This window comes from Saimiri boliviensis, chromosome 11 (genome assembly GCF_048565385.1).
Source record: "Saimiri boliviensis isolate mSaiBol1 chromosome 11, mSaiBol1.pri, whole genome shotgun sequence".
Classification (NCBI taxonomy): Eukaryota; Metazoa; Chordata; class Mammalia; order Primates; family Cebidae; genus Saimiri; species Saimiri boliviensis.
This window is the reverse complement of record NC_133459.1, coordinates 384,851-628,643: the sequence shown is the minus strand read 5'-3', so window position 1 is coordinate 628,643 and position 243,793 is coordinate 384,851. Positions and strand designations below refer to the sequence as shown.

The window sequence follows — 243,793 nt, the reverse complement described above, 5'->3', positions numbered from 1 at the left end:
CTGCTCCCAGCCCTGCCTGGAGGTCCTCTTGCTGGGGACCCTCCCCATCAGCTCTGCCCGGTGCTCCGCTCTGCCATGGCACTCAGCCATCAGCACTCATTCCCACGTCCCCCTCCCCACCCGCTGACTCCACCCCAGAGGAGTGATGTGGACAGACAGAGGGTCCCAGGGAGCATGGGGTCAGCCAGAGGTGCAGTGTCAGGGCCCCAGCCGGACTTGAGGCAGACAGCGGAGGAAGCACAAATATAACAGCCGGAAGCCTCCACTCTCCAGGGAGAAGGGCCCGGAGAAAGACACGCAGAGGCAAGGGCAGGTCAGGCCAGATCACGGTGGGTCCTGGCCCCGGGCCCTCTGCCCCCCGCAGGCACAGCCCCGGTCTGATCCTGGCGGCCTGGGGCCCCACGAGTGGAGAGCGGCCTGGAGCGGCTGTAGCTGCCCTGCCCCCACGGCCTTGGCCTGGGCTGTGGGAGTCCCTCTGCCTCACTTCCTGGAGCCGGCGGGGGCTGCTGGTAGGTCTGCAGGCAGGTGGAGGGGGTTCCGGGAAGCTGGGACGCTGCTCTCACCCGGGCGCCGCCCCTGCCCCCCCACCCGCCTTTGGGAACGCTCCCTCCTCCGCACAGCGCAGCTTCTGCAGAAGGGCCTTTTGTCCTCAGCTGGCTGTGGTCATGTTTGACCCCAGGGAAAAGGGCAGCTCCTGGGGCCTCTGACCCCACCCCTGACCCAAGCCGAGGGCAGAACGCCCAGTCCCACGGCCAGGGCCTTTTGTGGCTGCTTTTTGTGTATTTCACACACGTGTTCATGCACACCCGGGAACAGAGACGGAAGGGGCTGTGAGGGCGTCAGTGCGGGCCTGAGGCACAGCTCCGGGTGGGCCTGAGCCCCTGGACAGTAAGGGGGGCAGAGTGGGGGTCGCCAAGAGAGCAGGGCCCACCCAGCTCCTAGACCCAACTGCTCAGTGGGGTCAAGGACATGCCGGGGCCTGAGGGCAGGTCAATGGGGCCTGGGGGGTTTGCTTTTCACTCCCCAGGAGCCCAGGCCTGCCCCTCTGGCCCCAGAGTTGACCCCTAGTCTGTCCCCCATGCCAGTGGCAGCTGGGGTGGCAGACACCTGGTGGATAACAGCCTGGGCAGGGGGCGGGAGCCTCCGCAATCTGCGTCTGTCCATTCTTACGTCATCTGTGTGCTAGGCACGGCCGCACCCCAGCCTCAACGCTGGGGACACGTAGGCGCCGGGCCAGCACTGCCAGGCTGGGAGGGGTGGGCCGTGCCCACGCGGAAAGATGCCGTCTACTTGTTTCCCTGTGAGAACAGGGGGTCACTGGGGACACGCACACAGGGGTACTCGAGAAAGAGCCTTCCAGGCAGAGGGAAGGAACAGCAGGGCCTGATGGCCCAGGGTTTCCAGCCTGTGTGGCCGCCTGTCCCAACAGCAGAGCCCCTTCCTGGCGTGGGCCCCCTCCCTTTGCCTCTTCTGGGACACCCCTCCCTGAAAGGGAGAGGAGGACAACACGATGTCCCCGCCCCAGACAGGTCCAGACAGGCTCAGGCCGCAGCCCTGGGCAGACCCGAAACTCCCAGGGGCCTGGACCCGGTTGGGGAGGAGGCAGCAGGGAGGGACTGACCTCTGGCCACACACCACGGGGGACTCCCCAGAGGCGGCTAGGGTGGGGCCGGGAGAAGGGGCCTTAGTCCTCAGAACAGCCTACCCACCCCGGGGAGTTCCTGCCCTGAAGCCTGCCCAGCTTCTAGGCCTGGGGGCGGGGGCGGGCCAGCACAGGCTGGAGGGACAGAGACAGCCACATCTGTGGGGCCCCAGCTGCTCAGTCTGTGGACGTGTTTGCCAACAACTGCTCCCAGGAAACGTTTTGCGAATCGGGAAACGTCAAGGCAAGGTGGGAAGCTGGCTGCATCCGGTGGGGTCAGGTCCTTACTGCCTCCCTGCCCCAGCTGAGGCATGATGGGGACGCAGATGGGACACGCATAGCGACGGGCACACACACGTACACACACGCACACACATGCACAAATGCACACACACGAACATGCCAGGCTCCCTCTTGGGCAGGGCAGAGGCCCCAGCCACTGGGAAGGAACACCAGGCAGAGGTCCGCACAGCCCCCTGCAGCTGGCTCCTCCACCCAAGGAGTTCGTGCCCCCAGGCCAGTGGAGAGCTGCAGCAGAAACACCAGGAGAGGGAGGCCGCTGCTGCCCTCAGGTGGGGGGAGAGGCACCCTCAGGGTGGGGGCGGGCCTGGGAACCCAGGGCCCTGAAGCAAGGTTGGGGGTGGTTTCCATCATGGGCACCATGCTGGGCAAAATTTGGGCGAGATTTGTGAGGTCTAGGTGGGGTCCTGCCAGACAGGGCTAGAAGGGCTGGGCGAAGGCCGTCTGTACGCCTTGGGCCTTGAGGAGGGGAGTCTTGGAAGACGGCCCCGCACCCCCTCAGTTCTTGCCCCTCCTGGCTTCCCAGATGATGGCCAATAAGGTAGCCGCTTAGGACCCACCAAAGAGGCCAGGCAAGGACAGTGCCAGGAAGAACCAGTGGCCTCCCGCCAGCTGCCAGGGCCGGGCCTGCTTCTGTCCTGGGGGTGGGGCCCCGGCCCAGCAGGCACCCGGGCTCTGGCCTTCCTGCACCACCCCTTCCACGCGTGTCTTCTGCAGCCAGGCCTCTGCTCTCCAGTGCACGTTCCAACACCCCTCTTTGAACCACCCACAGCCCTCGAAGGTGTTCCTTTGTGAGCTGGTCGTGCAGCTGGGGCTGAGGCCAGCATCGCTGCTCTGTGCCCTCAGCCTCCCTGGTGGTGCGGGGCCTCAGAGTGGGCCTGGGAAGCTGGATACACCTTTGGAAAGAGGCGCCTGAGGCAGCTGTGAAGGACAGAAGCCCCTGCCCAGCAGCCAAGGGAGCCGGCCTCTCGTTCAGCCTCCCCACCCCCACCGGGCCCAGCTGTTGTTTTCACGGCTCTGGGGCCAGGCGGATCCTCTGCCAGGAGCTTCCCTGGAGAGCTCTCATCTGCAATCCCCGGTGGCAGGAGGGGAAGGAAGGTGGCGGCGGCCCCGCCCAGGGGAAGCCATCCTGGCAGCTTGGCCACTGGCCCGGCTCCTGTCTGACCAGGAAAGGCATCAAAGCTGGACTCCGATGGAGGCTGGAAAACCCCGGGGCTTCTGCTGGACCTGACCCAGCCACACACCAGGCTCTGCTCAAGGCCAGGGAGTGAGCCTCGACCCTGGCCCCAGACGGAGCCCAGACCTTGCTGTTCACAGGCTGAGATCCCTTAAAAGGCCTTCCAGCTACGCCCAACTTCTGGATAAATGACTATGAGCACACATTTTTTTTTTTTTTTTTTTTTTTTTTGAGACGGAGTTTCGCTCTTGTTACCCAGGCTGGAGTGCAATGGCGTGATCTCGGCTCACCGCAACCTCCGCCTCCTGGGTTCAGGCAATTCTCCTGCCTCAGCCTCCCGAGTAGCTGGGATTACAGGCACGCGCTACCATGCCCAGCTAATGTTTTGTATTTTTAGTAGAGACGGGGTTTCACCATGTTGACCAGGATGGTCTCGATCTCTTGACCTCGTGATCCACCCGCCTCCGCCTCCCAAAGTGCTGGGATTACAGGCTTGAGCCACCGCGCCCGGCCAAGCACACATTTTTAATAGACTGCTGGGCTTCCAAGAAAGTCAGTATCTCCAAGGCTCCCCTCAAAATTAAACAGCAAAAATAAATAAGGCCCAGAGGGGTGGCTCATGCCTGTATTTCCAACACTTCAGAAGTCTGAGGCGAGAGGCCTGCTTGCACCCAGGAGTTGGAGACCAGCCTGGGCAACATGATGAGACTGTCTCTACAAAAAATTTGGAAGTAGCTGGGTGTGGTGATGTACTCTGTAGCCACAGCTACTTGGGAGGCTGAGGCAGGAGGATCACTTGAGCCCAGGAGGTCAAGGCTGCAGGGAGCTATGAGGTCACCACTGCGCTCACCCTGGGCGGCAGAGCAAGACCGTGTCTCTAAGTAAACAAACAGAGTAGTGCGGAGGCCTGGGTGATGAAGGGAACTCGTGGGGAAAGCAGAGAATTCCCTGGACACACACAGGGACAGAGAGCCAGCCTGTGGCCAGGGAACTAGTGTGCTTCTCTACATAGAGGCTGCTAAACCAGGGACTCAGGGTCACCGAGGGGGCACAGGGTAGTCTCACCTGTAGAAGAGGAATAGTCTGGAGGGAAGCATCCTCAAGTTGGACCTCAGAATTGTCACAGATAACGGCTGACAACGGAACATTACCAAAGGTTCAGAGAAACACCGTGGTACTGATAAGAATCAGTAGAAACAACCAATCACAGATTTAGAGCCCCAAAGACTAGGAAACTGGAATTCTTTGACATAGAATATAAAATAAGTATACGTGAAATATGTTTAAGAAGCGGACAGTGTAATTCAAAAAGTAAGCAGGTACCAACAAACTGTAAAAAAATATCAGACAAATCTAAAACTATCAGATGTAACTTTAGATATGTTCACCTTTTTTTTGTTGTTTTGAGACAGAGTCTTGCTCAGTCATCCAGGATGGAGTGCAGAGGCGCCATCTCAGCTCACTGCAACCTCTACCTCCTGGGTTCAAACAATTCTTGTGCCTTCTGAGTCACTGGGATTACAGGCATGCACCACTATGACCAGCTTTTTTTTTTTTTTTTTTTTTTTTTCTTTTTTTTTTAAGACAGAGTCTTGCTCTTGTGGCCCAGGCTGGAGTGCAATGGTGTGATTTCAGCTCACTGCAACCTCTACCTCCTGGGTTCAAGCGATTCTCCTGCCTCAGCCTCCCGAGTCGCTGTGATTACGCCACCAAGCCTGACTAATTTTTGTGTTTTTAGTAGAGATGGGGTTTCACCATGTTGGCCAGGCTGGTCTCAAACTCCCGACCTCAAGTGATCTGCCCACTTCAGCCTCCCAAAGTGCTGGGATTACAGGCCCGAGCCAAGGTGCCTGGCCTGGATATGTTAACATAATAATTTAGGATAAAACGGATGAGTTAATCAGCAGATTAGACGGAGGAGACAGTGAGGGAGGTGAAAGAAAAAGGTGAGGGTGTGGAGAAGGAATTCCTGGCGAAACTGGAGGTCACGGTTGAGGGATTTCCGGAGCAGAGGAACGCTGTGGACCAGTGGCTTACACGGGGCCGGGCGGGTGACAGCAGGCACTCCTAGGAGCACCGCAGAGGCTACCGGACAGTCCACTCTTCCTGGACAGTCCACTTGTCAGCAGTGGACTGATGCTGGTGCCTGTCTGAATGCAAGCCTGGCCGCAGGCTGGGCCCTGCTGGAACCCTGGGCTTGGCCGAGCCCGGCGCTCTCCGCAGGGAGCCCCACAGCCCTGGACGCTGGAGGCCGGGGCCCGGGCAGGTGCGGGACGCCTTGCCGCTCCCCTGCAGCGCCGCCAGCCGGGCTGGGCCCTGCCGCCCTTGTCCTCCCCTCCCCTCCGCGGCGGGGCGGGGCTGCACGCGGGGGAGGCCGGGGTCGCAGCCGGGGTTCTTCGGGCCCTGCGGGGGGGACAGGAGCGGGCACCACCCTCAGTCTCCCGGGCCGGGCCACGCGGTGGAGGCCTCCCGGGGTTTCGAAGCGGCCCCGGGTCAAACCCAGGCGCAGAGTTGCCCCTCCCTGTCGGGGCGCCCCAGGGAGCGGCGGGGTCCGGGGGTCGGAGCGGGCGGAGGCAGCAGCGGGCGGAGGCGCCGGGCCAGGCGGGCGCGGACGGCCGAGGCGAGCACCAGCAGCGGCGGCAGCGAGAGGAGCCCGAACACGATCAGCGCCGCGGAGCCGCGGTCCGAGAATAGCGCGCGGCACCGGGGACCGGGAGCCGGGTGGACCTGGGGGCCCAGCGGGCAGTCAGTGGGGGGCGGGGCGGGGCGGGGCGGGGAGGTGGAGGGAAGGAGGAGGGGACGGGGCGGAGCTAGGAGGGGGCGGGGCTAGGGGGCGGGGCGGGGAGGTGGAGGGAGGGAGGGAGGGGAGGGGGCGGTGAGAGGGAGGGGGCGGGGCTAGGAGGGAGGGGAGGTGGAGGGAGGGGGCGGGGCGGGGAGGTGGAGGGAGGGAGGAGGGGGCGGGGCGGGGCTAGGAGGGCGGGGCGGGGAGGTGGAGGGAGAGGGGGCGGGGCGGGGCTAGGAGGGCGGGGCGGGGAGGTGGAGGGAGAGGGGGCGGGGCGGGGCTAGGAGGGGGCGGGGCTAGGGGCGGGGCGGGGCGGTGGAGGGAGGGAGGGAGGGGAGGGGGCGGGGCTAGGATGGAGGGGAGGTGGAGGGAGGGGGCGGGGCGGGGAGGTGGAGGGAGGAGGGGCGGGGCGGAGCTAGGAGGGGGCGGGGCGAGAGGGAGGGCGGGGCGGGGAGGTGGAGGGAGGGGGGCGGGGCGGGGCCAGGAGGGCGGGGCGGGGCGGTGGAGGGAGGAGGGGCGGGGCGGAGCTAGGAGGGGGCGGGGCGAGAGGGAGTGGCGGGGCTGGGCTACGAGGGCGGGGCGGGGAGGTGGAGGGAGGGAGGAGGGGACGGGGTGGGCCTAGAAGGGGCGGGGAGGGAGGGGGCGGGCCGGGGCTAGGAGGGAGGCAGGTGGGGCGGGGAGGTGGAGAGAGCGAGCGGGGAGGGGGAGGGAGGAGGGGGCGGGGCGGGGTTAGAAGGGGGCGGGGCGAGGAGTGGCGGGGCGGGGCGGTGGAGGGAGGGGGAGGGGGCGGGGCGGGATAAAGGGAGGGCGGTGCTAGGAGGGCGGGGCGATGATGGGCGGGAGGGAGGGGAGGGGAGGGGAGAGGCAGCGAGTGGGGAAAGGATGAAGTAGCCGTGCAAAGGGAGATGGTGGGGTGCAGGGCGGGAGATCGCGGAGTGGGCGGTAGAGGGGCCAGGGTGGGGCTGAGTAGGGCGGGGAGAGAAGAGGGAGATGGAGGGGATGAAGGATTTGGGCCAGGGCGATGGAGGGGCAGGGCCCGGAGAGGGTGGACCAGGCAGTGCTGACGGGTGGACGGGAGATCTGGGACCCAGAGGGTAAAGGCCGAGCAGGGTCCCTTGAGGGGCTGCTCAGAGACAGTGTCCACTGGCCCTTCATGCCCGCTTCTGCTCTCCTGAGTTCTGCGGGCACCAGCTGGCGCCAGCCCCCATGACAGCAGAAAGGGGCCTGGGGCCATCTGCCTAAGTCCCTGGCCCACCCCAGGCCACAGCCCACTCTGCAAGTGAAGCCCAGCGCCGGCAGCAGGGCCTGGGAGGGGCCGTGTGTGTTTGGGGAGGGGCTGGGGCCATGGGTTCGTGAAGTTTGACAACATTTTCATCTTCCTTTCCTGGAACCCCCTCCTCTCCCCACCCCCACCCAGCTGTCCAGGCCCTGGTGGCCCCTGGTACAAGGCTGGGAGGTCTCGGGGAGGGGACAGGGCTGTCCCTTGGCTGAAAAACAAAAGCCCTTCTCTGGCTGTGGCTGGCGGGGGTGCTTGGGAGAAGGGGCTGCCAGGGAGAGGCACACGTGTCTCTGAGGACAGGGGCGATGCTGGAAGGGGCACAGTGGCCTTCAGCCCCAGGGATGCCCAGGACCCCAGCAAATCCCCCACCCCTGGTGTGCAGGCTCACCCTCGAGTGGCACAGGAATCCCAGGTAGACGACCGCCGCGGCGGGCAGGAGCACCAGCAGGAAGGCTGTGGCAGGCAGCAGCAGGTGCAGCAGGAGACTGGCCAGCAGCCGGCCCGGCAGCAGCAGGGGCCCGAGGCCTCGGGCAGCCAGGCCCAGCCACCCTGGGCATGTCAGGGCTGAAGCCTGGTGGTCGGGAGGTCTCCGGGGCAGCATGGGCGCTGTGTCCGAAGCCCCGCCTCCCTCGTCCTCCTCCGTCTCTGTCTCCCTGCCCTGCTCACTCATGCTCCTGCTGCTGCAGGCCTGTGGGGAGTCCTCGGTGCTCAGGCGCTGAGCGAAGCTCCTCAGGGCCACCCTACAAAACCTTTAACCCCACCCGCGGCTGCAGCCCTTCCTCAGGCCCCAGCCAGACCGTGCACCCTGGCTACAGAGGTCCCGCCTGATGTCTGCCCCAGAGCCACACCCCCACCTGCTTCCCCTCTGCCTGCTTCCCCTCTGTTACAACTGCAACTCCAGTCAGCCACGCTCCAGTCTCCAGCCCCTGCCAGCTCCTGGTGCTCTGGGCAGGCCTTGCGGGGCCCTCCCCACTGGGGCCACCTCCCTCCTTGTCCCGCCCTCCCCCTCTGCATCTCCCCAACACAAAGACTTCATTTCAAAGGCCTTGACTCTGACAGCTGCCCTGGCAGTAGCTGCCACCTGGAGGCCGGGCCCCCACCCCACTTCCCAGCCCCAGCACCACTGCTCCCCTCATCCAAACACCTCGCCTGTCCTCCACTGCGTGTGGATGAAAGGGCCCCTTAGGACGCTTGTGAGCCACAGGGTGTGGCGCCGGCACACGAAGGCACTGGGTAGACAGCGGGGCACCTCGGGCAACCTTGCCTCTGAACCCAGCCACCCCCAGCAGAGGAAAGGCGGATTTTCCCAGAGGAGAGCCTGTGTTCCATCATTTCCAGTCAGGGACAAAACTTTTCCCAGGCACCCAAAACCCCAACCAATCTCCCCGAACGTGACTCCCGATTCTGACATTTATTTATTTATTTGTTTTGAGACAGAGTCTCCCTCTGTCACCCAGGCTGGAGTGCAATGGCGCGATCTCGGCTCACTGCAACCTCCACCTCCTGGGTTCAAACGATTCTCCTGCCTCAGCCTCCTGAGTAGCTGGGATTACAGGCACATGCCACCGCGCCCAGCTAATTTTTGTATTTTTAGTAGAGATGGCGTTTCAACATTTTGGCCAGGCTGGTCTCGAACTCCTGACCTCGTGATCCACCCGCCTCGGCCTCCCAAAGTGCTGGGATTACAGGCTTGAGCCACCGCGCCCGGCCTATTTATTTATTTTTTAAAGATGGGGTTTCACCATGTTGGTCAGGCTGGTCTTGAACTCCCAACCTCAGGTGATCCGCCCACCTTGGCCTCCAAAGAGCTTGGATCACAGGCCTGAGCCACCATGCCCAGCCTCTTTTCTTTTCTTTCTTTTTTTAAGATGGAGTTTTTTTGTTTTTTTTGTTTTTTTTTTTTTTTTGAAAGAAAAAAAGAATAATAAAAAGAATAAAGAAGAGGAAGAAAGAGAAAGAGGAAGAGGGAGAGAGAATGGGGGTATTGCTTTATTGCCCGGGCTAGAATGCAGTCTAAATATGGGTATGCCTATAATTGTCCTTAATAATGGAGACATAAAATAAAATGAGGGAAGAGAATAACAAACAAGGAGCCAACCAACATTTCGTTTAAATTTCTAAGTTGATATGATGTGGTACTGATAAGAGTGTATATTTTGTATATTTAAAGTGGAGAGTTCTATAAATGTTAATTATGTTTACTTGTTCCAGATCTGAGTTCAAGTCCTGGATATCGTTGTTAATTTTCTGTCTCATTGATCTGTCTAATATTAATGTTGAAGTCTCTGACTATTATTGTGTGGGAGTCTAAGTCTCTTTATTAGTCTTATATGTCTGGGTATTCCTGTACTGGGTGCTGTTTTTTGTTTTTTTAATAAGATGGAGTTTCACCATGATGGCCAGGCTGGTCTTGAACTCCTGACCTCAGGTGATCCACCCACCTCAGCCTCCCAAAGTGCTAGGATTACAGGCGTGAGCCACCGAGCCTGGCCTTAAGACAGAGTTTCACTCTTTTGCCCAGGCTGGATTGCAATGGCGCTATCTTAGCTCACTGCAACCTCTGCCTCCCAGGTTCAAGCAATTCTCCTGCCTCGGCCTCCCAAGTAGTTGGGACTACAGGTACGCACCACCACACCCGGCTAATTTTTTTTTTTTTTTTTTTAGTAGAATCGGGGTTTCATGATGTTAGCCAGGCTGGTCTTGAGCTCCTGATGTCAGATGATCTGCCCGCCTCAGCCTCCCAAAGTGCTGGGATTACAGGTGTCCTGAGCACCCGGCCCAAACTCCATTTTCATCATAAATTGACACTTAGGAGTAGGGTGTCTGTGAGCTGAGCTGTTCCCTGTGACGACTTCTCCTGGTGGGCTCCATCCCTTCCAACACTTTCCAGGCCTCTCCAGCTCACCTGCTTCCTTCGGACATGTGAACAGGTCAGACGGTGGCAGCACGTGGCATGTGATGCCCGGCAGGGCAGCTGAGGCCTCCCTGCAGCGTCGGCCAGGCCCTGTTGCCCGAGGCACAGCTTCACTGTTTCCACTGATGCCCACGCGCCAAGGTCTTTGGTGCTGTGTGTTCATTCTGATAGTGATTTGGGGTGGAAAAAAAAAAGGTTGCAGCCAGGCACGGTGGCTCACACCTGTAATCCCAACACGCTGGGAGGCCAAAGAGTGTGGATCACCTGAGAGCAATAGTTTGAGACCAATTTGACCAATAAGGTGAAACCTCATCTCTACTTAAAAAACAAAAATTAGCCGGGCACGGTGGCTCACACCTATAATCCCAGCACTTTGGGAGGCCAAGGCGGGTGGATCACGAGGTCAAGAGATCGAGACCATCTTGGTCAACAAGGTGAAACCCCGTCTCTACTAAAAATACAAAAATTAGCTGGGCATGGTGGTGCACGCCTGTAGTCCCAGCTACTCGGGAGGCTGAGGCAGGAGAATTGCCTGAACCCAGGAGGCGGAGGTTGCGGTGAGCCGAGATCACGCCATTGCACTCCAGCCTGGGTAACAAGAGCAAAAACTCCATCTCAAAAAAAAAAAAAAAAAAAAAAAAGCCGGGCACGGTGGCTCAATCCCAGCACTTTGGGAGGCCGAGGTGGGTGGATCACAAGGTCGAGAAATCGAGACCATCCTGATCAACATGGTGAAACCCCGTCTCTACTAAAGATACAAAAAAGTAGCTGGGCATGGTGGCACGTGCCTGTCATCCCAGCTACTCAGGAGGCTGAGGCAGGAGAATTGCTTGAACCCAGGAGGCGGAGGTTGCGGTGAGCCGAGATCGCGCCATTGCACTCCAGCCTGGGTAACAAGAGTGAAACTCCGCCTCAAAAAAATAAAAAATAAAAAATAAAAAAAATAAATAAAAATAAAAATTAGCTGGGCTCGGTGGCTCACGCCTGTAATCCCAACACTTTGGGAGGCTGAGGCAGGTGGATCACTAGGTCAGGAGATCGAGACCATCCTGGTCCACATGGTGAAACCCTGTCTCTACTAAAATACAAAATACAAAAAATCAGCTGGGCATGGTGGCGCGTGCCTGTAATCCCAGCTACTCAGGAGGCTGAGGCAGGAGAATTGCCTGAACCCAGGAGGCGGAGGTTGCGGTGAGCTGAGATCGTGCCATTGCACTCCAGCCCGAGTAACAAGAGCGAAACTCCGTCTCAAAAAATAAATAAGTAAATTAAAATTGAAATTAAAATTAAAAAAATTAGCCAAGTGTGGTAGAATGCACCTGTAGTCCCAGCTACTTGGGAGGCTGAGACAGAGAATTGCTTGAACCCGGGAGGCAGAGATTGTAGTGAGCTGAGATCGCACCACTGCATTTCAGCCTGGGCGACAGAGCAAGGACACCATCTCAAAAATACAAATAAAAGTTTTAAAAAGTTGCAAAGCCTTGCTTTCTAAGTCTCCTCACCCAGGTTCCTCGCTTCTTCATTCAACAAACACTGCTGAACTGCTACTGAGTCCCAGGGACTGCTACCAGAAAGGGGTCCAGATCCAGACCCCAAGAGAGGGTTCTTGGACCCCACACAAGAAAGAATCTGGGCAAGTCCAGTGAGCAAAGGGAAAGCAAATTTAATAGGGAAATAAAGGAATAGAAGGGCTGCCCCAGAGCAGAGCAGCGGCCGGCTGCTCCCCGAGTCCCCTCACTGTTGCTTCTTGATCCTGTGCCCAACACGTGTGGCTCATTCCTGAGTTTTCCGGGAAAGGGGCCGGCGGTCTTGGCGGGTTAGGGCAGGCTTGTTTGCGGCATCCTGTTTTATTAGTGGGGTCTTTGTGGCCTGTATCTTGTGTTGATCTCGTCTTGTGACTAAGATGCCTGACCTCCTGGGAATGCAACCCAGCAGGTCTCAGCCTCGTTTTACCCAGCCCCTGCTCAAGATGGAGTTGCTCTGGTTTGAAAGCCTCTGCAGAACACTCCAGGTTCTTTAGATTCCACGGGAAACAGGCTGCGGCCTCGGCCCTCCGTGCCCCGCTGTGTGCGGATCCTACAAGCATGGCAGAGGCAGCTGTGGCTGCCCCTGCTGCAGTGGGACCCAGGGGAGACGGGATTCTTGGGAGGAGCCTGCTGGGTTTCTGTACCTCTGGGAAGCTGACGTGAGGCAGTTTCTGTGGCCTCCCTGGCCCTGATAAGTATGAGACTTGCCACCGGCCCCCAGAGCTCCTCACTTCTTTCCTGGTGCCTGGGCCAGGCTGAGGCCACCTGACGCTGTTTACCCAGCCACTTAGGAAAGCCCTGCCTTCTGCCTTCGGACCAGAGCCTGCCCAGCATGCTTGGGAGCCTCACAGAGCTTTCCTTCTAGAAAAGGAAGGCAGACATTTCAATAAAATAAACACATGGATAGTTCCCCGTAGTGATAATTGCTAAGAACAAACTAAAACAGGGTCAGAGGCGCACGTTGCTTCAGGTCCATTGGTGGTCAGCTCTGGGAAGGTGACGGATGAGTAACCTGATGAGATTTTCAGGGCAGGGTCTGTGTGGCTGGGGTGGTGGGGTGGGACCCCTGGTCCCTTGCTCGGGGACCCTTTGGGCCCTTGGAGAGGTGGCCTTCTAGGGGGTGTGGGAGGCCAGGCCAAGGCCCTCAGGAGACCCTGTCCTTGAGGACCTGGGAGGCTGAAGGGGGCTGGGGTGGGAATGGGCAGGCCCTCCCGTGTCCTGGGCAGTTGCTGGAGAGCCGGGCTGCTACAGCAGCTCCACAGGCATGCTTCCTTCTCCTACCTGGCCCCAGGTACTTGGCGATGGGAAGATGCCTTCAGGACCAGCCCCACCCACCCTGCCCCAGGCCCCCAGAATCCCGCTGACCCAGGCCTTGCTCTGGCAGAGCGGCTTTTCTAGATGTAGACACACTGTAAGTGCGATTCTCCCCACACTCCCTCCTGGCTTGCCCCGCCCCCGCCCAGACGTTTGTCCCTTCCCTGGCTCCAGACTTGCCCCAGTCAGCCCCCAAGGGGATTTCATCCCTACCACCCCAGCACCACCCTCTTCCCCAGGACACCTGCCTGGCGTCCTTGGTGAATCTTTTGTCCTGTGTAGCATTTGCAGAAAGGGAGGCTAGAACTTTACCCTGCACTCCTCCCCAGCCTGGAATCGGGAGGAGGGGCTGGCACCCACCTCTAGGTGGGCTTAGCCAGCAGGGACATGAGTGAGGGTGAGGGAGGCAGCCCAAGGGTGGGCCCCCTGGAGAGGTCTGTGGGGGTGCCTTCCAGGGGCATGTCATGGCACATCCAAAGTTGTGCTTCCTGGGGGGTGGTGGGATCTGAGCAGCTTTCGCCCGCAGACATGTTCCTGCTTGTCCTCCCCAACCGCCCTGGCCTTTGTTCCCCAGGAGGGCAGCTGAGCTGGGGCCCTGGCAGCTAGCAGGGAAGGAAGCAGCTAGTCAGGGGCCGGTCCGAAGGCAGAAGGCAGAAGGCAGAAGGCAGAAGGCAGGGCCTTCCTAAGTGGCTGGGTAAACAGCGTCAGGTGGCCGCAGCCTGTCCTGGGGACCAGCTGTGTTCTCCCACCCCCTGCAAGGCTGAAGCTGCGGACTTTCAGCTTTTCAGCAGCAGATGCTCCACCCCAAAGCCTGCAGAAGGGATTTTGTGAAGAGGGCCACTAGGTTGAGCCTGGGCCAGAATCTGCCTAGAGGACCCTCAGCTGGAGCAGAGAGCTCCTGGGCCAGCCCCCTTGGGTAAGGGAGCCAAGCCCCTCTGAAGGGTAAGTGGTGATTGGAATGGGTGGCTCCAGGTTGGCCTGGGACACTGGGCTGGGGCAGGTCAGAGGCTTCCAGGCTGAATGCAGATCCCTGCTCCCCCAGATGGACTGCCAGAGGCCCGAGCTTAGAGAGGAGGAGGAGCAGGAATGGCGGTGGATGGAGCTGGACTCCGAAGAGACCCTGGGAACCAGGACAGAGGGGTCTAGTGTCTTCCAGGGCTGGGGGCAGCTGCTCCAGGCCGTGTGGCGGGGCCCTGCAGGCCTGGTGATGAAGCTGCTGCGGGAAGGCGCCAGTGTGGAGGAGAGGTGCGCCTGCGCTGGGGGGGGGGGTCCCTTCTCTGGGTGAAGTAGGATGGAATTCCAGCACTGAGTGGGCAGAGGGGGCCCTTCTCTGGATAGGGTAGGAGGGGGTTCCAGCGCCGGGTGGGTGGCACGGGTCCCTTCTCTGGATGGGGTAGGAGGGGGTTCCAGCGCCGGGTGGGTGGCACGGGTCCCTTCTCTGGATGGGGTAGGAGGGGGTTCCAGCGCCGGGTGGGTGGCACGGGTCCCTTCTCTGGATGGGGTAGGAGGGGGTTCCAGCGCCGGGTGGGTGGCACGGGTCCCTTCTCTGGGTGGAGCAGGACCGTGTTCCCAGCGCTGGATGGGGCAGGACGGGGGTCTGGTCAGGGGTCCACCCCGGCGCCGACGCCCTCGCCCCCTCAGGGACCACGCCGGCCGGACCCCCCTCCACCTGGCCGTGCTGCGGGGCCACGCGCCCCTGGTGCGCCTCCTGCTGCGGCGCGGGGCCCCCGTGGGCGCTGTGGACCGGGCGGGGCGCACGGCGCTGCACGAGGCCGCCTGGCACGGGCACTCGCAGGTGGCGGAGCTGCTGCTGCGGCGCGGGGCCTCGGCGGCCGCGCGCTCCGGAACGGGCCTCACGCCGCTGCACTGGGCCGCCGCCCTGGGCCGCACGCTGCTGGCCGCGCGCCTGCTGGAGGCTCCGGGGCCCGCGGCGGCGGCGGCGGCGGAGGACGCGCGCGGCTGGACGGCGGCGCACTGGGCGGCCGCGGGCGGGCGGCTGGCGGTCCTGGAGCTGCTGGCGGCCGGCGGCGCGGGCCTGGACGGCGCCCTGCTCGTGGCGGCCTCGGCGGGGCGAGGGGCGGCGCTGCGCTTCCTCCTGGCACGCGGGGCGCGGGTGGACGCGCGGGACGGCGCGGGCGCCACGGCGCTGGGTCTGGCGGCCGCCCTGGGCCGCCGGCAGGTACGTCCCGCCCTCCTGCGGCAGTGACGGGAGGGGCCGCGGCGGGCCGGGCTGGGGACGGTGTCCCGGCTCGAAGGGCCTGGACGCCCGGCTGTGCCCCTCGGGTGGAGACCAGGGCAGGACCCCTGGCCCGGCCCCCGTCTTTATGCTGTTGGCAGCAACAGACTCTCCGCCAGCTCCCGGCCTGAGCCCGAGCCCCCCGCCCCCAGGCCGCGGGCAGGGTGGTGGCTGCAGAGAACTGCATTTGCTCTAAGGACCCTTAGGGAGAAAAGTGGATTTCCCAGCAGAGCCGATGCAGGCTGGCCCTGGGCTCGGTGTCTCTTACCCCATGATGAAGTGGTGCCAGGAGCATCCGGCCATTAGGGGGACAGAAGAGGCCCAGTGGCTCCGCCCCTCACCTGCCAGGCTGATGCCGGCCCTTGCCCTCCTCTCCTGTTCCAGGACATTGAGGTGCTGCTGGGCCGTGGGGCAGACCCAGGCATCAGGGACAGGCATGGCCGCTCGGCACTGCACAGGGCTGCCTCCCGGGGACACCTACCTGCCGTCCAGTTGCTGGTTACCTGGGGGGCTGAGGTGGATGCACGGGACACCCTGGGCCTCACACCCCTTCACCATGCCTCTCGAGAAGGCCACATGGAGGTCGCCAGCTGCCTCCTGGACAGGGGTGCCCAGGTGGATGCTGCCGGATGGCTCGGAAAGACCGCCCTGCACCTGGCTGCAGAGCGAGGGCACAGCCCCACCGTGGTGCTTCTGCTGAGCCGAGGGGCCGGCCCCACCCTGAGGACACAGTGGGCCGAGGCAGCCCAGATGCCTGAGGGGGGCCTGCCCCAGGTGCTGCCTGAACTTCGAGGGGGGCAGAAGGAGTGTGAGGGTGTAGAGGCCACAGGCTGACCTGGACGGCAGGCCTTGGGCCCCACGGCCCCATCTGTTTCCAGGCTCTCTGGCTGAGGCTGTCTGCCTGGAGGAGACATCAGGGGAGAGGCTCCTGGAGGAGGGGGTGGGAGAAAGGGGGGAAACGTAGCTTGAGCTGCAGTCACAGACCTTGGCTGGACCTGAGATGGCCCCTAGCTCCCAGGAGGACCATTGACCTTGCAGCGCCAGCCTTCTGCACACTCCAGCAAAGAATGAGTGGTGGCCACAGATGTGAGCAAAATCTGATGGCCTTCCCTCTGTCTGCGGACCACAGCTGCTCTCTGAGTGCCAGGGTGTTCCAACTGTTTAATTAGATTTTGTATATGTCGCCTTGGCAACCATGAATTACTTGGCCAAACTCCTGGCCACGGCTATTCCCCTCCCCACTTCTATCCAGAGCCATGTCCTCATCTAACTCCTGAACAACAAGCCAACACTCCCCCCTGCCCTGAGCCACCCAGGGCCAGGGGCAGGTGACCATGGCAGCCCCCAAGCACAAAGGCCCGATGGCAGTTTTCAAGCTGGCTCATTCCGAGCTGCTCACCCCGCCCTTCCTCCCCTTCCCACAGAATCCCCAGTCAAGGCTCTGGTCTTAGCTTTCCCGTCTGCCTCCTGACTGAACACAGGGTCTTCTCATGTGGCCCTGCGTAGGGTCCCCGCTGCTCAGGAAATGCAAGTAATAAAAATCCACATCAGCTTCTCCAAGTCTCCATTCAGTCATCTCCATGAACTAGAAACCCTGCAGGTAGGCCAGTTGCGCCTGTAATCCCAGCACTTTGGGAGACCAAGGTGGGAGGATCGCTTGAGCTCAGGAATTTTGAGACCAGCCTGGGCAACATGGTAAAACCACTTCTCTATCAAAAATACAAAAACTGGCCAGGCATGCACGTGTGGTCCAGCTACTCAGGAGGCGGAGGTGGGAAGATCACTCAAGCCCAGGAGGCAGAGGTTGCAGTGACCCAAGATCTCACCACTGCTCCAGCCTGGGTGCGAGTGAGACTCAAAAAAAAAAAAAAAAAAAAAAAAAAAAAAAAAAAAAAGACTGGGCGCGGTGGCTCAAGCCTGTAATCCCAGCACTTTGGGAGGCTGAGGCGGGTGGATCACGAGGTCAAGAGATCAAGATCATCCTGGTCAACATGGTGAAACCCCGTCTCTACTAAAAATACAAAAAAATTAGCTGGGCATGGTGGCGCGTGCCTGTAATCCCAGCTACTCAGGAGGCTGAGGCAGGAGAATTGCCTGAACCCAGGAGGCGGAGGTTGCGGTGAGCGGAGATCGTGCCATTGCACTCCAGCCTGGGTAACAAGAGCAAAACCCCGTCTCAAAAAAAAAAAAAAAAAAAACAAACTGTAGTTTTTCCACTCCTCCTCCTCCTCCATCTCCTCCTCCTCCTCCTTCTTCTTTCTTCTTCTTTTTTGAGATGGAGTCTTGCTCTGTCACCCAGGCTGGAGCAGTGTCGTGATCTCAGCTCACTGCAACTTCTGCCTCCCTGGTTCCAGTGATTCTCCTGCCTCCGCCTCCGGAGTAGCTGGGATTATAGGCGCACACTATCACGCCCAGCTGCTTTTTTGTATTTTTAGTAAAGATGAGGTTTCACTGTGTTAACCAAGATGGTCTTGATCTCCTGACCTTGTGATCCGCCTGCCTGAGCCTCCCAAAGTGTTGGGGTGCTGGGATTACATGCATGAACCACCAAGTTTAGCTTTTTTTTTTTTTTTTAGAACCCACAGTCTTTATTGTGTCTGAACACTCAGCCGGCCTGAGAAACAGGGACTCCCGGGATGGAGGCAGAACGAGGTCTGGGGGCAGCCTGGTGCACGGGCATTGGAGAGTAGGCAGCCTCCCCAGCCTGCCCACCCTCCAGCAACATCGTAGGCCAGACCCGGTCCAGGCCCTCAGCAACCATGGCCACAGGCTGCCAGGTGGGGAGCGGGAAGCGCCCAGACACCAAGCGGCCCCACTGGCAGCTCTGCCCGCAGCTTGTCCTCCAGAAGCGGGAGCTCGCCAGGGGCCAGGAACATTCGGCGGTCCCTCAGGCTCACCTCCCGGAGATCCTCGCGGCCATAGCAGATGCTGCTGTATATCTGGCCCTCCAGGCGTGCAGCCCGGGGGCCACCAGCAGGACCCACCGTTGCCAGAGCCCAGATCCACCGTTTTTCCAGGGCAGCCCTGGTAGCAGGGACAACACGCGCTCCACCTGCCGCTGGCTGACAACGACGGAGGGCACCTGCAGCCGCAACTGCACGCGCAGGAGGGGCCGGAGCAGCAGCGCCCACACCGCCTAGGTCGGGTCGTCCTGCTCCGTGGTGGCGGGCCATGTGGCCCACGGTCGGCTGCCCAAGGCCCTTCCTGGCTCGGGTCCGCGGCCCTCCTGGCCTGAAGCTGGCGGTGCACCCTCCCCGTCCCGCCGGGCACCGCAGGCTTTTTTTTTTTTTTAGCCTCCCTGCCATGGCCAGCCTCTGCCCTCATAGCTTCCCAGTCTACCAGAGGCTCTGGAGGCTGAAAGAGAGTAAGAGAGACCTAAGGTAGGCTGGGTGAGTAGGGGAAGCATCTCTGAACAAGTGACATTTAACTTGAATACTCAATAATGAGGAAAAGTTAGCTACAGAGTTGGGGAAAAGCATGACATGTTTGAGGAACTGAAGTGAGACCTGAGTGGCAGGAACAGAATGCGCAGGGGAAGGTGGGGCAAGGTGAGGTTGGAGAGGCAGGCAGGGGCTGGATCCTGCCGGGTTGGAGGTCAGGACGAGAAGCTTCAATTTTATTCTGAGTACAAGTGGGAAGCCACTGGAGGATTTTAAGCAGAGTGACACGATCCGATTTACATTTTTAAAAGATAACCCTTGCAGCTGCACAGTGAATTGGAAGCAAAGACAGCAGTTAGGAGCCTCTGCTGTTAAGAGGTGGTGATAGATAACCTGGCTTCGGAGGCAGTGGGATGGGTCGCAGCTTTTTTAAAAAACCAAAAAACAAGCCGGGCGCGGTGGCTCAAGCCTGTAATCCCAGCACTTTGGGAGGCCGAGGCGGGTGGATCACGAGGTCGAGAGATCGAGATCATCCTGGTCAACATGGTGAAACCCCGTCTCTACTAAAAATACAGAAAAACTAGCTGGGCATGGTGGAGCATGCCTGTAATCCCAGCTACTCAGGAGGCTGAGGCAGGAGAATTGCCTGAGCCCAGGAGGCGGAGGTTGCGGTGAGCCGAGGTCGCGCCATTGCACTCCAGCCTGGGTAACAAGAGCGAAACTCTGTCTCAAAAAAAAAAAACAAAAAACAAAAAACAGCCAAAGCTGTTTAAGAAGCCAAACTTGGCGCAGTGGCACATGCCTGTAACCCCAGCACTTCGGAAGGTGGAGGTGGGCAGATCATAAGGTCTGGAGTTGGAGACCAGCCTGACCAACATGATAAAACCCTGTCTTTACTAAAAAGACAAAAATTAGCCGGGAGTGCTGGCACACGCCTGTAGTCCCAGCTACTTGAGAGGCCGAGGCAGGAGAATCGCTTGAACCTGGGAGGCGGAGGTTGCAGTGAACTGAGTTTGCGCCACTGCACTCCAGCCTGTGTGACAGAGCAAAACTGTCTCAAAAAAATTAAAAAAGCTATAAAGGACATTTCATTTGAGTTAAATCTGGACTGTGGGCTAGGCCCTGACTTTGATCATTGTACTGTGTGGTGTCCTTGTTTTTAGGAAATAAACAGCAAAGTTTTTAGGTATCTCCAACTTCTCAAACGGAAAAAACAAAAAACCACCCATCCAGTATGTTTATATTTATAGAGGAAATTATTCAAAGATGGAGCAAAATGCAGACAGTAGGTGAATTTGGTGTGAGAGTATTAAACAGGGCCAGGCCAGCACTTTAGGAGTCCGAAGCAGACGGATCATGAGGTCAAGAGATCGAGACCATCCTGACCAACATGATGAAACCCCGTCTCTATTTAAAAAAAAAAAGAGAGAGACTATTAAACAAATGGAGCAATGAAGATATTGGCTCGTTTTGGGAACAGCAGTAGGGAGTTTTCCTTGTATCAATCTTGCAACTTTTCTATAATTTAAAAATCATATCCAAGTATAATTAAAAGCTACAAAGAAACTGCACACCTCCCATCATTTTTATTTACTGTAGTAAATAATACACAAATAAAAAATTACACATAAAATTTACTTTTTTGACACACTCGGGCTCTGTTACCCAGGCTGTTGTGCAGTGGTGCAATCTGAGCTCACTGCAGCCTCCACCTCCAGGGCTCAGGCGATCCTCCCGCCTCAGCCTCCCGAGTGGCCCAGTTAATTTCTTCTTAATTTTTTTTTGTAGACCTGGGGTCTCACTATGTTGCCCAAGCTGGTCTTGAACTCCTGGGCCCAAGTGATCCTCCCGTCTCGGCCTCCCAGGCTGCTGGGGTTACAGGCACCGGCAGCACAGCGGCCATTTACCGTTGCGAAGCTCGGACCTCGCAGGGCGGAGGCCGTGGCTCCGGCCCGTAACCCCGGCACTGAGGCCTGGGGTCCGAGCGCGGCCTGGGCAACGCCGGGAGACCCCCCGCCCCCAATACAACAACGCAATAAATTCGCAGGTGGCGGCGCGGGGCTGAGGTCCCAGCTACCAGGGCGGCGGCGGCGGCGAGCGAGGTCGGGCCGCGGCACCCCGGCCGGAGGGAGCGACCGGGCGGGATCCCGTCTCGAAACGAATAAAGAAACGAAAGAGGCAACGCCCCGGGGCCCTCCCGGCCGGCGCCGCACTCGCGCTCCCGCGGCCCGGGTCCGCTGCCCACGCGGCGCCCACGGAGCCACAGCAGAGGACGGGCCGCGTTCCGGCTGTCGATCCCTCGTCCGCGGAGGGCCGCGGCCACACACGGGCTCCACCGCACGCGCGGCCACCGCCAGCTCAACGGCGCCGCCCGGCCCCCGCAGACTGGAGGGAGGCGACCTTCGCCCCGGAAGTCCTCGTCGCGCTGACCCGGAAGCACTCGCGGCCGCTGTTTCCGCGCAGGGCAAAATGGCGTCGGCGCGGCGCGTGCGCGGTTGAGGATCCGGGACGCGGGTCCGCGGGCACCATGGTCTTCCTCACCGCGCAGCTCTGGCTGCGGAACCGCGTCACCGACCGCTACTGGCGCATCCAGGAGGTGCTGAAGCACGCCAAGGTGAGTGCCGCCCGCCCGCCCGCCCTGCCTGGGCACTGGGCGCCCGGGGGGTCCCGCGGGCCGAGGGGCGCCCGGCGCGAGCCCCGCTGACGACCCTGGCATCCCGTTTTCTGACCCAGCACTTCCGGGGGAGGAAGAATCGCTGCTACCGGTTGGCGGTCAGAGCCGTGACTCGCGCCTTCGTGAAATGCACCAGAGCGCGGTTCCTGAAGAAGCGGATCATGAGGACCGTAAGCCGCCCCCGAACCCTCGCCCGCCCGGCCGCCCGCGGCTCCCTGGCTCCGAAGCCGACGAATTCTGCGACCCCGCAGACGTAGGGACGTCCGTCCTCCCGCCCCCCGCCGCCCCCGCCGCCGCCCCCCGCCCGGGCCGCTGCCGAGCCGCCTTGCGCTCTCGCCGGGTGGCCGGCCACCGCCCCAGGCGCCGCCGCGCTCGTCCCCCCCGCCGCCCTCTTCCCCCCGCTGCGTGCGGCCTGCGGTGGCCTCCCTTCCTGCCGGCGGCCCCCTGCTCACCCTCCGGGGCCGCCGTCGGCTGCCGTGGTGCCCCTCGGAGAGACCGTGTCCGCTGGCGAGCCCCGCCCGCCCGGGCCCCCGCATTTCGGAGAGGCTGGCTCCTCCACTCTGTCCACCTGCCGCCATCTCTTTCCTGCGCCTCGCCACCCCCGCCTCAGCCTCGTGAACCTGTCCTCTAACATAGAGGGGTTTTTTCTCACTGTCGCCCAGGCTGGACTGCCAGGGCGCGATCTAGGCTCAGTGCAACCTCCGCCTCCCGGGTCCACGTGATTCTCCCATCCCAGCCTCCTGAGTAGCTGGGACTGCAGGTGTACGCCACCACACCCGGCTAATTTTTTTTTTTTTTTTTTTTTTGAGACGGAGTTTCGCTCTTGCTACCCAGGCTGGAGTGCAATGGCGCGATCTCGGCTCACCGCAACCTCCGCCTCCTGGGTTCAGGCAATTCTCCTGCCTCAGCCTCCTGAGTAGCTGGGATTACAGGCACGCGCCACCACGCCCAGCTAATTTTTTGTATTTTTAGTAGAGACGGGGTTTCACCATGTTGACCGGGATAGTCTCGATCTCTCGACCTCGTGATCCACCCGCCTTGGCCTCCCAAAGTGCTGGGATTACAGGCGTGAGCCACCGCGCCCGGCCTATTATTACTGTTTTTTGAGATGGAGTCACTCTGTCGACCAGGCTAGAGGGAGTGCAGTGGCACGATCTTTGCTCACTGCAACCTCTGCCCCCTGGGTTCAAGCACCCTGCCTCATTCTCCTGAGTAGCTGGGATTACAGGGGCCTGCCACTGTGCCCTGCTAATTTTTATTTTTTATTTTCAGTAGAAATGGGGTTTCACCTTCTTGGCCAGGCTGGTCTTGAACTCCTAACCTCACCATCCACCCATTGGCCTCCCAAAGTGCTGGGATTACAGGCATGAGCAACCACGCCTGGCCAACATCTCCATGTTTCCTTATTTCAGCTCTGGATTAATCGAATAACAGCTGCTACCCAGGAACACGGCCTGAAGTATCCAGCATTCACTGGTAGTTTAATTAAGGTATGGGTGAGTACTTGGACCCCGCTGAGATTCTGGACATCTGCAGAAATCTTCCTGCTGGCTGTGGTGGTGCCTCCTGTAGCCACAGCTACTGAGGAGGCTGAGGATACTTCAAGCCTGACTTCTGGGCTGTAGTTTGCTATGCTGATGGAGTGTCCTTGCTAAGTTTGGTATCAACGTGGTGACCTCTTGGGAGCAGGGGACCACCAGGTTGCCTAAGGAGGGGTGAACAGCTCAGGTTGGAAAGGGAGCAGGTCAAAATTTTCAGGCTGATGAGTGATGGGATTGTGCCTGGGAATAGTGCCAGCAACAGACTGAGCAACATAGTGAGACTACTCTCTACAAAAAATTAATAAAATTAGCTGAGTTTGGTGGCACAGACCTGTAGTCTCAGCTACTGAGGAGGAGTCTGAGACAGGAGGATCGCTTTGAGCCCAGGAATTTGAAACTGTGGTGAGCTATGATGGCACCACTGGACTCCAGCCTGGGTGAGAGCAAGACCTTGTCTCAGAAAGAATAAAGAAACCCATGGTGGGGTGCAGTGGCTCACTCCTGTGATCCCAGCACTTTGGGAGGCTGAGGTGGGCGAATCACCTGAAGTCAGGAGTTCAAGAGCAGCCTGACCAACGTGGCAAACGCTGTCTCTACTAAAAAAAGAAAAAGTAGCCGGCCGTGGTGGTGGGCACCTGTAATCCCAGCTACTTGGGAGGCAGAGGCTGCAGTGAACCAAGATTGTGCCACTGCACTCTGCCTGGGCAACAGAGTGAGACTCCGTCTCAAAAAAAAAAAAAAAGACACCAGGTGCGTTGGCTCACGCCTGTCATTCCACCACTTCTTTGGAAGGCCAAGGTGGGTGAAGCAGGAGGTCAGGAGATCGAGACCATTCTGGCTAACATGGTGAAACCCCATCTCTGGTAAAAATACAAAATATAGGCCGGACGCGGTGGCTCACGAGTGTAGTCCCAGCACTTTGGGAGGCCGAGGCGGATAGATCACGAGATCAAGAGATCGAGACCATCCTGGTCAATAAGGTGAAACCCCGTCTACTAAAAATACAAAAAGTTAGCTGGGCATGGTGGCGCATGCCTGTAATCCCAGCTACTCGGGAGGCTGAGGCAGGAGAATTGCCTGAACCCAGGAGGCGGAGGTTGCGGTGAGCTGAGATCGCACCATTGCACTCCAGCCTGGGTAACAAGAGCGAAACTCCGTCTCAAAAAAAAAAAAAGAAAAAGAAAAAGAAAAACTTGGCTTTAACTTCAAAGTTTAATTTGAAAGGTTTTTGTTTTTGTTTTTGTTTTGAGATGGAGTCTCCCTCTGTAGCCCAGGCTGGAGTGCAGTGGTGAGATCTGGGCTCACTGCAGCCTCCGCCTCCTGGGTCCCAGTTCAAGCAATTCTAATCTCAGCCTCCCAAGTAGCTGGAATTACAGGCACGAGCCATCATGCCCAGCTAATTTTTGTATTTTTTAGTAGAGATGGGGTTTCACCATGTTGGCCAGTCTGGTCTTGAACTCCTGACCTCGTGATCTGCCCGCTGTTGGCCTCCCAAAGTGTTGGGATTACAGGCGTAAGCCACTGCACCCGGCAATTTAAAAGTTTGTACGAGTCTGGGTGCAGTGGCTCATGCTTATAATCCCAGCACTTTGGGAGGCACATAAGGTCAGGAGTTTGAGACCAGCCTGGCCAACGTGGTCAAACCCCGTCTCTACTAAAAATACAATACAAAATTACCCAGGCATGGTGGTGCACGCCCGTAATCCCAGCTACTTGGGAGGCTGAGGCAGGATAATGGCGTGAACCCAGGAGGTGGAGGTTGCAGTCAGCCAAGATCGTGCTGCTACACTTCAGCTTGGGCGACAGGGCAAGACTCCCATCTCAAAAAAAAAAAAGTTTTAACAATGAATGATTTCTGATGACATAGCAGGTGAAGTGGAGACTTCCAGTAAGGAATGGGGAGTGTTTTGGAGCGAAGGGATGGTTTATGCAAATGCTGCAAAGTCTTGATGATGACCAAATCTGGTCATGCTATTCCCTCTGCTTTTGTGTACATTAAATATTTTTTTCTTTTCTTTTTTGAGACAGAGTCTTGCTCTGTCACCATCCTGGAGTGCAGTTGCGTAATCTTGGCTCACTGCAACCTCCGCCTCTTGGGTTCAAGCGATTCTTCCACCTCGGCCTCCCGAGTAGATGGGACTGTAGGTGTGAGCTACCACACCCGGCTAATTTTTGTATCTTTAGTAGAGACAGGGTTTCATCATGGCCAGGATGGTCTCGAGCTCTTGACCTCGTGATCCGCCCGCCTCGGCCTCCCAAAGTCCTGGGATTACAGGTGTAAGCCACCACGCCTGGCCCTACATTAAATATTTCTTAAAAAGTTATGGAGTTAGCCAGGCATGTTGGCTCATGCCTGTAATCCCAGCCCTTTGGGAGGCTGAGGCAGGTGGATCACCTGAGATTGGGAGTTGTTTTTTTTTTTAAGAGAGACAGGGTCTCCCCATGTTGGCCAGGCTGGTCTCGAAATCCTGACCTCAGGTGATCCCCCCACCTCGGCCTCCCAAAGTGCTGGGATTATAGGTGTGAGCCACCACGCCCAGCGAGATTTGGAGTTTGAGACCAGCCTGGCCAATGTGGTGAAACCCTGTCTCTACTAAAAATACAATAATTAGCCAGGCGTCATGGCGGGCATCTGTAGTCCGAGCTACTCAAGAGGCTGAGGCAGGAGAATTGCTTGAACCCAGGAGGTGGAAGTTGCAGTGAGCCAAGACTGGGCCACTGCACTCCAGCCTGGGTGACGAAGCAAGACTCTGTCTCAGACAAAAAGAAACAGTTAAGGGGGTAGACGTTTTGCAGAAGGCTGTCTTTGGTGCTTTACAAAGATCCTCAGGGTATGCTTAGGAGGTTTCATATTTCATATTCCCATTTTACTCAGGGAATTGTAGCTGAGAAAGGAGACAGACTGCACAAGGCACACAGGTCACAGGGAGCGCAGCTAGTCCACTTTGTTCTTGGTAGTGGATTTTTTTTTTTTTTTTTTTTTTTTTGAGACAGAGTCTCACTCTGTTGCCCACGCTGGAGTGCAGTGGTGCGATCTCAGCTCACCGCACCTCCGCCTCCCAGGTTCAAGCGATTCTCCTGCCTCAGCCTCCACAGTAGCTGGGATTATAGGCGTGGGCCATCGTGCCCAGCTGATTTTGTATTTTTTAGTAGAGATGGGGTTTCTCTATGTTGGCCAGGCTGTTCTCGAAGTCTGGACTTCAGGTGATCCACCTGCCTCGGCCTCCCAAAGTGCTGGGATTACAGGCGTGAGCCACCGTGCCAGGGCCTGGTAGCTAAGTCGAATGCTCAGAGGCTGCCTCCCTTCTTTTCCGCTCCTTTAAGTCCGGCATTGTTCATCAGCTTTCTGAAATCATCTGCAGTTCTTAGCTCTCTTGTAGAACTTCCAGGTTGACCTAAAGGGTTACTCAGGGCAAGGGCCACTGACCCTGAACGAGATCTTTGGTTCTATGGGCTGACACCAGGACTGGACTGCAGCCTCCCCCAGATCACACTGATTCCACAGGTGCCTCCCTCACCCTTGTCCACATCTCCTGGGCCCCCACCCCCCAGGGAATGTTCATCTGCATTCTTCCTGAGCCAGGGCGGAGCTGAGCCTCCCTGAAGTGCGAGTGTGATGCTGACTGCAGGCTCTGATTCTTTTCCCAGTGCCAGGTGGAGCTCAACAGGAAAGTCCTAGCGGATCTGGCCATCTACGAACCAAAGACGTTTAAATCTTTGGCTGCCCTGGCCACCAGGAGGCGACATGAAGGCTTTGCTGCTGCTTTGGGGGATGGGAAGGAGCCGGAAGGCATTTTTTCACGAGTGGTGCAGTACCACTGAGGATTGCTGTATTCATCAGGAAAAGATGGAGTCATTTGCACTTTCTTGGATTTGTACTTGTGTTTATCTACATTCTAGCCTCTCTCTGGGACAGAGCCTCACAGACGACTTCTGTGCTTCATGTGAGTGAAACTCAAACACTGTTCAGGTTTTAGAGCCATTTTCCTATATCAAGCGAACACTCTGTGGAGCTCACCTTGCTTCAAGGCTGCTGCAGACACCTGGTTGTGGGATGCAGCTGAGCAAGCTGTTGCCTTCTGCACACTGGGAGGGCCACTCCAGGCCCCCTCAAGGGCTGCATGTGCAGCGCCTGCTTGCCAGTTCCCTGAGCCCTACCTACTCCATCCCGCCCAGGACTGACCTCAGACCTTGCTCTGCCCCGTCCCCCCGGGCTCATGTCCAGCAGAGCCCTGTGGCTCAGCTCTGCCACAACTCAGAACACCAGCCTCAGCTTCCCTACGTGCCCCACATTCAGCAGCCCAGCAGGAATTGGGGGAAATGTCCCCACATCAGGTGGGTGGTGGTCTGGTCCCTGCAGGCTGGACTGACTTCAGCCATCTCCAGGAAGCAAGACCCAACAGACAACTGTCCATTAACCCCAAGGCTGATGTACGTCTCCCCTGGTCTTTCTGCCCCAGGAAGGCTCTTGAGATCTGGGTTACCCGCTGCTGTCTCCTTCATTTACACAGCAGCGCACGCACCCCGCCCCAACCTGCTTGTCTTGCTGATACTGCCGTAGGAGCACCTAGAGTGAGCGCCCTTCTCCCCACCAAAGGCAGCTGGCTTGCATCCTGTGGGCATGTGCCCTTCACCCTTGGCCAGCAGTTGCTGGGGAGTCTTTCTGGGCCTTTTCTTAGACTCCCCACCCACTTCTAGCCTGCATAGAGAAGCAAAGTCCTGGCCACTTGCTAGAGATGGCTTCAGGCTGACCACTCCATTCTTAGTGCAGGCTGTCGTCCTTCCCGGCTTCCATCACTGCATGGCTCTCTCAGAGGCCCCCTCCTGGCCCATCACTGTGCTTGATGACAGCCACCACGTCTGAAGCCTTTGGGGGCTGGGGACCAAGTCTCATTCGGCATCGTCTGGCTGTGTGCAGGGGGCGTTAAAAGCCCCTCAGCCCTTGGAAGATGGCTCCTGGGTGACAGGTGGACAGAGCCTTGGGCGGCCACAGTTTGTGCACACTGCTGCACTGTGGCAAAGCTGCCTGTTCTGCATCCCGTCTTGATACACGAATACACGGACGTGGCAGACCACTGTGGGCTGCTCCCAGCATGCACTCGCTTTGTGGCGGCAGGCGCTCTGGTGCCATGGTCCTGTTCCCAGGCAGCTCCGGGGCCTGGGCCTGATGGGCTGGAGGCACCGCCACCTCCCAGTCTGGCAGTCACAGCTGAGGGAATGGGCATGCAGCACCAATGAGAAACCGGCGGTGCGTAGCTATAACGCTCACAAGACTGCCAGCTTCGGGTGGGGAAGGAGGACGTGGGTGAAGCTGTAGCCATATCCTGTTGCCCATGGCAGGCGGTGCGGAGAGCGGGTCTTGGTGGTTACTGTTTGAGCTGCAGTATCAAGTCATGGCAGAGCTAGTGGACAGCTGGACCTGGGGGCGGGTGAGGGGCACTGGTGACCTCTGGATTTCAGCCCGTTTAAACTGGGCAGTCACTTAATTCTAAATCTGAAAAAACAAAAACGGTGCAGTCACTGGCAGCTCGGTGTGAACTGACACCCAGGCCTCTGCTGACCCCCACTCTTCCCCGCCCGGTGCAGGCTTCCCCACCATCCTCACCCGGGGTTCCGTACTGGCCCTGGCGAATGTTCGGGGTAACCGCAGCAACAGATCGGTCCTGCATCTGCTCCTCCCACACAGCTGGGATCGCCCGCAGGACCGCCGCAGGTGGCCAAGAACCGTGAACCCGTGACGGGCCGGGCGTGAGGTCGCCTGGGGGAGGATCGGCGATGTCACGAACTCCTTCGCCGTCTCCCAGCCGTCTGTGGGGTTCTGTCCAAGCTCCTCCAGACGGAGCGCACCGGGCCTCGCTCCCCGGACCCCTTCCGTGGGCCCGAGCCGAGGTACTGGGGCCGCCCCGCGCTGGAAGGGCTCTGCAGGGACGCCGAGGCCATGTCTCCAGTCATCCTCCACCCATCTCTCCCCAGGGACTGAGTTTTGAAGGCAAGACTTTGCGGGAGTCTCGCGGTCATGGGCATCCCCAAAGCCTGGAGTCGGGAAGGACTGGAGACACGATGCCCACGACGGCCGGGGGACACCGGGCACGCGCGTCTCATTCAGGGCGAGGCCAAATGGAGCCTCTGGCCATGCCGCGCACCCAGGGGATGGCAGTGGGGGTCGTCCCAGCCCGGACCCCACCGACATGGACCCCCCTTGACCCATAGGACTTCCGAGACGCGAGCTTCCGCCACCAGGGGAGTCTCTGTTCGAACGTGGGCGGCTTCCGAGAAGCCCCTCCCCGCTCGGGGCGCCCGGGCAGGCGCTCTCAACCAGGCATCCGCGCCTCCGCTCGGGGCAGAAGTGCTTCCGGGTCGGCCGGCACCGCGGAGTTCCCTGGGTAACGAGCCGGCCCTCAGACCTGAGCCAGGTTCCGGCGACGGCGTTAGGCGCGTTGCTGACGGGCAGGTGGAGTAGCCAATCGTCGCTAGGCTGCGTCACGCTGCCCGCAGGCCGAGCCAATGGTATGAGACGGGGCGGGGCGGTGGCAGCAGTAGAACGTCGCGAGGAGCCGCCCTGCGGGAAGAAGTCGTAAGGGAGTCGGCAGCACAAAATGGCGGCGGTGGCGGCAGCGGCGGCGGCGGCTGGGGCTGCGGGGTCCGCAGCTCCTGCGGCAGCGGCCGGCGTCCCGGGCTCTGGGGGCGCAGTCCCTGGGTCTCAAGGTGTGCTGATTGGGGACCGGCTATACTCCGGGGTGCTCATCACCTTGGAAAACTGCCTCCTACCTGACGACAAGCTCCGCTTCACGCCGTCCATGTCGAGCGGCCTCGACACCGACACGGAGACCGACCTCCGCGTGGTAGGCTGCGAGCTCATCCAGGCGGCCGGCATCCTGCTCCGTCTGCCTCAGGTGAGGATGCGGCCGCGAGCCTCGGGCCGAGGTAACCGCCCGGGCAGCAGCCGCCCTTTGTTGGCGAGGGTTGGTCCCGCGCCGCGCCCATCCGGGCCCCGACCCCACACCCCCGCCCGCCCCGTCCCGACCCCGACCCCGACCCCACCCCCGCCCCGTCCTGACTCGACCCTGACCCCGGCCCCACCCCCGCCCCGACCCGGATCCCGACCCCGACCCCGACCCCACACCCGGGCCCGGACCCCACTCCTCGGTCCCGACCCCGACCGCACACCCCGGCCCCGACCCCACACCCCGACCCCGACCCTGAGCCCACACCCCGGCGCCGACTCCATTCCTCGGCCCCGACCCCACCCCCGCCCCGATCCCACCCCGACCCCGACCGCACACCCCGGCCCCGAGCCCACACCCCGACCCCGACTCCATTCCTCGGCCCCGACCACACCCCCCGCCCCCAACCCCAACCCCCGTCCCGACCCCAGCCCTGGCGCCAATCCCAAGTCCCCTCCTGCCCCTGCCCCTGCCCCTGCCCCTGCCCCTGCCCCTGCCCCTACCCCTGCCCCTGCCCCTGGGCCTTCTCTCTGGTGCTGGATCCCAAGACGGCAGGACTCAAAGAACATTTGTGGACCTGGGAAACGTTTCAGTGTTTGCTTCTGAGTCGGGAGTCCTACGTTACTTAACTTTGGGCCGCGAAGGCTTTGAATGGTGCGTTTGAAAATACGGAAACTCGGCCGGGCGCGGTGGCTCAAGCCTGTAATCCCAGCACTTTGGGAGGCCGAGGCGGGTGGATCACGAGGTCAAGAGATCGAGACCATCCTGGTCAACATGGTGAAACCCCGTCTCTACCAAAAATACAGAACATTAGCCGGGCATGGTGGCGCGTGCCTGTAATCCCAGCTACCCGGGAGGCTGAGGCAGGAGAATTGCCTGAACCCAGGAGGCGGAGGTTGCGGTGAGCCGAGATCGCGCCATTGCACTCCAGCCTGGGTAACAAGAGCGAAACTCCGTCTTAAAAAGAAAATACGGAAACTTTCCTTTACTCTAGGTGGCCATGGCTACCGGGCAGGTGTTGTTCCAGCGGTTCTTCTACACCAAGTCCTTCGTGAAGCATTCCATGGAGGTAAGGGCCCCTTCCTGCGCTTCATTCCCAGTGAAATATATTGAGGGGAAACAGTTTTTGTTTGCCCGGTTACTCGGGAGAGTGTGTCTGCTCTCTAGTGTCAGCTCTGTGCCGGAGAGTTCTGTTCTCGGCTTCTTTTCCCCTGGGTGCATTTCGGTCTGAATAGCCCTCAAGCCTTTGGCCCGTCATGATGCGGTGGCTGGGGACAAACATGGGTGTGTTGCGATGCTTCCACTACAGCATGTGTCAATGGCCTGTGTTCACCTGGCTTCCAAGATAGAAGAGGCTCCAAGACGCATACGGGATGTCATCAATGTGTTTCACCGCCTCCGACAGCTAAGAGAGAAAAAGTGAGTCAATCAGCGCTGTCTGCGTTTTTTTCTGGTTAAATTACGCCAACGTTTCTTTAACAAAGTACAGGCCTGAGGTTTTAAACCTGTGGGATGTTCCGGAGCGCATTTTCAAGTTCCTCTAACAGGGCCTACTCAGGCGTCAGCAGGTGCTGTTGAACATGACGGCCGGGGCTCCAGTGAGGACCGGGCACTGTGGCCCGTGGCCCTGGTGCTGGTTTCCTGCTTTACCCATGTCAGCGCATGGCCCTGTTGCTGCTTGTTTCCCATAAGTTTCTGAAGGTTCTAGAGCAGGAATTCTTAATCTCAGCAGTGTTGACATTCTAGGTGGATAATCCTTTCCCCCCGCCCGCCTGAGACAGGGTGTCCCGTAGCCCATGGTGGAATGCAGTGGCATGATCATGGCTCACTGCAGCTTAAACCTCCTAGGCTCAAGAGTTTCTCTTGCCTTAGCCTCCTGAGTAGCTGGGACTGCAAGAGCATGCCACCACGCCTGTTAATTTTTTTGTTTTTTATTTGGTAGAGATGGGGGTCTTGCTATGTTGTCCAGGCTGGTTTCAAATTCTTGGACTTCAGGGATCTGCTGGCCTTAGCCTCCCAAGGTACTGGGATTACAGGCTGGGTAATCTTTAGTTGTGGTGGGTTGTTCTGTCTGTTGCAGGATTCAGCATCCGCCCTGGCCTCTACTCACTGGATGCCAGGAGTATTCCAGCTTAGTTGTGATGGCCAAAAATTTTCTCATACCAGGTGTGGTGGCTCATACCCGTAATCCCAGCACTTGGGAGGCTGGGGAGGGTTTGCTTGAGGTCAGGTGATTGAGGCTGCAGTGACGCCACTGAGCTCTAGCCTGGATGACAGAGACTCTGCCTCCAAAAAACCCAAAGTCTCTTGATGTTGCTTCATGGCCCTGGAATAGCAAAACTGCTCCAGTTGAGAACCACTGGCTCTGAACTTAGCCCAATGCTTATGCTCCTGAAGTTAACAGAAGTTCTTTAGAAAACACGGCCTCTGGCCGGGCACACTGGCTCACGCCTGTCATCCCAGCACGTTGGGAGGCCGAGGCAGGTGCAACACCTGAGGTCATGAGTTCAAGACCAGCCTGCCAACGTGTTGAAACTCTGTGTGTACCAAAAATACAAAAAAGAAAAAATGAGCTGGGCATGGTGGCAGGCAGCTGTCATCTCAGCCACTCGGGAGGCTGAGGCAGGAGAATTGGTTGAACCCAACGGGCAGGTTGCAGTGAGGCGAGATCGTGCCATTGCACTCCATCCTGGCAGAGAAGAGCAAAACTTCATCTCGAAAAAAGAAAAAATACAGCCTCATGTTTAATTTTTGAGATGGAGTCTTTCTGTATTGCCCAAGCTGGAGTGCAGTGATGTGATCTTGGCTCACTGCAGCCTCTGCCTCCCGGGTTCAAGCAATTCTCCTGTTTCAGCCTCCTAAATAGTTGGAACTACAGGCCCATGCCACCTCGCCTGGCCATCTGTGTTTTTGTTTTTGAGACAGTCTCACCGTGTCACCCAGGCTGGAGTACAGTGATACAATTGTGGTGAACTGAAATCTCTGCCATCCCCCACCCCCGCCCTTCAACAAGGGATTCCCCTGCCTCAGCCTCCTAAGCAGGTGGCGTTACAAGCAGCTACCACCACGCCTGGCTGGTTTTTGTGCTTTTTTTAGTAGAGACAGGATTTCACCATGTTGGACAGACTGGTCTCAAACTTCTGAGTTCAGGCAGTCCGCCTGCTTCGGCCTTCCAAAATGCTGGGATCATAGGAGTGAGCCACCGCCCTGGCCCATCTGTATTTAAATACTGTCCTTCATTGGTTTATGGGTTATTTAACCATGAGCATGTATCCTTACATCTTGAGCCACACAAAGTGCTTTTAGCAGTGGTGCCATGAGATCCTAAAACCGTTGCTGTGTGCAGTTTGTGCTCGCACACCAGAAGCTGTTGATCTGTAAGGAACAGTGGGAGGATCGTGGGGATGGGATAAGTAGGTTGGCACTGCGCTGTGAGGAATGTTGTGTGGTCTTGTTAGTTAGAGGACGTGGCCATCGCAGCCATGTGTGTGTCGGGTTTGCATTAGGCGCTCAGAGTTGGAGGTAATGGTGGCATGTCAGAAGCCTTGTTCTGCTTGACCCTGACGCAGACCCTGTGCTCTCTCTTTCGTAGGAAGCCTGTGCCTCTACTACTGGATCAAGATTATGTTAATTTAAAGAACCAAATCATAAAGGCGGAAAGACGAGTTCTCAAAGAGCTGGGTTTCTGCGTCCATGTGAAGCACCCTCACAAGGTGGGTGTGTGGCTCTCGCCCTGTGAGCCTGCGCAGACCACCACTGCAGCTGGGCCACCTCGCCACCTCAGTGCGGCTGAAGGCTGTGACAGGCGCTGAGTGCATCCCTGACTCGACTTCCCACTTTACACCCGCAGTTCAAAAACGGTTCCTGATGCATTAGTTTTTCAGGGTTAGCTGTTTATCTTAGTAACACATTTATAAGAGTTTTGGAAATGGCATGGTTTAAGTTTGGGCTTTCAAAAATAGTGGTGAGTTTGTAAAAATTAAATTTGTTAGTATTATGTTTTTCTGGAGTGTCGTGGCGCAATCTCTGCTCTCTGCAACCTCCGCCTCCTTGGTTCAAGCAATTCTCTTGCCTTGGCCTTTCGAGTAGCTGGAATTGCAGGCGCCTGCCACCACAGTTGGCTAATTTTTTGTATTTTTAGTAGAGATTGCGTTTCACTGTGTTGACCAGGCTCATCTTGAACTCCTGACCTCAGGTGATCCACCCACCTCGGCCTCCCAAAGTGTTGAGATTACAGGCGTGAGCTGTCGTACCTGGCTTTTTTTTTTTCTTTGAGATGGAGTCTTGCTCTGTTGCCAGACTGGAGTGCAATGGTGTGGTATCGGCTCACTGCAGCCTCAGCCTCCTGGGTTCAAGTGATTTTCTTGCCTCAGCTTCCCGAGTAGCTGGGACTATAGGCATGTGCCACTACCTGGCTAGTTTTTGTATTTTTAGTAGAGACAGGGTTTCACCATGTTGGCCAGGATGGTCCTGACCTTGTGATCCACCCACCTCAGCCTTCCAAAGTGCTTGGATTACAGGCGTGAGCCACCACACCTGGCCCTTTTTTTGTGTGTGTGAGACGGAGTCTCACTCTGTTACCCTGTTGGAGAGCAGTGGTGCAATCTCAGCTCACTGCAACCTCTGCCTCCCAGGTTCAAGTGATTGTCCTGCCTCAGCCTCCCAAGCAGCTGGGATTACAAGCATGCGCCACCACGTCTGGCTGATTTTTGTATCTTTAGTAGAGACGGTTTCACCATGTTGACTAGGTTGGTCTTGAACTCTTGAGCGCAGGTGATCTGCCTGCCTTGGCCTCCTAGAGTGCTGGGATTACAGGCATGAGCCACCACACCCGGCCCTCATCAGCTAATTTTCTAAAGATGCTTTAGTCTTACTTCTTATGGAGGAATTAGAGGATTCTGGCTCCTGTAGTCTGAAATGACTGGAAGCCTTTTGCGGCATGTACTGACTGAGGCCCGTGGCTGCTACGCTGTCCGTTACTTCCAGCATTGTGGGTGCCTTCCTTGTTACATGGAAACAAAGCACTTGTCTTACCCAAAAGATTGTTTCTGTTTTGGTTTCCTCTCCTTTTTATTGGTGGGTTTCCTCATTTGCTTGTTCAACTTTCTCCCATTTGTTCAAATTATTTGTAAATTGCTCACCACAGATTGAAATCGTTTCCTTTTTTTTTTTTTTTTTTTTTTGGAGACGGAGTTTTGCTCTTGTTGCCCAGGCTGGAGTGCAGTTATGCGATCTCAGCTCACTGTAACTTCCACCTCCCACGTTCAATCTATTCTCCTGCCTCAGCCTCCCGAGTAGCTGGGATTACAAGCATGCGCCACCACACCTGGCTATTTTTACATTTTTAGGAGAGGTGGGGTTTCTGCATGTTTGTCAGGCTGGTCTCGAAATCCTGACCTCAGGTGATCCACCCGCCTTGGCCTCCCAAAGTGCTGGGGTTATGGGCATGAGCCACCATGCCCAGCCTTAAGTGCTTTTCCCTGTTTGCTGAAAGTATGTTCATATTGTGTTTTGGTGAGTTGGTAACTGGGGTCCAGAGCCGTGTAGGATAGGCCAGCCTCACTGGTAGAAAGTACTGAAGACGAGAACGAAACCAGCCCTGTGAAGAAGGAGGCCTCTGCCATGGGTTGTGCGTGCATGCATCCTGTCTGGCTGCCAATCAATGCAGACAGCAGGTGCATCTGCAAAACTCCCTGCCGCCCAGCTGTCCGCCACACATGTGGCCAGGAGCCACTCCTGGGATCTAGCATGAGGCTCTTGTTTGCTGCATGGACACCCACAAGATCTGAATTCTGGGCTTTTAAGGTTCTTGCTAATAACTACCTGACCCGTATCTTCCAGATAATCGTTATGTACCTTCAGGTGTTAGAGTGTGAGCGTAACCAACACCTGGTCCAGACCTCATGGTGAGTTGAGCTTCCTTGTTTTATGAGACCAGCAAGGGCAGTGCAGGAATGTGTGACTTGAGGCACTTGGGCAGTGGGTAGGCCGCCCAGTGACTTGGTTGTGGGCTGGAGTTGTGTGAGTGCCCAGTGCTCCTGCTGTGTAAATTCCAGTCAGACTCCCAAAATGGGCACTGTCAGTAACGGTAGGTGGCTCGTCCCCTCGCTGCAGCCCTGCGCTTCCTGTGCCCCGACCCTGAGGAGAGCAGTCAGTGGGTGTCCTCAGGGAGCTGTGACATGGCACAGTGGGGCCGTTTCCCAGGGACGTGGAGGCTAACGTAGACTTAGTGTCTCTGTCTCCCTGAAATCACATCTCATGGGAAAGGGGCAGAGAAGGCTCTGGGACTGATGTTAACAATGCATGTGCCAGAAAGGAAGCCAAAAGTGGCAATTTAGTGTTTGGGGTTTTTTGGTGAAATTTTTCCCATGGAGTTAAGTCTGTAAGGGTCATATTTTTGCTGACTGAATTGTCTGGTGCTATGACATGTTTAATAGAGAACCTATTTTGACTTTTCTTTTCTGTACTCTTTCAATCAAAGGGTAGCCTCTGAGGGTAAGTGACTAAGACTTCTCCTCTGCTGTCCAAGCGCTTTGGTGCAGGGACAGCGGCGTCTTCAGCCAATCCAGTGCAGGCTCTCCACCGAAGGCTGGCCCTAGACGGGTGGTACGCGCACATAGCATAGCCACGGCCGACGGCTGCTTGTGGTTCTCTGGCGATTGTGCTGCTTGTTAACCTCTGTCGCGCTTTGGTAATTGTATTGAGTAGAGTTGGTAACTGTCTTGACTTGAATTTTGTCCCTTTAAAACTGCTGTACCTGTATGATAAAGATGCAGTACCTTTCTCTTTAAAAAAAAAAAAAAAAATGGCGTGGAAAGCTGTCAGAATTAAAGTGACAAATTGGCTGGGGGAACCCGCCTGTCCGCGGGAGAAGTCTCAAGTTGCTCTTTCAGCAGCTTCACGTGACACATTCTAGTAAAGGTGTGCATCTTTAAATCATTCCATGGATACTTGAAAAAATATTGTAACATTTCAAATATAGCAGTAAGTTTATATGTTCTGAAGATTGCATTTGTTTTTAAGACTTAAAAATTAGTGGATTAATATTATGAGTACTTGAATACTGAAAATTGTTTATTAGAAACGAAAAGGTTACTGATGTTGATCTGTGTTTGAGCTGCTCACTGCTCCCTTGCTTCAGGGGGTGTGGCCGCACGGCTGTCACACAGATTCCCTCTTCATGCCTGGAGCTGCTTCCAGAGCCACGTGCCTCTAGGCACCTGTAGAACTTAACATTTAGAAATCTCTGAATGAGTTTGTATGTTACCTTCTCCAAGGTTTCTGTATGACCGGGGTTGGGGGAGGGCAATCCTTCAGATCCCTGCATGACTTGTCACATCGGCGGGCGCAGCCCAACTCCAAGGCTTACTGTTACCGGGGTACGTGAGGAGCAGTGAATGTAAGACCAGATCACCTGTCCTCATGGGATCAACCCTTTTCGTTAATGCAGTATTCCTAAAGCTAGTATAAGGTCTGGTGTTAGACTGTTAAAGTTTAGATGTATTTAAAGGAAAATGCTAAAAATGTCCATTTTTAAATGCTTTAACTTTAAAAAGATGTGTATTTTTGTATTTTTATAGCTTCTAAATATGATGAAATTTAAAGAATGTACTGTGATGAAACGTTCAGTATTGTGTTGCTTCTGATTCTATGAATGTTCATTTTAAGACTCCTTGTTGAAATGGGACAGTTGGCAGCGGCTCTGGTGAGCCCAACAAGAGGCCTGCCCTTGGGTGCGGAGCCTCCCTCCCTCTGCACGACGCTCCCATGCGTCCAGCTTACACCCCGGGGGCTTTTCCCTCTTCCAAGTGGACTCCTTCAAGCAAGCCGCAGCTCGGTCACCAGAGAAGGGCCCTGCCGCCGGCGGCCTTGCGGAAGAGGAGGGAGGACAGCGAGAGGACCGCCCGTGTCCCAGCAGCCGCCGGCTCTGCGCCCGGCCAGTTCATTGAGTTTGCATGTTTCTCTGCACTACGGATTTTGAGCATTTAGATTTCTTTAATCAAAAGCGTTTTAGTGACTACAGTAGACGTTTTCTTTCAGAGGCATCATGCTTTGCATGAGAGCAGGCCAGAGTCGAGGGGAAAAGTCAAGTTAAAGTCGGTTCTCTTCCATAGCAACACACATTGTCTGACATTCAGCCAGCTTTTTTTTTTTTTTTTTTTTCCTGATTATTTCTGTGCCTTCCTGTCCTGTATTTAGAAAAAGCAGCTAGAAGATTTCTCCACTAACCCTTGAGATTCACTGGACTGTCCAGCTCTGAGTCCTAGCAATAGACTCCTTAGAGCAGTAGCGAATTTATCTAGACTTACCTAGATAATGCAGGTGGATGCCCTGGGTTCCCGGGTGGGGCATTGCAGTTCTTCTTGTGTTTGGTTTCCAGGAATTACATGAACGACAGCCTTCGCACAGACGTATTCGTGCGCTTCCAGCCTGAGAGCATCGCCTGTGCCTGCATTTATCTTGCCGCCCGGACGCTGGAGGTCAGTGTGTTGCTACTATGGAGAGATTCTAGTCTGATTTTTTTCTCCAGTCTCCAGTAAACTTTATCGTTCTTCACATTACACTAACCTGGGCCAAAGCGTCGTGGCGACCAGGGGCTGTTTTTATCTCCCCGGGTTGGCCGGCGGTGCAGTGGAGGGAGGTGTCACAGTGATGGCGTTTGTGTCTGCAGATCCCTTTGCCCAGTCGTCCTCACTGGTTTCTTCTGTTTGGAGCAACTGAAGAAGAAATTAAGGAAATCTGCTTAAAGATCTTGCAGCTTTATGCTCGGAAAAAGGTTCTTCTGCATTTTGTCTTGTATGCGTTTGTGTTTGGCCAGAAAAACCTGGCTCTGAATGGCAACTTCTGGCTTTTGTAGGTTGATCTCACACACCTGGAAGGTGAGGTGGAGAAGAGGAAGCATGCCATCGAGGAGGCCAAGCAACAAGCCCGGGGCCTGCTGCCCGGGGGTACTCAGGTTCCCGACAGCACCGCAGGCTTCTCACCGGCCCCCAAGCTGGGTGAGTCTGTTAGGCGGTAGGAATCAGCTCCCCACAGGGCCCAGAGGCCGGTGATCCTCCTGGGCCTTCATTCTGGGGCATGTGCTCCTTCCAGACTCTTTTTCTGAGACAGGGTCTCTGTCACTCAGGCTGGAGTGCAGTGGTGTGATCATAGCTCACTGCAGCTTCCACCGCCTGGATTTAAGAGATCTCCGCATCAGCCTTGTGCATAGTTGGGACTGCAGGCACACGCCACCACACCCAACTGATGTGTTAGCTTTTTCATTGAGACTGGGTCTCGCTATGTTCTCTGGGCTGGTCTTGAATTTCCTGGCCTCAAGCCACTGTCCTGCCTTAGCGTCTCAGAGCGGTGGGAGTGTAGGCACCTGGCCTATCTGTTGATTAGCAGGGAGTTTGGACAGGCTGTATGAAACGCTTTTGTTGACCTGCTGCCCAGTAGCTTGTCATTTAGGGAAGGTGTCACAGTGCGGGCCGTGGATGATGTGATGATGTGTGTCATGCAGAGGGCCTGTTAGGCTGCTTCTGTGTTGGTTTTTTTAGATGAAGTTTTGGTTCTTGTTACCAGGCTGGAGTGCAGTGGCACAAACTCTGCCTCCCGGGTTCAAGCGATTCTCCTCCCTCATCCTCCTGAGTAGCTTGGATTACAGGCCTGTGCCATCATGTCTGGCTAATTTTGTATTTTTCGTAGAGATGGGGTTTCTCCAGGTTGATCAGGCTGATCTTGAACTCCTGACTTCAGATGATCTGCCTGTCTCGGCCTCCGAAAGTGCTGGGATTACAGGCGAGAGCCACTGTTTCTGGACTTTTCTTTTTTTTTGGTAGAGTCTTACTCTGTTGCCCAGGCTGGAGTGCAATGGTGAGATCTCGGCTCACTGCAACCTCCGCCTCCCAGGTTCTGGTGATTCTTGTGCCTCAGCCTTGCAAATAGCTGGGTTTACAGGCGCATGTCACCACACAGCTAACTTTTGTATTTTTAGTAGAGACAGGGTTTCACCATGTTGGGCAGGCTGGCCTCGAACTCTTGACCTCAGGTGATCCACCTACCTTGGCCTTCCAGAGTGCTGGGATTACAGGCGTGAGCCACCGCATCTGGTCCCATCTGCGTTTCTTTGATGTCTGTGTAAGTTCCAGGTCCTAGGCTGGGAGCAGGAAGTTAGAGTCGGCTTGTGTTTCTTGAACTCCTAACCTCAGGTGATCCACCCAGCTTGGCCTCCAAGGTGCTTGGATTACAGGCGTGAGCCACCGCGCCCAGCCACAGAGTCCGCTTGTGTTTCTACCTGTAGAGGGGCCTTTTTTTTTTTTTTTTTTTTTCAGACAGAGTCTCGCTGTGTCGCCAGGCTGGAGTGCAGTGGTATGATCTTGGCTCACTGCAATCTCCAACTCCCTGGTTCAAGCCAGTCTCCTGCCTCAGCCTCCCAAGTAGCTGAGATTACAGGCATGCGCCACCATACCCAGCTAATTCTTCTGTATTTTTAGTAAAGATGGGGCTTCACCATCTTGGCCAGGATGGTCTCGATCTTCTGACCTCGTGATTGGCCTGCCTCAGCCCCCAAAGTGCTGGGATTACAGGCATGAGCCACCGTGCCCAGCCAAGGGGCCTTACTTGCTCTACTAACTTGTTTCTTATTGGGAGAGTTTTTTTTGTGGTTGGCTTTTAACCTCTTGTTCTGCTTCTAGCGGAATCCCCCACGGAAGGTAAGGGGAGCAAGCCTTCCCCACTCTCCATGAAGAACAGCAAGAAGAGGGTAGAGGGCACCAGGAAGGCCAAGGCGGGCAGCCCCGTGAACGGGTAAGACCCAGAGCTGCCCATGTGGCTGTCGGGATAGGTTGGAGAAACTGGTGGTCTGTAACCGGCTCCTCCTGTTCACAGCTTGCCAAAGGGGCGAGAGAGTCGAAGTCGGAGCCGGAGCTGTGAGCAGAGCTACTCCAGGTCCCCATCGAGATCGGCTTCACCTAAGAGGAGGTGTGTGCCTCGGGGCGCACGGGGGAGACCCACACTGGGGTGGGGTGGGGTCATCCCTGGGGATAATCATTCTTACCCTGAGGTGGTTTCTTGTTTCTCTAAACCTGGAGGTTGTGGGTGTGTGTGTCTGAGATCCTGTGGGTGCGGCAGGCCTGGCCAGGCCAGGCGGTCAGACGTGTGGTGGTGCTGTCCTTCCCAGGAAAAGTGACAGCGGCTCCACCTCTGGTGGGTCCAAGTCGCAAAGCCGCTCCCGGAGCCGGAGTGACTCCCCACCGAGACAGGCACCCCGCAGCGCCCCCTACAAAAGCTCTGAGATTCGGGGCTCCCGGAAGTCCAAGGACTGCAAGTATCCCCCCCAGAAGCCACACAAGTCTCGGAGCCGGAGCTCGTCCTGTTCTCGAAGCAGGTCACGGGAGCGGGTGGGTAATCCGGGGAAATACAAGAAGAAGAGTCATTACTACAGAGACCAGCGGCGGGAGCGCTCCAGGTCGTACGAGCGCACTGGCCGTCGCTACGAGCGGGACCACCCTGGGCACAGCAGGCACCGGAGGTGAGGCGGGTTGCACAACGTGACTGGCGGGCGCGGGCCCTTCCGGGGAGGTACCTGATGGCTGTCCTGTGATTCCCTGGGTGCACTCCCTTAGCACACGTGGCCCTGTGGTAGGGCTCTTTTTGGAAATGTATTTTGACTGGACCTTGGTGGATTTGGAAATGGAATTGGGGGGCCAGTGACATGCGATTCATTCAGGCCGGTCTGCGGGGCGGCGCACACCTGGGATGTGCAGGGCCCCACGGCGGCAGCTCTGAGGGTGGCTGGATGAAAACGGGAACGCCCACGCTCTTGTTGCGTGGCCTGGTGCTATGGGCAGCCCCCTCTCCACTCCCCGACCGACACTCAATTACGGGAAGCCCAGAAAGATGATTTTTAGAACCTTTGCCTATATTAGGTTGTACTTATGTACATATTTTGCAGTATTTCACAGGAGAAAATGGCCTTAACTGCCCCTTATTCTCTCTCCATGTTGTAAATAAACATGTGTTTAATACAAGTTAAAGCTATATATGAAAACTCAGAATTTTAATCCTGTCAGCTTAAAACTTGTGTAGGGAACCCTGACTTAAAATGTGACAGCATTTGGATCTGTGTTGAAAGTCGTATATTTTTATCTGTGCAGCGCTGAGTGCAGGCCACCAGCTCCTAAACAGAGAGTCCCTAGGAGTGCATGGGACGCGGTGAATAAACACATCTCTCTCCACTCAGGGTATCTGGAGCGTTACAGACTTGGTAGGTGGTCGTCGTCTGTGCTTGTCAAAGTGTCCACACCGCACGCAGCCGGCGTCTGGCTCAGGGTTCTGGCTTCCCGCTCATACGATTCCGTTTGCCTGCCCTTCCGCTGAAGGCTTGTGAGGTCCTGAGCCCCCTGCCCTTGAGGACACAGGCTCCTTCCTGCAGGGCCGTGGGAGGGAAGTTTGGAAACAACAACAGAACGATTCTGGAGTGCTCTTGGGGGACTGGGTTGTAGCCCATGATGTCTGTGTGTGGGCGTGAGAGGCAGCCGGGCGCAGGGGGAGGGTCGCACATGCAAATCCCAGAGTACTGGGATTATAGGCGGGAGCCAACCGGCTGGCGTACAGCAGTGCTTTTATTGAACTGGAGCTGGTTCTTGTGGGCAGGGACAGGGCAGAGGCAGTGGTCCCAGAGCTGCACTGTATTTTTGTGCAGGTTCACTTACATTCAAATTAAGGGATGAGTCACCAGGACTTTGCAGGGGTGGTAACATCTGGATTGTTCCTGGCTTTTGTTTGGAAAGGGGTGGTAACAACCTCCATGGCATGCATCTTGCACTCGCCGCTGCAGAGACGTCCAAAGCACTGACCCCATGCAGAGCCCCGCACGCAGCACAGAGCCCCCTTGCGACCCGGTTGTCCCAGGCCACCACTCTGTCCTGGGTGAAGGGTTGTTCCTGGAGAGTTGACACCAATCATGGTCCTGACCTTTTACGAGATGAGGATGGGAAGGGAAGGCAACAGGGTGGCCTGGCACGTGACCCCATGCAGCCTGCATCTCCGCGGTCTGGAGGAAGCAGATGGGAGGGAGCTCAGGGCTCAGGCTAGGGGGACATGGCGGAGGGTTCTGAGCTCCAGGACATGCCGCTAGGCATGGTAGTGTCCCTAGGGACACTGCTCAGCACACTGAGCACAGGACAGTCCCCAACCGTCAGCCATGCCTTGGTGGATAAATGTGTGTGACACACGTCCTGGGGCACAGCCAGGCCCATTGTCTCCAGAGCCTCCAGTCCCACGTCTCTGGCAGTGCCCAGCTTCCATGCAGGGCACCACTGCTGCCTGAGGCAGGTCCTCCCTCGGGCTTTCCAGAGCCAAGTCTGGAGCTAACTAGATGGGGAGGGCTAAAGTGAGGGTCTGCCCCAGGTCCTTCAAACGTCCACACTAGCCTGGAGGCCCCGCAGACTCATCTCTGCCTAAGGACACAGCAAGAGGCCATGGCGCCAGCTCCTGGCATGCGTGCCCTGGAGTTCTGGCAGCTGGAGGCCGGTTCAGCACCCTTCGGCCTCCAATCCCAAGTGGCTCAGTTCCCAGCCTGGATCAAGAAGCAACGACCTGAGGGTAGGGGTCCTTGCCCACTATGCCTGGGGCTGCAAGGCCAGGGCCAGGGTCAGTCCAGCCCGGGGAGGACCTGCAGGAGGAACCCATGTGGGGAGGCGTCTGGTGTGGTGGGTGGGCACCTCCCTGGCAGTCCTCAAGGTCACCCTTGGCACTTGCAGTGGCTGCGGGTCTTGCCACAAATCTTGTCTTCCCAAGGGAGGCGGGTAGTGGTGGGCTGCCCAGCACCCATGAAGCCACTGTCCACGCCCACTTCAGATTTGCCCCCAGGCACTGTGCCTGCACTGTGCCCACCAGCTCTGGCAGGACCGAAGGAAGGAGGAGCATGCACTGGTGTGGTCCTGCGGGCGCCCTCCCCCGAACCTCCACTCCACCTCCTCAGGCCCAAGCCCGGGGGCTACTTTCATCCCACCAGCACTTAAGAGCTTCACCGGCGGTTGTGGATGTGGGGATGGCACAGGCAGGGCTGGGGCCCAGCACGGGTGCACCCCACGTTCCTCACAGGGTAGAGCACCCACACAGAGCAGCTCCTGTGTTGCGGAGTTGCTGGGCTGGCTTTGCTGGCAGTGGCCTTGCTGGAGTGTCATGGCCCAGGGCCCCCGACCCTGAGCAGACACACCTGGTGGAGAGGCCGCCACCTCATCAGCAAGGGGTTTGAGCCCTGCCCCAGGACAGCTCCCTGCAGCACCCCTCCCGGGGCTGGGGTATCCCGAGCCAGTCCCTGCTCCTGGTCCCTTACCCTTTGGTGTAGGTGCCTGGCTTCTGGTAAACCCTGTGCCTGCTACACTGGTGAGCATTTAACTAGCACCATGAAAAAAGGTAGGCTCTAGTTTTTCAATTTTTGTAAATACTTCCTTCATGGCCTGTAGGGCATGTTGGGAACCCTATGTAAGGCTACGTGCCCCACAGGGTCGTGGGGTGAGCTTTATGCTGTGCTGAGGTGCAGGATCCGAGATATAAAGAGACAGGACACAGAAGTACAAAGAAGCTGGGCGCGGTGGCTCAAGCCTGTAATCCCAGCACTTTGGGAGGCCGAGGCGGGTGGATCACGAGGTCGAGAGATCGAGACCATCCTGGTCAACATGTGAAACCCCGTCCCTACTAAAAATACAAAAAAAACTAGCTGGGCGTGGTGGCGCATGCCTGTAATCCCAGCTACTTAGGAGGCTGAGGCAGGAGAATTGCCTGAGCCCAGGAGGCGGAGGTTGCGGTGAGCCGAGATCGCGCCATTGCACTCCAGCCTGGGTAACAAGAGCGAAACTCCGTCTCAAAAAAAAAAAAAAAGAAGTACAAAGAAAACGCAGCTGTGCTCGGGGGGGCCATGCCACCTATAAGCGAAGTCAGGCGAAGCCCCGAATGTCCAGAAGGCTGAGTATTTATTGTGTATAGGTTAGGGGGCAGGGCAGTGAGTGAAATCATCTTTAAGGATAGTGATAGGGTCGTGAGCAATAAAACAGGGTCCACCCCCATTAGGTCACCGAGGCATGTAGGTGGGCCGTGCGCAGTGAAGAGGGTGCAGAGTGCGATACTTCTGTCTATGGGAAACTACTTCTAAGAGAAGATTCATTGGAGGATGCTTTAAGTCACACAGCAGTGACAGAGCTGTCACGGTTACCGCCACCTTCTGGCAGCTTCCAGTGGCTTCTATGGGAAGATGCTTTTCGAGCAGCACAGTAGCAAGAGCTGATAAAGTTCACAGTCACCAAGGTGGATTGCGGGTCTGAGGGCAGCCTTCCACGAGAACTGGAGCAAGGTCCTGCAACTCCTTTATCAGGAGGAGTGGCTCTCGCCCCAAGCCTGCCGTTCAGCGGGTATCTTTACGATACTTACGATACTGAACGCTGCCGCCTGGGCCATGGAGTCTTGCCCTGGTATAACTGTCTTCCCTAAACCATGCTCTGCACTGTGTCTGCTCTGGGCATTCCTCCAATTATAAGCTGCTTATTCCTTAATTCATGCTCTGTACTGTGTCCACTCTAGGCATTCCTCCAATTATGAACTAAGATATAATTATAGGTATATATGTAGGGAAATATTCTTTAGGCACTCATACTATCGACTATTATATGATTATATAGAGAGGATTATATAAAGGGATTCTTTAAGGCCTAATTCTGTGAACTAATATATGATTATGTAAAGGATTATATAAAAGGAAATAGCTGCGTAGTAACACTATAAAGTGAGATATTCCTCAAACCCTAACTGTGCCAGGGCTCTGCTTAGCTCTCATTCCTTGGTGCCTATATGGGGGGTTACCCACAATGGCCTATTTACTTTTTTTTGAGACAAGAGTTTCACTCTGTTGCCCAGGCTGGAGCGCAGTGGCATGATCTCGGCTTACTTCACTTCCACCTCCTGGGTTCAGGTGATTCTCATGCCTCAACCTCCCACGTAGCTAGGATTACAGACGTGTCCCAGCACACCTAGCCAATTTTTGTATTTTTAGTAGAGATGTGGTTTCACCACATTGGCCAGGCTGGTCTTGAACTCCTGACCTCAGGTGATCTGCCCGCCTCAGCCTCCCAAAGTGCTGGGATTACAGGCATGAGCCAGTGTGCCTGGCCCAGCCAATTGAGACAGAGTCTCTGTCACCCAGACGGGAGTGCGGTGGTGTGATTTCTGTTCACTGCAGCCTCAATCTCCTGGGCTCAAGCGATCCTCCCACCTCAGCCTCCCAAGTAGCCTCAGCTACTCCCCATCACCTCTGGTGAATTTCTTTTTTTGCAGAGATGGGGCCTCACTATGTTACAGGCTAATCTTCAAGTCTTGGGCTCAAATGATTGGTCCTCCCACCTCAGCCTCCCAAGTAGCTGGGACTACAGGTGTGAGCCACCACGCCTGGCTAATTTTTGCATTTTTAGTAGAGACAGTTTCACCATGTTGGCCAGGATGATCTGGATCTCGACCTTGATCCGCCCGCCTTGGCCTCCCAAACTGCTGGGATTACAGGGTGAGCCACTGCGCCCAGCCCCAAGAATGAATTTTTAGGAGTGGGTCTAAAATTAGGGTAGACATTGCTGGTCTCTGTAGGTCTAATAACATCAAGGCAGGATCTTTCTGAGCCGTTGGCAGGGGTTTTGTATAGTGAAACAGGTACTCCTGTTTAAGCTGAGCTCTTTGTTTTTTGAGACGAGTTTTGCTCTTATTACCCAGACTGGAGTGCAATGGCGCAATCTTGGCTCACCGCAACCTCTGCCTCCTGGGTTCAAGCGATTCTCCTGCCCCAGCCTCCCGAGAAGCTGAGATTATAGGCACGTGCCACCATGCCCAGCTAATTTTGTACTTTTAGTAGAGGCGGGATTTCTCCACATTGGTCAGCCTGGTCTTGAACCCCCCGTCTCAGGTGATCTGCCCACCTTGGCCTTCCAAAGTGCTGGGATTACAGGGGTGAGCCACCATACCCAGCTTGTTTTTGGTGGGCGGGGTGGGGGCGGAATATGGTCTCACTCTTGCTCAGTCTGGAGGGCAGTGGCATGATCTCGGCTGACTGCAACCTCCACCTCCCCGTCTCAAGCGATTCTCTTGCCTCAGGATCATAATCTTAAGATTATTGAAGTATTACAGGCAGCTGTGCACTGGGTCGCCAAGATGTTCGCCAAGTGTGCTCCGTTGCACCTGGCCACTCTGCCCTCAGTCCAGTCCTAAGGAGCCAGAACTACAGCCCTGCGCCGCCATGCCCATTTTTTTTTTTTTTTTTTTTTCCCCCTTCCTTGAGGCGGAATCTCACCGTCGCCCAGGCTGGAGAGCAGCAGCATGATCTCGGCTCACTGCAACCTCTACCTCCCAGGTTCAAAAGCGATTCTCCTGCTTCTGCCTCCCGAGTAGCTGGGCTTATAGGTCTGCATCACCACACCCAGCTACCTTTTTTATTTTTATTTTTTATTTAAATTTTTAGTAGAGAAGGGGTTTCGCCATGTTGACTAGGATGGTCTCAAACTCCTGACTTCAGACGATGCACCTGCCTCAACCTCCCAAAGTGCTGGGATTACAGGCATGAGGCACTGCGCCCGGCTAAATTTCTGAAGTTTCTAAAGAAAAACTTTTCTGAAGACAAATGGGTATTTTGGGGAAAAAACATGTGCAGTAACTGCGTACTTTCCTTTGTTTAAAAATGAGGGGTCATAACACACGCACCGCCTCCATTTCCCACACTGCATTTTTTTCTTCCTCAGTTGTCTATGAAGGACCAATCCATCTCTAGTTCTAGCTCATGGAGCGTGGCAGCTCTGCTTCCCACAAGTGTTGCCACCACTCCTGTGGGAGGCAGCCAGTCGGATCTGGCCTGGGCATTCATTGCGGTGGCCACTCTAAGCCTCCTGGGCCGGCTCTGTGCAGCACCTGTGGCTGAATAACGCCCCAGCCGCTAACAGCTGGGTCCTGCCCCAGCTGGGACCTTTCCCTTTTGGCCGGAGGCTACTGGGTACAGGGACCCTAACAGGCTGGTCTTAGTTCACCTCCTTGAAATTGCTTCCTGAGAAGGGGAAGGACGTTCTGGTTCCCTGCCCCCACAAGGTTTTCTCCGACTGAAGTGGCCACATCCCCTTTCTTCTAAGGGTCCCTAACTCTCGGGAGGTACTTTTTATTTTTTTGAGACGGAGTTTTGCTCTTGTTGCCCAGGCTGGAGTGCAATGGTGTGATCTCAGGTCACCGCAACCTCCGTCTCTAAGGTTCAAGCGATTCTCCTACCTCAGCCTCTCGAATAGCTGAGATTACAGGCATGCGCCACCATGCCCGGCTAATTGTGTACTTTTAGTAGAGACGGGGTTTCTCCAGGTTGGTCAGGCTGGTTTCGAGCTCCCGACCGCAGGTGATCTGCCCGCCTTGGCCTCTTAAAGTGCTGGGATGACAGGCGTGAGCCTCCGCTTCTGGCCAAATCTGATTTTTCTTTTCAAAATCACACTACGGGGTCGGGCGCAGGGGCTCACACCTGTAATCCTAGCATTTTGGGAGGCTGAGGCGGGAGGACACTTGAGGTCAGGAGTTCGAGCCCAGCCTGTTAACATGGTGAAATCCCGTCTCTACTAAAATTGCAAAAATTAGGCCGGTGGTCAGCACACCCAGCGGGGCAGACAACCGAGTCGCCATCACCCATCCGCCGCCGTCACCTCGCGCCAGGCAGCTCCCCAGCCCCAGGAACGTGGAGTCGGGGAGAGCCGGTACCACAGATTCAGCGCTTGTCCGGGGTCCTTCGCCTCCAGCCCAAGCGGGGAGTAGCTGCAACCACTTCCGTCTTCCGGATAATGTCGCCGCCGTCGCCTTGAGCCTGCACTTCCGTCGGCTCTGGCTGGTCCGGAAACGATTCTGAACCCAAAGGCGCATCTAGGGCCCGCACCGCCTGGGATTATGGGAAATGTAGTTTCTTTTTTGCCTCCGTAAGGGACCGGGCGGAGCTGAGGAGCCGTGCGAGGGGTCGGCCCGTGACTCCCTCAAGCGGAAACCGTCGCCTTTCGGGCCGGGCGGGGCCTGCGACGACGCAGAATCCGGGGCCGCGGGGACGCCAGGGTGCGCTGCGCGTAGGAACCGCCGGGCGGCCGCCGCCGATCCGAGCCGGCTCGGGGACGGACCGGAAGTGCCCGAGGGCGGCCGCGCGGAGGGAAGGGTCAGCGGGGACGCCGCGCTCCGCGGGGGAGCTTCGGCGCGTCCGAGCTGCGTGTGCGCAGAGCCCTCCCTGCGGGTTCCGGCGGCGGAGGGAGAACCCGGCCCGCCGCCCCGGCCGCGGCCCGCCCGGGACCGCTCGGAGGCGCCGCCGCCCGGGCTCAGCAGGGACCCGCGTTCCGGCTCCGCCGCGCGGACCATGCTGCTGGGGCGCCTGGCTTCCCCGCTGTTGAGGGCCGTTCCGTGGGCAGGTAGGAGGCGCCGCGGGGCGGCGGGGAGGGACACGCCCGGGCGGCCGCGCGCGAGCTCCTTTCCCTCTGAACTTCCGAGGCTCACGGAGGGAACCCCGGGGTGCAGGCCGGGGACGGGGTGCAGGGGATGCTCGCGGGGACGAACGTGCGGCTCCCCGGCCCGCGGCGGTGACCGCGCCGTCTGCTTTCCCGCAGGCTGCCGCCGGCTCGCGCCCGGCTCCGGGGTGCTGGGCGGCCGGGCCTGCGGGCGCCTCTACGGCACGCAGCCCGCCGGCCCGGGCGGGGCGGCCTCGCTCCCTCGCAGGGGGGCACCGCTGGCGCTGGAGGAGGTGCTGGTCCCCAGGAAGATGTCCATCAGCCCCCTGGAGAGCTGGCTTACGGCCCGCTGCCTCCTGCCCGGACTGGAGGCCGCACCCCGGCCCCACGAGTGTCCGCCCTGCCACGCAGGGGAAGGGGCCGAGCGGGGGGACGAGGGGGTCGGGGAAGCGCCCCCGATGCATTGCAAAAACGTGCTGAAGATCCGCCGGCGGAAGATGAACCACCATAAGTACCGGAAGCTGGTGAAGAGGACGCGGTTCCTGCGGCGGAGGATCCGGGAAGGACGCCTGAAACGGAAGCAGGTGGGCGGCCCCTCCTCGGCCCTGGGGGCGGGTCGCGGCGCCGAGAACGCGCGGCGTGGCCGCGAATGACCCGGTGGTCCCTCCCTCTGTCCCCGGCAGCTCAAGTTCGAGAGAGACCTGAGGCGCATCTGGCTGAAGGCGGGGCTGAAGGAAGCCCCTGAAGGCTGGCAGACGCCCAAGATCTACCAGCGGGGCAGATGAGTCTGGCACCGCCCCCCACCCCCCGCGCCTCTGCTCTCATCCGCAGTAATAAATGCTCGGACCACTCAGCCGTCCCCGCGGGTCTAGAGCCACTTTTGCCTGGCGCGGCGACTCAGGATGGAGGCTGGTGCCAGTCCCTGGGTTGTAGAAGCCCCAGGCACCAGGGTGGCAGGTTGGCCGTCCCTCTTTCTAGCTGGCCCTCAGCCGCCCTCCCGAGGGTGCTGGGCCTGCGGGAGTGAATGGGTGCTGTGGAGTCACTGTGAACGGAGCCCCCCGCCCCCCACCGAGTGCCGCATTCCCTGGGGGAGGTCGACCGAGTGAAGACCCAGATGGCGGAAATGCAAGAGGACAAGACTGGGGTCGAGGGAGAGCCCAGAATGCACGGGGGCCACTCAGGTGTGTTTCATGAGTGGAGGGCCGGGAGGGGCTTCAGTGGGAAGTCAGGGAAGGCCCTGGTGCTGCTGGCCATGGTGGATGGTACCCGCCACACTCCGTGGATGTGGCCTCCAGTGGTCCTCTTGAGCCGTCCAGCCGTCAGGGCCAGGCTGTTGGCCCGGCTGCCAGCCTTCCTAGTCATGTGTGCCACCTCCTGGGGCCCTGAGTGGAGGAGGGAGCTAAGCAAGAAGAGATGGCCCAGATGGGGTTCGGGGTTGGGGGCGCCCAGATGGGGTTCGGGGTTGGGGGCGCTGAGGAGACAGTGTCGTCTACAGGGCTGGAGAGTCCCTGAGGCTCAGCTTGAGGCCCCTGGTGTTTCCAGGTTCCTTTTGATGAAAAAGAATAATACGTTATGGGGCCGGGCGCGGTGGCTCACGCCTGTAATCCCAGCCCTTTGGGAGGCCGAGGGGGGTGGATCACGAGGTCAAGAGATCGAGACCATCCTGGTCAACACGGTGAAACCCTGTCTCTACTAAAAATACAAAAAATTAGCCGGACATGGTGGCGCGTGCCTGTAATCCCAGCTACTCAGGAGGCTGAGGCAGGAGAATTGCCTGAACCCAGGAGGCGGAGGTTGCGGTGAGCCGAGATCATGCCACTGCACTCCAGCCTGGGTAACAAGAGCGAAACTCCGTCTCAAAAAAAAAAAAAAAAAAAAAAAGGAATAATACATTATTCCTTTTTTTTTTTTTTTTTTTGAGATGGAGTCTCGCTCTGTCGCCAGGCTGGAGTGCAGTGGCACGATCCCAGCTCACTGCAACTTCCGTTTTTCACTTTCAAGCAATTCTGCCTCAGCTTCCGAAGTAGCTGGGACTACAGGCACACACCACCATGTCCGGCTAATTTTTTTTTTTTTTTTTTTTGTATTTTTAGTAGGGACAGGGTTTCACCGTGTTGGACAGGATGGTCTCGATCTCTTGACATCGTGATCAGCCTGCCTCGGCCTCCCAAAGTTCTGGGATTACAGGCTTGAGCCACCTCACCTGGCCTTTTTTTTTTTTTTTTTTTTTTTTTTTTGAGGCAGTCTCTGTCGGGCAGGCTGGAATGCAGTGGTGTGACCTTGGCTCACTGCAACCTCCGCCTCCTGGATTCAAGTGATTCTCTTGCCTTAGCCTCCCGAGTAGCGGAGATTGCAGGCGCCCACCACCACACCTGGCTAATTTTTGTATTTTTAGTGGAGATGGGTTTCACCATGTTGGCCAGGCTGGTCTCGAACCCCTGGCCTCAGTGATCACCTGCCTCGACCTCCCAAAGTGCTGCGATTGCAGGCGTGAGCCACTGCGCCGGCTGGAACACAGCATTCCTAAGAGCAGGGGTAGCAGGACGTGGTGGGCAGGGCACTGGGAAAGGGCTTCCACCACCTACAGCTCAGGGACAGGAGAGGAGCCTCTCCCATCCCACCTGTTGTGAAGGCTGGGCTGCCTCTCACCAGGGATGTGGTGGCCTCCTGTTTTTTGTCACAGAAACATGTCTGTGGCTCAAGCTTGAGTCCCTTCTTGCCCATCAGACCTTGTGGAGAGCTCGAGCACTGTTCCCAGCAGTTTATCTAGAACAGGACAGACTTGTGGGTCACATATTGTCTGAGGAGTTGGGCCCTGCATGTGCCAGCTGGTGAGGTCAGCAGGGCCTGTCTGTTGGTCCCTGTCCCCACGGCCCCACGGCCCCACGGCCCCACGGAGAGGCTGTGTGGCTGCCCCTGGAGGAGCCCGGAGCCCCGGGCTGGTGCAGATGCACTTCCCCAGGCCGTCACACGGGGGCAGCAGCCAGGCTCCTGGGTCCAGGGCTGGGGACCAGGACAGGTGGCAGGAAGCAGCTTGCAAAGCCCCAGCTGTGGTCACAGGCATCCGGGTCTGTTTCCCCAGGTGTGAGCGGGCAGGGGTTCCAGGGCCAGAGCCTCAAAGGCTGAAACTCCCTCAAGTGAAGCAGAGCCCACTCAGTGGCAACCCTGGCCCTGCCCCAGTCTCCCGGTGCCCTTGCCCACCACTGGCACCCTCAGCAGAGCAGCTGCTCCCGGCATTTCCTTCCAGCCCTGCCTCAGGAGCTGCCCCGGAGCTCACCTGCCCCATTCCTGGGTGAAGGAGGAGACACAGGAAGCTGAGCTGAGCCGTCTAGAGTCCGAGCCTGCAGAGCTTGGCTGGGCAACCAGCGGGGGGCACAAGCCCTGGGACACCCCCTGCCCCGGTCTCCTCCTCCCCTGCGTGGCGGCTGTCTGGGGGTGCTTTGGGAGCCAGGTCACCCATGGCTTTCAGCCACATCTGGAGACAGCTGCGGTCGTCACAGTGGGAGGTGCGGCTGGCACAGGTGGGTGGAGCCCAGGGATGCTGCCACATGCCCTGTGTGGCGAGGACATACCCACCACAAACCCATCAGCCCAACGTCAGCAGCGGTGGGTACCCTGCTCCAGATGTGACTGTCCACCGAGGCAGGGCCTGAGCCGCCCGCCCCAGCTCCTGCAAGCTTGGACTCCGCTTTGGCTTGGAAGCCTTTGTTGCCCAACCACAACCTTGGGAAGCAATTTGGGGGTTTTATTTTTATCTCTGTGGCTGCTTGAAGGCCACAAGAGGCCATCCCTCCCCTCTTCTCTATGGGGCCTCTGCCCTGTCCCTGGTCTGTGAGACATACACCACCTCTCCCTGTTGCCTCCCCTGTTCTGGCCCTGGGCATCATCTGGGCAAGAGGGCAGAGGCGGGTGGGATGTTGTGGTGTCATGTGAGCTGCCAGCAACCTGCCCCTCACCACGGCAGGTCCTGAGGCTCAGAGCTTGGGTTCCAGCCAGGGTTTGGCTCTGCTGGGGGTGGTCTTGGGCAGTGGAGATGGTGCACCCAGCCTCAAGCACAGGGGAAAGATTTGGTGGTGGCCTTGATAACAGGGCATCTTGGTAAGCTCAGCCTCTAGCAGGCCGGTGTCTTCTGTGGATTCCACTGGGGCTGAGCCTGGGGCCTGCCCAGCTGCAGTGCTGCGGGTTCAGAGCTCTCATGGACCGTGGATGAGGCCCTCAGCTCCCACTCCCAGTGTGCCTCCAGGGCCCTGCCTGCTTCAGATGTGTGTGGGGGTGGGGATACAGCACACGTGTGCCAGGCAAGGCCCAGAACCTCCAGGGAGCAGAGCCGAGTGCTCCCTGCACGCCCTGTCTGAGAAGCATGCAGGCTGCTGAGGCCCTGGGCGTGGAGCGGAGTCTGGGAGGAAAGCTGGCTCCCTGGGCTGGGCTGAGGCCCCTGAGCTTCCGGGAGGGGCACTGGGAGGTGGGAAAGAACATTCCTGTTGATACAGCTGGAGGAGTCTGGATCCTGTTTCCGAATGCCATGTTTTCAGAAATAGTCTCACTCTGTACTCGGGCTGGAGTGCAGCGGCACAATCTCGCCTCACTGCAACATCCACTTCCTGGCTCAAGCGATTCTCCTGCCTCAGCCTCCCAAGTAGCTTGGACTACAGGTGTGCGCCACTGTGCCCAGCTAGTTTTTGCATTTTTCGTAGAGATGGCGTTTTACCATGGCGGCCAGGCCACTCTCCAACTCCTGATCTCAATTCATCTGTCCACCTTGGCCACCCAAACTGCTGGGATTACAGGCGTGTGCTGCCACGCCCAGCTAATTTTTTTGGTTTTTGTTTTTGTTTTTAGTAAGAGATGGGGATTCTCTAGGTTGGTCAGGCTAGTCTCGAATTCTCGACCTCAGGTGATCTGCCCCCCTCAGCTTCCCAAAGTGCTAGGATTATAGGCATGAGCCACTGTGCCCGGCCAAGTTCTTTTATTTTTGAGACAGAATCTCACTCTGTTGCCCAGGCTGGAGTACAGTGGCTTGACTTGGCTCACTGCAACCTCCACCTCTAAGGTTCAAGTGATTTTCCTGCCTCAGCTTCTCAAGTAGCTGGGATTACAGGCACCCGCCACCACACCCTGGTCATTTTTGTATTTTTAGTAGAGACAGGGTTTCACCGTGTTTCCTGGGCTGGTCTTGAACTGATCTCTGATGATCTGCCCACCTTGGTCTCCCAAAGTGCTGAGATTACAGGCATGAGTCCTTGCACTAGGCTGTGATAAGTTCTTTAGAGTTATTTCATTGCACCAATTATAATTAGCCGATTCATAGGCAAGGACCCCAAGTACAGAGCTTAACTTGCCAAGAAGCCACCAGTCAGCCCTGAGTCGGTGTGATTCCTAAGCTTAATTGTAAAAATAAATTTTTATAAAAGTTACCGTTTGGCCAGGTGTGGTGGCTCACACCTGTAATCCCAGCACTTTGGGAAGCCGAGGCGGGCGGATCATGAGGTCAGGAGTTTGAGACCAGCTTGACAAACATGGTGTAACCCCGTCTCTACTAAAAATACGAAAAAGAAAATTAGCTGGGCGTGGTGGTGAGTGCCTGTAATCCCAGCTACTCAGGAGGCTGAGGCACGAGAATTGCTTGAACCCAGGAGGCGGAGATCGCAGTGAGTCAAGATTGCGCTGCTGCACTCCAGCCTGGGGGACAGAGTGAGACTCTGTCTTAAAATAAAAAAAGAAAAACAAGTCTCTTCCCCCATCCCTTTTCCCAGAGGCAATTTTTGCGCTTAGGATTGTTCTGGTAGTACCATGTTTTAAAGCTGGTGGCTTTCAGACCTTTTTTTTTTTTTTTTTTTTTTTTTTTTTTTTTTGAGGCAGTATCTTGCTCTGTCGCCCAGGCTGGCGTGCAGTGGCACGATCTCGGCTCACTGCAGCCTCTGCATCCCAGGTTCAAGCAGTTTTCCTGCCTCAGTCTCCCTGGTAGCTGGGACTACAGGCTTGCACCACCGTGCCCAGCTAATTTTTGTATTTTTACTAGAGAGAGGGTTTCACCATGTTGGCTAGGCTGGTCTCAAATTCCTGACCTCAGGTGATCTGCTCGCCTTGGCCTCGCAAAGTGTCTGGAATACAGGTGTGAGCCACTGTGTCCGGCCAGACACTCTATTTTCATTTTTTAGAGGCAGGGCCTCCCTCTCTCTCCCAGGCTGCAGTGCAGTGGTGCCTTCTAGCTCACTGCAGCTGTTAACTCCTGGGTTCCAGCTACCCTCCCACTGCAGCCTCCCAGGTAGCTGGGTGTCCCGACCTGCAGGACGACAACAGGGGCCCGAAGGGAGGGAGTGGGGATGGATGGGCAGGAGACGCGAGAAATGGAGACAAGACAGGAGTCTGATCAAGTCTCGTTTATTGTTGCTGAGCTCACAGCTTAAATAGGCCAGGCAGGGAGGCGGGGCAAAGGAAGCTTGCAGTTGGAAAATTTCGGCCTGGTGTGCCTCGTGCCGCTACCAGCCCCGTGCGGCCTCGTGCCATCCACGGGCTGGACCTGAATCATCAGGACTTGAGCCTTCCACAAGCGGCACCTGGGCTCTCTTGGCCCCAGGATTTGGCCTGTGCTCACAGCTTCCCACAGGTCCCCCTTTTTTATTTTATTTAGAATTAGGCTGAGTGGTAGTTATGCCCGCGGGAACCGTGCCTGTCTTAGGTCAGAGGACCCCACATGAGAGAACATTGACTCCTTATCCATCATGGGGAGGGAAAAACGTTTTCCTCCCTATCTTAGGCGGAGTGTCCTTACTCATGCTCCTCAGTTGCCTGTCATTGGCTAACCGGTTCAGCTCGCCGGGTGACCTGAGAGGAAAGGTATCAAGCTCCATCTCTAGGTCTGCCATCTCCAGCCTGTGGTAATGGACCTGAATGGGCTGCATCTTCATGGCCTCAATTTGTGATCCTGAGAAACTCCTGAGTTTGCTGAGTATAACAGGACCGATTAGACAATAAGACAAGGAGGGAAAGCAATCAGAATAAATAATACCATGTTGTTGACTCCCAAAAAGGGAAAAGATAGAAGATCCTCAGGGCTCGATGTCGTCCCTGGGTGGAGTTGGTTTTTCGGATTTTTTGATACTTACTTGCTTTACAAGTCTCTCGGGAAGCCACCTGGCCGAATCGGCTTCCTTGGCATAAATGCACACCGATCCTCGACCCCAAATCAGGACCGGGTCCGGGCCATGCCATGCGCCTGTCATGGGATCTTTCCACATTACCGATGCATAATGGCTTTTGGATTCAAAATGCCAGTGTCGATCAGCAGCGGAGTGTCCTTCTTGATCCAGTGTTAAAAAATTTAAAATAAAGAGTGTGATAAAAGGTTTTTTGGTGATCCCTTATGGGGGTACCATTCCCCCTTTTTTATTTTATTTAGAGTGGTTTTTATGGTGAGATGAGCTCTTTCTACTATGCCTTGTCCCTGGGGGTTGTACGGGATGCCTGTAACATGTTGAATGTTTAGCTGAGTACAGAATTGAGTGAAGGCTGTACTGACATAACCAGGCCCGTTGTCAGTTTTGATTTTACGTGGACACCCCAGGGATGCAAAGGCAGTTAAAAGATGAGCAATAACATGTTTTGTGGCTTCTCCGGTTTGTAAAGTGGCAAAGATATATCCACTACAAGTATCAATGCAGACATGAACGTATTTAAGATTTCCAAATTCTGGGATGTGGGTGACATCCATTTGCCAAAGGGCGTTAGGTAGGAGGCCTCGAGGGTTAACTCCAAGATGTGGGACCGGTAAGTGAGGTGCACATTGTGTGCAGGACTTTACTATTTGTCGGGCTCGTTCTCTAGTTATGTGATGGAGTAGTCTTAAGGATTGAGCATTAAGATGATGCAAGTTGTGCGAATGTTGTGCTTGAGCTAGAGGGGTGTTAGGAAGTTGAACTAACAAAACACAGGTGACTAGGTCTGCCTTGGCATTTCCAGAGGCCAATGGACCAGGTAAGCCTGAATGAGCACGTAAATGTCCAATGTAGAAAGGTTGTGTTCTGGAAATTAATAGCTTTTGTAGTTGAGAAAATAGTTTTGCAGCAGTTGAGGTGTGTTTTATGAATGGGGCTGTTTCTGACTTTGGGACAGAGGTAGCAATGTATGCGCTGTCTGTATAGATATTGAGAGGATCATTGGGAAACATGGAAAATGCAGCTATAACTGCATGTAGCTCTGCTAATTGGGCAGACGAAGATTGGGATTGAAAGCTGATAGTTTGGTTTGGGGTAACAAAGGCTGCAAGCCCTGTGGATGACCCGTCAGTGAAAATGGTAATTCCATTTGGAAGGGGATGAAGTCTGGTATTTTTAGGAAAAACGAAATCATGTCTGTTAGCAAAATCTAGAAGCTTATTGGGAGGATAATGATTATCGAGGTTGCCAGTATAAGAGGCAAGTGCAATGGGTCATGCTTCAGTATTTTGCATGAGCCAATGGATCTGCTGTTTGGTATAAGGTTGGACAATGTTGTTAGGTTCCTGTCCGAAATATTCCTTTCCTAGGGTTCTTCCTTTGGTAATTAGACTGGCTACCATAAGGTAGTAAGGTTCAATGACTTTAGTGGGCATATTAAGAAGATGGATCCACATAAGTGGAGCAGTTTGCCAGAACACAGCTGTGGGAGATAATGAGGTATGACATATAATAAATTGGAGTGGTTTGTCAATATCGAAAAGGTGATGGTTTGGTTATTGATAGCTTGATTAACTAAACTGATAGCTGACTTTGCTTCAGGGGTGAGTTGCCTTAAAGAAGTAGACTGGGATCCCCTACCAATGTATCGTATAGGAGCTTGAGATCAGCTTTCATAATTTTAGATAAGGTAACAGCCAGTTTATGTCTCCTAATAATTTTTGAAAATCATTGAGGGTTTTTAAACAGTCTAGCCTGAGTTGTACCTTTTGAGTCGATAGGCGAGTTCCACTTAACTGAAATCCTAGGTAAGTGTAGGGATCAGTAAGTTGCACCTTCTCTGGGGCTATGACTAATCCACTAGCAGTAAGGGCAGCTTGTAGACTTTTGAAACAAGACAAGACCACTTCCTCTTTTGATATTTTGGGTTAGCTAATTTTTGTTTAAGGCCTGCGGCTACACGTTCAGCAAATTCCTCTAAGGAGCACACAGACCCACCGCTCTCCGCGGGTTTCTGTTCCTCTTTACCAGAGTTGCTATTGAATGACATTAAGTCAGCTTCCCCTGACTTTTTCTCCTTGCCCTCTTTGGGTTCTGGTTTCTCCAAAACTAACGAATTTTCTTTAAAGGGGGGACTTTTATCGGACAAATTTTTACATGAGTCTCTCAGGCAAGTTTCCCCCTGGGTTATGAGATCAGCAATGACTGGATCATCATGTTTTCGGGTAATGACCTCATTTATCAGATTCCAGTATGAAAAGGCAATTACAGGGACCTCTTGAAGCCCAAAAGCATCATAATAATTTTTTAGGGCGTCCCCTACTCTTTTCCAACATCTTTGATCTATGGTTCCTTCTTGAGGGAACCAGGGACAAACATCCTTAATATAATCAAAATATTTAATTAACCGGTTTACTTTCACCTTTACTCCTCGCGCCTTTAATGCTATGCTTAATTCTTCTACAAACAACTCATGCTTACTAATTTCCTGACCCATAATATCGTCGTCCTCTTACCAGAGAGCAAGGCCGCAGCAGGTTCCCGCGGTGACTCCTCCTCTGGATTTCTTCCTTCAATCCGGCCGGCTTCGACGACGTCCCTCACTGTGTCCCTCGTACTTCGAGTCCCTGTTCGGGCGCCAAACTGTCCCGACCTGCAGGACGACAACAAGGGCCCGAAGGGAGGGAGTGGGGATGGATGGGCAGGAGACGCGAGAAATGGAGACAAGACAGGAGTCTGATCAAGTCTTGTTTATTGTTGCTGAGCTCACAGCTTAAATAGGCCAGGCAGGGAGGCGGGGCAAAGGAAGCTTGCAGTTGGAAAATTCCGGCCTGGTGTGCCTCGTGCCGCTACCAGCCCTGTGCCACCTCGTGCCGTCCACGGGCTGGACCTGAATCATCAGGACTTGAGCCTTCCACAAGCGGCACCTGGGCTCTCTTGGCCCCAGGATTTGGCCTGTGCTCACAGCTTCCCACAGCTGGGGATATGGGCACACACCAGCATGCCCAGCTCATGTTTTTTTCCAGCAGAGATGGGGTCTCACTAAGCTGCCCAGGCAGGTCTCAAACTCCTGACCTCATGATCCTCCTGCCTTGGCCTCCCAACATTGGGATTATAGGTGTGAGCTACCACACCCAGCCTACTTTCAGACTTTTCTGATCAAAACAAATACCTTTTTACATGGCTATCTGATGAACACACACGGCTCAAAGTCGTACAGAATAATCTCTCATAAGTCCAGTAAACTCGGTGTCTGTGGTAGTCCTGCTGCTCCTTCGTGCCTCTGATCCCAGCACGTTGGGAGGCTGAAGCAGGTGCATCACTTGGGCCTAAGAGGTCGAAACCAGTGTAGGCAATGGAGCAAGACCCGGTCTCAACAGCAGCAGCAAATCTTTCCTTTTTCTTGATTAGCCAGGTGTGGCTGTGCTCATCTGCGGTCCCAGCTACTCTGGAGGCTGAGGGGGCAGGGTCACTTGAACCTGCGGTGAGCCGAGCTCGAGGTCGTGCCGCTGCACGCCAGCCTGGGCGACGGAGTGAGACTCTCAAAAATAAGCGAGAAAATGTTTCTCCTGATTCCCTAAACTGAATTCACACCCGCTACTGGGCCGTAATTTCATGCAGTTTGAAAAACGCTGCAGCTGGATTTCAGACCCGTGTCGCCACGTTTTGTCTCCTCGTCTCCGGTCCCTGCCTGACACCCGCCTCCTGGCTGCTCCCGGCACAGCCTGGCCCGTTGGGACGCTGGGATCTGTGACCGGTTGGCATTCACGTGACAGCGAGGTGACGCTGTGGAGAAGCGAACCGTGTGCTGTGCATGCTAGGATGACTTCCTTCCCTATGCAAGTGTTTCCTTCCCTGTAGTCAGTAACTGCTGTTTTCTTCAGTTGCTTAGATTTCTTTACTCTCATCACAGTTCCAATACCAGGTTCCCGGGGCAGCTCCCAGACACAGAGGCTCTGGTTTAATCTCGTGACGTCTCCCCAGGACTTCCGACTTCCAGCTGGGCGGGCGCCTGCTGCCGCAGCTCAGACGCCTCCCTGGAATCTCACTTTATGCTTCTAGGGAATTCTCTCAGCCTCTCTCCTGCTTCCCACATCCCGTGTCTCACATTTTCCTTCCCTTTGGAAGAGCACATGTTCCATAGCTTCCTGAGGAAAAAGCACGAGGGGAAAATTTGGACCCTTAGATATCTGAAAATGTCTTCATTGTATCCCGTTACTCAATTGATAGTTTGTGGATAGAATCCCGGAGTGGGAATCATCACCTAGGAAATTCCAGGATGAGAAGCCGAGAAGCCTCGCCCACAGAATCCCGGGAGGGGAACCGTCACCCACAGAATCCCGGGAGGGGACCCCTCACCCACAGAATCCCGGGAGGGGACCCCTCACCCACAGAATCCCGGGAGGGGAACCGTCACCCACAGAATCCCGGGAGGGGACCCCTCGCCCACAGAATCCCGGGAGGGGAACCGTCACCCACAGAATCCCGGGAGGGGAGCCCTCGCCCACAGAATCCCGGGAGGGGAGCCCTCGCCCACAGAATCCCGGGAGGGGAACCGTCACCCACAGAATCCCGGGAGGGGAACCGTCACCCACAGAATCCCGGGAGGGGACCCCTCGCCCACAGAATCCCGGGAGGGGAACCGTCACCCACAGAATCCCGGGAGGGGACCCCTCACCCACAGAATCCCGGGAGGGGAGCCCTCACCCACAGAATCCCGGGAGGGGAGCCCTCACCCACAGAATCCCGGGAGGGGACCCCTCACCCACAGAATCCCGGGAGGGGACCCCTCACCCACAGAATCCCGGGAGGGGAACCGTCACCCACAGAATCCCGGGAGGGGACCCCTCGCCCACAGAATCCCGGGAGGGGAACCGTCACCCACAGAATCCCGGGAGGGGAGCCCTCACCCACAGAATCCCGGGAGGGGAGCCCTCGCCCACAGAATCCCGGGAGGGGAACCGTCACCCACAGAATCCCGGGAGGGGAACCGTCACCCACAGAATCCCGGGAGGGGACCCCTCGCCCACAGAATCCCGGGAGGGGAACCGTCACCCACAGAATCCCGGGAGGGGACCCCTCGCCCACAGAATCCCGGGAGGGGAGCCCTCGCCCACAGAATCCCGGGAGGGGAGCCCTCACCCACAGAATCCCGGGAGGGGAGCCCTCACCCACAGAATCCCGGGAGGGGACCCCTCACCCACAGAATCCCGGGAGGGGACCCCTCACCCACAGAATCCCGGGAGGGGAACCGTCACCCACAGAATCCCGGGAGGGGAGCCCTCACCCACAGAATCCCGGGAGGGGAGCCCTCGCCCACAGAATCCCGGGAGGGGAACCGTCACCCACAGAATCCCGGGAGGGGACCCCTCGCCCACAGAATCCCGGGAGGGGAACCGTCACCCACAGAATCCCGGGAGGGGAGCCCTCACCCACAGAATCCCGGGAGGGGAGCCCTCGCCCACAGAATCCCGGGAGGGGAACCGTCACCCACAGAATCCCGGGAGGGGACCCCTCACCCACAGAATCCCGGGAGGGGAACCGTCACCCACAGAATCCCGGGAGGGGACCCCTCACCCACAGAATCCCGGGAGGGGAGCCCTCACCCACAGAATCCCGGGAGGGGACCCCTCGCCCACAGAATCCCGGGAGGGGACCCCTCGCCCACAGAATCCCGGGAGGGGAGCCCTCGCCCACAGAATCCCGGGAGGGGACCCCTCGCCCACAGAATCCCGGGAGGGGAGCCCTCACCTACAGAATTTTGCAAGCAGTGCTTCATTGCCTTCTAGTTCCCAGGGTTGCTGTTGAGATAAACTAGTTTGAGTCTTGAGTCTTCGTCAACTACTTTTTTTTTTTTTTTAATCTATTCAGGCTTTTTTCTTTTTTCTTTTTTTTGATATGCAGTCTTGCTCTATATCACCCAGGCTTGGGTGCAGTGACGCAATCTCGGCTCACTGTAGCCTCCACCCCCGGGTTGGCTTCAAGCCATTCTCCTGCCTCAGCCTCCTGAGTAGCTGGTATTATAGGTGTACACCACCACACCTGGCTAGTTTTTGTATTTTTAGTACAGACGGAGTTTCACCATCTTGGTCAGGCTGGTCTTGAACTCCTAAGCTCAGGTGCACCATTTGCCTGGGCCTCCCAAAGTGCTGGGATTTTAGGCATGAGACACTGCACCCGGCCTGGAGGCTTCTCTTTCTGTGACTTTGAGAAGTTCATGGTGAGGTGCCCCATCCAACAGGAGCCCTGGCCGATCTGGAGAGTCAGCACTTCGGTTTGGGACATTTTTCCTTGGGTTATTTTGTTGTGATTTCCTCCCCTCTCTTTGCTTTTTCTGAAGCTTCTGTGACATGATTTATTTTGTCTCCTGTCAACATTTAACAGAAGTGTTCATAGAAATGTTTTAACACGGGCCGGGCGCGGTGGCTCACGCCTGTAATCCCAGCACTTTGGGAGGCCGAGGCAGGTGGATTACGAGGTCAAGAGATCGAGACTATCCTGGCTAACACAGTGAAACCCCGTCTCTACTAAAAATACAAAAATTGGGGCATGACGTGGTGGCACACACCTGTAATCCCAGCACTTTGGGAGGCTGAGGTGGGTGGATCACCTGAGGTCAGGAGTTGGAGACCAGCCTGGCCAATATGGCGAAACCTTGTCTCTACTAATAACACAAAAACTAGCTGGGCATCGTGGTGCACACCTGTAATCCCAGCTACTCAGGAGGCTGAGGCAGGAGAATCACTTGAATCTGGGAGGTGGAGGTTGCAGTGAGCCAAGATCTCGCCACTGCACTCCAGCCTGGGCGACACAGCGAGACTCTGTCTCAAAAAAATGTACAAAATACAAAAATAGGCCGGGCTCGGTGGCTCAAGCCTGTAATCCCAGCACTTTGGGAGGCCGAGGCGGGTGGACCACGAGGTCGAGAGATCGAGACCATCTTGGTCAACATAGTGAAACCCCGTCTCTACTAAAAATACAAAAAACTAGCTGGGCGTGGTGGCGCGTGCCTGTAATCCCAGCTACTCAGGAGGCTGAGGCAGGAGAATCGCTTGAACCCAGCAGGCGGAGGTTGCAGTGAGCTGAGCTCTTGCCACTGCACTCCAGCCTGGTGACAGAGCCAGACTGCATCTCAAAAAAAGAAAAGAAGGCTGGGCGCGGTGGCTCATGCCTGTAATCCCAGCACTTTGGGAGGCCGAGGCGGGTGGATCACGAGGTCAAGAGATCGAGACCATCCTGGTCAACATGGTGAAACCCCGTCTCTACTAAAAATACAAAACATTAGCTGGGCGTGGTGGCGCGTGCCTGTAATCCCAGCTACTCAGGAGGCTGAGGCAGGAGAATTGCCTGAACCCAGGAGGCGGAGGCTGCGGTGAGCCGAGATCGCGCCATTGCACTCCAGCCTGGGTAACAAGAGCGAAACTCCGTCTCAAAAAAAAAAAAAAAAAAAAGAAAAGAAAAGAAAAGAAATGTTTAACAGAAGTTGTGTTTTCCATTCAACATTTTCTCCAATTGATGTAGTGATTGCTTTATTTCATTTTTAATTCCTAAGAGACTTTTTTTGAAATTAAAAAAAATAGCGTCCTGTTTTTGTTCAGTGGATGCAGTATAATCTCTGAAGATATTAACGATATGTTTTTCTTTTTTCTTTTTTTTTTTTTCTGAGACGGAGTCTTGCTCTGTCACCCCGACTGGAGTGCGGTGGCGCGATCTCGGCTCACGACAACGTCCGCCTCTCAGGTTCAAGCGATTCTCCTGCCTTAGCCTCCTGAGTAGCTGGGATTACAGGTGCCCACCACCACACCCTGTGTTAGTAGAGACGGAGTTTCACCATGTTGACCAGGCTGGTCTTGAACTCCTAACCTCGTGATCCACCACCTCAGCCTCCCAAAGTGCTAGCATTACAGGCGTGAGCCACCGCGCCTGGCATGATAGGTGTTTCTTTTGTTTTGTTTTTTTGAGATGGGGTCTTGCTCTGTCACCCAGGCTGGAGTGCAGTGGCACAATCTCTGCTCACTGCAACCTCCACCTCCTGGGTCCCGGTTCAAGCAGTTCTCCTACCTCAGCCTCCCCAGTAGCTAGGATTACAGGCACGAGCCACCACGCGCAGCTAATTTTTGTATTTTTTAAGATGGGGTTTCACCATGTTGACCAGTCTGGTCTTGAACTCCTGACCTCCTGATCTGCCCACCTGGGATTACAGGTGTGAGCCACTGCACCCGGCATGATGTGTGTTTCTTTAATCCTCCCCTCACCACTGTCTGGTTTCTGCTGCTCCCCCGTTGCTTTTGTTGACTTTGGGCTTTCTTTTCCATGCTTGCGGTTTCCTCTGGTAGCACCTGGTTTTGTACTTATATTTAAGAATGTGTTCTACAAAACAGCAGCAGGAAGAGTCCCAGACACCCAGAAGTGGTCCCGGAATCTCCTTTTCCGCTTTTGTTGGGACCCAGGACTCTGGAGACATGGCTGATTCCAGATAGAGTTGCAGACTTTAGCAAATAAAAATACAGGACTCAGGCTGGGCGCGGTGGCTCACGTCTGTAATCCCAGCACTTTGGGAGGCTGAGCAGGTGGATCATGAGGTCAGGAGTTCAAGACCAGCCTGACTAACATGGTGAAATCCCGTCTCTATTAAAAGTACAAAAATTACCTGGGTGTGGCACCCGTAATCCCAGCTACTCAGGAGGCTGAAGCAGGAGAATCGCTTGAACTTGGAAGGCAGAGGTTGCAGTGAGCAGAAATCCCGCCACTGCCCTCCAGCCTGGGCAACAGAGCAAAACTCCATCTCAAAAAAAAAACAAAAAACAAAAAACAACACAGAACTACTTCTTAAATTTGAATCTCAGATAAACAAATAATTTTTCAGTACTAGTATGTCCAGTGCAATGTTGAATCCAGCAACTCTAACTCCAGGTCTGTGGCAGGAAGTGTATTAGGAGGGCTTGGCACATCTTTGAATAACGGAGGGTGAGCAGGCTGTCAGAGACTACGGCAGGCACACCAGGAGGACTCGGGGGCAGAGCTGGAAATGCCTTCGCTGGCCAAAGATGGGGCGACATGAGCATCCAAAAGAATAGGGCCGGGCGCGGGGCTCACGCCTGTAATCCAAGCACTTTGAAGGGCCAAGGTGGGCAGATCTCTTGAGCCCAGGACTGTTCGAGACTGTCCTGGCCAGGATGGCGGAACCCTGTCTTTACAAAACACAAAAATTAGGCCAGGCACGGTGGCTCGCACCTGTAATCCCAGCACTTTGGGTGGGATCACTTGAGGCCCGGAGTTCGAGACCAGCCTGGCCAATGTGATGAAACCCCATCTCTACTAAAAATACAAAAATTGGGCCGGGCGCGGTGGCTCAAGCCTGTAATCCCAGCACTTTGGGAGGTCGAGGCGGGTGGATCACGAGGTCAAGAGATCGAGACCGTCCTGGTCAACATGGTGAAACCCCGTCTCTACTAAAAATACAAAAAATTAGCTGGGCATGGTGGCGTGTGCCTGTAATCCCAGCTACTCAGGAGGCTGAGGCAGGAGAATTGCCTGAACTCAGGAGGCGGAGGTTGCGGTGAGCCGAGATCGCGCCATTGCACTCCAGCCTGGGTAACAAGAGCGAAACTCGGTCTGAGAAAAAAAAGAGACGGAAACAGAGAGGGGAAAGAGAGAGAAAGGAAAGAGAGGAAGAAAGGGGAGGGGAGGGGAGGGAAGGGGAGGGGAGGGGAGGTTTCGACTGGGTGCCGGGGCTCACTGCTGTAACCCCAGCACGTCGGGAGGCCAAGTCAGGAGTTTGAGACCAGCCTGGCCAACATGGTAAAATCCCATCTCTACTAAAAATATAAAAATGAGCTGAGTGTGGTGGTGCATGCCTATAATCCCTGGTACTCAGCTACTGGGGAGGCTGAGGTAGGAGCATTGCTTGCGCCTGGGAGGCGGAGGTTACAGTGAGCCAAGATTTCGCCTTTGCACTCTAGCCTGGGCAACAGCTAGATTCCGTCAAAAACAAAAAACAAAAGGACTTTCTGCTCCCTCACCTTCAGCCGTTGCTGGCTGTGTACGTTACCCAGAGCTGACCTGTGTCGCCAGCAAGTGCGGTGCCTGCTCTCCCTTACACTGACCGGGGGCCCCTCCGCAAACTGCAGATCAGAAACCGCCTCTGTCCCCAGGGGCGGATCAGGGACTTCTGACCATCGGGGCCCGGGAGCAGCCTCCCTGGATCAGCTGCCTGTGGCCATGCACCTGGCAGTGGACCCAGGAGACCAAGTCAGGGCCTGGGCGCCTTTGCACCGGGGCAGATGGCCTGTGAGCGCATTCCCCAGCAGGGTGCAGACCCGGAGGACTCTCGCGTTGCGAACTAATGAGTCTGTTAAACAAACTCGTTTCTCCCCAACCCTCAAATTAGGCAAGATGACTTGCACAGTCTGCAGTGAAGTTTTTGTTTTTGTTTTTGTTTTTTGAGATGGAGTCTTGCACTGTCTCCCAGGCTGGAGTGCAGTGGTACGATCTTGATTCACCACAGCTTCTGCCTCCCGGGTTCAAGTGATTCTGCTGCCTCAGCCTCCTGAGTAGCTGGGACTACAGGTGCGCACCACCACGTCCCGCTAATTTTTGTATTTTTGATAGAGACGAGTTTCACTATTTTGGCCAGGCTGGGCGCGATTCATGATGTTGTGATCCGCTCGCTTCAGTGAAGTGTTCTTTAGATGGTATTTCTGGGCCAGGTGCCGTGACTCACACCTGTAATCCCAGCGCTTTGGGAGGCCGAGGCAGGTGGATCACCTGAGGTCAGGAGTTCAAGATCAGCCTGGCCAACCTGGTGAAACCTTGTCTCTACTAAAAAAATACAAAAAACTTAGCCAGGGGTGGTGGCGCACACCTGTAGTCCCAGCTACTCAGGAGGCTGAGGCAGGAGAGTCGCTTGAACCTGGGAGGTGGAGGTTGTAGTGAGCTGAGATCGTGCCACTGCTCTCCAGCTTGGGCCACAGAGCGAGACTCCATCTCAACAAAACAATAATAAATAAATGGTATTTCCTTCCAAGCGATTCTCAGAATACAGAAGAAAATCCCACGTGAAAATTTTAGTATAGTTCCTTTCTGCCGGAACCGCCCTCTTCCAGAAACTCCCAAAACGACAAGCACAGAGGGAAGCAGGAGAGGCCCCCGGTTCGTCCTCGAGGCCTTTTAGAAAACACGGAGCTGCTCCTTGACCACCTATATGCGAATCTGTAAGAAGGGTGATGTTGTAGACGTAAGGGCATGGGCGCTGTTCACACAGCAAGCCCCCGAGTGTGGCCGTGTCGAACTGGGACAGGCTGCAGTGCCGCCCAGCGTGCTGCTGGCGTTGTTGTAAACAAACGAGTGGAGGGCAAGATTCTCGCCAAGGGAATGAATGTGCGTATGGAGCATTCGGCAGGCTAAGAGCCGAGACAGCTTCCTGAAACGCGGGAGGGGAAATGGTCAGAAAACGGAAGGAGCCCAAAGGAGAAGTTCCCGGAAGCACCAGCGGGGAGGAGCCTGAGCTGCTGGAACCTCTTCCCTATGAGTTCATGGCATAATAGGTGTTTTTTTAAAAAAAGACCACTGGGTTATAAAAAAAAAGAAAGAAAGAAAGAAAGAAAATCTTAGGATAAGACCAGGCACGTGGCTCATGCCTGTAATTCCAGCACTCTTGGAGGTGGAGGTGGGCAGATCACATGAGGTCAGGAGTTTGAGACCAGCGTGACCAAGATATTGAAACCCTGTCGCTACTAAAAATACAAAAATTAGCCGGGTGTGGTGGTTCACACTTTGGGAGGCCAAAGCGACTGGATTGTCTGAGCTTAGGAGTTTGAGACCAGCCTGGGCAACAGCGTGAAACCCTGTCTTTACTAAAATACAAAAAATTAGCTGGGCATGTCTGCGGGTACCTATAGTCTCAGCTACTCAGGAGGCTGAGGCAGGAGAATTGCGTGAACCTGGGAGGCGGAGGTTGTGGTGAGCCGAGATCGCGCCATTGCACTCCAGCCTGGGCAAGTGCAAAACTCTTGTCTAAAAAAAAAAAAAAAAAAAAAAGGCTGGGCTCGGTGGCTCACGCCTGTAATTCCAACACTTTGGGAGGCCAAGGTGGGTGAATCATGAGGTCAGGAGATCGAGACCATCCTGGCCATAGTGAAACCCCATCTCTACTAAAACACAAAAAAGTTAGCTGGGCGTGGTGGCGCACACCTGTAGTCCCAGCTACTCAGGAGGCTGAGGCAGGGGAATCGCTTGAACCCAGGAGACGACAGAGGTTGCAGTGAGCAGAGATCGTGCCACTGCACTCCAGCCTGGGCAACAGAGCAAGACTCTGTCTCAAAAAAAAAAAAAAAAAAAAAATCTTAATACATATATAAAGCCAATGAATCTTCAGAAGAACCAAGCTTCTGCAGGAAGTAATGAAAGGTGTTCCCTGGACTTACCCACAGGGCCGCTCAGGGCCTCGGGGTCAGAGGGGACTGTTATGCCCAGCCTTTCCCTCGTATCTGATCTGCAGCAGACTGGGCACTGAGAACAGAAACCACAGAGGACGTCCAGCCCTGTGGTTCTGGGTCTGCCCCACCCCTGGGTCGCGTTGGTTTGCCCAGGCTGCAGCTGGGCTGCAGTCGCTGGACAAGCAACGGGCCACATCCTGTCAGGGATGGGACGCAGTGGCCAGCAGAGGTGGCCTGGGCGCAGGCCAAGGCGAGCCCTCCGGGTCTCCTGTGGCTGAGAGCGTTACTGCAGGGGCGTCGGTCTCCAGGTCTCCACACTGAGGGAGCGCTGAAAGATCACTGCAGGCTTCCGGGTAGCCCCGGTACCGTGTGCGGTGTGCACGTGGCTCCCACACTGCTTCTCACACCCACCCCGCTGACACCAGAAACAGAACCCCCCCCTCCAGAGCTCAGCCTCACCCTCCCCGCTGCTAAGGAGCGATTCAGGATCACCTCCGGCACTCCAGAGCTGAGCGGCTATAGCTCCATAACCGAGGCTCAGATCTTGCATGCTGGGGTCGGTACAAACCTGATCATTTTTCTTTTCTTCTCTGAGACTGTCTGGCTCCGTCACCCAGGCTGGAGTAAAGGTGGTACAATCACAACTCACTGCACCCTCTACCTCCCCGGCTCAGGCAATCCTCCCACCTCAGCTTCCTGTAGCTGGGATCACAGGTGTGTGCCACCATGTCTGGCTAACTTTTGTATTTTAGTAGAGACGGGGTTTCACCATGGCCAGGATGGTCTCCATCTCCCGCCCTTGTGATCTGCCCGCCTCGGCCTCCCAAAGTGTTTGAATTACAGGCGTGAGTCACTGCGCCTGGACTTTTTTTCTTTTTGAGACGGAGTTTTGGCGCTCTTGTTGCCCAGGCTGGAGTGCAGTGGCGTGATCTCAGCTCATCACAAACTCCGTCTCCTAGATTGAAGCGATTCTCCTGCCTCAGCCTCCCAAGTAGCTGGGATTACAGGCATCCACCACCACACCCAGCTAATTTTTTTTTTTTGAGACGGAGTTTCGCTCTTGTTACCCAGGCTGGAGTGCAATGGCGCGATCTCGGCTCACCGCAACCTCCGCCTCCTGGGTTCAAGCAATTCTCCTGCCTCAGCCTCCCGAGTAGCTGGGATTACAGGCACGTGCCACCATGCCCAGCTAATTTTTTGTATTTTTAGTAGAGATGGGGTTTCACCATGTTGACCAGGTTGGTCTCGATTTCTCGACCTTGTGATCCACCCACCTCGGCCTCCCAAAGTGTTGGGATTACAGGCTTGAGACACCGCGCCCGGCCCGGTCTCGATCTCTTGACCTCGTGATCCACCCGCCTCGGCCTCCCAAAGTCCTAGGATTACAGGCGGGAGCCACCGCGCCTGGCCATGTTTTATTTTTGACTGGGTCTTGCTATGCTGTCCTGGCTGGTCTCCAACTCCTGTGCCTAAGCAGTCCTCCTGCCTCCACCTCCCAAAGTGCTGGGATTACAGGAGTGAGCCACTGCACCCAGCCGATTTCTTCTATCCTAATTGCATACATAACTTTTTTTTTTAAAGAGACGGGGTCTCGCTATGTTGCCCAGGCTGGAGTGCAGTGGCTATTCACAGGTGCGATCCCACTGCTGATCAGCACGGGAGTTTTGACCTGCTCCGTTTCCGGCCTGGGCCGGTTCACACAGGGCCCCCTGTGTCCCAAGGCCACTCCCAGCAGTCCTGCCGCGGCCACGTCCTCAGGCCTGGCGTGGCATTTGCTGTCCCAGGTCACTCCCTGGAGCCCGTCCTCGCCCCTCCAAACTGCTACACCTCACCGTCTCATTCCCTCGAACACACTCGACACAGTCCAGGAGGCTGGGGTCTCAGAGGGCAGTGCCCAGCCAGCCTGCCACCCAGGAGGTGCTCAGCAAACGCTCCTCAACAATGGGCAGAGGGAATCTTCGCCCGTCACCTTCCACCGCGTGGGCACAGGCCCATGTCTCTGTGTTTGTGTGTGTGTGTCTGTGGGTGTCTGTCTCTGTGTCTGTGTGCGTCTTTCCAGGTGTGTGTGCCTGTGTGCCTATGTTTCTGTATGTGGCTCTGTGTGTTTCTGTGTGTCTTTGTGTGTCTCTGTGTGCGTGTGTGTATGCATCTGTGTGGGTCTCTGTGTGTGTTTCCATGTGTCTATCTGTGTATGTCTCTATGTATCTCTATGTGTCTTCATGTGCACGCGTTTCTGTGTGTCTATGTGTATGTCTGCCTCCATCTGTCTTTGTGTGTGCATGTATGTGTATGCATGTATGTGTGTGCACGTATGTGCATGCTCATGGGAGTATGAGCTTGACATGCTGTGCATGTGTGTGTTTGCATGTGTCTGTGTGTGCATGCTCATGGGAGTATGGTTTTGGCTATGCTGTTTGTGCATGAGTGTGTATGCGTGTGCATACTCACGGGAGTAGGGGTTGGCTGAGCTGTGTGCATGCATGTGCGTTTGTGTGCCTGTATGTGCACTCATGGGAGTAGGGGCTTGGGTGTGCTGTATGTGCATATGCGTGCATGTGTGTGTGTGCACACTCAGAAGTATGGTTTGGCTGTGCTATGTGCAGTGTGTGCATGCATGTGTGTGCACGCTCATGGAAATATGGGCTTGACTGCTGTGTATGCATGTGTGTGTATGCATATGTCTGTGTGCACATTCATGGGAGTATGGGCTGTGCTGTGTGTGCATGTGTATGTGTGTGTGTGCATGCTCATGTGGGTGTGTGGGCTTGGCTGTGCTTTGTGTGCGTGTGTGTGTGTGCATGCTTATGGGAGTATGGGCTTGACTATGGTGTTTGTTATGCGTGTCTGTGTGTGCATGCTCATAAGAATATGTGCTGTGCTGTGTGTCTGTGTGTGTCTGTGTGTGTGTGCGCTCATGGGAATGTGGGCTTGGCTGTGCTGTGTGCATGTGTGTGTCTTTGTGTGTGTGCGCTCATGGGAGTGTGGGCTTGGCTGTGCTGTGTGTGCATGTGTGTGTGCGCGCACGCTCATGGGAGCATGGGCTGTGCTGTGTGCATGCATGCATGTGTGTCTGTGTGTGCACACTCATGGGGATGTGGGCTTGGCTGTGCTGTGTGCATGTATATGCATGTGTCTGTGTGCACGCTCATGGGGTGAGCGTGGGCTTGGCTGTGCTGTGTGCATGTGTATGCGTGTGTCTGTGTGTGCACGCTCATGGGGATGTGGGCTTGGCTGTGCTGTGTGCATGTCTGTGTATGTGTGTGTCTGTGTATGCACACTCATGGAGGCGAATGTGGGCTTGGTGTGCTGCCTGTGGCTTTTCTTCCCAATGAGCCGAGCTGCCTGGAATGTTGAGTCACCAGAATGGCAGCCTACATCAGGTCCTCAGTGTGGGCATGGGGCCAACTGACCCCTCTCACTCCACCCTGCCTTCTAGAGGAGGGGGGTCCAGGGCACTGGTTTGTTGGGGGCTTGGCCAGGGCATGGTGATGCCAGTGGCTTTGCTTTGTCCTGGTCTGCCCTCTTCCCAGAGGGAAAAATGCCAGGCCAGGCCGGGAACTAGCTCACATACTCACAACTGTGGCCACGTCCCCGGCTAGCAAGGGCTCCACAGTCCCAGCCCAGGAAGAGGCAGGAGGGGCACAGGTCAGTGGCCATGGGAGGAGCAGGTGGCCTGGTCACTGCCGGTCCTGCTCACTCCTGTGGCTGTTTCCTGCTGAGGACCTAATAGGAAGAGGCCTGGGGGCCTCCGCCGCCTTTCGCTCCTTGCCCAGGACCCCAGGGGGGTCAGCTGCCCCCATGGCCCTCTCAGACTACAGCCTCTGGCCTGCATCTCAGTTGGCTGGAGCTCACTGCCCGGAGAGGGATGGCTCTGCAGCGCACGTGGCGTGCCCTGCCCTGAGGCTGTCGTGTGCATCAGGCACCCCTCTGGGCCTGGAGCGGACCTGGCTCCCCTCCCAGGCCCGCACCTGGAGCCAGGCCCTTCACCCCCGCCCCCCACCCCCTGCCCAAACTGCTGTCTGTCATCCTCCCTTCACAGGGGAGAGAGAGAACAGGGAGTGTGACCGAGGGAGCCAGAGGAGACAGAGACGGCCGAGGCCGAGGCCCCCGGGTGTGCGATGGAGACACGCCGGCAGGCCGCCAGCACTAATAGAAACCAGTTGGAAAAACAGGAGGAGAGGCCAGCAGAGGCCAGGCCTTGAGGCTGGCCAGGTGGGGCTTGTTTTTCCAGAATGAAAGGCCCAGGGCGGGAGCAGGATTGTCCTGGCAAGTTCAGCCCAGAAGCCGGTTTGCAAAGGGGCCCCGCCCACCAGGCCCAGAGTCTGACAGGTCGGGGGTGGGGATGGGGTGGGGTCTTGCCTGCCCGTGGCCACCCCCACCACACCCTCTCACTGGGGCAGCAGCGGGGCCCCTCCCCTTGCCCTGAGACCAAGACTTGGGGACCAGAGCGGGGTTCAGGGGCGAGTCCCCCACCCACCCGGGGCCATAAGGAGCGCTCACTCCAAGTGGGCGGGCTGAACTCTGCGCTGTGCGTTTCTTGTGGTTGTTCAGATTTTTTTTTTCCTGAGGTTTGCTTAACTAGAAGGAGTGGGTTTGGTACACAGCGCGGCTCTGTCATTTCGCATTTGTTTATGTGACTTTGTGAGTTTTCCCAGAGTTTCAAATTTGTGCCTTCTGTGGTGGGGTCCCACTCTTTCCTTCCTGCAGGAGCCCCTAACCTGGGACCTGGTTTCAGGGACAGCAGGACAGCCCCGGGGGACGAGGCCAGCAGGGGAAAAGTCTGCCACCCCCAGGACCCTCAGGCCTCCCAGTGCTCAGGTCACCCCCTCCCTGGCTGACTCTGCAGGTTGTAAAGGGGATGACTGGCCAGCAGCGTCCAACATCGTGTTCCAAGAGAGTCCACTGTGGCCCCGAGGAGACAGTACCAAGGTCATGCCGGCTAAGGGTTGCAGCTGGAAGGGAATCTGGTCTGAAGGAGGGTGCCAGGGTGTACAGTGGGTTGGGGGGTCCCAGCACTGGGAGGACTTTCTGAGGCCTGGAGCAGGCAAGGGGTGGCCTCAGCCCTGAAGTGGCTCACATGGGGGGAAGGCAGAGGCAGAGCCCAGACATCCGGCAGTCCCAACTCTGCGCAGCCCAGAAGGCTCCCATGTCAGACACGCCCACTCAGCATCAGGGACCCACATCCTCTGGCTGCCTTGTCCCTCCACGGGTGGGGTCACTACCCCCTCCCCAGGCCTGACCAGGGAAGGGCCGGGCCTCTGCTCCCACACTGCCCCTCCCCAATAGCACAGCAAGGATGGGGGAGCCAAGGGGCCCCGGGAGGAGCCAGAGGGGGCGGTCCTCAGGCGGCCAGCCGGCCCAGGGCTCCGTGATGTCACTGCGGGTGCTAAGGAGGGGGAGGGGTTAGGCTGTTTTTCTGGAGACAGACTTAGAGCTGAGTGGGACCAAGCCTGGGGCGGAGGGCCATGGCGCTGGCACCCCGAATCCTACTCTGGAAACTGGTGCTTCTGCACAGTGAGTGTGGGCGCTGGGAGGCGGCGGGGGGCACACGGGGTTGCACAAGTCTGTTTGGACAAAACTGCCTGTCTGAGCTTGGGCCAGGAGGGGAGGGAAGGCCCCACCGGGGAAAAGGACCGGTCTGGGAGCACTTGGGAGAGCGGATCTCCGAGGGGGCGACGTCTTCAGTTACCGGCCTCCCCTTGCTAGGGAGCAAGAAGGGCCGGGCAGCCTCTCCCTCAGGGCCCCTCCTGCACCCCGGCTTGCTGGGGGTCCACTTCTCCCAGTTGTAAGGAATGGGTCAGAGATTGAGGGGAGCCGGAGAGCTGTGGCGCCTGAAGGGTCTGTTCCAGCCCCTGCTGACCGGGCACATTCCTCTGGGAAGCTCCCAGGCTCCCAGCCACGTCTCTGGGGCAGTTTTCACGTAGGATCTATGGGAGGGAGCAGCCCCCAGTATCGAGTCACAGGATGGAAACAGCTTTTATTACCCACAGGCCCGGGGGTGCAGGGCCCGCTGGGAGGCCAGGGAAAGTGGGGGGAGACAAGGTCCCCCAGCCAATCCTTTATTGGGCCCAGGGCTTGCTTTCCACACACAGGATTCCCTCAGGGAGCTTTTTTTTTTTTTGGACAGAGTGTCTCTCTTGCTCTCTTGTCACGGAGGCTGGAGTGCAGTGGCATGATCTTGGCTCGTTGCAACCTCCATCTCCCAGGTTCAAGCGATTCTCCTGCCTCAGCCTCCCGAGTAGTCGGAACTATAAATGCTCACCATCACGCCTGGCTAATTTTTTATATTTTTAGTAGAGACAGGGTTTCACCACGTTGGCCAGGCTGATCTAGAACTCCTGACCTCAGGTGATCCACTTGCCTCAGCATCCCAAAGTGCTGGGATTACAGGGGTGAGCCACCGTGCCTGGCCGGGGAGTTTTAACTGGTGGGTTTAAAGCAAGCGGCATGAGCCCGTGGGGACACACTGTGACTGTGTGGGGACTCTGTGGTGTGGCTGTACAGGCCACATGGAGCTTGGGGTCTTTCGGGACACAGGGGTTGGTCACCAGACGACGGCTGCGCTGGGCGGGTGTCTGGGTGGGCCAGCTTGAGGAAGGTGGACATGAACTGGAAGCTGTCTCGGGTGGCAGCCCTGCTTCCTGTCGGAGGAAGTCCAGCCTAGATTCAGGATGGATGCTGAGGCAGCCTAAACCAATGTCAGTTCCCTGCAAGCAGGAATGTGGCCTGTGGGCTGGTGGCCAGGGCCACCACCCGCAGTCACTCTTCAGCCTCTGCCCCTATGGAAGCACCTCAGGGGCTGTGCTGAGCCTTGGGTATGGTGTGGGGTCCCCATTGTCTGAGGGTCCGAGGACCCTGGGGGCTGGGGCACAGCCCTGGAGAGGGGCACACACTCCCCAGAGGGATCCCACAGACCCAGCCTCGGTCCCAGCATTGGTGCTCTGGGGGACTGGGCTGCAGCCAGGCAGAGTGGTCCCAGGGACAAGCACACACCCAGAACTAGCCGGCTTGGGGCCTGGCCCACACCCACGGCCTGGCTTCCCCGCCCCACAAGGGCAGGTGGCATCCACAGCCCAGCAGGGTGAGGGGCAGGGCTACCCGGGCTGTGTGAGAGGTGTGGCCCTCACAGCGCCCACCTTGTCCGGGACTACAGGAGGGACTCGGGGGGTCAAGGGGGGAGCCCAAGGCCGGGTGGGGCTGCGGGTGGCCTCTCCAGCTCACTCCTTTCCTTCCAGGCTCTGCTGTCCTTCTCCACTCAGGTTAGTGACCCTGGCCACGGCTGCCTGCCCCCAGTCCCCTCAGCCCCTACCGTCTTGCCAGGCCTCTCCCGTGGGGTCATCGGGCCCGCCCCTCCCCCACTGACTCCCCATCTCCACCAGGGCCCTCGGGCCCGCCCCTCCCCCACTGACTCCCCATCTCCACCAGGGCCCTCGGGGCCCGCCGCAGCCGGCAGTTCCGTGGTGTCCGAGTCCGCAGTGAGCTGGCCGGCGGGCGCCGGAGCGGTGCTGCGCTGCCAGAGCCCGCGTATGGTGTGGACCCAGGACCGGCGGCACGACCGCCAGCGCGTGCTGCACTGGGACCTGCGCGGCCCCGGGGGCGGCCCCGCGCGCCGCCTGCTGGACTTGTACTCGGCGGGCGAGCAGCGCGTGTACGAGGCGCGCGACCGCGGCCGCCTGCAGCTGAACCCCGCGGCCTTCGACGACGGCAACTTCTCGCTGCTCATCCGCGGTGCGGGGGCGGGGGGCGGCGGGGGGGGGCGGGGGGGCGGGGGGGGCGGGGGGGGCGGGGGGCTGGGGGCGGCGGGGGCACCGCCGAGCTCACGCGCCGCTTCCTCCCGGGTGCGCAGCGGTGGAGGAGACGGACGCGGGGCTGTACACCTGCAACCTGCACCACCACTACTGCCACCTCTTCCAGAGCCTGGCTGTCCGCCTGGAGGTCACGGACGGCCGTGAGTGCGCCCCCGCCCCCGGCCCCCCGGCCCCCCGGCCCTCGGACCCCGCCCCCGGACCCCCGCCCCCGCCCCCGCCCCCCGGACCCCCGGACCCCGCCCCGGCCCGCGCGCCGCTGACCGCGCCCCCTTCGCAGCCCCAGCCACCCCGGCCTACTGGGACGGCGAGAAGGAGGTGCTGGCGGTGGCGCGCGGCGCGCCCGCGCTGCTGACCTGCGTGAACCGCGAGCACTTGTGGACCGAGCGGCACGTGGAGGAGGCGCAGCAGGTGGTGCACTGGGACCGGCAGCCGCCCGGGGTCCCGCACGACCGCGCTGACCGCCTGCTGGACCTGTACGCGTCCGGCGAGCGCCGCGCCTACGGGCCGCCCTTCCTGCGCGACCGCGTGGCCGTGGGCGCGGACGCCTTTGAGCGCGGCGACTTCTCGCTGCGCATCGAGCCGCTGGAGCCCGCCGACGAGGGCACCTACTCCTGCCACCTGCACCACCACTACTGCGGCCTGCACGAGCGCCGCGTCTTTCACCTGACGGTAGCCGAACCCGACGCGGGGCCGCCCCCCCGGGGCTCGCCTGGCAACGGCTCCAGCCACAGCGGCGGCCCTGGTCCAGGTGCAGGAGGCCGCCCGGGGACCCGGGAAGGCGGGAGCCCACGTCCCCGGGGCTGCTCTGCGCCCGCCGTCCCTCGCCCGAGGCCCTCGGCGCCCAACGGGGGTGGCCTGGGTGGGGCGCAGGTCGCGCTGGGGCCTGACGCCGCCCGCTCTCGCCCCCGCAGACCCTACGCTGGGGCGCGGCCACAGCGTCATCAATGTCATCGTCCCCGAGGGCCGGGCCCACTTCTTCCAGCAGTTGGGCTACGTGCTGGCCACGCTGCTGCTTTTCATCCTGCTGCTGGTCACCGTCCTCCTGGCCGCCCGCAGGCGCCGCGGAGGTGAGGCTGCCTGGCAGAGCCAGCGGCCCCAGGAGACTCAGGGGGCGGGGGGCGGTCCTCTGGACTGGGGGACTTGTGGAGAGGGCGGCACTGCCCCTGATATGTCTCCTTCCCAGGCTACGAATACTCGGACCAGAAGTCGGGCAAGTCAAAGGGGTGAGTGGCCCCCTCCCGGCCCTCCTAGGGACCAGCAACCCCAACCAGCTGTAACCTCCCCCCACTCTCGCTTTCCAGGAAGGACATGAACTTGGGAGAGTTCGCTGTGGCTACTGGGGACCAGATGCTTTACAGGAGTGAGGACATCCAGCTAGGTGAGGGGCGCTGGGACGCCGAGGCACAGGTGCGGCGCTTAGGCCTGGGCTGGGAGGGGGGACCTCAGCCTGCTCTCCTCCCACAGATTACAAAAACAACATCCTGAAGGAGAGGGTGGAGCTGGCCCACAGCCCCCCACCTGCCAAGAACATCGACCTAGACAAAGGTGGGGGGCACCTCAGCCCATCTCAGAGCCCGCCCCTCCCCCCACTCCACCTCACCCAGGACCCCCGAGGGCAGGCACCAGCCAGCCCCGCGGCCCTGCCACCTCCGGCTCAGAAGCTGGGGAGTGCTGCTGGGGGTCTGGGTGCCTCCCACTGGGATGAGGTGGAGAGCAGACCCCGACCACTGGTGCCCTTGGCTTCCAGGGTTCCGGAAGGAGTATTGCAAATAGGGCGGCCCCGGGCTCCTGGCTGGACCAGCAGCTGCGCCTCTCCTGTCTGTGCCCCTCGGGGTGTCTTCTGATGTCCCGGGCTTGCCCCCTTCTAGCGGCTGGTCCCGCTTTCCTGGAACTTGGCCTGGGCATGTACAGAGGTCGACTCCACACACTCTTCCAAGGGTTTGGTGGCCTCATTGCCCCTGCCCCTTCAGCCTTTGCTCATTGGTGGCCCCGCCCACCTCTGGCACAACAAAGATCCATCTCTCTGATGCCCATCAAGCCCTCAGACCCTTCTGGCTTCTGCCCACTGGGTGCTGAAGACATTCCTGGAGGGCATTCCCGTCAGAGCCTGGCAGCCTGGCAGCAGCTGTGGTCAGCCTCAGGGAAGGAGTCCCCACTTCTCCCGGGACGCTGCCTGCCACCGAGGGCTCCCGAGCCATTCGCAAGTCCAGGCACCATCTGTTCTGCCCGGGGACCTGGTGACCTGGCGAATGCCAGCCCAGCCCTGGCACTGCTGTGCTGCTTTGGGTCACCTGGGGCTGCACCCCCCACCCTTTCTTTGCTTCCACCCCTACTCTAGCCTTGCTCCCAGCCACCTGACAGTCACTGGGCTCCCTGTGACTTCTGACTTGACACTCCTCCCTCGGCCCCTGCCTGGGCTGGAGTCTGGGGCTGGTGCCACATTTGGGTTCTGTACTGGCTGAGGACAGGGGAGGGGGTGAAGGTGGTTTGGGGTGGCTGGTGTTGCCACTCTCAGCACCCCATGTTTGCACCTGCTGGTGGAGCTGCCACCATCACAATAAAGGCCACATCTGATTTTTAGACTTGGCCCGGGTAGGCCTCTGAAATCCCGTCTCCTGGGAGTCCCCACATGCCTTCCTCTGTCCCCCTGAAGCCCCTGCCATGGCGCAAAAGGTCTGGGCTTGGGTCCTCTGGGAGCCAGTGTCCTGGGAAGGGGACATTTGAGCTAGTTCTGCGTGGCGTGCCTCGTCGTGAAGGAGTTGAGATCCTCTTGAGGGTGGACCTGGACGTGGGGAGGGGGCGTGGTGGTGGCTGTGAGGACCCAGGGGAGCAGCTCTCGGAGACACACCAGTGGGATGTACTGGGGGTGGGAGTAGCGGGGTGCGGGTCAGACAGTTGTAAAGGGGGCGGAGCAAGGAGGCCTCGGCAGAGGCGGCCGGAACAGCGGGGCAGCTCCGAGAGAGTCCTGGCCAGGCCCGCACGGACCCGGCCCTAGAATCCTTTCCTGCTCAGTTACAGGCTGGTCGGCCCAGAATCTCAGCCCAAGTTCAGCGGGGGAAGCGGGGGGAGCCGTGGAGGCAGGAAGGCCCGCGGCCCAGGGTCCTGGCAGCACAGACCAGCGACAAAGAGCTGTTTCTTGAGGCCGGCGTCACCACCCAACCCCATCCTCCAGTCCTCCCAGGACAGTGGGGGTGGAAAAGGGTATAGTGGCCCACGAGGACCCCACAGCAGCACAGGTGGGGAGGGAGGCTGATCTGGGGAGGTGTGGCTTGAAGATGCACCTCCCTCCCAGCCCGGTGACCTCTGGCCCCACCAATGCCCACAACGTCACTGGACAAGGTCCCTCCTGGCAGGGCCCCAGCTGGACCACGTCTGCGTCAGCACCGGAACTGGCCTCAGGCCAATGGCTTCCAGCCTCTCTATTGACTTGTCTGGGGTCAGGGCCCGGCATCTGTGTGGTTCCTCCTCTGCTCTGCGGCCGCTTGCGCCCGGCCTGGCGCAGGGACCGGCGTCCCCCCCTCCGAGGCCCTCAGCAGACGGCCCTCTTAGGTCTTCTTGCCTGGCCTCCAACGTCTGGAGAAACCGAGGGCTGCGGGAGGGTGGCCCAGGCTCCAGGCAGACTGGGCTGGCTGCCGAGCTGGCGGGGCTTGGCTGAGCGGACGCCACAGCTCTCCCGCTCAGAGTCGGGGTGCAGGGCAGGGCCGGGACCCCGGGTCCAGCCTGACCGTCCAAACGCGGGGACCTGCACTGGGTGATGGGTTTCTCTGAGGCGGCGCAGCCCCGGGCATGGTCATGGCCCGACAGATGCGAGAGTCCCAGAATCCTGCCGGCTTCCTGGGGACCGCGCCTGAGGGGCTCCACGGGCACCACGCGGCCCCTTCCCCATCGCTGCAGCCCCGCGCAGGCCCCTCCTCGCTCTCCGCAGCCTGGGTCGCCCTCTAGTGGCTTCCGCGCTGCCTGTTGGGGTCGGGCCGGGAAGGCCTCCAGCCCCGCGGGCCCCGGAGCAGCGAGCCTGGACGCCCAGCGGCCTTAGGGGGCTGCTCGGGGTCCCCCCTGCCCTGCGGAGGACCCCGGGACGAAATCCCTCCCGCCGCGGCGCGCTCCGACGCCTCCGCGCACGCCCGTGCCCACGCGCGAGCCGCTTCCGCCCGGCCTGCGGCCCGGACCCCGTGGGACCCGGCGCGTCCCCAAGGTCCCTCCGCCCGCCCCGCGCGCCCCGATCGTCCACAGGCCCAGCACGGCCAGGCCACACGGGGCAGCACCGGGGGGACAGGGCGCCCGAGCGCGCGGCGGGGAGCGCGGGCCCGCCCCCGGGGGCGGGGCCGGGGCGGGGCGAGCGGGGCGCCTGCGCCTGCGCCTGCGCAGCCTCGCCCCGCCCCCGCCGCGGGCTCCCGTGACGTCACCGCCGCGCGCTAGGGCGCCCCCCCGCGGCCGCGCTCAGGGCCCCGGGCCGGGCGGTCCCTTTAACGGCGCGGCCCGAGGGGCGCGGGCGGGAGCGCGGCGGGGCTGAGCGCGCCCTCCGTGCTGCGTCCCTCGCGCCGCTCCCGGGCCAGGGGCGGATGGGCGGCCGTGGGCCGCGGGGCGGCGGTCGGGACGCGCGCGGGAGCCGGGGGCGGCGGCCGAGGCCTGGGCGGTCGGGCGGGGGCGCCCGGGGGCCTCGGCGCGGCGGGGCCGGGAGCGGCGCGGGCCGGGCGGGGCGCAGGCGGGCGGGCGGGGAGCGCCCCGCGTCCGAGCCCCGGGCCGGGCCCTGAGCGCGCGGGCTCTGCGCCGCCGCGGCCGCGCCATGGCGGAGACCAAGATCATCTACCACATGGACGAGGAGGAGACGCCGTACCTGGTCAAGCTGCCCGTGGCGCCCGAGCGCGTCACGCTGGCCGACTTCAAGAACGTGCTCAGCAACCGGCCGGTGCACGCCTACAAATTCTTCTTCAAGTCCATGGACCAGGACTTCGGGTCAGTCGGCCGCAGGGCCCACGCGAACCTGGCGCGGGCTCGGGGTCGCACCTGCGCGCGCGGGGACGGGCCGGGGGTCCCGGGCCGCCCGCGCCCCCGGGACCTGCGACCGCGACGCGCCTCCGCCAGGTGCGGCGGGGGTGGCGGCCTCGGCCCGCGAGCGGCGCGCGCCCACCCGTCCGTGAAGCGGGGCAATGGCAGGCGGGGGTCCCGGCCCCCGTCCGGCCTCGGCCCGGGTCAGACCCCGTCCGCCGCGTTTCTTCCGCCGGGGCTGGCCGGTAGCGCCGGCCGTGGGTGCGGGCTGGAGTCAGGGGCGTGTCGGTGGGAAGGAAGCAGGGAGGGGTTCTCCAGCCGGGACGGGGAGACGTGGGAGGACAGGTTCACCAGCCTGTCTGGAGAGGCCCAAGACAGGTCCTCCTGGTCCCCTTCTCGGTCCCTGTGACAGGGCCGAGCCCAAGGGCTACTGGTGGCCGTGAAACTGTGTTCACTCACCCCTGCCCTGAGCTCCCTGTCGGCCCTTGTCCCCACCGAGCCACAGAGCAACTCAGGCTAGCGGCAGTTTCCGGGCAGCCGGGTTAGCGTCTCGGCGCTGGGCCTCGGTGGTGGCAGCCCCGGGTGAGGACACCCCTGCTGTGCTGAGCTAGGCCCTCTGGGACAGGGAGCAGGAGGCTGGCCGCCTGCTTGAGGCCTGGCCCTCCCCGGCCGGTAACCTGAGTCCTGAGTCCCAGCTCAGCAGTACCAGGGACAGTAGGCCCCGGGGGCCTAGCAGGTGAGCCTGGCGGCTCTCCAGCAAGCCATGTCCCGGGACCGTGACATTAAGGCTGTTTCCTGGATTCTGTGGTTGCAGGGTCCCAGGTCCCAGGGTCCCAGACCTGGCAGCCCCAGGTCTGGTCAAACTGGGTCCCCGCTGGGGCTGTCAGGGGGCCCAAGGGACATCTGGACAGCTGTACTTTCCTTCCCCACCCCCCACCAGGGCGAAGCAGAGAGGGCAGGGTGCGTCCTTGGCAGCCTCTGAAGGCTGGGCGCTCCCCGCTCAGCTCGGCGGCACCCCTGTCCGCCCCAGTGGTTTGTTTTCTGAGTCTGGTCGGTGCCCCCCCCCGCCCCCACCGCTGGGGGACCTTGCAGTCCCTGCTTCTCTGGGCCTGGGCTTTGGCCTTGAGCATGGGGTTTGTGTCACGGCACTTTTGTTTATTATCATTACAAAAGTTAGCAGAGTCACCAGTGCTCTTGTCACAAACGTGTGCTGCCAGGAAATGTGTGGTGAGGAGGTGCCCAGCCCCCAGGTTCCTGCCCCTGGACCATGCTCCGGGTGAAGCCCTGGGAGAGCTTGTCTTCTGCTTCTGACGCCCACTGGGAGCCGCCCAGGGGAGAGAGAGCCTGGCCGCTGCCCCCGTGCACTTCCAGCAGAGGCTGTGCCTGCTGGGCACACGTGGAGGACTTGCGGGTGCCCGGGCCTGGGAGCAGGGTGGGCAGGTCTGGGTGTTGAGTCAGGCTTGGGGATGAGGGCAGGGAAGAGACAGGGGAGCTTCAGTGTACAGCTGTGGAGACTGCAGGCTCATGGGGGCTGGGAGGCACTGGGGCTTCGGAGGTCGGGTTGAGCTGGCTGTGGGGGTTGGGAGGGTTGGACTGGGGTGATGCTGGAGGCACAAGACTGGGGCTTGCTCTGTGTCCTCTGGCTGGTGGCCTCAGGAGCCTGCAGAGAACCCCCGTGAACTGCTTGCTCCTCCCTCCCGCAAGGGAGGGGCTCTGTGGACTAGAACCCAGGGGGAGGGCCGGTCATTCACTCACACTCTAGTTTAAGGGAGAGCTGAGCTAGACGCTGGCCCTGGATGCCAAGTGCATGCAGCTGGAGACTGGGGGAAGAGGAGGCAGGCCCTGGCTGGTCTGCAGTGGCCTCCACGAGAGAGGGAGCCTCAGGCTGGAGACTCTAGGGGCCCTGAGTCGGGGCTTCCTGTGCCAGCCCCTGCTGCACTCAGCCCAGCCCTGGTTCCCGAGCATGGCTGACCACCTTGCAGTGCAGGGAGCCTGGGTTGTGGCCAGAGCCACGTGCTCTGGACTGGGCCCTACTCCCCATGCACGGCTTTGGCCCAGTAGGGGAAGGTTCCCCACCTGTCGTCTACTTTTCATGTTCTGGTCACGGGTGTTCTGACCCTGGAGAGCAGAACTGGGGGGGGGGTCTCTGTCTGGTGCTGGGTTTAGTGGTTGGCAGGGGTCTCACCCAGCCTTTGGCTGAGGCAGAGGAGGGACAGTGCTGGGCTCCGGGTGTGTGGCGCATGCTGGGCCTGCTGGACTTGGCACCGAGCCTGTCGTTGGGGACGGGTCCTGCAGTTCATCTCTGAGGTGGGGTGACCCAGGCCCCGGGGTGGGGGATGGGTACAGCCAAGACTGTGGCCTCCAAGCCCTGGTCCCTGGGGCCGCCTGCCATGGGCCTGGGTGTTGTGACAGCTCCTTGCGCCCTGGCTGGTGCTGTGTGGACTGCGGAGTTGGGGAGGCTCTGCCTGGCCTGGACTGTTAGGGGAGCTCCCACTCCACTATCCCTGTCTGTGCCGCCTGGGGCCTGTAGCTCAGCCTCTCTGTGCCCCGAATGCCTCTCTGGTGTTGGAAGAGTCCAGGCAGTGCGCCTGCCGCACTCAGAGACACAGCCCAGCAAGGACGCTTGAGCCTGTGTGGCCTGAACCTGGGGAGGGGCTCAGAGAGACCCCAGGACTCAGCGCCATCCAGGGGACAGGCTGCTGGGAGAGCTGCTGATTCTGGGGCCAGGGATTGGGAGATCACAGACCCCCAAGGCTGAGGGCCCCGACCTGGGGGATGGACAGAGGGCTCCGAACGTGTGGGACGGACGGCTCTGGGCCTCTTGGCCTGGTCCAGCTCTCCCTGCCAGCTTCCTGCTCCACCTTGGGAGAATGGGGTGCAGTCGGTGCCATGCGACATGAGGGGCAGCTGGCTGTGGCCTCTGCGACACCGGAGAGTCTTCTGTGGCCACTGTGGCCATGCTGGCTCCCATGGCACTGCCTCTGAATGGATTACTCCCCAGGGTGGGTCTGTGGGGGCAGCACGCAGAGGTTAGCTGGGCCTCACGGGCAATCCTGAGGTGGGGGCACAGCACTGGCAGGGGCGGCCCTGTTGGCTGCTCTGAGTTTCAGCAGAGGCTTCTCCAGAGGTGCAGGGAGCCCAGGTGGTAGGTGCACCCCCATGCCTGGCCAGCCTCCGGCACCCTCCCCCATCTGGCTGGGGTGGGGAGGGCAGGATTCTCCCTGAGGCCTGTGTCACTGCCCCCTGGAGCCCCAGGCAGGCCCTACCCTTCTGCGCTGTTTGGGTTCGGCTGCCGTCCTGACCCCGCCAGGCTGGGGCCTGCACCCTGCCACGGGGGCAAGGCAGGAGTCGTCATCTGGTTGGGCTGAAGAAGGTGGAGGTAGCAGGGCCTCTGGGCCCTGGCTGGGTGTCTGTGCAGGGGCAGGGACATCCCAGGCAGCCTGGGGTCTTCATGAGGCCCTGGCGGGGTGGGCCATGGGGGCTTAGGCCACCCTGGATGGTGGCAGGGGCGGGGCCCTCTGCCGGTGGAGCCGGGCGCGCGCTGCTCTGGGGTCTCGCGTGGCCAAGTGTGTCCTTCAGATGAGTCAGAGGGTGCTGGGGTTGGGTGCGGCAATGGAGAAGCTGCCGGCCGGGCCACCTGCAGCCATGTGTCAGGGGCTGAGGTGGGGACCCTGCCAGGGTCTCTGCTGTGGCCAGACCCCTCGGAGGTGGGGCCTCACTGTGGGCCTGGCCCCCTGGCTGCAGCTGGCGGTGGCCTGGTGTCCAGGGGGCCCGCCTCACCCTGGGTTGCTCCAGCCTTCCAGGTGCAACAGCCCCTCATGGTGGTGCCCTCATTCTGGCATAGGGTCATGGCTTACCTGGGAAGCTGACCCTCCTTCTCAGGGCTGTGGCTCCTGTGTGGGGCAGCAGACATGAAGGGGTCTGAGAAGTGACCCTCTCTGCTCTTTGGGGGCACCCACCTCATGGCGACAGCCTGGCCCTGGGAGCTCCAGGGAAGTGGCTGTGGGACCCCAGAGGGCTGGGGAGGGGTGTCTGCTCCCACCCAGGCTGGCCCTGCTTGCCATCCACTCTTCCCTGAGGGAGGCCTGGGGCCTCCTCCCAGCAAGTGGGTGGGCCAGGGCTTGGGCCCAGGTTTGCTGCTTTGCCGGGGGCTCCTGCTACCTGCTGCTGCTGGGGCCTGACTGAGTCAAGGTGCCCGTAGCCAGAGGACCTGGAGTGGCCGGTAGGGGTGGCCCTGCAGCTGGCAGTGGGTGTGGCAGCCACAGGCCGCTTCCTGCCAGGTGTGCGTCCAGGCTGAGCCCAGTCTCCGGGCTCCCGTTTCTCTACTGGGCCGAAGTCCCAGTGTGGAAAATCCTGCTGTGCTGGGCACGGCAGGGTGCCAGGAGGCGGGCGTCCAGATCCTCTCCAGCCTGTTGCCTGGGTCCCCAGAGGTCACGGTGTGAGGGTTGGCCCCGGCCTGCCTGCCTTGCCCCTTGGCCGGGGAGACCTGCTCCTGCCCAGCTGCCCCTCTGCGCTGTATGGGTTACCTCCCTGCCCTGTGAACTCTGAGCTCGGGTCACCTGGCCTCCTGGTTCGTGTCCCCTGACCCTCTGTAGCCTGCCTGGGTGCCCTCTGCCCCATTCCCAAGCCCGTCTGACTGGGGGTGGCATCTAGACACTGGGTGAGGCAGCTGGCCAGCTTGCTCTCCTGGCAGCTCTGCTGGCTCTGTGGCCCCTGCTGCCCTTCTAGGTCGTGAGGTGTGGGGAGGCCTAGTGAGGAGGGTCTTCATCTCCCTGGGTGGGCGGACAGGACACGAGGGTGGTGGGCTCCTCCCGGCCCACCTGTGTCTGTCTGTCAGGTCTGAGCGTCCTTGTGTGTGGACTGTGAGCCTGACTTGGGGTGCAGGGCAGGAGCCAGGCAGAGCCCCTCCCTCACAGAGCCTGACTCCGGGCGGGCAGGCGCAGGGCCTGGGACCGGAGGGTGCTCCCGAGACGCAGGGCAGTAGGGTGTGGCCGACCTGATGGAGAGGAGGCTGCTGGGGGATTTGGGCTCCTGGTTGGGAATGGCAGGTCTTAGTGCAGGTTCGGGTGCATGTGGCCTGATGCCCTGAGTGCTGAGGGGCGGGGGGCTCGTCTGGAGTTGCCTGGAGGTGGAGCGGTAGACCTGTGGTCCGGGGCAACAGACAGGGAACAGCCTGGGGAGCCTTGGCCCTGGGTAGGTGCAACTGCTGTTGCTGAGGAGGCTGGGGCCTGGCCTTGAGGAGTCGCAGTGTGGGGGCAGCCCTGAGGGGTTATGGCCTCCAAGCCCGAGGCCAGATGAGGTGTGGGGGTGGTTGGAGGCAGGCCTGGACAGCATCTGGGGCCACCTCATGGATGAGTCTGGACTGTGGGAAGCTGGGCACAGGGCCTTTCCCAAGGAGTCCTGACCTTAGCTGTCCCCCACCTGGGGGCTGGGGCCGACAGCCCAACATTGCAGGGGCCGGGAGCCTTTGGCTGAGCCGCCTCTGTGGGGCTGGCGGGGCGGGGCGGGGGACGTAACACAGAGAAGGTACGATTCCCGAGAGGAGGATGCGGCAGTGGGGGCGTCCACAGAGTGACAGGGCCCAGGTGGGGGACGCGCCTGCTCTCCAGGCCCCGGGCTTCGGCCTCACCTGTGGAGCTGCCCAGTCGAGCCCCCAGGTGGGGCATCATGGCCGCGTCTGCCCACAGGGTGGTGAAGGAGGAGATCTTGGACGACAATGCCAAGCTGCCCTGCTTCAACGGCCGCGTGGTCTCCTGGGTGAGCCCCTGCGTCCTGGCCCCAACTGCTTGCCTGGGGAGCGTTCCAGGATGGGGCTCTTCCTGGGGAGGCGGTGCGTGTGGGAGGCCCTGGCAGGCTGGATGCAAATAGGGAATGGTGCTGGTCCCCTGCGCCCTGGCTGCCCTGAGGAGGCGTCCTGAAGGCAGGTGGGCTGCCCTGAGTGTGCCTGCTCCCTCCACAGCTGGTCCTGGCCGAGGGTGCTCACTCAGATGCCGGCTCCCAGGGCACGGACAGCCACACAGACCTGCCTCCGCCTCTTGAGCGGACAGGTGGCATCGGGGACTCCCGGCCCCCCTCCTTCCAGTAAGGACACCGTGGGGGCTCAGCCCTGCTACCCCAAGCCCATAATGAGGGGCGCTGGCCGAAGGGAGCGAGCCCTGCCTGGGCCAGTGGGTGGGCGTGGCACCTGCTGGGGCTGGGGTCCCATGGCTGAGGGGTGGCTGGTCTGGGAGGCATCTGAGGGGCTGGGGCCGTGGCCTCCCCACCCCGCCCTGCTCTTGTTGCACAGCCCGAACGTGGCCAGCAGCCGTGATGGGGTGGACAATGAGACGGGCACGGAGTCCATGGTCAGCCACCGGCGGGAGCGCGCCCGACGCCGGAACCGCGAGGAGGGTACAGTGGTCGTGTCTGCCCAGCTGTGGGCCCCCAGCCTCCCTGGGACCCCATGATGCCCCCACGTTGCTACCACACCATTCCTGCCCCCCAGCCAGTGGAGATGCCTGGTACAGGCTCAGACCCAGCTAGCCAGCTGTCAGCTCCCAGACCCACAGTCGCACAGCACTGCCCAGGCGGCCCCAAACCCGCGACCTCTGGGAGACCCTCCAGTCAGCTCCCAACCTGCTGTCCCCACAGCTGCCCGGACCAATGGGCACCCAAGGGGAGACCGGCGGCGGGACGTGGGGCTGCCCCCAGACAGCACGTCCACTGCCCTGAGCAGCGAGCTCGAGTCCAGCAGCTTTGTGGACTCAGATGAGGATGGCAGCACGAGCAGGTGTGCGCCTGTGTGCAGATGTGTGTACGCGATGTGCATGGGTCTTCACACCACGTGTGTGCATGTATGCAAGCTGGCATGCAAATGTCTGTGGACATGTGCACGTGTCTGAGGGGTTTTCACACCACACGTGTCTGCCTGTGTGCATGTGTCTGTACACACGTCCCTGTACATGTTGCTCATGTCTGCTTGTGCACGTGTGCATGAGGTGTTTTTGCCTTGTGCACATGCCTGTGCGCAGATGTACGTGAGCATGTGTCTGTGTATGTGTCTGCGTGTGAGGTGTGTTTTCACAGTGTGCACGTGTCACCTCACAGCCCCCACAGCTGCATCTCCCCGAAGTTCCCGCAGACCCACCCGCAGCCTCATGTGTGCGCATAGGTGTGTGCACGTGTGCAGGTGTGTGTTTAGGTGCACGTGTGTGCACGTGTGTGCACAGGTGTGCCTGTGTGCAGGTGTGTGGTGCACGTGTGTGCATGCCATTGGGTGTGCAGGTGTGTGCATGCTGTGTGCACGTGTGTGTGCCAGTGTACAGGTGTGTGTGTGCATGTGTGCCACTACTGTGGGTGTGTGCCAGTGTATGTGTGCAGGTGTGCATGTGTGTGTGCACTTATGTGCATGTGTGCCACTGTACATATGTGGGCAAGTGTGCGTGTGCAGGTGTGTGCACAGGTGTGGGTGTGTGCACACCAGTGGGGTTGTGAAGGGCGTGCAAGCTGTGTGCAGGTGTGTGTGCTAGTGTACTGTGTCAAGGTGTGTGTGCACCAGTGTGAATGTATAGGTGTGTGTGTGCAGGTGTGTGTCCACTTATGCATGTGTGCCAGTGTGCATGTGCGTGTGTGCAGGTGTGTGCACAGGTATGTGTGTGGATGTGCAGGTGTGTGCACGCCAGTGGGTGTGCGGCTGTTCATGTGTGTGCATGCCGTGTTGCCAGTGTGTAGTTGTGCATGTGTGGCACTGTAACACGTAGGTGTGTGTGCCAGTGTATGTGCAGGTGTGTGCTGTATGCGTGTGCACTTATGCATGTGTGTGGGCATGTGTGCAGGTGTGCATGTGCAGGTGTGCTTGTGCAGGTGGGTTCGTGCACAGCTGTGCATGTGCCGGTGTGCTTTTGTGCAAGTGTGCACAGGTGTGCGTGCACACAGGTTTGCGTGTCTGCAGATGTGCGTTTGTGCAGTGTGTGCGGGTATGCGCAGGTGCGTGTGGTGTGTAGATATGTATGCGTAGGTGTGTGCACAGGTGCGTGTATGTGCAGGTGTGTAGATGTGTGCATAGGTGTGTGCACAGGTGCGTGTCTGGTGTGTAGATGTGTGCGTAGGTGTGTGCACAGGTGCATGTCTGCTGTGTAGATGTGTGCATAGGTGTGTGTGCAGGTGTGCAGGTGTGATGTGTGTCTGCAGGTGTGTAGATATATGCGCACAGGTGTATGTGCAGGTGTGTAGATGTGTGCATACGTGTGTGCATACGTGTGTGCACAGGTGCGTGTATGTGTGCAGGTGTGTGCACAGGTGCGTGTCTGGTGTGATGTGTGCATAGGTGTGTGCACAGGTGCGTGTGTGCGGGTGTGTAGATGTGTGCGTAGGTGTGTGCACAGGTGCGTGTATGTGTACAGGTGTGTAGATATGTGCACACAGGTGTGTATGTGTGCAGGTGTGTAGATATGTGCGTAGGTGTGTGCACAGGTGTATGTGCAGGTGTGTGTGTGTGCAAGTGTGTAGATGTGCGTAGGTGTGTGTGCACAGGTGCGTGTATGTGTGCCGGTGTCTAGATGTGTGCGTAGGTGTGTGCACAGGTGCATGTCTGGTGCGTAGATGTGTGTAGGTGTGTGCACAGGTGTGTGTGTGCAGGTGTGTAGATGTGTGCGTAGGTGTGTGCACAGGTGCATATGTGTGCAGGTATGTAGTTATGTGTGCGTAGGTGTGTGCACAGGTGCATGTGTGCGTAGGTGTGTGTGCACAGGTGCGTATGTGTGCAGGTGTGTAGATGTGTGCGTGTGTGTGCACAGGTGCGTGTGTGTGCACAGGTGCGTGTGTGTGGTGTGTAGATGTGTGCGTAGATGTGTGCACAGGTGCGTGTATGTGCACAGGTGTGTAGATACGTGTGCGTAGGTGTGTGTGCCCAGGTGCCTGTGTGTGGTGTGTAGATATGTGTGCGTGTGCGCACAGGTGCATGTGTGCACAGGTGTGTGTGTGTGTAGGTGTGCGTGTGCATGTTTGCCGGTAATGAGCTAGCTATATTTGTTGTGTCCCTATTTCCCTGTCTCTGGGGTTGTGTGTGCCCATATATGCACGTCATGTGTCCGGGGCCTGGGATGTGGATGTCAGGCGCTGAGCCTGGTCTGAGCAAGCCTGGCCTGGGCCCCCCAGTTCCCATGTTCAGCTCACCCAGCACTGGGGGCAGGGTTCCATCCCCCATTTATGTTCCCAGCTCCTCTGACATCTGATGCCCTGTCCCCAGGCTGAGCAGCTCCACGGAGCAGAGCACGTCATCCAGGCTGATCCGGAAGCACAAGCGCCGGCGGAGGAAGCAGCGCCTGCGGCAGACGGACCGGGTAGGGGCGGGGCGGGGCGGGGCGGGGCGGGGCGGGGTCTGGGGGCGTGAAGGAGGAGTGTCGGGCAGCCCTGTGCCCCTCACGCTCCCTGCTCCCGCCCACAGGCCTCCTCCTTCAGCAGCATTACGGACTCCACCATGTCTCTCAACATTGTCACCGTCACGCTCAACATGGGTGAGGCCTTAGGGGCAAGCGCTGGGGGGCGGGGGCGGGGCCTGGCCATGGCTCACTGCCTTTCCTACAGACAGACACCACTTCCTGGGCATCAGCATCGTGGGGCAGAGCAACGATCGTGGAGATGGCGGCATTTACATAGGTTCCATCATGAAGGGCGGGGCAGTGGCCGCTGACGGCCGCATTGAGCCCGGGGACATGCTGCTGCAGGTGGGTCTGCAGGGAGACAGGCCGCGGGTGGGGCTGCGGGGTGACGTGCGGCTATGGGGGCTGTGGGCCGAGGGCCGAGCTCACACCCTGCCTGCACCACCCTAATCCCCACCCCTGCAGGTAAACGATGTGAACTTCGAGAACATGAGCAACGACGACGCTGTTCGGGTTCTGCGGGAGATCGTGTCCCAGACGGGGTGAGGGCTGGGGTGCTGGAGCGGGAGGGGCCGGGTTCTGCGGGAGATCGCGTCCCAGACGGGGTGAGGGCTGGGGTGCTGGAGCGGGAGGGGCCGGGTTCTGCGGGAGATCGCGTCCCAGACGGGGTGAGGGCTGGGGTGCTGGAGCGGGAGGGGCCGGGTTCTGCGGGAGATCGCGTCCCAGACGGGGTGAGGGCTGGGGTGCTGGAGCGGGAGGGGCCGGGTTCTGCGGGAGATCCTGTCCCAGACGGGGTGAGGGCTGGGGTGCTGGAGCGGGAGATCGCGTCCCAGATGGGGTGAGGGCTGGGGTGCTGGAGTGGGAGGGGCCGGATTCTGTGGGAGATTGTGTCCCAGATGGGGTGAGGGCTGGGGTGCTGGAGCGGGAGATCGCGTCCCAGATGGGGTGAGGGCTGGGGCGCTGGAGTGGGAGGGGCCAGGTTCTGTGGGAGATCGTGTCCCAGACGGGGTGAGGGCTGGGGTGCTGGAGCGGGAGGGGCCGGATTCTGTGGGAGATCGTGTTCCATACGGGGTGAGGGCTGGGGTGCTGGAGCGGGAGGGGCCGGGTTCTGTGGGAGATCGTGTCCCAGATGGGGTGAGGGCTGGGGTGCTGGAGCGGGAGGGGCCGGATTCTGTGGGAGATCATGTCCCAGATGGGGTGAGGGCTGGGGTGCTGGAGTGGGAGGGGCCGGATTCTGTGGGAGATCGTGTTCCATACGGGGTGAGGGGTGGGGTGCTGGAGCGGGAGGGGCCGGGTTCTGCGGGAGATCGTGTCCCAGACGGGGTGAGGGCTGGGGTGCTGGAGCGGGAGATCGCGTCCCAGATGGGGTGAGGGCTGGGGTGCTGGAGTGGGAGGGGCCGGATTCTGTGGGAGATCGTGTTCCATACGGGGTGAGGGCTGGGGTGCTGGAGCGGGAGGGGCCGGGTTCTGTGGGAGATCGTGTCCCAGATGGGGTGAGGGCTGGGGTGCTGGAGCGGGAGGGGCCGGATTCTGTGGGAGATCATGTCCCAGATGGGGTGAGGGCTGGGGTGCTGGAGCGGGAGGGGCCGGATTCTGTGGGAGATCGTGTTCCATACGAGGTGAGGGCTGGGGTGCTGGAGCGGGAGGGGCCAGGCAGGGAGGTGGGACTGTGACACCCTTGCTGTGTGTCCACCACTCTTGCAGGCCCATCAGCCTTACCGTGGCCAAGTGCTGGGACCCAACGCCCCGAAGCTACTTTACTGTCCCAAGGGGTGAGTGAGTGGCCCTTGGAGTCCATGGGGCAGGGTGGGTATGGGGCGCCTGCCCAGCCTGAAGGCATGTCTCCTCTGCCCTGTGCTCTGCCCTCCCAACCTGTCCATCTGTCCGCCTGTCCTCGCCACGTGGTGGTCACCCAGCTGACCCGGTGCGGCCCATCGACCCTGCCGCCTGGCTGTCCCACACCGCGGCACTGACGGGAGCCCTGCCCCGCTACGGTACGAGCCCCTGCTCCAGCGCCGTCACGCGCACCAGCTCCTCCTCACTAACCAGCTCCGTGCCTGGTGCTCCGCGTAAGTGGCAGCTCCCGAGGGGCCCAGCAGAAACTGAGGCATGGAGGGCGAGGCTCTGCCAGCCTCCAGCATGGCCTCCTGGGCTGTCACAGGGCCCAGATGTGTGTGTATAGGCATCCGGGCCCACCTTGCGCAGACCCCCCTCTTCACCATCTGTGTGTTGGGAGCAGGAGATGTCTGTAGATCCCGGTGAGGGGCTCGCCCCGGGGGTCAGAGCAGGGGATGTCTGTAGGTCCCTGTGAGGGGCAAACCCAGGGGGTCAGAGGCAGTGCCCAGTCTCCACTCTGCTTGCAGCTAACATGACTAACAGCCTGCGCTTTCAGGGGTGGGCATGCGGGGAGGGGAAGGGGCCTGCCCTGTTCTCATTATGCCCTGGTCTGTAGGGAGGGGTGTTCTCAGTCCAGTTTGCAGCCGGGATCCTGATGAGAAGTGTCTGCAGGAGTGGCAGACAAATGTCCAATCCCCGTGCCCCATCCCAGCCTCACAGGGGTCCACCCTGTGAGGGGCAGGGCCTTGCTGTCACGTGTGTTTTAGCCTGGGCAGCCGCAGGCTCCGCCCAGAGGCTACCCCGGGTGTGCAGGGCCCTGATGGGGCAGCCTGTCTGCACTGGGGCTGAGGGGCTGTGCCTTGCAGAGCTGGAGGAGGCGCCGCTGACAGTGAAGAGTGACATGGGTGCCGTCGTGCGGGCCATGCAGCTGCCGGACTCGGGACTGGAGATTCGTGACCGCATGTGGCTCAAGATCACCATTGCCAACGCCGTCATCGGTGAGCAGCCGTCCCCATGGCCAACGGTGCCAGGGGTGGGGTTGCGTGCCTCGGGGCTTCGGGCTGACTGCTGGTGCTGGCCAGGAGCGGACGTGGTGGACTGGCTGTACACACACGTGGAGGGCTTCAAGGAGCGGCGGGAGGCCCGGAAGTATGCCAGCAGCTTGCTGAAGCACGGCTTCCTGCGGCACACGGTCAACAAGATCACCTTCTCCGAGCAGTGCTACTACGTCTTCGGGGACCTGTGTAGCAGTGAGTGGGGGCTTCGGGATTGTGGGGGGGCCTTGGCCCCTGCTAGGCCCTCACACACCCTCCCCCGCCAGATCTTGCGGCCCTGAACCTCAACAGTGGCTCCAGCGGGGCTTCGGATCAGGATACGCTGGCCCCGCTGCCCCACCCGACCGCCCCCTGGCCCCTGGGTCAGGGCTACCCCTACCAGTACCCGGGACCCCCGCCCTGCTTCCCACCTGCCTACCAGGACCCGGGCTTTAGCTATGGCAGCGGCAGCACTGGGAGTCAGCAGAGTGAAGGTGAGAGCCCCGTCCCTGCCCTGCCCTCTGCTGTCCCAGCCTGGCTCTGCCCCCAGCTCTGCCCCAGCCCACTGCTGCTCTGCCCCTGGCTATGCCCTGCTTCCCAGCTCTGCCCCACTTCGCTGCTCACCCCATGCTCCTGCTGTGTGCTTGGGCCCTGGGTGAGCTCTTTCTGGAAGGGGCAAGTGCCAGGGGGACCAGGGAGCCAGTGTGAAAGGGGAGGGTCAGGGAAGTGTCCCACACAGGGCAGCCTGGACCCCGCCTCATCTGGGTGGGGCTGGGAAGGGGTCCTCCGGGAGCCTGAAGGCCTGGGTGACTATGCCTGGCAGGGGTGGCAACTGGTGCTTTTCCTGTGGTAGAGGCAGGAGGAGGCCACGTGGACAAAGACTGTGTGACAAGGACAGGGCGGGGTGGCCACAGTCAGGCGGGGTCACTTTCCAGGCCTCAGGACACAGGAGGGTGGCAGCTGCAGCCCGGGCAGGGAGCCCGATGTGGACAGTGCCATGCATAGCTTCGCACCCATGGCTGGGATATGCTGGGGTGCTGGAGGATCCAGGGCGTCCCTGAGGGGTGGCCTGGTGGATCAGAGGCCCTGGTGGGTGGGGTTGGCGAGGCCAGTAGGGTTTCTGCAGGCCAGGACCGGGTGCAGGTGGCAGCCCGGAGGGCCTAGGAAGGACGGAGAGAGAGAAGCCGCTAGAGCAGGTGTCCCCAAACTGCGGCCCGCGGGCCGGCCCTCTGAGGCCATTTATCCGGTCCCCCGCCGCACTTCAGGAAGGGGCACCTCTTTCATTGGTGGTCAGTGAGAGGAGCACAGTATGTGGCGGCCCTCATGGTCTGAGGGACAGTGAACTGGCCCCTGTGTAAAAAGTTTGGGGACGCCTGCGCTAGAGGGTGTGGGGCCGCAGAGAAGCTGTGCTGGGTGTCTGCTGACCCTGGACTGGCCCTTGCACCCACTTAAGCCTCACCCAGCCCACAATCAGGTCCCACTGGTGGCGGGTGGGTGCCGGGTGGGTGCCGGGTGGCGGGCGTGTAACTCGTGCTATCCCTTGCCTTGTGCTGAACAAGCCTTAGACTGAAGGACTAGCGGAGTGGAGCCTTGGGCCGGTAAGCCAGGGTCCCTCCCGGCGCCCCTCTCAGCATGTCCCCACCTGGCCACATCCTCTGGCTCCGACTGCGTCTCGGGAGCCTGGGACGGGGCTGAGCTGAGTTGTCTGTCGGCCAGGGCCCTGGGTCGGGAGGACAGTGGGGCCTCGGGTGGGGAATCCAAGATGGCCGTGGGGGCACTGGGCACACGGGGCCCTCACTGGCACCTCAGCCTTTCAGCCGCAAGACCAGGCCCTCAGCTCAAGCATCAGGGTGAGGCGTGGGGGCACCCAGCTCACTTCAGAACCTCACCCGCCTGCCACTGCCCCCACCAGCCCATGCCTGCTGCAGCTGCCCCCACCAGCCCATGCCTGCTGCAGCTGCCCCTGCAACCCTGGGGGTGCTGCCCTGCCCTTGCACCTGCTTGGCTGTCCCACCTATCCGGCCTACTCGGGCCACCGCTCCTGCCCAGTCACCTGGCGGGGTGGTGGTTCTGGATGTGACCGAGCCTGGCACTGATGGCCTCCTCCCCCTCCCGTTCTCACCCCCAGGGAGCAGGAGTAGCGGGTCCACCCGGAGCAGCCGCCGGGCACCGGGCCGGGAGAAGGAGCGGCGGGCGGCGGGAGCCGGGGGCAGCGGCAGCGAATCAGACCACACGGCACCGAGTGGGGTGGGCAGCAGCTGGCGGGAGTGTCCAGCTGGCCAGCTTAGCCGCGGAAGCAGCCCACGCAGTCAGGCTTCATCCACTGCCCCGGGGCTTCCCACACCCCACCCTGTGACCAAGGCGTATACAGTGGTCGGGGGTCCACCCGGGGGACCCCCTGTCCGTGAGCTGGCTGCCGTTCCCCCGGAATTGACAGGCAGCCGCCAGTCCTTCCAAAAGGCCATGGGGAACCCCTGCGAATTCTTTGTGGACATCATGTGATCTGTGGTGCGTGCCCACAGTCCTGCCTGAGGCAGGGAGCCGGCGGTCCTGGTGCACGAAGAGCTTGAGAGGGCTTGCCTTAGCGGGGGCCAGGGTGGGGGCAGGGTGGGGGACAGGCTAGACCATCAGAGTCATCTGCCCGGCAGCCCGGCTGCTCTGACTCCTGGAAGCAGCTGTGTTTGGGCAGCCGCGTTGGGGTGTTCCCTCTGCTCCTCAGTGAGAGCCTCAGGGACCTCCCAACCCCTTGTGTCTGGTGGTGATCCCTCCTAGGACGAGGAAGACCCCTTGTCCTCCGGCTGACCCCCACCTCCTGCACAGGCCCCCCCGAGTGACCCATGAGGTGCAGCCCTGCAGCGCACAGGCCCATCCCTCTGACCCCGACAGGGCCTCCGGGGGTGAAGCAGAGCCCACAGGTCCCTCCTGCTGTCTGGGGTAGGGATCTAATTTATTTATTTATTGCCTGGCCGGTGCCTCAGCGGAGGAGGTGGCCCTACCAGCTGTCCCACCCGCCCCCACCCTTTGGAGCAGCCTGCACCTTTCCCGCTGTGTGGAGGATGGGACAGGAAGACGAGAGGGCTGGACATCCTGCCCACTGCATGCCAGCCAGGGCAGAGAGGGACTGTGGGCCTCGGAGTCAAGGGCCCTGATGTGCACAGCTGCCACAGGGAGGGAGGTCTTGGGGAGGTGAGCGGTCAGCTGGCCCATCCTTGGTGAACGCACACACACTGCCCGCACACACCGCGGCTCACACACACCGTGGCCTTCCTGGCGTCTCTGGCCCCCCCGTGTCTGCGCTGTAGATAATGTATCAAAGTCCCAGCGTCTAGATGGTTAACATAGAGCTGCTTCTGTGTAAATGCTGCTTATTTTAAACACTAAAAAGCGTTTAATTTTATGGGACGGACGTGTGGCCTGTGCCCCTTCTGTCTGCCTGGGCTGTCTTGGAATGAGGCGTGGGGGACTGGTCAGGCCTCCACGAGGCCCTGCTGGGAGCTGACCCTGGGACTCTGACTGAGAGCCTGCGTGGGCCTGGGGGGTTGCTGACCTCAGACCCTGGGGTGCAGTTTTCTGTCCATGGTGCTGGCTCCTGGCTCCAGGCCCCTGCCCCCACTCCACCTGGGCTGTGTCCCTAGTTCTGGTGAGTCATGACACTGTACCCACTGGGCCAGGGTCAGAGAAGGAAGCCAGGTGCCACTCCCACCTGGGGGGGTCTGCCCTGTGTGAACGCCTGTGTCCCCACACCCAGCTTCTGACTGCTCTGGTGCCTGGGCCCGATGCTGGGTGGGCCCCCCCAAGGGGCATGGTCAGGTTGGTAGGGCTTGGCATGGGCTTCCAGCTATCTGGCTAGGGGCCTTGTGTTTTTTTCCTGAGCTCACAGGGTGGATTTCGGGGATGCTGGAAGCCCTCCAGGCATCCTGGAACGGTGGGGCTGGGTCACCTGGTCAGTCCTGGTCTGGGTGGAGAGGGACAGGGACAGAGCTCAGCTCTGGGGCCCAGATGGTCACAGAGGCGTCCACATGCTGCAGGCTCAGGGATCACTGTGGGGTCAGGGTCAGGCAGCAACCCAGGGTCAGAATCTAGAGCTGGAGAGTTTCTGTAGGGGATGCTGGTCATTGCTGGCTTAGGGGACATCTCAACTAGTTCTGGGTTCACCGGGGCTGAGGTCACAGGGTCAGGGTCACTCATTTTTTCCCTGAGCTTCCTCTGTCCCCACCACCATTCCCACCTTGGGTATCTGGGCCCCTCCCAGGAAGAACTCAGGGGTGTTGAGCCCCGGCTGCCACAGGAGTAGGTAACATCTTGGCAGGTGGAAGGCGGCCAGGATGCCCAGGGTGCAAAGTAGGAAGGCGCCCATCTGCACCGCAGGCCTGAGAGCCACCTCCACGTTGGCCAGGAGGGGCACGAAGGAGACCCAGGTGATGAAATAGGCCAGCATGGCGAAGGTGAGGCCACGGGCGCGGTTGTAGCGGCCGGGCTGGCTCTGCACCAGGAAGGTGCCCAGGAAGCAGAGGAAGGCCAGTATGGCATTGGTGGTGTGCACCAGGCCGAAGCTGACCCAGGATCGTGTGCGACAGTGCACCAGAGCCTCCGTGGGCAGCACGCGCCAGTCCGTCACCACCTCTGGTGGGAAGGCCAGCAGGTACCAGGCGCACAGCGCGGCCTCCACCAGCATGGCCAGCAGCACCGCCAGCCAGGCCCGGGGCCCCCGCAGGCAGCCCCACAGCCGGTCTGCCCAGCTCGGAGGCAGCTCCGACTCCACGAAGGTCTCAGCCGCCTGCAGGAAGAGTGTGCTCAGGCAGCCCGTGAGTGGGAGGTGGGATAAGGGCTGCTGGGCCAGGCAGCGCGCAGGGCTGGGCTGCCCGGGGAACAGGAGGACGCTAAGGCACACCAGGCCCAGACAGACCAGGCCGAAGCAGGCCAGGGCGCCCCCCGAGGCCTGAACTAGTGGGCTGTCCCGATGGCGAATGAATAGCCCCAGGGTGGCCAGCACAAGCCCCAGTGCCAGGCCCAGCAGCAGGAGCAGCAGCAGCACAGCCGGCTCGCCCCACGTCAGGAACCGAGGCCTGCGGTGGAAGCAGCGTGTGCTCCGCTTCGGGGACCACTGGTCGTGGCGGCAAGGGGTGCAGGTGGGGTCGTCTGTGGGAGAAGACGAGAAGGGGGCTGGGGGCTGGCCTTGCCCCGCCCGCCCCATGGGCTCTGGCCTCTGAGCCAGGACTCGGCAGGACCCTCCGGTGCTGCGCACTGCCCGCGCCTGCTGGGAAGGCGGCTCACCTGGGTTGCGTCGGTAGCTGCCTGCCTCGCAGTCTACGCAGTCGTAGCAGCAGGAGTGGAAGCCCTTGACCCGGCGCACCTGGCCCTCCTGGCACTGCCGCGAGCACTGGGACACGGGCTCCTGGGCACAGGCCTGGGGTCTGGCTGCGCCCGGCTGGGCACGCCTGCTGGAGACTGGGACGGCCCCCACCCCCAGGCTGCGCCCTGCCGTGGAGGCTGCCACGGGGCACGGCCAGCACCCCTACCCTCACCTGGTTGTCGGGTGTGTGCCAGCGCATCTTGAGGCGCTCCGGCCAGAGGCTGCCGTTGAAGATGCCCACATTGTGCAGCTCGGGCACCGGGCCCCGCCACACCCACAGCTTCAGGTCGTACTCCACGTCAACGTTCCCGCTGCTGTCAAAACGCAGCACCTGTCCGGCCGCGTGGAAGGTCATGTTGTACATGTTCTGCAGGACCTGTGGGCGGGGGACGGGGCTGAGCCGCCAGCCACCTCCAGCCCAGACGCCGTGGCCCTGCCTGGTGGCCGGGCCCTGCCTGGTGGGCACGTGCAGAGGTCGGCACAGCTCCCTCTCCCGGGCCCACCTGCCAGGGCTTCACGGGGTCCTGCATGGGGCAGCCCGAGGCGTTGCAGCCCAGGGTGTTGTGCAGGGCCTGGGCCACACTGTACACGGCCGCGTAGACGGAGAATGTCTGGTGGTGCTGCAGCCTGGCGGGCACGTTCTGCAGCGTGATGTCGTCACACTGCGGGCAGCGCGGGCCCACCACGTGCTCCTCCAGGCCCTGCTCCCTCTCACCCAGCGAGGTGCAGAAAGCCGGGTCGGCGGCCAGGGCCAGGTGCGTCTTCACGTACTGGGAGAACTCGGGCAGCTGGGCACCCCTCTGCAGGAAGCCGAGCACCGTGCCCACCTCGGCCATGCCGGGCAGCCCCATGACCAGGTCAGAGGTCAGCCAGGCCTCGCTGGCCACCCACACCTTGGGCGAGAGCCTGCGGCTGATGATGTGGCTGAAGAAGGTGTGGGCGGCACGCGCAGAGGCGAACAGCAGCACCACCTGTATGCTGGTTTGGTTGAGCTGCGGCAGCAGCTCCTGCACCTTGCCCACCCACGGGCTGTTGGCACGGGGCAGCGGCACCAGGCCCTCGTGTGCTATGCAGATGCCGCGTGCCGCAGCCAGGCCCGAGAAGATGCTCAGGCCCTGTCGGCCATACTCGTCGTCGCTGCCCAGGGCGGCCACCCAGTTCCAGCCCAGCTGCTGCAGCAGCTCCACGGTGGCCACCAGCTGCACGCGGTCACTGGGCACCGTGCGGAAGAAGGAGGGGAAGGTCTCCCGGGTGCTCAGCAGGTCCATGCTAGCCCCGTAGCTGACCTGCAGGGGCCGAGAGGTATCTCCTGACACAGGGTCTCCCGCGGGAAGGGCTGGGTGGGGGGGTAATGGCGGGGGGCGCCCACCTGGGGCATGAGGAAGAAGCCGAAGAACTTCCCTGTGACCAGGGCGAGCTCTGAAGAGTGGGGCCCGATGACAGCCAGCACACGGGGCTGGTACTGCGTGTAGTTGCAGTAGGCGGCGATGTCGTGGCTGTTCGCCTTGGCCAGGAACATGAGGCTGGGCTTCATGGTGACCGTGGGCTCCGAGCACGTGTCAAAGAGGTCGTAGCCCAGGCGCAGCCCCGGCAGCAGGTCCAACCGGTTGTTGATCTCCTCCACCGCCATCTTCATGGCCAGCGCCCAGAGCAGGCCGTTCCAGGAGAACCTGGGGCCACATGGAGCTGCAGGCGGCACCCCAGGCCTGCTCACCCTGACCCCTGCCCCGGGCCGTCCCGCCTCCGTACCTGGTGCACACGAGGCTGCTGGGCCGCGTCCGGCTGTGGAGGGCAGCCTCCCCGGCCTCGCCTAGGGGGAACAGCCCCCCCAGCACGTAGTCCCCCTTCATCTTCAGTTGCCGTGACAGGCACGATGGGGCCCCTGTCCTGAGGTGCAGGAGCGTCCAGAGGCTGAGGCCTAGGACACCGGAGCCCAGCATGGCAGGGGCAGCTTCCAGCAGGCACGGCAGGTGGCTGCCCCAAGTGGCACCTTACATGTAGTGAGACCGGGGCGGAGGGCAGGCAGATTTGTTTAGCAAAACCCTTGTCATCCTTACCTGCCACGCCTTGGGGCCCCCGTGGCAGTCTTTGCTTTCCAGGCCTGAAGGTTTGTGCGCCTCAGACTCTTCCTGAGGCCACTGCCAGGCTGTGTGGCCAACACCGATCTGCAGGCGGGCTGTGCTCACAACTGGCCGTGGCCTTGTTCCCTGCCTGTGCCCGAGCCCCTCGGCACCCCCCATTTCTGGAGTTGCCCAGCAGGCTGTGGCAAGCAGCAGGGGCAGGGGGTCTGTAGGGCTCCGAGGTCTCAGCTGCCATGGGAGGGAGGCAAAGACACCCAGCTCTGGGCTTTTCACAGGCGCAGAAACACCTCCTACCCAGCCCTGGGGACTTCAGGCTTCCAACTCAAGGTTGTGCTGTCAGGAGTGGGGGGGGTCTGCGGACCAGCCAGGCCTCCATCCTGCAGCTGGGTGCAGAGGGCCCTGCGGTGGCGGCAGTGACCTCACAGCCTGCTTTGGAGCAGCGTTCCTTGAGGATCTCGGCCCTTTTGCTGGGGTCTGACGCCTGGAAGCTGTAGGAGCTGCATGGCCAGCTGTCCTCATGCTGCTGACCCCTGCCTGGGCCACTCCTTCCCGGCAGGCACACAGGTGGCTCCTGCTGGGGATAGAGCTCAAGGCTGGGCCTGGAGGAGGGGGCCACGCAAATGAGGGAGGAAGGGCCGTAGGCAAAGGAGTGGCAGCTGGAGCGGAACCGGGTGTCCGGTGGGGCTCCACCCCACCTCCTGCTCCTCTGTGCAGGGGGGCTCCTCCTCTGCCTCACTTTGGGGGTGCCCTTGGGGACACACCAGGCTCCAGGTGCAGACCCTCCACTGAGGAGAGCTGAGGGGCACTTGCCTTCAGCTGGGACCTGGCAGACCTTGAGGACATTTACCAAGAGGTACACCCTGGCTGGTGCCTCTTCACCACAGTGCTGTGAGGGAGGACCCGTGAGGCACACGCATGACCACAGCACACACAAACTGAACACACGTGCACACACACAAACCCGGCACACAGGAATGTGACACGCACATGGCACACAGGAGCATGGCATGTACACATGGTACAACACATGGCACACAGGAGCGTGGCACACGGCACACAGGAGCATGGCACATGGCGCACACGGCACACAGGAGCACGGCACACGGCACACACGGCACACATGAGCATGGCACACGGCACATGGCACACAGGAGCATGGCATGTACACATGGTACAACACGGCACACAGGAGTGCGGCACACGGCACACAGGAGCATGGCATGTATACATGGTACAACACACGGCACACATGAGCACGGCACACGGCACACAGGAGCATGGCATGTACACATGGTACAACAACACACAGCACACAGGAGTGTGGCACATGCACATGGCACACAGGAGTGTGGCACACGGCACACAGGAGCATGGCACATGGCACACACGAGCATGGCATGTACACATGGTACAACACACGGCACACACGAGCATGGCATGTACACATGGTACAACACGCGGCACACAGGAGTGCGGCACATGCACATGGCATACAGGAGCGGCACACAGGAGCACGGCACACACGACACACCACAGCACGGCACACACACACCTGGCATACACACACAGCACATGCACAGAAGGCCACACCCAGAGCTCTGCACTGGGGCCCATCCTGCAGTCAGCAGGCTTTGCCAACACCACGTGCAGCTCCCACAGACCCTGAGGTTGGGTGGCGTCCAGGAAGACCCCGCCGAATTGCATCCCCTTTCTGTCCAGGCCACTGTTGTGGCTGGGAGCAGCCCCCACCTCCACCCACACATCCCACGCAGGCCTCTCCTCTTGCACGGAGAGGCTGACCTTCTCTGCCTTCCCAGCCCAGCCTCTCGGCTCTGGATGAGTGTGTGTCTGTTGTCTCACCTGTAAAACAGGCATAGTGACAGGGAGCTCTCTACCTGTCTCTGGGGGGGACAGGCACACAGCAGTCCGAGCCCCAAGGCTGGCCTTTTCTCAGGGCGGTTGGGTGCACCTGCCTTAGCTGTGTCCCTGGGGTGAGGCCCCTCCCCGCCCTCACTGGGTGCCCGTGTTCCCCCCGGGCAATCGCGCTCAGCACACCCCAAGGCCCACGTCCTGGGATGCCGTGATTTATTGACGTTGGAAGACACCGAATGGCTTGCACTCCAGAAGCTTGTGCACCTGCTGGGTAGTCGGGGCTGTTCATCTGCCACCCTGAGGCGCTGCGGTCCACCGTAGAGAGCCAGGGGCCAGGCCCCAGGAACTGGGTGGTGGCTGGGCTGGGTGTGGCTGGCTGGTAGCCACTGGCCAGGCCAATCTGCTCCAAGCCCCTTGGGTCTCCTGGGGAGAGGGGGCTTCAAGGGGCAGGGGGATAAGGGACACAGCGTTTTGCTGGGAGTAGCAGAGTCCTGGCTCCTGGGGCCTTGGGTGTGCTGTGCAGACCCACAGCAGCTGCGGGAGGCAGCCTGCTGTGTCACTCGGGAGCTGGCACCCTGGAGGGGCTGCAGGGAGGCTGTCCCAAGGGCAGGGCCTTCTCCGGCCCGTCTGTGAGCAGCCTTGATCTCAGCTCCTGGCCATCCCACCCTCAGTCCGCCTGGCACGCTGAGGGGCAAACAAGGCAGTGAGAGGCGGGGAGACCCCAAGGGCCCAGACCGCTCGCTCTTGGGGGCTTTCTGCTAGTCTGGGCATGGAGGGGGCTGAGGTGCCTGGACTCAGCGTTGCCCACCTGGGCGGATGAGGGGTCCCAGGCCTGGGCCTGAGAGGAGGACACACCGGCTGGAGAGAAAGGATGGAGTCTCTACACCCCGGGACCAGTGACTTTACCCCAGTCAGCAGATCTGCCCCACAGACTGGGGGTTGGTGACCTTTTGGGCTTTTGCAGGCCTGGCCCCGCCCCCGCCCCCGCCCCCTCCACTTTCTGCACCCAGCCAGGCCTGGCCGGGCAGCTGTGTCACAGGCTGAGGGGGAGCCATGGCTGAGGCGTCCAGTTCTGGACCGAGAGGGCAGGCCTCTTTGGGCTGGGGGCCACCTTCTCTGCCACACTCTTGTGGCTCCAAACAAGCTCAGCTCACAGGGACAGCAGCACATCTCCTGTTCCTGGGGCCCCCAGAAAGTTCTGCTGTGGGGCTCGCAGCCCAGATCTGCAGCAGGAAAGCCCGCGTGGCCCTGGGTTCCTGCCACTAGGGCAGGTTCAGCAGGGAGTGCTCGGCGTACAGCTTCTGGGAGACGTCATAGACGCGCTCGATGAAGGGGAGGGCCTCACCCAGCATCTGCACGGCCTGCTCCGGGGGCCCCACGTTCATGGCCTCCAGGAAGACCTTGCGTGTGGGCAGGGCGCAGAAGGCCACGGTGACGGCACGGCGCACGATCCAGGGGTGGTAGGCGGCCAGCGAGGCGTTGTAGGAGTCGGTGCAGAGCACGGAGGTGCGCGCGTCCTCGGGGCTGGTGCGCAGGCGCTCCAGGAACAGCTGCAGCCAGTGCAGGGCACGGTGCAGGCGCAGCACGGTGCGGCAGCCGGACTCGGGGTGCTGGGAGCGCCGCTCCAGGTCCACCAGCTTGCTGCCCAGCTCGTGGGCCACCATGGCCTGCAGGGTGCAGTAGTGCTCGTGCTGTGGGCCGCCCCGGAGGCGCTCCATGATCTGCAGCTTGGAGACCACGTCCTTGGAGATGAACGAGAAGATGGCGCCCAGGCTGTTCAGAAACCTGCGGGAGGGAGCAGGGCTCGAGTCCTCGCCCAGGCCCGGGGCAGCCCTCCAGGGTGCAGGGGACGCTGCCCAGCCTTCTGGAAACAGGCAGCGAAGCTGGTGAGGACAGCCAGCGGGAGGCAGATACCACCTCCAGGACTCTGCCAGGTGAGCCCCCCCGGCGAGCAAGCCCTGCGGACGCACCTGACCAGGCCCTTCCAGCTGGCAATGTAGGGGTCCAGCAGGACCTCTTCCTTCTCATTGAGACACTGCTTGAAACTGACCAGGACGACTTTCAGATTGAAACCTGTCTCCGAATCATCCATTTTTTGATAGGAACGGCAATATAGTTGGGCTGGGAAATACAGTCTCACTGGGGTCAGCTTGATCTGTGGCTCATTTTCTCTGCGTGTGGAAGGGAACAAGAGAGCTGCGATCCCACTGAACACTCAGGCCCCTTACGGAGCTTCCTCCGACGAGCCGCCTGGCTCTGCTCCCAGCCAAGCGGCAGGCTCTCAGGCACACCACCCTGACCCACCCTTCATAGGGGCCTCGTACCCACAGACCTTGGCACGGCCCCTCCTGTGGGTCAGTCCCTGACCCCTCTGGCTTCATCAGACCACTCGATCGTCTACAGGGGCGTCTCTGCTGATGCTTTCTTGCTTATTTGTTTTCGTTTCTCTCACTAGAGGCTGCATCTGTTTTTGCCAGCTGAGGAAATATTTGCCAAGCCCTTGCCTAGAGCCAAGCACTGTTCTAGGCACCTGGGTGCACAGGGAGTGGGTGGGCAGCCATCGGGGGTGGGGTCAGAGGACGACAAAGACAGGAAGTTCCGAGATCACATGCAAGGAAACAGACACAGCAGAACGTGGAGTGGGGGAGCAGGGAGTGTGGGGGTGCTGGGGGGGCGGACATGCTGCCAGGCAGACTGCCCCCGTCTTCCTCAATGCTGCATCCTCAAAGCAGAGGAGAGGCTGTAGGGCCAGCGCTTGCTAGATGGATAGACGCAACTGTTTGCTGAAACTATGAGTCCCACATGGATGGGTGGCTGGGCTAAAGGTTTTACCACACTCCGAAGATTGCCACAAGGCCCTCCTAGCAGCCCTAGGGAACCTTCCGTGAGTGGCCCAGGCCTTGCTCTGGATTCTGCTGGCATTCACACAGTCACTCCCCAGACATCCAGGCACCCATGCTTTGTGTGGGTGTCACCAAGCACCCTTGCCCCGTCTCCCCAGGTGCCCCAAGAGTCTGCACCTGCTCTGGGGACCCTGGGACTCAGCTGCATCCCCCTCGACCAGGAAGAACCCTCGCCCCACTGGGCCTGGAGTTTCCTGGGCCCCTTGACGCTGGGAGCCCTGTCCTGACTTCCCTGGCTGCAGGGACTGCAGCAGGGGCGGGGAGGGCACCCAGCTGTGGTGAGCACTCCTGGCCAGGAGCAGGTGGGCAGGTTGTTGGGCCCTTCGTCACTGGGGAGCACGGGCTGCAAGCCCTGCCAAACCCACGGCCCAGGCTGCTGGAGCACTGTGGCCCGGAGGTGCTGAAGCCTTGCCTTGCAGGCCCCACAGGTTGGGTTGCATGCTCGGCAGCAGGCGGAGGCCCCAGATGTGAGCTCACCGGGTTTCAGGCATGGGGGATGGCTGCTCCTGGGCCCCAGGACCATGGAGCCCCAGAGACTTCCAGCACGCCCTTCCCCTCCTCGGGCCTCTGTTCTATCCACTGAGAAGACGGTCTCTGAGGCTCCGGGGTTTCCTTCTTGGTCACCAGATATTCTGCGGGCCTCGCCTTCCTGCCCAGATCTGAGCCAGTGGCCAACAGGAGCTGCCAGGAGCCTCTCAGGGCTGTGGCTGGTGGCTCAGGGAAAACAGGAAGGGCCGTGGCTGTGCAGGACGCGGGCAGTTCGCCAGCCCAGAAAGGTGACCCAGGGCACCTCCAGGCCTTTCCCAGGGCAGCCCACCGGCCCAAGGTCAGGGCTGGACACAAGGGCCGTCGGAGCACACAACCCTGCGGGGGCCAGCACGCTGGGAGGCCAGCAGGAGACGCGCCGTCACGGCGTCCCGGGCCTTGGGTGGCACCAGGGCCCGGTCCAGCGAGCGCTGCGAGTCTCACCTGGGAAGGGGCTTCAGATGGTACAGGACTGGGTGGGCACCGGTTCGAGTCCCTGCTCCGCCGAGGGGCCCAGGAAGGGGCTGAGGCGCGGGGTGGTCGAGAGGAGGGGCCGACCTGAGACAGCTCTGTCCTGCGCCGGAGCCCGGTCCTTGGCCGCCCGCCCGCGGCAGCCTTCTAGGAGCACGTCCCCTCCCGCTCCCGGCCCCTCGGCGGCTGTCGGACCCACCGGCCGGGTCAGGCAGGTGCGGCCGCCGAGCCACAGCCGCTCACCTGGGCAGCATCCGGGGCCCGGCCCCGCCCGCCTGCGTCCGCCGCTCTGATTGGTCGGATGCTGCCCAATCGAGCGGCCCGGTGTGCCGACGCTCATTTCCGGCAGGAGCACCGGAAGTTGACGCCGCGGTGGCTGCGCCCGTGCGGCGCGAGCGTGTGTGAGCTTCGCGGGTCCGGTGGCGCCGTGGACAAGATGCCCGAGATCAGAGTCACGCCCTTAGGTGAGTGGGAGTCTCCGGAGGGCTGTGGGGCGGGCTTCGGAGGCGGCTCCCGGCGGGCTCTCGCCGCGGAGCCTGGTGCGCGTCGCGGGCGTCCTCCCGGGAGGCGGCCTCGTCCCGGCACCCAGGGCCTCCCGCAGGGCCGCGAGAACGCGAGCCCCGAGGTTCAGGCGGCCGAGAGGGGACGACGCAGAGGGGGCTGCGGGGCCTCCGCGTTCGCTCTGCGCTTTCCTCGGTGCCTTCACCTCCCTGTGCCGCGCGCTGCCGCTTCCAGTTCCGCAGCCCCCCAGCCCCTCAGCCCCGCAGCCCCGCAGCGCCTCAGCCCCGCAGCCCCTCAGCGCCTCAGCCCCGCAGCCCCGCAGCCCCGCAGCCCCGCAGCCCCTCAGCGCCTCAGCCCCGCAGCCCCGCAGCCCCCCAGCCCCCCAGCCCCGCAGCCCCGCAGCCCCGCAGCCCCCCAGCCCCGCAGCCCCCCAGCCCCCCAGCCCCGCAGCCCCGCAGCCCCCCAGCCCCGCAGCCCCGCAGCCCCCCAGCCCCGCAGCCCCCCAGCCCCCCAGCCCCGCAGCCCCCCAGCCCCGCAGCCCCCCAGCCCCCCAGCCCCGCAGCCCCCCAGCCCCCCAGCCCCGCAGCCCCGCAGCCCCCCAGCCCCGCAGCCCCCCAGCCCCCCAGCCCCCCAGCCCCGCAGCCCCGCAGCCCCCCAGCCCCCCAGCCCCCCAGCCCCCCAGCCCCGCAGCCCCGCAGCCCCCCAGCCCCCCAGCCCCGCAGCCCCGCAGCCCCCCAGCCCCCCAGCCCCGCAGCCCCGCAGCCCCGCAGCCCCCCAGCCCCCCAGCCCCCCAGCCCCGCAGCCCCCCAGCCCCGCAGCCCCGCAGCCCCGCAGCCCCCCAGCCCCGCAGCCCCCCAGCCCCGCAGCCCCGCAGCCCCGCAGCCCCTCAGCCCCCCAGCCCCCCAGCGCCGCAGCCCCGCAGCGCCTCAGCCCCTCAGCCCCCCAGCCCCTCAGCCCCTCAGCGCCTCAGCCCCGCAGCCCCGCAGCCCCCCAGCCCCCCAGCCCCCCAGCCCCCCAGCCCCGCAGCCCCTCAGACCCCAGCCCCTCAGCGCCTCAGCCCCGCAGCCCCTCAGCCCCTCAGCCCCTCAGCGCCTCAGCCCCCCAGCCCCTCAGCCCCGCAGCCCCTCAGCCCCTCAGCCCCTCAGCGCCTCAGCCCCGCAGCCCCTCAGCCCCGCAGCGCCTCAGCCCCTCAGCCCCCCAGCCCCTCAGCCCCTCAGCGCCTCAGCCCCGCAGCCCCTCAGCCCCGCAGCCCCTCAGCTCCCCACCCTCCCAGCTCCTCAGCCCCTCGGTCCCCCAGCCCTTCAGCCTTCCAGTCCCGCAGCCCCCCTTCTGCCTCCTCATTTCTCACTTTCTGTCTACCACCCTTTGTGCTCACATCTAAGTTAAATCAGCTGTCAGTTCAGCTCTTGTTCTCCTTGATCTTTGCAACATTGAAAAGATAGTAGAAAACACAAATGCACACTCCTAAAGGCTCTTAACAGGCTGGGCACTGTGTCTCACGCTTGTGATCCCAGCACTTTGGAAGACAAAGGTGGGAGGATTGCTTGAGCCCGGATGTTGAAGACCAGCCTGGCCCACATGGCAAGACCCTGTTGCTCAGAAAAAAAAAAAAAAGCAGAAATTAGCTGGGTGCCGTGGCTCACGCCTGTGGTCTCAGCTATTGGGAGGCTGGGGTGGGAGGATTGATTGAGCCCAGGAGGTTGAGGCTACAGTGAGCCATGATGGTGCTACTGCATTCCAGCCTGGGCGACAGCAAGACCCTATTTCAAAAAAAGGAGAAAGTTGTACAGTATAGAACAATACAAAGAAGGAAAGAATTAACCAAAATCCAGGGTCTCAGAAACAACTGGGGGGACATGGTGTTGGTGGCCAGCCCTCCTGATGTCCCTGGGCGTTTTCCGTACATGCCTGCCATGTGCTGTCTTGGAACCTGGGCCTTCCACTGGGCAGGAGGTCAAGGGCATCTTCCAGTAAAGACACCTGGATGGGACTCCACGTCCTTCTCCATGGTGTGCTTCCTCAGAGGGTGCACCCGCCCCAGTAGGGACACTGTGCTGTTTTTTTATTTTTTTTGAGATGGAGTCTCTCACTGGCCTGGAGTGCAGTGGCACTACCTCAGCTCACTGCAGCCTCCGCCTCCCGGGTTCAAGCAATTCTCCTGCCTCAGCCTCCCGAGTAGCTGGGACTACAGGTGCTGCCACCACGCCCAGCTAATTTTTTTTTTTTTTTTTTTTTGAGACGGAGTTTCACTCTTGTTACCCAGGCTGGAGTGCAATGGCGCAATCTCGGCTCACCGCAACCTCCGCCTCCTTGGTTCAGGCAATTCTCCTGCCTCAGCCTCCTGAGTAGCTGGGATTACAGGCACGCGCCACCACGCCCAGCTAATTTTTTTTTTGTATTTTTAGTAGAGACGGGGTTTCACCATGTTGACCAGGATGGTCTTGATCTCTCGACCTCGTGATCCACCCGCCTCGGCCTCCCAAAGTGCTGGGATTACAGGCTTGAGCCACCACGCCCGGCCAGCTAATTTTTGTATTTTTAGTAGAGACGGGGTTTCACCATGTTGGCCAGGATAGTCTTGATCTCTTGACCTTGTGATCCGCCCACCTCGGCCTCCCAAAGTGCTGGGATTTCAGGTGTGAGCCACCACCTTTGGCCTACTGTGCTATTAACAGCTGCATTGAACACCCCGGCCTGCCAAGTCAGAGTTCATATCCCATTTTGCAGCATTTTGCAGCTGTTAGCGTGGGCTCTGCTGCCCTCCCCTGCTTTCTGAGGCCTCTGCAGGGTCCTCCCAGCCTGCCCCTTTCTCATTTGGCCTCTTGGCTGCCTGTTCTGCCCACTATCTGGACAGTCCGATCTTTCTTGTCCTTCTCCATGTCTTCCTTGTGGCTTCAGTTACCCCAGACCTGTACCTGGGTATTTTCTCAAGTCCCCTCAGCCCAGGGATCATCAAAGGAGAACCCGTTTCACCCTTCCCTGCGCCAGGCTCCGCCTCTCGGGCTCTGTGGTCACTGAGCCAGTGCTGTGTCCTTGGGCTCACTTCACGCCCTGGCCTTGTGTGCTTGCTCTCCCACCCTGCCTGTCCGTCCCCACCCTGCTCAGACGTTGGCTTCTCAGGGGGAGTTTTTCGTCATGGTTCTGGAAGTGTCAGGGCTTCCTCGTACTCCTCCCTTGCTCTCCCTGTCACAGAAGCCTCTGTCTGGCACGCTCCGGACGCCTCGTTTACTGGTCTGCCAGAGGTCTCCTTGCAGACAGGGATGCTCTTCCTCTGTCTCCTGAGCCCTGTCCCATCCTCGTTCCAGGCTCTATTCCTGCCCCTCTGCCATCTTTCCTCCCTGGGATCAGTGCGGGTCCTGTTGGGAGGCAGGACTGCCAGTGCCTAAGGACTGGGCTTTGGAATTCAGAAAACGAGCCCGAGCCCCACGTTTCGGGGCTGTGTGCCATGAGTGCCTCTGTGACCTCAGGTCCTTGCCTGGAAAGAGGGGCAGCCCTCCCTTCCCACAGATGTTGGGGGGGCCTCTGCGAGCCTGGCATGGCTTGGGGCAGGAGGTGCAGAGGGAGGAGACAGCTGAGGCCCTGGCCTCAGAGAGCCCAGTGAGGGCAGGAACAGGCCTGTAAGAGAACCTGAGACCCCCATCTGTGGCAGGCAGGCCCTTGGCCCCATCACCCTGATGTATGGTACTGGCTTTGGATGCTTGAGGTGGCTGGCAGAGGGAGGTGGGTGGGATTCAAGGGGAAAACCAGGCCGTTCGTTGCCATCAGACTCCTGCCCAGGCACAGGCAGAAGCAGAGGTGCAGAGGCCCTGACCCTTTCCTCATGGGCCCCCAGGTCACACGAGGGGCTGAGTGTGCCTTGCCTGGCCAGGGCCTCTGGCTGGAGCAGCTGGGCAGGGCTGCTTGGTTGTCAGGAGTATGGGAGGGGTGCAGATTAGGGTCCGTGTTGGGGGCTGCACGGTGTGCAATGGTGTGGGGCTTGTGTCGCCCACACTGGCCACTGCTGGACTGCCGGCACTATGTTCGCTGTGGCGTGGCTGAGGCTGCGTGGCATCCCTCCATAGCCCCACCACCAGTAGGCACCCAGTTCCAGCACGCAGGCACCCAGGCCCTTGCCTGCCTGGGGACAGGTCCTGGAGGAGGCGGCCTCATTGGTCTGCAGCTCTGCTGAGGGTCTAGCCACAGCCCAGGAGTGACCCCAGTTGAGCTCTTGGCCCCACAGACCAGCACTTGTCTCTGTTGGGCACCAAGGATCACCACACAGTGCCCACTACTCAGCCAGCGGTCCTCAGCCACTTTGAGAGGCCAGGGGAAGCTGGCAGGGGAGGGCGTGTGGGCTGCAGGCCTCAGCCCTGGGCGTGGTGGCGTGGGGCTTGGTCCCCCGTGTTCCCCATCCTGTGAGTGGAAGTGGCCCAGTGTCTGTCCACACAGCAGTGCCTCTCACCCGCCCTCTCCTGAGCAGGGGCTGGCCAGGATGTGGGCCGAAGCTGCATCCTGGTGTCCATCGCAGGCAAGAACGTCATGCTGGACTGTGGGATGCACATGGGCTTCAATGACGACGTGAGTCCCTGGGCAGGTGGCCCAGAGGTTGGGAGGGCGGGCCATCCACAGCAGGACCCTGGGCCTCGGAGCTCGGGCAGTGGGGCAGTGGGCAGCAGTGGTCGTGCCTGGATGGCTGTACCCTGGAGGGAGCAGGGATGGGTGGGCCCGGCTGACGCGAGTCCCTACGTGAGGAGGTCCCCTTGCGTTGCACTGGGCCCTAGCCCCGGGGTCCTATAGGGTGGGCTCAGCTTCCAGCTCAGATCTGCCGTGAGCTTGTGGGGAACTTGGGCTCTCCGGGTGCTGTGAGCAGCCAGGGATCCTGATGCCGCCTGCGGGGCGGGAGTGCCCAGCCTGGCCTTCAGTCTGCACACACAGTCCTGCCTCTTGGGAGCCGCTTCCTGGGGCATGGGCGCTCCCACACGCTGCCTGGAGACCACGGCCGCGACCTGATGCCCTCATGCCATTCCCAGCGGCGCTTCCCTGACTTCTCCTACATCACTCAGAACGGCCGCCTCACAGACTTCCTGGACTGTGTGATTATCAGGTGGGCACCCGCTAGGGGCCTTGAGGGCCCCATGTCTGTGCCTGTGCGGCCTGAGCCCCCATACTGGGCCTTGGCAGCCTTTGGCAAGGGGCCTGCACCATTCTTGATCCTCAGAGGTCTTCGGGGCCCCAGGATCTGCTCCCTGCTTGCCTTACTGGTCACACACATGGCCTGGTCTCTGCCTGTTCTTCTGGCTCTGCCCTCTGAACTTGGCCCTCCAGGCTTCACCCTCTCCCATGCCTTCACTGTCTCAGGAGCTTTAAACTCCATTGTCTATTGGCAATTCCAGAGGTCCGAGTCTGCCCTGACTCCAGCCTTTAGGGTCCAGCGTCTTATGACCCACTGGTCTGGGTGGCCTTGGCTGGATGGCCACAGCACCCCTGCTGGTCCCTCCTACCCTGCCCTGTCCTCCCCAGCAGCCAGAGGGGCCCGTGAGGCCTGGAGAAGCACCCCCTCCGGAGGCAGCATCCTCACCCTCGTGGTTGTGGTTTATTCTTGGACACAGCAGTGCCTCTAGTGCGTTTTCGGGGCTCACCAGGCACTGTCCGTGCCCTCGGGTCTGTGCCACCTGCACCTGCAGTGCCACTCAGCCTGTCTCGACCACCTGAAAAGCCAGCGGCTCCCCCACTCACGGTTCCTTGGTGGCTTTGCGTGGTTTTGCAGGCGCGTCACCATCACTAACGTTCACTGTCCCGTTTGCTTACTGCCTTGCTAGATTTCCAGACTGAAGGTTCGAGGGAGAGAGTTTTGTGTTTGCTCGTTCCTGACTTTTCAGTCCTTGGGACGGGGTCTGATGTACAGTAGGCACTCAGTGAACGAAGGGACGAGTGACCCGAAAGCGCAGAGTGGCGGGGGCGGTGAAGGCTGGGGTGGGGTGGGCCCAGGCTGACACATGCTGCGTCCCCCCAGCCACTTCCACCTGGACCACTGTGGGGCACTCCCCTACTTCAGCGAGATGGTGGGCTACGACGGGCCCATCTACATGACGCACCCTACCCAGGCCATCTGCCCCATCCTGCTGGAGGACTACCGCAAGATCGCCGTGGACAAGAAGGGCGAGGCCAACTTCTTCACCTCCCAGATGATCAAAGACTGCATGAAGAAGGTGGTGGCCGTCCACCTCCACCAGACAGTCCAGGTCAGGCTCCCGGGGCCGCCCACCTCCACCAGACAGTCCAGGTCAGAATCCCGGGGCCGCCCACCTCCACCAGACAGTCCAGGTCAGAATCCCGGGGCCGCCCACCTCCACCAGACAGTCCAGGTCAGGCTCCCGGGGCCGCAGACGGCACAGTCACCGCCCACCCCACACCAACCGTGCCTTCCCCGTGCTCTGCACAGCCTTGGGAAGGCTGGGGCCTCGCTCTTGTGCCCAGCACCATGGGGACACTAGGAGGAGGCACCTGTCGAGCATGCGGGTCCCAGACCAGACTGGGTGCTGGCCCCAGGAGAGCGCATGTAGGGTGGGGTGTGCCCTGGTCTCTGAACCACCGGGCTCTGTCTGTGTAGCATCGAAGAGGCCAGAGTGGGAACTCAGAGCACTCGGAGTTGCCAGAGACTCGCTGGAGCTCCTGGGGTGTCACCAGGAGGGAGGCAGGGGCCAGAGGGGAGATGGGCCAGCTCTGAAGGGCGCCCGGTTCTGGGTGTGGTAACTTGTGTCAGGGTCAGGGAGGAAGTGAAGTAGGCAAGTGACAGCTCAGATTTGTGAAATTTCTCCCAAAAAGAATGGATTTGTTGCTGGGCGCGGTGGCTCAAGCCTGTAATCCCAGCACTTTGGGAGGCCGAGGCGGGTGGATCACGAGGTCGAGAGATCGAGACCAACCATGGTCAACATGGTGAAACTCCGTCTCTACTAAAAATACAAAAAATTAGCTGGGCATGGTGGTGCGTGCCTATAATCCCAGCTACTCGGGAGGCTGAGGCAGGAGAATTGCCTGAACCCAGGAGGCGGAGGTTGCGGTGAGCCGAGATCGCGCCATTGCACTCCAGCCTGGGTAACAAGAGCAAAACTCCGCCTCAAAAAAAAAAAAAAAAAAAAGAATGGGTTTGTCTTTCTTATTAGAGTCTGCGGGTGTTGCTTTCATATTTTTGAAACTGTATTATGTTCCTATATATTTTGGAACATTTCATTTTTCTGCTTGAACTTGTGAAAATGAAGTGTATTTATCTTCTTTGGTTTGAAATTTTTTTATTATTATTTTGTGAGACAAGGTCTCTGACTCTGTTGCCCAGGCTGGAGTGTGATCTTGGCTTACTGCAGCCTCAGCCTCCCCAGCTCAGGTGATCCTCCCACCTCAGCCTCCCAAAGTACTGGATTACAGGTGTGAGCCACCACACCTGGCAACTAGCTCCCTTACTGTTTTTCAACCCAGCAAGACATGATCTCTAATGCCTGGTGACATCAACATGTGCTTAGTCTTTTTTTTTGAGGGGACAGAGTTTAACTCTTGTCACCCAGACTGGAGTGCAGTGGCAAAATCTCTGCTCACTGCAACCTCTGTCTCCCGGGTTCAAGTGATTCTCCTGCCTCAGCCTCCTGAGCAGCTGGGATTACAGGCATCCACCACCACGCCCAGCTAATTATTTTGTACTTTTAGTAGAGATGGGGTTTTGCCACATTGGGCAGGCGTGTTTTGAGCTCCTGACCTCAGGTGATCCGCCTGCCTTGGCCTCCCAAAGTGCTGAGATTACATGTGTGAGCCCCTGCACCCAGCTGCTCAGTTTTATTTATGTTTGTTTTCTTTGTTTTGTTTCCTGCATTTTTTCCATCTTTTACTTGGTATAATTTGCTTTTTGCCTGAAGAATATCAGCATGGGTCTGCTGGTGATTCTGTCATTTTTATTTGCCTGCAAGTGGATTTATTTCACCCTCATTCTTGAAGAACTTTTTCCTCTCAGGTGTGTAGAATTTTAGGTTGACTCTGCACTTTGCATGCATCGTCCTTTCTCCTGTCTCAAAGGCCATCTCTGGGCATGGGCACCTGTAGGGTTATGGCCTTCACCTTGGTTTTTGGTGCTTATGCGCTGATGGACCAATTTTTTTTTGAGACAGAGTCTCACTCTGTCTCCCAGGCTGGACTGCAGTGGTGTGATCTCGGCTTACTGCAACTTCTGTTTCCCGAGTTCAAGTGTTTATCCTACCTCAGCCTCTTGAGTTGCTGAGACTACAGGCGAGCACACCACACTGGGCTAATTTTTGTGGGTTTCACCCTATTGACTAGGCTGGTCTCGAACTCCTGACCTTGTGATCTGCCCGCCTCAGCCTTCCAAAGTACTGGGATGACAGGTGTGAGCCACTGCACCCGGTCCCAACATGTATTCTCAGCCTCTTCAGAGTTTGGGGCCTCTTGGCTCTGTGGCTTGATGCCTTTCACACGTTTCTTCCAGTGCTGCTTCTGCCCCATTCTTGCTCCCTCTCCTCTGGGGCCCTGAGTCTGACGTTTGTTCCACCTCTGGAAACTTCATCATCTGTTTGTCTTTCCTGTTTCCTGATGGATATTCCCTCCACTGTCTTTCAGTTCATGAATTCTGTTTTCTGGTTATGTGTCATAGGCGGTAAATTCATCCATTGAATTCCTAATTTGGGTTGTTACAGTTCCTGGTTTTAGAATTTTCCCTTTTGTTTTTTAAACTGAGTTTTGCTCTTGTTGCCTAGGCTGGAGTGCAGTGGCACAATCTCAGCTTACTGCATCCTCCACTTCCCAGGTTCAAGTGATTCTCCTGCCTCAGCCTCCTGAGTTGCTGGGATTTTAGGTGCAACCCTCCATGCCCAGCTCATTTTTGTATTTTTAGTAGAGATGGAGTTTCACCATGTTGGCCAGGCTGGTCTCGAAATCCTGACCTCAAGACATCTGCCTGCCTTGGCCTCCCAAAGTGCTGGGATTACAGGCATGAGCTGCCATGCCCGGCCGCCAACATTCTTCATCTCGTCTTTCATCTCTGGTGTATTTGGAGTCCACGCTGGAAACTGTGCCTTCAGCACCCCTCAGTCTTCCGTCTGTTCTTTCCTGTTCTTGGTCCTTGCTGCCTGTCCCTCATGAACTGGGTGCTGTGTGAGAAACGGAATGAAAGGCTCAGTGTGGTGCCCTCACTTCCTACCCCTGCCACCCCCGCCCCTCTGCTGTGATGGTGGAGCCTGAGCGTGGCCCTGTCCTCCACAGGTGGATGACGAGCTGGAGATCAAGGCCTACTATGCAGGCCATGTGCTGGGGGCAGCCATGTTCCAGATTAAAGTGGGCTCAGAGTCTGTGGTCTACACGGTCAGTGGAAGGGGCTGGAGGCTTGGGAGGGCTGCTGCTGGGGTGGGAGGCACCCTCACCATGGCGGCCTTGTTCATTCACCAGGGTGATTACAACATGACCCCAGACCGACACTTGGGGTAAGTCTGCCGAGGCGTCTTTTGACCTGCAGGCCCCCTTGGAGCTCGTGACCCTTGTAGTTGTGGGGATGTCAGCCCTTGAGTGGACAGCCCAGCAGTGTCTCCCAGGTCTGGTGCGGCCCGGAGATCCCCTTCCTTCTGGGCTCAGTTTCGCGAAGGCACAGGGTCCAGGCGGAGACCTCTGTGCCTCCCCTGTCTTCCCAAGTGTGCTGTCCACAGCATTTTACCAGCCAGAGTGGCCTAGGAAGGCGGCCGGGGTGGGACTGGGGTCCAGCTTGTCACACCCAGCCCTGCAGCTGTGGGGACAGTCTGCCACGGCTCACACCCCCACCCATGTTCCAGAGCTGCCTGGATTGACAAGTGCCGCCCCAACCTGCTCATCACAGAGTCCACGTATGCCACGACCATCCGAGACTCCAAGCGCTGCCGGGAGCGAGACTTCCTGAAGAAAGTCCACGAGACCGTGGAGCATGGTGGGAAGGTAGCCGCACGCAGCAGGGCTGGGGACACAGGCCCTTGGTCATGCCTGGCAGGTCTTTCTGGCAGGCTTGGCTGACCTTGGCATAGGTCAGGGTCTCAGAGTGTAGGGTGCTGCATCTTCAGGTAGGGAGAGAGGAAAGTTTGCTCAGCATTGAGGAGAAAAGCTCAGAGACCCTTCCCTAGGGAGCCCCTTTGCCCCTCCTACCTCAGATCCCAATGAAGCCTTGGCCCCCACGCCGCTCTCTTCTGTCTCTGGAGAGTCGCTGGGATGGGACTGGGAGCAGATATGAGAGGCTGAGGTCCACACGGGGCCGCAACTCTTGGACGCCTGGCTGTGCCCTCACTGGACACTGCCTGCTGTGCCAAGGGGCCACGCAGCCTGGGCTCCTGCTTGGGCCAAGCCTAGTGTGTCCCCCAGGTGCTGATCCCCGTGTTCGCGCTGGGCCGCGCCCAGGAGCTCTGCATCCTGCTGGAGACCTTCTGGTAGGTGCTACCAGGACAGACGGCTCTTTCAGGAGCCCTGCCCCGGGTTGGAAGCTGCGGCCATGTGTTGGCCCAGCATGCACAGTCCAGTGGCACGACAACCACTGGGTGTGGGGGGAGGCCTGTGACGTTCCATCGGTGCCACTGTTTGTGGCTCTTGATGGGGTTCCTGGTCCTCCACCACGCTCAGCTGCCACAGGGCTTAATGGGAGATAGGGTGCAGGCACTGGCGTCCTATGGTCATGATGGGAGACTGGGCTCAACCTGGCCTGTGCATGGGTCGTGCAGACGAGGTTGTGGGGGGTGACCCGGCTGAGTCCTGCCCTGCGGTGTCCTCCCGTGGCCGCTGTGCTGACCAGGATGTGGTCCCCAGGGAGCGCATGAACCTGAAGGTGCCCATCTACTTCTCCACGGGTCTGACTGAGAAGGCCAACCACTACTACAAGCTGTTCATCCCCTGGACCAACCAGAAGATCCGCAAGACTTTCGTGCAGAGGAACATGTTCGAGTTCAAACACATCAAGGCCTTTGACCGGGCTTTTGCTGACAACCCAGGGCCAATGGTGAGGCCCTGTGGTGGGGCTGGCCAGTGTGTCCACATCAGGTGGCCTGTCTACAGGTCCCCACCCATGGGTCTCTGGGCTTGGCCTGCAGCGGGGGTGGGGGGCTTCTCCTGCCCCGACTCGACCCCTCCGCCCTGTCTCTCGCAGGTTGTGTTTGCCACGCCAGGAATGCTGCACGCCGGGCAGTCCCTGCAGATCTTCCGGAAATGGGCAGGAAACGAGAAGAACATGGTGAGGGCTGTGGTGAGATGCAGGAACCTGGAGGCTAGTGGGTTGTCCTGACACACTCTCCCTGAGCTCTTGCTGGCCTGGCCCCATGCTGGTCGAGGGACGTGGCTGCTGCCACCAGGAGATGAGGGTGACGTCCCACTGGGGCCTTTGAGTCTCCCTGTGATGCAGCCCGTCCACCTCAGGCAGAAGAGCCCCAGCCCAGCCCTGGACAGTCTTGTGCCAAAACCTGAGCCCTTTGGAGTCTGCAGCTAGGCTTGGGAGGGCACCACTGGCAGGTGGAAACAGCTTCCAGGGGTTCAAGTTGGGGCATCCCAGGGAAGGCCCTGAGGTGCCAAGGCTGGGGTCCTGTGGCTGTGAGCTCTGTGTCCGCCCCCCCCCCCGCCCCCAGGTCATCATGCCCGGCTACTGCGTGCAGGGCACCGTGGGCCACAAGATCCTCAGTGGACAGCGGAAGCTGGAGATGGAGGGGCGGCAGGTGGTGAGTCCCAACCCCCTCATGGGCTGGCAGGGCCGAGGGGCACCTCCTGGTGGTAACTGCTGTCCATGCCCTGCAGCTGGAGGTCAAGATGCAGGTGGAGTACATGTCATTCAGTGCCCATGCGGACGCCAAGGGCATCATGCAGCTGGTGGGCCAGGCAGAGCCGGAAAACGTGCTGCTGGTGCATGGCGAGGCCAAGAAGATGGAGTTCTTGAAGCAGAAGATTGAGCAGGAGCTCCGTAGGCAGCTGGGCGGGTGGTGTGGGGCCCACCTTGGGTCAGCATGGGCAGCCTGCACTGAGACCGTCTCTTCCTCGGGGTCCAGGGGTCAGCTGCTACATGCCGGCCAATGGCGAGACGGTGACGCTGCCCACGAGCCTCAGCATCCCCGTAGGCATCTCGCTGGGGTTGCTGAAGCGGGAGATGGCGCAGGGTACGCGAGCAGGGCCGGGTGGGGCGGGGTGCTCAGGGTGGGTGGCTGGGGGTGGCCCTTACGTTGACAGCCCCCGCTGCCTCCACAGGGCTGCTCCCTGAGGCCAAGAAGCCGCGGCTCCTGCACGGCACCTTGATCATGAAGGACAGTGTGAGTGGCAGGGTGGCCTCCAGAGTGGGGAGGGCCGCTGCTGCGCTCTCTGACCTGCCCCTGCCCCTGCCCCACAGAATTTCCGGCTAGTGTCCTCAGAGCAAGCCCTCAAAGAGCTGGGCCTGGCTGAGCACCAGCTGCGCTTCACCTGCCGCGTGCACCTGCACGATACGCGCAAGGAGCAGGAGACTGCACTGCGTGTCTACAGCCACCTCAAGAGGTGGGCGCCCTGCCCCGCCCCTCCACCCGCTCGGGCCCTGGGGGCAAGGCAGGGTCTCACGGAGCCTCCCCGCAGCATCCTGAAGGAGCACTGTGTGCAGCACCTCCCGGACGGCTCAGTGACGGTGGAGTCCATCCTGATCCAGGCCGCTGCCCCCTCCGAGGACCCAGGCACCAAGGTGCTGCTGGTCTCTTGGACCTACCAGGTAAGGGGTGGCCCCCGCCCCACCGAGCTCAGCTCAGATGTCACCACCCCTCCCTGTCCCACGCTGCCCACGTCCTTGCCTCTGCCCTAGGATGAGGAGCTGGGGAGCTTCCTCACGTCCCTGCTGAAGAAAGGCCTCCCCCAGGCTCCCAGCTGAGGCCGGCCGCCCACCTCTGCCTTCACCCAGCTGGAGAGACCTGGGCCTGCACTTCAGGACGGTGGGTGCGCTGGGTGGACAGACCCTGCGGATCCAGTCCCTGGGGACAGAGGCTGTGGGTCACCTGCCTGCCCGAGTAGCTGTTTGCAGCTAAAGAAATAAACTGACCTCCGGGCTGTTTTGCCTTTATTCTTGCTCCTGGCCCTCAAAACAATGGTTAGGGCAGGGGGTCCCAGACAGCAGTTTCCAGTAAAAGCTGAACAAAAGACCACTTGGTGCCCCTGACTACATCCTGCACTGCACCCTGCCCTGCCCGGGACAGAGATGGGCATCCGGGGTGGTGGGACCCAGGTAGATGGGGCTAATTTGGAGGTCAGGCAGCAGTGCTGTGGGCCCCAGGCAGCTGTGACTGCCCTGGCTTTACCAGCACAGGGCTGCTGGGCCTGGTGTGGCCTGATTTTGGCCGAGTGTCCAGGGTCATTCATGGCTCTCAAACTGTGGCCCCTGCAGGGTGCAGGAAGCAGCATCTGTGGACACACCAGACACTGCGTCAGGTTGGGGCAAGGTCGGCCCAGAGCCCTCCCTGCTACTGGGATCACTCCCAGGACCAGGGCAGGGCAGGCTGGGCTGAGGGGCTGCAACCCTGGGGGACTTCACTCCTCCAGTTACTGGCTCCCGGCCCCCCCACCCCACCCCTTGACTCTCTAGTTGGGCAATGGCCAGATTCCTGCCTGGCCAGGTGGCAGGAAGGCTGTGCCTTCCCCCGTGAGGACTGGGCCTCAGCAGTCAGTGGGCATACAGCAGAACCGTTCTTTGGCCCACTGTTCTTACCAAGGCTCCCGTACAGAACTGACTTCAGGAATAAGCCGTGGGCTGGGGCCAGGCGTGTCTGGTGCTTGCCCAGGGGGTCTTGGCTCTCCAAAATTGTCTTCACCTGGGCAGGTGCCAAAGCCCCCAGCCCCACAGCCACCAGCACAGCTGTCATCCTCCGTACCTGTGACCCAGAGCCGAGACTGCACAGGGGCCTGCCCACCCTAAGCCCCACCCGCCCAGGGAGGACCCGGGAACAGAGCCCACCTGTCTATACAGGAAGGACTGGCCCTCAAACTCTAGGCTCCAGAACTGCAGCTTCCTGGAAAAACAAGTACCTGTAGGTGCCTGTGGGGCAGCCCACCAGCCTGAGACATGGAGAGTGATAGGGCGGGGCCTCAGACAGGCCTGGTTCCCACTGGCTCGTCCACCAGGGGCCCTGGCTGACCCCCTGCCCTAGTGAGGCAGACAGGCAATCCAGAGGCTGGGCAGGTAGCCTGGCCGTCCCTGAGGCGCTTGCCCTGGGACCTCACCTGCGGTCCTCGTGCAGGGACTGGGAGTGTGGCTGGTGCACGTGCCAGAGGCCCAAGCCCTATACCTGCCTCTCTGCCCGGGAGTCGGGCTGGCAGAAGTTCTTCCTTCTCTCAGGGCTCACCCCAACAGGGCAGGTTCTGTGGTCAGAAGCTGCCACCTTGTGAGGGGTTCTCTGGACAGTACCGGGAGCAGCAGAAACCAGCCACTGCCAGGTTGGGCCAGAATCACTGGCCCCAGTGAAACCTTTCCGGTAGCTGCCAAGATTGTTTCATTAAGCAGGGCAGGGGTTTTTCAAAGAAAGGTGGCCCTCCCTGTGCTCTGCTGCTCAGCCTGAGGGGAGGGCACAGCTGCAGACTGGGGGCGTCCTGGCCGCTCCACTGCCCCACATCCTCCAGCTGACCAGGCCCTGAGAATGCCTGGCTGTCCCTGTCCCTCCTGGCCTTGCCTTTGCTGAGGGAGGTGCTGGAGCCAAAATTAGTGCTGCCAGCCTGAGGGCAGGACCACAGCCTCTGGGCCCTTCCTCACCTGCTCTCCTGGGGGGTGACCAAGGGGCCGGCCAGGCCTGGGGACACGGAGACACGGCGCAGTGTCCGCACGGGGCTTGGTACGGGGCTGCCGGCCGACTGGAAGGCGCTGAAGTCGTGTGTGCCGAGGAGGTGCTGGGCCGCTTCTTGCATGGAGGCCACGTCTAGGCGGCTTCAGGGATCAAGGGAACGGTCAGGAAGGGGGGCCGGCCTGCCCCCTCCCTGCTCACTGTCAGGGCCACACTCACTCTGCCCGGAGAGCCCAGCATAGGTTGCGTTCAAACACGGGCAGCTCGTCAGACCGGTGACAGCCAGTGACCAGGCGGTACAGGTAGGTCCGGGACGTGGCCGCGTGGCGAGCGTGGAAGTCGCCGGGCACTCGGAAGGCCCGCAGGACCCTGGGACAGCGGGTCAGGCTCACCGGGGGAACGACCCCTTGGGCTGCCCAGACCTCCAACCGCGTCCGCGACAGATGGTTCGGGAAGGCAGAGCCGCGGGGCTGCTCAGTTCGCGGGCTCACCTGATGGCCGGGTGCCGCAGGTGGGTGTTGAGGGCCTCGGTCAGGACCTCGGGCGGGAAGGGCGGCCGGCCGGAGCGGCGCTGGACGTCCAGGTGCGCCGCGTTGCTCAGGGCGTGGACCCCGGCGTCTGTGCGGCTGGAGACGGTGAACCTGACCGGCTCCACGGAATTGAGCCGCTCGGCGGCCTCCTGCAGGACCGAGCCGCGGGGCGGGCAGGTGGGCCAGGCCGGACTCCGGGGACGCGCGGGCGGGGCCTCCCCCCTGCCCTTCACCGGGCGTCCCGGGACCCGCCGAGCTCACCTCCAGGTAGTTCTGGACCCCGACGGCGCGCTGGGCGCCCCTCACGGCTGCCACCCCGCTGCGGGTAGAGGCGGGCGGAGGTTACCGGGGCCGCCCCGCCCTGAGGTCTCGGCCGCCCCCTGAGGCCACAGCCGCTTCCTCCCCCGGACGTTTGGAACTCGCTTCCGGAGCCCTCCGCCTGCCCGCCCGCGCCCTCCTTCCCGCCTCCACCCGGGCCCACGTAGTGGTCCCCGCCGCGCTCGGGAGACCTACTTAAAGCCGGTGCCCACGTACTGGAAGTACACGAGGTAGCGCGCGCGCACCGAGCCCGCGGCCGGCGCCGAACCCATGGCCGAGCCCAGCCAGCGGCGCGGGAGGCGGTCTCCGGCGCGCGCACGCGGCACGGTCACGCTCTTGCGCATGCGCGGTCGCCCGCCCCCGGCAGCGCGCCACGGCGGCCTGGGGCGGGGAGCGGAGGCGGGGCCGGGCTTAGGGAGCGGTTGCAAAGTGCCCGCCCGCCGCCGAGCGCAGGGGCTTCACCGCCACCGCGGCGCCCGGGAAGGCGAGCTCGCAACCACGCGGTGACCCCGCGCTCCCGCGGGCGTGCGTTCGTTCACTCGCTCGTGCATTCGCCGCCGCCCGCACTCCCCAAGTGCGCTCGTTTGCCGCGTTGCGGCCGAGTCCTCCCAGACGTGGTTTTTGCAAACGCCCTGAGTTGCGCAACGGCCCGGATGGCTGGGGCCGGCGGGCTCCGCGCCCCACGGCCCGGCCGACCCTCCCCGAAGTCGACAGCTGCGGTCCCCGCCTCGCTTCCGGACCCGGGTGGTCCGTGGACGCTGAGAGGGGCGTTTGGCGACGCTCCCCGGCGGTGACGTCGGGCGGCGCGCGCGAGCCGCGGACTTTGGCGACGCTCCCCGGCGGTGACAGCGGGCGGCGCGCGCGGGCGGCGGACGTTGGCGACGCTCCCCGGCGGTGACAGCGGGCGGCGCGCGCGGGCGGCGGACTTTGGCGACGCTCCCCGGCGGTGACAGGCGGGGCGGGGCGCGGCGCGGCGGCCTCATTCCCGGGCGGGCGGGCGCCGAGGCGGCGCGGGCGGGACGAGCGGGCCGGGCCGGCGCGGCTGCCGCTCGGCGCCGCGGTCCTCGTGCCAGGGAGCGCCGCGGCCGCCGCAGCCATGACCGTGGAGTTCGAGGAGTGCGTCAAGGACTCCCCGCGCTTCAGGTGCGCCGCCGGGGGCCGCCGGGGTGGGCGCGGGCCGGGGCGTCGCTGCCGCCTTTGTGCCCGGCGGCGGGCTGGGGAGGTCGGCTCCGGGCCGGGCCGCGGCCGCCGGGGAGGGGCCGGAGGACCAGCCTCGGACAAAGCGGCGGCCCCGCCCCGCCGTGCCCCGGGGGCCGGAACAAAAGGCGCCCCTGTGCGGCCGCCCCGCGACCGTCCGCCCCCGCTTTGTGTCTGCGCCTCCGCGGAGCTGAGCCCCTCCCGGGCCCTGCGGTCCCGCTCCGGCCGGGGTCGTCTGGGTCCGTGGGGCGTCGGCCCCCGGTCTGTGCTTCGATCTCGTGTCCGGGGCAGCGCGTGGGGGACAGGCAGCGGCAGCCGGGTTTGAGGCCCGGGGCGGGCTGCGTGGAAGCCTGAAGCGGTTTGAATGGCCCAGGGCCCTGGAGGGGAGGGGCTGAGAAGAGCGGGGGGCGAGGTGGGGGGCAGGGGCTGCGTCCACCCCGAGTCTGAGTGCTTTCCATCGTTCCCGGCGTGCAGGTGGACACGCCTGCGGGAACCGGGCGTTCGCAGACGTGTGCACAAGGGTGCCTCAGCCTCGCTTGTGGACATTTGGCAAACGGCAACCGAGGCAAAGAAGCCTCTGTCCATCCTCAAGGGCGCACCTGCCTGCGGCTCCCGCCTCTGCACAGGCTTGTGCAGGGCGCGCCCTCGTGAGCTCTGCCCCTCTGTGCGCCTCGGCCGGGGCGCCAGGCCTTGCACGGCACGTGAGGGTGAGCTGTGCCACTGGGCTGTGCGAGGTGCCTGCATGTAGCCTACCGATGGATGCACGCGGGCGTGCGCGCGCGCCGCTTCTGTGTGGGTTCACGCACTGTTAGCCACGTCACCAACGGACACACGTCAGCTTGTACACGCGTGTGCCGCCACTGGGTGTGCGTCGGTGTGTGTGCACGCTCTCCTTAGACACACTTGTATGTGTGGTGCCACTGTGCAGGCATGTGCATGAACGTGTTTGCACATGTGTGCTTGGTCGTGCGTGTGTGCGTGTGTGTGTGTGTGTGTGCACGTGCTGGGTCTCTTGGGACCTGCTGGCAAGTCAGCCTGCGTGTGGAGGCATGGGGAGCCTCAGCATCCCTGGAGCCCTCCCCAGGAGGCCTTAGGAGCCTTGGAGTGGGAGGCTCGAGGCAGCCAGATGAGTGGTCCCTGGCCTTGGGCAGAGGAACTGGGGCTGCCCTCTGCTCTCCCGTCTTCCATTGCTGACCCGGGAAAGGGATTGAACAACTCAGGCACCTCACGATCCTGCGTTGAGGAACCAGGCTGCTGTGGGGAGACGTGGGATGGCCTACCTGCTGGGGGCTGGGCCCTGGCTGAAGCACCCACCTTCTCCCTGCCTCCTCTCTCAAAAGCCTAATGGACCTCCTCCCCGACACAGAAGGGGCTGTGCTGCTCTGCCCTGTCAGGTGGGGGTGCTGGAACCCACTCCCCTCTGACGGGCTTCTGTGAGAGCAGGTTACAGGAGCTGGTTGTGGGGCCTGTGGGGCTGGGTAGGTGCTGCGGGGCGGCTGGCCAGGCTTTTGCGGGAGGGGGGGGGCTGCCATGGGAAACTACCTCACCCCCACTGGGCACAGATTGGACTGGACGCTGGTCGTGGGCCGCAGAAGCCTGGCCCAGTGAGTTTTGGGGTTAGGCTGTGATTTAACTGGGGTTTGAGGGGCTCCTAGAGGCTGACCTGGGGGTCTCCTGAATGCCCATTCTCCGGGCGTAACTTGAGCTTCCTGGTCTTCCACGGGGCTGGGAGGCCGGGCAGGGTGGGCCAGAGGACGTGGTCAGCAATGTGGAGCCTGGTCGCCCCCACCCTGGAAAGGGGGACCCTGCCTGCACCCTCCTGGTTTGGGGAGGGCCTAGTGGCAGCCCGGGTACAGTGGGCGGGGGGCCAGGGGAGCCTGCCTAGGGGAACCGCCCGGCCTCTGTTCAGCGCACCCCTCCCCTGGGTGGGGCTTCAGGAGCTGAGTCACAACTTTGGAGGTGGGGGCAGCCTCACCCTCCTCCCCATCCTCCAAGCTGCTGAGGAAGCCTGGGCTGAGCACAGTGGAGACCTAGGCGCCAGGGCTGAGGATGGGAAAGCTCAGGGGCTTCCAGCAGTGGGTACAGCCCTCAGGGCTTCTGCCAATGACCACCCTGTCCCCATGAGCATGACTGTGAGCTCCGGGGTGCAGCTTCCTCTTTCCAGCTCTCCAGGGACACAGGTGCCCCTGGCCCAAGGGCGGCAGCTTTGGGTGCAGCTGTCTCTGCATCCGGCTGTGCTCAGGGGCGGCTGCAGATCCTGGGGCGTGGCTCTCTCTGCCGCATTCTCCCGGGCGACGGTCTCTTCTGGGTTCTGGGATCCTCCAGGGGAGGGGAGAAGCTGAGGTAGAGGTGGGGCTCCAGGGGGCTGCGGGCTGGGCCCTAGTGGTCAGCAGATACCACAGCTAGCTTACCTCCATTGCCTCCTGCTTTGGGATTCAGAATCCTTTTAGCCCCTTGTGAACAGGTGAGGGCGGCTCAGAGAGGACCTGGTGTCCTGCTGGGGTGGTTGGGACCCTCCAAGGCCCCTGACTGGGGCAGCCTGGTGCCTGAGGCCCAGATCCCAATTGAGGACACGCCCATGCAACCTGAAGGCCCCTCCGCACAGGCCTGGGACACTTGGCAGCAAGGGGTGAAGCACCGTGGGCCCGATGGCTTTTGCTGCCCGAGCCCTGTCCTAGACCTGCCCCTGGAGCCCTGCACCCTGTCCTGGCCCCAGCCCGGGCCCTGTGGTGCCCAATCCCCAGGAGGCCAGATGGCCCGGCTGGCCAGCTGAGCTGATTGTGTGGCAGGCTGCCGGGATCCTGGCCCTGTTTCCCTGTTTCCTGCTCCCGGAGGGGGGTGGTCACGTGCTGATCCGTCTGCCTCTGGTCTTCCGGGGATTCTCCCGCTGAGGCGTCTCTGGTGATGTCATTGCTTAACTCTTCTCTCCCCAGGCAGCCCCACTGTCAGGCTGTTCTGGTAGGAGTGGCTCTGAGAAGGATGGCCCATCCCTCTTTCTGGACTGCTTGCAGTTGTGAGGTTGGGGGAGCCGGGGGTGTCTTTCCTCAGCTGGTCTGAGGCCATCTGGCGCTGCCAGGACCAAGAGCAGCCACCCTGCTGCCCCTACCCTGTCCTACGGTGCATGGGCACCAGGTCTGGGTGGGCTGCAGGAGTGCAGAGGGGTGAGGGGCAGGCGCTGCAGGGTTTGGGGGTCCAGATGGGTCCAGGGTCAATTCTGAGCTCCTAGAAGAGGGGCCAGCAAGGCTGGCACAGCCCTTGGTGGGCACCATCCCTGAGGGACTCTCAGCAGCTGGCTGTCCTGGTTGAGGCTGGTCCAACCTTCTGCCCCAAGGGCACAGCAGTGCAAGTCACAGCCCATCCAGCCTCTTCCTCCCTGGGGTGGGGGAAGTGCGCTGGATGGGCGTCCCAGTCCTGCCCCAGGAAGCAGACAGGCACCTGCATCTCCCAGCCCGTTTCCTGAAAGCCCTTTCCCATGGCAGAGCCCCTCAGGGAGGTCTAAGGGGGGCGAAGCCAAGCCTGGCTCTGAGGGGGCCCAGGCTGCAGGTGACCCCAGCCAGCCCCGTTCTTGCCTTAGGGCGACCATTGACGAGGTGGAGACGGACGTGGTGGAGATTGAGGCCAAACTGGACAAGGTGAGGGGGGCCTGGGGCTCCTGTGTCCAGGACTGCTCTGTGCCCCATGCCCAGCCAGACTTGGGATGGCCGCTGGGCAGGACTGGCCCTCTGGGCCTTATGAAGCCACACCCCCCCCATATATGGAGCACACTCTGGTGCTCCAGGACCAGCACGTGTGTTCCAGGGTGTGCACGCCACATGCACATCTGTGGCTGACCCTGAGTCTCGTCCCAACCAGGAGGGGCTGGCCGTGGTGAGTCCCCGACCCACAGTGACTGCCTGTCCCTTCTGCTGGCTGCTGGGCTGGGGATGTGGAGACAGCTGCTGTGTGGGCCTAGTCTTGGTGTCCCTGGGCTGGGGCTGGGGCGGATAAAGGGGAGGGCAACAGGCTGTGGAGCTGGGAGTGAGGAGCCTCGCCCCTGAGCCCCGTGCAGGCTGGTCCTGCTGGCTCTGGGTCCTTTGCTTGGCTCCTGGTCCCTTCCAGCTGAGTGAGGCCCTGGCGGCCCCACCTCCTCTTCCCCGTCCGGCCTCCCAGCCCCAGGCAGGCCCAAGTGTGAGAAGCCTGAGCAGCAGCTGGGAGCCGGGCTGCGCACACTGAGTCCTGGGAGCCGGGCTGCGCGCAGAGTCCTGAGTGGAGCCTGCCCTCAGAGCTCTCCCCACCTGTGAGGCTGGCCTTGCGTGGTGGCAAGAGTGGGTGCCAGTGCCTACCGCACTCACCATGCCCTGCCGGCCCGCAGCTGGTGAAGCTGTGCAGTGGCATGGTGGAGGCCGGCAGGGCCTACGTCAGCACCAGCAGGCTGTTCGTCAGCGGCGTCCGAGAGCTGTCCCAGCAGTGCCGGGGCGACACTGTCATCTCGGTGAGGGGCTGACTGACCTCTGACCTCAAGGTGGGGTAGGGGAGAGGCCGAGTAAAGGAGCCCCTCGAGGGCGCCCAGGCCCGGGAGTGGGCGGGTGTCTGCGCCATTGGGGGGGCTTGGAGGGCGTGGTTGGGTGGCCTGGGCCAGAATCGCCATCTCAGCGCATGTCCCCGTCTGCTCCTCCAGGAATGTCTGCAGAGGTTTGGTGACAGCCTGCAGGAGGTGGTGAACTACCACATGGTGAGCCTGGCCTGCCCAGCTGCCTGGCCACCTGCGGGCCCCGCCCGGCCTGGCACTGAGCTTCGTGGGCTCACTGGGAGGCCACGTTTCTGCTCCTCCAGTCTGGGGGGGGGGGCGTCCCAGGTTTTCGCGTCAGTGTGGGGTGGGGAACAGCTCCGGGGCTCTGCCGTGTCCCAGGCAAGGGCTACGCTTGACCCTGGGGTGGGGGTGGTTTTTCCAGGCTTTCCCCAACTGGGCAGGGCTCTCGTCCCAGGCTGGCCTGGCTGCCATTTGGGTCTGGGTGGCCCCCGGGGACGCCAGCACTGGCGTGGACGGACACAGGACATGCTGTGAGATGTGGGGCCGAAGCCTGGGAGCCTGAGCCTCAGACTGAACAGGGGCCCCAGCCCATAGGGGAGGTCCAGACGTAAAGCCAGCAGGAGGGCTCTGCCGCCCCTTTGCTCCTGGTCATGTGCGGCCCTCCTCTACGAGGGGCTCTGATTTGGAGCCCAGGATCTGGCTCCCTAGGCCCAGCCCTGGGTGCTGCCAGCTCTGACCCAGTGCTCCCTGCTGCGGGGATGGGCACCCTGGGGTGGCTGCCCAGAACCAGGAGGCAGTGGGGCTCAGGCTGTACCCTGAGTGCCCGAGCTGTGTGGGCCACACGAGGGGCCAGGTTGGGAAGGGAGCAGGGCCACAGCCGCTGCCACTGGGTGCCAACTCAGGCCTGGGGGCTGCTCCCCTGACCCCCTGAGGCCGGCCCTGCTGGGTGGGACCCACCCATGTCTGGGCCTGGGGGCAGTGCCCTTTGCTGGTGAGGAAGGGACCTTCTCTCTGGGGCCCTTTGGGGACCGACCCCAAGGATCTCTGCCCTCCTCTGCCCCTAGATCCTGTTTGACCAGGCCCAGAGGTCTGTGCGGCAGCAGCTCCACAACTTTGTCAAAGAGTGAGTGGCTCCCAGGCCCTCAGGGACCCCAGGGCTGGGGAAGAACACTGAGACCACTCTCCCTCCCTTGGAGGGGAGGGAAGTCTGGGCTGGAACGGGGGCACCGTGGCCCCAGGCCTCCAGGCTGCGCTGAGATTCCAAGAGGCAGAAGGCTCAGAGGCAGACAGCCGGGTGGAGCATGGGGCCCCATGCCCTGCATGTGTGGGTGGGGGGTCTAGCCCCACAGTGGAGATGTCCAGTCTACGCTGGGTTTGTGGGTCTGGAGTCCAGGCATGGCTGGTGTCTGGGCTGGACAGATCCTGAGAGCGAGGTGGGGAGGCCTGGAGCAGATGAGGGGGCAGCAGGTGAGGAAGGGAGGCTGTGCCAGGAACAGAGAAAGGGCCCAGAGTGGAGAAGGATGGGGCTGGGCGCGGTGGCCCACACCTGTAATCCCAGCATTTGGGAGGCCGAGGCCAGAGTATGCCAGGGGTTTGAGAACAACCTGGGCGACATAATGAGCCCCCGTCGTTACAAAAAATAAAAAACACTAGCTCAGCTTGGTGGTACTTGCCTGCAGTCCCAGTTACTCAGGAGGCTGAGGTGGGAGGATCACTTGAGCCCAGAAGGCGGAGGCAGCAGTGAGCCATGATTGTGCCACTGCACTCCAGCCTGGGTGACAGACAGAGACTCCATCTCAAAAAGAAAACCCCAAGAACCAAAAATCAGCCCGGTGTGGTGGCGCACACCTGTAGTACCTGAGGCTACAGGAGGCCGAGGTGGGAGGATTGCTTGAACTCGGGAGGTAGAGGCCGCAGTGAGCCATGATTGTGCCACTGCACTTCAGCTTGGGCGACAGAGAGAGAGACTGTTTCAAAATAACAGGTGGGCGGGGAGGGACAGCGGCGGGGTGGGGAGTTGGGGAGGAATAACATGGGGAGAAACGCCAGATACAGGTGATGAGAGGAGGGCAGGAAACCACGCTGCCCCGTGTGTCCCTATGCAACAGTCTCATGTGTTTTTCACACGTACCCCAAAACCTAAAATGCAATTTAAAAAAATAATTAAAAAATAAAACCAGTGGGGCACAGTGGTGCACACGCCTGTAATCCCAGCACTTTGGGAGGCCACAGCTGGTGCATTACCTGAGGTCAGGAGTTCGAGACCAGCCTGACCAACGTGGAGAAACCTGGTTTCTACTAAAAATACAAAATGAGCCAGGCGTGGTGGCACTTACCTGTAATCCCAGCTACTTGGGAGGCTGAGGCAGGAGGATTGCTTGAACCCAGGAGGCGGAGGTTGTGGTGAGCTGAGGTTGGGCCATTGCACTCCAACCTGGGCAACAAGAGCGAAACTCCATCTCAAAAAAAAAAAAAAACACGGGCGACTGCAGAATCCAGCAGGTGCCCCTCCCTGACTTCTGACCCCACCTGGCACTTGGCCTCCAGGGATGTGCGGAAATTCAAGGAGACCAAGAAGCAGTTTGACAAGGTGCGGGAGGATCTGGAGCTGTCCCTGGCGAGGAACGCCCAGGCCCCGAGGCACCGGCCCCACGAGGTGGAGGAAGCCGCCGGGGCCCTCGCCCTCACCAGGAAGTGCTTCCGACACCTGGCCCTGGACTACGTGCTCCAGGTCAGACCCGGAGACGGGGCGGCGGGCAGGGACCAGTCGCAGCGAATGGGGGTCTCGGAGACCTTGTACGGCGGGACGGGGGGGGGATTTGAGCGAGAGTGACGTTCCTGCTTTGCCCACGGGTGGGGCCTCCGGACATGGGGGAGGATGAGGCTGGCCCAGGGCTGGGAGCTGAGGACGGCCTGGGGGTCTCGGAACCACAAGCAGCTCAGGTGGACTCTACAGCAAAGTGCGGGGCTGGGGCTGCCTCAGCCTCGAGGGTTCACCTGTGGGCTCCTCCTCTGGCAGATCAACGTCCTGCAGGCCAAGAAGAAGTTTGAGATCCTGGACTCTGTGAGTGCGTGGGGGCTGCCCCTGAGCACAGGCTGCTGGGCGGGGCGGGGGCGGGTGTGCTCGGGCCTCACCTGTGCTGCCCCCGCAGATGCTGTCCTTCATGCACGCCCAGTCCAGCTTCTTCCAGCAGGGCCACAGCCTCCTGCACCAGCTGGACCCCTACATGAAGAAGCTGGCGGCCGAGGTGAGCCTTTTGGAGGGGCGGGGCCGGGGCGGGGGCAGGGCCTCCGTGGCCTTCCCTAATGCGGCCCCCAACAGCTGGACCAGCTGGTGATCGACTCTGCGGTGGAAAAGCGTGAGATGGAACGGAAGCACGCCGCGATCCAGCAGCGGGTGAGGCCGCACAGCCAGCTCCCTGCACTCCGGGTGCCCGGGAGGCCCCTGCGTCCTCACCCCGTGCCCGGGCACACACTCCCTGCCTTGTCCTCCCAGCCTGTCCTCCACCTGCCCTGCCCATACCCTCTCCAGGGAACAGAGGCTGCTGCCCTTTGGTGTGTGCCGTGGAGGGGCATGTGTGGGTGGGGTCTCTGCTGGGCTGCCGCTGGGACCCACGTCTCCTTCCTTTGAGGCCGTGGTCACCTCTGGCCTCAGTCACCGGCCCCTTGTGGGACCTCTGCTTGCCTGCGGGACAGCAGCCCCGGCCACCACCCAGGGCAGAGGTTGGCTGCAGGCGGGAATGGCTATTTTGGGATAAAAGAGAGCCCCTCGGGAGTTGGGGACGGGTCTGCCAGTCGCCAGGAGTTGGGGCCAGCTGTCACTCACTGGCTGTCTCCCCACCTCCTCCCGCTCCGGCCCTTCAGACACTGCTGCAGGTGAGTGAGCACTGGGCCTGGGCGGGGTGTGGCCTGGGGCGGAGGAGACCAGATGAGGCGGTGCCTTTCCCTCCCCTGCCCCGGGGGCCCTTCAGCACCAAGGACACCTCCTGCCGGCCTGATTGCTCTCCGCAGTTGCCTGCGCTGTGAGACAGGCTGGCTCTGGCCGGATCCCCACATCCCCCGTGCAGCTGTCCCTTCCCGCCCCACGAGGCCTGGGGAGCAGGTGGCCTCGCCTCCCCTCCACTGCCCTGGCTTGCCAGACAGCAGGACACACAGGGCCCTCAGTGGCTCCCAGGCCTCCTGAATGGGGCTCTGTCTGCCCAGCTGGCCACATGAATGGGGCACTTAGGATGCAGAGGGTGGGGGGGGGGCAGCTTCCTTCCTGATCACAGCCTGCTTGTCCCTGCAGGGCTGAGGTGGGGCCAGCACTTTCGGGCCCCCAGCTGTGAACATGAGGGGTCTGCCCATGGGTTTCAGGGCTGGGGGCCTGGCTGAGGGCAGGAAGTGGCTTTGGTGAACCAAGGTCTCCTGCCTGAGTGTGTGGCCCAAGGCCTTGTGGCAGCCTCAGACAAGGACCCCACCCCAGCCTCTGCTCCAAGGAAGCCTAGAGGGTAGCAAGATCCACCAGGGTGGTGCTCAGGGGGTGGGCTCCATCCCCCCAGGACTTCTCCTACGATGAGTCAAAAGTGGAGTTTGATGTGGACGCGCCCAGTGGGGTGGTGATGGAGGGCTACCTCTTCAAGAGGGCCAGCAACGCCTTCAAGACCTGGAACCGGTGAGGGGCCTTCCTGGGGGGCAGGGGTCACAGCGGCCCTGGGGTGGCTCTGCCTGACTCCCTGAGTCCCCCCACCCACCTAGGCGCTGGTTCTCCATTCAGAACAGCCAGCTGGTGTACCAGAAGAAGCTCAAGGTATGCCCTGGGCCTGGGCCCTGATGGCTGGACGCCCCACCTGGGCCACAGGGCAGACTGGTCAGTTGGGGTTGGCATGGGGCTGGAGCACTAGGGGATGCCGGAGGCCGAACGGTCAGGGAGCAGAGAGCTAGAGATGGGGCTTGGGGCTCAGGTGCTCGGCCTCCGGTCTCTCAGGCAAAGCAGGAAGGCCGCGGTCTGGGCTGGGGTGGGGTTGAGGGCAGGGGCCACAGCAGTGCTACCCACAGGACGCGCTGACCGTGGTCGTGGATGATCTCCGCCTGTGCTCCGTGAAGCCCTGCGAGGACACTGAGCGCAGATTCTGCTTCGAGGTGGTGTCGCCCACCAAGTGAGGAGGCCCAGCCTGGGGAGTGGGGGCCCACGGGGGGCGCGCCTGCCCACTGGAGCTGACGCCTGTTCCCCCCACCAACCTGCAGGAGCTGCATGCTGCAGGCCGACTCCGAGAAGCTGAGGCAGGCCTGGGTGCAGGCTGTGCAGGCCAGCATCGCCTCTGCCTACCGAGAGAGCCCCGACAGCTGCTACAGTGAGGTGTGGCCCTCGGCGCCCCACCTCATGCCCATACACCTACATGCCACCACGGAGGGCCCCGCCCCATGCCCGTGCACATGCCTGCCGCTGCAGATGGCTCCTGCCCCCACCCCTGCTGGTGCACATGCCTGCGTGCCACTGCGGATGGCCTCCGCCCCTGCCCGTCCACATGCCTGCCACCGCGGACGGCTCCTGAGGGCAGTGTGCTGCCTGTGCAGTGTGGGTGTGCATGTGTGTGTGCGCAGTCTCTGCCCACGGGAGGGTGTGCACGTGCTTGTGGAGCTGTGTGCTCGGGGGGCCCTGGCCTGTGCTGGCACTTCCGGCTGGGGAGGAGGGGAGCTGCTGGGGGAACCACACTGGCCCCCTGTGGGACCGAGCAGCCCCGCCCCATCCCTCAGAGGCTGGACCGCACAGCATCCCCGTCCACGAGCAGCATCGACTCCGCCACCGACCCTCGGGAGCGCAGCGTCAAGGGCGAGTGTGTGCTGCAGCGCGTGCAGAGCGTGGCCGGCAACAGCCAGTGTGGCGACTGTGGCCAGCCGGACCCCCGCTGGGCTAGCATCAACCTGGGCGTGCTGCTCTGCATCGAGTGCTCGGGCATCCACAGGTGGGCCCGAGGGCGGGGCTGGGACTGGGGTGGGTGGGACTGGGGGGGCCTTGCCTCGCCCTCACTGGTCCCTGCCTCTGCCCTCCAGGAGCCTGGGTGTCCACTGCTCCAAGGTCCGGTCCCTGACACTGGACTCCTGGGAGCCAGAGCTGCTAAAGGTAGGTGTGGGACTCCTGAAGGCCACTGGACCCCTTTGTGGGGATGGGAGCTGGGATCCGCAGGTCTGCGCTGATGCCTGCTCACCCTGTCTCCACCAGCTGATGTGTGAGCTTGGAAACAGCACTGTGAACCACATCTACGAGGCCCAGTTTGAGGGCACAGGCAGCAGGAAGCCCAGCGCGAGCAGCCCCCGGTGAGGTGGGGTGCAGTCCTGATCATCGGGGAGCCCCAGCCTGGGGGCACAGCCTCATGTTCACCCCTGGTCCAGGCAGGACAAGGAGGCCTGGATCAAGGACAAATACGTGGAAAAGAAATTTCTGCGGAAGGCACCTGTAGCGCCCACCCGGGAGGCCCCAAGACGCTGGAGGGCGCAGAAGTGCCTGCGGCCCCATAGCTCTCCCCGAGCCCCCGCTGCCCGCCGCAAGGTCCGGCTTGAGCCTGCCCTGCCCTGTGTGGCCGCTCTGTCCTCAGGTGGGAGGCTGTGCCCCGCAGGGCTGGGAGGGGCTTGCTTTGGTGGGGGATGGACTCCGTTGAGGTGCTGGGCAGGGACTCTGGGGGTGAGCTGGGGTTCCCTGCCCCACTCTGGGCCCATTCCCCACTCTGAGCACGTGGCTGCCCCTGCAGTGGGCACCCTGGAGCACAGGTTCCGCCGGGACTCCCTCTTCTGCCCTGACGAGCTGGACTCCCTCTTCTCCTACTTCGACGCAGGGGCCGCGGGAGCTGGCCCTCGCAGTAAGTGTGGGGTGGGCCCAGCCAGGTGGCAGGGCAGGTCCAGGGAGGCTGGCCTGGAGGGCACCCAGGCGTGGACGGCCCTTGCTGGGGAATGGAGTAGCATCTGGATGGGTGGGGGGCCTCCTGGCCACAGAGCTGGAGGCTTCGGCCCTGTTGGGGGTGTGCTGTGCAAATGTGCATGTGGGCTGTGTGTGCCCAGTGTGTGCATGGAGTGGGTGGCCCCGGGGTGCTGCGCAGCAGAGCGCGCTGCTGGCTGATCCTCAGCCTGGGCCTCTTCTGAGGCTATTCTGCCCAGCAGTTGGGTGAAGACCTTTCAGCCTGGGCCAGCCACAGACAGGGCTGGGGGCCCACTGCAGAGGGTGCCGGTTGAGCTCGTGAGACCTGAGTGGTGAGCAGGATCAACGAGCTTCCCAGTGGGCCTGGGCTTTGGGAGCTACCCTTGGTGCCTTTGAGCTGTTAACTTGATTTTTTCTTCTTTGTTCCTAGCCTGCAGCTGGCTCCTCCCCAGCCCCGGTGGGAGCTGGTCTTGTCCCTAGGGGTGGCCCCCGGAGGGCGAGTGGGGTTCCAGCCTTGCCACAGGGTTCTGGGTGGAGTCGAGCCTCTCACACTCAGGACTCCCTTCCCTGTGGACCTGCAGGTCTGAGCAGCGACAGTGGCCTTGGGGGTAGCTCGGATGGCAGCTCGGATGTCCTGGCTTTCGGCGTGGGTTCCGTGGTGGACAGCGTCACTGAGGAGGGTGGGTAGCGCCTCGCCCTCGGCCGAAGACCCTGCCCAGCCCCAGGGCAGCCCCAGGGAGGTTGCCTTCCCTGACCGCCGCCCCCTCCCCACAGAGGGCGCGGAGTCGGAGGAGTCCAGCGGCGAGGCGGATGGGGACGCTGAGGCCGAGGCCTGGGGCCTGGCGGATGTGCGCGAGCTGCACCCGGGGCTCCTGGCACACCGTGCGGCGCGCGCCCGCGACCTTCCTGCACTGGCAGCGGCGCTGGCCCACGGGGCCGAGGTGAACTGGGCGGACGCGGAGGACGAGGGCAAGACGCCGCTGGTGCAGGCCGTGCTAGGGGTGAGCATGGCACGGGCGCTGCGCGTAGGACACAGGTGCACACTCGCGTTTGCATCTTCTGTGGCTCCCACACGAGGGCCGCCTGTCCGCCGTGGGGACCAGGTTCAGTCCCGGCTGGGGCGCCCAAGGCCGGGGTCGGGGTGCAGAGGCGCAGCGATGGGCCGGTATCACGGCTCCATCTGAGTCGCTCCTGCTCCCCAGGGCTCCCTGATTGTTTGTGAGTTCCTGCTGCAAAACGGGGCGGACGTGAACCAAAGAGACAGCCGGGGCCGGGCACCCCTGCACCACGCCACGCTGCTGGGCCGCACAGGGTGAGGCGCGCAGCCCCCGCCCCGCCCCGCCCCGCCCCGCCCCTGGCACGCCCCCCGCGGTGGCGCACGCCCCGCCCTCCCCGCGCAAGCCGCGCCTGGGAGCTCATGCGCCCCGCCCCACGCCCTTCGACCGAACACGCCTCGCCCTCCCCGCTTAAGCCCCGACGCACTCCTGTGCCCTCGCCCCTCAGCCAGGTCTGCCTGTTCCTGAAGCGGGGCGCGGACCAGCACGCACTGGACCAAGAGCAGCGTGACCCGTTGGCCATCGCGGTGCAGGCGGCCAATGCCGACATCGTGACGCTGTGAGCGCGGCGGGTCCTCGGGGCGGGGCCTCCGGGTGGGGCGGGGCTTGAGGGAGCTGGGCCCATGGGGCAGGGCGGGGCCTCCGGGGTGGGGCGGGGCTTGAGGGAGCTGGGCCCATGAGGCAGGGCGGGGCCTCCGGGGGTGGGGCGGGGCTTCAGGGAGCTGGGCTCGTGGGGCGGGGCGGGGCCGTCTCACGGGGCGCCTCCCCGCAGGCTCCGTCTGGCTCGCATGGCCGAGGAAATGCGTGAGGCCGAGGCGGTCCCCGGTCCCCCAGGCGCCCTGGTGGGAAGCAGCCCCACGGAGCTCCAGTTCCGCAGGTGCATCCAGGAGTTCATTAGCCTCCACCTGGAAGAGAGCTAGGACCGGGCAGGCCGGGCAGTTGCCGCCCCGCCCGGCCCTAAGTCCCCGGCGCCCACCTGGCCGCGGCCCTGCCTGTGACCCGCGGGCCAATGCCCCGCAGACCCAGTGCTGGGGTGCTTCGGCCCCGCTCTCCCAGGAGGAGAGCGAAGCCCCAGCACTGAGTCTCTTGGAGCTTCACGTTTCCCTGGGGGTGCTGCATTGTCGGGTGCCCCTGACCCCACCTGGGGAACCTCTGTCTTCAGGTCACCCCTTTTCAGAGGCCTGGGTTGCTCATGTCACAAGCCACTCTTGAGGCCCGTGTCACCTGTGTCCCCTGTCCTCAGGGCCTGTCACTTTGTGCCCCACTTCTACCCAGAACACTGACCTTCTAGCTGGGTCCCTCCTGCCCACCCCAGAGCCCCTCCCAGGGCAGAAGGGGTGGCCCATCCAGGGAACCAACGAGTACCTCACTTAGTGACCCCAGCTTTCAGGCTGGCGTCACGGGTGCTGGGCGGAGGGGCTCTGGCCTGGGTCCTCAGCCCTGGCTGGACGCGGGCGTCCCAAGGCCACGTGGCTGGCCACGAAGGTCCCGGTGCCAGACTGCCCCAGCACGTCCCTGCCTCCTCGGGAGGCCCCTCTCCCGGTACTCACCCGGAGCCTGTGCATAAAGCCACTTTGCCACTTTCCACCCAGAGTCTTACGTTCTTTGTAGCGGATCGAGGGGGTTTTCTACAGACCTTGTCTGTCTTGCGTCTTTTCTCTGTGGACTCTTGAGGACGCCTCAACCCCATCTCTGCCCCTGGCCATCCTCACCCTTGGGTCCAGGGGTCTCTCAGTTCCTTTTGCAGGGGTCGCCGATGCCTTCACGCACCCCTTCTCCGAAGACACCCGGCAGGGAGGCAGAGCCCCCCCCACTCTTCCCACGTCAGGCTAAGGCCCCTTGGCTGGTCACTATGCAATGCTGCCCGGGGAGGCTCCGTGAGGGCACAGTGGGTGCTGGGTCTGGACCCCCAACTCCCTTGCCTGCTGCCTGTGACCCTGAAGAACAGAATGGACTCTTGCCCCTCCCTGCGTGAGCCTGGCCCTGCCTCCTGCCCCGGGCCCCTGCTGGCGGGTCCCCCCCACCTTGCTGTGAATAAACCGCTTCACCCACCGCCTGCTCCTTGGCTCCTGTTCCTCGATCTGCTCTGTCTCTGGGGAGGGTCAGCGTACCCTGCCCTCCCTGAGGGGCAGTCCTGAGCCAGCTGGCCCTTCACCCAAAGGGATGCAAGTCACACTCCCACAGGCCGAAAGGGGCCTGATGGGGGCCTGGGGGCTTTTTTGACAAAACCTGGCTCCTGACACCCCTGGCCCCCATTGTGTTGCCCCTCTGCCCTTCTGTGTACTAGACTGTGTCCCCTGGTGGGAAGAGGGGTGATGGAAACCAGCGAGGCCAGGCTGGGGCTGCTCCTGTCCCGGGCCCTCTGCCCAGGGTGGCTGCTGCGGCCCCAGGTGCGGTCAGGGTTTCAGTTTCCCGGGCACGGGGTTGCCGGAGAGGCGCACAGGCACACACTGGCCACCAGGTGGAGTCAGCAGCTTTATTTCAGAACAGCCTGAGCTGCCGTGTCCGTGGGCACCCCCTGCCTTCTGCCTCCACAGAAGCTGCGGCTTAGGCGGCTACAGCTGACACACGGGCGCGTCACACGTGTGGACACGCAGACACATGCACACAGGCGCATCAGACGTGTGGACGGGCAGACGCACACGGGCACGTCAGACGTGGACACGCCAAGGCAGATGTGCACACAGGTGCATCACGTGTGGACGTGCAGACACGTAGGTGCATCAGACGTGGACACGCAGAGAGACATGCACACGGGCGCATCAGACGTGGACACGCAGAAACGGGCATGTCAGACACGGACACACCGAGACGTGCACACAGGCGCATCACGTGTGGACGTGCAGACAGACACGGAGGTGCGTCAGACGTGGACACGCACACGGGTGCGCCACTGCACGTCAGCACCTCCAGACGCACTTGTGCACATGGGAACCCCCCTCCGCCCTGGGCCTCCCGGAGACCCACCCTAGGGAGGGTGGGTGGTTGACCGGAGGCCCTGACATGCCCGGCGCCTGCCTGCCCAACAGGTCACGTGTGCTGCTCTAGCCGCTGGTCTGGCCCACCCTGGGCAGCCAGGAAGCCGGGCAGCCTGTTGCTGCCACAGCTCCAAGGACCAGGCTAAGAGATGAGAGGGCCCTGGCGGGGCCGGTTCAGGTGCCGGGTCTCAAGGGCCGGGGCCTAGCCCAGCTCTCTTTGGCTGAGACTCTCACCAGAGCCTGTGAAGCACCATCCATGGGAGATGAGGCCCGCTAGGCCCTGAATGGCTGACTTCCCACCTGCAGGTGTGGGCATCTGGCTGGCCTCTAGCTTGATGTTGGACAGTCCCGAGGCAGGGCAGGCCCTTGGCCAGGAGAACCCTGCGGAGCCTGCGGCCACCCATCAACAGGGTGAGGGCCAAAGCATCCAGCAGCAGCTCTAGGAGCTCCAGGAGGGAGAGGACAGAGGCCCCAAACCACAGGCTGCAGAGGCTGCCCATGGCAGAGAGCATCTGTGGCACCTGCGGGGGGTGGGGGAGAGACATGAGGGGCGGGCCCGGGCCCCTGGGCCCCTTCTGTTCGGGGCCAGCCACTGGCCCTGCCCCATCCCAGCCCAGGCCAGGGGCGAGGCTCACCGAGTACAGGGGTGCCTCCTCCACAGAGCGGTAGTTGAGCTCCTGGTAGATGATGTTCATTTTGGCCAGGTTGCTCCTGGGGCGGGATAGAGGTGTGAGGGTGCTGGCCCAGACCTTCACGATGGGGGGGTGCAAGGGGAGAGAGGCTGGGATGCCCCCCTGTAGGGCAAGGGTGCACCCACCTCTGCCCATGGCTCTGACGTGGCAGTCCCTGCTCACCAAGCGCAGCCAGAGTCCAGTCCTGCACATGGAAGGTTTGCTGTGGCCACGGCTCCCCCACGCCCCTGGCCATCCTGGCGCCATGGGTGGATGTGGGGGCAGAGATCACAGGGCACAGGCTGGGTCGGCCCGGCCATCCTTGTCTTGGGTTCACTCTGTGAGGCCTGCCTGGCTGTCCACACCGTCACCCCACCCCTTCGGGCTATTTGGGAACTTACAGCCGACCTGGCTGAAGGCCACCGGGAAGTCCCAGCAGAGACCTTGAATGCAGATTCCCTGGGAGAAACAGCAGGGTGTCACCAGCCACACTCCCTGGAGCAGGGACCCCTGGCCCCGACCCCAACAGCCCCCTCTCACCTGCAGGGCCTGGGGCAGCGGGAGGCACAGGGGAGCCGGTGGGTCTCCAAGTCCTGGTAGAGGCGGTAGAAGCAGTGCCCTGGGGGGGAATCACAGGCACATGTGAGGCTCGCTGTGACCTCCCCTCGTGGCTGGCAGTGTGGGAGGCCGTGGGCAGGACTCACCCCAGGCAGGGTGCCGGGCAGAGCTGCAGTGCTCAGCCCCAGCCGGCAGCGGGTACAGGTAGTAACCGCAGGAGCAAGTCTCCACCATCAGCTGCTGGAAGCAGGACACCAGGCAGGCCTGGGGACACGGGTCGGAGCGGGGACATCCGGGAGGAAGCAGAGACGGTGGACAGAGCCAGGATGTGGGTTGGAGTGGAGACAGCGGACGGAGCGGGGGCCTCCATGGAGGCTGCCTCCTCGCGGGTCCCCCCGTGCCCCGCAACGTGCCGCGCCAGCCCAGCCTCACCTGCCTGGTGTAGGAGGTGTTGTACAGCAGTTGCACCTCCACGCTCTCCCCGCCTGCCGTGCAGTGGCCGTAAGGGCCCCCGAGCCGGTGCACTTCGTCCTGGGAGAGACACTTCAGTTCCAGGGGTCCTGCCCTGAGGCCCTGCCCCCGCCCCCCAAAGCCCAGGTTGGGCTGGAGGCCGGGCTTCAGAGGCCGGCGCACCTCTCGGATGCCGATGGTGGTCTCTGTCCCCGGCCGGATGCTGAAGCTGTGGTGCTCCAGGAAGGGCGTGTGGTTGTGGCCGTGGACCATGACCTTGATGCCGGCTTGTGTGGACAGCAAGGGGAGGTGGGCCTGCTGCTCAACCCTGAGGACCAGGCCGATTCCTGGGAGGCCAAGGGTTGGTGTGAGGCCATCTGACCTGCACCCCTGCCCCAAACTGGCCACCGACTGGCACTCACCGTGGGTGATGCCGGGGCGCTGGGCTGTCCAGACGCCATCAACGGTGTAGCAGCTGCCGTGGGTGGGGTGGTGGAAGGTCCGGAACTGCCTGGAACATGAGGCCAAGCTCAGACCCTGAATGCCAGCCACCTGCCACCCGTCATGCCCTGTCTCTGTGGAAAGCTGCTCATGGCCAGCCTTGGGCAGCTCCCAGCATTCAGCCAGAGGGACCCAGGGGTGTGGCCACACTGTGCGGGGTGGGACGGAGGGAGTGGCCCCTTTCTGCCACACTCACCAGTCCTGGCAATCCTTGCCGTCATAACTGCAGGAAAGGACAAAGCGGCCATTATGGCTCCCGTGGCTCCCGTGGCTGTCCTCCCACGCTGCGGGCAGCAGGGCGAGGATGTCCATGTAGTGGAAGCGGTACCAGTCCTGAATGGCCGCCACGCCTGATGAGTAGCCGCGGTAGAAGCAGTCGCTGCCCGTGCTGTTGCACTGGAGGAGGGGAGGGGAGGTCAATTCTGCAGCTACAGCCCAGGGTGTGCTCCCCACTCAGGCTCCAGCAGCCCGGGTGCACTCCCCATTTGAGGCCCTGATGGCTACAGGCCCCGGCTGGGACACTCACCAGTCTGAACCCCACTCTGATTCGGCTGCCCGAGTGGCTCAGCCTCTGCAGACGGATCTCCCGGTCCAGGTGGAAGTGGGGATCAAGGCGGGAGGCGGTGGCAGCGAGGGCATCTCTCCCTTTGCTGAAGTTGGCCTTGTACAAAGAGTTGATGTTCTCCTGGGCGAACTCGTCTAGCACCTCCAGATGGCGGAGGATGGGAATCGGCCTGGGAAGCAGGGCCAGGGAGTCAGAGCTGCTGGCCGGGGGGGCCCACACTGGTCACCCGGGTCACCGGCTGATGGCTGCTGTGTGGCCCCAGCATTCCAGTGTGTACCACCCGACAGCAGTGCCTCCCCACTCAGGACGCCCAGCAGGGTGAGCTGGATGTGGAGCTGGCGTCGCAGGCAGCGGCTGCTGGCGAGGTCACCCTGGAGCCTGGCACGCTCACGGGGCCTCCCATCTTCCCTCCCGGAAAGCCTCAGCCTCCTCCACCTCCCCTCCCAGGCTCCCAAGGGCCTGGGTGTCCTTCTAGGGCGGCACTGATCGCACCGAGTCCCCTCCCTGCTGGTCTGAGAGGTCCTGGCTGGGCACGAGGGTTTAGGGAGGTCATGGTAACCGGGCTATGTGAGCCAGCGGGACTTCGGTCAGGGATGGTCACAGGCCACAGGAGCTGGGGGCCACCTCCCACCAACAGCCCCGGCCCTCACCGGCGTGGGTTCCCGTCGCACAGGGTGACCAGGGGGAGCAGCTTGCGCTCCGAGTGCACAGAGACAGCCATGAGGACCGGGCGGAGCCAGTGGTGCTGGAAGAGGAGCCCGAGCTGCCAGCACAGTGCGACCAGGGCACCCAGGAACAGCAGCGCCCAGGACGTCGTCTTGAGGCGGTTCCCACTGGAGCAGACCAGGCGGATGGCACCATGGATGGTGGCATTGGTGCAGAAGAAGGTGAACAGCTCCCGGAACGAGGCGGGCAGCTCCACTAGCCCCTCCTGGTGCCCCTCCTCGGGCGGCGGCATTGGCAGTGATGATGGCCCGGGCCCAGGGGGTGTCTGAGCTCCAGCCTGCGTGTGAAGAGCGGCCTCAGCAGGGCCCAGCCTGCAGCCACCCAGGCCTCCTCACCCCCCGCCTGGCCTGTCGTGTCCCTCAGCCCTCAGTGCCCGGTCCCGCCTGCTCTGACGCTCTGACGGACCCCTCCGGGTGCTCGCACACTGCACACCTGCTTCGCCCCAGACCCTCGGCGCCCACCCCGGCACGTCTCAGTGTGGCCTTGGAGCTGAGTCTGGGCGGCGGAGGCAGCGGGACTCAGTGAACAGGGTGTCCAGGCCCCGCCTGGCCCAGCCCCCAGGTAGCCTTGTGCTGGGTGGGTCTGTGCTGGCGTCCCTCCCGGCGGCGGGGCCTCTGGGGAGCCACAGACCGGGTGACCCGCAGAGGAGGTCGGGATTGTGGCGTATCCACGAGTCCAGATGGAGGTCTGAGGCCCTGGGGAAGACTTGCCCTTCTGGGCCTTGGTGGCTGCACCCCCTCGGCCCCCAGCGTGGCCTGCTGAGGACTGACTGTGCCAGGCCCATCCAGCCAAGTCTGGGAAAGAGTCCAGTCTGGACACAGTTCAGCACGTGGGCCCAGGGTGGCCCCACTGAGCCGAGTGCCGGGGCCGTCTGCAGAGACACGAGGGCCCCTGGACGTCCGGCTGTGGCCTGCCCAGTTCTGTGCTGGAGACTCTGGGTTCCCGGGCCAGGCCCAGGGCGCGGTGCCCGCAGCCAGCACGGGGAAGGGGGGCTGCGTGCTCTGAGTCCCACCACACCGGCTCTCGCCGCATTTCACGCGTCCCGTCCTGGTCTGCGTCAGTGAGGCCGCCCACGCCCGGGTGTCCCGCTGCCCAGCCCGCTTGAGGTACTCTGGGGAGTTGCTGGAGCGAGCCAGAAGCTCGGGGCCAGGGGACACGGGGTGGGGGTGGCTCCCCTCGGGTGTGTGGGCCTCACATGCCTCCAGGCAGCCTGGCCAGGAGTTCTACCACCAGGCCCAGGGCCCCACTCGCCCCGAGTCCCCACGGCCGGGCTGAGCCTCGATGCAGGGTGCAGGGAGACTAAGAGGCTCAAAGGGTCTTTCGTTGTTTCTTTCCTCCCGAGATGAAGTCTTGCTCTTTGCCCAGGCTGGAGGGCAGTGGCACAGTCTCGGCTCACTGCAACCTCCGCCTCTCAGGTTCAAGCAATTGTCCTGCCTCAGCCTCCTGAGGAGCTGGGATTACAGGCACACACCACCATGCCGGGCTAATTTTCGTATTTTTAGTAGAAAAACAAAATTTTCTACTAAAATTTCCTGTCATTTCATGATCCGCCCACCTCAGCCCCCCAAAGTGCGGGGCTTACAGGTGTGGTCAGAAGGGCCTTTCTGACTCATTTCCACTCCACCTCCTGCACAGACGGGGAGCCCCTCCCCTGCTAGCTGGGGCTGCCAGGCCAGGAGAAGCAGGAGCTCTGGAGACGGGTCTGGAGGGCCAGTCAGGGCCCCCGGGGTTTCTGAGACACAGCAGGGCCTGGACCCCATTCAGTGAGGAGCCAGACCCCGCCTCGCGTGGGCTACGTGCCCTCCCGCCTGCGTCCTGCATCCTGCGTGCGTGCGTGTGTGAGATAGGACCACACTGGCCTCTCCGCCCCGCGCCGTCTGGCTCTGTGCCGAGCCGTGTGGCCAACACGTGTTCACATGTGGACGTCCTGTGGGGCGCGTGGCGCCTTGACACGGGTGGTGTCTGCTGTGTTCTTCAGGGGTCCATCCAGCGCACACTAGTGCCCCAATGGAACACAGTCCCTTTCAGGGTAAGGAAGCCCTCAGGGATGACCTGTCCCATGGCCACAAAGTGGCCCTGTTCCTGGTGGCACATGGGGCCAGGCATGGGAAGGAGACCCCCCACCCAGCCCCTGGTTCCTCTAGGCGGGAGCCCCCCCACCCCAACACCCCCTCCATGGTACCTCCAGGCAGGAACCCTCTCAACATCCCCATGGTTCCTCGAGGAGCCCCTATCCCCCCAATGCCCCCGGTACCTCGAGGCGGGAGCCCCCACTCCCCCAGCCCCACTCCCGGTACCTCGAGGCGGGAGCCCCCCTGTGGGGCTGCTTCCATTCCTCCCCCTGAGCTGCGGGGCTCAGCCATTGCAGGGGCCGCCGGCAGCTCTGGAGCAGGATGCGGCCTGAGGCCGGCGGGGCAGCCTCCTATTTAAAACAGGCCGGCTGGGCGTGGGGCCGTGCCGCAGGCGGGGGAGGGCCCAGCCAGGGCGGCCGCACCTGCTCCAGACCTGGTAGGGGAATTCCTGGTGGACAGAGATGCCAGTCCTCTGCCAGGCGAGGCTCTCCCATCCTGAGCCCTGCAGGGGAGGCCCGGGGTCCTGACCCTGGCTGAGAGTGAGGGGCGGCAGCTTCTGGAGGGAGAGGAGGGCAGGGTGGGGCCGAGACCCCCTGGGAAGCCCCATCTTTCTCTGCCGGCTCCCGGAACTCAGATCCCGGGCAGTCATGGACTCCCAGCACTCCCTGCCTTCCCTTCCCGCTCCCCTGCTGCAGCTCTGACAACAGGAGTGTGTGGCTGATGGACACTGGGTGGGGACCTCAGCTCCCAGACCCATGCGTCTCTCAGGACCAGCCACCAGCCTTTGGGACAGGTGCTAGCGTGGGAACCACCGCGGGCCCGGGTGTGGAGACGGCACCTGCTCCCCTGAGTGGGTGAGGGGCTCCCCTCCCTGCTGGGCACTGTGGCCACCACCAACCACACCACACAGTAAGATGACATGCCACACGCTAAGGGCACAGCACATTTCAGTCCACACCCACACCACACACACATCAAAATGCCAGCACACATGAAGGGGACTCACCGCATGCTAAGACCCCACACATGCCAGGACCACATGCTGCCCTCAGAGTCCAAATCAGTCCCAGGCTGGCGTCTCCAGCCCCAGTGCGGTCATGCGGGGAAGGCCGCCGTCCCTGTCCCGAGATGCCCCATCCCTGTCTCTACTGTGGGACCCGATATGTCCAAGCGGCCTCACCATCCTGAATGGCCAGCCCTGGCCGGGCCCAGGTGGGAAGGGTGGGCTCTGCGTTCCGGAGGCCCTGTCCCAAGTGGCGCCAAGTCCCTGGGCTTGGCGGGGGAGCCCACCACACTGGGTCCAGCAGCAGACCATGATTCTGAGGAGGGTGAGGTCACCTGCCTGCCAGCTCCAGAAGGAAGCAGCTGCCGCTGGTGATGTCCTAAGAGGGGAGTCAGGTGGAGTCACCCGGGCCTGTGCGAGTCACAGCTCCGTCACGGCTGTGTGGCCTTCCTGAGTTACTCAATCTCTCTGAGCTGACTTCCTCAAGTGTGAGAAGGGGCTGGGGCGCCTCTCCACGCTTGTGACGGGGCTAGCTGATGTGATGGAGACCCCACAGGCCACTGGCAGGGTCCCGGACACAGCATGGGCCTGGGGCGTCTCCCCCACCACATCTGGATGGCTTTGCTGCCAGGGACACCTGCAGCCTGGAGGCTGCTTGGCAGCCAGGGGCAAGGCCCTAGACGCCTGCCGGTGATTGTGACTGGAAGCAGCTTGTGCTTCCCTGGCAGAGAGCCCGGCCTTGCTGCAGGGTGCAGAGAGGGAAGGAGCTCAGGTCTGGCCAGAGGGGCCCAGGCCAGCCAAAGGGAAGCTTGCAGGGAGCAAGGCCCTGGCTTCCTGTGGGAGGGGAGCCCTGGCTGGAGGAGGGCACACCTTCAACTCCCTGTGCCCTGCAGGGCCTGAGTCTGGCTGCATCTTGGCTGGACCATGGAGCTCCTGGCTCCACTCCCTTCCTTCCTCCCCAGGGAAGCTCTCGAAGGCCTGACGTTCAGTTCCTCATACCCCGTATCAGGACGGAGAGGAGGCAGAGGAGGTGGCCACGGAACCCATGTCCGGTGCCGGTGAAGCTAGACAGTCCTTTCCTCTCTTCTGGGCCACCCCGTTCCTGGCCCTGTGAAGGGGGTGTGGGGGGTGGGGAGGGGTGAACCCAGTCCCTGGCCCATGGGGCTTCTCTGGTCACTGCACCGTGGCTGCGTGAGCCTGAATGAGAGAAGGGACAGGAGGGCACCCCTGGCTCCCATCAGCCCCGCACCTCTGCTCTCTCCCAGGAAGGATGGCCAGGCCACATTTACTGAGCATGGCTGCGAGCTCACCCTGTCGGGCTGCTGCGGTGGCTGGGCCACAGGTCACGAGGAGCGGTGCTGCCTCCCATGCCAGCGCTGCCCGGGAGACTACAGGCACCTGTGGGACCTCAGGCGGGGACTCCTGCTGCAGAGCCGTTTCCTCTCTTGGGGAGGAGTGAATCGTAAGTGTGCTGAGAACTCTCTGTGAAGCCCCATCCTCTGCAGCTGTTAGACATGCCGTGCTTACAGGCACATAGTATATTCTATGTCCTTGTATTTTAACCAAGATATCTGTGCTGGACGTGCTCATAGGCATGCCCCAGCTCTCTTTTGTTAGCCAATCGGGTTTTAGTTTAGATTGTGAGGTCTGGCTCCAGCCAACGGAGATCAGACACAGCAGTAAGGGCAACCCCAAATGCGTAAGGGAGACATTTGTCTGTTTTCCTTTGTTCATTGTCTTCTTGTGGCACAATGGCTAATGAGAGTACCCTTCCTGTATTCCAGGAAGTAAAAATTGCGTTGCTGAAAGATCCTTTGTCTCAGTGCTATTTTTTCTTTGCAGCACCGAGCATCTGTTTCCAACAAGGACAATTTACTGAGGCCTGGGAGCTTCCCACGGAATCCCTGCTCTCCCAAAGTCTGGTTGAGATCTCAAGTTTATTTTGCTGTACAGCTCTTTTTCTGGAGCTTCCAACAAGGCAGGCAGATTCTCCTGCTTCTTTGACAATGGAAGGATGGTGGTGTCTGGAGTTTGAGCTCGAGTGATCCTCCTGCCTTGGCCTCCCAAAATGTTGGGATTACAGGCGTGAGCCACTGCACTTGGCAAATTGCCTTTTTCTTTTTCTTTTTTTTTTTTTTTGAGACGGAGTTTCGCTCTTGTTACCCAGGCTGGAGTGCAATGGCGCGATCTCGGCTCACCGCAACCTCCGCCTCCTGGGTTCAGGCAATTCTCCTGCCTCAGCCTCCTGAGTAGCTGGGATTACAGGCACGCGCCACCATGCCCAGCTAATTTTTTGTATTTTTAGTAGAGACGGGGTTTCACCATGTTGACCAGGATGGTCTCGATCTCTCGACCTTGTGATCCGCCCGCCTCGGCCTCCCAAAGTGCTGGGATTACAGGCTTGAGCCACCGCGCCCGGCTCAAATTGCCTTTTTCTTAAGACAAGAATGACCCCCTTTGGGGCCCCCGTTCGGTTTCTAGACTGGAAGTGCATTCCTATGGCTCTTCTCTGTTACTTTTTCTCCCAAAATTAAGCCCAACTGGCTTGTCTGTGCACTTGCATGAGGAACTGAATTATTGTTTTCATAGATAAATGAGAGAATGAGTTTTCTCAGCTCCCAAAAGAAAGGCATTTTGCTTTTCCCAGCTGAGAGGTGCCCTGGGTGACTGGAAAACAAGGGGGAGTGTCTTGGGGTCTGATCCCCTGTGATGTGCAGCAGCCCTACAGGGAACCCCCAACACAATTAGTTTAAAAAGTCTTGTCCAGGAAATGCATGTAGGAGCTGTCACTCTGGGGTTTTGCGTCCTCTTGGAGATGTTGGACTTCCAGAGAGAGAAACTGAGACACGTAAGAGGGCAAAGATGACTCCGTGGTGACTCACCGTGGAGTCCCGCCCACAACCAGCACACTTCCACTGCCCCACTGAACCCGGAGGCACAGCTCAGCTCCTCCTTCCGAGAAAAAAAAAGTGGGAAATAAATCATCTAAGACTCAGGAGAGACAAGAGAACGGCCCCCTTTTGGGCACATTGCTGGTTTTATGGTGCTGCTACTGGCAAGTGTTTGTACAAAACTGAAAATTTTGAGGGCATGCCAGGTTTCTTAGGGCCCAGCTGGTTCCATATTATGGTCTTTTTGACACATTTTAAACTGACGGGCAAATTCCATCCAGGAAGCATTCAGAGCCCAAAGGTCAGCCTCCAACTACAGAACTATAGAGTTCCTGGCTGGGCGATGTGGCTCATGCCTGTAATCCCAGCACTTTGGGAAGCCAAGGCAGGTGGATCACCTGAGGTCAGGAGTTCAAAGCCAGCCTGGCCAACATGGTGAAACCCTGCCTCTACAAAAACACAAAAATTATCTGAGCATGGTGGCACCTGTAACAAGAAAATAAGAGAGAGACTAAGAGAAGTTATAGATATAAAGAGGTATTTTTGTTAAGAAACGTTACAAGAAAAATAATTTTATCTGAGAAAGAATCTTGTATGGCAAATTTCTGTCCTAAAATAAATGACAAGGCTGGGTGTGGTGGCTCACTCCTGTAATCTCAACAGGTTGGGAGGCCAAGGTAGGAGGATCATGAGGTCAGGGGTTCGAGACCAGCCTGGCCAACATAGTGAAACCCTGTTTCTATTAAAAATACAACAATTAGCTGGGTATGGTTGTGCATGCCTGTAGTCCCAGCTACTTGGGAAGCTGAGGCAGGAGAATCATTTGAACCCAGGAGGCAGAGATTGAGGTGAGCCGAGATTGAGCCACTGCACTCCAGCTTGGGCATAGAGCAAGACTCCATCTCAAAAAAGATAAATAAATAAATAAATAAATAAATAAATAAATAAATAAATAACTGATTGTTTAAGAAAGAGAGATGTTCAAGACAAACTAGAAAGTTCAAGCATGTCATAAATTGTCTGTGTAAGTCACAATAAGTTCAGTTAAAAAAAGAATGTATAGAAATGTTACATGAGAGATTGGTCATGGTGGCTTACGCCTGTAATCCCCCGCACTTTGGGAGGCTGAGAAGGGTAGATCACTTGAGGTCAGGAGTTCGAGACCAGCCTGGCCAACAAGGTGAAATCCTGTTTCTACAAAAATACAAAAATTATCCAGGCATGGTAATGCATGCCTGTAGTTTCAGCTGCTCAAGAGGCTGAGGTCACTTGAACCTGGGAGGCAGAGGTTGCAGGGAGCCAAGATCATGCTATTTCACTCCAGCCTAGGCGACAGAATGAGACTCTATCTCAAAAAAAAAATTGCTTTAAAGGGTAATGAATGCCGGTCCATGTCCATTCCTATCTGGCCTAGACAATTTAATTGGCTGTAAATCTTTTGACTCTAAGTTCCTGGGTCATAGGGAGTCCCACCAAGAGACAGGCTTGATCCAGGGCTGGCAGCCACACTAGCCCAGCAATCGTATGGGACATAGTAAAGATCTGGTAGCCATTGATGTTGGCTCTGGCACATCTTGGCCAGAAGGGGGTGAATGTAAATAAAAAATGAAATCCTAAGGCCCCCAACCTTCCAAATGGATCCCTCCTCCCGGCCACAGGCACTCCAGTGTTAACCTGTTAAACTTGTCCAGGCTGTGATGGGAAGGGGTTGTGGGTCATGCCTCATGCCTCCTCTCATTTGGAATTCAGGAAAAGCTGACCAGCATTCACATCAGCACAGGCCTGAAGTCTGATAGGAAACATTTACAATCTATTCTCTCTGAAGCCTACGACCTGAGGCTTCTGCTGCATGGAAACCACGACCCCTTACAGCAACCCAGACTTTTTTTTCCACTGAGAATAGCTCTTTCAACCAATTGTCAATCAGAAAAACGCTGAATCTACCAAGAACCTAGAAGTTCCCCCAAACCACCCCACCTTCTCCTGCCCTTTCAGATTGAACCCATGTAAATAAATCATGTCTTCCTAAAATGTATAAAAGCAAGCTGGGTCACAGGCACCTTGGGGACCTGTTATCAACACCTGCTGAGGCTGTCAGGGGCACGTCCTTAACCTTGGCAAAACCAGCTTTCTAAAGGGACTCAGACCTGCCTCAGATGCTTTTGGGTTTGCACCCTCCAGGCTGGGTTTCTCTCTCCTTCAAGCCCTGGCCAGACAGTGCCTGCTGGTCAGAGGCAGCCAAGGCTTTCTGGTCCGACCCTGGGGGCTGGAGGAGGCAGAGGCAGGAGGTAGCAACTGGGTTGGGGATGATGTTTTCTTGGGACCCCAAAGCAGAGTGTCCCCCCCGTCGCTGCCAAGATGCTGGGTGGTCCCCATTGTTCTGCCAGATGAAGCCCTTCTGAGGTCTGACCCACAGCAGAAGGGCAGCTCCTGGCCTCAGAGGGCAGTCTCGGGGTTGAGAAGGTTATAGGTACCATATACCACCAACCTAGCTGCCTGTGCCGTTCCCGCTGGCTAAGGCCATCAGCTCTACGGCTAGAGGCCTGGGCAGCCTGAGTCCTGCTTACCAGAAGGCCACCGATGTGGGTGGGTGGGGTAAGGGCCATGGTGGGGTCTTGGCAAGACGTGCTGGTCACACCTGTCCCGGGTACCTTCCCTGGGGTGTGACTCAGCTGCGTTCCTGAGCAGGGGCCTCTGAGCTGAGCCTCACGCTGCAGCCTTCCCACCTGCAGGGACTCGCAGGTACGTTCTCTTCACACTCACTGTCACTGAGGGACAGATGGGGTAGGGGCGGGCCTTGATCGACCATGGGCCGCAGCCGCGAGTGTGCACATAACTGGACGTGCTGGTGCCTGTATCTGCAGCCGGCGTGGCTTCCCTTCCATAACTTTCCATGCTGGCATAGCAGCTCGGCCTGCCTTGCATGGGAACGGCAGAGGCCTGAGAGGAGGCAGAGGGAGGAGGCTTGACGTGGAGATGTTTTCTGAAGGTGGAGCTGGTGACGGCAGGCGTGGAAGAGGCTGGATTCCCACGGGCTGAGGCCGCCTGGACACTCCTCCTGGCTTCTGCCCTGGGGCCTGCAGCAGTGCCTCAGACCTGCCAAGGTGTCCCGGAGGGGCAGAGTTGGGGCTGAACATGGACGCCACATGCCCTCTGCCCACAGCCGCCACGGGACGACCCTCAGTGTTCAGCCACCTTGCTGCCCTCAGGGTTGGGGGGAAGGAGAAGGCCACGGGCAGCCTGGTGGCGAGGTCCACCTCCCGATCCCCCATCAGGGGATCACCCTCAGCTCCCCACTGTCCGGGAGCGGGTGGGCCGTGTGCCCGCCCCCAGCGTCCCATCCCAGCGCCCCACCACCTCTGCTCCCTCCCACTGCGTCTGGGGTCAGAGAGACAGGCGGAGAGGACGCAGTGCCCAGCGCTTCCTGAAGTCTGGCCAGGAGAGGCCGGGGCGACCTGGGCGGGGCAGGCACCTGAGGGGACGGTGCTGCGGCGGGGGCGACCCGGGGCTGGACAGACACCTGTACGGGACGGTGCTGGGACGTGGGCGTGGGCTGCAAAGCGATCCCACGCGTGACGCTCTCGAGTCCCTGAACGAGAGCGCTCTGAACGCCCTGGCGCCCAACGCTCCGCCCAGCCAGGCCTCCAGGGCCCCGGGACGCTCCACGCGCGGGCCGCGGGAGCGGAGGACGAGGCGGGCGGTCGGGGTCCTGTCTCCGCCGGGGTCGCCTTCGGCCGGGCCTGCCGCCCTGGGCCGGGGCACGCGGAGACCGCAGCGCGCGGCCTCGGGATCCGGGACGCCCAGCACTCCAGCCAGTGCGCACGCGCCGACCCTCCCCGGCGGGCGGCGACGGAGAGTCGCGGGCGCGGTCCGCCAGGCCGCCTAGAGCGGCCGCCCCGCCTCCGTACCGCGCACCAGAAACGGAAGCGGAGCCGGCCCCGCCCCGCGAGCGGCCATCTTGGAGGCTGAGGCGGCGGAGGCGCTGCGGCGGCTTCGGTGGGCCCAGTGCCGGCGCGGCGCGGCTGTTTCGGGCGCGGGCCCCGCTCTTCCGCACCCTGCTCCGGCCTCGACCACGGCGAGCCTGAGCGCGGCGGCAGGGAGAGGTGAGCGCGCTCTCGGGCCTGCGCCGGGTGCTCGGGCCCGCTCGTCCGCCCCTCCGGAGCCGGCCACGGCGGCGGCCCGGGGCTGCGGGGGACCCTGCGCGCCGCCCCTCGGTTCGCGCCGCCTCCCGCGGCTCCCGGCCCGAGCTCGCCTGCGCGGAACCCGAGGTCGGTTACCGCGGGCGCCCGGAGCTCCGGGTCGGGGGCGGGTCGCGGACTCGGCCCCTTGTCCGTTGGGACCCTCGCCGCGCCGCCGGGACGGGCAGCCCGGGTCCCGCTTGGTACATGGGTCCCGGGAGCCTGTCGGGGGAGGGCTGCCCCGGAAACCCCGAGGACGAGCGTGCCCGGGACGGCCCCGAGCTGCGCGTCCTCCCCGCCTCTGGCCGGTGTCGCCTCCCGGCCCCCCTCTCGGTGCCCGGCGCTCGGCGCGTGTGCATTTCGCCCGAGGCCGGTTGCCGGCCTCTTCGCGGACCCGGAGAGGAAGCGGCCGAGAGGTCGGGTCTCAGCTCGGTGGAAGGACGGCGAGGAGCGCTCGGGAGGCTCGGCCGGGGCTGGCCGGTGGCCCTGCGCCCTGCTCCGGGGGAGCCGGACGGTGCGATCTGGCTTCCGAGTGGCGGGCCGTGAGGACCTCGCACGATCCGAAAGTCCAGCCCCTGAGCCCAGGGCGGGGTTGGGTCTGGGTGCCTGGGACTCGCAGTCTGCCATCTGCGTGGCCTGGCACCGCTGACCTCCACTCGAGGCGGGGGCGCGCGTGAGTGCCGGGCAGGTGCGTGTCCCGCCTCCGCCGGCCCGGGCCCCCATCCCGTCTCCGGAGCAGTCCCGGTGGAGAAGGCAGAGACTTCCGTGGATTCCTGGGCCTGGCTGTGCCGCTCGCCCGGCCGATGGGTCAGGCCAGCGTTTCCTGCCACATCCCCTGAGCAGGAAAGAGCTGTCCAGAGAAAGAGGGACGGGGCGAGGCTGGGCAGCCACCACCTCATAGTGCCTGGCACGGTTGCTGTCTGTGATTCACACTGCTTTACTGCAGTTTCCGTGTGTTAACTTTTTTTTCTGTGCCTTTTTCTTTGAAAAGCGATGTCCCTTGTCTGTGGGACGTGTCTGAAGGGAACCTGAGACACATATGCTTCAAACCTCTTCTCAGAGTTTGCTTCCTTTGCGGATTTTTTTTTTAGCAGGGTCTTACTCTCTTGCCCATGCTGGAGTTCAGTGGTGTGATCTGAGCTCACTGCAGCCTCTGCCTCCTGAGTTCAAGTGATTCTCCCACCTCAGCCTTCCGAGTACAGTAGCTGGAATTACAGACACCCGCCACCACACTTGGCTAATTTTTTGTATTTTTAGTAGAGATGGGGTTTCACCATGTTGGCCAGGCTGGTCTCGAACTCCTGACCTCAGGTGATCTGACCACCTTGGCCTCCCAAAGTGCTGGGATTATAGGCATGAGCCACCATGCCCGGCCCCTTTGTGGATTTTTATTTTCCTCGTCCTTCCTGCTGTCATTTTGGGATGATGAGAATTGAGGGAAATAGCCCTCTGGTTTCCTGAGGCACGTGAGAACGCTGTTCTGTGTGAGGCTTGGGAAGGGTGGTTGGGAAAACGGCAGTTGAATCGTGAACATGATTTTAAAAGCTTCTCAAAGCGAGTATGGGAGGGAAGCATTCTTGTGGCTGACCAGATGGAACCTGTTTTATTTTTGCATGGCTGTCCATAAACTTTCCTGCAGCCTGGCCACTTAGCTAAGTCCAGACACAGCTGCAGCAGAATCGTCCAGTGCATTATTTTGTATATGGCAGAGTGTTAGCTTCAAGGTGAGCTTTTGAAAGGACAGCCCGTGTGGCGGTGCTGCTTGGGGTCATGGCTACGTCCATCACCAGGTGTTGGCCCGAGGAGAGCTCCCTGGCCCATTGGCTTCTTGAGCCAGGAGCTGGGGATGCTGCTGTGTCGGAGTGCCTCCTTCCTGGGCGCGACTGTAGCCCTCCTCCTGGGGAGGCACTCCTTAGGCAGAGGAGCCTGCCCTTGCCTGTACTGGGGCCCAAAAGGGCCCTGCGTGGTGTGTGGGGGTCACATGGAGGCCAAGTGGGAGGCATTTGGCAGGGAAATCAGGGAGGCCTCTGAAGGCGGTGGCTCCAGCCAGGCCCGTAAGGGCCTAGGAGAGTTTGCAGTACAGTCTGGGCTGGGAAACAGCTGTGAGGAGGAGTGAGTGTGTCGATCAGGGGTTTGGAAGGGGGCCCGGACCATGGTGGGTCTTGGGAGTTGGGAATGAGGAGGGCTGGCTGGGTTGCTCTGTCAGGGGCTTGGCAGGCAGGAGGAGGTGTTGATGTTTATTTGTCTGGCTGCGGAGGTATCTTGAGGGTGGCTGGGCGAGTGGGTGATCTGAACAGTGTGGTGACTTAGGGGGTACAAGAGGGCCTTGAAATGGGGAGAAACTAGAAGCTCAGACTTTCCGGACCCACAGCGTTGGGCGGGGGCGGGCGGCTGCTGGAGTGTTGATGGAAGTGACAACATTCTGCGTTTGGACAATGGGAGTGGGAAGGACGTGGGGAACAAGGCTTACAAGGGTCAGGGACCCCAGAGCAAGAAGCAGAGGTGGGTGGTGCATCTGGGAGCACGCTGTGGGTGCCCTGGCTGAGCCCTGCTCTCTTGGCCCTGGGTGTGTGGGGTGAGCAGCCAGGCCCTGGCTGTTACCATCCTCAGGTTGGGAGCAGACACTAAACAGGCTGGTGGTGTTGGTTCTCTAAGGAGGAATAAACCAGGCAAGGAGGCCAAGAGTCTGGAGATCTCTTGGGGTGGAGACTGAAGGGAGGCGGTGTGTACGGCTGTTTTGCAGGTATGGAGTTGGCTCTCCCACTGTTGTAAAGACGGATCTGAGACTCGGTCTTTTTTTTTTTTGAGAGAGAGAGTCTTGCTCTGTTGCCCAGGCTGGAGTGCAGTGGTGCGGTCTCAGCTCACTGCAACCTCCGCCTCCCATGTTCAAGTGATTCTTCTGCCCCAGCCTCCTGAGTAGCTGAGATTTCAGGCACGTGCCACTACACCTGACCAATTTTTAGTAGAGACAGGGTTTCACCATGTTGGGCAGGCTGGTCTCGAGCTCCTGACCTCAGGTGATCCACCCGCCGTGGCCTCTCAAAGTGCTCGGATTAGAGGCATGAGCCACCGTGCCAGGCTGAGACTCGGTAATTTATAAAGAAAAGGGGTTTAATAGACTCACAGTCGTGTGTGGCTGGGGAGGCCTCAGGAAACGGAAAACCATGGCAGAAGGGGAAGAGGCACATCTTACATGGTGGCAGGCGAGAGAGAGCGGGCGAGAGCGGGCGAGAGCGGGGAGTATCGCCTTAGAAGCCATCAGAGCTTGTGAGAACTCACTGTCACTGGAACGGCATGGAGCTGACCACCCCTGTGATCCAGGCTCTCCCACCAGGTTCTTCCCTGAACATTAGGGATTATGGGAATTACAATTCAAGATGAGATTTGGGTGGGGACACAGCCAAACCGTATTAGCAAGGATCCTCAAGTGCAGAAGCTGGAGTGGAGCTGACTTCACGATTGTGCAAACTGGGAGTTCAGAGTGGAGATCATTGGTCAGTGGCTGTTATTCAGGGATAGTATTAAGGTGTGTGGTCATGGCCTGGTGTGGTAGCTCACACTTGTAATCCCAGCACTTTGGGAGGTTGAGGCAGTCCGATTACCTGAGGTCAGGAGTTTGAGACCAGTCTGGCCAACATGGTGAAACCCCATCTCTAAAAATAAAAAAAAAAAAAATTTGCTGGGCATGGTGGCATGTGCCTGTAGTCCCAGCTACTTGGGAGGCTGAGGCAGGAGAATGGCTTGAACTTGGGAGGCGGAGGTTGCAGTGAGCCGAGATCATACCACTGCACAGCCTGGGCAATGAAGAGTGAGACTCTGTCTCAAAAAATAAATAAATAAAATAAAAATAGGTTTGAGTTGGAGCTGGTCTGATGCAGTGGGAGCCCTGTGTTCTCATTAGCACCCCTCTCCCCAGCCTCAGGCATGGCTAGGGGCCTTGGGGTGCCTGATCCAGCCTCTTCTCTTGCATGGTAAGGGAAGTGGTAAGGCTCTTGAGTGGTAAGGTTCCACACCTCACACCCTGTTCTTATCAGCACCCCTCTCCCCAGCCTCAGCCATGGCTCAGGGGCCTTGGGGTGCCCAATCCAGCCTCTTCTCTTGCATGATGACATCTCATGCCTCGTGCTTGGCCCTCAGTGCTATCTTGAACATCCCTCATGGAGCCACCAGAGCGACCTTCCTAATAGAAGATAGGGTCTGTTTAAGGCTTGGACCTAAAACCCCTGCGGGGCCCAGGGCGCAGTGGCTCCTGCCTGTCATTCCAGCACTTTGGGCGGCTGAGGTGGGAGGAGGTCAGGGCCACCGTGACTCAAGCCTGGGCAACAGAGAAATATCCTGTCTCACAAAAAATAAATGAATAAAACCATTTTGCCCTGGCCGCACCTCCTTGGGCAGTCTCACCCCTGCCCCTCGCTGTGCCTGGGCCCTGCCACACTGCCCTGTCTCACGTGTGGCCTGTTCACCTGTGGCCCCTTTTACCAGGAAGACAGTTGCTCCTCTGCCCAGCGAGTGCCTTGGAGTCTCCAGAGGCTTTGTCACTCCAGCCGCAGAGGCTCCCCTTGTCTGCAGTTCCTTTTGCTTGTGGCCAGCAGAACATGTTGGGCAGCAGGTCCCGGGTGTGTGCAGGGACTGGTGGTGGTGCTTGCCCTTTTCCGTGGTGTGGATTCTCCATCTATGAGGGATTTTTGAGCTCAGAGTTGGCAGGTGTGAGTAGCTCCCCTCAGAGCCGGCACCACTACCTCAGGCCCTGCGAGTGTCTCCCTGCGTGAGTTCTTTGAGGACAGGGGTGAGGATTTGGGTTTCTGCTCATCTTTGAACCTGAGCTGTACATTGTATCAGTGAAGGTGGTGGCAGGACAGATGGGAAAAGAAGCTGCAGGGCGGGTGGCGAGTCAGGGTGACCTGTGAGCTGTGACTCGGTGACGGGGCTGAGGTACGCACTTCAGGGCTGGGGCCCGAATGAATGGCGGGTTGCAGAAACAGGAGTCAGGGGTGCGCTGCGGGGAGAAAGCCGTGGTAAGCGTTGCTCTTCTTTGTCAGTGTAGATGTTGTTTTTAACAGATGAGCAGCACCAGCACTAAGAGGGCTCCAACCACAGCGACCCAGAGGCTGAAGCAGGACTACCTTCGCATCAAGAAAGACCCGGTGCCTTACATCTGCGCTGAGCCCCTCCCTTCGAATATTCTCGAGTGGTAAGGCTCTGCGCCACTGATCACCCCGCACTGGCTGTCGCTGCCACTCAGGCCTCCGCTGGCCTGGCTGGGTGAGCCTGGTGCCCCGGTCATGGCATTGGTGAGGTGCTCCTGCACCCTCCCCAGGGGTGAGTGCGTGCCCAGGGGCCTGTGGACACACTCTGGTAGTTTTCCCAGTGGACGCATGCTGGGGACATCACAGAGCCCTGCTTGACTCAGGCTGGGGCTGGAGAGAATCTCTGGTGTGGGGTCATTGGGTGAGGGGGGATCCAGGTTGACTCAGGCTGGGGCTGGAGAGAATGTCTGGTGTGGGGTGCTTAGGGGAGGGGTCCAGGTGTGCAGGGCTCACAGCTGCTGCTGATGTGTGTTCCAGGTGCTTAGAGGAGAAATTGCCTTTCTAGACTCTACTCTTTGCTTCTGGATATGGGAATTAGCCTGTTTTGGGCCAGTGTAGGACTAGGGTCCGACACTCCTGTCCCTGGTGCTGGCTTGGGCCAGGCGCCCCGACCCTGAGGCTGACGACGAGAGGACTTGTGCCTCGTAAGCATTAACCTCACGGGGACTCTTTCTTGTTGAAGTCTGGGGCTCTGAGGGTGCATGCCGCTCTGCGGAAACACCGCTGTTGCAGGGCTGTGGTGATCGTGTAAGAAATAAAGTATGAGGCTGTTTTATGTTCTAGTCTTTAAAAAATTAGTCTTTAGTTTTTTTAAATTGAGAGAAAAGATACTTCAGTGAGTTGAAAGGAAGTGTGTTTTGGTCAGGAGCTGCTTTCTCTGGCTTACAGAGGAGGCCCAGCACGGGCAGTCGGAGGGTACCCAGGGTCAGGCAGAGCCTCGGCCACCAGAGCGCTCTCTGCGCCCAGTGCTGAAAGTCAGATGCAGCCCCGGGACACAGTCGGCAGGTGCGAGGGACGCGTTCCACAGTATCCACCGCCTCCCAGGTTGCGAGGACGCCCTCGATGTGTGGGGAGCCCTCCCCAGAAGTCTATGGGTTGGCGTCCCCAAGACCCTGCTCAGGTTCAATGATGGGCAAAGAATACTTACCTTAAAATTTCGGAGAAGAAAACAGTAGCCAGCCAGCAGAAGAAGGATGTGGGGCAGAGTCTCCAGGAAGCTCAGCACAGGCCTTCGGCCTCGCGAGGGTCGTGCCCCAGTCCCAGCATCAGGCTTGGGCTTGGACAGCGTGTGTGGAATGTTGACCGGGGCAGCTCATTTGAGACCAAAACATATTAGGGGAAGGCCCAGGGATTTTATGGGGCTGGTCCTGCAGGTACTCTCTGCCTGTCGCCCGCCAAGATACTGGACTTGCTGGAACAGGGGCTCAGCGTAGACCGTGTTACTTGAACTGTTTTGGCGGTGATCCCTGTGGTCAGGTGGTGGCAGCTGGCCTGGACGGCAGTGTCAGGCCTGTGCCTCGAGAGCCCCGGGTGCGGCCTGCTAGGTGTCTCTGCCCCCCGAGGGAAGAGTGCTTTCCCAGAAAAGGCCTGTGGGGCGCGCTGCGGGCCACACAGATTCCATGTTGTCTCGGCCACCGCAAGGCTGCTGGGCTGTGTCTCCGGAAGAGGACGACTTCGTGTCTTCCCAGTGTTCACGGACTGGGCACAGTGACAAAACAGGACCACGTTCCTGGGTACGTTGTGTGCTGAGCTCAGAGGCACTTGGTTCCCGGGCCACTGACACACGATCATGACACTTTTGAGTAAAAGATACCAGCTGGCAGATAGCAGGCATCACAGACAGAGTCTTGCCCTGTCACCCAGGCTGCAGCGCACCACCATGCCCGGCTAGTTTTCTTTTTTTTTTGAGATGGAGTTTTGCTCTGTTGCCCAGGCTGGAGTCCAGTGGCACAGTCTCGGCTCACTGCAACCTCCGGCTCCTGGGTTCAAGCGATTCTCCTGCCTCAGCCCCCGAGTAGCTGGGATTACAGGTGTCCACCGCCATGCCCCACTAATTTTTTTTTGTATTTTTAGTAGAGATGGGTTTCACCATGTTGATCAGGCTGGTCTCAAACACCTGACCTCGTGGTCCACTTGCCTCAGCCTCCCAAAGTGCTGGAATTACAGATGTGAGCCACCGAGCCTGGTCCCAATTAGCCTTAAAGTGACAGCACATGTGTCCTTTGGGAGAGCAGGGCAGTGGCTGGGGCTCGCAGTTGGCAGCAGTGTCTGGTTTCTGGCATCTCTAGCTGGTTTTACTTTCTTCTCTGTGCCCTTTGGTTTTGTTTGGGAATCTGTAAAGCCCAGACACTGCTTTACATAGAGTGAAAGCCTTACTCGTGTGTGTGGAGGGGTACGGATCGATTTGCTGTTGCTCCTGGTCTCAGGGTGAGCTCTGTGTGGGGAGTTGGCTTTGGGGAGAATCACGGCTGTTCCTGTTCCTTCCGCTCCGGAACAGCTGCTCAAGGTCACTTCTGGTGTTTCCAGGAGCATGAAAGGGTCTGGATACAGAGCCAGCGTCCTGTCACTAGCTGTGTTCTGTTTAGCCTACGTGCATGGTACTAAAAAGTACATTATACATAAGCACATTTTTAAAGATACAAATTTTGTTTTTTTGGGTTTTCTTTGTTTTGTTTCTTTTTGGGATGGAGTCTTGCTCTGTCACCCAGGCTGGAGTGCAATGGCACGATCACGGCTCACTGCAGTCTCCACCTTCTGGGTTCAAGCGATTCTCCTGCCTCAGCCTCCTGAGTAGCTGGGACTAGAGGTGTGTGCCACCATGCCCGGCTAATTTTGGTATTTTTAGTAGAGACAGGGTTTCACCATATTGGCCAGGCTAGTCTCAAACTCCTGACCTCGTGATCCACCCGCCTCGGCCTCCCAAAGTGCTAATATAAATTTTAAAATACACTTTTTTTTTTTTTTTTTTTTGGAGACAGAGTCTCTGTTGCCCAGATTGAATGTGGTGGCACAATCATAGCTCACTGCAGCCTTAAACTCCTGGGCTCAGGTAATCCTCCCGCCTGAGACTGAAGTGTGCACTACCACCCGCCGCTGCTGACTTTTTTTTTTTTTTTTTTTTTTTTTTGGGAATAAAGGTGGGTCTGTGTTGCCTAGGCTAGTCTTAAACTCCTGGGCTCAATGATCTTCCCACCTTGGCCTCCCCAAATGCCGAGATTATAGGCGTGAGTCCCTACACCCAGTTTTCAAGTACATCTTAATAATGTGCTATGAAATTAAAATTTATTTAAAATTTCAGGGTTTTTTTTTTTTTTTGAGATGGTGTCTCTCTTTGTTGCCCAGGCAGGAGTGCAGTGGCACGATCTTGGCTCACTGCAGCCTTCGCCTCTTGGGTTCAAGCAGTTCTCTGCCTCAGCCTCCCAAGTAGCTGGAACTGTAGGTGTGTGCCACCATGCCTGGCTAAACTTTTTATTTTTAGTAGAGACGGGGCCATACTGGCCAGGCTGGTCTCAAACTCCTGACCTCGTGATCTGCCCGCCTCAGCCTCCCAAAGTGCTGGGATTACAGGCGTGAGGCACCATGCCCAGCCTCAGTTGTTATTAATGATTAGAGAGGATTAGCTTCGTGAGTGTTATATTGTAGAAACAAAGCTACTTTATGGTAAACTTGTATAGTCTCTAAGGTCTCATTACACAGAGACTAAAAGCACCCTTAGCAGAAGAGACTGGTGGCTTTGAAGCCGTGTTGCTGTTTGACATGCCACCTTCCTTTGTTCACCTTCTACCTGAATGTGAATGTAATTCTGGCTGGGTCCTGTGAACCCCAGGCTTGGAATTTTTAGATTTTGGAGAATTTGCTGTCCTCAAATCCCAACTAATTTTCTTCTCTCCCTTAGGCACTATGTCGTCAGAGGCCCAGAGATGACCCCTTATGAAGGTACGGATTCTGTCCTCAGTTAGCAGGCTTTATGTTCTGAAACGGCCTTGCCCGGTAAACATCTTTTATTTGCAAACAACAGCCTTTCTGCCTTGGATGGATGTGCCTTAGTTACATAGGCTCAGCTGGAACTCACCCCCAGCTGATTCTCCGAGCCCCGGAAGTGTTTGCTCCGCGCGGTGTGGGCTGCTGTCTGTCAGTCTGCAGCGGAGGCCCGTAGTGTCAGTGTTCACCAGCCTCCAACACCATAGGGTTAGAGCTGAGAAACCAGACCGGGGTAAACACTGAAGCTGGCCTGTCTGCTGTTTCTTAAGACCTAGTGAATATCATCAAAAGGAAAGAAAGGCAGGTTCTTCAGTGTGTCTCTGTGCTGGGCGCTCTCAGGGTCTTGCGATCCTCAGAACGGCCTTTGAGCTAAGCGGAAGTCTCCCTGTGTGTGGTGGCATCTGGGGCTCTGGGAGGCTGCAGGACCTGCCCAGCACGTCAGTCCCTCATGGGCTGCCAAGGCCACCCCAGGTCAACAGCCGACACCGAGAGTCCCGGGTGTCTTTACAGAGCAGACACTGGAGTGGTCAGCAAGTTTCTGGGGCCTTAAGGGGTGCTGGCACCAGCCTCAGGGTCTGGGCCAGGTTAGGAGTCGGCATGCCTGTGGACGCTGCCCCACCAGCAAGTGTAAGGCAGAGCAGGGCCAGGTCGGCAGCCGCTTGGCTCTCCAGCCACAGGGCCCCGGCTTCAGAGGGCTGGAGCAGCAGGCTCTGTCTGCCTGTGTGTGGGGCTTTGGGTGAGATTTCACGAGAGAAGGGTGCTGCTGCTAGAGGTTTGCTCACCCCTGCTTTGGACTGTTGGGAGGGGGGTGGGTGGGTAAGAATGAAAAGGGTCAGGCTCTCCTGAAGGCGCTTTGGCTGAGTTATCACAGCCTTACCCTTACTCTCCTTTGATCCAGGCATCCCAGTTCCGGGATAACCTGCAGCCAGCGTGCAGGAGCACATCTAGGGTGGGCGCGTGATCACGGCGTCACTGATGAGGACTGGCACTGGGGATGCCGCAGGCCGAGGCGAGATGCGGCCTGTGAGCAGGCGTCCAGGGCGTGCGTGTTCAAGTGCGGCTGACATGTCTGGGTGCCTTCAGCTGGTGTGAAGAACGTAACCACAAAATGAGTAGCGGTCTTTGATGAGCAAAATTATGCCAGCTTAAAAAATTTTTTCTGTTTTGTGGTTTTAGTATTTTTGTATCTTTTTTTTTTTTTTTGGGACGGAGTCTCCCAGGCTGGAGTGCAGTGGCATGATCTTGGCTCACTGCAACCTCTGTCTCCCGGTTTCAGGCGATTCTCCTGTCTCAGCCTCCCAAGTAGCTGGGACTACAGGTGCCCACCACACCTGGCTAATTTTTATATTTTTCGTAGAGACGGGGTTTCACCATGTTGGTCAGGCTGGTCTCTTAACTCCTGACTTTGTGATCGGCCCACCTTGGCTTCCCAAAGTGCTGGGATTATAGGTGTGAGCCACCAATGCCTGGCCAGTTTTAGTATTTTTGAAACAAATGTTGAATATTGATTAATTCTGTAACCACATCCCACAGCCCCCATCATCACCAGCCCGGGCAGTTGCTGGTGGAGACGAGCTGCTCCCTCGACAGGGTGGGACACAGTCGGGAGAAGGGGGGCAGCCCCTGGGGGTGTGCAGGGGGTGTGGCCATTGTCAGCCCCAACCCTGTCACTCGTTCTTCATCTTGGTCTTCTCCCATCCCTTCAGTGGTTGCTCACAACCTTGGGTGGCTCTGGTGGTCCCGGGTCTCAGGAAAGCCTCCCTTCAGAGACAGAAGGCGTCTTCCTGCTGCCCTCCCTTTTCCCTTTCTGTGGTACTGCTGCTCCCGCCCGGCCCTCCCCTCACTGGGGCTGCCTTCTGCTGTTTGCAGCCCTGCCCTCTGCTCTCCTTCAGCGTCTCCAAATTGCCACTTGCTAAGGGGCTGTTCTCAGGCCTCAGTTTCTTGGCCTCTGGTATCTGATGCTGCTGCTGATGGCTTCCTTCTCGACTTTGGGATGTTCTGACCCCTCTTCCTGCCTTTTTGGCGGCTCCTGTGCAGGGTCCGTGTCTTTTTGCCCCGGCGTGCATTAGCTGTGGCCCCTCCACATGCTGGGCTCCTTGGCCGTTCTGCCCCTGGTGCTGCCTGACAGTTCAGAGCTGGCTTCCTACAAATGTTGCTAAATAACTCCCCAAGTTAATCTGTAGATTTTACACAGTCATAAAAAATCTCAGTAGTTTTTTTTTTTTTTAAAACACTACCCAAGCTTACTCTAAAATTTACATGTGAAGGCAAAGGACCTAGAATAGCTGAAATAACTTTTCTAAAGTGGAGTCCATGGTTTCAAGACTTACCCCAGTGATGAGGGTCAGGCGGCGGTAGGGGAGGGACGGGCCTTGGGGCAGAAGAGCCAGCTGGGCCTTCGCCTCAGGCTTTTCAGCAGATGGTGTGGGGTGTGGGGACGTCCCTGGCCACCGTGTTCAAGTCGCCGGGGACCCACTTCAGGACGAAGTGGGTGTTTCCTGATTTTCACCTGTGCGGATGCCTGGTACTGTCAGTATCTGTGTATGTGGCTCTGCCTGCGTTTGTCTGTGTTTCTTTGGTGGGTGGCAAGCAGTGGAATTGCTGTCTGGGGCTTCCCGACGTGTCTGTGCTCAGTGGGGCAGCAGGGTGCCCATCTCCCAGTGCCCTCTCCACTCCACGTGACCCCTTCCTGCCGTGTAAATCACACTTTCCTGTCAGTACCGAGCTAAACGTCATCCCAAACTGGCTTTGGCTGTCCTGCTTCCTCTTTAGACACACACCTTTTTCTGTCACTCATTCTTCGGCCTTTCCTGAGGACCCCGTGTGTCCTCTGGGTGCCATTCCTTCGGAAGACGCCTTCCCCTCACTCTGGTGCATGTGGCTTTTCACCAGGGTGGGTTAGTGACATTCGCTCATGCCATCTCTCCACTGTCGGCTCCACCGCTGTTCTGTGCGTCCTTGAGTGCCAGCCTGGGCAGAGTGCAGAGAGGATGCTGTAGCGCCCCCATGCTCAATAGCATGTCCGACAGTGAAGCTGTGTTTCCATCCAGGATCTGTGGGAGGGAGAGCAGCCCCCAGCGATCGAGAGACACACAAAGGAAAACAGCTTTGATCACCCTCGGGCTCTGGGGTGCCCGGCCCCCTGGGAGGCCACACACACAAAGGGAGGCCAGGGAAAGTGGAGAGATCGGGACCCCCAGGCTGACCCTTTATTGAGTCTAGGGCGTTCTGCACACAGGTTTCCCTCGGGGAGTTGGAGTTTTAAATGGTGGGTTTAAAGCACAGGGGCACAAGCCCCGAGGGGCCATGCTGTGACTGTGAGGGACTCTGCGGCCTGGCCGCATAGTCCATGTGGGCTTGGGGTCCACGGGGACACAGGGAGGTGGTCGCCAAGGAGCAGTTGCGAGGAAGGGGGCTGTGAGCTGGAAGGTGTCGACGAGGGGGTGGTCCTGCTTCGGGTCGGAGAAGGTCCAGCCTAGATTCAGAACAGATGCTGAGGTAGCCTGAAGCATGAGGATTCCCTGCAAGATGTGAAGTGGCTGCAGGGCAGGGGTGCTGCTTCCTGCACAGGCTGGCTCTGGAGCAGAAGAGCTGTGGCCATTTGGGACTCGCGTTTCCTTGAGGCAGGGCTGTGCACAGGGAGCCCAGGGGGGAGGACAGGCCGGTGCTCCTCATACCTGTGGCATGTGCAGGTACACAGGCGGCATGCATGCGCACACGTCACGAACACGTGTCACGCATGCAGGTGTGTCCAGGGATGGCGTGCACACAGCTGCATGCACGTGAATACATGCACACACCTGTCACGCACGCGGGTGTGGCCGAGAAGTCCTGGCTCCCACACTTCTCCCCTGGTTTGGGTTGGCCCAAGCTCTACATTTCCAACCAACTCTAGGTGCAGCCTGGACAGCCAGGGTGTGGGCCTCAGGCTGGGGCGGGGCTGCCGTGGGGCAGCTTGTGGAGGGTCGGGAGCAGGGGCGGGGGAGGGGGTGGCACCCAGGGTGAGGAGTTCTAGATTGATTTGAAGCGGGGGCTGACAGGATTTGTTCATGGGTAGGGTATGATACCAGGAGGTGTTTGCCATTTGGTGGGAGTGACTGGAATTCTGTCCTGGATGGGGGCATCTAGGTGCTGTCCTGTGGATGGTCAGGGTAGTGGCCTGGAGTGTGCAGGGGGCCTGTGGGTCCAGGGTGAGGGTGCTGGCTGAGCAGCCATTCCAGGGCTCCTGGTGGGAGACCATGAAACTGGGGCAACCCCAGGAGTATGCCAGGACTGAGAGGAGAGTGCCCTGTGCCTGGGTGGCTGAAGAGGGGCTGGCTGGGGTGGGAAGAGGGGGCGAGAGGGAGGAGCCACACCAGGGTGGGGCTTTGAAGAGGTGGAGCCAGGAGTGGCCCCTGATAAGGCCAGGCTGAGGGGTGGTCAGAAACCAGTGGGGACGTGTGGGTGACCCTGAAGTCGACCTTCAGGTCAGGTTTGGTAGAGCAGGGAGAAGGCCTGGTCAGATGGACTTGAGGGCTTGGGAGGGGAGGATGTGGGGACAGCCACAGACAAGGCCCTTCTCCAGGGGTTCAGGTCAGAGCAAGGGGCATTTGGCAGCAATTGGAGGGACGTGGGGTAGAGAGTGGTGTGCTTGAGGTGGGTTTTGCTGGCCTCTGGGTGCAGTTGGGTCAGGGAGGCGGACGGTACTGGAGAGTTGCTGGGTCGGGACCCCAGTTCTGCGAGGGGCGGCCTCAGCTGGACATGGAGCTCCTGATATGTTGCGGGCTTTGCAAGGAGGCCCTGCAGGCCCCCTTCCGACCCCTCCGCTCCCGGTTGGGGTGTGTGTGTGCGGGTATAGGTGGGGTGTGGAGGGGCGTTGGGTCGGAGTGGTCATGACAGTGGGATGGAAGTGGCACTGGAGAGTGAGGCCGGAGAGGCGGGGGGACTGAGCCTGGGAGCCGGTTCGGGTTAGAGAGGGCAGCGAGGACCCGGGAGCTGGGCTGAGTGGTGGCGTGTGGGCGGGGAGACCTCCAGCCCCTCCTCCTGCCCCCGCGGTGGGGGACAACAAGGCCTTTTCTGTTCTGTTTCCATGTAGGTGGCTATTATCATGGAAAACTAATTTTTCCCAGAGAATTTCCTTTTAAACCTCCCAGTATTTATATGATAACTCCCAATGGAAGATTTAAGTGCAACACCAGGTAAGGACCGGGAGGGCCGAGGAAGCTCTGTGGCCGAGGGGGCGTGTGCGCTGACCGGCCCCTGTTTTGCAGGCTGTGTCTTTCTATCACGGATTTCCACCCGGACACGTGGAACCCAGCCTGGTCTGTCTCCACCATCCTGACTGGACTCCTGAGCTTCATGGTGGAGAAGGGCCCCACCCTGGGCAGCATAGAGACGTCGGACTTCACGGTGAGGTTTCGAGCAGCTCTCCCTGGCGGGCCGTCAGCCTTGCGTCTGGGGCTGGTTCTGCTCCTGAGTCGCAGCTGCCTTTCTTCTCAGCAGGCAGGGCTGGGTGGAGTTCCTGCCTTGTCCCCGGCACCGTCATGGAGACTGCTCTGCTCCGGGCTTCCTCGGCGCTCGGCCTCCTGTTCCCCTCTGCCTCTTGGTCTCGCTTTTACCCGCATCAAGCTTCACGCACGCCCAGCGGGGGCCCTGCCGTGGGATCTTGGGGTGGGCTGAGGCGGTGCCAGTTACGCAGCCTGGGGGGCCCTGCCGGCAGGGAGCACACTGCCTTTCTCGCTAGCGTGTTTTATTTTTCTGTTTTTAATAGGAATCAAGTGTGATAGCATTAATTGGTCATGGAAAGATCAGTAAGCCTTTTTGAGATTCTCAGTCAGTTTGTTATGAAGAGCATGCTTACTCAGTACCTTCTACAGCCTGAAGACTGCAGCTCTTGACTTTGAAATAACCTGTTTTTAGAAGTTCGAAAGAATTGGCTGGGCACGGTGGCTCACTAGGATTACAGTGCTAGGGAGGCCGAGGTGGGTGGATCACCTGAGGTCAGGAGTTCAAGACCAGCCTGGCCATCATGGTGAAACCCCATCCTAAGAAAAAAAAATAAATAAAATAAATAAAATAAAAAAAAGTTTGAAAGAATTGAAGTTAGTTTTCTGGCTGATTCCCTTCTCTTTCTTCCTAGAAAAGACAGCTGGCAGCGCAGAGTTCAGCGTTTAATTTAAAAGATAAAGTCTTTTGTGAATTATTTCCTGAAGTTGTGGAGGTAAGAAAGAGAAAGTAGGAAGTGAGTTTTGCCTTCCCCTGTGTTAAAAACACTTGTCAGTTTCACTTCTTCCCAAAGCTTAAGGTTTGTATCCTGAAGCTGCAGACCTTCCCAGAGGATGGCTCCTCTCCGGGAGCCCCGAGGCAGGAGAGACAGAAGGCCTGGGCCCTGAGGGGTGGCCTGCCAACCACCCCGGGGCTGGGGGCTGGGCCTGTCCCAGAAGGGCGTGGAGCTCCTTGGCCTCAGTGGCCCTTACATGGTCTGGGGATGGCTGGGAGGCACAGCAGCTGCCCGAAGCCATGTGGGACTGGAATGGATCCTGGTCTTGGCCTGCGACTCAGCCTTGCTCTGATCTGAGTGCAGGGACCCAGAGGGACAGGCGCAGTGAGGCCGGCCCTTGCTCAGGCCCTCACCTGTGAGACAGGGTCAGGATGGGACACAGCCAAGGTCTTTGGTGGTGGTGGGCTGTGGGCTCCTAGGAATGGGAGTGCTGGTCCCGAAGGCGCTGGCTGGAGACGAGCTGAGTTTCTCGCTGTTTTTCTCTTAGGAAATTAAACAAAAGCAGAAAGCACAAGACGAACTCAGTAGCAGACCCCAGACTCTCCCCTTGCCAGACGTGGTTCCAGACGGGGAGACACACCTCGTCCAGAACGGGATTCAGCTTCTCAACGGGCACGCGCCAGGGGCCGTCCCAAACCTCCCAGGGCTCCAGCAGGCCAACCGGCACCACGGACTCCTGGGTGGCGCCCTGGCGAACTTGTTTGTTATAGTCGGGTTTGCAGCCTTCGCCTACACCGTCAAGTACGTGCTGAGGAGCATCGCGCAGGAGTGAGGCCTGGCATCGAGACCAAGGCGCCACTGAGGGCGCGTCGCACGAGCGTGACCTGGGCCGGCCAGACATGCTGCCCAGCACAGGCACACCCACCAGGCTCCTGGCTTTAGGTTTTAAAAACCTGGAAAGGAAAGCAAAAGCCAAAATGTGTGACTGGGCTTCGGAGGAGACTGGAGACAGCCCTGCCCTGGCCATGTGCCGCGGGGGCTGGCGTGGAGGGGCCGCCGGCTGCGGGTTTTGTAGCATATCTTCTGTGTTGTCTTTGGATCTGTTTTAGTAAACCCGTTTTCCATTTTAGTAGATTTGGTCGCTTAGAAATACAACCCGATGCCGACTGCAGGCTGTGCCTGCATTCTTGGAGCTCCCGGCTCCTCCGTGGGTGGGATCCTGCGTCCTGGTGGTGGGGCTGGCCGTGTGGTGACAAGGCTTAGCGGGGCGGGTGACGGCCATGGGTCAGGATCCAAGGGGATAGGGTTTGGTCTCGGCAGTTTAAAATGTGTTTGCCGCCGGGCGCGGTGGCTGACGCCTATAAAATCAGCACTTCGGGAGGCCGAGGTGGGCTGATCACGAGGTCAAGAGATCAAGACCATCCTGGCCAACATAGTGAAACCCCGTCTCTACTAAAACATATATTAAAAAAATTAGCCGGGCGTGGTGGCGCGCGTCCGGAGTCCCAGCTACTCGGAAGGCTGAGGCAGGAGAATTGCTTGAACCTGGGAGGCGGAGGTTGCAGTGAGCCGGGATTGCCCCGCTGCACTCCAGCCTGGCGTCTGGCAACAAAACGAGACTCTCAGAAAAAAGAAAAGTGTCTGCCGGCAGTCAGAACGAGACCCATCCTTCTGGAGGCGCTTGGGCTTTGCTGCTGCAGGGAAGTCAGGAGCATGAGGGGTCGCCCTTGGCTGTGGCTTCTGCGGGGCGGGGCCTCCCGGGCGCCCCTCTGGCTGCTGCAGGCTGGGGGCCCCGGGCACCTGCAGAGCCTTTTCTCCGAATTCCTGAGGTCGGCGGCCCGAAGTCGGTGCTCTGGTGCTGGTGAAGGCGCAGGGCTGGAGGCCCCGCGGCCGGAAGACTGGCGCTGCGCTCGGGCTCGCCCGGGGCTTCCTCCTGCGCTGGCCACGGTAGGTGACGGCTCCGCACCACGTTCGCTCTTCACAGGAGATGGCAGAGGCGACCCCGGCCCGGGAGAGACGCCATGAGTCGGCGGGGCTGTGTCGGGCCCACGGCTCCCCGCATGGTGGTCGCCTTCCCGCCTCTGCGTCCCTCCGTGGCTTCGCCGCGTGGGGTGTGCCGAAGGTGGGTCGTGGCCGCAGGCAGGAGCCCACCTGTCCCAGAGGCACAGCCGGTGCCATCACCCTTCGGAATTGCTTATAACTTAGCACTTGTGTGTACTGAACCTATTCTTGTGGGAAAAAGTCTTCTGTCACGTCTTTGTTTCTGAATTTCTTTTTTTTTTTTTTTTGAGATGGAGTTTCACTCTTGTTACCCAGGCTGGAGTGCAGTGGCGTGATCTCGGCTCACCGCAACCTCCGCCTCCTGGGTTCAGGCGATTCTCCTGCCTCAGCCTCCTGAGTAGCTGGGATTACAGGCACGCGCCACCATGCCCAGCTAATTTCTTGTATTTTTTGTAGAGACGGGTTTCACCATGTTGACCAGGATGGTCTCGATTTCTCGACCTCGTGATCCGCCTGCCTCGGCCTCCCAAAGTTGTGGGATTACAGGCTTGAGCCACCGCGCCCAGCTGTTTCTGAATTTCATGCCGCCTGTGTCCGTGCTGGCCGCGACGTGTGTCCATCTCTGTGCTCAGGGCTGGGGTGGCCGTGACCAGGGGTCACACGTGCTGGCCTGGGGGCGGTGTGGCCGCTGCAGGGCAAGGTGGGTCCCAGTAGGGAGCTTCTGCAGACCTCTGCCCGAATCCCGTACTGGACGCCAACCCCGCTGCAGCCTCGGCGCCTCCATGACCAGCAGCATCAGTTCCAAAGCCTGCTGTTGCCCGGGGGTCGTGGGAGAATGCTGACTCCCGTTTCCTGTCAGGTATGCTGACTCCCGCCTGTAATCCCAGCACTTTAGGGGGCTGAGGGGCGGGTCTCTTGAGCCCAGCCTGGGCAACGTAGACCCCATCTCACAAAAACAACGACCTGGCTGTGATGGTGCACACCTATGGTCTCAGCTACTCAGGAGGCTGAGGTGGGAGCACCACCTGAGCCCAGGAGGTGACAGCCGCAGTGAGCCGTGATGGGGCCACTGCACTCCAGCCAGGTGACAGAGCGAGACCCTGTCTCAGACGTTTTACTTCTTTTCTACATGTAAAATCTCATTTTTTTTTCAGACAGAGTCTTGCTCTGTTACCCAGTCTGGAGTGCAGCGGTGCCATCACGGTTCACTGTAACCTCCCCTCCTGGGTTCAAGGGATCCTTCAAACTCCTACGCGGCCCCTACGTAGCTGGGACCACAGGTGTGAGCCACTGTGCCTGGCTAATTTTTGTAGTTTTTGCAGTTATGGGGTTTCGTGATGTTGCACAGGCTGGTCTCAAACTCCTGAGCTTGAGGGATCCATCTGCCTTGGCCTCCGGAAGTGTTAGGATCACAGGCAAGAGCCACCATGCTGACTGAAATCTCAAGTTTTTTTTTTTTTTTTTTAAGACAGCTTCACTCTGTCACCGGGGCTGGAGTGCAATGGTGCAGTCTCAGCTCACTGCAACCTCTGCCTCCCGGGTTCAGGTGATTCTCTTGCCTCAGCCTCCATAGTAGCTGGGACTACACGTGCCACCACCATGCCCAGCTAATTTTTGTATTTTTAGTAGAGGTGGGGTTTCACCATATTGGCCAGGCTGGTCTTGAACTCCTAACCTCATGATCTTCCTGCCTCAGCCTCCCAAACTGCTGGGATTACAGGTGTGAGCCACCCCATTTGGCCTGGAAATCTCAACTTCTAACGACCTGTGGTCAGCAGTGGACGTGCCTGGCGGTGCCCATGGCCTATTGTCTGCACTGGCCCAAAATGAAAGATGATCTTTTGCCTGTGGGGCCGGGCTTGCCTGACCCCATCCCCATTTCCCTTAGAGGAATCATGGGCTCCTCTGTTCTTGTGGCGCCACTGGTGGGGGCTGACCTTGACCTCACCCCCCGCCCCGTGAGCATGGAGTGAGGGGTGTGGGGTCCGCCTTTCCCGACCCATGCTGGATGCTGGTCACAACTAGGGCTCACCTGCCGAGTCTGGCGGGGCTGGTGCAGTGTGGGAACTTCCCAGTGCCCCCAGAGTTCATGACCTTTGTGGACACGGGGCCGGGAGGCTTCACCAGTGTGCTCTGGAGTCAGCTTCTGAGGGCCCGGAGGGCAAGGGGGCAGCCAGGGTCCCTGGCAGGTTCCCAAGCATCATCCCCATCCCAGCCTGGTCTCCGGTGGCTCTGCCTGTGGATGCGGCCTGGGGCTGGGGTCTCGGCGTGGCTGCCCTTGGGTCTGGCAAATAGTGGGGGGGTGTCTGGAGTGTTCCAAGCTGTCCATCAGGGCCGGCACATTGAGCTTCCTGTTAATTTGGTGGCCACTCAGCCTCAGCCAGGACTAGTGGCTGGGGTTCTTCCAGCACCCCCGGCTACCCCTTCCCCCAGCCACTGGGCCCAAGGGGCCTGTTGCCTTGACCTGGCCTCACCTGACCCAGGTGTAACTCAGGGCCCTGCCTTCCCAGCCAGGCCCGCCAGCATCCCCAGGACCCTGGGCTGGGCTGTGAGGGCAGGGCACCGGGGAGGGCCTGGGTGAGGAGGTTGTGGGAAGGGACTGGGCTCTGTCCATGGCTGGTGGCTGCAGCTACCGGGGAGCCCTTGGACGCTCGCTCCTGGTGGCTGGCTGCAGAGGCTGGTGCCAGGGGGGGCCAGGTCAGGTTCCGCTTGGAGGGAGGGGGAGGAGTCAGCTGTCTTCACGGTTCCCAGGATGAGGCGGATCTCTGGGGAAGGGGGGAGGGCCAGGGTGGGGTCTGGGGAGGGGAAGCAAGGAGTGGAGGTGGGGGCCAGGGGGTCTCCGCCTCATCTCCGCCCCTGGCAGCTCGTCCGAGTGTGAGCCTTCCCCTTGGAGCCTCGAGGTCTGGGGAGGAGGGCAGGGGAGGATTCATTTGTCAGTGGAATGAGCAGGCCAGAGGGCTGCGACACTGGGGACCTGCGTGGGACCGTCACGCGCAGATCTGGGCAGATCCCTGCAGACGTGCGGTGGCGCAGGCCGGACGTGCCCCTGTGCCTCGTCCCTGCCCGGGGGCTGTGAGCGCCGGCCGCCCCACGACCGCGTCCTGGCGCCGGGGTCCCCCCACCGCCACCGCCACCACGTCTTCCCTCCAGGGGATGCCGGAGGCCCCTAAGGTAGGTGGCCGTCGGGGCACTCGTGGTTGCTGGGAGCTTCGGCTGCGGGCTGTCGTCCCCCAGCAGGCCCTGTGGCTCCTCCAGGCCTTGGCCATGGGGCCTGTCGTGGGGTCTGCTGCAGCCTGCCCTGCCGGCCTCTGGGAAGCCCCCTCCTCCCCTGCGGCCAGGACCCGGCCCCCAGCTGTCTGGGGTGGGTCGGCGAAGGGGGCTTCCCGCAGGGGTTGGGGCTGCAGTTGGCCCTTTGAGGCCTGGGCCTGCCGTGTCCTGAGCAACCTGTTGCTATTGGCTAAATTGCTGATTTCGGGGTGGGGGTGAGGAGGGGCCAGGCACCTCGTTAGATGGTTCAGCAGACCCCCGAGAGCCCAGCGCCCCGTAACTCCTATGGCTGGAGACACTGGCAAGCCTGTCGCTTGTGCTTTTGGGGGTCCTGTGTAGCCAGCACCCCTTCTTGCAGGTGAAATCCTCAGGCCCCAGCCTGGCCAAGCATCCTCACAGAGGCAGAAGGCCCTGAGCCCACCTCAACCCTGGGCTTCCTGTCCTGTCGAGGGTCCCCGGATGGGTCTCCAGCTGCTGCCCTCAGGCCCCAGGACTGGGAGGGGAGCTGCAGCCTGCACACCTTTGGTACTGGCTTCCCCGCTCCCGAGGGCGTCTCTGCGGCAGCCAACCCGGCTGCCTCCCAGCCCCCGCAGCCCCATTTCCCAGATGGGCAGGCTGAGGAAGGTTGAGGCCTTGAGGCTGTGGCTCTGCCAGCTCAGGAAGAGTGGGCTGGTTCCCGGTGTGAGGGCCAGGCTGGCATTGCTGGCAGGGGCGGGCGGTGGTGGGGTCCTCAGCAGTCTCGGCCAGTCCCAGGGAAGGGAGGGGCGCCCCTGCCCAGGGCTGCTCCAGGCCTCCCTGGAAGGGTGTGTGCCCAGGTGTGTGCCCAGGCTGACCCTCTAGGAGTCCGGGTGGGTGGTTCTGCAGTCTGCTCTCTGCTGCCTCTGGCCCTCATTCTCCAGATAGGCTGATGCTCATGCCCCTCCAGGGCACCGGGTCCCTCCAGCTGGTTGCAGGCCGCCAAGAGAGCCAGCAGACAGGGGGTACGTGAGGAGTGGGGGGTGCATTTGAAATGGTCTTGGCTTGTTTTTCCCTGGGCGGGCCCGGGTCAGGGCTGGGGACGTGCTCACCCTCCTGGCCCCCACGTTCCCATGGTAGAAGCCTGTCTGGTCCACTGGGAGGACCCCCTGCTGTGTCCACTCAGGAGGCCGAGGCTGTCTTCAGAACCTGGCCCTGCTGGTTTGGGGCTAGGCCAAGCTCAGGATGGGACTCTGCTGTGGGCCAGGGTCCCTTGGCTCACCCTGCCCTGGGGAGGGGCTCTCTCCCGGCCAGGCCGCACACTTGCTGTTGGAGCCTGGCACTTGTCCGCTTGCAGGCCAGGCTGCTGCAGCCCATACCCGCTTAATGCTCCTTCTCTGACTGTGGAGGCTGGGGTGGCTTAAGCGGGTGATGGAGAGGGCAGCAGGCTCTTGGGGCAGCTCTATCCCACCGTGTCTGGCCATTGCTTGAGACAATAGGGGTGGGCTGACAATGGGGGTGTCCTGGGGACAATGCCAGGACCTGAACCCAAGGAGTGGAGTGAACTGGAAGGTACAGGGTCCTTGGAGGCAGAGTCCATGCCCCCTTCCCCCCGGGAGCCACTTGGCCTGGTGCCTCTGGGACTCCCAGTAAGGCCCGTGAAAACTCTCTCCTGTCTTCCCCACAAGGCCCCATCCCCGGCCGGGCTCAGGGCGTCAGGGTCCGGCTGTGCCCACGGAAGCCCTGCGTCCTTGCCCTGCCGGTACCCGGCATCGGGACAGCTTCTGAGGCCCCCATGGCGGCTGGTGGTCTTTCTCCTGCCGGCGATGGCTTGTGGCATCTTCCCTGTGTCTGCCCTGGGGTTCCCAGCTTTCTGCAGGGCACAGCCCCAGTGCACTGACCCGGTCCCGTCCCTTCAGCCCTCCCAGGCCTCAGGACCTGAGTTCTCAGATGCCCGCAGGACATGGCTGAACTTTGTACGGCGGCCACTCGCCGGCGCGTTGAGGAAGCGGTGCCGAGGCCGGGACACGAAGCCGGTGAGACTGGCTGGGGTGCGGTGCTGCCTGCTGCTGGGTCCCACTGGGACCCTCACCGTCGTCTTCTGTCTCCCCGCAGCGGGGCCTCTTGGGCCCCCCAGGACCTCCAGGTGCAGAAATGACCCCAGAGACCCTGCTCCGGGAGTTTCAGGAGATGCTGGAAGGTCAGCCGCCCCAAACTGCCCCAGGTCCGGAGGTGCCTGGGCGCCTGAACTGACCCTGCTGGCCGCCTGTGCCCTCTTCCCCGCAGAGGCCACGGAACACCGGTTCTCAGGGCCGTTGGACCCAGTGTGGCCCCCGGGGGTGGGCCCGAGGCTGTTGGGCGAGGCCTTTCACTGCCGGCTGAAGGGCCCCCGCCGGGTGGACAAGCGGATGCTGGTGGAGCTGGACGGCTTTCAGGCTGTGAGTGGGGCCGGGGCCCAGCCCGGTCCAGAGTCTGGGAGCTGGGTGGGGCCCCAGGTGGGTTGGAGGTCTGGAGGGGGCTTGGAGGGCAAAGGGCTGCCTCGGGTCAGGGTTGGGAGGCCCTGGGGGGCCCAGACCACACCTTATGCCCAGGCCAAGGATGGGTCCCCAGCAGCCGCGAAGCAGGGGGATCCTTCTGGGTGCGGGCCGGAGGGTTCACTCGTCGGCACCCACAGAGAGAGTGAGCGTCCCGGGGAGGCCTGCTCCAGTGAGGGGCTGTCGGCTGCAGGCACCTTCCCCGGGAGGGGTCTGTGGGGTGCTGGCCGCTCACCCGCTGCCCTCACAGCCTGCCACCCAAGGTGCCTTCCTTCGAGGCTCCGGTTTGAGTCTGGCCTCGGGTCGGTTCACGGCACCTGCGTCGGCATCTTCCAGTTCTCTGCCAGCCTGCACGTGGGTGAGCCGGATGGGGCTGTGCTGTGTGCTGTGACGGGGCTCGGGCCGAGCTTCCTGGGGGTGCCCGGCCCTGGGCACGGCTGGTGGTCTTTCTCCCCTTAGAGAGCTGCCCCCTGCCCACGCCTTGGACTGGGTGTGGGGTCCCTGCTACACTCTGGGCCTCAGGCCCACCCTCCCGAGCCCCAGCAGCCACTCCTGGGCCTGTCCTGGGCCAGGTGCCCCAAAGCCCCTGCCTGGGCCCCCACGCCCCCATGCGCCACCCTCCCCAGGGCTGTCTCCACAGACCACAGTGAGCTGCAGGGCAAGGCCCGGCTGCGGGTCCGGGGTGCCGTGCGTGTCCTCGTCTGCATCCAGTCTCTGTGCCAACGCCACATGTGAGTGGCCTCAGCCCCGCTCCAGGCACAGCCCAAGGGACCACCCTTGGGCTGGGGGGGTCACAGGCCCACACAGGGTCTCTGGGCATGGGGGTGGGTCTTGGCCCCGTGGACCTGCAGCGCCTCAGCCTTGTCGTGCGGGGCTGTGTTCAGGTCCCTGGAGGTCATCTCGGGCCTAGGGGGCAACAGCAAGTCTTCACAGCACAGCTGCAGGGGAGGCGGGGATGGGAGCGTGAGGCTGGGCCAGGTGTGAGCAAGAGGGTTTGGGAGTGCTCGGGGCGCAGAGCTCTGGGGCCTCAGCACCTCCTAGCACAGGGCAGGCGGGCAGACGCTGCCTGTCGAGGGGCTGGGGTGTGGCTGCCCGCCGTGGTGACGTCCCCGTACCTCTCACAGGCTGGGCAGTACGCCTTCGTGTTTGCGGACAGTGGTTCCGGGGCCGTCCTCACCATCCAGGCGGGCTCCAGCTTCTCTGGGCTGCTCCTGGGCACGTGAGGGTGCTGAGGCGGGCTGGGCGAGGAGCTGCCGCCGGAGTTTGGGGATCCTCCCATGGGTGCCTGTGGTCATCACAATAAAGAGCCGTCACCCTGGCTGCCACCCTCGAGTGCTGTGTGGATGTTTCCGTGGGGGTGGAGGCCGGGCTGCCGAGGTCTGGGGGAGCTGAGACTCCGGGCCACAGAATCTCGGGGCAGACTGCGCGGCCTGGGGTGGCGGTGGTGGGAGGCTGGGCCCTGAGGATAGGGACCACCGTCTGCGGAGGCCGCGCACGGCCTGTCCATGAGCCTGTCCAGCCTTTGGGGGCCCTGGAAGCTGCCAGGTTGGGACATCGCACAGCTCTGGGCCCTCGCGAGGCCTGCATCCTGGGGGGGCTGTGGGGGCCTCTGTGTGGGAGGGTGTGCAGGCCATACCCGGGACCGCGTGCTCACATATGCTGGTCGCCACAGGTGTGCGGAGCTGAAGGGCACCCCTGTCAGGTTGGCCCAGACCGTGGGGTGCCCTGGGCACCCAGGTGGAGCAGGGGTGGGACCAGCAGGCTTCTCCCCGCCTGGCCCAGGGGCAGCCACACCCTAAGGACCAGCCTCCCAGATGCCAGAATTGGCCATGGAAGGTTGGTGGGCCCCACGTGCAACTCCCATGCCGCTGCCTGCTGGCAGGTCCTGTGGATTTGGGTCCCGTTCCCTGCCCGCCCCATTTTGGCTCTGGCAAAGAGACCAGAGAGCGGATTGGCCTCAGGACGTCTGGGCCTCTGCTGAGCTGCAGAGACGTCCTCTCAGGGCCCTGGTGGGTGGTGGGGTCGGGGAGGTTGGAGGAGGCTGACGTCCATGGCTATGACCCCTCCCCTGGGACCGGGACCTGCCTGGGCTGGCACCTGGGCAGCGAGGCAGGACCAGCGAGGTGTGTGGGTGGGCACCAATCAGCAGGGGGTGGGCCTGGCTGCTGACCCGTCCCAGCGCTCTCCCTGGAGCCCCCAGGGTGGCATAGGGGCTGGGGCTGTCTGGAGGCCTCTGCTTCCCTTGCCCAGGCTGTGGCCACTGGCCTGGGGATGTCCAGCCAGGCAAAGGCTGGTGACAGGCACCACTCTGGGACCCCATCCAGGAGGCGGGGTGGTAGGGAGGTCAACAGCTTCGGCACCAACTCAAGCGTCCTGAAGCCCTGGTGTGGGGTGCGGGATACCAGCCTGGATGCAAAAGCCTGGGCTTGGGGCTCCTCTCTGCTCTCAGCACCCCTTTGGTGGGCACGGCCTGCCCCTGGGGCCCGGACCCGGAGCTCAGGGTCTCTCCCCTCTGCAGCCCCTGCCCTGCTTGGCCACGGCGCTCCGCAGTTCCCCTCTAGAGAGCAGGGTTGCCGCCCGTCGTGAGGGGTGACCTGGGCTGTGCCTGGATGTCCCGGAGCTGGGTGGCGGGGATGGCCGTGTTGGAGCCCTGAGGAGGCCGGGTGTGGCCTGCACGCTCCTAGTATGCGTGAGACCCAGGGCCGCAGACACCCCTGTTTGCTTCAAGTTTTCAGCAGCTCTCCCCGTGCCTGGCTGGGCCTCGCTCACCCGTCCTGCCCTCGGCTCCCCAGCTCCGGGCGCGAATGGGCTGGGACCAGGCGCCCCGGATCAGGCAGCACCGCCCCGGCCTCACCGTCTGGGAATCGGCCCTCCAGGTCCTTCAGCAGCAGCCTGTCCCCCACCGGACGGTCTGAAGGGTGATGAGGAGGCCCCCGCAGAGCCACACCTGCGACCCCGGGCTTCGCAGCAGCAGCCGCCGTCTTGCACCCCGGCCAGCTGAGTTGAGGGGGCTTTGTAGCATCTGTAGCCCCGGCCGGAGCCCCAGTCCGAGGAGTGGCCCCTAGGCCACACTGCACAAGTCCTCCAGCCTCATGCCACGCAGGGCGAGCCCTTCCCTAGGGCCCCAGCTGCACCTGCCTGGCCCACCCTGGCACGGTGGCCCTGGGGCTGCCTCCGTGAGGTCAGAAGCAGTATTCCCAGCCCATGCTGCTGTCCTGGTGTTGAACTCAGACAGAAATGTGGATGGCAGCTCAGGGCAGCTAGAAAGTCGTCTTGGGGCCAGGAGCACCGGCCACCTCAAGGGAGGCAGCAGGAGTCAGGGAGAGGCGGGGCTGGGGGCTCCTGGCTGTGAGAGGGGGCTGGGCCCAGCCCGGCCCTGTGTCAGGTGTGGACATCCTTGTGCATCCGTTCCTGGTACCTCAAGGGCCCCACTGTGGGGGCGTGTGGGGGATACGGCCGCCCTGGCCTGGCCCCTGGGGGTGCCTGGGTATGGACCCTGGCACTGCAGCCGGGACAGGCAGGTGCTGTGGGACCGGCTTTGGCATCTGACTGCCGCCTGTCCCCACCCCTGTTGCCCTGCTGGGAGGGGGTCTGCTCCAAGGGCCCCCGGGCTGCCAGCCTCTGCAGTAACCTCAGCCTGTTTCTGCGGCCTGTCCCGGGCCCCAGACCACACCACACGTCCTGACCACTGTCACCTGGGTTTCGGGGCAAGTGTGGCCTGGGGGTGTGGGGGACGTCTGGGGGCCGCCTGTGCTGCTTTTTAAATATCTGTTTGCCCAGTGCTCGGTGTTGACCCGGAGTGAGAGTTGTGTGTCCCTGTGACTGGTGCGTGGCCTGTGTGTCTTCAGGTCTGTGAGGGGCTCTGCCCTGGCGCCGGGACTCTCTGCAGAGCCAGCAGCTTGGCCCCCTGGGAGCAAACCCAGGGCAGCTGGCCAGGGCCTTGGGGCTGGAGCCCTCAGCCCGATACTCAGTGCCCGGAGTGGCCATGGGCAGAGTTCCTGGGGTCCAGGCCACAAAGTTCCGTGGTCCTGCCAGGGAGCTCATCACACCAGACAGTCAACAGGGGGCCCACGGAGCTGTGATGGCCGCCCCAGCATTTAGGGCTCCCTGAACTGGGTGAGGGGGGGGTCCAGAGAGGGGCCTCCCACCCCCAGCTAGGGGCTGCTCAGCGAGCCGACCTTAGGGGAAGCCCCTGGGAGGCTTCTTTCCTCCCTGTAGAGCGCTGCCCTGGGACCTGCCACGCTGGAGGCCGCTGGGGCTGGAGCCAGGGGCAGAGCTGGGGCTGGATGGGAAAGGGGGACTGGATCCAGGGGATGGAGCTGGGGGCTGGAGTGGTTGCGGGGGGCAGGAGGCTGGAGCCAGGGAAGAGCTGGGGCTGGAGCTGGCGGGGAAGAGGGGCTGGAGTGAGGTGGGGCGCTGGAGCCGGGGGCAGAGCTATGACCTGTGGCTGTAGCTCTCGGGCTGGGCTTGGCCAGTCTGCCCTTCAGGCCACTCCGAGCTGTGGCAGCCTCAGGGCCTGTCCCAGGGGTCTCCCGTGGCCTGAGCCTGGAGTGGCAGCGTGTCTGGGAGCTGGGAACACAGCCAGCCCTGCCTGTGGCTGCTGAGCGTGTCTGACAGGTACACAGGTGAGCCTGGCAGCAGAGACCTGGGGACAGAGGGTCTCTGTTTGGGAGGCCAGGCAGTCCCCGCTCTGGGGCAGCGACTCACGGGGCCTCCGTGTGACATCTGTGTCGCAACAGCTGTGTGTCACGCATGCGACGTGGGGCCTTCCACCCACCCCACGCCCGTGGCCCTCACGTGGGGTGACAAAGAGTGACAGCTGGCCAGGGCTGGAGGGCTGGGAAGACCCCACCTTGGTCTCTGCAGGGAAGTGTCTCCAGCCCCCTCAGCCCCCTCACCCTCACGGAGGGGTGGGTGGGGGGAGCAGGACACCCCTCCACAGCAGGAGGCAGAGCCTCTGGACTCAGGCCCTCGGGTCAGGTGCCTTTTAGGCTGAGTCCCAGTGTCTGGGCCGGTCTGCAGAGGCGGTGGAGGGTGAGGCACCGTGATCCCCTGTCGCCCCGGTGGGGACTTGGGCCTGGCTCTGCCCGTCATCACTCCCTCTCCCTCCGAGGCGGGCGCAGAGCCCCTGGGGGAGGCTGGGCCTGCCGAGACCTTCAGACGCCTCCAGAGGGTGGGGCCCGGGCTTGAGTTTCCTTTTGCCTGGGTCACCGGGCTGGGCCAGGCCCCGGGTCCGGGGGGAGGGGAGGGGACTGCGGGCCTCCTGGGCCCCATCCTGCCTGCCCCGCCAGCCCGGGAGGGTCCGAGGCTGCCTGTGGTGTTCGCTCTGCAGGACGAAGCTGAGGTCGCTGCAGAGCCACCCCTGCGACCCCTGGCTTCTCAGCTGTGGGCGCTGCCTTGCACCCCGGCCCACTGAGTTGAGGGGGCTTTGCAGTATCCATGGCCCCGGTGGGGCAGGATGCCCCAGCCCCAGTCCACGGAGAGGCCCCAAGGCCATGCTGCACGTCTCGCTGGGCAACAGGACCAGGGCCGAGGCCGAGGCCGGGCGGGGAGGAACGCCTGCCGCTCATCCACCGTCCACCTCTGCTGGGAACCCCGAGGAGGGAGGCTCGGGTCCTTGGGGAGGGAGGAGGGGGTGGGGCCTAGAGAGACCCTCCGAGGGGATGAGGCCCAGGGCAGGGTGGGGCCGGGTGTTGGTTCTTTTCCTGGGGTGGTTCTGACCCGGCCGGGGCGGTGCAGGGCCGTGGGCCTGCCGGGTGCAGCGCGGCCATCGGGGCAGGGTCGGCAGGGAGGGTGCGGAGGGCAGGGAGGCCAGAGAGGGGCCGTGAGGTCTGGGGGTGCAGAGGGCTGAGGGAGAGGAGTGTGGGCACCCAGAGGCCAGCTTGCTGGGGTGGCATGGGTTCCAGCTCCTGGGCTGTGGGAAGGTCCGGGGTGGGTGGCTGAGACCTCAAGGGGAGGCCCAGGGATTTGGGCTGTGCCCCCTCAAACACCTCCTCTTTGAGGACCCCAGAGACTGGCCAGGCCTGTGTGATGGACACAGAAGCCTTTCCCCTGGGCCACGGGGGGAGAGGGAGATGCCAGCTCACCCCAGAGCAAGAAACCAGGAGAAAGGGCCGAGCCCCTCCCAGGCCCCACAGAGCCAGTCCGTGGAGCTGGAAACGTTTTCACTGGCTGCTGGTGGGCCCAGGAACATGGCCTTGCGTGAACGAGGGGCCTCCTCTCCCCTCCGGGTCTGCTCTGGGTGTGGGGGGCCAGGCCCGCCCGTCTCGGCGGCCACCTGCTCCCCAGGGCTCCCAAGGTATCTGCTTGTCAGCTGGTCTCACGGTGGCATGGCTGGGGAGCCTGGGGCTGGCAGGGCAGCAGGAGGGCCATGCCCCCTAGATCCGAGGACTCAGCCCAGGCTCGGCCAGGAAGAGGGTGGAAGAGTCTGGGGTACCCAGGTGGCAGGACCGGACACACAAAGGCCTCCCGGGCACACGGTGTGTGCTGAGCCCCGGGAGGAGGAGGAGGAGATCGGGCCCCGTCAGTGCTGGGTGTCTGCGGCGCCTGCCCTCGTGGAGTACCGAAGAGAGGGCACAGGGAGCTGGGCTGGCACCCGGGGCTGCCGCACGGGGCGTCTCCCCTGGGAGACCTGGAGGGCGCCCTCCTGAGGTCCTGGGAAGAGGCCTGTGGGTGGAGCCCTTGCCCCTACTTGCCTGGTGGGGGGGGTCATCAAGCCTTGGACTCAGAGGCGTCGCCTGGGTCTCGGGTTCATGGCCACACAGCTGCCTTCTCTTTCTGATCAGGCCAGTCACATGGGAGGAAGACCAGCTCGGCCTCGGCTTAATGTGACTCTGCCTACAGAGGCCTGAACCCCAAACAAGGTCAGTCTGCAGCTGCTGTTAGGGCTTGGAACTCAGTCCAGAACAGGAGCCTCCATCGACCACCAGCCTCCCAGCCAGGCACAGGGGGCAGGTGGAGGCCTGGAGGCCTCAGGGGTGAGGGTGCCCCCAGGTGCAGGCAGCACGTTCATCTTGGGGGCTACTGCCCAGGCCACAGGCCCTGTGGGTGCCCAGAGAGCTGAAGCTGATGTCAGGGGGCAGCCTCCAGCAGGTGGGGGCAAAGGGGCAGGACCAGGGTCCCCAGGGGAACGGCAGAGGTGGGTGCTCTCCTGAGGGATCCTGAAGGGACCAGAGCCCTCCCTCTTGGCTTGACCTGCATTTCCCGCCGGCCACGCGCCTCCTGGGGGCTGTGCACGCACAGCTGCTCCATGCCTGTCCAGGTGGGCTCTCAGGCCACTGGAGGAGATACACCCGTGGAGCTCAGGAACAGTCAGCTGTCTTGTACCCCAAGTTCCCACATGGAATAGAGCTCGGTGACTTCCCATCTCCCGAGGGCCTCCTGGTTCAGCCCTGGTCTCCGGGAGTACGTCGGTGGGTGGGGAGCTGCGCGTGCTCAGCCTGGGGGAGGGGATGCCGTGGCACGTCCGCCGTCTAGAGGAGCCACGGGGCAGGGAGACACCAGCAAGCAGGGAGGATCCACAGGGCAAGTTCGAGGTGAGGCCAGAGAGCTGCAGCTGCCCGGCTCTGGAAGCCCCCAGCCCCCGCCACAGGTCCGGGTCCAGCCGTCAGCCCACATGTCCTCTGAACCCGCTCACCACCGCACAGATGGGAGGCTCAGCCCGGGCAGGCTTTACTCTGATTTAAATTTCAACGTCTTCGGTGAAAGAACACTACATTTCCATTTTTGTAGGTCAGAAGTGGTTGCATACGGGATTTTTACTTTCTCCTAGGGGGTCTGGGGCATTTGCGCTGTGCATTCCACAGGGGCAACTCTGGGGGGCCACTGCAGGGCGAGGTGTGGGAGGCCAGCCCTTGGTTCAAATCCCGCTCTCCACTGCCTGAGGTCCTCAGCAAGTCCTCTGGCGTCTCCAAGCACACACAGCTTTCCTCAAGCAATTATGGGATCTCAACACCCGTGAGGGGCAGACCCTGGGCTCGAGTGTGCGACCCCCGTGGGAGGGGAGGGCCGCATCCTGCTCACACAGGAGCCGTCAGTCCCAGATTCAGGGTGGCTCATTGGAGCTTGAACTCATCTGCCTGACCTAGGGAAGCCTCTGGTCCCACCCGTGCCTCCTGGGGGTGGGAGGATCGCCCTGCACATCACTGAGCACAGAGCACCCCCCACCCCATTCTTTCCTCCGAGACCACTGCTTCCTTCAAACAGAAATAACCCAAACCTGCTCCCAAACCCATGGCCTGAGCCTGACCCCAACCCAACCCTGACCGTGACCCTAACGCTCCAGACTGGATCCCGCCCCAAAGTAGGACAGCAAAGGCCACAGCGGGGACCACACAGGTTCTCCAGACACAAAACCCCAGTGGGACTCCGGGGCTCATGGTCACCCCTTGTCCCGGGGCCACTTTATTTTACTTTGGCAAGGACTACAGCGTTCAGTTTTCTCAGTCAACAAGGAGGCTTCCCAGGACGCACGAAGGTAGCGAGAGGTGGGCCGGGTTCCGGCCGGCTGGTCCTGTTTTTTTTTGAGGCAGAATTTGGGAAGCCTCGTCAGCACCCACGGGTTCGACTCCTGTGACGTGGGCCAGAGTGTGAGGCGAAGCAGCACGAGCTCTCTGCGGCCACGGGAAGCCTTAAACGGAAAGTCTCTTCAAAGGAGACAACGCTGTGACCGACGTGTAAACGGAAAAGAGAAACGGCCAGTTTTAAAGTTCTCCTGCGTTTGTTTAAACACCCGCGGGGCTGACAGAACAAGCGGCACAAATGCATTACCCACAACGCCAAGTTCTGACATCAAAGTCTTTCCTTAAATCACGTAAAAAACACCGAGACCAGCACACTGCCAGCTTAAACTTACATCGACACGAACTTACAATAAATAAGTCACAAGCCAACACCGAGTTCTATTTACCACGAAGTCACTGGACAGAGACAGAGACCAAAACACCATTAAAGCGAACCGATGTGAAACCACTCTCTGTCTTAAGACGCATACGAGAAACGCCACTGGTAAGAACGGAGTCCAGCGCCGCGCGCCGGTCAGGACCGCACGGGGCCAGCGGGCCACGGTGCAGCCGGTGACCCGGCTCGGGCTCGGACCCGCTGAGGTCCAGGAACGGGGGGCGCCTCCCCCTGGACACGGCGCGCTGCCCCGGCGACCCCCAAGGGTTCTCCGAAACGCAGGCCGAGACGCACGCGGCGACCACAGGCGCGGCCCCCTCGGCATCTGCCCCAAGGCGCGGCGGGGTGAACCGGTGCCCCGAGGGCCGGGCGGCGGCGGCGGCTCAGGGGATGCCCTCCCTCCTCTGGCAGCACTGCGAGGGCGGCGCGGACCAGTCGTAGACGTAGGACAGGCGCAGCTGCACCTCGCGCTTGCACAGGCGGCCCTCGCGCGCCAGCGTCGCGTGCTTCTCCAGCATGTCCTCCAGGCTCTGCTTGTGCGTCACCAGGTACTGGTTGCTGCAGCCGCGGGAGCGGTACTCGGTGTCGAAGCGCGGGTCGTGCTCGCGCTGCACGTCCACCGGCGCCAGCCAGGCGCCCAGAGACACGTCCTCGCTGTGCCAGGCGCGCAGGTAGTCGCGGCTCAGGCGCAGGTAGCGCACCAGGTCGGCCGAGAGCACGTAGCCGCCGCCCAGCGCGTAGGGCAGGTAGTAGTCGCAGAGCTGCCAGGCGGCCTCGCGCCAGCGGCCCCCGGGCTTGACGCGGCCGCGGCCCGAGAAGAAGCCCCAGTAGAGGCGGCGGCGGCGCGCGGGGTCGCGGGCCCGCAGCTCCGCCAGCAGCGCGTCCAGCCGCGCGAAGGAGTCGTCGTCCGCCTTGAGCACGAACTCGAAGGCCACGTGCTCGTCCAGCCAGGCCAGCATGGCCAGCACCTTGGCCGTGAGGTTGTCGTAGGCGTCGCGCAGCGCGGGCAGCAGCAGCAGGTCCCCGTGCCGCGCCTGCTCGCGCTCCAGGGCGCGCCGCTCCTCGGCGCCCAGGCCGGCGGTGCCCACGGCGAAGCGCGCCCACACGTCGCCCGGGGCCCCGCGCCGCGTCAGCCACGTGCTGCGGACCACGCTGCGGCGCTCGGCGGCGCGGGGCGCGCTGGCCACCAGCACCGCCAGGAAGGCGGCGGCGTGCGCGGGCGCGGGGGGCTGGGGGCTGCGGCCCGGCGCCGCCCCGGGGCCCCCGGGCTCGGACGCGCAGCGCGCCAGGTAGAGCAGCGCCGCCCCGCACAGCACCAGCGCGCCGAGGCCCAGCGCCGCCCGCCGCCGCCACGCGCGCCGCAGCAGCTTCATGGCGCCCGCGCCGGGCCCGCGGCCCAGGCCGGGCGCGCGAATGCGCAGGCGCCGCCGGCTCGGGGCGGTGCGCGTGCGCACGGCGCTCCCGGGAGCGCGCCGGACCCTTCCGAAGACGCCGAGTCTCGGGGGCGCTCGGGGACCGGCGACCAATCGGCGGCCGCGGCGGTGCCAGGAGCGGCCGTCACGTGGCCTCGCGCGCCCTTCTCATTGGTCGACCTCGGAGCGGCCCAGCGACCGCTTCCGCCCGAAGGAGAGATGGTGGTGCCGGCGTCCCGGCAGCGAGGTCGCGCCCGTTCGCGCCGCCCCCGCCCGCAAGAAAGATGGCAGCGGCCTGAGCCAGGCCTGTTGGCAGCGTCACGGGCGCTTCGCTCAGCTCCTCGGATCCCGGGTGCGGGGAGGCAGGCCGGTGAGTGAGGGGCCCCAGGCGGCCTCTGCAGGCCGCGGGGCCGACTGTCCCCGCCGGCTGGACGGCGAGGGCGGGTCCGGAGGCCGTGGCCGCCTCCCGCCCTGGGCCGGGACACCGTCGGTCCGCTCGGCCTCGAGCCCTAGCGGGACTCCGCCGTCCCCGCGGCTCCTGGGGGCAGGGACGGGCCGACGACACGGGTCTCCCCGGCCATCGGCACGTCTGGTCTTCTGTCGGCCAAAACCTACGAATGCCACCGCGACACGGAGGCCCGGGGGGTCTGGCTGGACTCGCGTTTGTCGGCGAGGCGGCCGCGGACGAGCCGCCCGGCTTCCCTGCGCCTCCGTTTCCGCTTCCGAAGCGCGTGGACCCTCGTGCCGGGCTCGGAGGATTTGGAGGTCTGAAGTCGGCTCAGAGGCGGTGTCCGGACCCTGGCGAGCGTTCGGAATCAGTGCGTGTGTTTCACCGCCAGAAAGAGCCTCGATCCCCCAGAGCTGAGGCCGGGGACGGCAGAGAAACGCCGTCTCTGCTTACGCCGGTCCCCACGTCCCCTTCGCGAGGGCGCGTCGGCTCCCTGCTGGGGACGGAGGCTCGCGGGGGCGGCGATTCCGCAGGCCGAGGTCTGCAGTCCCATCCGGGTGGGCGGGACAGGCCGGCTCGGCTGTGCCTTCAGCTGTGACGCCAGGGGAGGAAGTGCCACGTGATGGACTCCCGATATTAAGAGTTATTTTGGGGCTACTTTTTAAAAATTTCCTTTTTTGAGACAGGGTCTCATCTTTTTGTTTTTGCTATTTAAAGACACGCAGTCTCGGCCGGGCGCGGTGGTTCACGCCTGTAAATCTCAGCACTTTGGGAGGTCCAGGCAGGTGGATCACAAGCTCAGGAGTTCAAGACCAGCCTCCCCACCTGGCCAAGATGTGAAACCCTGTCTCTACTAAAAATACAAAAAAAAAAAAAAAAAAAAAAAAAAAAAAAAAATGCCGGGCGTGGTTGTGGGCGCCTGTAATCCCAGCTACTTGGGACGCTGAGGCAGGAGAATTGCTGGAATCCGGGAGCAGGAGCTTGCAGTGAGCTGAGGGCTGAGGTCGCGCCACTGCACTCCAGCCTGGGTGACAGAGCAAGACTCCGTATCAAAAAAAAAAAAAAAAAAAAAAAGACCCACCCAGTCTCACTGTGCTGCCCAGGGTAGTCTCACGGTCCTCCTGTCTCAAGGAAACGTCCCTGTAACTCATCAAGATCATGTAGAATCGAGAGCTGGGTCTGTTCTCTCTAGGAACAAGGTGCAGTATCTTTGCGCACAGCATGTTTTACGACTGTAGTTAGCGGAGTCAGCACCAGGAAGACATGTCTGGTGAGCTGGGACGACAGGAATAGAATTAGAATAGAATTATGCCACCAGGAGGGAAGGAAAAAGCCCTCAACCGTGTTAAGAAAATCAGGCCGATGGCCGGGCACAGTGGCTCATGCCTGTATTCCCAGCACTTTGGGAGGCCAAGGTGGGAGAATCACCTGAGGTCGGGAGTTCAAGACCAGCCTCACCCAGCATGGAGAAACCCCGTCTCTACTACAAAAATTAGCTGGGCGTGGTGGTACATGCTTGTAATCCCTGCTACTTGGGAGGCTGAAGCAGGAGAATCACTTGAACCCAGGAGAGGGAGGTTTCGGTGAGCTGAGATCACGCCATTACAATCCATCCTGAGGAACAAGAGTGAAACTCCATCTCAGAAAAAAAAAAAAAAACAATGTTAAATCAGGCCCGGTGCCCATGGCTCACACCTGTAGTCCCAGGACTTTGGGATGCTGAGGTGGGAGGATCACTTGAGGTCAGGAGTGTGAGACCAGCCTGGCCAACAGGGTAAAACCATATGGAGAGGCAGTTACAAACTCAGTGTCTGTAAAAAAGGGTAAAAAGAGTAGGTGCAGTGGCTCACGCCTATGATCTCAGCACCTTGGCAGGCTGAGGCAAGAGGATCGCTTGAAGTCGGGAGTTTGAGACCAGCCTGGGCAATACATCGAGACGTGTCCCTTCAAAAAATAAAATAATAATAAATTAGCCGGCTGTGGTGGCGCATGCCTGTGGTCCCAGCTGCTCAGGTGGCTGAGGCAAGAGGATCTCCTGAGCCCAGAAGTTCGAGATCTCGGTGAGCTGTGATCACCACCACACTCCAGCCTGGGTGACAGACCAAGACCCTGTTTCTAAAAAAAAAAAAAAAAAGGAAAAAGATGCTGTGTGTGGTCTGGAGCCTGTAAACCAAGAACACGTTTCCTGTTGCAGAATGGACGTGCTCAGGGCACGCGGTCTCACTAACGAGGTGTCTGTCTTCTCCGCAGACCGTGAGCTACTCGCCGTGCGGGCTTCCGGGGCCGCGCTGCCCATCCCCAGCCTGTGGCTGTCGTGGGGACCCGGCCCTCTTCAGTGCCTGGGGCTTGGACTGGAGCCAGACTTCACTTCCTCCCCTGCCCCTGCCCCTCCCAGCACCTGGCCCTGGGTGGCGATGGCGTCCAGGTGGGGTCCTCTGGTGGGCCTGGCTCCGCACTGCCTCTGGCTCCTGGGGGCGGTCCTTCTGATGGACGCGTCTGCGAGACCCGCCAACCACACGTCCACTCGAGAGAGAGCGGCCCACAGGGAGGAGAATGAGATCCTGCCCCCGGACCACCTGAACGGCGTGAAGCTGGAGGTGGACGGGCACCTCAACCGGGACTTCCACCAGGAGGTCTTCCTGGGCAGGGACCTGGGAGGCTTTGATGAGGACACGGAGCCACGGCGGAGCCGGAGGAAGCTGATGGTCATCTTTTCCAAGTAGGCGCCGCCCGCGCGGTGGGGGGCGCTGGGCCCTGTGTCGGCACCTGCCGGGCCGGCAAGGCGTGCCCATGATCAGCGGCGCTTCCGGCCTGCTGTTGGCACCAAGGCCAGTGCTGGCGGCCCGGAGCTGCTCCTCGAATGCCCTGGGTCCTCCGGGGCTGACAGGGCCGGAGTCGGCCTCTGTGGCCATCCCTAGGATAGCAGGAGGCACCCACCGCACCGCGTGGTCAGCGTGCTGAGGGGCAGACTGGCGACCTCCGCGGGCTGCAGCACCAGCTAGACAAGGCCTGGCTGAGGAGCAAGGGGCGGCCACGGGCAGCTGGAGAGCTGGTGCCTTGAGCGCCGGGCTCCTCCTGGAACGCCCTCTACCCTGCGTCCGCGGTCCCTGTCACACGCGGCGGGGCCCTCTACCCTGTGTGTCCGTGGTCCCTGCCACACGCGGCGGGGCCCTCTACCCTGTGTGTCCGTGGTCCCTGCCGCACGCGGCGGGGCCCTCTACCCTGCGTCCGCGGTCCCTGTCACACACGGCGGGGCCCTCTACCCTGTGTGTCCGTGGTCCCTGTCACACGCGGCGGGGCCCTCTACCCTGCGTCCGCGGTCCCTGCATCCGCGGTCCCTGCCACACGCGGCGGGGAGCGTGTCACACGCAGATGTGGGGAGTGTGGGGTTGGCTTGTTTTGCTGGCCTGGTCAGGAGCAGAGCTGTGCTGTGCCTGTGGCCATGCTTGGCTGTCACCGCCCCTGCCCTGCCAGGTTCCCGAGCCCCTCTTGTCTCTCTGCCTAGTGCTGAGTTTTGTCCCTGACCACGTCCCCCAGTCTTGGGAGCCTGGTATAAGGGGCCCAAGATGGGTCAGCCTGACCAGTCACCCCCCGCAGAGTCAGGTCCTGCGGCAGAGCCGGGGTACCCTGCGGGGTGGCCCTGGAACCCACACGCACTGGGCGCTGGCCTCACCTCTGGAAGATGCCTGGCCACAGAGCTGGGTCAGGACATGCCCTCAAGTCCTCCAGGCCAGCTGAGGTGCAAGGCAGGGAGCCAGGGTGCAGGTGAGAGAACACCCTGGGGTTTCTGGGGCCTGCAGGACACATGGAGGCAGCCCCGGCCTCACCGTCCTGCTGGGCCTGGTGCTCCAGGGCTGATGTGCAGAGGGGCAGATGGCAGAGTTGGTGAGCAGGGGTTGGGCAGGGCCGGGGCCCAGGGGAGCAGGTGCAGGTAGGGAAGGAGTGAGGATTGGCCTGACTGTGCCAGGGCCCTGCTGAGGGTGGGGATGGGCCCGGCTGTGCCAGGGCCCTGGGCTGAGGATCCAGGCTTTCGGGTGGAGCACAGCTGGGCTGGTGGGAGGGAGGCATGGTGCCAGCTGGAGGCCCTGGGCACTGGGCACGGCATCCTTTTGCTCTTCTCCCCAGATGGCATGAGTCAGGGTTCCCTGTGTGGCCTGTGTTTACTTGGTAGAGGCCGCCGGTGCTCCTGGGGTCTGTCAGCATCACTGCCCAGGAGCTCACAAAGGCCTGGCTCGGGTGTCACGGGGTGGGCGGCGGGGGTGTGTCCCTGCCCATGTGGTGCTGGGAGCGGGCTGCCCGCCTGGCGAGGGGAGTCAAGGTGTCTGCTCGGAGCGTCTCCAGCAGGACCGGAGGTTTCTTTCTGCTGACTGTAAGGAAATGCTGAGCCAGCTCGTTTGAGGAGGGGGTGCGCGCAGTGGGAAGTAGCAGTGGGTCTCCCTGACACCAGCGCCAAGCAGTGACTTCACTCCTTAGCACGGGGTTCCCTCTTGCCTTCTTTCTGTGCAGGCCCCGTACCGCCAGGACCTACATTCAGCCGTCCGGTCTCCTCTGCACCTTCGGGCAGGGACAGCATCTGAGACTCCCCTGTTTTTTCGTGGACCTAACAGTTCTGAGGGGGGCTGGGACTCCCCTGTTTTTTTAATGGACGTAACAGTTCTGAGGGGGGCTGGGACTCCCCTGTTTTTTAATGGACGTAACAGTTCTGAGGGGGGCTGGGACTCCCCTGTTTTTTAATGGACGTAACAGTTCTGAGGGGGGCTGGGACTCCCCTGTTTTTTAATGGACGTAACAGTTCTGAGGAGGGCTGGGACTCCCCTGTTTTTTCATGGACATAACAGTTCTGAGGGGGGCTGGGACTCCCCTGTTTTTTAATGGACGTAACAGTTCTGAGGGGGGCTGGGCAGGAGGTTGTAGGATGTCCCCCTTTGGGCTCGTTAGGTGTGTTTCTTCCTGACTGGATGGAGCTGAGGGATTTGGAAAGAATACCCAGAAGGGAGGTGCCCTTCCTTGGGGGTCCTGGACACCACGTGGCACCCCGGGGATGCTGACCTGGGTGACCTGAGCAGGGCGTCTGTGGGCGGCTCCCTGGGGAGCTGTCTATCCCTGTCCCCGCCCCTCCCTCCCTCGAGTCCGGGACTGGGTCCAGGTGATGCCTCCTCCTGTGGGTCGAGTGTCACAGCCACGCGGATTCCGTGGGTTTCTGCTCCCTGTCCATTTACTTATGAGTCAAGGCTCTTTTTGTTTTTGTGTCTGTGTTTGCTTTGCGGTCTCGCTCTGTTGCCCAGGCCGGAGTGCAGTGGTGGGATCTCAGCTCACTGCAGCCTCAAGCTCCTGGGCGCAAGCGATTCTCCCGCCTCAGCCTCTTAAGTAGCTGGGCTCACAGGTGTGCACCACCGCACCCAGCCAACTTCTAAATTGTTTTGTAGAGACAGGGTCTTGCTACGTTGCCCAGGTTGGCCTCGGATTCCTCGAGCCTCAACCTCCCACAGCCTCCCACCTGGGACGTGGAGGCTGCAGTGAACTGTGATGGCGTCACTGCAGCCTGGGCGACCGAGACCCTAACTCAAAACAAAACAAAATCCTTCCTTCATAGAAATCCCTCCTCCCACCTCAGCCTCCCACAGTGCTGAAACCACAGGGGTGGCCGCATCGGCCAGCCCCTCGTGGGCTTGCGTCCTGCGGCGTGGACTTTGCTGCGTGCTTTGGGCCCAGCACTGCTGATTGTGCCGCCCGTGCGGCGTCCGCGCTGGCTGTTGGGAGCTGTGGCTCTTGCGTCTTTGGCTTTTGAGCTCACTTTGCCTCTCGGCTTCATGGCATCATGAGATGCTCCAGGCTGGCCTCCACCTGTCCCGTGCACAGCAGCCGCCTTTCCAGCGAGTCCTGGTCCTGGCCGGAGCTGGAAGCTGGGATCTTCCCCTTGTCCTCTCGGGGGCCAGAGCTCGGTACCTTGAAGCTGACCTGGCCCAGGTCCCCGACCACACACACCTGGCGAGGGGCCGGGGCACTGTCCTCTTGGGACGCCTCTGGCAAGTGCACCAGCCCGGCCCCGGAGACCCCGCCCCCTCAAAGCCCCGCCTCCCAGCGCTGCTGCCCTGGGGGTTGAGTTTCCAGCAGCTGAGCTCAGGCTTGGGTGGCATGTGACGTTGAAGCCGAGCTCTGTGAGGCTGGGACCCAGTCCTCCTGGCCTGTGCCGGCCCATGTCTCCGATCGGTGTCCTGGCTCCTCAAGTCTGTGGTTTCTTCTATCCTTCGACACAATGCTAAGTCCCCACATGGTCTCTCTCCTAAGTCTTGTAACTTTACGTTTATATGCAGAAAGGATTTTGTTTTGTTTTGTTTTGTTTTGAGTTAGGGTCTCGGTCGCCCAGGCTGCAGTGGCGCCATCACAGTTCACTGCAGCCTCCACGACCCCTGTCGAGACCGTCCTCCCACCTCAGCCTCTTGAGTAGCTGAGACCACAGGTCCGTGTCACCGCACCTGGCGGATTTTTGTAATTGTTTTTTGTAGAGATGAGGTCTCTCTGTGTTGCCCAGGCTGGTCTTGAACTCTTGGGCTCAAGCGATCCCCCCGTCTTGGCCTCTCAGCCTGCTGGGATTGCAGGTGTGGCCACGGCATCTGGCCTACCTGAAGCATCTAAAATAAAATGTAGGCCGGGCCCAGTGGCTACACCTGTAATCCCAGCAGTTTGGGAGGCCAAGGTGGGTGGAATCACTTGAGGTCAGGAGTTCAAGACCAGCCTGGCCAATGTGGTGAGACCCCACTTAAACTAAAAATACAAAAATTAGCTGGGTGTGATGGCACACAACTATAATCCCAGCTACTAGGGAGGCTGAGGTGGGAGAATCCCTGAACCTGGGAGGCAGAGGTTGCAGTGAGCCAAGACTGTGCCACTGCACTCCAGCCTGCTGACAGCGAGATTCCGTTTCAATGAATAAATAAAAGTGAAGACGGTCACTTTTGAGAGCCGTTGGAGAGAGGAGTCCAGTGGTGATTCTGTACTGCTGTGACGGAGCCGGAGGGTCCCTGTGTCGTCCTGGGGCGGGGACTGTGGCACCCACCTTCCCCAGTGTGTCTGGCACGGCCCCCGCTCCCATGAACCCCCATGAGCCCCCATGTCCTGTGGCGCCCGGGGGAGCATTCGCTGTTGGGAATGGGTTCACACTGCGTGGAGTCCCGGGGCTGGTGCCATCCGTCTGGCAGTTTGGGGTCCTGGGGCCGGTCTGACGGCCGCCTGCCCACGTGCTGCCTGCAGGGTAGATGTGAACAGCGACCGGAAGATCAGCGCCAAGGAGATGCAGCGCTGGATCATGGAGAAGACGGCCGAGCACTTCCAGGAGGCCATGGAGGAGAGCAAGATGCACTTCCGAGCCGTGGACCCCGACGGGGACGGTACCACGGCCGGGCCGGTGGGCAGGGCGGGTAGGGCAGGCAGGGCCGTGGGCCTGGCCTGGGGCCTGGAGGGTGGACGGGCCTGGTCTGAGGGAAGGGCGGTGGGGAAGTGTCAGCTGGAGGCCCGAGGTGTGGTGGGGTATGCTGGGGTACGTGGAAGCTGGGTTGGCGCTGCCCGAGGCTCCGTGAGGAAAATGTGCACTGAGCACCGGGCGTGGCCACGGAAGGTGCCGCTCAGGACCTGGTGCTGCCTGTGCCTCTCAGTGGCCCTGGGCACAGACATTCCCAGCTGGCTTCGCAGGTGAGGAGGTGGGCACGAGCTGCTGGCCTGGGCCCCAGGGCTCCAGACACTGGCATCCCGCTGACTCCAGCCTGGCCAGCAGAGTGAGACCCTGTCTCGGCTGAAAAGGCAGCTCAGCTCAGCTCAGCTCAGCTCAGTCCTGACAGGTATGCCCCGCTCTTCCAGGCCACGTGTCATGGGACGAGTATAAAGTGAGGTTTTTGGCGAGTAAAGGTCACAGTGAGAAAGAGGTTGCTGACGCCATCAGGCTCAACGAGGAGCTCAAAGTGGACGAGGAAAGTGAGTGCTCACCGGGCTCCTGCGAGGGTCTCGGGCATCTCCTGCGTGCGTGCGTGCGAGTGCACCACGTGCATGTGCTCGTGGGTACATGCGGTGGGTGTGCCGTGTGTGTGCGGGTACATGTGGGTGTGCCATGTGCTCGTAGGTACATGCAGTGAGTGTGCCATGTGCTCATGGGTACATGCGGGTGAGTGCTGTGTGCTCATGGGTACACGTGCAGGTGAGTGAGCCGTGTGCTCGTGGGTACATGCAGGTGAGTGTGCGTGTGCTTGTGGGTACCTGTGAGTGCCATGTGCTCGTGGGTACACGTGCAGGTGAGTGTGCCATGTGCTCATGGGTACATGCAGGTGAGTGCTGTGTGCTCGTGGGTACACACGTGCAGGTGAGAGCCATGTGCTTGTGGGTACATGTGAGTACCGTGTGCTCGTGGGTACATGCACGTGAGTGTGCGTGTGCTTTTGGGTACATGTGAGTACTGTATGCTCATGGGTACATGCAGGTGAGTGTGCGTGTGCTTGTGGGTACATGTGAGTGCCGTGTGCTCGTGGGTACACGTGCAGGTGAGTGAGCCGTGTGCTCGTGGGTATATGTGAATCTGCACACGTGTCTGCATCACGCCCATTGTGTATGCACACGTGCAGGCGTGTCCTGTGTATCCCAACATGGGTGGTGGTGGCTCTGAGGAGGGAAGAAGCCATTGCTGGCCCAGGCGCCGCCCAGGGGTCGGGTGGGGAGCGTGTGAGCCGTGCCCGGCCGCTCTCAGCACACTCTCTGCTGGTCACGACACCATTATGGCGGTTATCCAGTTAGCTCCTACAGAGAATCTGGGGCCGTGAATCTGGTGTGGGGCCCTGCCTGATACTCTGAAGGCCACGTGAGGCAGGGTTTCCCAGGGAGAGGGAACGGACTGTGTCTGAGGGCCTGGCTCTGGGGTCTGGGGTCTGGGGTCTGCTGAGACATCTGTGTGGCCACCAGGTGGTCACCAGGGAAGCGGTCAGGTCCCAGGGAGAGGCTCTTCCTTGTGTCGGGGGCACGGCTGTTGACCTGCAGGGCATCCTCAGCCCTGGCTGGGTCCTAGCTGGTGCCTCTGTGTGAAGAGGGTGGAGCGAGGTGGGGCCTGGCACCTGGTTAAGGGTGGGTGAGAGGAGAGCCCGCCACCCTGCACGGGGCCGGTTCCCGGAGAGCCGTCTGGGCAGCAGCCCTGCCAGTGCCGTGGTGGCACACAGCAGAGCGGGTACCACGGTTGCCGCTCCCCTGGGGCTCTGTGTGCCCTTACCCGGCACGCTCGCTTTCTGGTTTGGTTTGGGGCTTTGCGGGGGGTCTGAGGAGGTGCCTGCCAGTTCCATCACTGCTCTGGTTCCTGGGGTGGTGTCTCCCCACGGGACTGGTGATGTGAAACGCGGCCGTTCCTGGCAGGCTGGGCGTATCTTACACCTTTATGTTTTGTGCCTGCACAGCCTGTCAGACGTTTCCTTACCAGAGGCTGACGTCAAACCACCTCTTCACCTCTCTTTTTGCGTGCGACTGTCTCTCTTACCCAGCCTGGAATGCAGTGGTGTAATCTCGGCTCACTGTGGCCGTAACTTCTGGGCTCAGGTGAGCCTCCCACCCCAGCCTTCCAGGTAGCTGGGACCACAGGTGCCCACCACCTTGCCTGGCTAATTTTTTAATTTTTTTGTACAGACAGATTTTGCCATGTTGGCCAGGCTGGTCTCAAACTCCTGGCTTCGAGTGATCTGCCCACCTCAGCCTCCCAAAGTGCTGGGATTACAGGTGTGAGCCACTGCACCTAGGCTTAACTTAACCCTTTTTTTAGTTTTTAACTTGTTATTGTTTTGGAGAGAGGGTCTCACTTTTGCCCAGGCTGCAGTGCAGTGGCACGATGTCAGCTCACTGTGATCTCCGCATCCTGGGCTCAGTCTGTCCTCCTAGGAGAATAAAAAAAAATAAAGTTGTAAGACATGTTCCTGCCAGGAATGGCCCTATATCATGTGACCAGCCCCCATCGGGGGCAGCCTCCTGAGTAACTGGGACCACCAGTGGGTGCCACCAGGCCCAGCTGATTTAAAAACATGTATTTTTTTGTAGACATGAGATCTCCCCTTGTCACCTGGCAGGTCTCCAACTCTTGGGGTTTGAGAGGGTTTAAGTGATGTGCCAGCTCGGCCTCCCCCCGTCCTGGGGCGTGTGTGCGAGTGGCCCGCCCGCCTCGGCCCCCGCGTCTTGGGATTGCCGGCTCCTGTGCCCGCCCTTGTCCTTGTGGAACGGCGTGGAGGCCTCCCAGGCCTGTCGGCTCTGCCTGCCCTCTTCAGTTCGTGTGTGCTCATCTTGAGTTTGGTCCTGTCCTTTCTAAATCATACAAATTAGACATTAAAAAGACCAGAACTAAGAGACAGAATCTCCCTGTGTGCCCAGGCTGGCCTCAAAGCCCTGGCTAAAGGGATCTGCCCGCCTCGGCCTCCCAGCTGCCGGGAGCCCCGTCCCCGGCCAGACTGGACGGTGTCTCCTTTCTGAAGAGCGGTTCCCATTTTCCTCACCGCACCCAGTCGGTGCCTGCCCTGGGCCTGCGTCCCACTCCGTCCCGCTGGTGAGCTCTGCGCAGCCCGCGCGGCCTGCCGGCGATTTGCCGGGTGGGGGCCCGTGCCTGTATCGGCACCACGGCTCCTGTCGTGTTTGTCTTTCCCGGGTGCCATTTTATTTGGGTCTCTTCTGCTCAGGACACGTCCCACCTGGACCTAGAGCTTCGTGGCATCTCTGTGAAGCCGCCTTCTACCTTGGGGGCTCAGCAGAGGTGTATTTAGAATTTGCTCCGTGTTCTGGGGACCCTGTGCACCTTGAGGTGCCCGTCCCTGCTCAACCATGTCTGATCCGCCTTCGCCTCCCTGGCCTTCGGCTGATTAGAACCCCCTTAGCCCTTCGGGTATTTGGCTTCTGGATCAGGAAGAATAGCTGCCGGGTCCTGGAGGGAGGTGCTGGGAAGCCCTGGCAGGTACCGCCACACCCCCCTGACCTCTGACACCTCCCCTGCGACCTCCCACCCCTCTCCTGCATGGCTCCTTCAAGGGCCACGTATGGCCCACAGCATGAGTCCCAGGCTGCTGTCCTCACGTGATTCTGGAGGCTGTGGTGAGGGCATGGCAGGCGGGCCTCACCCCATCTCCTGCCTCCATCCACTGCCTCTCCCGGGGTCTGTGTCCTCTTCCCACAGGGACAGTGGTCATCGATCCTCCCTGAACCAGGACGGTGTCTGCAGATCCGTTACTAACAGTGGCTGCAGAGACCCAGCTTCTGGCAGGGGGGCTGGGACCCGTGGCTTCTCCGGGGCCCGAGGTCGGTGCTGGGGCTGAGTGGCTATGAGAACCCTGTGCTGGAGAAGGCGCCTCCCGGCTGGCCTGCACCAGGCGCCTGTGCCTGCCCCTGTCCTGGGGGGGTCAGTTTGGTCCTGTCCATCCGTCCCGGGAGCTGTGGTGGAGCAGATGGGGAGAGGCGCCCCGGGATCCATCGCCCCGTCACTCCCGTCTTCCTTTAAGTGAACTTGTCATGTAGAAGGAGGTTGTTCGGAGATGTGACGGCAGCTGGGCTGAGCCGCTGACCGTGGTGAGGTTGTGTTTCTGCCCTGGAGACCAAGACAGGCCCTCGGGGTGAGAGGGGACGGGGCTGGGTGAGCACAGCGGGACAGCAAGGGCCACACACACACAGGCTGCGCCATGTCCCAGCCGGGAGGTTCCCGGGATGCTTAGCTTAGCCCCATCTCAGTCATTTCTGGAAACTTCCTGCCTGTGACATCACACGTGAAGGAAACGGAGGAGGGTGATGAGTCCTCCCCCTCCCCCGTGGGAGCACGCCTCAGCCTCCAGGGTGATTTCATTCCTCCTGGGGGCAGCCGCAGGCATGGGGGGCGGGGCCCTGGCCCATCCTGAGGGCTGGAGGAGTCTGGGCCACGGGGAGGTTCTGGACCATGTCTTGGGAGGTCTGGGTTGTGGGGGGTCTGGGATGTGTAATGGGTCCAGTCCGTATCTTGAGGGTCCAGATTCTGTCTTGGGGGTCTGGGCTGTGTCCACGGGGAGTCAGGGCCATCCATGTATTAGGGGATCTGGGATGGGGGATCAGGCTGTGTTGGGGGTCTGGGCTGTGTGTGGGGGGTCCTGGGTTACACGTTGGAAGGTCTAGGCAATGTGTTGGGTTGTGTCTTGGGGGCCCAGGCTGCGTCTGGGGAGCCTGTGAGTCCTGGAGGGTGGGGCTCCGGTCTCGTGGGCGGTTGTGCCCCGGGTGTCAGCCCTCGAGTTCAGGCAGCACCTCTCGTAACGTTCTGGATTTGCGTGCCGGCGTCTGCCTGCCTCGATGCCCACGGGCTGTGCCCCTCTCAGCACAGGAAGTCCTAGAGAACCTGAAGGACCGCTGGTACCAGGCGGACAGCCCTCCTGCGGACCTGCTGCTGACAGAGCCGGAGTTCCTGTCGTTCCTGCACCCCGAGCACAGCCGGGGCATGCTCAGGTTCATGGTGAAGGAGATCGTCCGGGACCTGGGTGAGGCGGGGCCGGCCCGGCGGCGCACTGTAGGGACCGGGCGTGGCGGGAGGTCGGGGCGGGTCCTGCGGGAGCCCCCGCCCAGGTGTGAGCTGACCCGCTCCCGCCTCACAGACCAGGACGGCGACAAGCAGCTCTCTCTGCCCGAGTTCATCTCCCTGCCCGTGGGCACCGTGGAGAACCAGCAGGGCCAGGACATCGACGACAACTGGGTGAGAGACAGGAAGAAGGAGTTTGAGGAGCTCATCGACTCCGACCATGACGGCATCGTGACCGCGGAGGAGCTGGAGGTGAGTCCTGTGCAGCCGTCCCAAGCCGGCCTGCAAGCTCTGCGCCTGGGACTGGAGGCTGTGCTGGAGGCCGTGCGGAGGCTGTGTTGGAGGCTCTGTGGAGGCCGTGCTGGAGGCCGTGCTGGAGGCTCTGTGGAGGCCGTGCTGAGGCCGTGCTGGAGGCCATGGTGGAGGCTCTGTGGAGGCCGTGCTGAGGCCGCACTGGAGGCTCTGTGGAGGCCGTGCTGGAGGCTGCACTGGTGGCTCTGTGGAGGCCGTGCTGGAGGCTGTGGTGGAGGCTCTGTGGAGGCCGTGGTGGAGGCCGTGGTGGAGGCTCTGTGGAGGCCGTGCTGAGGCTGTGCTGGAGGCCATGGTGGAGGCTCTGTGGAGGCCGTGCTGAGGCCGCACTGGAGGCTCTGTGGAGGCCGTGCTGGAGGCCATGCTGGTGGCTCTGTGGAGGCCGTGCTGGAGGCCATGTGGAGGCTCTGTGGAGGCCGTGCTGAGGCCGCACTGGAGACTCTGTGGAGGCCGTGCTGGAGGCCATGGTGGAGGCTCTGTGGAGGCCGTGCTGAGGCCGCACTGGAGGCTCTGTGGAGGCCGTGCTGGAGGCCATGGTGGAGGCTCTGTGGAGGCCGTGCTGAGGCTGCACTGGAGGCTCTGTGGAGGCCGTGCTGGAGGCTGCACTGGTGGCTCTGTGGAGGCCGTGCTGGAGGCTGTGGTGGAGGCTCTGTGGAGGCCGTGCTGGAGGCTGTGCTGGAGGCCGTGGTGGAGGCTCTGTGGAGGCCGTGCTGAGGCTGTGCTGGAGGCTCTGTGGAGGCTCTGTGGAGGCCGTGCTGGAGGCCATGGTGGAGGCTCTGTGGAGGCCGTACTGGAGGCCATGGTGGAGGCTCTGTGGAGGCCGTGCTGAGGCCGCACTGGAGGCTCTGTGGAGGCCGTGCTGGAGGCCATGGTGGAGGCTCTGTGGAGGCCGTGCTGAGGCCGCACTGGAGGCTCTGTGGAGGCCGTGCTCACGGCCGTGCTGGACGCTGCGCGCCTGGCTGTGCTGGTGGCCAACCTGAGACTGCCAGGGCCATCACTTGGGCGTTTGCTTAGCGACATCCATGGCGTGGGCTCCAACGAAGGCCCCCAGGCTGCGTGGCAGTTGTTGGTGTTTAGGCTCAGAAGAGAGACGGGAGCCTGGCCAGGCCCCATCCTCATCCCCTCTCGGGGGGGCATCAGGGTTCCCACAGCCCCTTTTTAACAGGGCCACAAGGGGAGGCTGGTGCTGGGCCCAGCTCCGGGGCAGGTGGGCGGGGCGGCCTCTGCCACCTCGCTGGAATATACTACCTTCCTCTGAAATGTTTTCACTGGTATCATGTGTAGGTGCCACGTGGGGCTTGTTTTTCTTCCACTGCTGAGTGAGTCATTTTGTTTTCATGTAGAAAATCCTCTGATCCCTGCCGATAGCCCGTGGGCCTGGCCCAGGTCAGGGATCCTTCAGAACTGGGGTCCTGGCTGGTGCAGCCCCTGTGCCTCGTGACCCCTGCCGGCCTCGGGCTTCTCCCCACCCTGTGCCCTTCTCATATGTGCTTTCTTCGGGAACCTTCCAGAATGTGCCCACATTCCCGCTGCAGCCAGTGGGCATCTTAGGAGCCACTTTGTGTGGGTGGCTTCGGAGCCTGGGTCCAGCTCCTCCGCTGAGCGGAGCCCGCAGGGGCTCCCGGGTGGGACCAGCGCTGGGAGGGTGGCAAGGTGGCCGCTGACCCGCGCCCCGCTGGCCTGTCCCCCGCCTACCCGCGCCCCGCCGACCCCGCCGACCCGCTCCCGCTGACCAGCGTCCGGCTCGCCCGCAGAGCTACATGGACCCCATGAACGAGTACAATGCCCTGAACGAGGCCAAGCAGATGATCGCCGTCGCCGACGAGAACCAGAACCAGCACCTGGAGCCCGAGGAGATGCTGAAGTACAGCGAGTTCTTCACGGGCAGCAAGCTGGTGGACTACGCGCGCAGCGTGCACGAGGAGTTCTGACGCCGCCCGCCCCGGCCGCCCTTCGCCCCACTGGGGTGGCTGTCGCCGACACGTGTCAGCGGCTGTTCGGACCCCGGCTCCTCTCTCCCGGCGCGCGGCTGAGACGCGGCGGGGCGCAGGGCCTCGAAATCGCGCATCTCACTTCTGAGAACCTCATCTCGCTCCAGTGATTCCGCCGAACGTCCGGGCCGGGCCCTGGCGACCTCCGCTCCGTGGGAAAGAACGCAGCTCCTCCGCGTCCTTGAAAACTGAACGATCAATAAAAATAGATGAAACCTGGCTGGAAATGAGTAGCCAGGAAGTTGAGGGAAGGGCGCCTGGTCTTTCCCGGGCCGGGGGCGTCAGAGCCACCCAGGCCCCACCGCGGCCGCCAGGAAAATGCAAATGCTTGTGACGAGAACCACACTGATTCACTCTAAACGTGGTTGCATTTTTTGGTCAGCTTCGTTCTTTGGGTGTGAAACAAAAAACAACAGCTTGGCACGTTTGCGTCACAGTTTCCACTCCAGCGCTGGAGGCCTGTGCCGGGTCACGGGGGAGGCTGGAGGTCATGGCGGGTTCCGGGTGGTTCTCCTAGCAGGTGGGGATGGCGGGGGCTCCAGGGGGGTGGAGGGCAGTGCTGTGTATGTCAGTGTAAGTGAGCGGGGGTCCCGGGGCAGGTGGGCAGTGGTGTGTGTGTGTGTGCACGCGCGCGGGGGTCCTGGGGCAGGTGGGCAGTGGTGTGTGTGTGTGTGTGTGTCTGTGTGTGTGAGTGGTGTGTGAGAGTGGGGGCCCCGGGGCAGGTGGGCAGTGCTCTGTGTGTGTGTGCGAGTGAGCAGGTGTCCCGGGGCAGGTGGGTGGCGCTGTGTGTGAGTCGGGGTCCTGGGGCAGCAGACATGCTTATTGAGTTTGGACATTTAAAACAGGAGCCAGAGCCCCTCTGAGTCGCTTGTGGTAGTTTGGGGTAGAGAAGGAAACTCCCACAATGGTAAGGCCATTGCCGGGGTGTGTAGAGGGGCGGGTGCAGCCCCAGGAGGGGCAGAGCATGGGACATGTTGGACAGCTGGTGGGGATCCTGTCTGTGGCGTGTGGGGGCTCAGGCTCTGTCCTGGCTCCAGGCAGGAGCTCAGGGACGCTGGGAGTGCCCCCTCCTCAGTTTGCCCTTTGGTGCCCCTGTGACTGGCTTCTGCCCTGAGCCCACCTGTCCAGGGCCCCTGCGGGGCCAAGAAGGCAGGCTGGCACCTGGGGTGGGTCCCAGGCAGGTGGCGGGAGGAAGGTCCCCGGCCCTGCTCGGAGGTGGCCTGGACTCTGCCCTTCCCCACCCGTGACCCCAGGCCCGAGTCAGGGGCCATCATGGCAGCACTTGACGTCCTGTGCTGAGGGCCACGCACCTGGAGGTGGGAGGTATTCACTGAGGCCACCCCGGGCTGGGCATGAGGGCGGGGGCACGGCTCGGTGTGTGGCAGCACCTGGCCCTGCAGAGGCCCCAGCCAGCTCCAGGCTGGTACCCAAGGAGCAGGGGTCTCTCATGGCCTGCTGTGACACCATGTGCAGAGTGGGGAGCCCAGCTCCTGGGGGGAGGTCCAAGCTGCAGGCTGCCTTGTAGAGCTCGGGGGTCCTGAGCTCTGGGTTGGTGTCCAGCCTCCTGTGGCCACTGCATACCGGGTTCCATGGACGTGGCGGGGCTCTCTCCTGCCAGCGCCTCAGACCTGTGACCTTCAGCCCGGGACAAGGAGACCTGACCTCCCTGGGCAGCTTCCAGCAGGAGGGGCGGAGCCCCCGCTGGTGGGGTGCCCTCCGTGGTGGACATGCCCTGCTCAACACACCTGTGGGCAGACGTGGCCACTCAGGACCCAGGGGAGAAGTGTGGCCACCAAGACACCCAGCTCACCTCAGCCTCCAAGAACCCGGTTGCAAATGGAAGCTTTTTCTCACTGTCAGTGGGAAACCCATGTGAACGCTGGGTAGCATCGTCCTGAAAATGCCAGAACTTTCCTCCTCTGTCCACTTGGGGTGTGGGCACACACACGCACGGCCTGGGGTAGGTACTCTGAGCCCTTCCAGGATCCTATCCGCGGAGACGCGGGGAGGGAGACCGAGTAGGGCAGGTGGCCTCTCCCTCCACTCCCTCCCCCCCCAGGCCCTGCAGGCTCCATGGCTGGGAGTTTCCCCGCAGGTGGGCCGCAGGCAGGCAGCTGCTTCCTGTGCTCCTAGGAGCGGAGGGGATTTCCAGCCGCTTCCCTCTGCTCCGTCCCCCCGAGGCCCCTCTCCACTGGCAGCTTTAAAAATGAACTTTGGATGATTGCCGGCTCATCACAGGTATTTGGAAGGTGCAGGAGGGCCCAGAGAGCCCCCAGCCCTGCCCCTGCTCCCCGGCTCTGCAAGCCGTTCCCTTCCTCTGGGCAAGAACCTGGGAGCTGTTTGCCTAGAAACCTGCCTGCCAGTATGCCAGGCCACGCGGGACCCCCCCATCCCCCGTCTCCACACGCAGGGCTGCCGGGGGTTTGGCCGTAAGCCCCTGCTGTGCGCAGGCACACTCCATGTGGGCCCTGGTGGTGGGTGTCTTTTTTCTTTTTTGAGACGGAGTCTTGCTCTGTCACCTAGACAAATCTCGGCTTTGCAACCTCCGCCTCCTGGGTGCAAGCAGTTCTCTTGCCTCGATCTCTGAGTAGTTGGGATTACAGGCGCCCGCCACCATCCCTGGATAAAATTGTAGTTCAGTAGAGACGGGGTTTCACCATGTTGGCCAGGCTGGTCTTGAGCTCCTGACCTCAGGTGATCTGCCACCTCCGACTCTCAAAGTGCTGAGATTGCAGGCGGGTCATCCCAGGCCAGGGTGTCTGTCATCATGGCCGCGGCCACTGCTGCTCAGAGCTGGTCTTGGGCACTCAGTGGGTCACATGCTCCAGGGCCCAGACAATACCACAGCCCCAAAGGTCCAGACTGAGGGGGCTCGCTCCTGGCTCAGTGCTGTCTGTTAACCCGTGTGCTCCATCGACCTTTTTGCTGAGGGTTAGGCCACAGGCCAGGCCCGACTGTGCCCTGGGGTCTGAACGTGGTGGTCTTGGGCAGAAGAGGGCAGAAGGCAGAAGAAGCCATCGGGGTCCCCGGCCGGCCTGCCACCTGCCTCCTCCCCTTCTTCTGCCCTCTTCCCCCCTCCCCTCCCCTCCCCTCCTCCACAGTCCTTATAGCCACAACCCGCAAGGAAAAACCCAGACTCTGGCGAACGCGGAGCCAAGAATGTGCGTGGGGGTGCAGCGGCGGGGCCGGGGGCCCTGGGAGGTGGCTCTGCTCCTCCTGGGCCTGGTGCTGAGCGCCTCGGGGCTCCACTGCGTCGGGGACACCTACCCCGGCGGCAACCGGTGCTGTGATGAGTGCCAGCCAGGTGAGGCCCGGCCTTGGGAGGGCACCACACACGGGGTGGGGGTCGGCCCTGGGGCCCTGTCTGGGGTGGGCCAGCCGGGAGGCCGGTCCCGGGGAGGGGGTGGGCAAGGGGCCGGCCAGACCCGACAGAGGACATGCCTGGGGCATCCATGGGCACAGGCCTGGGGCCGAGGGGGCCGACAGCTGCCTGACACGGCGGCCTCTGCTGCAGGCTACGGGATGGTCAGCCGCTGCAGCCATACTCAGAACTCCGTGTGCCGCCCGTGTGAGCCCGGCTACTACAGCGATGCCGTCAGCGCCAAGCCGTGCAAGACCTGCACACGCTGCAACCTCAGTGAGCTCCCACCCGCCACAGCCCCCCCAGACGGGGCTCCCGCCCGCCACAGCCCCCCCAGACGGGGCTCCCGCCCGCCACAGCTCCCCTAGACGGGGCTCCCGCCAGCCACAGCCCCCCCAGACGGGGCTCCCGCCCGCCACAGCTCCCCCCAGACGGGGCTCCCGCCCGCCACAGCACCCCCCAGACGGGGCTCCCGCCCGCCACAGCCCCCCCCAGACGGGGCTCCCGCCCGCCACAGCCCCCCCCAGACGGGGCTCCCGCCTGCCACAGCTCCCCGCAGACGGGGCTCCCGCCCGCCACAGCCCCCCCACAGACGGGGCTCCCGCCCGCCACAGCCCCCCCAGACGGGGCTCCCGCCCGCCACAGCTCCCCCAGACGGGCTCCCGCCCGCCACAGCCCCCCCCAGACGGGGCTCCCGCCCGCCACAGCCCTCCCCAGACGGGGCTCCCGCCCGCCACAGCCCCCACCAGACGGGGCTCCCGCCTGCCACAGCTCCCCCCAGACGGGGCTCCCGCCCGCCACAGCTCCCCGCAGACGGGGCTCCCGCCCGCCACAGCACCCCCCGACGGGGCTCCCGCCCGCCACAGCTCCCCCAAGATGGGGCTCCCGCCCGCCACAGCTCCCCCCAGACGGAGCCCACCCGCCCACAGCCCTCCAGACGGGGCTCCCACCCGCCACAGCCCACCCAGCACAGGGGTGGCAGCCTGGCAGCCACATTCCCGCACAGCAGCGGGGGCTCCACAGCCTCAGAAACAAACTTCAAACCACAGCGGGGTCTGTGCCGCCCCCAGGGGTCCTTCCAGGAGCTGAGGCATTTCCCTGGGGCACACCCCTCCTCCTGAGGCCCCAGACTTGGCCAAGCCACGTTGAGTCGGGAAGCCCATGTTGGCCACGTGGCCTGGCCCTGCTGTCCCGAGCATTGCGGCTGGAGCTGGTGGATGGGTGGGGAAGGGGACTGGGGCTGCGCAGAACCGACCCAGGCGGTGGCCAGGAAGGGATGGCCCAGGAGCCTTGGGGGCTGCAGGGGCCAAATGCCTCACCTCTGGGGAGGTCGCAGACCCCTGGCCGTGGCCTTGGTGCAGTGGGAAGGCCACGCTGTCCTCCTGTGCCCACGCTTCCTGGGGACCCTGTCTGCAGCCCCCACCTGACGACCCCCCATCCGGCCCCTGCTCAGGAAGTGGCAGCGAGCAGAAGCAGAAGTGCACAGCCACGCAGGACGCCGTGTGCCGCTGCCGGCCAGGCACCGAGCCTGTGCACAGCTACAAGCTTGGAGTTGGTGAGCTCCGCGGGCTGCGGCTGGTTGGCGGGGTGTGCCCGGCAGCTGTCTGTGCTGCAGGTGGGGCGTGGGCTGCGGGAACCCGGCCCCACTGGTGCCTCCTCCAGTGTCGCCAAGACTGGGCTCCTGGGTCAGGCTCCCTCCCGGTGGGACGTGAGCAGGGAGGGCTTCCAGAGGCCAAGCCCCAGCACCTGGCCCTGGGGACGAGTGCCTGCCTCACAGGCTTTGCCCCGTATCCCCAGTACCTCCGGCCTGTGGGCCGCCCCGACCACCCTGTTTTTGTTGCAGACTGCGCCCCCTGCCCCCCAGGGCATTTCTCCTCCGGTGACAACCAGCCTTGCAAGCCCTGGACCAAGTGAGGGCCCAGCCAGGGGCTGGGAATGGGGCCGGGGGCTGGGAGGGGCTGCAGGGGGCAGAAGGTTGGGGGTCTGGGAGGGGCAGAGCGGGGTTTGGGGAGCAGTGCTGGTAGCCTGGGTAGCCTGGCTGTGCAGCTGGGCCAGATCCGGGAGCAGTTAGCTGCTGCCTGGGAGCAGTCTTTCCCATGGGTACAGCTGGGCATGTGGGCCCCTCACCCTCCGCAGCTGAGAGGCCCTGGGGGCACAGGACAGAGGGGCCGCTGGGGGCTGCAGATACAGGGGAAGGGAGCGTGGCCTTAGAAACCCCTGTGGGTCTCGTGGGGCTGGCCGGGTCCTTGGCTGCCACTGGTCTGGCTCTGCGGTGGAGGCTCCCTTACCATCCTCCCAGGCTGTCCCTGGTCCCAGGGGTCTCGCCTGAGCAGCACCCCCTGCACCTGCAGCTGCACCTTGGCCGGGAAGAGCACACAGCAGCCAGCCAGCAACAGCTCAGACGCCGTCTGTGAGGACAGGGGCCCCCCAGCCACGCGGCCCCAGGGGACCCGGGCCCCCACTGCGAGGCCCACCACTGCCCGGGCCATTGAAGCCTGGTCCAGAACCTCACAGGGACCCTCCACAAGGCCTGCTGAGGCCACCGGGGGTAAGGGCGCCTGGGCCAGCCCAGTGGGTGCCCCCAACCCAAATGGGAGGAGAGGAGGGTGGCATGGGGGTCCCTCCTGTGGACCCCACCCAGTAGGCCCCTTCCTGCAGGCCCTGCGGTCGCTGCCATCCTGGGCCTGGGCCTGGCCCTGGGCCTCCTGGGCCCCCTGGCCATGCTGCTGGCCCTGCACCTACTCCGGAGGGACCTGAGCCCGCCCCCCGACGCCCTCAAGCCTCCTGGTGAGTGCCATGCGGCCTCTCCTCGCTGCTCCTGGAGAGTGACGCCCGCCCACCAATCTCTCCTCCTTTTCTCCTCCCCAGGGGGAGGCAGTTTCCGGACCCCCATCCAAGAGGAGCAGGCCGACGCACACTCTGCCCTGGCCAAGATCTGACCCGGCCCACCAAGGCGGACGCTGGGCCCCGGAGGGTCTGCTGGGCGAGCAGGGCAGGTGCCGGCCGCCGCCCTGCCACGCTCCTGGGCCACGCCACGCTGTGCTAGGCGCCGCTGGCTGCTCCGGCCCTCTTCTTATGTATGCCATGCATACTCCGCACCCTGTGGGGCCCAATAAAAACCCGGCAGACAGAGTCTCTTACTGGCACCGTGGGCTGGGGGCTGTGTCTGCGGCAGGGAGGCCTGGGTCGGGCCCGCCTCTGGCTGGAGAGAGGTCTTGGGCCAGGGTGGAGGTCGGGGTCTCGGGGTCAAGTGGGACCCTGGAGGCTGGTCCCTGGGTATGAGTTCTAGACTGAGCAGGGAGGGTGGGGCAGTGATGGGGAGGCTAAGGCGGGGCAGGTGGGGGGCTCAGGGCCAGGGCCCCTGGGGTGGGGGCTGGGAGGGGCAGGCAGGGCGGAGGGGCGGGGGCTCCTGGCCAGGCGCTGACAAGGGCCACAGGCCCCCGAGCCCTGGGTCACCCAAGGAGCTTGGGAGCGGCTGACCCCTGGGCCTCTTGTGCCCTTGGAGGAGGAGCGCAGAGACCTGGCCCCTCTTTTCCACCACACCCCCACCCCCACACCCACCCCCGCGGCACCTGGGAGGGGGTCCCAGGGCCCCTGAGCACCCTGAGGAGTCCCTTCAGGGGCACCGTATGTCCCTGCTGTGGGTGTCCAGGGTGACGGCCCCCTTGGAAACCACGGTTTCTGCTTGAGCCAGGGTCTGTCCGTCCCGGGCCCACCCTGAGTTCGGCCCTGAACAAGAACATCCACAGCGACTCCACGTCACGTGGTCCCACAGTGGCGAAACCTAGACGTCCACCAGCAGCGTGGACCTGCCAGTGCTGGTGTGCTCAGATGGGTCCCCAGCCCATGCCACGAGTGTCAGAGAAGGCCCAAGGTCCCAGAGCCAGCCCCAGCTGCACGGAATCCTTGCAAGCTGGTGTCCGGGAGTGGGTGTCCTTCCTTCAAGCAACGAAGTGCTGCTTCCAGAGCCCCAGTCACGCCCGAGGCCACAGCTTGGGAACCAGACGGAGTCCCCACACCCGGTCCTCACTGCACTCATGAGCGGGAGACAAACAGCCAGGCCGGGCGTGGAGGTTCATGCCTGGAATCCCAGCACTTTGGGAGGCCGAGGCGGGAGGATCACGAAGTCAGGAGTTTGAGACCAGCCTGGCTAACGTGGTGAAACCCCGTCTCTACTAAAGATACAAAAAGTTAGCTGGGCGTGGTGGCAGGCGCCTGTAGTCCCTGCCACTCAGGAGGCTGAGGCAGGAGAATTGCCTGAACCCAGGAGGTGGAGGTTGGCGGTGAGCCGAGATCTTACCATTGAACTCTATGGAGTGAGACTGGCTCAAAAAAAAAAAAAAAAAAAAAAGAAAAAAGAAAAAAAAAGGGAAAGACAGAATTAATGATCAGCCAGGTGTGGTGGTGCATGCCCGAGGTCCCGGCCGTTTGAGGGGGGCCAAGGTGCGAGGGTCACTTGAGCTGGAGAGGTCGAGGCTGCAGTGAGAAGTGATTGAAAAAATAATAATAAAATGAAATTTTAAAAAAATTACATAAAAAGAAACGCATGAAGCCTGATGGAAGGTTTTGCTGAGGGCGTGGCCCAGCCCGGACGCTCAGGCCGCCATGGCTGCAGTTCCAGGCCTGCAGCTGCACCTGCGCCCACACGCGGCGTCCCAGGCCAGCCTTCCCTCTCCGTGCCCTCCACCGGGGCACTGCCCATGGCTGTCCGGGGCTCCTGTGCCTGGCAGACGGCTCCCCTCAACGCCGCGGTCCTGGGTGTGGAGAACTGGCCGCAGGGTGGGAAGGGGAGCGCCCCGCACGGCAGCCCACGGCGCCACACCACAAGTGGCCACAAGCAAGACGCCATCTCTGGCCTTGGGCTGCCCGACGCCTCCTGCCTCTCCAGCGGGTCTCCCTTCAAACCTGTGTCCTCCACCCACTCTGTGCCAGCCACAGCCGTCCCCGGCTGCACTGGGAGGTCAGAGGCCACCCTGTCCTCTCCCCCAGCGCCTTCTCTGACTGTGCGAGGTTCAGCCTACAGTCCCTGCACAGGATTGGGGGGGCACCCCTCGAAGAACCCCCCTCCACTATGGGGCAGGCGAGACCAGGCCTGGAGAGGGGACTGTGGGTGTGGGAAGGGGTCAGATGGCCAGGTCCTGTGGGGCCCGCAGGTTGAAGCCTGTGGGAAAGGGGTCTCCTTCCCAAACCTGGCGCTCACACCCATGGCTTCCTGTCTCCTCCCGTCTGGGCACAGCCCCCGCAGGCCCAGGCCTGTGGCACCCCTTCCGCAGCCAGGCCTCCTGCTGAAACCCAGGTGGACACAGGGTCACCTCTGCTTGGTCTCCCTGCTCACCCTCCCCGGCCCCTCGCCCAAGGTCATCTCTGCTAGAGACTCCTGCGCCATCTGCGCTCCAGGGCCTGCCTGAGCTCAGACATGGTGCCCATCTGCGTCCTCACCCTGGGGCCCCACAGCTGCCCCGCCTTCTGCACGCACGGAAGGCCTGCCCCTCACCCAGCCGCCGCACTGTGGGCTGTTCTATGCCGTGAATGCCCCGTTATTTGTGTCATTGGTGAGTTGCTCACAACACCGGAAAATAAGATGAGCAGATAAAATCACCTCCAGCCTCGAAGGCCGAGGACGCGAGTCACGGGGAGCCTGGGAGGACGTCACTCCCGCAGCTGCTCCGGGGAACGTGGTGTGGGGGCTGTTCAGGCCACTCAAGGTGTCAGCTGCGCCATGGGCACCAGGACTGGGGTGAGCCTGAGCTGGTGCAGACCCCTTGGGCTTTTAAAACTGCCAGGGGCTCCGGGCCTCCTCCCTGAACATCTTTGCCTGTGTTAGGTCTGATGGTGCCTCCTGCTCTCCAGGGGCTCAGCCCCTCCCAGGCTAGGGGCTGAATGAAGATCTCCAGGCCCCTCAAATACAGGGTCCCCAGGCCCCACTGGCCCACCCCTTTCTCTCTGAGCGTCTGGGCAGCGTGGAGCCATGGAGACCCCCCACTTTTCTGCAGTGTCTGAGGACTGCCTCTCAAGGCAGGCTCCCACATCTTGGATCTGAGAACCGGGGGCGTTACAAACAGCTGATTCCTGCCATTTACCTTGGAAAAGGAGGAATCGCCTTACGGGGTGAGGCGGGGGCTGCAGGTCTCAAAAGAGTGTCTGACCACATCACAACGGCCACTACTCCACCAGCCGTGGGCACAGCCACGCTCATGTTCCCCAGCACCCCCGCCCCCAGCATTCCTTCGGGTCTCCACTTGGCGATGAATAGCACAGAAGCAGGCTGAGCAATCCAGGGAGGCTTCCTGGTGGAGGCAGGGTCCCAGAACCACTCGGTGCCCACAGGGGAAACTGAGGTTCAGAGAGATGTAGGGCAGCCTCTGGAGAACTTGTGAGGGGTGCCCCTCGACCCCCTCCAGGACCCGGCTCTGTCTGGCGTGATGGATGAAGGTGGCTCCACAGAGGCCTGGGTGAGAACCAGCCTGAGACTCAGCAGACCCGGCAGGCCGCTCTGCCCTGGGCCTCTGGTGCCCGCAGGGGTGGCTGGCACTGACTAGAAGAGGTGCCATGCACCCTCTGGTCCCTCTCCCCAGCCCTCCTGGTGCCCCCTCCCAAGCCCTGGGAGCTCCCTGGGTTGGCAGCTGAGGGGGGTCCCCGGGGACCGTGCGCAAGGGGAGCCCACAGGCCTGTGACCCATGGCAAGCCTCACACCCGGAGCCGGCCAGGCTGGGCGTGGTGAGCTGAGGGCCGCCTGTCTTCATTCTGTGTCGGCCCCGCGCTGGGGTCCGTGGCTGAGGTGCCCTGGGAGTGACGGGTTTGTGGGGACCTTTCAGAGTCTTGCAGATACCACCCAGGGTAGTGGGGTGAAGGGGGTGCTGGGCCCCCTGGGACGAGGTGCTAAGCCCCGCCCCTGCCTGGGACCCACCGAGGTGGCCACAGATTTGCATAGAAAACCATTCTGATCCCCCTGCCTGGTTTCCCCGCCCCTGCCGGCGACCTGCGGGGACCAGGCTGTGTCCACAGCGCCCACATCCCTCCCCACATGCATTTGGGGCGCATTTTGGCTGGAATTCTCAGTTCATGATCACTTCCAGTCACCTCCAGGCAGGGAGGGTGAGGACGGGGACGGGGTGTGTCCAACTTGCTGTGGGCTCCTGAACTGGGGTGCGGCTGCCGGGCGATGGGCGCGTGCGGGGTTCTGTGCGGCCTGGCGCTGCTGTGGGCGCTCGGCCGGGGTCAGCGCCCCACCGGGGGCCTGGGGTGCGGCCCTGGCCGCCTCCTGGTCGGGGCAGGAACCGACGCGCGCTGCTGCCGCGTTCACCCGACACGCTGCTGCCATGCGGACCCGGGTAAGTGAGCCGCGCTTCCTCAGGCGACCGGCCAAGACTGCAGCGTGGAAGCCGGAGAGGCGCGCCCCCTCCCCGTGCTCAGACCGCCGTCGCTGTCACTGTCGTCTAAGGAGGGCGGGCACGAGGCTGCTGCAGGCTTTTGGGGGGAGGTAGGGCCCCAGAGGGAGGTGGCCCCGAGAGGGCCGGGCAAGCACGGTGGGAGCCCTCAGAGGGATCCGGGGACCCAGGTCCTGCTGGCCGGTTGTGAGCCCGTGACCGTCGCCCAGCCCCCTCCTGCCCAGCTGCCCCCACCCTCTGCCGTCTGCCCCGCTGCCTGCCCCTGACCCGACCTGCACCTGGGCGGGGGTGAGGGTTCAGCTGACACGTGGGTCTGGGGAGGAAGCTGGCAGAGAGGACACCCCAGAGCTGCTTCCTCCAGGGCCTGCGGGTTGAGGGGACGCTCTGTCCCGAGGCCCAGCGTGGCTGGTGGTGGTGACAGCAGTGCAGGGGGGCCAGGCAGGCAGCCTCTGAGGTGTCCCCGGGCCTCCAGGGGGCCGTGCCCTGGTGGGGGGCACCCCTGAGTCCAGCAGGGACAGCTCCTGCAGAGTCACAGCAGCAGGCCAGGGCGGCTGCGGGGCACAGAGGGCGTGGAGCCAGGCCACAGGGCCCGGGAGCAAGACAGAGCTGGACACAACCAGGGTCCTGACTCCCAGCCACAAGCCCTCCACTCCATGGAGCCGACTGTGGGTGGTGGGGAACGGACAGCCAGCTCCCCTGGAGGGCTGAGGGGAGACCTGAGGAGCAGGGGCCTCAGCCCAGCTGCTGGGGGCTGGCTTGTCTCTTGCCCAGGCACGGACTGCTGCTCCGAGAGGGACTGTGTGTGCCTCCAGCCTGAGTTCCACTGCGGGGACCCTTGCTGCGAAGCCTGTCAGCACCATCCTTGCCCACCAGGCCAGCAGGCGCAGTCCCAGGGTGAGTCCAGGCAGCTGTGGGTGTCCACACAGGCCAGGGGTTGCCCCAGGGCCGAGGCAGAGCTCGTGGGCGCAGGTGTCCGGTGAGGACGTGTGGTGTGTGGGGTGCTGGGCAGGCGGGCCAGGCTGTGCTCAGGGCGCCATGCAGCTCTGCGGGGTGTCCGTCTCCCTGTTCCCAGTCTCGGCTTCTCCATCCAGCTCAACGGCCCTGATGTCCCTCAGGGCTGTGAGAACCCGGGGTGGGGTGGGGACGCCGATCCTGTCTGCCCTCACTGAATGTGGAAAGCCTGCCCTGTGCCCCCAGGACTCCTGTCTGAGGTCCAGGGCTGTATCCCTCTCTGGAAGAAGCTCAAGGCCCCCTAGGGGCTTGTTTACCTGATGGGGGGCCAGGCTGGGCACAGGGGCACTGGGAGGAGCGAGGCCTGGAGGGGGGTTGTGTGAGGTTGGACGGGGCTGGGTCTGGGGTCTGGCGACCCAGCCTTTCTCTGGGACCCTCACCCTTTCCACCTTCTGTTCCACTGGGTCCAGCCCAGGGCCTGGGCTGGCTCCTGCATGACCTCTGCCCACGCTCAGCCCCCAGTGGGCAGGCTGTCCACCCCCACGCCCCTGGCAGGCTCCTCCCCCAGGATCCCCAGGGAGCCTCCAGGTGCCCTCACTGCATCCCACCCCAGATGCCTGACCCTGATGGGCAGGCGTGGCCCTGGCGCTGGGACCTCTGTTGAATGGATGATGTGGGGGGTCACTCTCAGGATCCAGACGCCCAGATGGCCCCTCCTCATCCATCCCGGACACTCCGGCATCCTCGCTCCCTCCCTCCCGCCCCCCCTACCCCAGGGAAATTCACATTCGGCTTCACGTGTGTGGACTGTGCCTGGGGGACCTTCTCCGGAGGCCGTGAGGGCCACTGCAAACCTTGGACAGAGTGAGTCCTGGCGGGCCCTGCGGGCGGCCAGGTGCTCCAAGCCCACTCTGGGGAGGGTCCCCTCCAGCCCTGGACAGCGCCGAGGACATCAGCTGGGGCTGAAGGGGGCTGTATCCGTGTTCCAGCTGCACCCAGTTTGGGTTTCTCACCGTGTTCCCGGGGAACAAGACCCACAACGCCGTGTGTGTCCCAGGGCGCCCGCCTGCAGAGTCACCTGGGTTGCTAACCATCACCCTGCTGGCTGTGGCCGCCTGCATCCTCCTCCTGACCTCGGCCCTGCTTGGACTGAACGTCTGGCAGCTGAGGGGTCGGCGTGCATGGCCCCGAGGTCAGTCCCGTCCCTCCCCGGGGTGGGGAGCGGGGAGCCTGGCCGTCCGCTAACTGCGCGCCCACCCCGCAGGGACCCAGCCACCAGAGGTGCCGCCGTCCACTGAAGACGCCAGCAGCTGCCAGTTCCCCGAGGAAGAGCGGGGGGAGCGGTCGGCAGAGGATAAGGGCCGCCTGGGAGACCTGTGGGTGTGAGCCTGGCTGTCCTCCGGGCCGCCGACCACAGCCAGCCTCTCCCCAGGAGCTCTCCGGGCAGCAAGGGCTCCGTGTTCTGCTCTGGACCGGGCCTTGCTCCCCTGGCAGCAGAAGTGGGTGCAGGATGGTGGCAGTGCCCAGCCCCCTGGACCACGCAGGTTGGCGGCCGTGGCCGGGCACTGCAGCAGGGAGAGAGACACAGCTGGCTCCCGCCCTCCTCTGCCAGCCCCACTGGCGAAGGGTCTCCGGGCTCCTCACTGCCAGGACAGGAGGCTGTGCTGTGGGTGCAGTGCCCAGCATGGGACCCGGCTGCAGGGAGCCTTCAATAAACACTTGTTCAGTGAGCTGAGTGATGAATGCTGGGTGCCAGGGGAGGACCGGGTGCTCCGGGCTGGGCTGTGGGGCACCGTGTCCACGCCTGGCGTGGTCCCCTCCACAGGGAGCAAAGGGAGGGTAGCCAGGGCCATGCTGGGAACTCCTGGTGGGTGGGGGTGGGGGCCCACGTGGGGTCATTCCAGTCCCGGGCCAGCGCTCCTCAGGGACAGAGACTCAGTGGCTTCACCAGGAGGGCGCTCTGCGCTGGTGCCCCTGGGGACTCTGGTTTCTGGCCACACAGCCTGCCGGTCCCCGGGTACCCAGAGCCCAGACTCACATCAAGCACCTGCCAGTGGCGGGGCCCAGTCTCCAGGCCAGACCTCGCTCCTCAGCACACCACCCTTGCCGCCCAGCCTCCCGCTCCCGGTGAGATCTGATACCAGCTCGCTCAGCTGCCAGGGAGTGGCGGGCAGGCCGGTGCAGGCTCTCAACAGCGCCCTGGAGGCACCGCACACCTGGCCCCCAGCTCAGCTCCCCTTGGGCGGATGGGGCAGAGGGGGTGTAGGCAGCTCCCCACAGGGGACCAGGAGTGTGGAGAGCCCAGGGGTTGCACAGGGACACGGGAAGGCGGCAGCCCTGGGAACAGGCGGGGCCACGGCGTGAGCAGGACCCAGCCCTTCTGTGCCAGCGTGGGTGACACCCCCCCATGGGCACCGAGGAAGGAGAACTGTCCAGACCCCAGGCACAACCAGTGCCCGAAGAATATCTTACAGTGTTACTGCTCAGCTGTTTCCTTTATGTAATCCTTCATATATAATTATATATTAGTTCACAGAATTAGTGCTTGAAGTGTAACTTACTGCTTACATATATCTAGTTTATATAATCTTACTTAATACTTATATCTTCTGAGTTCTATATAATCTTTCTATATAATCATACAAGTATTGTGATCACAGCCGTACCGACACATTTAGTGCTGACTTATAGAATCCTCCTATATAACCATATCGTCGTCTGTAGTAGGAGGAATGCCCAGAGCAGTCCCAGAGCAGAAGCAGTACATGGGAAAACAGCCAGACCAGGACGAGGACCAAAGACCCAGGCGGCGGCGGCCCCGCCTGAAAGGGCACACGCTGTACGGCAGGCTTGGAGCAGGAGCCTCTCCTCCTGAGAAAGGAGCTGTAGCACCTTGCATCCAGTTCCTGTGGAAAGTCGGCCTCAGGCCTGAGATCCTGGAAGTAACGGAGGGAGAAGAACCCTCAGGTGTGACCAGTCACGGCGGCCGGACACCCTGTCAGTCTTTTCTCGCTTCTGTGCTAGCTCAAATCATCCTCCCATAAATATCTTAGAGAAGAGCGCACGTCTGTCAGCCCCCACTGCACTGGCTTACAGCATCCTTCTATTGGAAACCCTCTGAAGCCTCCAGCTCCCGATAAGAAGTGTCGCGCACGACACCTGCTGCACACAGCCCACCTCCTTGCCTCGGTGACCTAATGGGGATGGACCCCTTTTCTGTACACGACCCTCTACTACCGCACACAGCACGGCCCCCTACTGCGCACGGCCCACCTCTCTGCCCAGGTGACACAATGGGGTGGCCCCTCGCTTGTGACTCATGATTATGGATGCCCTGTTACTGAGCCTACAGATGATGACCTCACTCACGGCCCTGTCCCCTGCTTGTACCTAATAAATACAGATGCTCTGGGGCATTTGGGGGCCGTCACTGATCTCTGCTCACAGGTGGTGTGCACCCACCCCCCTGCCCCGAGTCCAGATGCTCTTCACCAGTTCTTCAGTGTCCTGTCCGTTTACTTCTCGGATCCTGCACCTCAGCACAGCATAAGGGACACCCCACAACCATGTGGGGCCCAACAGCCTTACATGCTGGCAGCGTACTGGGTCCTGGGCTCGGTCCTGGGCTTGAAGCTAGGTACTGGGTTAGGAACTGGGTACTGGGCTAGGTACTGGCACTGGGCTCGGGGCTGGGTACCGGGTTTGGTGCGCTCCCTGCATGCCCCACCGGACCGACCCGGGGCTGTCCCGCACCTTCCTCCCGCGGGGGTGACTCAGCGCGGAAACTCCTCTTGGGCGGCCTCGCGTGGGCCACGGCGCCGAGACGTCAGCGCGGGGGCGGCGGGCGGGGGATTCCGCGGGCTCCTGGCGGGGTCTGGGGTCTCCTCCCCTCCCGGCCCTGCCCGCGGTTCTCCTGGAGCTCGACCCTCCCCCTGTCAGGGCCTCCAGGGGCCTGGGGTGGGGGTGGGGGTGGGGGTGGGGGTGGGGGTCGAGCCCGGCTGGTGGGAGGGGGGAGGGGGGCCGACCCGGGCTGGGGGGGTAGGGCGGCCGAGACGGGCTGGGGGTATGGGGGGGGCCGAGCCGGGCTGGGGGGGGAGGGGGGGCCGAGGCGGGCTGGGGGGGAGGGGGAGCTGAGTCGGGCTGGGGTCGCCCCTGTGAGGCTCAGCCACCGCCCCTCCCACCTGCGGCGCAGTCGTCTCGGCTTCCTGGGGGGGCCCCCCTCTCTGCTCCCCCTGGAAGCGGGACCTGCAGCCTCAGGGCTGCCTCCACCTGCTCCGGAAAACCGCAGCCGCCCCACCTCCCCTGCCGGACTTTTCAGCGCACAACCCTAATCCTGTTCTCAGAAGCGCTTCCGCGGCAGCCCTGCGTCCCCTTCCTCCTGCCCCACCCCTCCCTGCTGGAAGAGCCCCCTCCCCGCCTTCCACTGAGATCTGGACTTGGTCATGCGGGACGCCCCAAGCTGACAGAGACCCCTGTGGCGGGGGTCTTTGACCTATGGCAGTGTCCACAGCCAGACACCCCTTTGCAGCCCAGCCTAGGACAGGTGGGGGGTCCTTGAGGGCCGGGGGTGGCCCCCAGCCACCCCAGCTGCGTGGGTCTCTGCTTCATGATTCAGGTCCCCTCCTGGTGCTGGGCTGAGCCCTGAGGACGTCCGGGCAGGACGGGAGGGGCCTTGCTCCTCTGGCCAGTGACCCTCAGGGGAGATGGGGTGCCTGGCCTCAGGGAGGAGGCAGACAGCTGCCTCCCACAAAGCTCGTCTTCCCTGAAAGCTCCAGGAATTGAGGGCTTTCTGGAGTTGGTGATTCAGGCCCGGGATTGTCCTGGTCCCTCCTAAAGACACACGGTGGAGGGGGGCGGGAGGGGCCGGAAGGGGCCCAATGGACGTGCAAGCCTGGAGTCCTCAGGGATCATCCGTCTTTAGCAGAAAGACACATGGCCGCCCTCGGACCCTCAGCGGACCCCAGGGCCCGGCTGCTGGCCGGACAGCACGGGGGAGGCTGCAGGGATGGCGTGTGTGTGGCTGTGCCTGTGTCCAAGTGGGAGGCAGCTTGACCCCCTCACCTTCCCCTCGAGTCCCCTTCCTGGCAGGCAGCAGGACCCCAGGACTCACCCATGGAAGGGAGGGGGAGAGTGGGCACGGGAGGGCGCGGGGGGCCTCTACCTTGGGTCCCAGGCTCCAGCTGGCGCCGTCTCTGGGAAGCCCCTCTGACGCTCCCTGAGCGCCTCTTGTCCCCGAGGGGTCCTGACGCCTTTACTGTGGCCCTGGCTGCCACTTCAGTTGAATGTCAGATGCTCAGGCACCCACGGTTCCCACTCCCTGGAGGCCCCTCCTGCTTCACCCCTCCCAGGCCTTGGTGGGCTGCAGATTAGGCCGCTGCTGCCCTTGGCCCCCCAGAGGGTCCAGCAGACCTGCCAGGAGGGGACTGGGGCCCTGGGCTGCCACCTCAGTGACAGGTGTGTTCCCAGCATGTCACAGGGACCCCCACGCTGCGGCCTCAGCGGCAGGATTGTGCTGGGTCGGGGGGGCGGCCCTGGCTTGGGGCGGCTCCTTACTGGCTCTGAGACCCGGGGCCTCCTTTGGCCTCTCTGGGCCCCGTTCCCTCTGTCCCGCTGTGCCCTCTCCTGGGCGCCCTGGCTGTGCCCTGCCTGCCGCGCTGCCCTCTAGAGGTGCCAGCCACTGCATCTTGGGAAGGAGCTCACGGTGGACCGGGGGCCAAGGCAGGGTCTGCTCGGCCGTGGCCTGTGGAGCGTTGGGGGCGGGGCTGCAGGTGGCGGGCCTGGGGCAGGACCCCTCGTCCTCAGGTCTTGACTTGGGCACAGAGGCCTTGAGCCAGCCATGGGGAAGAGGCCTACATGCTCTAGCTCTCTGGTGGGAGGTGGCTGAGGGGGTGGGGCCGTGACGGGGTCAGGGCAGGGTCTGGCGAGTGTGGATGCAGCTGGACCATCAGAGCTCTTGCTGGAGACCCCCAGGCCCATGGGGAACGGAACCGTCAGCGGCCATGCAGGACTGACCAGAGCTGGGCCAGCGTGGGCTCAGCATAGCCTCTGGAGGACCTCCTGTGGGGGCAGCCGCCCTGTGCCCCTCAGCCCTGGCTGAGTCCTGGGCCAGCTGCAGGAGGGCTGGGAGCTCGTGGAGCTGGGGGCCCAGGAAGGTTCTGTGCCCGGTGGGCTGGGACGAGCCCTGTGGGTGCCCAGGGCAGCAATCCTGGGCTCAAGGGGGTCCTCCTTTGGACCTCCAGAGGGTTCAGAGGGGCTTATGGGGTATAGACCCTTCCTGGGGACACCAGGCAGTGGCGGGTGGCAGGCCAGGCCGTGGGGCTGTGGGGTTGCAGGGCTGAGTCGGGTCCAGGTGCTCAGGGGCACAGGGTGATGGGCGGGAGCCCAGCCCAGCTGTGGGGACTCCTCTCTTTCAGCACGGTCCCCCTGGGACACAGCCCAGCTGTGGGGACTCCTCTCCTTCAGCATGGCCCCCCCGGGACACAGCCCAGCTGTGGGGACTCCCCCCTTTCAGCACAGCCCCGGTGGGACACAGTCCAGCTGTGGTGACCCTCTCCCTCAGCATGCTCCCCCGGGACACAACCCAGCTGTGGGGATCCCCTCCCTCAGCACGGCCCCCCCTAGGGACACAGCCCAGCTGTGGGGACCCCCTCCCTCAGCACGGCCCCCCCAGGACTTGGCTGGCATGGTGGAGGTGACCCTGGGGCACAGGCTTGGTGGTGCCAAAGCAACAGGATGGTGCAGAGACCGTGTTTGTAACAAAGTAGCCTTTAGTGTGGCAGGGGTGGCATGGTGGGGTGGGGTCCATGCCAGCCGGGTGACCCACCCCCCTAGGGTCTTGTGTTCCCAGGCTGCTTGTGCTCCTCCTGGGCTGTCCCTGGGGAAGGCTCTTGCACCAGGTCCCTGTCGCCCCTGCCCAGCTGCTCAGTGCCTGGGGCCTGGGGCTCCCGGTGGTGGGCGTCGTCGGGGCCGGGGCCTGGGCTGGGTGGCCGGGGCTGCCATGGGGCCGAGTGAGGGGGCGTGGGTCTGTGGGCACCCGGCCGGGCTGGGGCGTGCGGTGTGGGCGGCTGGGAGGACTCGGCCTGGCGGGGGGCGCGGGGGGGCCGGCTGGGGAGGCCGCTCGGGGCCCCGGGACGCAGCCGCTGCTCGGCCTCCCCCGTGTGCAGGAGCACGAAGCGACGCTGGGTCCTCAGGGGCAGCATCTTCTGGCCGCGCAGGCTCTTCTGGAAGGTCTCCAGTGCCAGGTCTGGCGTGGTGGGAGAGAGAAGGTAAGTGGGGGCAGAGCCTGGAGGAGGGGGAGGAGCAGGAAGGGGCGGGGAGGGGGAGGGGTGGGGTCCAAGGGGGCTGAGGTGTGGGGAAGGTTGTGGGGGGGGCGGCGCTGCCACGCAGGCCCTGGGGATGTGGGAGAGCCCCGGCTGTGGGGTCTGAGCTTGGGAATAGGGCGGCCGGGCAGGCGTAGGGGCGTGGGGTGGGGGCTTTGAGGCTCACCCAGAGTCTCCATGACCACACCTGGGATGACCTCCTTCAGGACCTCGCAGTTGGTGTGCAGGGCGGGGTTGGAATTCATCTCCAGCAGCCACACCTGCACCAGACACCACTCGGCTCCCTCCCCCATTCACCCCCACCTGCCACGAGCCCACGGGGACTGCAGGAGGCAGAGGCCCTGTCCTCACTCAGCGAGGGGGCCCTGGGAGGCCACTTCCTTTTCTGCAGCCTCACTCCCCTGTCTGTCCACCGAGGCTCTGAAGGTCTGAGGCTCTGGCCTGAGCAAGTACCCTGGGAGGGGTGCAGGTCCATCCCAGCTGCAGAGGAGGGGAGCCTGGTGGACACACCCAGCCCCAGGGGTGGGGGCTGACAGCCGAGTCCACCTGGGGCTGCCCATGTGGTCAGGGTGTGCACACGCCCCGCCTCCTGCATCTCCCCACTGTGCCCCCAGCGTGCCCCCGCCATGCCCCCACTGCCAGGACAGCACCTTGAAGTTGTCATCAATCAGGAAGTCACAGCCGATGAGGTCGAAGTAACCCAGCTTGCACTCCAGCTTGGACTTGGCGGCCAGGAAGCAGTGGACCATGATCTGCTGCATCCGCTTCTGCAGGGGGCAGGGAGGCATCGTGGCTGCGGCCTCAGCAGCCACACCCATCTGGACTCGCACCCGCACAGCCACACCTGCTCACGTGTCTGCACGCAGCATCACAGCCTCGCAGCCGGGAGCTCATTGAGCCAAATCCCGGGGCTCCCAGCGAGTATCAGGCACTGGGGGTACAGGGGTGAGGGAAGCTCTGCTCTCCAGCAGCTCGCTCAGTATTCGAGACGGAAAGCAAACGGGATACATAAAATCTGGAATCTGGGCAAGAACAGGGAACTCTAGTATCTTAACGTGCTCTAGTTTCATCCTCTGCTTCCCAGCTCAGTGGTGGCCTCAAAGAACAACAGCGTGTATCCCCAGAACTGGAGACAGCAGAATCGGCCTCATTTATTTTCAAGACGTAACCGTTTGTTTTCTTATGTCTGGTAGTTTCTTGGAAGATCCCACTTGAGAGGACTAAAAGGTGTGAGGGCCGGGCGCGGTGGCTCACACCTGTCGTCCCAGCACTTTGGGAGGCTGAGGCGGGCGGATCACCTGAGCCCAGGAGTCTGAGATCAGCCTGGGCAATACAGTGAGACACTCCGCCCAGAAGCCCGAGGTACATCCTTCTCAAGTGCACGTGAATTTAAACCAAATAGACCTGACAGATGTCTACAAAACACTCCACCCAAAAGCCCATCAAGTGCACGTGAATTTAAACCAGGATAGACCCTGCACTTGGACATCAACAAGTTTCAGGTGTTTTTTGGTTTTGCTTTTTAATGATCTACTTGATTAATAGTAAGTTTGTTTGTTGTTTTTTTAGAGATGGGGTTTCACTGTGTTGTCTAGACTGGACTCAAATTCCTGGGTTAAGCAATCTTTCCATCTCAACCTCTTGAGTGACTGGGATTACAGGTGTGAGCCACCACACCAGCTCCAATAATTTTTCGTTAATTTTTAAAGGGTGGAAATGATAAAGTATGTTCTCTGACACAATGGAATGAAATTAGAAACAGAAAGAAACGAAAAATTAACAAATATGTGGAAATGAAATAATATGCTCTTAAGCAACCAGTGGGTCAAGGAAAAGCTCACAAAGGAAATTTAAAAATACTTTGTGGCTGGCTGTCTTGGCTCATGCCTATAATCCCAGCACTTTGGGAGACTGAGGCGGGTGGATTACCTGAGATCAAGACAAGCCTGGCCAACATGGTGAAACCCCATCTCTACTAAAAATACAAAACTCCGCCAGGTGTGGTGGCAGACACCTGCCTTGAGAGTGGCTTGAACCTGGGAGGCGGAGGCTGCAGTGAGCCGAGATCACGCCATTGCACTCCAGCCTGGGTGATACAGCAAGACTCTGTCTCAAAAAAAAAAAAAAAAAAAAAAAATTAGCCAGGCGTGGTGGCAGGCACCTGTAATTCCAACTGCTTGGGAGGCTGAGGCAGGAGAATTGCTTGAACCCAGGAGGTACGGTTGGAGTGAGACGAGATCGCGTCGTTACATTCCAGCCTGGGTGACAAGAGAAAACTCCGTCTCAAAAAAAAAAAAAAAAAAAAAAAAAAATTTCTCAGAGGAAAATTTATAGTACTAAGCACCTACCCTAAGCAAGAAGGAAAAGCTGAAATCATGACTTTTGACCTTAAGAAATTAGAAAAAGAATGGCCGGGCGCGGTGGCTCAAGCCTGTAATCCCAGCACTTTGGGAGGCCGAGGCGGGTGGATCACGAGGTCAAGAGATCGAGACCATCCTGGTCAACATGGTGAAACCCCGTCTCTACTAAAAATACAAAACATTAGCTGGGCGTGGTGGTGCGTGCCTGTAATCCCAGCTACTCTGGAGGCTGAGGCAGGAGAATTGCCTGAACCCAGGAGGCGGAGGTTGCGGTGAGCCGAGATCGCGCCATTGCACTCCAGCCTGGGTAACGAGCGAAACTTCGTCTCAAAAAAAAAAAAAAAAAAAAAAGAAAGAAAGAAATTAGAAAAAGAAGAGAAAACTAAACCCAAAGCAGGCAGAAACGCGGAAATAATAAAAGACTAGAGTAGAAATGACAGGGATAGAAAAGAGGAGAGAAAACCGGTGGCGCCGGGAGATGCTTCATCGAAAAGATCAAGAAAATTGACAAAGCCTTAGACAGACTGCAAAAAACGGAGAGAAGAATCAAATTACCAAAATCAGGGGAAAAAGACTTTATATTGATGAAAACGAGACTAGGGAATACTGTATACACTAAACAAATTAGCTGGCCTAGAAGAAATGCACAAATTCCTAGAAAAACCAACCAGACTAAAGATAAAAAAATCTGGATGGACCTAATACAAATAAAGATTGCAGTAGTATTAGCAATAATAATAAAATTTCTCACAAAGAAAAACCCAGGTGACTTTACTGGTGAATTATTCCAAACAAAGAATTAACACTGATCCTTCACAGAGACTCCAAAAATAAAAGAGGAAGGAACGCATCCTCACATGTTGTGAGGCCAGCATTACCCTGACACCCGAACCAAAGACCTCCAAGAAAAGAAGGCCACAGACCGGTACTGCTTGTGAGCACAGACACAAAAATCCTCATCAAAATACTAGCAAACCAAATCCAGTATTTAAATGGTTCTGTACCATTGTCAAGTGGGATTTATCGTATGAAAGTTAATCAGCGCAATGCAGCACATTAACAGAACGAAGGGAAGAGAAGACACGAGCATCTCAGGGGCCACAGAAAAAGCAGACAACAAAATTCAACATGCTCCTATAATATTAACAAAAACATTTGGCAAATTAGGAATAGAAGGGCGCATCCTCAGTCGGACCAGGGCATTCACGGAAAACCCACAGCCTTCCTCCTCAGGTCGCAGAGGAGGGCGGCTGCTTCTGCTACTTCTATCAACATTGTTCTGGAAGCTCTAGCCGGCAGTACATAAGAAAAGAAACAACAGGCATATCGATTTGAAAGGAAGAGGTAAAGCTGGCTCTGTTCCCAGTTGGCATGATCCTTACATACAAGTCTTGAGTATGCACACACACCCACGCACACACATGCACACACACGCACACACATGCACACTCACACACACTCATGCACACACACATGTGCACACACACAGGCACGGACAGGCACACGCACGCACACATGCACACGCACGCACACACGCATGCACGCATGTGCACACACACAGAGCTCATAAGTGAATTTGGCAAAGTTGGAGGATACAAGACCAACACACAAAAATCAGCTTTATTTTTATATACTAGCAATGGACAATCCAAAAAGGCAATTAAAAAAATAATTCTATTCACAAGTATCAAAAAAATAAAGTATAGCTAGGAATAATATTTACTCTAGGTGACAGACTTGTACCTAAAACATCACTGAAAGAAACTGAAGACCTAGAAAAATGGAAAGACTCCCTATATTCATGGATTGGAAGACTAGATATTGTTGAGATGTCACTACTACCCAAAGTGACCTACAGATTCAATGTGATGCTTATTAAAATTCCAGTGAGGCTGGGCGCGGTGGCTCACTGGAATTTTAATAAGCATCACATTGAATCACTATAATCCCACAACTGTAACGAGAGGCTGAGGCGGGCAGATCACCTGAGGTCAGGAGTTTGCGACCAGCCTGGCCAACACTGTGAAACTCTGTCTCTACGAAAAATACAAAAATTAGCTGGGCATGGTGGTGCACGCCTGTAATCCCAGCTTCTCTGGCAGCTGAAGCAGGAAAATCACTTGAACCTGGAAGGTGAGGTTACAGTGAGCCGAGATCACACCACTGCACTCCAGCCTGGGAGACAGAGCGAGACTCTGTCTCAAAAAAAATTTTTTTTCAATGGATTTTTATTTATTTATTTGAGCCTCTGCCCCTCTGAAATGGAAAAGCCAATTCTGAAATTCATGTGGACTTGTAAGGCACCCCTGAAGAGCCAAAACAATCTTGAAAAAGAACAACATGGAAAGCCTCATACATCCCAATTTCAGGACTCACTACAGAGCTATGGCGATCAAAACCAGGTGGTACTGGCATAAAGGCAGACACACGCACTAACGGAACGTTTGTGTCCAAACGTTTGAGGTCCAAACGTGAACCCAGGCAGCTCGGGTCAATTGACTTTCGAGACTGTGCCAGGACCACTGCACTCCAGCCTGGGAGGCGGAGGGAGACTCCATCTCAAAAAGAAAAAAGAAAAGAGAATGATACATGGGCGACATGGATGAACCCTGAAAACACCACACTGAATGAAAGAAGCCCGGGAGACGGAAGCTCCATCCATGGTGGGAGGGACCTCGCAGGCAGACCTGGCTGTCCCGGACTGGACCGCGCAGTGTAGCTGCCTGGAGGCGAACCCCAGCTGGGCTTCTCGTCCCCTGGCCTTGGCTGGCTGCTGGGGACAGGGGCTACCAGCCAAGTGGGCGGGGACACTGGAAGAGCTTTGTTCCACGGGGTCAGGTCAGGCGCGTGCTTTAGAGCAGCCCCCATGCACTCCACCCAGCCACCCCCGACTGAGGAGTCTCAGCACCCTGGTGGGAGGCGCTGGAACGCACCGTGAGGGTGGTGAAGACCCAGTCCCTGGGGAGGCCCCGGGCCTTCCTGAAGGTGTCGTTGATGTGACTGTTGAGATGCTCCATGCTCCACACCGTGTCCTCCTTCAGCAGCATGTACAGGGGGTTCTTCTTCTGCATGAACTGGGGGCACAGGGTACCTGGACACCGGCTCCCGGAGTGTCCAGAGGGCCTGTCTTCACAGGGTCCCCAAGAGAGCGTCCCCCAACCCAGAGGGCCTGTCCTCACAGGGTCCCCCAGAGAGCGTCCCCCAACCCAGAGGGCCTGTCCTCATGGGGGTCCCCTGAGACGGCCTCCTCCTAACCCTGCTCCCCCGGCCCCTACCATAACCTGCCTGCAAAGACCCTCCCGCAAACCCCTTCATCTGCTGAGATGTCCCTCAGCCGTGAAGACCCCACAGATCCTCACATAAGGCGCATACCCTGGACTCTCCCATGAAGACCCTTCCCCAGAGACCTCTGCCCACAGGGCCTTCCTCTGACATCCGCTCAGGATCCCCTGGTTCCCACCCACCCACACCTCATCCTCAGCAAACTCAGCTGCCGCTTGGGAGCCAGGCTGCGGGTTGGGGGCTGCAGGGCTCTGAGCCCTTTCACCAGCTAAAGGGGTCACAGCCACACCCTTCTTCTGCCACGGCTGGAAGAGGGAGGTGAGAGGCAGTGCTGACTGCAGGTGGGGGCAGCCCAGGCCGCCTCCGTCTGCAGCCGCACCTGCTCTGCACCCCCTCTCGGTGAGAACCTTCCTCTAACTTCATCTCAAGGCTGCAGGGAGGGCCCTCACAGGTTGTGGTCTTACCTGGTTGGTCAGGTGGCCGCTGAGGTCGCTGGAACGGGGGTCGTAGGGGCTGAGGGTGAGGCGGGTGTAGCCGTGGCCGAAGAAGACCATGTAGGGCGTGGCACAGGCGATCAGCAGGTAGGAGCGAACGTCGAACTTCCTCCCATCCAGCAGCAGCGGGTTCTGGATGTACCTGGGGGCACCACATCAGGGCTGCTGGGCTGAGCCTCGGGGCGGCCTGGCCTGGGTCCTCTCAAACTCCATCCCTGGCCTGGGCCATTTCCTCAGCAACCTGCCTCTGCCCCAGGCGTGACCTCCAGGGAAACGGGGCATTTCTGGGCCTGAACATGTCAGGGGAGTTGGGAGGAAGGGCCTGGCACCCTGGTCCCTGCCCCAGAGCGTAACAGCAGTAGGAGACTGGAGGGCTGCCTGGAGGAGGAGGGCATGAAGTGGCTTTGGAGAGGACGGGAAAGCGTATGCCAGGCGGCTGGGGGGGCGGGGCGCTAGGCAGTTGGCAGGGTGCGCTAGGCACAGGAGCACTCCAGGGGGAGCTGGGCTGAGGGAGCCTGCCAGGTGGAGGGACCCCAGGGAGGACCCCATGGAAGCTGGGGGTGGCGGACGGCAGCTGTGGTCAGAGCGAGGCTCTACGGGCCAGGGGTGAGGTCGGCAGGTCTAGACCTTCAGCCTCGAGCAGCCACGGGGCTTTCTGGAGCAGGGAAGGAGCGGTCAGCTTGGCCACAGACCTGAAGGCTGCAGCTGGCTGGCCGGGCTGGGGAGCAGCGGGCCGGCAGCCAGGAGGCCAAGGCCAGGCCAACTGCAGGACAGGGGGGCAGGTCCCAGCTGAGGGTCAAACTGACCAGCCCCTCCACCCTGGATCCTGTGCCTGTGGCCCCGGCCTGATGCGGCCCCTCCCCTCTGTGGTCGGCACCGGGGCTGGGGTGCTGCAGCTTTCCGCGGCCGAGGGCTCCTCAGCGGCCCTGCTGACCGCACAGTGGGGCCCGGGTCAGCCCGCCCAGACCCCTCCCTCCGGGCATCTGCGCCGCACCGCTGGACCACCCGCGCCTGAGGCCCCCGGAGCGGCAGCTTGTAGACGGGGTCGTCCTGGATGCTCTGGGTCTTGGCCTGCAGGGCGGCGACTTCCTCCTGGCTCTGGAGTAGGAAGATGCCTTTGCCCTGGTTGGAGGCCGTGGGCTTGCAGATCCACATCTGGGTGTCTGCAGAGAGCGCGGCCTGAGCCCCGGCCCCGCCCGGCCCCGCCCGGCCCCGCCCACACCCACACCTGCCCCGCCCCGCCTGCCCCAACCACACAAGCCCCGTCCGCATGGCTCCGCCCACACCCACCCCCCGCCCACCCCGGCCCCGCCCACGCCAAAACCCAGCCCCACCTGGCCCCGCCCACGCCCAATCCCGCCCCTCCTGGCCTCGCCCACGCCCAACCTCGCCCTGCCTGGGCCCGCCCACATACAAGCACCGTCCTTGGCCCCGCCCCCCCGCTCACACCCAACCCCGCCCCGCCTGGGCCCGTCCACACCAACCCCGCCCCACTCCGCCCCGCCCACACCAACCCCGCCCCACCCCCGCCCCGCCCACACCAACCCCGCCCACACCAACCCCACCCCACCCCGCCCCCCCACACCAACCCCGCCCCGCCCACACCCAACACTGCCCCACCTGGGCCCGCCCAGGGCCCGCCCACAGGCAAGCCCCGTCCCACCTGACCCCGCCCACACCCAGCCCCGCCCCACCCAAGCCCCGCCCCCGGCCCTACTCATTCTAAGGCCTGGCCAGGAACGTCCTCTCCCAGCTGCGGCTTCTGCCCGTCTCCTCCAACTTGGGCCCTGCGCTAACCACACGCCTAGCCGCAGCTCCTGTCCAGGCCTTGACTAAGCTCCAGCCCTTGCCCCGGTGCCCTCATATCCAACCTCCACGAAAGCCAGACCCTCCCCTTTCCAACTTCTCAGCCCTCACTCAGACCAGGCCCAGCCGTGACCCCTTCCTGACCACCGAGCCTCGTGCCAGCCCCACGCAGCCCTTCCAGGCCCAGCGCGTCCCTCACCAGGCTCCCGCCTTGGTCCAGCGCTGACCCTGTCTCCCACAGGGCCAGCCTGGTGTCCCGCCAGCAGCCCCTCACCGTCAAACAGGGTGAAGAAGGCTTCTCTCTCGTCCTTGACGTCCAGACGGTAGGTCTCTGGGAAAAATTCTTCCATTCTCAGGACCCTGCGGGGGTGGGGAGGTGGGAGGAGGTGCTGTCCCTTCATCCCGGGCTGCGTGCCAGGTTTAAGGCCTGGCCTGTGGCGGGAGGGAGCATGGCCGTGGCACCTGGAGCCCTCGGCCCTTCTCCTGGGGTGTGGAGTTTCCTGCTCCTTTGCAGGCCCCCACTCAGGCTGTGCTGCTGGCTGCAGCCTCTGGCTGCCGACCCCACCTGGCCCCTCTCTCATGGCCGCTTCTTTCCTGGTGGCTCTTCCGGCTGGCATCGTCTCAGCCGTGAGAGCCACCAGCTCCCGGCATGTCCTCGTGGCTGGGACCACACGCACGTGCACGGGGGTCTGCGTGGGTCTCTGCCTGACCAGGATGGAGCCCTGGTTCTAGCTCCTGATTTTCTCTTGCGTGGGACCCCCATCCTGCTTTCTCCTTTTCAGTCAACACTGGGTTTAGGCCTGAACTGTGGTCTGAAGGCCCCTACAGCGGGGCTGAGTGTCTACCTCTGTGGCCTAAGGTGTGCTGGGCTTGTCCACGGGAGGTCCTCCAGGGTGGCCACTGCTGCATCCTTTCCCAGCCTGCAGCCCAGGGGACAGAGGGCCTGGCTGAGGGGCTGCTCATGGTGCTTGGAGCGGGTGGGGACTGGGGGATGGGGCGTGGGTGGTGAGTGGGCGGACACATGAGTGTTGACGAAAGCAGGCGGCTGGGGGGACAGAGGTACCCGGAGGAAACAGCAGCATTGCTGTAGCTGGAAGTGGATGCTGGACATGGTGTAAGGCGGGCATCACAGGGGACCAGGGACAGGGCAGGGCCAGGGGCAGGGGTGGCAGGTGCAGACTCACCTGGCCTGGGGGCCGCCCGGCGTCTTGCTGGCCTTGCTTATGGCCCGCGCCCGCCTCCGGAGGGTGCTGAGCAGCCCGATCTTGGTGGTGAGGAGCTTACTGTTGGGAAGCTGGTACAACAGCTGCTGTCCTGGAGGGCAGAGGCCAGGGCGTGTGTGGAGGGCGTGCAGGGCCTCGGTCCCCACCCCTCCCACCTGCCCCGTGCTCCAGCCCAGGAGGCCCTGCCGGCTGCCTGCCCAGGCGCCCAGCGCCCCCGCCGCTACCTTCCCGGAAGCTGCTGTAGCTGCCCCGGCTCTGGACCTCGCACCACTTCAGCATGTAGTCCTCCCGGCCGCTGTCCTCAATGCGCTTCCAGCCCTTGCGTTTGCAGTAGGAGCTGATGCTGTGGGGTGGGGGGCAGAGGTGACGGGGGGGGGGCCCAGGCGAGGGGGCGGGGACTGCGGGCGGCCAGTGGAGGCCAGGCTGGGCCCCAGAAGCAGGCGGTGGGCGTTCAGCGGGACCACGGCCAGCCCGTACTCACATTGAGGCCCCGTTGTTGCCTCCAATGTAGAAGAAGGGCCCATGCTGGGTGCCGTGGGACGATGGCTTCCCCCCCGCCAGCAGGAGCCGCTCCAGGAGGGCAGCTGGGGGCCCGGCGGCCTCAGCATCATCCGGGTCTGCAGGTGGGCAGCTGGTAGGGAGCCCGGGGGTTGTGGGCGTGGCAGAGGCTCTTCCTGCCTCCTCCAGGTCTGGCCCACAGTGCCCGCCTGCATCTTGGTCTGGCTGGCCTGGCTGACTTGGGAGTCCCTCTTCCTGGCCACTCCCCATTGGCCTCTCATGGGCTGGGCCTGTGAATGGGTGGGGTCCCACAGGGGTGGCTACAGGAGCCGTCCACTGAGCCGGGACCCCTGCCAGCCAGTTCCATCCCAGCCTGTTCGTCACAAGCCTGGACAGTCTCCCCGGCCTGTCTGGGGCTCAAGTTCGGTCCAAGCTCCTACGCGGCTGGACAGCCTGGGGACTGCTCACAGCTGGGGAGGGGCCGCAGCCTTCCTGCCGGTAGGGTCCAGGTGGGGGCGTGGGGCTCGGAGCAGGGGCAGGGAGGGCCCCCACCCTCCTCACCAACAGGGCAGCGGCCTGGCGCAGGGCAGGGACTGGGCGGAGAGGCCTGTGCTGGGTGCGGACTTGGCACAGGGGGGCCGCAGGGGGGCCCCAGGAGGGCAGGGGTCACAATGGCCATGATGACGTCATGGGTGACCCGAGGGCCATCGCCAGGCAGGGGACAAGGGACGTTGCCCTTCTGGCTACAGGCAGGGGCAGTGCCACCCGTGGCTGCCCGTGGGGGTGGTACCAGCTGGGCGGAACCTGGGCCGTGGGGCGCGGCGTCTCCCCTCTGTGCCTGCAGGGCCAGTGTCCACAGCGGGCCCCTCTCGGAGCAGCGGGGCATGGCCGTGCGTGGGTCCTGGTCCCACCCTATGAGACTGACTTCCCTGGGGATGGGCCGCCTGTCCCAGGGCCTTGGAAAGAAGGCGGCCGCCCAGGGCTGCTCTGTTCACCTGAGACTCGAGCTGGGCGCTGTGGAACCCTTCGCTGCGTGCCCCTCTTGGAGCCGGCTCGGGTCCGAGTGGGCCGTTCCCGGTGCTGGATGAACCAGGCGTGGCTGCGGGCCACTAGCTGGCGGGCACCAGGGCAAGGGCCCTGCAGGGAAGATGCCGTTCCGACCCTCCTGTGGGACCTTCCATCTCCCCAAGGCCCCAGCGCTTGGATGGAGCAGGCAGTCCGGCCCACCCAGCGTGGGGAAGGGCGCTTCCTGGGGCTGTGGACTCGAGCCTCTGCGTGCGCTGGCCCCCGTCTCCGTGGCAGCTGTGGGGCCTGGCGCCGTGTGGGGGTGAGGCCCTCTCCGGGCCCTGTCTCTGCCAGGCGAGTCCTCCCTGGCCAGAGCTGCTCCTCAGGCGTGGCTGAGCTCGCTCTGGGTGCCAACTGGAAGGAGGGGCAGTGTCAGGCCTGTTGGGTGGGGCGCCTGCCCGGAGATGGAGGGTGGGAGGGCTCCCTGGCCTGAGCAAGAGTCTCCCCTATTTCCAGTGCTGACCCCAGAGCCCAGCTGTGGGCTGAGTGCAGCTGCCTGGTGCCTGCCGTCAGGGGTTTGCTGCGGCCGCCCCCGGGGCCCAGGCCGGACCCCCGGGACCCCGTCCCAGGCAGCACCTTCCCGTGTTGCATCTTAGGAACATCTCAGGAATTTGCAGCCACTTCCTTGACAGATCCTTCTGCCTCTGTCTCAAGCAAACAAACCTATCTTGGGGCTGCTTGGGAGGTAATGAGTTCCGTTTTGTTTTTGTTTTTGAGCGAGAATTTCACTCTTGTTGCCCAGGCTAGAGTGTAATGGCGCAATCTCAGCTCACTGCAACCTCCACTTCCCGGGTTCAAGTGATTCTCCTGCCTCAGCCTCCCAGGTAGCTGGGATTACAAGTGCCTGCCACCACGCCAGGCTAATTTTGTACTTTGAATAGAGATGGAGTTTCACTGGTCAGGCCAGTCGCGAACTCCCGACGTCAGGTGATCTGCCCACATTGGCCTCGCAAAGTGCTGGGATTACAGGCCTGAGCCACTGCGCCTGGCCTAGGTGAGGACTTTCAAGGGTTTGAAGGAACTCGGCCAGGAGACAGGAGAGGCCATGGAGGCTCAAGGCTGGGGAAGGCTGGGGGAGGCCCGAGGCTCAGGCTGGGAGCAGAGCGCTCCAAAGGCCACCCCTGCAGCGACCTGGCCTGCAGAGGCCTTTGTGTCTGCCCCTCCCTGCCCCGCCTAAGTGACAGGAGCGGAAGAGACAAGGAGGGAGCCCACATGCAGGGGAAGGTGGGGAAACTGAGGCAGCTGTCCACACGGTAATCTGGCTGAGTAGGGCCCATCCTGGGGGAGGAGCGGCACACAGGCTGGGCCCTGCGCCTTTGGCCAGGAGAGCCCGATGCCATCTCCCTAGGCTGGGCTGGGCAACAATGGAAGGAGTCAGGAGCCCCGAGAACTCTCGCCACCCGGAACAGGAGGACTTGTTGGAAGAGGCTGGACCTGTGCTGGCGTGGGGCGGGCGTGTGTCTGCGCGAGACTCTGCATTAAAGGGAGACCTCGGCACCCAGGGTCCTGCTGGGGACGGGGTCCCCTAAAGTACTTAAACAGGCCGCCAGGCTCAGCGTCATCAGAGGGGCTCCCAAGTGTGAGCAACAGAGTGACAGGTGCGTCTACACACACACGCATGCACAGACACACACCCACACACCTACTGACACACACAGACACGTCTACACACACATGCACACACAGACATGTACACACCTTACACAGACACGTCTACACACGCATGCACACACACAGATACCCACACACCTACTTACACACTACACACATGCACACAGAGCTACACACACCTTACAGACACGTCTACACACGCACGTACACACAGACACATCCACACACCTTCCACGCAGACACGTCTACACACGCATGTACACACAGACACACCCACACCTACTTCCACACACAGACACGTCTACACATGCATGCACACACCCACACACCTACTTAGACATGTCTACACACATGCACACACAGACACACCTACACACACACCTTACACACAGACATTTCTACACACGCACAGGCATGTCTACACACACGTGCACACACAGACATACCTACACACAAACCTTACACACTAGTCACAAGCATGTCTACACATGTATGCACAAACGCACAGACACACCTACACACACACCTAATTACACAGGCACGTCCACACATTGAACAGACACAAAGGGCAGACACACCCCTACCCACACCTATACCTACATACAGACATGTCTACACACGCATGCAGACACACAGACACACCTACACACCTTACACAAACAGACATCTACACACATGCACAGACACACCTACACACACACCTAGACACACGTCCACATACATGCACAGACACACAAACATGGCAGACACACCTATACACACCTATACCTACACACATCTACACACATGCACAGATACAAACACTACTTACACGTGTGTCTGCACATGCACACATGCACACACACATCACACACCACAGACATGTCTACACACACATGCACTGATAGACATGTCTACACATGCACACATGCACAGACGTCTAAACATGCACACATTCACGGACACATAGATACATCTACACACATGCAGACACATAGACATGTCTACACACACAGGCACTGACACACATGTCTACATATGCACACATGCAGACACGTAGACACACACATGCAGATGCAGACATGTCTACACATGTGCACCAACACAGACATGTCTACATGTGCGCACATGCAAAGACATACACGTCTACATGCATGCAGATACACACAGATACATCTACACACACATGCACCAACACACAGACACGTCTACACATGCGCACATGCACACACAGACACACACATCTACACACACATGCAGATACACAGACACATCACACATGCACACACAGACATGTCTACACGTGCACACATGCAGAGACAGACATGTCTACACACATGCAGATACAGACACAGACACATCTGCACACACATACACCAACACACAGACACGTCTACACACACATGCACAGACACAGACACGTCTACACACGCACACATGCAGACATACAGACATGTCTACACACACATGCACACACAGACATGTCTACACATGCACACATGCACTGACATGTCTACACGTGCACACATGCAGAGACATACAGACACAGATACGTCCACACACATGCAGATACACAGACACAGACATGTCTACACAAACATGCAGAGACATAGACACATCTACACACATGCAGATAGAGACATGTTTACACACATGCACTGACACACATCTGTACACACATGCACACAGACACACCTACGCACACACAGACACGTCTACACACATGCACAGACATTCAGACACATCTGCACATGCACAGACACACTCCTACACAGAGCCACGCAGACACAGACACACACAGACACATCTACACATGCACACACACCAACACACACACAGACATGCCTACACAGGCACAGACACCCCCACACACGCACAGAGGAAGAGGAAATGGGAAGTGCTCGGGTGGCAGACAGCACCCCCAGAGAGCCTAGTGCTTTTAGCAAAGGAATAGAGAATACGGGAGGGGCGGCGGGGGTGAAAACATCAACACTGGGGTTGGGATTTCAGTCAAGGAAACTGCCCAGAAAGGGGGGGCAGGGGGTGGGGCTGTGAGTGTGAAGCTGAGGGACGCAGCAGGGTCACCGTGCAGCCCAGGCAAGGGGGAGGCCCCGGACACGCACGGAGCCGGAGGAAGGAATCCCGGTCCTGGCCTCGCCCTGGGTGCCCACCAAGCCCACCGGCAGCCCCCCAGCCTTCCTGGGGACACAGGAGGCTCCCAGCCCAGAATTCCAGGAATTCCGTATCTGGCCTAGCAGGTGTGGAGGTGGGAAAGGGCAGGGGAGACGTCCCTCAGGGAAGTCTGGAAGACCCTCGCAGGAAAGGGGAGTCCGGGAAAAGAGGCCTCAGCTGTGGCCTTGGCTCAGCCGCGGCGGGCAGCAGCCTCTCGGGGTTGCTGTGAAGACGGAGTTTCCACACGTGACTCACATCAGGACAGCACCCGTCACACACCGAGTGGGCCGCAGGGCTGTGTGATGACGTTGTAGGGGGGAAGGGGGAGCAGAGAGCTCAGGGGCAGCTCAGGACCGGCGGGAAAACCAGCCTGCATGAAAAGCAACGTGATCACCAACTCAGGAAGACGGGAGGGTGCCAGTGTCCCAGGGAGACGGGACAGCCGCGCCCCAAACATCACTCCCCCCGGGAGACGGGACAGCGTCACCCCAAACGTCACTCCCCCCGGGAGGTGGGACAGCCGCGCCCCAAACGTCACTCGTGCCGGGATGACATGAACAGGGCAGCGTGTGGGGACAAGCCCCTTTCACAGGCCAGACCACGGAGAACTTCTGCGTTGGAAGCTCCAGAAGCAGCCGCGTCAGGCGCTGTTTGGAAGCAGCAAGGCGGTCAGAAAACAGATCGAGGCGTCAGGCTTCGGTGGAGATCAGCACCCCACCCAGGAGGTGGCCTCTGCCTGGTGGCTGCAGAAGGAATGGCTGGTGGGGCGGCCGGGTGCTGGTTCATCGTGACCCCAAGGCCTTGTTGTGGCATTTTTTTTTTTTGAGACCAAGTTTCCGCTGTCCCCCAGGCTGCAGTGCGGTGGCGCGATCTCGGCTCGCCGCAGCCTCCGCCTCCCAGGTTCAAGCGATTCTCCTGCCTCAGCCTCCCGAGTAGCTGGAATTACAGGCGTGGGCCACCGTGCCCAGCTAATCTTTTGTATTTTTTAGTAGAGACGGGGTTTCACCATATTGATCAGGGTGGTATTGAACTCCTGACCTCGTGATCCACCTACCTTGGCCTCCCAAACTGCTGGGATTACAGGTGTGAGCCATCGCTCCTGGCCTGAAATGAAAGGGTTCTTAGGCAGCTGTCCGTGCTGCGTGGCTACCAGGGAGCCTGAACACAGACGGGTTGAGGCCTCCCGAGCTGCGGGCTGCGCACGGCCGTCCATCTTGCACGTGCCCATTGGAGGCTCTGAGGGACGCGATCCCAAATCCAGAAAGCGCGCGCCTCACTCCGAGATGCTGAGTGCCGGGGGCTTGGGGTGCTGGGGAGCCCTTCAGCCAGATGCTGTGTAAAGGCTGCGTGCAGACCCAGGGCAGCGGGGCCAGCAGAAGCCTCAGGACCTTGGCTCATTGTAAAATAAACTCTCTACCTGGTGAGGAAGAGGCTGGCAGGAGACGGTACCAGGGCAGGATTTAAACCTGAGGAGATCGTCCCACAGTGCCCACACGTGAGTGTGGCATCCTGCGAGTGTCCCCCCCACCCCCAGTCCAGGCTCGGCCACTCGGGGCCTCAGAAGGTGTTGACGTTGCTGGAAGAGCTGGTGCCTCCCGGCCAGAGGCTGCTGCTGTGGACGGAGGCCCTGTGGTCTCCAGCGGCCGTCTGTCCACGGTCCGGGCCATGGAATTCACCCCAGGACTGCCCAGCCCTCCCACCAGTGCAGCACACACACCCTTCCCCTGCTTTGTGTGGGCCTGAGCTGCTCGCACAGTGGCACAGGGGCCAGGACCCCAGTGTGGTCTCCACAGAGCAGGCTCAGCCTGGCCCCACCCCACCCACTCCCTGTCCAGTCCCCTCCCCCAACGCCTCCTCTCCTGGGCAGCGTCCTGAGGGGACCCGCAGGGAGGGCATGGGGGGCGGGGCTGAGCCCACTGGCCGCTGGCCGCCGACGCCTCTCACCTGCGCAGCCCGCCAGATCCCTGGAGCCTGGACAGGGAAGCAACAGTGTGACCTGGCAACCGTCTCCCAGCAACCACCGCCACCGGCCCCAGAGGATGGCAGGGGCTGGGGACCGCGGCTGGAGAAGGGGCTCCCCAGTCATTCCTGGGCTGAGCCCGGTGGCTGCCCCTCCACCCGGCCCTCCGGGGGTGGTCTCTGAGCAGTCTCCCGGGCCCCACCCATGCTCAGCACCCCAGGGCCTGGCGGGGGCTGCCCCGGGTGATGTTTGCAGAATAAACCGCTGTGGATCTCGGAGCATTCTCTGTTCTCCATGTGGTCACGTCCCCGTTCCCACTCCACAGACAGTATGCGGGCTCAGCAGGGCCAGTGCCCCACGGAATGGGGTGGGGGCTACTCACATCTCTCAGGCCAAACTGTAAGCCCCTTACCATCTCACCATGTTGCAGATCTTGGCCAAAGTGAAACATTTTGAGGGGGTCTGGGCCGTGAGAAACAGCCTGCCCAGCACCTGACGTCGTCACACTGGCTGGGAAAGTGTCCAAGGATCGCACCGTGACCTTCTGTGGGAACAAGGGCCAAACACATGGCCTCTTCATGAAGCTGTCCCGCCCAGACCCCTCCGGCCCACACCTGTGGGTGCCCGGGACCCCTCCGGCCCGCACCTGTCAGTGCTGGAGCCCGCAGGCCCTGGTGGCTCTGGTGTGAAGCTGGCCCCGCCCCCCAGGTGTCTGCCTTGCACCCGTCTGCGGCAGGGCCACCCTTTCTCTCTCTGTGTCTGTGTTTAACCCTCACCTTCCCTTTGAAACCCCCAACGATACCGTCTGGGAGTCCTGGGCTTCTGGCAGGGCCCCTTGTACGGTCTGATCCCGTCTGCCTCAAACCCCGAGCCTCCAGCCATGTGTCCCCTCCCTACCCGTGTCCTTAGGAGCCATGCATGTGCCACAGGGGTCCCCTTGCAGGGGGCTGGGGGCGCCCCCAAAGACAACCACATCCTGGCCCCGAAACCTTGCATGTGGCCTTGTGAGCAGGGTCTTTGTAGGCGGGCTTACGTCAGGACCTCAGGTGCGATCCCCCAGGGTTGGGGGGCAGGCCCTAAATACCAGCGCCCTCTGGAGAGGGAGGCAGAGGTGGGACGGGTGGGGGCGGGGGGCGGCAGACATGGTGAGGGGGGCAGAGACGGGCCTGAGCTGGCAGCAGGAAGGGTGTGGCCTGCCTGCCCCCGGCTGCCTGCAGGAGTTTTCAGTGGCTGGGAGGAGGAGGCGCCAAATCCTGGCTGGCTCCTCCCTCCAGCTCCAGGAGCCTGAGCTCGGGGCCTTGGCTGGGGAAGAAGGGGCCTCACCTGTCTCTGGGGAGTCCCTGGAAGGAAGAGGGAGCTCTTGGAGGTGGGACGGCGCGGGGTGAATCCTACCCCTCTCCCTGGTTCTGTCCAGCAGGGAACAGTGTCCTCGCCCCCCCCCCCCACCCCCACCTGGTGCCTGGTGCTCAAGCTTTGGGATGGTCCTTCCAGGCCCTGGTTCGGAACAGGCCCCGGAGGCCCCTCTGCCCTCTGGGAGCCTCAGATCAGGCTGCAGGTGGAGTGGGGTGGGTCCCGGACGGAGTGGCTGGGCCTTCGGGGCTCGGGGGCTGCCTGGGGGGGTGTGGGCGGTGGGGGCCTCGGATGGATCTGGGGGTTCTCCAGGCTGGGAGCAGTGGGTCCAGGTTCAGAAGCTCTGGCTGTGGGAAGGGGCCTACATTGTCCCCGCCTCCCCGAGGCCCAGGCAGGTGGCCTGGCGGGAGCTGCAGCGGTGGATGGGAAGGACTCGCTCAGCTCCACTCCAGGGCTGACCCTTTGGGGAACAGAGCTGGGCAGGAGGGGAAGCCCCATCTGGTCTTCGCACCCAGCCTTTGGAGGATGTGATCTGGACGCTCGCCTCCAGGACAGGTTTCCAGGTGTGGGGGGGAGTGGGGGCTCGGCGAGCGTGTCCCCCAACCCGTGGCTTCCGTTCCCCGAGGCCCCCTCCTCACGCCCCCCCTCCCTGCGGCCCACCCTCCCTGGTGCCCAGGCCAGGCCTAAGGATTCCCCACTGCCAACAGGCTCTCGGAAGCCCCCAGGCCTTGGGCTGTGGGTGTGTCCAGGTGGGTGCAGCCCCCAGGGCCAGGCAGAGTAGGCGAGGCCGGGCACCTTGGGCAGTAGGTAGGGTCTCCAGGCAGCCCTCATCGGAGGTGGTCCCTTTACCACCAACCCATGACTGTCACCTGGGCGGGTGGTGCCGCCGTGGGTGGCTGGACCAGGCCTCACTGGCCCTGCTCCTGCTGGTCTGTACCATCCGCTCTTGGTGTCACCTGCTCAGAGGCCCCCAGGGCCACCGGCCGCCCCTCTGTGAGGTCCTTTAGCACAGGCTGAGATGACTCCGCTCAGGGGTTCTCCTTTCCCAGGGCTTAGACCCGAGCTGGCCACCGGAGGGAAGATTCCAGAGCAAATGAAGGACAGAGGGAGGGAGGGAGGGAGGGAGGGAGGGAGGGAGAGAAGGAGGGGAGAGGGAGGGAGGAGGGAGAAGAAGGGGGGGAAGGGAGGGAGGGAGAGAGGGCCAGGGGAGGGAGGGGGAGGGGAGGGAGGGGGAGGGGAAACAGGAGGCGGGAGGGAAAGAGGAGGGAAGGGAGGTAGGGAGCCTCTTCCAGGAGCCTCGAGGCCCCCAGGGCCGGCTGCAGTGTGTGTGTGGCTTTGTCCTCAGCTGGGCCCTTTGTGCGCCTGAGGGTCAGTGCTTGTGTGGTTCAAATAAAGACCTGGTCCAAGCAGGGGTGCGCCAGCCGCAGGGTTTATTTCTATGTAAACGCCTTTTCCGTTTTGTTCTCAGTGCTTACGGTGGGAGCACAAGTGAAGGGGAGGAGGAGGACTCTGCAAGGAGCACCCAGCCTGGCTCCTCAGCCCCAGCAGCATCCATCCCCCCACCTTCCGGGAGCAGAGTGACCCCTGAGCGGTGTGGGGCGCGTCGGTATCTGAGGGGTGCTCGGACGGGAGTGCTGCGGTGGGCCAGGTCCCCGGGCTCTGAGCAGTGGGGCGGGCTCCGGCTCACGGGGTGGCCCAGCCAGGCCTGAGCGCTCCTCCGGAGCTTGTGTTACGTCAACCTTGCCGTTCAGGGCTCACTCTCGGGGTCTGGTGAGGTGGACGCCACATTCTGGGGGTGTCACTCCAAGTTCTCACCGACACGAGTCGCTCAGGCGGCCGCGGCGTGTGGGTGGGTTCGGGAGGGAAGGGGGTCAGGGGACGGCCCCGGGGTGGGGCTCAGCCTGCAGGGCCCAGCTTGGGCCCAGCTCCAAGGGACACCTCAGGAGCCACCTGGGGTTGGGGGAGCCAGCCCCCAGAGCAGGGCTATGCGGTCCAAGCACCTCCTTCCCTGCCACGTGGCCTCGACTCTGCCCCAGAGACTGGCCCTGGAGGGAGAGTGTGGTTCGAACTCCACGGCTGGTCGCTGCCCGACGAGGCTCAGGGACGCCCAGGAGCCTCTGGGGTCTCTGGGTCCTGCTGCCGGGGGCTGAGGGGCTGTGACGTTGGCCCTGGGCTCGGGCGCTCTGGCGGACCCAGCTGCTTCTATCTTGGCCTCCCCAGGTGGGGAGGGGGCTGAGGGCTGTGGGGTGGGCCTCGGGGTGTCCCTGACTGTGGCCCCGGGGCTGGGCTGAAAGCCTGGGTCTGCAGTCTCTGCCCAGGACTACGGCTTGAGGGCCCTGGAGGCCTGGTGGGGACAGACCATGGCGAGCGGGGGTCCGAGAGCCCCAGCCCCACGGCTTCACGCTGATGGGCCCCCGGCAGGCAGCTCCCTCCTCCAGCAGCAATCAGGCCACGGATGGACGGTTTTACCAGACAGTATTAGACAGAGGGCAGGTCTAACTGTGTCTGGTAAGACGCTCATCCCCTGGCGGTGGTGTGGGCGGCCTCCGGGTCCTGGGCTGGTATCTGCGGGGTCTGTGGAGGGAAGGCCCGGAGGTGCCCCCCCAACTGCCGCGGCTGCCCTGATCCCTCCTGGATCTGCGGAAGGGGCCCCCAAGCTGCTTCCCTGACAGCCTCATCCTGGCACCTGGCCCCAGCCTGGCCGCGAGGGATGCGGAGAGCCATCTGGTCACCCTGGCCCTGCTCTTGGCAAAGGCTCCCACACCCCCTTGCTGGCTCCCTGACACTCCATCAGGTTAATGAGTAATGGAGAGACCAGGGCAACCGCCCCCTCTGCAGGCTGGGGCCTAGCGTGGGGTGTGGTTCCAGGCGCCCTGGCTGCAGATGAAAAGGATTAAACAGTGGGTGATCCTGGCTTCCTGGGTTTCGGACAAAGTTCCCATTCTTGTTGATGGGAGAAGGAATGAGACCCCTCACCCTGCACAGGTCACGGCACCAGCGTCCTGCTGCCCTGCAGCGTTGGTCTTGAGAATCTGAGCCCACCCTGTCCGTCCTGCGCCCCCGCAGACCCTCCACGGAGCTGGAGCCGGGGCCCAGACTTCGGGAAGGAGGGAGGCCCCTGTCCCTCTCACCTCTCCAGCCCTGGCGTTCCCTGTCCTAGGGCCTTTCCTGGAGCTGGGTCACCCCAAAGCCCAGCCTGGGGGATCCTGGGGTGGGAGAGGCTCAGCTGCTCACGGTGTCAGACCCAGCCTGGGCATGAGTGACCAGCCCTCCCCTGGGTGCGGGGCTTCGGAGCTGACACGGGCCCTCCACTGCCCGGCTCGGCCGCCCCCACATCTCTGGCAAGGGAGCTCTGGCGTGCACGTGCATCGGTGGGGTTCCGGGCGAGCGGTGGGTCACCTTTGAACATCGTTACCAGACAGTGTTAGAGTCGAGCCGGGAAATCCAGCACTGTCCGGTAAGATGCCCACAGGGGCCCCAGAGGCCGGCAGGAGCCGCTGCGGAGTCCAGGGAAGCCCCCGCCGGGGAGCAGCCAGGGCTGGGCTGGTACCGGACAGCGGCTGGTGAAGTGTGCTCGGGGGCCCTGAGACTCCGAGGCTGCACGGGCCCACCCTCCCCATTTCCTCCAGGGGACTTGGGGCCACTGACCAAGGACCAAGGCGTGGAGCTGGCCTGCTCGGCGTGGCCCACCCCGTCCGTGGGAGGAAAGGTGGCTGCGACTGGGCTGGCGGCTCTCGCTGGGTGGGCGGCTCCACGTGACTCCAGGCTGGGCCTTGCCCTCCCGAGCCCTTTGTTGAGCCCCGCCCAGCCCGCACCTGCTGGGTGTGGCGGCAGCACCTGCCCGGCACTGTGGGCAGGGTCCAGACACCTGAGTGTCCTAATCCCCGGATGGCTGCAGGGCACCCTGGGTGCAGCTGCTGGAAGCTTTGCTTTCTGGGGGCTCGGAGAATCGGGCGGGGGGGCAGACCCCTTCCCAAGGTCACTCCCCCATCACTCTCCCCAGAGCCATCTGGGCTGGTTGGGGTTGGGTCCGCTGAGCGGGCTGTAGGGAGGGGAGTGTGGACTGGGTGAGGCCCTAGGGCCCGGAGGGTTGCCGGTTGCCGCAGGCAGGCCCCCGCCGTCATCATTACCAGGCAGTATTAGAGACCTGACTCCATCCAATGCTGCCCAGTAAGATGGCCACGGCTGCCCGAGCTGTGTCTGGGGGCCGCCCGGCTGGGGGCTGCGTGGAACTCACTGGGGGGGCTCAGTAGCTGGGGGGCCTCATCCTCCTCAGGCACTCAGGAGGGCAGGGGCCAGGGGGAGCGTCCCGTGCACCGCAGCCTCAGCTACTCTGGGGGCTTGGCCAGGAAGACAGGGCGCGCAGGGTGAGCCCCCACCCGGAGTCCAGCAGCCACCAGCTTTGGGGCCAGGGGTGGGTGCCTGGGGGCTGAGGATCAGTTCAGAGTGGGGCGGTCACAGGCCTCTGCTGGCCCCATCTACGGGGGACCCTCCCTCGGGTGGTCCCACAGGAAGGCTTGGACAGCAGCCCCAGCCCCCAGGGCCCTTCGTGCTGCCTGCCTGAGGTGGGGGACAAGGGCCTCCATCTCCAGCAGGTGCTTCCCCGCTCAGCCCCTTCCTTTCTCCAGGCCCCGAGGCTGTCAGCCTCTCGAGACAGGATGGCCTGTCCCACCTGGAGACCCCTCTCCCATGCTGCCCCACTCACTGCACAGCATCTGAGGGCAGGGGGTATAGACGGGGTGCAGGGGGGGTGCAGGTGAGGGTGCAGACGAGTACGGGGGAGAGTACAGGCAAGGGTGCAGGAGGTGCAGGGGCACAGGGGGGTGCAGGGGCACGGGGGGGCGCAGGGGGCGCAGGGGGTACAAGGGGGTGGGACGCAGGGGCACAGGGGAGCAGGGGCGCAGGGGGTACAGGGGCACAGGGGGGTGCAGGGGGCACAGGGGGTTCAGGGGGCGCAGGGGGCACAGGGGCGCAGGGGGGTGGGGCACAGGGGGAGCAGGGGGCACAGGACCAC

The 243,793-nt window shown here is 61.4% G+C and overlaps 20 protein-coding genes, 1 long non-coding RNA gene and 2 pseudogenes across 40 annotated transcripts; 13 read left to right on the top strand and 10 right to left on the bottom strand.

The window, feature by feature from the left end:
* Nucleotides 1-4,397: 4,397 nt before the first annotated feature.
* TMEM278 (transmembrane protein 278) lies at nucleotides 4,398-8,114 on the bottom strand. Its single transcript, XM_074379926.1, has 3 exons — nucleotides 8,035-8,114; nucleotides 7,569-7,868; nucleotides 4,398-5,846 (listed from the first exon to the last, which is right to left on the bottom strand). Exons 2-3 carry the CDS (start codon nucleotides 7,848-7,850, stop codon nucleotides 5,613-5,615), a joined length of 516 nt encoding a protein of 171 aa, XP_074236027.1. The 5' UTR covers nucleotides 7,851-7,868; nucleotides 8,035-8,114; the 3' UTR covers nucleotides 4,398-5,612.
* A 5,115-nt stretch (nucleotides 8,115-13,229) lies between these two features.
* On the top strand, nucleotides 13,230-16,725 carry ANKRD65 (ankyrin repeat domain 65). Of its 2 annotated transcripts, XM_039473530.2 has the most exons (4): nucleotides 13,230-13,876; nucleotides 13,977-14,179; nucleotides 14,576-15,113; nucleotides 15,555-16,725. In XM_039473530.2, the coding sequence occupies exons 2-4, from the start codon at nucleotides 13,977-13,979 to the stop codon at nucleotides 16,002-16,004; spliced, it is 1,191 nt and encodes a 396-aa protein (XP_039329464.2). In that variant the 5' UTR covers nucleotides 13,230-13,876; the 3' UTR covers nucleotides 16,005-16,725. The 2 variants fall into 2 exon arrangements, with proteins under 2 accessions (XP_039329464.2, XP_074236025.1); XM_074379924.1 differs by lacking the exon at nucleotides 14,576-15,113 and having other exon boundaries at nucleotides 13,786-13,876; nucleotides 15,555-15,943.
* Nucleotides 16,726-17,775: 1,050 nt separating this feature from the next.
* Nucleotides 17,776-21,079, bottom strand: LOC120366100 (adenine nucleotide translocase lysine N-methyltransferase pseudogene; annotated as a pseudogene).
* Nucleotides 20,990-26,632, top strand: MRPL20 (mitochondrial ribosomal protein L20). Its single transcript, XM_039473536.2, has 4 exons — nucleotides 20,990-21,164; nucleotides 21,284-21,394; nucleotides 22,637-22,714; nucleotides 26,414-26,632. Exons 1-4 carry the CDS (start codon nucleotides 21,078-21,080, stop codon nucleotides 26,585-26,587), a joined length of 450 nt encoding a protein of 149 aa, XP_039329470.1. The 5' UTR covers nucleotides 20,990-21,077; the 3' UTR covers nucleotides 26,588-26,632.
* Nucleotides 26,629-29,122, bottom strand: LOC104653144 (uncharacterized; annotated as a pseudogene).
* CCNL2 (cyclin L2) lies at nucleotides 29,087-48,045 on the top strand. Of its 4 annotated transcripts, XM_039473532.2 has the most exons (12): nucleotides 29,087-29,658; nucleotides 30,704-30,778; nucleotides 31,019-31,128; nucleotides 33,302-33,422; nucleotides 35,551-35,615; nucleotides 38,090-38,189; nucleotides 38,381-38,485; nucleotides 38,567-38,708; nucleotides 40,386-40,497; nucleotides 40,579-40,671; nucleotides 40,871-41,221; nucleotides 41,847-44,478. In XM_039473532.2, exons 1-12 carry the CDS (start codon nucleotides 29,362-29,364, stop codon nucleotides 42,067-42,069), a joined length of 1,794 nt encoding a protein of 597 aa, XP_039329466.1. In that variant the 5' UTR covers nucleotides 29,087-29,361; the 3' UTR covers nucleotides 42,070-44,478. The 4 variants fall into 4 exon arrangements, with proteins under 4 accessions (XP_039329466.1, XP_039329467.1, XP_039329469.1 ...); XM_039473533.2 differs by lacking the exon at nucleotides 41,847-44,478 and having other exon boundaries at nucleotides 40,871-41,730; XM_074379923.1 differs by lacking the exons at nucleotides 29,087-29,658; nucleotides 30,704-30,778 and adding an exon at nucleotides 31,652-31,730 and having other exon boundaries at nucleotides 31,040-31,128; nucleotides 41,847-48,045.
* Nucleotides 48,046-48,677: 632 nt separating this feature from the next.
* On the top strand, nucleotides 48,678-50,037 carry AURKAIP1 (aurora kinase A interacting protein 1). Its single transcript, XM_039473537.2, has 3 exons — nucleotides 48,678-49,142; nucleotides 49,338-49,762; nucleotides 49,862-50,037. The coding sequence occupies exons 1-3, from the start codon at nucleotides 49,091-49,093 to the stop codon at nucleotides 49,961-49,963; spliced, it is 579 nt and encodes a 192-aa protein (XP_039329471.1). The 5' UTR covers nucleotides 48,678-49,090; the 3' UTR covers nucleotides 49,964-50,037.
* A 5,142-nt stretch (nucleotides 50,038-55,179) lies between these two features.
* LOC141580197 (uncharacterized) lies at nucleotides 55,180-63,621 on the bottom strand. The gene is made up of 2 exons (XR_012512287.1): nucleotides 62,084-63,621; nucleotides 55,180-60,480 (listed from the first exon to the last, which is right to left on the bottom strand). It is a non-coding gene; the product is annotated as an uncharacterized LOC141580197 (long non-coding RNA).
* Nucleotides 63,622-74,149: 10,528 nt separating this feature from the next.
* MXRA8 (matrix remodeling associated 8) lies at nucleotides 74,150-79,157 on the top strand. 3 transcript variants are annotated; one of them, XM_039474134.2, is made up of 10 exons: nucleotides 74,150-74,283; nucleotides 76,005-76,028; nucleotides 76,195-76,497; nucleotides 76,616-76,717; nucleotides 76,855-77,325; nucleotides 77,489-77,644; nucleotides 77,761-77,800; nucleotides 77,879-77,955; nucleotides 78,024-78,122; nucleotides 78,325-79,157. In XM_039474134.2, the coding sequence occupies exons 1-10, from the start codon at nucleotides 74,235-74,237 to the stop codon at nucleotides 78,348-78,350; spliced, it is 1,347 nt and encodes a 448-aa protein (XP_039330068.1). In that variant the 5' UTR covers nucleotides 74,150-74,234; the 3' UTR covers nucleotides 78,351-79,157. The 3 variants fall into 3 exon arrangements, with proteins under 3 accessions (XP_039330068.1, XP_074236022.1, XP_039330069.1); XM_039474135.2 differs by having other exon boundaries at nucleotides 74,152-74,283; nucleotides 78,042-78,122; XM_074379921.1 differs by lacking the exon at nucleotides 78,024-78,122.
* A 2,038-nt stretch (nucleotides 79,158-81,195) lies between these two features.
* DVL1 (dishevelled segment polarity protein 1) lies at nucleotides 81,196-97,194 on the top strand. Of its 3 annotated transcripts, XM_039474171.2 has the most exons (16): nucleotides 81,292-81,530; nucleotides 87,251-87,320; nucleotides 87,523-87,644; nucleotides 87,850-87,953; nucleotides 88,194-88,332; nucleotides 90,790-90,883; nucleotides 90,988-91,057; nucleotides 91,128-91,267; nucleotides 91,388-91,464; nucleotides 92,627-92,694; nucleotides 92,839-92,991; nucleotides 93,625-93,756; nucleotides 93,841-94,008; nucleotides 94,080-94,286; nucleotides 95,352-95,390; nucleotides 95,921-96,013. In XM_039474171.2, the coding sequence occupies exons 1-15, from the start codon at nucleotides 81,361-81,363 to the stop codon at nucleotides 95,360-95,362; spliced, it is 1,725 nt and encodes a 574-aa protein (XP_039330105.1). In that variant the 5' UTR covers nucleotides 81,292-81,360; the 3' UTR covers nucleotides 95,363-95,390; nucleotides 95,921-96,013. The 3 variants fall into 3 exon arrangements, with proteins under 3 accessions (XP_039330106.1, XP_039330105.1, XP_039330104.1); XM_039474172.2 differs by lacking the exon at nucleotides 95,352-95,390 and having other exon boundaries at nucleotides 81,196-81,530; nucleotides 95,921-97,194; XM_039474170.2 differs by lacking the exon at nucleotides 95,352-95,390 and having other exon boundaries at nucleotides 92,839-92,916; nucleotides 95,921-97,194.
* Nucleotides 97,158-103,212, bottom strand: TAS1R3 (taste 1 receptor member 3). 2 transcript variants are annotated; one of them, XM_010350360.3, is made up of 7 exons: nucleotides 101,203-103,212; nucleotides 100,895-101,063; nucleotides 100,515-100,815; nucleotides 99,649-100,431; nucleotides 99,318-99,521; nucleotides 99,067-99,187; nucleotides 97,158-98,931 (listed from the first exon to the last, which is right to left on the bottom strand). In XM_010350360.3, exons 2-7 carry the CDS (start codon nucleotides 100,993-100,995, stop codon nucleotides 97,973-97,975), a joined length of 2,469 nt encoding a protein of 822 aa, XP_010348662.1. In that variant the 5' UTR covers nucleotides 100,996-101,063; nucleotides 101,203-103,212; the 3' UTR covers nucleotides 97,158-97,972. The 2 variants fall into 2 exon arrangements, with proteins under 2 accessions (XP_010348662.1, XP_003939708.1); XM_003939659.4 differs by having other exon boundaries at nucleotides 100,895-103,212.
* Nucleotides 103,213-103,294: 82 nt separating this feature from the next.
* Nucleotides 103,295-107,234, bottom strand: CPTP (ceramide-1-phosphate transfer protein). 2 transcript variants are annotated; one of them, XM_010350362.3, is made up of 3 exons: nucleotides 106,971-107,234; nucleotides 105,069-105,269; nucleotides 103,295-104,883 (listed from the first exon to the last, which is right to left on the bottom strand). In XM_010350362.3, the coding sequence occupies exons 2-3, from the start codon at nucleotides 105,188-105,190 to the stop codon at nucleotides 104,361-104,363; spliced, it is 645 nt and encodes a 214-aa protein (XP_010348664.1). In that variant the 5' UTR covers nucleotides 105,191-105,269; nucleotides 106,971-107,234; the 3' UTR covers nucleotides 103,295-104,360. The 2 variants fall into 2 exon arrangements, with proteins under 2 accessions (XP_010348664.1, XP_010348665.1); XM_010350363.3 differs by lacking the exon at nucleotides 106,971-107,234 and adding an exon at nucleotides 105,431-106,939.
* Nucleotides 107,235-107,351: 117 nt separating this feature from the next.
* On the top strand, nucleotides 107,352-120,543 carry INTS11 (integrator complex subunit 11). Its single transcript, XM_003939660.4, has 17 exons — nucleotides 107,352-107,461; nucleotides 111,958-112,055; nucleotides 112,508-112,581; nucleotides 113,491-113,719; nucleotides 116,739-116,837; nucleotides 116,922-116,956; nucleotides 117,299-117,437; nucleotides 117,855-117,919; nucleotides 118,293-118,482; nucleotides 118,630-118,713; nucleotides 119,102-119,191; nucleotides 119,268-119,430; nucleotides 119,516-119,623; nucleotides 119,712-119,773; nucleotides 119,851-119,993; nucleotides 120,069-120,198; nucleotides 120,289-120,543. The coding sequence occupies exons 1-17, from the start codon at nucleotides 107,434-107,436 to the stop codon at nucleotides 120,352-120,354; spliced, it is 1,803 nt and encodes a 600-aa protein (XP_003939709.1). The 5' UTR covers nucleotides 107,352-107,433; the 3' UTR covers nucleotides 120,355-120,543.
* On the bottom strand, nucleotides 115,396-123,457 carry PUSL1 (pseudouridine synthase like 1). 2 transcript variants are annotated; one of them, XM_039474174.2, is made up of 10 exons: nucleotides 123,295-123,452; nucleotides 123,043-123,100; nucleotides 122,743-122,930; nucleotides 122,471-122,620; nucleotides 122,224-122,394; nucleotides 121,432-121,486; nucleotides 121,186-121,348; nucleotides 117,642-120,881; nucleotides 117,330-117,553; nucleotides 115,396-116,626 (listed from the first exon to the last, which is right to left on the bottom strand). In XM_039474174.2, the coding sequence occupies exons 1-8, from the start codon at nucleotides 123,441-123,443 to the stop codon at nucleotides 120,832-120,834; spliced, it is 984 nt and encodes a 327-aa protein (XP_039330108.2). In that variant the 5' UTR covers nucleotides 123,444-123,452; the 3' UTR covers nucleotides 115,396-116,626; nucleotides 117,330-117,553; nucleotides 117,642-120,831. The 2 variants fall into 2 exon arrangements, with proteins under 2 accessions (XP_039330108.2, XP_074236021.1); XM_074379920.1 differs by having other exon boundaries at nucleotides 117,642-121,348; nucleotides 123,295-123,457.
* Nucleotides 123,458-123,527: 70 nt separating this feature from the next.
* ACAP3 (ArfGAP with coiled-coil, ankyrin repeat and PH domains 3) lies at nucleotides 123,528-138,805 on the top strand. Of its 3 annotated transcripts, none has more exons than XM_039474177.2 (24): nucleotides 123,528-124,242; nucleotides 127,871-127,928; nucleotides 128,648-128,767; nucleotides 128,954-129,007; nucleotides 129,871-129,929; nucleotides 131,354-131,537; nucleotides 131,826-131,870; nucleotides 131,959-132,054; nucleotides 132,129-132,203; nucleotides 132,671-132,682; nucleotides 133,348-133,460; nucleotides 133,544-133,595; nucleotides 133,844-133,944; nucleotides 134,033-134,144; nucleotides 134,543-134,751; nucleotides 134,840-134,909; nucleotides 135,009-135,103; nucleotides 135,179-135,381; nucleotides 135,535-135,642; nucleotides 136,280-136,378; nucleotides 136,473-136,699; nucleotides 136,901-137,010; nucleotides 137,202-137,312; nucleotides 137,526-138,805. In XM_039474177.2, the coding sequence occupies exons 1-24, from the start codon at nucleotides 124,196-124,198 to the stop codon at nucleotides 137,671-137,673; spliced, it is 2,508 nt and encodes an 835-aa protein (XP_039330111.1). In that variant the 5' UTR covers nucleotides 123,528-124,195; the 3' UTR covers nucleotides 137,674-138,805. The 3 variants fall into 3 exon arrangements, with proteins under 3 accessions (XP_039330111.1, XP_039330110.1, XP_074236020.1); XM_039474176.2 differs by lacking the exon at nucleotides 123,528-124,242 and adding an exon at nucleotides 125,010-125,690; XM_074379919.1 differs by lacking the exons at nucleotides 123,528-124,242; nucleotides 132,671-132,682 and adding an exon at nucleotides 125,010-125,690.
* A 416-nt stretch (nucleotides 138,806-139,221) lies between these two features.
* On the bottom strand, nucleotides 139,222-146,107 carry SCNN1D (sodium channel epithelial 1 subunit delta). Its single transcript, XM_010350366.3, is given in 16 exon segments — nucleotides 139,222-139,976; nucleotides 139,979-140,020; nucleotides 140,023-140,111; nucleotides 140,113-140,252; nucleotides 140,367-140,442; nucleotides 140,549-140,607; nucleotides 140,804-140,861; nucleotides 140,943-141,021; nucleotides 141,107-141,224; nucleotides 141,393-141,491; nucleotides 141,594-141,757; nucleotides 141,833-141,921; nucleotides 142,108-142,307; nucleotides 142,438-142,645; nucleotides 143,127-143,479; nucleotides 145,500-146,107. Coding segments are annotated over 16 exon segments (1,911 nt in total). The 5' UTR covers nucleotides 145,566-146,107; the 3' UTR covers nucleotides 139,222-139,905.
* A 6,990-nt stretch (nucleotides 146,108-153,097) lies between these two features.
* UBE2J2 (ubiquitin conjugating enzyme E2 J2) lies at nucleotides 153,098-169,742 on the top strand. Of its 3 annotated transcripts, none has more exons than XM_039473956.2 (7): nucleotides 153,098-153,271; nucleotides 158,407-158,537; nucleotides 162,329-162,369; nucleotides 167,489-167,591; nucleotides 167,664-167,802; nucleotides 168,533-168,613; nucleotides 169,161-169,742. In XM_039473956.2, the coding sequence occupies exons 2-7, from the start codon at nucleotides 158,407-158,409 to the stop codon at nucleotides 169,443-169,445; spliced, it is 780 nt and encodes a 259-aa protein (XP_039329890.1). In that variant the 5' UTR covers nucleotides 153,098-153,271; the 3' UTR covers nucleotides 169,446-169,742. The 3 variants fall into 3 exon arrangements, with proteins under 3 accessions (XP_039329890.1, XP_039329891.1, XP_003939712.1); XM_039473957.2 differs by lacking the exon at nucleotides 153,098-153,271 and adding an exon at nucleotides 153,318-153,436; XM_003939663.4 differs by lacking the exon at nucleotides 153,098-153,271 and adding an exon at nucleotides 153,464-154,034.
* Nucleotides 169,743-170,600: 858 nt separating this feature from the next.
* C1QTNF12 (C1q and TNF related 12) lies at nucleotides 170,601-177,689 on the top strand. Its single transcript, XM_074381466.1, is given in 10 exon segments — nucleotides 170,601-170,735; nucleotides 171,309-171,473; nucleotides 173,366-173,785; nucleotides 175,756-175,872; nucleotides 175,952-176,036; nucleotides 176,123-176,274; nucleotides 176,621-176,690; nucleotides 176,693-176,728; nucleotides 177,011-177,108; nucleotides 177,111-177,689. Coding segments are annotated over 10 exon segments (1,761 nt in total). The 3' UTR covers nucleotides 177,594-177,689.
* Nucleotides 177,690-184,708: 7,019 nt separating this feature from the next.
* On the bottom strand, nucleotides 184,709-186,814 carry B3GALT6 (beta-1,3-galactosyltransferase 6). Its single transcript, XM_039473830.2, has one exon. The coding sequence runs from the start codon at nucleotides 186,639-186,641 to the stop codon at nucleotides 185,652-185,654; it is 990 nt and encodes a 329-aa protein (XP_039329764.1). The 5' UTR covers nucleotides 186,642-186,814; the 3' UTR covers nucleotides 184,709-185,651.
* Nucleotides 186,815-186,866: 52 nt separating this feature from the next.
* SDF4 (stromal cell derived factor 4) lies at nucleotides 186,867-202,320 on the top strand. 2 transcript variants are annotated; one of them, XM_010350368.3, is made up of 7 exons: nucleotides 186,875-187,050; nucleotides 189,379-189,847; nucleotides 194,380-194,516; nucleotides 194,983-195,096; nucleotides 199,464-199,622; nucleotides 199,737-199,912; nucleotides 201,724-202,320. In XM_010350368.3, exons 1-7 carry the CDS (start codon nucleotides 186,900-186,902, stop codon nucleotides 201,898-201,900), a joined length of 1,383 nt encoding a protein of 460 aa, XP_010348670.1. In that variant the 5' UTR covers nucleotides 186,875-186,899; the 3' UTR covers nucleotides 201,901-202,320. The 2 variants fall into 2 exon arrangements, with proteins under 2 accessions (XP_010348669.2, XP_010348670.1); XM_010350367.3 differs by having other exon boundaries at nucleotides 186,867-187,050; nucleotides 199,464-199,912.
* A 94-nt stretch (nucleotides 202,321-202,414) lies between these two features.
* TNFRSF4 (TNF receptor superfamily member 4) lies at nucleotides 202,415-208,461 on the top strand. Of its 4 annotated transcripts, none has more exons than XM_039473835.2 (7): nucleotides 202,415-203,920; nucleotides 205,062-205,264; nucleotides 205,475-205,597; nucleotides 206,775-206,876; nucleotides 207,165-207,231; nucleotides 207,673-207,869; nucleotides 207,980-208,461. In XM_039473835.2, exons 2-7 carry the CDS (start codon nucleotides 205,120-205,122, stop codon nucleotides 208,258-208,260), a joined length of 915 nt encoding a protein of 304 aa, XP_039329769.1. In that variant the 5' UTR covers nucleotides 202,415-203,920; nucleotides 205,062-205,119; the 3' UTR covers nucleotides 208,261-208,461. The 4 variants fall into 4 exon arrangements, with proteins under 4 accessions (XP_039329769.1, XP_074236018.1, XP_074236019.1 ...); XM_074379917.1 differs by having other exon boundaries at nucleotides 202,415-205,264; nucleotides 207,980-208,108; nucleotides 208,190-208,461; XM_074379918.1 differs by lacking the exon at nucleotides 202,415-203,920 and having other exon boundaries at nucleotides 205,160-205,264; nucleotides 206,738-206,876; nucleotides 207,980-208,108; nucleotides 208,190-208,461.
* Nucleotides 208,462-212,199: 3,738 nt separating this feature from the next.
* Nucleotides 212,200-215,153, top strand: TNFRSF18 (TNF receptor superfamily member 18). Its single transcript, XM_003939666.3, has 5 exons — nucleotides 212,200-212,652; nucleotides 213,481-213,603; nucleotides 214,437-214,524; nucleotides 214,650-214,852; nucleotides 214,925-215,153. The coding sequence occupies exons 1-5, from the start codon at nucleotides 212,484-212,486 to the stop codon at nucleotides 215,044-215,046; spliced, it is 705 nt and encodes a 234-aa protein (XP_003939715.1). The 5' UTR covers nucleotides 212,200-212,483; the 3' UTR covers nucleotides 215,047-215,153.
* Nucleotides 215,154-220,426: 5,273 nt separating this feature from the next.
* On the bottom strand, nucleotides 220,427-235,804 carry TTLL10 (tubulin tyrosine ligase like 10). Its single transcript, XM_039474203.2, has 13 exons — nucleotides 235,725-235,804; nucleotides 231,638-232,061; nucleotides 230,626-230,932; nucleotides 230,369-230,487; nucleotides 230,106-230,235; nucleotides 229,767-229,841; nucleotides 229,196-229,281; nucleotides 228,110-228,278; nucleotides 227,086-227,257; nucleotides 226,273-226,413; nucleotides 221,630-221,746; nucleotides 221,146-221,239; nucleotides 220,427-220,903 (listed from the first exon to the last, which is right to left on the bottom strand). Exons 3-13 carry the CDS (start codon nucleotides 230,910-230,912, stop codon nucleotides 220,488-220,490), a joined length of 1,806 nt encoding a protein of 601 aa, XP_039330137.2. The 5' UTR covers nucleotides 230,913-230,932; nucleotides 231,638-232,061; nucleotides 235,725-235,804; the 3' UTR covers nucleotides 220,427-220,487.
* Between the last annotated feature and the right edge of the window lie 7,989 nt (nucleotides 235,805-243,793).

Excerpts from the sequence above, each read along its gene's own strand:
- TNFRSF18 (XM_003939666.3), top strand. The coding sequence starts at position 212,484 with ATGGGCGCGTGCGGGGTTCTGTGCGGCCTGGCGCTGCTGTGGGCGCTC. Across the intron at positions 212,653-213,480 it reads CTGCTGCCATGCGGACCCGG|GCACGGACTGCTGCTCCGAG; the intron begins GTAAGTGAGCCG and ends TCTCTTGCCCAG. Across the intron at positions 214,853-214,924 it reads TCGGCGTGCATGGCCCCGAG|GGACCCAGCCACCAGAGGTG; the intron begins GTCAGTCCCGTC and ends CCCACCCCGCAG.
- CCNL2 (XM_039473532.2), top strand. The coding sequence starts at position 29,362 with ATGGCGGCGGTGGCGGCAGCGGCGGCGGCGGCTGGGGCTGCGGGGTCC. Across the intron at positions 30,779-31,018 it reads TCGTGAAGCATTCCATGGAG|CATGTGTCAATGGCCTGTGT; the intron begins GTAAGGGCCCCT and ends CTTCCACTACAG. Across the intron at positions 31,129-33,301 it reads CGACAGCTAAGAGAGAAAAA|GAAGCCTGTGCCTCTACTAC; the intron begins GTGAGTCAATCA and ends TCTCTTTCGTAG.
- DVL1 (XM_039474172.2), top strand. The coding sequence starts at position 81,361 with ATGGCGGAGACCAAGATCATCTACCACATGGACGAGGAGGAGACGCCG. Across the intron at positions 87,954-88,193 it reads ACGCCGGAACCGCGAGGAGG|CTGCCCGGACCAATGGGCAC; the intron begins GTACAGTGGTCG and ends CTGTCCCCACAG. Across the intron at positions 90,884-90,987 it reads GCCTGCGGCAGACGGACCGG|GCCTCCTCCTTCAGCAGCAT; the intron begins GTAGGGGCGGGG and ends TCCCGCCCACAG.
- CPTP (XM_010350362.3), bottom strand. The coding sequence starts at position 105,190 with ATGGATGATTCGGAGACAGGTTTCAATCTGAAAGTCGTCCTGGTCAGT. Across the intron at positions 104,884-105,068 it reads AGCTGGAAGGGCCTGGTCAG|GTTTCTGAACAGCCTGGGCG; the intron begins GTGCGTCCGCAG and ends TCCCTCCCGCAG.
- B3GALT6 (XM_039473830.2), bottom strand. The coding sequence starts at position 186,641 with ATGAAGCTGCTGCGGCGCGCGTGGCGGCGGCGGGCGGCGCTGGGCCTC.
- TMEM278 (XM_074379926.1), bottom strand. The coding sequence starts at position 7,850 with ATGAGTGAGCAGGGCAGGGAGACAGAGACGGAGGAGGACGAGGGAGGC. Across the intron at positions 5,847-7,568 it reads GATTCCTGTGCCACTCGAGG|GTCCACCCGGCTCCCGGTCC; the intron begins GTGAGCCTGCAC and ends CTGGGCCCCCAG.
- PUSL1 (XM_074379920.1), bottom strand. The coding sequence starts at position 123,443 with ATGCGCAAGAGCGTGACCGTGCCGCGTGCGCGCGCCGGAGACCGCCTC. Across the intron at positions 121,487-122,223 it reads GTCACCCCCCAGGAGAGCAG|GAAGCTGCAGTTCTGGAGCC; the intron begins GTGAGGAAGGGC and ends TTGTTTTTCCAG. Across the intron at positions 121,349-121,431 it reads AGTCCTTCCTGTATAGACAG|GTACGGAGGATGACAGCTGT; the intron begins GTGGGCTCTGTT and ends TCTGGGTCACAG.
- TNFRSF4 (XM_039473835.2), top strand. The coding sequence starts at position 205,120 with ATGTGCGTGGGGGTGCAGCGGCGGGGCCGGGGGCCCTGGGAGGTGGCT. Across the intron at positions 205,265-205,474 it reads CTGTGATGAGTGCCAGCCAG|GCTACGGGATGGTCAGCCGC; the intron begins GTGAGGCCCGGC and ends CCTCTGCTGCAG. Across the intron at positions 205,598-206,774 it reads CTGCACACGCTGCAACCTCA|GAAGTGGCAGCGAGCAGAAG; the intron begins GTGAGCTCCCAC and ends GCCCCTGCTCAG.
- SDF4 (XM_010350367.3), top strand. The coding sequence starts at position 186,900 with ATGGTGGTGCCGGCGTCCCGGCAGCGAGGTCGCGCCCGTTCGCGCCGC. Across the intron at positions 189,848-194,379 it reads CTGATGGTCATCTTTTCCAA|GGTAGATGTGAACAGCGACC; the intron begins GTAGGCGCCGCC and ends TGCTGCCTGCAG. Across the intron at positions 194,517-194,982 it reads CGTGGACCCCGACGGGGACG|GCCACGTGTCATGGGACGAG; the intron begins GTACCACGGCCG and ends CCGCTCTTCCAG.
- MXRA8 (XM_039474134.2), top strand. The coding sequence starts at position 74,235 with ATGGCGCTGGCACCCCGAATCCTACTCTGGAAACTGGTGCTTCTGCAC. Across the intron at positions 76,029-76,194 it reads TGCTGTCCTTCTCCACTCAG|GGCCCTCGGGGCCCGCCGCA; the intron begins GTTAGTGACCCT and ends CATCTCCACCAG. Across the intron at positions 77,956-78,023 it reads GAGTGAGGACATCCAGCTAG|CCTGCTCTCCTCCCACAGAT; the intron begins GTGAGGGGCGCT and ends GGGGGACCTCAG.
- INTS11 (XM_003939660.4), top strand. The coding sequence starts at position 107,434 with ATGCCCGAGATCAGAGTCACGCCCTTAG. Across the intron at positions 118,483-118,629 it reads CTGACAACCCAGGGCCAATG|GTTGTGTTTGCCACGCCAGG; the intron begins GTGAGGCCCTGT and ends TGTCTCTCGCAG. Across the intron at positions 118,714-119,101 it reads CAGGAAACGAGAAGAACATG|GTCATCATGCCCGGCTACTG; the intron begins GTGAGGGCTGTG and ends CCCCGCCCCCAG.
- TTLL10 (XM_039474203.2), bottom strand. The coding sequence starts at position 230,912 with ATGGGGAGTGGCCAGGAAGAGGGACTCCCAAGTCAGCCAGGCCAGCCA. Across the intron at positions 230,488-230,625 it reads GGCAACAACGGGGCCTCAAT|CATCAGCTCCTACTGCAAAC; the intron begins GTGAGTACGGGC and ends CCCACCCCACAG. Across the intron at positions 220,904-221,145 it reads TGTGGTCATGGAGACTCTGG|ACCTGGCACTGGAGACCTTC; the intron begins GTGAGCCTCAAA and ends CCACCACGCCAG.
- ACAP3 (XM_039474176.2), top strand. The coding sequence starts at position 125,641 with ATGGACCTCCTCCCCGACACAGAAGGGGCTGTGCTGCTCTGCCCTGTC. Across the intron at positions 135,643-136,279 it reads CGCGGGAGCTGGCCCTCGCA|GTCTGAGCAGCGACAGTGGC; the intron begins GTAAGTGTGGGG and ends GTGGACCTGCAG. Across the intron at positions 137,011-137,201 it reads ACGCTGCTGGGCCGCACAGG|CCAGGTCTGCCTGTTCCTGA; the intron begins GTGAGGCGCGCA and ends CTCGCCCCTCAG.
- TAS1R3 (XM_003939659.4), bottom strand. The coding sequence starts at position 101,085 with ATGCTGGGCTCCGGTGTCCTAGGCCTCAGCCTCTGGACGCTCCTGCAC. Across the intron at positions 99,522-99,648 it reads ACCCCGTGAAGCCCTGGCAG|GTCCTGCAGAACATGTACAA; the intron begins GTGGGCCCGGGA and ends CCCCGCCCACAG. Across the intron at positions 98,932-99,066 it reads CAGCTACCGACGCAACCCAG|ACGACCCCACCTGCACCCCT; the intron begins GTGAGCCGCCTT and ends CTTCTCCCACAG.
- UBE2J2 (XM_039473956.2), top strand. The coding sequence starts at position 158,407 with ATGAGCAGCACCAGCACTAAGAGGGCTCCAACCACAGCGACCCAGAGG. Across the intron at positions 158,538-162,328 it reads CCTTCGAATATTCTCGAGTG|GCACTATGTCGTCAGAGGCC; the intron begins GTAAGGCTCTGC and ends TCTCTCCCTTAG. Across the intron at positions 167,592-167,663 it reads AGATTTAAGTGCAACACCAG|GCTGTGTCTTTCTATCACGG; the intron begins GTAAGGACCGGG and ends CCTGTTTTGCAG.
- ANKRD65 (XM_039473530.2), top strand. The coding sequence starts at position 13,977 with ATGGACTGCCAGAGGCCCGAGCTTAGAGAGGAGGAGGAGCAGGAATGG. Across the intron at positions 14,180-14,575 it reads GGCGCCAGTGTGGAGGAGAG|GGACCACGCCGGCCGGACCC; the intron begins GTGCGCCTGCGC and ends TCGCCCCCTCAG. Across the intron at positions 15,114-15,554 it reads CCGCCCTGGGCCGCCGGCAG|GACATTGAGGTGCTGCTGGG; the intron begins GTACGTCCCGCC and ends CTCCTGTTCCAG.
- AURKAIP1 (XM_039473537.2), top strand. The coding sequence starts at position 49,091 with ATGCTGCTGGGGCGCCTGGCTTCCCCGCTGTTGAGGGCCGTTCCGTGG. Across the intron at positions 49,143-49,337 it reads GAGGGCCGTTCCGTGGGCAG|GCTGCCGCCGGCTCGCGCCC; the intron begins GTAGGAGGCGCC and ends GCTTTCCCGCAG. Across the intron at positions 49,763-49,861 it reads GACGCCTGAAACGGAAGCAG|CTCAAGTTCGAGAGAGACCT; the intron begins GTGGGCGGCCCC and ends TGTCCCCGGCAG.
- MRPL20 (XM_039473536.2), top strand. The coding sequence starts at position 21,078 with ATGGTCTTCCTCACCGCGCAGCTCTGGCTGCGGAACCGCGTCACCGAC. Across the intron at positions 21,395-22,636 it reads AGAAGCGGATCATGAGGACC|CTCTGGATTAATCGAATAAC; the intron begins GTAAGCCGCCCC and ends TCCTTATTTCAG. Across the intron at positions 22,715-26,413 it reads TCACTGGTAGTTTAATTAAG|TGCCAGGTGGAGCTCAACAG; the intron begins GTATGGGTGAGT and ends TTCTTTTCCCAG.